The sequence below is a fragment of the Copidosoma floridanum genome, unplaced genomic scaffold, assembly GCF_036245765.1.
Source record: "Copidosoma floridanum isolate Cflo_tuat_1 unplaced genomic scaffold, Cflo_Japanese_pri ptg000013l, whole genome shotgun sequence".
Lineage (NCBI taxonomy): Eukaryota > Metazoa > Arthropoda > Insecta > Hymenoptera > Encyrtidae > Copidosoma > Copidosoma floridanum.
In genome coordinates this window covers 32,340,594-32,585,750 of record NW_028321890.1, presented here as the reverse complement: position 1 = coordinate 32,585,750, position 245,157 = coordinate 32,340,594, and the positions used below count along the sequence as shown (strand labels likewise).

The 245,157-nt window shown below is 40.2% G+C and overlaps 11 protein-coding genes and 1 long non-coding RNA gene across 21 annotated transcripts; 6 read left to right on the top strand and 6 right to left on the bottom strand.

The window, feature by feature from the left end:
* The first annotated feature begins 9,872 nt into the window (after positions 1-9,872).
* LOC106637628 (zinc finger protein-like 1 homolog) lies at positions 9,873-12,552 on the top strand. 2 transcript variants are annotated; one of them, XM_014350493.2, is made up of 3 exons: positions 9,873-10,544; positions 10,740-11,045; positions 11,113-12,552. In XM_014350493.2, the coding sequence occupies exons 1-3, from the start codon at positions 10,443-10,445 to the stop codon at positions 11,662-11,664; spliced, it is 960 nt and encodes a 319-aa protein (XP_014205979.1). In that variant the 5' UTR covers positions 9,873-10,442; the 3' UTR covers positions 11,665-12,552. The 2 variants fall into 2 exon arrangements, with proteins under 2 accessions (XP_014205979.1, XP_014205981.1); XM_014350495.2 differs by having other exon boundaries at positions 10,467-10,544; positions 10,838-11,045.
* A 263-nt stretch (positions 12,553-12,815) lies between these two features.
* On the top strand, positions 12,816-18,128 carry sro (SDR family oxidoreductase shroud). 2 transcript variants are annotated; one of them, XR_016292969.1, is made up of 8 exons: positions 12,816-13,168; positions 13,663-13,965; positions 14,561-14,869; positions 14,940-15,171; positions 15,413-15,819; positions 16,303-16,611; positions 16,742-16,912; positions 17,144-18,128. XR_016292969.1 is itself a non-coding variant. In XM_014350491.2 (5 exons), the coding sequence occupies exons 1-5, from the start codon at positions 13,033-13,035 to the stop codon at positions 15,528-15,530; spliced, it is 1,098 nt and encodes a 365-aa protein (XP_014205977.2). In that variant the 5' UTR covers positions 12,816-13,032; the 3' UTR covers positions 15,531-16,229. The 2 variants fall into 2 exon arrangements, 1 of the variants encoding a protein (XP_014205977.2); XM_014350491.2 differs by lacking the exons at positions 16,303-16,611; positions 16,742-16,912; positions 17,144-18,128 and having other exon boundaries at positions 15,413-16,229.
* Positions 18,129-20,328: 2,200 nt separating this feature from the next.
* On the top strand, positions 20,329-110,016 carry Atpalpha (sodium/potassium-transporting ATPase subunit alpha). Of its 6 annotated transcripts, none has more exons than XM_014350409.3 (12): positions 20,329-20,947; positions 86,079-86,159; positions 88,702-88,830; positions 88,917-89,369; positions 89,793-90,623; positions 90,707-91,148; positions 91,220-91,456; positions 91,560-91,861; positions 92,359-92,453; positions 102,663-102,837; positions 102,959-103,191; positions 103,276-110,016. In XM_014350409.3, the coding sequence occupies exons 1-12, from the start codon at positions 20,912-20,914 to the stop codon at positions 103,394-103,396; spliced, it is 3,135 nt and encodes a 1,044-aa protein (XP_014205895.2). In that variant the 5' UTR covers positions 20,329-20,911; the 3' UTR covers positions 103,397-110,016. The 6 variants fall into 6 exon arrangements, with proteins under 6 accessions (XP_014205895.2, XP_014205894.2, XP_014205893.2 ...); XM_014350408.3 differs by lacking the exon at positions 92,359-92,453 and adding an exon at positions 98,978-99,072 and having other exon boundaries at positions 20,330-20,947; XM_014350407.3 differs by lacking the exon at positions 92,359-92,453 and adding an exon at positions 93,730-93,824 and having other exon boundaries at positions 20,330-20,947.
* A 2,303-nt stretch (positions 110,017-112,319) lies between these two features.
* LOC106637582 (ribosomal RNA processing protein 36 homolog) lies at positions 112,320-113,505 on the bottom strand. Its single transcript, XM_014350404.2, has 3 exons — positions 113,333-113,505; positions 112,630-113,146; positions 112,320-112,555 (listed from the first exon to the last, which is right to left on the bottom strand). Exons 1-3 carry the CDS (start codon positions 113,372-113,374, stop codon positions 112,416-112,418), a joined length of 699 nt encoding a protein of 232 aa, XP_014205890.2. The 5' UTR covers positions 113,375-113,505; the 3' UTR covers positions 112,320-112,415.
* Positions 113,506-113,595: 90 nt separating this feature from the next.
* On the top strand, positions 113,596-174,526 carry Rpb8 (DNA-directed RNA polymerases I, II, and III subunit Rpb8). The gene is made up of 4 exons (XM_014350405.3): positions 113,596-113,705; positions 136,189-136,272; positions 142,990-143,170; positions 174,303-174,526. The coding sequence occupies exons 1-4, from the start codon at positions 113,633-113,635 to the stop codon at positions 174,418-174,420; spliced, it is 456 nt and encodes a 151-aa protein (XP_014205891.1). The 5' UTR covers positions 113,596-113,632; the 3' UTR covers positions 174,421-174,526.
* Positions 174,527-176,858: 2,332 nt separating this feature from the next.
* Wdr92 (dynein axonemal assembly factor 10) lies at positions 176,859-179,840 on the bottom strand. Its single transcript, XM_014350342.2, has 5 exons — positions 179,322-179,840; positions 178,802-178,960; positions 178,375-178,716; positions 178,199-178,299; positions 176,859-178,128 (listed from the first exon to the last, which is right to left on the bottom strand). The coding sequence occupies exons 1-5, from the start codon at positions 179,610-179,612 to the stop codon at positions 177,921-177,923; spliced, it is 1,101 nt and encodes a 366-aa protein (XP_014205828.2). The 5' UTR covers positions 179,613-179,840; the 3' UTR covers positions 176,859-177,920.
* Positions 179,841-179,952: 112 nt separating this feature from the next.
* On the bottom strand, positions 179,953-184,251 carry Cap-G (Chromosome associated protein G). The gene is made up of 8 exons (XM_014350314.2): positions 183,491-184,251; positions 183,197-183,421; positions 182,539-183,113; positions 181,886-182,426; positions 181,472-181,798; positions 181,043-181,408; positions 180,457-180,957; positions 179,953-180,370 (listed from the first exon to the last, which is right to left on the bottom strand). Exons 1-8 carry the CDS (start codon positions 183,596-183,598, stop codon positions 180,164-180,166), a joined length of 2,850 nt encoding a protein of 949 aa, XP_014205800.2. The 5' UTR covers positions 183,599-184,251; the 3' UTR covers positions 179,953-180,163.
* On the top strand, positions 184,053-190,243 carry LOC106637514 (Kinesin-like protein at 61F). 3 transcript variants are annotated; one of them, XM_089591753.1, is made up of 17 exons: positions 184,053-184,629; positions 185,053-185,200; positions 185,368-185,517; positions 185,600-185,760; positions 185,836-185,985; positions 186,063-186,299; positions 186,375-186,750; positions 186,816-187,066; positions 187,229-187,487; positions 187,564-187,908; positions 188,002-188,250; positions 188,324-188,503; positions 188,581-188,803; positions 188,886-189,007; positions 189,080-189,191; positions 189,267-189,331; positions 189,405-190,243. In XM_089591753.1, exons 1-17 carry the CDS (start codon positions 184,568-184,570, stop codon positions 189,516-189,518), a joined length of 3,204 nt encoding a protein of 1,067 aa, XP_089447879.1. In that variant the 5' UTR covers positions 184,053-184,567; the 3' UTR covers positions 189,519-190,243. The 3 variants fall into 3 exon arrangements, with proteins under 3 accessions (XP_089447879.1, XP_014205799.2, XP_014205798.2); XM_014350313.2 differs by having other exon boundaries at positions 189,080-189,175; positions 189,405-189,487; XM_014350312.2 differs by having other exon boundaries at positions 189,080-189,331.
* Positions 190,244-191,149: 906 nt separating this feature from the next.
* Positions 191,150-194,709, bottom strand: mas (trypsin-like serine protease domain-containing protein masquerade). Its single transcript, XM_089590825.1, has 11 exons — positions 194,563-194,709; positions 194,345-194,460; positions 193,920-193,953; positions 193,295-193,815; positions 193,037-193,213; positions 192,840-192,969; positions 192,558-192,746; positions 192,151-192,448; positions 191,786-192,063; positions 191,455-191,609; positions 191,150-191,360 (listed from the first exon to the last, which is right to left on the bottom strand). Exons 1-11 carry the CDS (start codon positions 194,681-194,683, stop codon positions 191,193-191,195), a joined length of 2,187 nt encoding a protein of 728 aa, XP_089446951.1. The 5' UTR covers positions 194,684-194,709; the 3' UTR covers positions 191,150-191,192.
* Positions 194,710-202,545: 7,836 nt separating this feature from the next.
* Positions 202,546-209,769, bottom strand: LOC106637578 (uncharacterized). The gene is made up of 19 exons (XM_089590824.1): positions 209,634-209,769; positions 209,334-209,525; positions 208,395-208,683; positions 208,231-208,311; positions 207,969-208,165; positions 207,512-207,869; positions 207,089-207,169; positions 206,826-206,971; positions 206,508-206,716; positions 206,070-206,411; positions 205,136-205,259; positions 204,395-204,619; positions 204,115-204,355; positions 203,967-204,047; positions 203,693-203,889; positions 203,399-203,623; positions 203,203-203,312; positions 203,001-203,119; positions 202,546-202,932 (listed from the first exon to the last, which is right to left on the bottom strand). Exons 1-19 carry the CDS (start codon positions 209,708-209,710, stop codon positions 202,546-202,548), a joined length of 3,681 nt encoding a protein of 1,226 aa, XP_089446950.1. The 5' UTR covers positions 209,711-209,769.
* Positions 209,770-210,978: 1,209 nt separating this feature from the next.
* On the top strand, positions 210,979-214,953 carry LOC106637494 (ATP-dependent RNA helicase DDX54). The gene is made up of 12 exons (XM_089590994.1): positions 210,979-211,030; positions 211,109-211,448; positions 211,528-211,904; positions 211,978-212,293; positions 212,375-212,585; positions 212,664-212,890; positions 212,964-213,155; positions 213,234-213,366; positions 213,419-213,617; positions 213,692-213,830; positions 213,907-214,075; positions 214,669-214,953. The coding sequence occupies exons 2-12, from the start codon at positions 211,239-211,241 to the stop codon at positions 214,863-214,865; spliced, it is 2,370 nt and encodes a 789-aa protein (XP_089447120.1). The 5' UTR covers positions 210,979-211,030; positions 211,109-211,238; the 3' UTR covers positions 214,866-214,953.
* A 22,054-nt stretch (positions 214,954-237,007) lies between these two features.
* On the bottom strand, positions 237,008-238,688 carry LOC149375023 (uncharacterized). The gene is made up of 3 exons (XR_016292959.1): positions 238,467-238,688; positions 237,353-238,106; positions 237,008-237,269 (listed from the first exon to the last, which is right to left on the bottom strand). It is a non-coding gene; the product is annotated as an uncharacterized LOC149375023 (long non-coding RNA).
* Between the last annotated feature and the right edge of the window lie 6,469 nt (positions 238,689-245,157).

The window sequence follows — 245,157 nt, the reverse complement described above, 5'->3', positions numbered from 1 at the left end:
AACAAACAAGAAACAGCAAAGAGTAGCTTAGCTGTTCAATATTTTAATTCAGAAATAAAATATTTTTAGGGCAAACAAGTGGTGTGCAATAAGTGGCTTAGCTACTTATTAGTTTAATAGAAAAAATTAATTTTTTAGCAAGAAAGTGATGGAAATAAAAAGCTTAGCTATTCATTAGTGTAATAAATAAATTTATTCTTTGGTGAGCAGGCAGTGGTCATAAGGCAATTATCTATTTATTAGTTCATTTAATAAATATGTACCTTCTTTGGCAAGCAAGCAATGGCAGTAAGTAGCTAAGCTATTCATCAGTTCAGTTAGTAAATAAATTACTTATTTTTGGAGCGAGTGACGCTAATAAAAAGCCCAGCTTTTGATAAGTTTATTAAATAAATAATCTTTATTTTTGGCAAGAAAGTGATGGCAATGAGTAACTAAGCTGTATATGAATTTATTTTATAAATAAACCATTCCTTTGGCAAGCAAGCAGTGGCAATAAATGTTCAGTTATTTATTAGTTTATATATAAACTAAGATGATTCTTTGGCAGGCAAGCGATGGCAAGAAAAAGCTTAGCAATTTATAAGTTTATTTAATAGTTGGAATATTTATTTGATCAGCAAGAGACGGCAAAAAGATACTCAGTTTTTTAATACATCATTTAATAAACGAAATATTTTTTGGTTATCAGCTGACAGAAATAAGTATTTCAGCTCTTTATTAGTTTGTTCGATGAATAAGATATTTTCTTGGCGAGAAATTGACAGCAAGGACCAGTTTCGCTTTTTTTCAGTTCATTCAATACTTAAATAATTTCTTCTGCGAGTAAGTGGTGGCAACGCGTTGCTGAGCTATTTATTATTTTATTTGATAAATAAATAATTTTTTTGGCAAGCAAAAGCGGTGGCAATAAGTAAATTAGCTATTTATTAGTTTAATAAGTAAATATGATTCTCTGGTGAGCAAGTGGCATCAAAATGTAGCTTATCTATTAACCAGTTCAGTAAATAAATAAATAAATTATTTATTTAGGGCGCAAGAGGTGCCAATAATATGCTCAGCTGATTATTTGTTTAATAAACTAATTAACTCTTTAGTGAGCAAATGACAGCAAGGAGTAGCTCAGCTATTTAATTATTTGTTTATTAAGTAAATTTTTCTTTTGGCGACCGAGCGATGGCAATGAATAACCTAGCTATTTATAAGTTTATTTGAGAAATGAATCATTTCTTTAGTTCCTTACTAATCAGTTTATTTAATAAAGAAGTTGTTTTTATGATGACTAAGTGACAGCAAACATTACCTCACTTTTTTATTTGTTCATTAATTAAATAAGTTATTTGTTTTTGAGCATGCGTTGGCATTAAGTCAATCACCCACCTTTCATTCTATTTAAAAAAATTAATTGTTTTTCCTTGGCTCAGTGGTCATCGTGCTCGTTATGGATTTAATGCTATTCTAGGGGTCTTATTGGGTTCAATTCCCTAAGAGTACAGATTTTTTAAATAGCTTTTTTTACTGGAAAAAGATTCTATAAATTTCGGTCTGTTTCAGAAAAGGTTTTTCCGTTAAGTTAGATGTCAAAATAATTTTCTTGTTGAGTTTTCTCCTTGTTGAACAGGTCTTCGAGCCTGGGTGAATGCGAAACAGTATGAGTGATACAGGTAGAGATTAGCCTGGATCCGATGCTTAGACTGTCACGGTACTTAACCTGGTAAAACATAAAAGAAAGAAAAATTAATTATATCTTTGGCAAGCAAGTATCAGCAAGCATTATCTAATCCATTCTCAGTATTGTAAAAAACAAAGTGTCAGTAGGCAATCAAACATTGCTGCTAAGCAACATTACAGTTTTGATATATCATTTATAGATAAAATAGTAACTTAGGCTAGCAGTAAAAGCATCATAAGCGTAGTGTTATTGGCTGACTCGTGATTCTCTGGTCGAATACGCACCAGGTGAAACCGGATTTTTCCTAACGAATGAATTGCTGAGCTATTGATTGCCATTGCTAGCTCGCCAAAGTAATAGTTTATCCATCACATAAACTAATAAATTGCAGAATTTCTTACAGCCGTTGTTTGCTTGCCAAAGAAATAATATATTCATCAAGTAAATTGATAAATAGTAAAGCTACTCATCGCCGTCGCTTACTCGCCGAAGAAAGAATTAATTCATTTAAAAAACTAATAAATAGCTGAACTACTCCTTGCTGTCGCCTGCTCACTAAAAAGTTAATTAGATTATGAAACTAATAAATAGCTAAGCTTCTTATTGCCATCACTTGCTTGCTAAAGAAATTATATATTTATTAAACAAATTATTAAATAGCTGAGCTACTCTTCGCTTTCGCTTGCTCAGCAAAAAAATAATTTATTCATTAAACTTACAAATAGCTGGGCTTGTTATTGGCATTTCTTGCTCCCCAACTGAATAATTTATTTCTTAACTGAACTGATAAATAGCTGAGCTATGAACTGCCATCGCTTGCTCGCCAAAGAAGTTATAAATTTATTAAATAAACTAATTAACAGCTAATTTACTTATTGCCACTACTTGCGCATCAAGGAATAAATTTATTAACTCAATAATCCATCAAAAAGCTAAGCTACTTGTTGTTGTCGCTTGCTTGTCAAAGAAAAAAATTATCCATCAAATAAACTAATAAATCGCCAAATTTATTTTTGGTACTGCTTGCTTGTCAATGAAATAATATACTTATTAAGTAAATTAATAAATGGTAGAGCTACTTATCGCCGTCACTTGCTCGCCGAAGGAATCATTTATTCATTAAATGAATTAATAAATGACTGGTCTAGTTATCACCACCGCTTGCTTACATAAGAATTATTCTACTTACTGTTAAAATCTCCGAAACAGCAAGGCTTTTTAGACTGGCACTTTATTTCCCAGTAATTAGTTTAATTATTATTCAGAATGTTCTTGTAATTTTAGATTAATATATTCATGTTAATCTTGAGCAAATCTTACCCAGTGTTTACATAATGTTCATTTAACAGTTACCTGATTTTTTGTTAAGCTATTGTTGGGTCCAACTTTTGCATATTCATTATCAGGTGCAATCTTAACAGAGAAAGATTTACTGTAAAAAATGTGACGAAAAAAAAATCGTTTACTAAATTAAAATCATTAAATAGAAAAAAAAAAAAAAAAAATTTTTAATAACTGATTTATGGTGAATAAACGAATATACAATTTAATAACTCGACTTACCCTCTTATTTGTCTCTATGTTTACCTCTCTATTTTTTATTTACTCTTTAAATAGTCTTGTCTTTGTCTTAACATCATTTCTATAGGTTTAGATCTAGCAATTTTCTTTTGATATATAAAGTTGTGTATAATTAATGTTTCATTTATTGATGAGCTCAAAGAAAAATTTAATCCCAATAGAGAATATCGTGAAAAAGGATAATGGAAGAAAAGAGTAAGGACAGATCCAGGTGTAATAAAATGTTTGTTATTTCTAAAAAAAAGTAGCTTTAATTTGTAAAAATGTTGAAATGTAACTAATACTTAAATTTGTAAAAGTAGCAGCTCTTTAAACAATTTTAGCGCAATAACTGTATTGATTGCTTGAACTTTAAATATACTGGCATGTATAGCAAGCTACAAAATATTACTTTGGAAGCTTGTGGAGCTACATAAATTACGAGAACACTAGTTAAAAGCGTTTTAATTACAATTATTGGAATTGAGCAGTTTGATCATCAATTTCAGCTGTATAGTCTGACTTAATTGGTATATTATTTGGTTCGGGTACTAATTTATTTTTGTTTCCAACTCTCATTGTTAGTGAAATAAAAAGTATAACTTCAAGTATGATATTATTCGCATAGTTAGCTACCATTAAACCAGAGACTGGGGACTCTACAGCATTACTTTCATAATATACTTCTGTTTGCATCATCTGTGAGACTTGTGGGAATGGGTTCATGCCATGAAATGAATCAACATTTTATTCAACGTTTCAGCAGATCAATGGTCAGCTCCACCTTACAGAGAGTATGCTATTGCCTGGCCATATGAAGTAGTACTCACAACCAATCAAGCTCATCTAGGACACTAAGACACATTTAAGTTTCCATGATTTGTTTGAGCCAATTAGCCAACAGTATCACCACCCTAAAATAAGATTTGTAATAAAAAATAAGCATCACACAATAAAAAACAGAGTTGCGAAAAAAATTTAACTGCTACGTACTGGAATATTGAAATTAGGATTCCAAGAGAGAATTCTATTGTCTTTTGCATAACTGAGAAGATCAGAATTATAAGGATTCCAGGCAATTGATATTACTTTTCTTCGATGGTTTTGGAATGTTTTTACGGTGTGGTCGCAAATCTCAAATCCCACAGTTCAATAATTGGAGTTTAATCCTCTTCTGAAGCAAGAGACAGCTGTGTGACTATATATCAAGATGTCAGTGTACTGATTTTCATCTCACTTACATTTCAATAAAGATGAAGAATTGTTATGTTAAAATTTCTGATGATAATGCTTATAAAGGCTCTTGAATTGGCATCGGTGAGTATTACCATGGCTTAATTCTTCTTTGAATGACACAACGCTGTGAAAATGTTGAAGCAAGAATGTGTTGCACTGTAAACAACAAAATGCTCTAATGTCAATTATGAATGTTTAAAAAAATGTTGCCAAGTAACGTATCTCGTGTATTCCATGATTTATCCAGTACATCCTCAGGTGGTAAATTTTTTTGGGACTAGGAGACATAGGCTCATTTGTCCAATTAATATACAAAGTATTCATGTGAATATCTGTCGCACCAGTAGCTAGAAAATGAGACTGAAATGGATTAAAGTCCAGTGCTCTCAAAGGACCTTTGTGTTTGTCGGGACTGCTAATCAAACAGTTGCTGTCGTTCTCAAACATCTTGTCAGCAAAGTGAATCATTATTTTTCCACAATCATAGCAACTCACAATAATGCCAGCTGGATTCGTTCCGCCAGCTCCCCAAATTATTTTGTTAAATCTTGATGGCGAAAACAAACAAGACAGATGCGCAAATGATCCTTATTGGTTTCATATTCTGAACACGACTTATAATCTCCATCGCGCGATGTTGAGAATGTCCTCTGATGTTTTGTCTTGTCTTTTGGCAACGTTAGCTGATTACTCGTGCTGGGAATCTCGGATGCTAAACTTTTAGTTATATTGAGCTTGGTAAACGTGGCAGTGACAGCTTCTTCTGAACTGGCGTGTCCTCCTTCTTCCAGAACGATGGCTGGTATCGGTGATGCACAATGCTTAGATTCACTCGCTACCTTAGGTTTTTTCACTTGGAGAAGCCAATACACATGCCTCAAGTGGCTGGATAGTATGCTGGCTGAACCTCTGCAAACTAGGTATATAACTAGGAGTGTCACTTTTGTCAGGCAAATACAGTCTTCAAGACTTACAGTCCGTAGCAGCACTCTCCAGTTGACTTCTCTGCCTTCTTATGACAGTCAACACGTCAGGCAGCTCAGGTCTGCCATCGCTCAAACTTCTCTCATGTCGAACTTGCTACCACAATAACCACTGCTGATGCTGGACAGTGTTTGGTTTGAATTAGGAATTTTTAAAGATGAGATCTGGAAGGGATAAATTATTAGGAACTGTTGCTGGCTGTACTGCAGTGATAAGTATGTGATAAACAGATCCCTTATCTACATTTGTTTCATCGCAAGCTCGAATACTGTAAATGAAAGAAGATAATCAATTTCCAACAATTGCTTCAACTTTAATTGTTTTAACAATATCGACGTTCTTACCTTGTGTAATGAACACCTTCTGGCAGTGAACCAGCATCCATCCTAATGCCTAGGGCACTTTTGACATGTGCATCAAATCAACGTGGGTTGGAAAATTAACCCAAACCAGAGTAAATGCATTATTCAAAATGATTTTCAAGGAGGCATCTGCAACGTAAAGCAACAATTCGTATTATAATTTAACAAAGCTTTTCTAAACATTTGGATGTAATATTGCAAGTGTCTTTAAATCACTAAGCTAAATTACTTTAAAATAGAAACATACTCAAAATACGCACCTGCTACGTCAATAGCAATCTCTGCAATCTATTTGAATGCACTCGTCTGCTGAAACGGTAGGGACTTTTCCGCGACCTCGGGCTTGGGCATGTCTGATCAAACTAGGCCTTACTCTACTGAAAAAACTAGGCACGCATGATGAGTCTGATTGATTACTTCTAGTTGGCCCCGGGGGTGGCGCTGGCAAGCGCTCGGGGCCAAAATCTAAGGACTGAAGACCAACACTGCCCTGGCAGCGGGTGTATTCCGCAAATGCTGCCAGCAGTTAAGTTACGTAGGTCGTGGTAACGCCGCATGGTCGGGTAGCGCTAGCGTCAACCTGTACCTACTAACTGTCGGTGGGTTCCGCATGTCAACAAACTTTGATATTTTTTACTGTTTTCGCTCCCATGCCATGATGCCATCTGATATTTCGGAGTTTGTTGACATGCGGAACCCACCGACAGTTAGTACAGGTTGACGCTAGCGCTACCCGACCATGCGGCGTTACCACGACCTACGTAACTTAACTGCTGGCAGCATTTGCGGAATACACCCATAGTCCGCAGGCTAAGTATACGTCCTTAACCGCCTTTTTCACTAACGTTTAGAATAATGATTGAGACAATCAATGATTGTATCATGAGTTTTTGTATAAAGTTCAATTTATACAAATAAGTTGGTAAATATAGGCACATATGATTAATATTTAAACATTTTAAGCTGTATAAATATATAACATAGATTCCAAATATGCATTATTACCGCTGGAATATGCTAACAAAACCAAATATCCGTCTTTCTCACCCAGCAAAATAATAGGTATCTGTATAATCCTGTATCAATTTATTGCACACATGCGAAATGTTCAATGACAGTAAACAATGACATAATTTCAAACTTTACTTTTAACTCTTCATTTCACACGTAATTTTACAATGCAATTGATAAATTATTATTCATACAAAAGTATTAATATTCTTATAGGAGGTCGATTTTCAGGCAAAAGATTATTTGTAAACTTGCCGTAAACAGCACAGCCAGTGTCAACTTTTTATTTTCTATCTACACAACTAGTTGCGGCTGGTTTTAGCGTTTCAGATTTCTAAACTAAAAAGTGGCCCTAAAATTCTGAAGGAAAGCTTTAGATATTTTAGGCCCTAGAGCCATGTTGTCAATTATAAACCAGCCGCAACTTATTTGACAGATACAAAATGAAAATTCAACATTTTCTGTGCTGTTTGCGGCAAGTTTACAATTTATCTATTACTCGAAAGTATAAATATATAGGAGGTCAATATTCGTATAAAACATACACTGCAAACTTGCCGCAAGTAGCACAAACATCGTAAATTATTTATTTTGTATCTATTTCGAGAGTTGCGGCTGGTTTATAAGTGACTAAATGGCTCTAGGGCTAAGCTGCCTAAAGCTCTCCTTCAGAATTTCAGAAGCAATTTTTGGCCAAAAAAATCACGACCGCTAGATGGCGCTGATCCAAATGATTATTACTATACTTATACTAGAGCCATTTAATCATTTATAAACCAGCCGCAACTAATTTGATAAATACAAAATAAAAAGATAACATTGTTTGTGCTGTTTGCGGCAAGTTTGCACTATTTATCTATTACCCGAAAGTGTAAATATAAGGGAGGTCGATATTGGTGTAAAACATACACTGCAAACTTGCCGCAAGTAGCACAAACATCGTTAATTATTTATTTTGTATCTATTTCGAGAGTTGCGGCTGGTTTATAAGTGACTAAATGGCTCTAGGGCTAAGCTGCCTAAAGCTCTCCTTCAGAATTTCAGAAGCAATTTTTGGCCAAAAAAATCACGACCGCTAGATGGCGCTGATCCTAATGATTATAACTACTTATAGTAGAGCCATTTAATCAATTATAAACCAGCCGCAACTAATTTGATAAATACAAAATAATAAGATAACATTGTTTGTGCTGTTTGCGGCAAGTTTACAATGCATTTTTTACACGAATATTGACTTCCTATGTATTTATACTTTCGGGTAAAAGATAAATTGTAAACTTGCCGCAAACAGCACAAACAATGTTATCTTTTTATTTTGTATTTATCAAATTAGTTGCGGCTGGTTTATAAATGATTAAATGGCTCTAGTATGAGTATAGTAATAATCATTTGGATCAGCGCCATCTAGCGGTAGTGATTTTTTTGGCTAAAAATTGCTTCTGAAATTCTGAAAGAGAGCTTTAGGCAGCTTAGCCCTAGAGCCATTTAATTACTTATAAACCAGCCGCAACTAATTTCATAAATATAAAATAAAAAGTTAACGTTGTTTGCACTGTTTGCGTCAAGTTTACAATTCATCTATTACCCAAAAGTATAAATATATATGAGGTTGATATTCGCATACAACATACACTGCAAACTTGCCGCAAACAGCACAAACAATGTTATCTTTTTATTTTGTATTTATCAAATTAGTTGCGGCTGGTTTATAAATGATTAAATGGCTCTAGTATAAGTATAGTAATAATCATTTGGATCAGCGCCATCTAGCGGTCGTGATTTTTTTGGCCAAAAATTGCTTCTGAAATTCTGAAGGAGAGCTTTAGGCAGCTTAGCCCTAGAGCCATTTAGTCACTTATAAACCAGCCGCAACTCTCGAAATAGATACAAAATAAATAATTTACGATGTTTGTGCTACTTGCGGCAAGTTTGCAGTGTATGTTTTATACGAATATTGACCTCCTATATATTTATACTTTCGAGTAATAGATAAATTGTAAACTTGCCGCAAACAGCACAGAAAATGTTGAATTTTCATTTTGTATCTGTCAAATAAGTTGCGGCTGGTTTATAATTGACAACATGGCTCTAGGGCCTAAAATATCTAAAGCTTTCCTTCAGAATTTTAGGGCCACTTTTTAGTTTAGAAATCTGAAACGCTAAAACCAGCCGCAACTAGTTGTGTAGATAGAAAATAAAAAGTTGACACTGGCTGTGCTGTTTACGGCAAGTTTACAAATAATCTTTTGCCTGAAAATCGACCTCCTATAAGAATATTAATACTTTTGTATGAATAATAATTTATCAATTGCATTGTAAAATTACGTGTGAAATGAAGAGTTAAAAGTAAAGTTTGAAATTATGTCATTGTTTACTGTCATTGAACATTTCGCATGTGTGCAATAAATTGATACAGGATTATACAGATACCTATTATTTTGCTGGGTGAGAAAGACGGATATTTGGTTTTGTTAGCATATTCCAGCGGTAATAATGCATATTTGGAATCTATGTTATATATTTATACAGCTTAAAATGTTTAAATATTAATCATATGTGCCTATATTTACCAACTTATTTGTATAAATTGAACTTTATACAAAAACTCATGATACAATCATTGATTGTCTCAATCATTATTCTAAACGTTAGTGAAAAAGGCGGTTAAGGACGTATACTTAGCCTGCGGACTATGGGTGTATTCCGCAAATGCTGCCAGCAGTTAAGTTACGTAGGTCGTGGTAACGCCGCATGGTCGGGTAGCGCTAGCGTCAACCTGTACTAACTGTCGGTGGGTTCCGCATGTCAACAAACTCCGAAATATCAGATGGCATCATGGCATGGGAGCGAAAACAGTAAAAAATATCAAAGTTTGTTGACATGCGGAACCCACCGACAGTTAGTAGGTACAGGTTGACGCTAGCGCTACCCGACCATGCGGCGTTACCACGACCTACGTAACTTAACTGCTGGCAGCATTTGCGGAATACACCCAGCATTTGCGGAATACAGCCAGGATTGGTTAGGTTAATGTGAGGGACTATGTACCTAACCTTACGTATTTCGGAGCAGTCGGAGTCCGGAGTCCTCGAACTCCTCGGAGCCCTTTTTTAAAAATTTGTTCCGAATTCACACATTATTTTGTTCAAGTGTTTTAATTAAACGTTATTTAGGGGCCACGATAATTTATTATACTGAAAAACAAAAGCTTCACCGCTCAAAATTTTGAAAATTAAAAAAGTCATCTGTAAGGTGCAAGCTTATTGGAGCTTTCCACCGGAGCCCATCAGCCCATCCCTGTAGTATAGTAAAATGAGACGCAGCAGCGGCGACAACGACGTGGCCTCACGTCTCGAGTATACCGCAGCTGCTCCGCTGTCGTGATTCTCGCAAAAATCTCGTCAAGTCGGTTCTTAAAGTGGTAGACGGGCAAAAGTTAGAAATATTATTATCTAGTTTAAAACAATAAGGCCATGTGAAAAAATCTGATTGTTCGTTTTCATCTACTTTGATCACAAAATAACAAAGTCTGTTGTTTTGTCTGATTGTAGTTGGGTGTGTGTGTGTTTGGGTACTGAAGGCATATTGCCGGACGATAACAAAATTAATTATAAATCATGGGGCTGTGCAAGTGTCCGAAACGTAAAGTCACCAATCAATTCTGCTTCGAGCATTGCGTCAATGTATGCGAGAATTGCATGGTTACAAATCATCCTAAAGTAAGTGTTTGCTTATTTATTTACTCATTTATTTTTAGAACGTGTGATCTTTCGTATTTTTTTCGTTGCTCGTTTTCCCCTCTGTGCTTTGGTGTATTTTGATTTTCAATAATTATACTCAGTATTACTATGCAGTGCCTTAGTTTTTGAGCTGTGAACACTTGTCATAGCGACTAATCATCTGTTTTTTTTTAGTGCGTTATCCAGTCCTACTTGCAATGGCTGCAAGACAGCGATTGCAACCCAATCTGTACATTTTGCAACGAGAGCCTGAGCAATAGGGAGTGTTGTAGATTAACCTGTTATCATGTTTACCATTGGGCCTGCCTTGATGACCACTGCAGAAGCCTGCCAGAGTCCCAGAGTTCATCCAATTATGTTTGCCCAGCCTGTACTACTCGCATAATTCCACAACCAAATCTGGTGTCTCCAGTGGCTGACGTACTCAGAGAGAAGCTGGCTGGCGTCAATTGGGCAAGATCTGCTCAAGGGCTCCCTTTGGTACATATTTAAATTGAGTCATCTTCTAAAAAAGGAATTCTTTTGATAAACATATTTTTATTTTTAGTTGAGCGACGAAAAGGAAGAGAAGCCAGAGCCGGCACGTAATGTGGTGGAATCAGAAAATGGCCAGTCTTCTTTTTATCAGAATCATGCTACATCTTCCGTAGCCACATCCAGAACGAGTAGTATGGTAACATCATCCAACTCTCTGTCGAACAATGTACATTCGACCAGTCAAAAGCTAGGGCCGCCATATTCAGTAGTAAATATGGAATCTGACTCTGGCATGTCGAGTCCAACAGTAAGACGAGTTTTTGAGTCCTATGACAATGCAAAGGACGATTTGATCGATCACGACGATTTCAAGTATCAACGAAAATCGGCAGTAGAGTGGTTTTTGAGATGGTGGAAACTAATAACAAGACAGCAAGCACAGAGAAGAAACAGTCAGGGCTCTTTTCCCAAGCGATATGTAATTTTAGTGGTCGTCATCATTGCTGCCTACGTTTTGATAACGCTTGTGGCCTCTTGGCTCGGCAGAATGGCCACGGACGGCGACCCCTCGTTCGATCCTAAGAACAATCCATTGGTCAACGTCAACGAGAACAGCAACTAAAGAAGATAGATTTGTAAATACACCAAGGTGCTGTATGATGGATCGCTATTTTGTATCGCTAAAGAATCCACAAGTCTTGACTTTACACGTAACGCTGTGAGTGATAAATTAATCATCAAACCGATACTTTGACTTGAGTCTGCGTGAGTCATTACTATTCTTTTAAAGAGTTTTATGTGGCTTTAAAGAACTGCGGACAAGCGACGTAATATATATGTATATTAAATGAGAGCAGATCAATTTTGCTGTTTAAACTGATATTTATACATAGTCAAATATTTGTTAAATCGTATCAATTTATAGTTTGTATAAAAATATATATGTAAATTGTATATCTTGCAAGTAACTTTAGTAAGCACTTTTTCTTATATACTTAGTTTTAAAAATATATTATATCGTTGCAAATTTTCATTTATTATCATTAAGTAAAAAAAATTATTATTAATGAAAAATAAACGTGAAAAACTAAAATGTGTTATGAAGATAGTTTTATGTATACTTTTAGAGATACAATGTAAATAGTTCTACAAAAGTTTAAACCTAAAGCGGATCTTAGCAGCAAAAAATCGGGAAACAAATTATTCATTGGCCAGTGTGATTCAATTTATTATAAATTTCCATTTTGTAATACTTGAATACTTGCAAGGAAATTCAGTCAAATCAAAAAAGTCTTTTAAATTAAACAAGCGCACAAAATACGTATACTTTTTTCATTAGAAGTGAAAAAAAAAAAAAAAATTGATCAAGCTCCTAAGAATAACGTGTTTTACATAGTTTGTTAAATAACGATTCTTCCGTCTCGCTGTATCGAATTTAAATACCATCAGAGGGAAGAATAAAAAAAAAAAGTAAATCTTGATTGAGTTCTTCATTAACATGCCTTTACATGAAAATAAAATACATACTACGATTTCGTTGGTGTAAAAATTAAACCGAGCCTGAAAAAAAAAAAAAAAAAAAAAAAGAGATCCACGTAACTGCTGATACACGACTCGCTGCATCTAAAAAAGGAATGAAAAGAATTTGGAGTTTCAGATGGGTTTCGAGGAATCGCGGTGGGGGAAGTAACTAACTGTATAATATCCTCCATGCAACGGGCTGTCCCGCAACTCCGGGTCTTTCGGCTTTCTTCATTTCTCGCTCTACTCGGCCAGTTACAACACTCGTCTCTCGCATTATCGAGTCACGTCATTACTCTTTTCTTTCCATTTTTTTTTTTTTTTTTTTTTGCCATGGATACTTGCAAGTAGTTCGTCGTCACCGCAAGAAACGTTTTTTACCCCCTTAATGGAGTGGACAAGTGATTTTGAAAAATGTTGAGCGGCCAGTGGTAGCTGCATAGGTATATACACAAAGATCGGCGACACAATGTTAACGATCGCCCGTCCCAACGTCGAACGGCTGCTGAATCGACATCGAGCGTCTATCGTTGCCTCGTCCCGCATCGAAGCGAGGAACAACAGCAGCAATGGACCAGCAAACTCCATCGCGAGGATTTATTCATGTGAGTCGACATCGCCCTTCTCTATATCATTTCGAACTGTTGGAATTTTGTGTTGATATCGCCGACACATCTGTACGTTCGTGTGCAGTTTGGGTACAAAAGTTGTTTCCTTGTCAGTACAACAGTATACACTAATATATTTAAAATGTTACGCGTGTGTTTGATTAAAAACAAAACAAAAAAAAAATAGAATTAATCGTCATTCATAAGCAATGTAACACACAATTAAAAAAGTACTCATTACACGTGCGTGTATTATTAACTATATGCACGCAGTGAAAGCATCAACAAAAGATCATCAGATGTCAGAGAGAGAGGAGATGACGCGCAGTAGGTGTATATACTTACTTATTGCGTGGGATGTAATTATATATAAATAGTTGTACATGCGGTACGGGGTTTTACACATGACACGTGTATACCTTATACACACTTGCACTTTAAACACATGTAAAAAAAAAAATAAAATAATTGTTGTCTTCGCTCGATCATAGCTGTCAGAAGTGTCGGTCGCGGTGTGGCTCGACTCTGGCAGGGGTTGAGCCGCGTGAGGCTGGACCGGCGCCAACTGACCGTTATAACCGGTTGCGATTCGGGCCTCGGTTACGGGATGGCCGTGCGCTCGGCAGAGCTGGGATCGTCGGTGGTGGCTGGGGTGCTCGACGCAGCGGGTCCAGGGGCCCAAGCGCTGGCGGGTCTGGACGGCGTCCAGGTCCTACCGCTCGATGTCACCGAGGAGCGCAGCCGGCGGGAGTTTGCGCGAGCGGTCGAGGACACCCTCAGAGACGAAGGGCTGAGTATGTGAAACCTTTTAAGCATCGAACGGCAAGAAAGAGCTGTTTAAAAAAAAAAAAATGATTTTTTTTTTTTTTACAATTATGTGCTTTTACGTTTTAAAAGTGACATCCAATCTGAATCCGCAGAATCACGATGATGGTTGAAACCTATACAATTGGAACTGCTTACCGATCGGCTGTACATTTTTTTTCGATTCTTCATTATAAGGTCGAGTTGGTCCTTGTTTCATGGCAAGTTCCAATGAAAAAGAAATTGTCTGATTTTCAACTTGTACCGTGTCAAAGTGCTGTATTTACTTGAATTTGAAAACCATTCATTAATCGTCGATTCAATTCACGCGTGTAGTAGATAAAAAAAAAAAAAAACATCGTATGTGCCAAAAATTTGACAACCACGTGTTTAAATTACCCATCGCCAACTGGAGAAACAACAGTTTTTTGAAAAACACTTTCTAATTTGTAGAGATTTCCTCTGTGCGCTTGTACCCAACGATTCATCGTAACGCTGATGTATACATTCGAGAGTTGAAATTGTTTTTTTTTTTTTTTTTTTTTTTTTTACGATGAAAAAGGACAATTTCGTTCCCTCCCATAGAATTGCATGCTTTGGTGAACAACGCCGGAGTGATGGTGTTCGGCCTATTCGACTGGCAGGAGCCCGAGCACATAGAACACCAGCTGAAGGTCAACCTCGTGGGCCCGCAGCTCCTGACGCGAGCCTTGTTGCCGCTGATACGCCGCAATAGCGGTGCTCGCGTGATCAACGTGTCGAGCCACTGCGCCAAATCGGCTCTACCCGGACTCGCGGTATACGCCTCGACCAAAGCGGCCATCGAAACTTGGACCTGCTCGCTTAGGATCGAGTTCAAGAACTTTTCGGCTCGGGCCATCAGTTTCGTCCCTGGTAATTTACATGTGATATTTTTGTTGTTTTTTTAACGAGCAGTGATGTGGTTATTGGTGCCGATCGACAGGTTCCTTTTACACGGAGAGCCGCATAATGGCTCGGCAGATGGAGTACTTTGAGCAGATGCGCGCAGCCATGAGCGACGAGACCAAGGCCTTCTACGGGGACTACTTCGACGCGTACAGCAAGTCCCTCGAGCCGCTCGCCGTTCAAACGAGACACGATCTTTTACGAAACGAGGAGATACTTGGGGCCTTCGAGGGCGCGCTCATCGACAGAAGACCCTCGGCGAAATACAAGTGTGTTACTTTAACTTTTATCGACAAATATCACGATATTGGATTGTCGGTGGCGAGCCATGGCTGATATTTTTACTTTGGTCCGCGTGACTTATACCTTACACTAACTTTTCGTGATGGTAATTTTTCCTATACGTCACGTCATTTCGTTGGTCCGACAAAAGAAAGGAGTCAACTAAATATATAGTATTGAAAAATTTGTGCAAAACAATTTCAAATGTCCACTACTTGGTGTTCACAGGTGCGAGCCGTGGCGTTACAAGATTTATCACGCGTTTTTCGAGTACGCGCCAGCTCCCGTTAGAGATCGTTTGGTCGAACGATTCATACAGATGCCGAAATTCAAGCGACGCTCGTAGCAAGACACACTCTTTTAAAGGCTTATACATGGATGGGGATAGTTTACGTTTCCTATCAAATAGTAATTCAAAACCTTTTGTTTTCATCTTTCGATCATAATTTACTGTGCGTGAACCATACAATAATGTACATTGGGTTTATAAAAGGCGAGCTAATTAGTCCATGCTGTTCCCAAGAATTGACGATAATGTTATCATCGATAGTTTAGTGCCATTTGAATGAACTTTGGTGAAAACCAATAACTTTACAGACTTTCGTTTACTATTCCGTGGAAACGTAGCGTTTGAGGTATAAGTTTAACATTTTACCCAAAGCAAGTTTCCTCAAATTTAAGGCAATATTAGTCATGCATCTAAAGATATACCGTTTGAATGTAAAATGCACCGATTTTCAAGATTAACTAAAATTGCCCGTGCAAAATCCGATTTGCCTACAAGGTGGTTGTAAACATTTTAAATTTTGCCTTAAACTTGAGAAAATTCAGGTTTCGTTGAGATTTCGGGTTTTGCCGGTAACATAATCACACCGACCTCTTGAAGTAAATAAACACTTGGCACTACCTTGCTCACCTAATATACAATTTCACTTTGCTGTAAGAATCAAACATGTATCTCTTACATCGGCTTATTACGCAAGTTTGTTGAAATAAATATTTTTCCCATTATATTTCGTTAAATTAAATTATTAAAATTACATTAAATTTCGAAGAAAATACATGCGCATAGCACCTACACCCTACGTAATAACGCTTAATGTTGTTTTGTTTTTAAGAGGATGACATTGTTAGTGAAATTTCATAATTAATAAAACCATTACCCTGTACGTGATTCACAAGTGAAACTTTGACCTCACCCGACATACATGGGTTTGGGATGGATATCGAGGATAATTAGGCTGACGTAATCGAACGCGATTAAGAAACCTGATAAAGGAAAAGCTTAACTTAATTACAAGGGACTTAAATGACACGATGGTTACAATACTTCAGTCGCTGTAACTTCAACGGTTCTGTCAGTCGTGTATTGTGAATACAAATAGAAAACTATACCACAGCAACAAAAATGAAGCTCATCATTAATGGTAAATAATTTTTTTTTACTCCATCTCTTATTCCATTTAACCTATGCACAAATAAACATTTTTAACTCACATTGCATACTAGAAGCCAAGGCTATCACATTATTATTATTATTATTTTTGTGCCGTGCAGTTTTCGTCGTCATTGCGTGTCTCGTGCACATGGCTTTAAGTGAATCGACCCCTTTCAAGAAGTGTAGTATAGGCAAGCCACCCCAAGACTTTGTAATTCAAGGTTGCACAGAGGAACCATGTATTCTCGTGAGAAACCGAATGGCATCGGCCAACATAAGTTTCATCGTTGGTGAGTGCAATGAAAAATTCGTTTGTTGTTAAAAAATAGTAGTGATTGAATAGAAACAATCCATGAAGCTATTTATGCTTTGAGTTGATTTAAAAAATTTTCGACCTAGTCTTTTTTGTATTGTTTGTTGAATTATTAGATAAATAATTTATTTATTTTACGATTAAAAAAAATTTTTTTTTCTTTTAGAAAAGAACAAAAACAACAATTTTTTTTACTGTATGATTGCAGACAAGTATACAACCGTTTTGACGCCGCAAGTTGAGGTCTCGATGCCCGAAGTTCGTGGGCATATTTGGAAGATTTCACAACCCGAAAATAACGGGTGTGTGATGTTGTCACGAAATGAAACATGTCCTTTGAAAGTCGGTACGAAATCTACCTTGACTTACCATGCGTTTGTAAAGTTGCCTCACCGAAAAGCGAAAAAATTGGTTAATTTGCGTTTTTCTTTGCTGGATCAAGACAATGAGGTCCTCACGTGCTGTCAAATTGCAGTTAAAATCACTCGCTAAGTAAAATGTATACTTACCACTGAGATTTAATTTTTAATACGTAAATAGAAAAAAATAAAAAATTAAACTACACAACATAAATTCATAAAATACACATGTATATGTTTGCAACAGCACATCGTTTAATCTAAATTTTGACATTATTTCTTAACAATTAGTTTGTAAATTTTGCATGTATATTTATTATATAAAATACATATGTTTAAAAATATTACTTGAATAACTCCTATTGTTTTTGGAAGCTCTTGTTTTTTATTTATTAATAGAATTACAATTCGATATAATCCATATAAATCTTAAAGACTAATTGAAATATGTAAATAATAATAATACTTGCGAGACGCTGAATTTGGATGATATTGCTTTCATTTACATTTTAAGCGCAACAAGAAAAATGTGTACTATTGTTAGAGGATTTTTTTTACACATAATTGATGTCTACGAATTGCTCAATGCACAAATGCAGTTGGGAAGACTATTTATTGAATTGCCAGCTATATACCGTTGCCAGAATAAAAGCTCTTCTTTCCATTTCGTTGGTCATTTTTGCAAAGACGTGGTCAGATTTTTATACAATCGTGTGAAGTTCTTTTGTATGATTCCTGAAAAATAAATTATAATTATTGTTATTGTTATATTCCATATGACTTATACATTTGATGTCATTGTGACTGCAAAATGGATTTCTACAATGTAGAGATTTCTTAAACTATTAGAATACTACTAGCTGATTACTATAATTATTACTGTCAAAATTATAATTGAATAAAGTTTGCACATAGAAAATACAGTATTTTTTTATTTCTTTTTTTTTTAATAATTCGAAGTATTTTATATTAAACAAAATAAATCATTTTTCAAAACGGAGCCACGATTTTGTACCCCCTTTAATTTACAGGAATAGTGTTAGCGAAGAAAAGGGGAGTTTTTGTTGTTCCCTTTGGATACATCAGACGAAAACAGAATCGGAAAAGCTAAGTTTGACTTGTCCCGAGGCTGCCGGCCTATCCTTTTTTGCGCTACAAGCAAAAAGTTACTTGTACACTAAATAAGTTTTACATCGATTTTTCACGAAAAGTTAAAGGAAAATGGAATTCCTAATGCAAATCACGTGTATAAATTCACACTGTGCATGTTAATGTAACCAAAGTCTTGTAAAAACCCTGAAGGCTTGGAATGGATTCACACAATATATCATACATATTTTGTCACAACAGTAATATTACTTTCAAAAAATCAACAACTTTTCAAATAACTTTTAATTACTATACGAGTACTAGTAAGAATGTGAATGTAGTTTCACCATTTAATTTCAGCTCGTGATAGATAATTTGTTAATCAAGTCGAGTAGTGGATTTATAGCTAAGACAGCTCATGCATTATTTGTGTGAATGTACATCGCAACAGATCGGAAAAAGAAAAAGCTACCTTGAAAATGTAGTTTTACTTAAATTTGCTTTCGATAAAAAAAAAATCTTATAAAAATTTTCATTTTATTGTTTAGCAGTTTTCAACCGTCGAAACAGATTTTCTGAAATATCGTATTCCTTCCTCGAGCTGTTGATGTACATTAGACGGATGTAAAAAAGAGCGACGAGCACGACAGATCAGAAGTGAGGAAGCTAATGAGAAATAAGAGGTCACAGAAGTGAGAACTACTCGCCATTGTCAATTTATTGCTAATTAAAGTAGACCCTCGTCTCTTCTAGAACGACCCATTTGTTTTATTTATTCATTTCGCCAGCGTTTATATACATCAGATTGCAATATTTACAACTTTTTACACATCAACACGCAATACGTAGATGTTCGTTGTTTTTTTTTTTTTTTTTTTTTTTTTTTTTTTTTTTTTTTTTTTTTTTTATCGCAACTCAGTTATCGTGTAAAGTACTTACTCGAAAGACGCAGATAATCAACGGAAGCTTCTATATCATACTTACAGTAGTGTGCTGTTACAGCACAGGACACACAAGATAAGCGTGACATAAGAGATCGAGATAAGTGCACGAAGTAAGTATCATTGCCCCGTGAGAAAGTGATAATGCACTTTTATTAATAAAATCATACCAGTTAATGCAATTAGACGAACTTTCGAAATTTTGTTTCGTAAATCGTTAATTTTTTTTTTTTTTTTCAAAGTTTAACAAGATTGCCTTTTAATGTGAAAAAGAAAAAAAACCGTAATCGGCACACTTAGATTTAGAAGAAATTAAAAAAAAAGGAATTTTATCTCCTTTTTACGTAAGTATATACATCTATTTTTTTCCCAACGGTTGCGTTAGCACACGTTAAAACGTGAAAACCTCGTAAAAAGAAACGTACAGCTGCAACAAAGTCGGGGGGCGGATAAAACATGGTATAAGGGTGAAGGGTTGGGAGGGTTACGCGGTGAAAGACCCGTCGTACGTAAAAACTCAAACACGCGAGAAAAAGGCCACCGTTGTGTACACATTGTTTCAAGTATATGTATTGGAACTGTTTTGAAATAAACTACTCGGTCGGTTAATGGGCTGGTTCTCCCATTACAATATATGTATATCAACCCGTTATAATCTTTATTAATTACCGATCTCTCGTTCTCAATTATAATAATACCTATACGATAAACTTGATACAGAGTGACTGCAGGATATGTGCGAGTTTGTGCGATCGTGATGATCGGTATAACCGGTGAGTGGGTGATCGCGACATACTCTCACACACTCTAAGCGTGTGAAAAAGAGTAAGTACCAACATGTGTTCGCGTGCTGACTCACCAATGTGAAATGAGAGAGCGAGAGAGAGAAAGCTCACGCGCGGGTACAATATATATATAGTATAGAGGTATAAGGCAGAGTTTCATAGGTATAATAAAGAGAGCTGCGTCTGCAGTATTCCATAGACGTGCATACACTGCACACAGTGCCAACACTGCCAACAGAGAGTAGCTTTTAGAGCTTGCGGACCGTCAACTACTCTATTTTTGTGTATACATACGCGTACGTAATTGTATATACTTAGGATACGTAATTATAAAATATATGTTGATGTACATGTACGATAATAAAAGTGCGTCCGTGCGTCAGCGTCGCGAAAGACAGATATACGATAATACACATGAATGAAAGGAGTCGGTGCATATGTACATACAATGCGCGTATGTTTTTTGTTTACACTTCGCAAGCCAAGTTGTATACCGCACGTTAGTGCCGAGGAGGGTTTTTGAAGGGTGTGTTTGAAAAAGAGATCGTATAGGTGCGTCAAAGTTTGAGGTTATAGATATCGAGAGTGTTGGATCGGCATTAACATCGCGGCATTGGGCAAAGAAGAAAGAGGAAAAAGAGGTTGAGGCGGGAGAAGAGGAGAGTTGGGCTGGGTCCACGGCAGTGCTGGCTATACATATATACGGGGACGGACGGCGAGTGACCAAAAGGCAAACTGTATAGCTACCGACCGGTAATAAAGGACCGCTACAGGTGTTTGGACGTCCATCCTTGTTGTCAAGATGGCGTCTAGGGGAAAAAGCAACGACGTGGCCGACGTGAGTACAATTTACGGGGTTCACAATTGTACTGTTTTCACAACAACACACACTTGCCCCGCATACCTACTTGATGGCTACACACATACGCGAATTTCCATTCGATTCTTAAATCACACAGTGAGTTTTTGATAGTTACTTTTTTTTTTTTTTTTTTTTTTTTACCACCTATAGGTACGGGCGTGGCTCTGGTTTTAAAAACGGACCACACGCTCCGAAGTTTGTATTATTATGACTCCGAGCCTAGTCTAGTGAAAATATAAAGCTCAATTAAGCTACTCTCTCTCTCTGCTACATTTCATTCACTAGCGGTTAGTGTATACTACTTATCATCACGAGCCACACTCGCACCTTTCGGCTGTTTTTCTTATCAGCAAGTGGAGCAGTACAAGATGAGGTCACTCGATATGATAACAAATGTCAAAACTTATGTTGTCAAATACTTCGACTAGTATACTTTTATTAGTATAATGAAACTTTTAAAACTTTTATAAATTTATACGATACGTTAATACAAAGATAAAAAAATTTGTACAGTATGCAATCTCATTTTTCAGCCATTACTTAATTAAACAGAAATTTTATGCTTACATCCCATACGATTTTCCCCCAAAAAACGTAATTAATCAATAGGGCATTTTTAGTTTTCTTAAAGTATAATATGCTACTTGTTTGCAAAATGTATCGTAAAGAACAGTAAAATCTATTATACACACCAAGATATTTTAATGAAAATTATATTTATTTTATAATGCCCTACCAATTTTTTAAGGCTATTACTTATGAAGCAGCAAATAAATAGTAGAACAAATTATTACGTGTTGTTTGTTAATGAAATTAAGTCAAGAGTATCAGTGGTAACGTTTAAATTTCATAACATTAACTCTTAATTTCATGCACTGTTTATTATTATTATTATTATTATTATTATTATTATTGTTATTTAAATGAGATTCGCAAGTTTTTTTTAAAACAAAACGAAGAATTCAGGCTATTTGCAACCGTTCATTATATTTTCATTATAACATTATAATATTTTTCTTAGAATATATCGATAAAAACACTAATAATTTGTGATAGAAAATACTCTGAAACTGTCACGATAACAAATAGCAGTACTTTACGAGTTATCGTTTTAAAACCGCGCGTTTTTCGGGTTCACCAGGGCCGTAGTCAGCTCGTCGCTTGCAGACAACCACACCCTGGATCTGGATGCCATTCAGTTCAACGCCTTGCAATCATACAACCACGTATAACACGCCAGACTTTCTGTGAAAGATACACGCGTGTGCTCAGAAAACTGACATTAAAATGATAAGAACCGAAATGAAATTTTTCGCGCCTCTTTCTATCCATGTAATCGTGTTATTTATCTTTTCATAATAATTACTACAAAATTAATTGTTTAGTCTTGTGTTTGCAATGCTATGATCGTATCGAACTTTATAATTTTTTTTTTTTTTTTTTTTTTTTAACGACAATTTAATGAATTGCATTAAGTAGTAAACTTTAGAATTCCATGTAGATCAGTTCAATTTTCAAAATTGATCAGCATAGTAGCAACTGTACTTATTGCCGTTTTTTATTAATGTGACTAACCGAGGAAAGTCAAGATTGCAAAACTGAATCATTACTTAGCATCAAACTTAAATTTACGTAAGCCTTGATGTGTCACGATAAATGTCAGATTTGTTAGATTATACACCACAAATGAATTGTTATCCTAAATAATTTAAAAAAATTTTATGAGTGTTTGTTGCAAAACTTCTTATTACATCAATCGATTAATTTTTAGTTTTTTTTGTAATTGAAATGATTGATCTATGCTTTGAATTGAAAACGATTTTATTTATAAAATAGAGATATTCATACTTTTTTTTATGATTTTTTAATTTTAGCTTAGTTAAAAATGCAAGGCCAATTATTCAACTATAAGTCAACGATAACAACGGATTACAGTTATACAGTTTTAAAACCATCATGTAGAGATGTAGACTAATCTTTTTAAAAATCGTAGTTTTAGATGCTATAATTCATCAGTAGTACAAATCTGCATAAATTAAATTTCATTCAGAGTTCATAAAATCATCATGAGTAGCAAATCGATTTTTATTTTGATATAGATCTAGTTGCAGAGAACATAACAGATAATAATTCTTTGTCAGTTATGTTATAGTTAATTAGTACCTTGAACGTTGCGTAGCGTCTGAAATAATCGAATCCAAATTACAAACTATATATCTAAGTTTTTTTCGTAAAGCGTAAAAATTTCATGGTAGGGGTATAGTATATTTTTCGAACATACAAGCAAAAAGTTTGTAGCGAGTTGTATAATTTTTGCCAACCTTTCTACATCGACCCGATGAAGCTGTACTCCTTTTTTTTGTGGCAAAATGCCCAATTTTCTGAAAGGGGACGCTGATGCAAGGGAAAAAAAGAAAAGTCGATCAATTGACAATTTAGGGGTGGATGACAGCTTTTTTGGTAATTTCCAAATATTGATTTCAATCGATTGATTTTATTAATCTGTCAAAAAATAAATGTACGTTACATCCCTTGATTATTTATAAATTGATACCTGGTATGACCCGTATAAACTGAGAATCGCTGTAAAAAATTTTTTTTTTTTTCATCGAAATATCCTCGTAAAATTAATTAAAAATAACTTTGCATTCTACAACCCGAAGACAACTCTCTTGGGATAATTACTCCAAGCCGTAAATACGTCCGGGCTCGCGCTTTATACAACGGGGTTAGTACTGTGTTATGTGCACACAACAAGGAACGAGTCGTTAATCAACGCTAATAAGCACTAATGATTTAGAAGAATCATGCGATTATGTGGGCCATTATAATATTTTTCTGCCCGAAGATAATTTTTTTCTTCCTTACTTTATAGTATTCACAACGATCCGTTATCTCCATTCCTGTCACCCTTTCTTATATGATACTAATCGTCGTTAATATCATTGAATTTTTATTTTTTATAATTTCGTTTCGATGCGTCAAATTTAAATACTCATTTGTATGATGCCACTCATTGTAATGTTGTGTTAAATGAATAAATGAAAAAGGATTTAATACCGTTTGCATAAAATATATGATTAAATTACATAGCTTTCCATTGCAGCGGTATTTAATAAGGGCGCTGAATTTAAACATGTAAATATATGTATTAAAGTACGTAAGAGCAGAAGCACATATTTTACAGAACTTGGTTAGCACAGCACGTTACAGTATTTGCATTTAAATTAAAACTTTTAATTGAAAGGGGAAACGACGGTTTTTAATCTCGTAAGAGACCGAGATTAATTAAATAAATGCAAGTTGTTGAAACTTTGTTGTTTTGAAACTCTTCAAGATCATGAGTGTTTTGAATTATCGATCGGTAGTCAGTCGAGTTGCGATTAAAAGTTAGTGATTTATAAAGTTAACATAAAAATATTTATACCCAACTTCGTCGGAGATGATAAAAAATTATTAAAAAATCCGTACTCAATATTTTATTGGAAAAGGGTTTATAAAAAAAACAAATTAATTGTATTATTATCATAAGGTACGTGCGTGGCTCTTATCATACGCTACAGTGGTACTAAGGTACTTGGAGCCTCGGTGTTCCATCACCAGATAACGCCAGCAGTATTTCTCGGCTTTTTGTCTTTTTGCTTTGTATAAATGGCTATGTAACCTAAAGTTAATGCCAATAAATACATTTAAAGTTTAAAGTTTTGCCTTTTTGAAGTCACCTACACCTATATACACCGAACTGTATTCCTGCTGCTACTTGCTAAATGTCAAATTCGTACGCAACACTTGACATCCACACTTTGTCAAACAAACAAGCTATCGTCACCGGGATTTAAATATTTTCTCGTCCATCGTTTTAATTTACAAAAATCATGGAATTTCTTTTCACTCAGAGTCCAGCATTTTTGCCGTATTGGTAAACTTTTCTTCTCCAAGAAAAAATTTGTACTTGGAATCATCATTACTTGGATGCTGACTATTTGAGATGAAATAAATATTTTGGGGGTAAAAATATGTTTTACACTCCAAAATAAAACGATCCGTGCGTATAGTTACATAAATTCGTGAGCTTCAGTTCCAAAACAAACTGACCTATACCGTGGAAATCCGAGAGTAGTCCCGAAAATCAAGCTTACAGAATTTACGGAAAAGCAAACACGGGCTCGAGATGACCGACTCCATCATCCCTCCCTGGATCCATTGCATGTACACCTCGTACACACACACACACACACACACAGTTGGGAGAAAGCGCTACCAACATCATCGGCAAACACTCTCTCGCGTACGTATACGTAGCGAGAGACACGAGCCCGAGTGTAAAACGAATAAACACCTCTCGGGTACGTATTAAGTGGTGCCCGCACTCTTTAGAAAAATCACGCAGCCATCACACTTGGCATCAAAATCAGCAACGAGGAGATGATGATGGTGATATAGAACAGCATAGGTAGCACTATAGTTCTCTTGTAATACAGCGACGATGATGACGATGCGCGCCGTCTCACCTTCGACGTTAATTCGCGCGACATGCGCTTCGCGCTCATTATCGCTGAATTAGCCATTATGTCGTTATTTTAACGAGTCAATGTGTGTCAGGGGACAGAGCGCGATGAGCACCTCGACTCCGTCGTCAATACACGTATCTTTTGTACGGATGTATCAAGTGTATAATGTAGATTTGCAGGATTTTTTTTTTTTTTTTTACATTTACTTGTTGTGCATGTATAACATTGTCGCTGCCCCCCACATCGGCCGCCTCCCGCGTTTGTGCGCTGCGTTGCGTGGGAGGAGGAGCACGAGAGATGAAGCAATTCGGCCTCGGCTTTGGCACAAAGCCCTGCTACTTCCGCTTCTCCAAAGCGGACGTGTCTGTGTGTGCGTGTGTAGCGCGGTTGAGATGAGAGATGTATTGTCTTTCTCCATACACTGTATGACTGTATACCTTCGCTCTTCGGCTTCCCTTGTCGTACACATCACATTTTCATGCGCCATCACGATTTGGTCTATTTTTTCGTTCGGGCTCTTGCGCTTGTGTGGGCACTGGGCACCTCTGTGTACGTACTTAAGGCCGAGGGTCAGGTTGTCCGAGATTTCTGGGTCAACTTCTGTTTTTGCTTCTCTCCCCCAATGTATAGGTGTACATACTCCGGGGTCCCAGTTTACTCTTTAATTTTTGTTATTTCCCATAAAACACCTCGAGCTGTATTTGCTTATGGAACGTTTATTTTCTCGTACTTACATGTAAAATGAAACAATAGCTTAGAAAATTGTCGGTCGACTTTTTTCCGCGTTCAATTTGCAGTTCGTCCAAATACCGGTTTTATTCCGATCGAAAGAATCTATCTTTCCAGAGAGTAGGTGTACGTATCGCCGTTCGAGCAGGAGACACTTTTTCAGGCGCCTCGCGTGAATATGCAACGAAACCTGCAGACGTTTTTCCCTTGATCGCTGCCACCCACTCGCAATACCTGTACTCATGAATACGGCATTCTCGATGGATCATCAACGTCTCCATTACCGTACAGCGTACAAACAGTGTTTCTCGTAGACGAGCCATTTGATGATGATAAAACGTCCCTCGTTCCACGAGAGAAACCATAAAATTTGCGTATTATCAGCAATATAGCAAATCGGTCGACGTTCCTCTCACCGTGTATACGGCTGAGAGAAAACCAACAAACAACAATCGACACCCCGCAGTCGTGTATACATCATCTAAATCGCTGGTGTGTACATATATATGTATATAAGAGAGGGCCAAAGTTGTAAAACAGAAACTATGGCGCCATGCACCCTATCAAACTAGCATCAAACCACTCAAATCAGCCCTCCTCCCTGTATAGGCGAAATCTGCGGGAACACTCTCGTTTGCACGAATAAAGAGAGAGAGAGAGAGAGAGAGAATGCGGTGTTGTACATATCTGTAATATATATGGGCTGCTCCCCTTCGTCCGGTCCCTCCGCGGGGACACACACGCCCGACGCCGTCGATGTCCTTCGGCCTTCGTTACGTCATTTCAAGCCTCGTCGACGGAAGGAGGGGCGCGCGCGTTTTCATATACACCCCCTCCCAAGACTCCGGGGGGGTAGAGGTACGCGCGCGTGTGTGTGTTATACCTACAGCTATAGGGCGAGCGGTGCATTGATCGGCAGCAGCACTCGGGGTGAGGCAGTCGAGCGAGCCGGAGAGGGCGGAATCTTTCTGCTCCTGGCATCTCCGTGGAGTGGCTGGTATACAGTAACACTCCTTTGCCCGTTTATTTTTTATTTTTTTGCTCCTTATTTTATTTTTTTTTTTATTTCTTTTGTAAAATTTCATCGTAGGTACGAACAAAAAGGGAATCCGAGAGGAGACGAGGGCAGAGGTCCATAACACGGTTGTTGTGAAATACCTCGAACAGGTACCTCTACACACACCCGCCGCGGAGCATAGTTTACAATGTCGCCGCGGCTGATGCCTCTCTTGAGAAATTAGGGTGGCGCGTTGGTGGATTACTCGCGTGTTTACCCATCACTTGGATTGTTGTCTTTCCATCTCTTGTACACTCTACGTGTGTATAATATAGTTATGGATTAGTTAAGGGGAGGGTGGCTAACGCTGTAACGGGGAGGGTATCGATACGTGTGGAATTGAAATTATACGTAAATATACACCAAACAAACATATACATGTAGATAATGCGTATAATGTGGGATGCTGTATATGTTATCCAATGAAGATGGTGCACTAGGCAACAATTAGTGATACTTTTAGCGATGAATGGGGGTGTTTGCAGCAGCTGATGGGTACAATCGATTCATCATTTAGCTTCGGCGTTATGAGAAAGTACATTATTCAACGGGAAAATTTGTTTATTTGATTATGAAAATAGTTCAGTGCTGGAATAGTTTCGCCATGCACCTATTTAACAACCAAGTTATCATTTCATACTATACGGCATGAATTACCAATGTTGAGTAGAGTGGGAAAGGGTACGTAAAACTTACGATGAAAATATTCTCGTCTCCGCGTGATACGCGTATCCAAGTACCTCTTACGTCTCCGTATTAACATAAAATCTTTCATCGCGCAGGAAAAATCCGTTATTGTTTTCTTAAACGACATTTTTCCAGTCAGTAGGCCGAAAGGCCGAAAGAAAAAAAAAAAGAAAAGAAAAAAAAAAACCAACCCCTCACGATCACGCAGAACACGAAAACGCTGTAATAAAACCATTTTCATACGATCCACGTTCCGATATTCCAATATAGGAGGAAGCAATCATCGAAGGGGAAAACGAAAAATATCTTCCCAGAGATCGCAGTTATAATGAAAGAGGACCAAGACGTGCCTTGTGTTCTCTACCTTCCGACGCGCTATACTTTCCATCACCTCATCGCCATTATAACTTTGATCGTATAGGTGTGAGGGAAACAAAAAAAATACCTTTCTGGTGCTATACGCGAGGATAAATGGGGGTTGGAACGAGGAGTATGTGTAGTCGAAGGGAGTTCGATGTACACATAGGTCGAGTTAATGGGACGGTAGATTGTCACGAATTTTGCAACCCACGCGTGGTATGCGAAATGGTAATTTAATCAAAATGGTAGGTATGCAGTATAGAGCAGGGAGTTTGCGTGCCTCGGGAATATTTTCTTCCACGAGCGCCGAAATTTTATCTTTTTTTTGCTTGCGGTGAAAGTTACGCAACAAGGGTGGGAACTCGATTGCGAGGAGGAGGTTTTTTTTCGAGTACTTTTGACGCTTTTGGGTTGGTTCATCTACTCTTACATTTTTGAACAATAAGATGAGCCAATCTTGCGTGGATGTACGTTATATGTTTCGTTACTTTAACCATCGATCAATTTTTCTTGGCTCCATAGAGTAATTAAGTTGCAGGAGCCTATCGATTTGTAAAAAACAAAAAAAAAATTTCAATTTGAAATTCCTCAACATTTGCAGCATCCTCCGACGCGCACTTTTCCGCTTCAAGGCTCGTAATCCCCATGTCGATGCTCGACCTCGACGAATCCTCCGAGAAATCTGCGCGTTTAAAATTTTCCTGAGCTCCTTTTCCTTTTGTAATTATAGTTCAGCCGTGAGAACACCTTTTTTTTTTTTTTTTTTTTTTTTTTTTTTGTAAACGTAATTGGTAATAACCTTTCGTTGAAAAATAAAAAAGGGTTTCAATCCAACGAGCTGGGCCAATGTACGTGTAGCATGATGGTAAAAAAAAAAAAAAAAATCCCCTACCCTGCAGGGCACACGCCAGAAAAACGAGATTGAACGTGGGCGCTGAAATTACATTTCAATTTTATCGATCATCCGAAGGGGCGCGGGTCTCGCGCTTAAAGTCGATAGTCGCGCTGCCGAAGCGAGCGACGCGCACCTGTATGTACAAATACCAACTTAAAAACGAGTTTTAGGAAAAAAAAAAAAAAAAATCCATCCCTCCTGCACAATATTCTTTGGTCAAACCAAACACACAAAAAAAAATGTCTCCCCGGTTTCGAGTACTCTCATCGTTAGTTGGGAATACCCTGCGACTCGGTTATCATACCGCGTTGCTCGAAATAAAATGCCCGGCCATCCGGAATAATCAGGAGAGTCGGGGAAAAATAAGTCCAAGTTTCCGTCCACTTTTCCATTCTCCTCCTCTTCTTCTTCATTTCTGGTCCTATCTCGAGTTATATTATGTGTACCCAATAAGATAAAGAGCTCTAGGCCAAGTTTGAGATGTATATTTTAATGGGCTTAATTTAATTGGGCCCAGCTACGTTTCGCTAGAGATGCACACACATCTCGACTCGATTCCTCCTGTCCAGGACGAAAGAAATGTATAACAAAGGGTTCATAGAAGTGAATAATTTGCTCAGTCACCGACTACTCCAATTAATTACTTACTAGAGGGATGAGCTTGCAAAAGACGCACATATTATGATGTAAAAAATCTGCTCAACTAAGCACCAATTCGCTCTTAAGTGTAATGTTGCAGTGAAAAATGTCCAAGTTTATCAATAATAAGCTCATTTGGTATAGGTAACACCCAAAGAAATAGGACGCTAAAATTTGCTTCACCGCTCACTGACTTTCAGCTAAACTGTACGATGTGCGCCGTATTAGAGTATAATACCCATGCAGGCGGCGTTTCTAGGGGGGGGGGGTGGGGGTGTTCGAGATCCCACGCGCACGTCGATGCAGAAGGAGGGAAGGAAGCGAGACACCAAAAAACCGCCCTGAACCGGCGCCTTTATCGCTGCGGTAACCGTATTATAATTGCAGGCCGAGATTATGATTGAGGAGAATTACATTACATACATATATTTTATAAGGCGTCACTGGTGGTGTTCTCTGTTGGCGTATAATATGTGTGTCGAAACGTCTTGATGTATACCATCCGCAACTGGTTCGAGATGGCACGAAAATTTCCTTTCATGATCCCTCTGGTGCGGTTTGAAGCTGCAAAAGCTCGACTCTCTTTCTTCTCCGACCTTCTTTTGCCAGCGACAACTTTGTTTGGGCTCTACTTTGCAAGTTACATTGTTATAAATTCGAATCGGCTTTTTTCATCATCTTGTACTATAATGTATATACGAGTGTGGAAGTGGTATGTTGTCGGGAAAAATCGATCATCCGAGGTTTGCAGCAAAAAATATATTTTCACCCTTAACTGCGTCACACTTTGACGTCGTTGCCACTTTTCTCATAGGTTTATCTGCTTTTGCGCCAAACAACGTCTGGTGAATAATTATAATTACATTGAACGAAATTACCCGAGAGTGAGTATACAATAACACCTCGGAGGGGAAAGAGATAACGCGAGACAGAGAGAGACAGAGAAAAAAAAAAATTGATAATAAAAGGACGAGCTGTAGCGTATCTATATGTGTGCATCTTTCGAGTAAAAATCCACGTAGACGCGGTTCGCGTGCACGAGTTGCAGAGGCGCGCACGAAGCCGAGGTATCGATTAGAGGGAGAAACTATAACCGTAGCGTGCACTCGTCCCTCTTTCCCTCCCACGTGACAACACTTCTCTCTCTCTCTCTCTCTCTTCTTATCGCTCGGGTTAACTATCCTCGATTCGTCGTTGCGGGTTTTAATGTGTATAACCTCCCTTCTTCACCCCCTGCGTGGAGGTACGTACACGTCATCCCTGTGTCCCTTTCAGTTCACCGGCTCGTGTGTTTGTCATCCCGTGTTTACGTGGATGGCTGCAACTACATCACTTACCTCCTCACGATCGATCGATGGATCGGTCGATCATTTATACGGACTCGTCGATTTTTCGGGAAACTTTTACTCGCCCTCTTCCTGGTATGGACATATATATACTTGACGACTTTTTCGAACTACTTCAAAGAAAAAGAAACGGCATAGGACGACACGTTACGACAATCGAAGCATCGAGCTAATGTGTACACATGCGTGTGGGCGTTGTTACGAAACAAAGAGCGTCAAATCAATGCGCAATCGTTGAGATTATCGCGCGATCGGTCTTGTTTCGTGCACGGTGTACTCGTTAAATTAAACGACCCGATACTCCGGTGTTATGGCGTCTAATTGCACCTTTGCCTCTCAATTGCGGACTCCTACCTTATAATATAAGCACAGCCTGATACGACGTACATCGTATAAACACGATCGTTTCGTACAACAATGATCAAGTTTTTTTTACAAATGTGCTTTAATTAACGAAGCAAAACTTTGCTAGAGATTTTTTATTCGACGATGGTTTTTTCTAGCGTCTTAAGGGTCGAACAAGCTCTGGAAGTCCCGGGGTATCATACGCAAGACCCTCTTTTACTTCGCATCTCTGGACAATCACAGAGATATGATTGTGTCCTCGATAACCCTTTCAAATAAACAAATCCACAATTGTGTTCGTTTGATCCATAACGAAGGAAGATGGAGCTTATTGAAAAAAAAAGAACAGAGACAATTTTCCCTCCAGCATCAGTGTTTGTATGAGTGTACGTATCTGGATCGTCTTAGGATGTCGCATCTTAAGTTGCAATGGAGTACTGTACACGTTGGGTTTGATTTCATCTCGTCAGAGTGCCCGAATTACTCAAATGGAAAAATCAAGACGATTCTGTCATTATTTGTACAGAGGTTTCAATCTCTGTGCAAAGCTGCTTTTGCCAAACCGATGGTGTTTGGGAAAAAGAAAAGAGAAAAAAATAACAAGTGCAGAAAATTTGTTGTTACTACTCTTGTTGTAGAGCTCAAAGTCTAATGAAAATGAAAGAAAAATACAGCTAGGTACTTCTGACGATTTTTACGAAACGGAGGGAAATTTTTTCCATCAGCTCTTCTCTTTTCTGACATTCGTGAGGAGTTTCCCTCGAAATTTGTGGCTCGAGATTTTAGCCAATTTATAACTCTTCCTCTTTGTGCTTCAACATTGTAATACTCCCAGTGCTAATCGAACGATAAAAACAAGAGGACCGCACTTTTTTTTTTCCCTCTGCAGAGCGATGAAAGAACCAAAGGGAGTGTCTCTCCTCAATCCCCAAGTGTCTCTATATACACCAAGTTTTTCCGTCTCGAGCGGCATCCTCTACTTCATCCTTAATCCCCTTCAGCCTGGCTCGTTGCTTTTTTTTTTTTAATCCCCTCAATTGCCTTTTTGTACCGATTATCGTACGAGTAGCTATAGTAGACGCAGCACCTTTCTCCCTCACACTCTTTCCGCTAATTCCTTTTTATTGTTGTGATTTAATCCCCGTATCTGAACAGATGCAGCCCATCGCTGGTGATTGGAAGTCCATACCTGTTTCCTATTTAACGAAAAAATATAAAGAGGCTGATATCCAACGGTATCGGTATCGAATCAGCCGATGGCGTTCGAAAAAAAAGAAGAAAGGGCAGCAGATTTTCAGCTGTTGTTCGAATGTGCGAGCGTCACCTTGCCAACGCGAAAAAACAATTTTTCTCGCACCATCTTCTTGACCAGTTTGCAATTTTTTTTCGCTAGTTGCCGTAACCTTCATTTCACACATTTTTTCTACTCACTCCTTGACCTACCATCAAGAAGCGCGCAGCACCAACGTCTCCTTTCTTCGGCTTTTGAGGTTTCCATCGATGTGGGCGCTTTCCTGCTGCTGTTCTTCCTGTCTTTGCTAGTTTTTTTCGCAGCCATACTTCTCCGTGAGCAAGTTCTTCAAGGCAAAAAGGGTAATAAGATACGACGGACACTGCAAATAGGGTGAGACGAGAATATTTAAAAAAATACGAGTTCACGAGTTCAAAGTTTATAGTACATCAGTTCTCACGAGTATTTGTTCTTACGCATTTCGTAAGGGCCTTTGGCTCAACCGAACATCCAGTTTGGATACTCCTGGGTTACACGTTTTTTTTTTTCCTGATCAAACAGGACCACGAGTTTTTATTCCAAAATATACAAGTTTTACATGCTCTTTCAGTAATAATTCTTTCTTCGTATCCTTATTTTTATGCTTTCCTTTTCAAACCCACTCGTAAGTAAACAATTGTTAGATTTTTTTTTTTTCATTTTCCTGTGGTGATTTGGCACATATTTTTCATTATAAATACATTGTAAAGCTAAGTTGTTTGATTTATAATTTGTTTAAATATATTATTTTGTAAAAAAGAGATATTTGAGTTGTGATTCAATGTTTAAAAATTAATGAAAGGAAACATATAAAAAAACTAACACAAGGAATTATCCAGGTTTTTATTGTCTCCTCCTCTTACCCATGCCTCGTTAATTTGTACGATGATTATTGGCAAATACTGGTATTTGTTCGTTATGCGGTAAGTTTTTTTTGGGCCTTCGATTTATTTATTTTTTTTTACTTTCGAAAAACGCCTGAACAAAAAGAAGCAAAAGGAGAAGGAGAAGAGGTGACTATTAAAAGTTGGAGCTAGCCGGGCGAGCAAACTCAAAAATTCAGCTGATGGTGCGCCCGCGAGGGAGAGGCCGAAATCCAGGGAGGACCCTCGACTTTCGAACTTGGAAATTCAAGTCCGCGGCCGAAGCGAGGGAGTTTTCACACGTACACACGCGCTGAATTCTCAAGAGCCGAGGGCACTAGCTGTATGAGTATACACACACACATACACTAAAGCCAAGAGGCTATAGATATAGATGTAAAGGAGCTCTCGGTGGATGAAATACGGAGCTGTTTGTTTAGTCGGAACTTTATACAGGTATACATTTATACGTATGATTTGTGGGCGAGCCACATATAGATTGTGTATAATTTAATACAAAATAACTTTGTTTGCGCGTAGCTATGTTTGTGTATCCCTATATACCTTGCGGAAGTTCACGTACTAGCGAGACTCACTCACTTCACCTCTTATAATATTGCAGTATATATAATGTGCCGAACATGTCAGATTGGCAAATCGTGTTTATTATATACTTACACTTCTTGTTTGCTTCAGTCGCGATACACCCACACGAAATGCTCATTAATTATTACTAAAAAAAAAAAAAAAAAAAAAAAAAAGAAGATATCTTCATCATGGCACATAAATGGAGAGCGTATTGATTAATACATCACGCTTTGTTTGCTGATTAATCGATAAAATCAACGTAATACCTACTCATATTTGGTGCTTAGATACATCACGAATATCAGACCACAGCTCTGAATTGTACTGACCGTCAAAAGCTACGTCGCTGAGTTGTACAATACATATGTAACGAACTTTCGTATAGCCTATCCTCGAGATGGCAAATCCTTCTATAGCGCGACTGCTATAGGCATTTCGAAACTCTCATCAAAAATTCATTTAAAATTGCTTTATTATAAAAAAAAGGAATCATTAAACAACCGCGTAGTTTCATCGAAAAACTGTGCACAATCTACGAGTATGAAAAACATAAGATATTCGCTGAGGGTCTCTCTCTCTCTCTCTCTCTAAAGTCCCACCGGCCGCAAGTTGATTTATAGTTTTAATTTCTGAGCAAGAACGAAACGCAGCTGTATACCTATACATACGCAGTAAGACGAGCGAGTAAGTAAGAAAGTTCGCGCCGAAAATCGATCAGGGGCTAATAATAAGTATTCAAATCAAGAACCAAATCAGAGATGACTCAATGGGGATGACGCCTATACCTATCTACATCGGTTCGACACTACCTATACAGATGTAAGGTGTTGTTATTGTCCTTAAGTGTTATCTGATTGGCTTTTACAACAACAAAAAACATTAAGGTATTAATTTTATGTCACGTAGGTACAAAGCGTACAGTCGATGACCGTATGGAGATCAAAAATTTAATCAGAAGCAAGACAAGAATTCGGTGCGAAACTGATTGAGTAAAAATAAAATAAGGGCCATAGCATACATTTTGCACGCATCGAAAGATTCGTATTAATACATCCGATCGATCGGCAATCTCGAAATTAATCGAGTGCACATTGGGAATTCCGCGAATACGTCGCAGTAAAATCAATTAGACAAAGCGACCGAGTGGTGAGTAATTCAACGATTTCATTATTTTCATTTTCATCCCCAAATTGTGGTATTCCATTCCAAAAAGGACCTTTTTGGATGATGAAATGCAATTAAACTAATTCAAATGCTCATTAATTAATCACATCCAGCACATGATACTACTATTAGAGACAATAAGTGCGCACATTTTTTTCTCATTCGTACTTATTCACTCATCCACGGGAAACATGTTTATCAGTGCGAACATTGTCCGCTCAAATCAGTATCTCTTCTAAAAAAGACAAAAAAGACTTGGAGCTAAAAAAAACGATTTTGTATTACGGTAAAAGTGGTAGAGCCAATTTTTATACTAAAATTGATGGATACATTGTTAAATAGAGTCATTTTTTACACGTGTAAACATAACAGGAGAGAAGTAAGGTTTGCAACGTACATCAGGAAAAATCCAATATATCCGAAATCGAATCGAAACGTCGCATTTTCCGCCAAAGTTGCGCTCGGAAAAATTAACGGTACCCTTTTTTCTTCCATTAACTTTTGATTAAAAAACACTTCACATTTTACATCCAACTTGATGAAAAAAAAAAAAAAAAGTTAATCGTAAGTTTCGCCAACTTCAACAAATAACCGCGGAGAAGGAGCGAATCTTATCGTCCCCGCCATCGATCAGCCAACAGACCAAGAGAAGTTTCGGTTCGATTTTGAGTTAACTGTAGAAACGGGCCAGCGGCGGTAGCTCGTCCTCCTCGCGAAAAGTTGATCGATCCGATAGAGGAGGACGAAAAACGCCCGGGCACAACCACACTACACCATTACTTCGACGATGACTACACAACTACCACTAGTCGTTCATCCGTGAAATTCGCCCGCGATGGGCGTAGTCGCTGGTTCTCGAGTCGTAAATTTGAAAACTGTTTTGGATGGGAAAGAGGAAAAAAAAAGTGGAGCGGCAAAACAGGAGAGACGTCGTCGCGACAACGATAAAGCCGATGTTATGCAAGAGGACACGTAATAGTCGCACGAGGATGCGCTCTGCCTGCCGTTGTTTCCCCATTTTTATCTTCCCCGCGGGAGGAGAGCGGCTACTGCTTACAATCTTCTTGAAAGCTTCTATTAGCCTTTTGTTGCGCTGTGTATAAATGGCCCTTAGGATCTCCATGCACTTGATACTCTTATAAAAGGACATACCTATTGTATGGACTGGTTTGTGTGCCGCAGGAAGTCTTGGTTTTCGCGATGATCATTGATACACGGCTAATGTTTTATTGAAAAAAAGTCGTGAGTTTTGTTGGCTGAATCAAAGTTGGCGCCTGTAAAGTTGATTATCCTCTTGGACATTTTGAATCGCTGAACTTTGAGGATTACTCATTTACGTCAACTTGAATGTAATCTCGATGGGATTACGTATAATCCTGCAAAACCCAAGTGTACTTTTTCGCGAGAATTATTTGGTTAAATCCTTCTTTAGCAAGGCGCTAATGTTATACATTGTCTTGGAAATGCCAGGAAGGTTTATGCAACGTCAGGCTCACTTTTTTACGTGAACATCGTTCAAAAGTAGGGGGGCGTCCATAAATTTTCCCTCATTTTCAATGATCCCCGCGATATTTCAAGTTTTTAAATTTACTCGGTCAAAGGGCACCTTGTCCACATTACGTATTCCAAAGCCTCCCCCTTGCCCCTACGAGCCATGAATCACCATCCTGCTTCCGCCGTCACCTCCATACTTTTTTTGCGAGGAATAAAAACCTTAAAACGACCCACGGGTGGCCTAAATTTTTATTTCCCGTAGCAGCTGATTCGACGAGAGATGTGAAGCGGTGGCTTTGTTATTCCGGTCAGAGGAGAGTCGAACGACTTGGAGTCGCGTGGTGTACCAGTTAGCGTGCACCTACAGGCACAACTTCCTATACTCTTGCATGGACTCCGCATTTTCTTTTTTTCCCGGGTTTGCAGTCTCCGAGCGAGCGAGTTTGCACGTGTCGAACTTCATCCCCGAGGCGGTGTTTCTCGGTTTTTATTGTATAATATGTTCTGCCTCACATCGGTCGTCGAGTTAAAGTGGATGAGTTTATTGTATACTTTTTCACCCCTTGGGATGTGTGTTTTTGAAAATTTTGTAAAACCTTACAGTTACTACAAAATAACTCGAAAAAATATGTCGTTACAAAAAATTATTCAATACGTAAAAATAAAGGGGCTTAAAACTCGTCCAGATTTTTTTTTCATTCTACCAACGTTGTAGGTTGTACTAGAAGTAAATGTCGAAAACCGCCAGGTTTCAGGTAAAGTGATGGAAGGCGAGGGTGCGACTGGTACATGTGTACATAGATATATGTCGTATGAATCTACCCTCGTACATGTTCGTGTAAATCACCCCAATTTCAACGCCTTCTCGAGCACCTATGTCTCTACCATGTAGATATACTCACTGGCTCTTGTCGTATGTATTTGAGCGATTTTACATAAAATCTTTGCGTTATACTTATACAATTAAAGAACCAAAAATTGTTAATATTTATTATATTTCTGGTGAGACTTTGATGAAAAAATATTTCTTCGTTCATTGGTTACTGAGTGGTCTCCGACTTCTACTTTCGACACATTTGAAACAATAGAAGTTGATATTTGAATTTAGTGCCACTGACCTCAATAATTGTCTCTTTACTATCCGACAAAAAAAAAAAAAAAAAAAAATATCACATTGATTATTCAGAGTGACCACGATTTTTCTTATTCATTGCACGATGTTTCTAACAAAAATAGGACCAGCTTGGAAAGCCTCTGAATAACTAAACAAAAAATATTTGATTGGATCGTATTGGTGATAATTTTTGTGGAACCGCTCGTACACGCTCGTCCGGGCTTTTTCTGTATATTAGGCGACTTTGTGACGCCTAGCCAAGCGTTATTTCTCCCTCTCTCTTCGGAAGCTATGGGGTACATAAATAAAATTCACTTTTCCCCGCTCCCTTTTTTTGCCACTCCCCTTTTCTATGTTATGTCTCGAAGTACACCCTACAAACGTTATTTCGTTTTTGTGCCGTTGTAAATATTTTTCCTTCTTCTTTCGACCCTCCCATATAACGCGTCGTTATTTTGCAGATGTACTTATATAACGTTATTGCAGTTTTTTTATCAAGATATTAGTGCCAAATGATGTTTAATTGGGCAGTTAATTTTCTGATGAAAAAATAAAAACTGTAGGTGTCAAAATGTGGCCTATAAAATTTGTTCATTAACCTTTGATGAATTAAATATTTGTAACTAAATATTATGGAAACACAAAAACAAAACCAACCCCTTAATGTTGAGTATATTTTTTAATAACCCGACATGTCGAAATATTAATAAATACTCATTGACTGTTGAATTTTTCGTTAATATATTAATAAGTACTTAATTACACATACTTTGGCATCTCGCGTCCCAATGACCCTTGCGAAATGCTCCAATTTCACCATACCGAGACGCGAATGCAATATTGCTCCACTGTACAACGAGTATGTAATACTTAGACGTATATATATGTATAAACGTACAAGCTTCAATTACGAAATTTATCGACCGCATCCAAGGCCCCCATCACATTTTAATCTAAATGAGGCAGCCGGCCGCTCCATTAGTCCGAGCCACTGCTTTATTTAGGTATTTATTTTCGTCCGCCCTCGGAGCTGTGCTCGCACATAATATATACATCCTCGGGGGAGCGATGGAAATGAAAACGAGAAGAAGAATAAGATGAAAAAAAGAAAGAAAAGTGTTTCGGGAAAAACAAAAAATAATAATAATAATACAAGAAGGATCAGCGAAATCTCGAGAGGCGTGTGTCCGCGGTGGTGTGTACAGCGATCAAACACGCCTTCGAAATTCTCTCTTCCACCCCCCTTTATGCACACGCCCTCCTCCTCCCTATAGCGATAAGGGCAAAAATGGTGTGAAAGTGAAAAAAAAAAAAAAAAAAATGATGTAGGTATATACACACACGGTAGCTTCTCCCAAATAAAATAATCAATTTACGAAACGTATCTTATTTCCTTCCTCCCCGTCTGTTTATTGTTCGGGGGTTGGTCTACCTGTGATAAAAAAAAACGGGGGATGAGCTATAAACACGCTCGGCTAATCCGAGCAACGAAAATCCACCTACAGCCATCCCCTTCTTTGTCCCACGAGGGCTCACACGAGATACGTAGGTATATACGATTGTACCTACGTACATATATACCTATACATACATATACACACACGAGTGCATAGAAAGAACGGAGTGGAGGAGAGGACCCAGCCCTGCAACTCGGGAGAGCATGCACCGAGAAAGGAAAAACGCGAGCAACCATCGGCAGGAGCATCGTCGTCGTGGTCTCGTGCGCGCGCACAAGGGAGAATATCCGGATAGAACTGGAAACAGCGAGATATATCTCGGCTGGTGTGCCGCTTGTATATATACACACACACCGTCGCTATAGATCATATACGTATAGATCTGCCACCCCCCCCACCCCAACCCCCGTCCCCGTGTACGGGAAGGGGGCGCGCGCGCACTCTTGCTCGCATACCCCCGGCAGCAGCTGCTCGCCACCCTGTTCCTGTGCTGCAAGGGTGGGGGGTATAAAGCCCCGCAGTGCGGCGCGGTCGATACAACCCCCACGAGCTACTCTCTCTCTCTCTCTCCGCGGCTTATACTCCGTCCTCCTCCTCTGTACCCCCTTCGTCGTCAACCGGCCCGCGAGCCCTCTCGCTCCCTCTCTCCCGCCGATGGTCTGCTGTTCGCTCGCTTGCATCGAGAAAACGGAATATTGCTGGGAGGAATGGTAACGATGAATAAAAAAAAGGGGGGTTGGTGAGGGGAGAACAAAAAAAAAAATAAAAGAGAAGGGAGTTATTAGTATAAAGGGGAGGTGGGGTGCAGGGCAGTCGAAGGATTCCGTCGCCGAGTTACCGCCGGTGGTGTTGGTGATGGAAAAATAAAAAAAATAAATAAAAATAGGTAAACGAGCAGCCGCGTTAATTTTTCATAGATGCTGCGCTAAATAGTTCATCCATACGTACAAGGAAGGTGTACAGAGGCGATTGCTCCTGTTTCGGGGAACAAGGGAAGCTCGTTTTAGCTGCTTAGCTCCCCCTCCCTTTTCTTTCGTGCCAACTGATAAGAGCCCGATTGTGCGAATCTGTAACAATTTTTTTTTTTTTTTTCATACATACTTGTGCGTTACATGTATATACCATATTTTTATACATAGCCTGAGAGCTTTCTCTCGGAATAAAATTATTTTTCGCGTCTTACCCTTCTCCTTCTCCTCCGCACAGGACATAGCTAGCAATTTTCGTTTCCGCTTATACAGTCTTACGTCGGTACACCACTAGTTCTCGAAAGCCACCGGAACTTCATCTCACCCTGTCTGTTATTCTCATCGTTTTATCTATTTGTTCATTGTCAATTATAGCTATATATAGCATCAGTCCGTGTTTGAAGGGATCCCGATGAAATCACGCGTCCATGGACGGGTTGGGTGTCCACTCGGGGTATTATTAACAAGGACGCAACGCGCTTAAATTTGAATGTATGGGCGAGGGGTACGGGAAAAACGAGATTATTATTATACAGCACGTCTCTTCTTCGGGACGCCGAACCGCTACAACGATCCGCCCTCCCCCCGTTCCACCCACTCTCTCCTTCCCTCTTTCGCCTCTGTTTTACCTAGGTATACATATATAAATATGTATGTATGTAGATGGACACATATATACCAGCATCACTTCCTCCTCTCTTTCTCGTTGCTCGTTCATTTTTTTTTTTTCTTTACTTTTCCTCGTTGAATTCGTAAAAAATTCATCGAAAAAATCGTTCTTGTATCCATCGTACCATATACATGAGGCCTACTTCAGTCATGTATATAAGTATACAAGTAGGAGAGTCGAGGTGCGAGAACAATCTACGCAATCCTCGTCTTGGCTCTATATCTGCTCTACATTTATATACACTGCACGGGGTGAAATTCAATTTCGTGATAATACAGTACGGTTCTCCACTGTACCACATCTCTCGAGAGCTAAACTGTTTTTCACACCTCGTGCAGGTGTCGGTGGAGCCCTACCTCGCCCCCATATCCGCATTAGGGGCCCAAGAGAACGCAATTCCTTGCTCCGTTCTGAGCTGTATACCCATCGTTATGAAATTTAGGCGCCAAGCTTCTTCAACAATAACCCTCCGCTCGCCTGTGATTAAGAATTTTCCCCGACGAGGCGTACACTTGTTTGTACATATAGCTCGGTATAGTTGGAAGCGCGACATCGGGTTGTTGGTTGAGACGCGAGTATTGGGTTACCGAGGAGGGGCTCGTGTAACTTATATATATATATATTATCCCCCTCCTTCCGAGCGAGTTTATGCGAAACCATAGACTTGAAGCTGACGATGATTTAAGTTGATTAGCGAGCGCTTTTTTATACCCGTCTCGGAGCTCCAACGTGACGAATTTATCCGCTACATCTCGATCGGCTGCGTGAATCGAGTTATGTATATATAGATTGAGAAATGGTGAATATAAAGGGCAATTTGCGAACTCTTTCTTTCTTTCTTTCTTTCGTACCTTTATCGCTCTCGTTGCTTCTCTGAAAGGGTAAACAAGGTAATTCCGCCGAGTATAGGGCCAATTGTAAGAGTTTCCGTAATTGAAGCACACGTTTATATATACGTATATGTGTATGTACACAGGTTACAGGAAATTGCTGCGCGCAGCTTCGTTATCAGTACGAGTGTATATTTATACATGCAAAGGGTACACATGAAGGTGTGTACACATAGGTATGGTACCGTGGTAATTGCGAGGGGTTGGAAAAAAATAAAAATCCTTCTACCTTGGGTCAATTTACAAAAATAGGGTACAGTATAATATAACTGTGTGAAAATAGGCAAGGGCGTTGTCGACTCGGTGGAGCTTCGCGAGCATCTTGGATGTATCATCGATTCGAAATTGTTTAGACGACTATTGTAAACTAATGGCCACTTGATTCTCCTTATATCGGCGAATTATTAGAAAATGAGAGAAACACGATGTATTTTTTTAAAACTTTTAATCGTCCATATCGATTTTTATCTTTCCATTTCAAAATTGCATTTCTTTTTATCGTTTGAAACGTTGAGAAAGGAAGAGCTGTACACACGCACGCTTCGTTCAACTTTTTTATTTAAACAATTCTTTTTTCCAATTTTTGTTTTTTGTTTGTTTTATAATAGACTGACGACTTGTATGTACCCGTCAAAGTCATTATCAGAGAGAGAGAGAGAGGACTTGCGTAATATTAATGTCATTATTCAACAATAAAAGTTTAAAAAAAAGACATTTATTTCAAGAACTGGTAGCGCTTTCTTTCCTGCGAATTATAAAGACAGGACTCTCTTTCCTCGAGCCATTGATATTATAGCACACCCTCTAGACCGCCTGGCGAGGGAGAGTCTGGTCTCCCTCCCGAGATAAAAAGTGGATCCCCAAAGCCTTTGAGAAGTCGGTGTGTATATACGGCGGTAGTAGGTGGGTGGTGTTACGTAGCAAAGAGCGAGCCGGAAAATGGATGCTGCCGAGCGAAAGCTTCAAAAGCCAGACTTACTGCCGTGCCCCGTCCGCGCTTGTCCATCCCCGCACACGCGCGTATGAGTGTATACACCCGTACTTTACACGAACGAGGAGCAAACAGTGTCGATGTGATGGGCGAAAGAGAGATTTTCTTTTTTTTTTCGTTTTCATTTAGCTGGTCTCTGCTGTCCTGGATTGAAATGAACGCCCTTTCAAAGAGAGAGAAATAAAGGGTGGGGTATACGAGGTGAGCGCAGGGGCTTGTTTTTGCGCCCATTACGCGCTTGCAATTGCTCCTCCGTTATAAGTATAAAAATGTGCGTGTTTGCCTCGCTTAAGCGCTGAGCATACAATATATTCATACGGAAGCTGGACGCTTCGTTGTCAAGAAGTCACTTAAGTGTGTTCTGTTTATTGTTCCTTCGAATGACGCTCGGGTACATTACATCGTGAGAGCTTTTAATGATTTCTTCCCTCCCCCCACCACAACATTACCTCCTTTGATTTTGCCAAAGTTTGCTTGTTGTTGCGTTTGTCGCATGCATCCAATTAAAAAAAAAAAAAAAAAAAAAAATCATATTTTCCACGCACGCGAGTGCATAAATGGGTACCCTAAAACAATCGCGCCTCGTTGATTCGACGATCGACGATAACTCACCCTAAAGATGACTCACTCGACTTGAAATTAAAATCCTCGAGGATGAGCGCATAAACACCGTACGTGCACACCTATACCCCGCAGGTCAGGAGCAATGCATCAAAGTCGGCGCCCAAGAGGTGCACGGGCAAAAAGACCGCGTCCGTGGGGCGTCTTATCGTCCCCCTCGTCTTTCGCATTATGCAAAAGCTCAGGGGCTCGCACAATCGCGTGCAGCTCGGGCCTCCTTCCTCACCCGCGATAAATAATCCAGCGCCGCCACGGTGTACCAGCCGGAGTTGACGCGACGTCCGCCCGTGTATGTACTTATCAAGCGGTGAGCTTTTGCGGACTGAGATCAGCTGTACGCTTCTGGGCGACCCTTGAGATTTACAAAATGTATTTTTATTCAATGATGACTTGTCGATGGCTGAAAATAGTTCAAAGTAAAAAGTACCTGTACACATCTTACAGGGCATTCACTACAAGTATCGATTTCATTGTGCTTTTAACGATTTCGTCGTACATTGTACTCATCGATCATATCCCCTGATATCTTAAAAAGCTCGAGGCTGAAGCGGTATCGAGAAAATTTTACCAGATAACGTCACTCTCTCTTTGCATGTTTGATGTATACAAATGACCCGTTCAATGTGTTTTATTTCAATAACCGGACGACGCCTCGTTTCATCGCGATCGCGATGAAGGTGAATATTTTACGGGAGGTTGAAAATTGTTTTCCAACTCGGTCGTTGTTTCCTCCTTTCCCCGTTGAATTGCAGCATCCATGACCCGATTGATTGCTCTTTCGTCCCTCTCCATAATCGCTAATGGATCGTTTAAAATATTTCCAATCACAAAGTCATATCTCGATACGGATTTTGCGCATTCGAACAGGATCAATTTGCAAGATTAGACAACTAAGCTGTGTACATGAAATGTATTTTTTTTTTTTTTTTTTTTTTTTTTTTTTTTTTTTTTTCCAAATCCTCAACCAACAGCTGTAATCTATTTCGGGCCACTGCGCGCGGAGCAGTGAATATTCATGCAACGTCAGGGATGAACTTCAACGGCACGTATACGTGCGTTGTAAGCGGTATGGATATTTCACCATCACTTTTCGTTGCTGTTGTTTTGTTTTGCCACATCCACATGTATGGTTTCTGTAAGACATTTCTAATTAACAAAATATTACGTTGTGTTTTAAATGAGCAATCATAAGTACACATGCTTGGGCATAAATATTGAAGCTCGAGTGCGCTTCAACGAGCAAAAAGCAGTTGTTGAATTAATTTTACTTTGTCGAAAAACTATGAGCCATCTTTTTGAAAAATTGAACCCGCGATTACAACGGGCACATTGCAAGCTCGTACGCGGCACGATACACGCACTAATAACGCACATACGTTTCTGTGTACGCCAGGTGATTTGAATGTACCGGTTTTGTAAGCCGCTACTCGCATCTGTTTTCCTCTGCCTGCACGCGATTTTCAGAGATTTGCATTTGACCAAAGGAGGCTGAACCTGTGCTTATAGATCACACGTATAAATTACATTCCTATGGTATACATGGGATATTCGAGCCGAGCTTGCGTATACGAACGAAGCGATACGACCGTACAATAATGTATATGCTTATGCAGTCAATTGTTGGCCAATTATTTGAAAAAAAAAAACTTGCTTTTGTCTTTTTACAGTGAATTGATCAAACCAACTTTGGATACGGAAATAATGAAAAGCGCGTCTATATACGCATGCACGAGCGCAACATCGGTTTCCAAATCGGCAATCCCATCAAAGCAATGTAAAGCATTGTAAATGTACCTACAGTGCACGTAATATTTCCTCCGTGCGAGAGACGAACAAAGACGAGCGGACATCAGTTCCGATTCAATCTATCGCGAGCAATGTACCCCCCTCCTCCGTCACCTGTACCACCCGTACCCTGCACCGACGAAGCGCATTTTGCGCGCTATATTGAAATTCAAAGAGTCATTTCGCGCTCCGCTGCGCTCCCAGTGTCTCCCTCTACCTATTCCGTTCTTCTTCCTGCACGTGCAGATATTATACACATACACACACGCACACACAGTCGCTAAAAGAGACAGTGGTTATTGTCTTGGAATACCAGAGTCGTGTAGGTATAACTTTGTAAGGAAAGGACGCTTTATTGTATTATTCGTTACATAGTTACACATGAAGGTGAGAACACGGGTGAGATGAGTTGGTAGTACCTTGTATTTGTGGTCTAACGCTTACTAGATTAGTAAAAAAAAAAAAAAACTTTATTGTGTGACCGTCTTGCAGTTAGTCTCCATCATATGTCCGTGCAAGCTCCAAGCTCAATACAGGTCGCGGTTTTAAGTTTTCTCGAAATACGCGTCGTTTAATTAGGCCACGCGCGAATATGCCTGTGTGTGATACATTATACGGAGCATCAAAGTCGATCATGAAACGCACGTATGGATCAAAACAAGCTCGAATTTCTATGTGTATTAATACATAATAATGCCGATAGTGTCGGTAGGTGCACACGTGCACAATACATTGACACGTTTTATTGCACCGCGACTCGTGTTGTATATGTATATATATATATATACTCTTTGACATCAGTATCAGCTGGATGCCTTACGTAAGGCTATTGTATGTATATACATAGCCACATATGTATCGGCGCACCAGAACTTAGCTGCCATTAGCGCTTTCGTGTTACACATTTTATTGTTATGCAAGTCGTCGCGAAGCGAATGCGGAACTTTGCGTGTTGGGTTATATATATATTTATATACGCTTTGTTGGATACTGAGTTTTACGTGGCGCGGATAAACTTAAAGCTCCGGCGATTTCTCGGTTCGATAATTTCTATCGGTTCCACGTGGCGTGAAATTTTGCAAGCGTGCGAATAAAATACAAGATAGATGGGAAGAAAGAAGAAAAAAAAAAAAAAAAAAAGTTGGTATTTTATTTCGCTCGGCATTAAATTCGCAAAGTTTTTTCTCTCTCTCCCTCGGCACGTTCTCGGGGGATTAATAGTCGCTCCAAATTTATCATCGGTCTGGTCCAGAGCCCTGCCAACTATACCATTGCATATATACCTACGCGCACATGTACTCGATTCGATAGCGATGCAAGCGAAATCTCTTGCCAGAAATAATACGCTATTCATCCGTGGCACTATTGATTTCCGAGTGAATTTTTTTACAAAACTTTTCGCTAGTAGAAAAAAAAAAAAAAAAAACTTCCACAAATTGGCCCGATAGGCTTTACGTGTGCCTTTGTATTATAATCGTTGGGCCGTGCCCTCTATATTTCAACCGAATAATAGTTGTTTTATTGGTTAATAAATGTGCATGCTGTGATTGCTACGCGAGCCTCAAAATCACTTTGTGCCTCGCTAATAAGGAAACGTTGAGAGGTGCCCATCATTATTATTATTATTATTATTATTATTATTATTTTTTTTTTTTTTTTATGTATTAGCAAAGCTTTCAAAGATCTTGGTGTAGCTAGTATGAGCGCACCTACACGTGCATGATCGAGTTTTGGGTACAGTTGAAGCTCGGTAACGCTAGAATTTCAAGATCACAAAACGTATATGGTATTGTAACCATTGGGGAGTCGAGGAGATGAAGAAAGGGGAGCCGGACCGAGTGTGAATAGACATGGGTGGTAGTATATACATCACGCAAGCGGGACATTCTCGCGAGAGCCGAACAAAACTGAACCAAACCGAGAGACGGTGTACAGGGTACAGCTGTACTCTAGATTGGGTGTAATGCGTCTCTTCCTTCGCTCGGCGCGGATCGTGCGTTAGTCATGGTCACGCCGTGATCGTATACGTTGCACGTGTACATACGAAGATCCATCTGCGCTATATATGTGTGTATATATACAACGACTGCTTAGCTCCCATCCACCGCGATTTATGTACACACGAGTGTTATCACGCTCACTTTCGTGTAATTATTATCACCCGCGCAATTTTCATCAGTCGGCTCTGATAATTCGAGTTAAGAATCTCACCAGACTCGAACTGGATGTGGACAATGGAAAAGTATCGCGGGGATACGTGTACTTACGCGATGATAAGCGAAAGAGCCGTGGGATTACGGAGTAATGCGAAACAAAGATAAATATGCGGTACTTACGACAGGAGGTATCGCGAGTGAGCTCAAAGTATACCTGATATTTTGCTGTACTTGGGTGTATAATAGCGATATGTCATTGTATTTTACTGGGATGCATTTCATTGGTGGTACAATGTGAATTTAATCAATTCGTATCGAGTCAAACGATAAGCAAAAACGATTGGGCAAGTCAGACCTTTCAGAGTATCAGATCATATCGTTTGATCGAGCAAATTGTTATAATAAATTTAGCTATTCGCATATTTTTTTTTTTTTTTTTTTTTTTCATACAGAAAAGTACGCGAAGCACAAGTTTCGGCTCTTCCTTACAAAACTTATTTTTATCGTGGCAAAAAATTTACATTTCCAAAGTTCTTATTTGCTGTACCTACTAACCATATTTCATCCCCCTTATCGATTAATAACTGCATCGTCAGTTAATAATTATGAGCGAAAACGTTTATAATTTAGATTTTTTTGTTGGCCTACATGATGGAGATAATCTAATATTCTGTACTGTGTTCTTGAATAATGTAGGTACACGTGAGATACGAAGCGAGTCCTTGAAAACGCAATTTGGGAGCACAAAAATAGTTACAACAATGAGTCGAGTTCATAAAGTGTCCACTTATGTGATTGGAAAAACGAGGAAAATGTCGACGGGAAGAAAATATTTAACAAATTAAAAAAAAAAAAAAAAAAATTATCTTTTGCCCTTTTTCATCGGACACATTTACTTGCGAGCTTATCTCTTTGCACGTTGAAATAATCTTTCTAGAATCAGGCTTAGTTATATTATTGTAATCAATTTTCATCTGCCAGATCTTATTTTCAATTTTAATCTGGTTTTATTTTTCTGCGTCTGTCGTAATAATGTGCAAAAAGATTACCACACGATCATGACTACATACTGCAAAAATATATCATTGAAAACACTCATGATACTTTCAGCCATGTGTTGAAAAAAAAAAAAAATTAAAAGCAATACAAGCAGAGCTTGCGCAGCAGCAACCGCAAGTTTCACGAAGCGCAAAAATTAGTACGGTGATGCATGAAAAAAAAAAAATTTTTTTTTCCAGTGGATAGATGCCCTCAAACGAGAGCAGCACGAAGCGTCGTACAAATGAAAAGACGAATAGACATAAATGGACGAGCGTGACACACGTACACTAAAAATACATAGCTCGAAAATTTGCTCCGTGAACTCTGCAGTGAGTATTACGTAGAGGCACGCGGATCGTCCCCCTATCATACAGGGTGCATCTTTGGCTAGTACGCACGAACATCTCCAGCAGATGGGAAGGAATATAATACAACTCAAAGTAGGGTATCACCAGTTTGAAGCGACTTATGGACGCGGAAAGAAAAAAAAAAAAATAAAATAAAATTGATTCTCCTTGCAAGCACTGAGTTGGTTTTTTGCAGTTTGCGTAGGGGGTGGGGAGAGAAAAAACACCGTATCGGCACAAATAGACAAATGGTAACGTACACTGGTATACGGAGAGTAAATAATAATAATAATAATAATAAATAAAAAAAATAAAAAAAAATACAAGAGGCGGCAAACCGATCGCGCGTCTCAACGAGTATCCGATGACTGCGGCATGTATCGGGGGGACATGGGCCTTCGGCAGCGAGTCAGCTGTTGTCGCTGCTCCCGAGGAGGGTTTATCCGGATCTAACCGGTCTCGAGTCTCTTGAATGAACCGCGGCATCGGCCGAAGCCAGAAACAACCGGTAGCGCGAATGCACACGACGAGAGGGGTATTGTATCGAGCATACATATATACCCGATGATGAGCTATACAGTCGAATGGGAAGAGAGAGAGAGAGAGAGGTGGTGGACAAAAGTGTAGGGTACACTTGTACGCGCGTGATGCGAATCTACGTGTGATTCATCAGGCCCGAGAGCAAAGATGCCCGTGGACTGCTCTCCTGGGGTACACACCGTACTCGTAAGTACGGGCATTATTCTCTCGAGGAGGGCCGATTCAGCCCATAATAATGGTGATGATGATGATGATGGCAACGTAATCGGGTTACATTAGGTCATGTGGATAGTAAGCTTCTCCTACTTTTTTTTTTATCACCTCTTTTTAGCTCATCCGTTTGTCTTTGTGCGTGATTTTTTTTTTTTTTTTTTTTTTTTTTTTTTTTGTTCGTTTGTCTTCTGCACTACAATATGGACCATGTTCCAAATTTTAGATTGACCTATGGTGCGCATTATTAATTTTTTGTCATTTAAGAACGAAATTCACTATTTTTACAAGGGGTACTTTGTTAAGTATACTGTAATGCAAGCATAGTAATTAAGAATAAATTTTTTTACACAAGTAAAAAGTTGTCTACCGTTACTCTGCTGTTAAATTATATTTGTATCGTTATTTTTCGTGAGAAAAGAGGGAAAGAAACCAATTCGAGTAAGTAATGAGCGCGTAAATCCAAAAAAAAAAAAAAAAAAAAAAATTGATGAGTAGTTGAGAGGGTATTTTAAGATTTTTCGGCACAACTCTCTGTACCTATATATGCTTGCGTCAAAGAAATCCTCCCCGTCTTATTCGTGTTTAGAAGACCCCCACTCGGCCTCTCCCGCTCTTACCGTGCACTTCTAGCTTACGGTCAAGTGCATCATTATTTTTACTCCCGTCAGCCCGACCTATCCGAGGACGACACGTTGCTCATAGTACACGTATACGTGCATCTAGAAAGACGGACACGCACACACACTCTTATCTGTTGGGGTTTGTTTAACACTTTTATTTGCTCTTAAAAATAAATTTTTTTTTTTTTTACAACTTTACGCTTCTTTAAAAAAAAAAACATGCTCTCAGAAAAATGTCACTGGCAACGACTTACTTACCATCGGTCATTAGTCCACAGGTAGAAATTATCTTAAACAACTGCTACACTAGCACTATCAAATTTCAATATCGATACTATCCGAGTTTTACAACGATTGCATCGAATTACAACGTGACACTTTCGTTTTGACACACACAATTCTGGACAAATATAAAAGCTCTACTCCATTTTTTGCCAATCGTTGGGATGATACGCGAATCGTCAGATTCGTGAGAAAAATGATAAGTTATCGCGCGGTGAGACAGCGAAAGCTCGTAAAAAGCTCTCCTGGGCTAGCTCACCAAGCGTGAGAACCAGTACCATGACGACTAAGAAAGGAAACTCGCTACCGACCCAATTATATCCCCCCCGCCGGATTGCGCGCAACTCTGTCTTTTTGTTTTATAGAGTTTCATCTCATTGTACAGTTTATCGATGCAGGACTCGTCTTTAATCGTGAGTTTATAAAACTATGTCGACGTGCTCGAGTACATACACATATTCACATCCACACAATGGACAAAAAGCCCCCTCGGAAAATCTGAAACGTCACCTCGACTAATGGAATAACGTTGTCATTGCTTTATCGTCGCTCAGTATATACTTGTAGGTATTTTTAGTTTTTTTTTTTTTTTTTTTTTTTTTTTTTTTTTTTTTTTTCTTTCCCACCACCACACGTGTGTATCCAATGTGTTGCCTTTGAAAACAACAATATGACTCGGATGGTTAATAGCCGACTACTTCACCCATCAATTATATACCGTTTATTTAATTGTTGTAAGTTTGAGATTTACAGTGTTGGTTCTTCACACTTCCGGTTAGCCTCGATCGGTGCGCGCATGCGCTCCCCCTCCCCCACGTTTTCCTTCCAACTCCTGACAATTGCGCTGATAAGCCATACACGCGAGCTAACCAGCTTCCTTCGGCGCTTTCGTAAACGAAACTTGCGCGTCCCTCGTAGGCTCCGATGCTGGTTCTGGATCTGTATACTAATTATGTGCGCACGTACATGGGGCGGGTGGTGGGGGGGGGAGCTTATAAAGTGAACAAGTACAGTCGCCGTGAATGGTCGCTTTGATCGACACCGGATGTCCATGCCCTGGCTACATTGGCCATTCTATAGCTGCTATAGTACGGCCCAAGGTCACTGTTTGGCGCATCGGTGCGCGCAAGCTACATTGTGTCCGACCAAACGGTGGAAACAATCAACGAATCTGGTGTACCGTTTGGTGGGACACGTAAAATATTTTGCCAGATGTAAAATAAAACAGACACACACGCACACACTTACAAATTTCAGAGAATATAGCAAACTCGATGGGCGCGTTGTAGAGCAACGGTAAATGCGTGTGTACTTTGACGGATTTTGCCTCGAGGTAAATTTTTTAAGCTGGTAACGGAGTGGAGGAAAGTTTGCACGGGGACGAGAAAAAGGCACCGTCACGGCGCGTCGTCGTTCGGTATAAAAGGGAGGGTTCAGGGGTACGAGCGTTACACGCGCGTCTCTGATTTCGTTAAAAGCTCGAACAAAGTTGGGGAACAAAGAGAAGTTTCGGATTAAGAGTCGGCCTCTCTGTTATTACGTACATCCCTGTATTCGCCGCTCTCTCTTATCTCGGCTTGTTGTCTGGACTATAACGGCTGCTATGGCAAAAAGGTGGAGGGATTAAAGGCCATTCTTACTTGATTCAAACTTTTCTTTTTTACGTGAGAATCGTAAGGCCAAATCATCACAGGAGTTGGTTAACTTTGCTAAAGTGAACGACCAAGCGAGCCCTTTGATCCTCCCGTTTGTAATTGCCAACGAAAGTCATTTCCTTAAACAAATACACCGAGTGTCCCTGGACAATACTCATCCGAGGTCCACGTGAATTGAGTCGAATTGCTGACGATTAATCAATGGGGGGGAAGTAAGATGTACACCTACAAAGCTCATTTGCAAAATCACGCTTGCCCACGTTACGGGGCCTGCGTAATAATCCAAAACACGCGTCGAGCACTTTCGTCGGGATGAATGTCCAGGATCCCCCGTTCAGTAGCTGCGTGCCTGCATGGGGTTGCCTAATGGAATTTTTTTTAAGCGATGAGTACACGTAGCTGATTAGTTTGGATATGTTGCACGATCGAGGATGACTGTTGGAAAAGTTTACCCGATCCCAGCGCCATTTCGGAGGGGTCGAGTGAGGAATCGTCGGATCATCCATCACGTCATTTGCACGTTTGGGAAACATCTTAATTCATTCTCCATCTGAAATGTATAAATTCTGCGTTTTCATCATTACTTTCGATGAAACCTGTAAATAATGTAATCAAGTTAGGGTCAGACCAAAACAACAAGCGACATCTGGAAGCTATATTTTCATCATTCGGATGGCAAAAAAAATAGTGCGAATCGCAACTCCGCACTTCGAGATAATGGTCATTCTAATGAAAACCAAGTCTCCGTTTTCTTCCTTGGCGCTCGCGACCCCTCCAGTAAATTTTAATGACCCGGAAAAAGCAGAAAAGTCGACCGTGAGCTTCGCAGGTGCTCTGCACGAGGACGTACCTCTTACAATCGAGCAACTTTCTTAATTTCTCAACGAGGGAAAAACCAAGAAATCGAATGTTCACACTGTATTGACCGGAAACACTACTCGTGTCCGATGGTCGAAAAAGTGGGAATTAAGATGGTGATGACCTTCATCTCAGGACCCCTTTTGGGCAGATGTACCAGTTTCAACTAAACATTTACGAGTCATGTAGCACCGACGAAAGAAAGGATGTCTGACGCAGCTGAAACAACATCAGACAAGTTGATTGTAAGTTTGTTTTTCCGTGAAAACGAGATCAGACATACGTGAGCGCGAGTCGATAAAATATCGGGTCAACCGGTGGTGGGATTCATATAGATGGGCCCCAAGTTGATACCACCTACACATGTAATCTTCTATCGATTACACAAACCCGCACGGCTGATGTTTTTTGTACACACAGATTCCTAAAAAGCTCCCATCTCCGCGATATTGGCCCAAAAGCATCGCCACGCTCTACAAGCTCTCGTGCTACTCTCAATGCCTGCGTATATTCTCTATAGGGACGCATACAAATTCTTGATTAGCGTTGACGCGAATTTGACACGTGCTAGCTCATCCACACCAAAAGGCAAACGCGCTCTCTTATACCCACGCGCATTTACCGCGCACGCGAGTACATCCAACATCATATCCTCCATATACACCTATATACACACGTGGCAATAGATGATGCAGTATCTGTATAACGATATGGATAGATGAAGAGAGCGATCGAGGGAGGGAGGGAGTAGATTGGCACAAGGCCAGTCCTAGATTGCGTAACCCCTCGCTGCCTCTCCCTGCACACGCAGACGCGCCAACAGCATCAGCGGTACAGTAGCAAATTGCTCTCTCTCTCTGCCTATGAGCATCACCAAGCATCGCACAACTGCATGGGAGATTCACGTGCTATCTGTCTCCGTACCTACGTGTGCGTTTTACGCGCTACGGCATGTCGCTCGTGCCCGGAAGCACCCCGAGCCATCCTCTCCCCAGCCCGTGGGAATACGAAAGAAGCCGCGCGAGCGTGCGTGAAATATGCCCGAGCTTTCGCGCCTACTCTAAGCTCTCTCTCTCTCTCTCTTTCTTCTTCTGTCTCTTTTTTTTCCCCTTTTCTCTTTTGTTCTTCGTGGACGATTGCGCGGGAGATTTCTTCTCCTACCCCCTTGCTTCGAGCGGTTGCTAACCAGCCGGGTGCTCCCTCGAGCTTTGATTTTTTTGTCGATCGGTCGACCCAAAAGATTGGACTCGTGCTCAATGGTAATTAGGGCATTGTCATGGCTACCTGATGTCGTCGAGCAAAGATAAATGTTACCTGCTTTTTTTTAAAAATAATCGAGAAGGAGAAAAAAAAGCGTAGGTGATACTTGGCTTTGGTTTGTGAAAAAAAAAAAAATAAATAAGAAAAAATCGATTTCTACGTGCTCCATTTTCGCAAAACTTTGAAGATCGGGTCGCTTCGATTGACGGAAAACACACAGCATGTAACGCGCGTTGGCACACGCGATACAACGATGATGGCCATTACACGAGCGCGAGCACGTGTTGCCCGATAATTACACAGATGTTTTATCTGAAGCACAGTTTAGAGCTCGATTTCGATATTTGCTGATGTGTTAAAGAGTTCATAGGATCAGTGGAGTTTCAAACTATCACGTGTCATGTAAATTTTACAAAAGGCAAAAATTTCCCTGCATGTGTAATTGACCCACAAGCTAATTCCAGTATATCGCGATGAAACTTGCAAGCTCCGCCTTTCATACTCGTACGGTACACCTTTACATAAATATTTGCTCTTTTGACAGGTATCAGGTACACATATAGTATCTGTGCGATAGTTCGAATTGACGTATAACGAGGGAACTCGCCTTGATCAATGCTTCTCTTTCTGGAATAGCTATCAAAGCTCAAAGTCCTCGGTAAACCTGATTATTTTGAAGGGGAAAAAGTTTGGCTAATTGAGTGTTGGATGGACTCTGGGTAACATCTCAAATTCCTAGTTCTGTGTATAAAGGGGCCCGGAAATCTTGTTTTTATGCATACACATTTCATCCTCAAGTAATTTGAACGGTCCATGCATGTCTGTATACATGAAAGAGCTTTCATATACACGTATATCGCACCTATTACGAGCAAACAGCATATCATCCCCAAAGAAAATATTGTATGAGATTCCGGAAACTGTAGAGGATCACGTATATAAACATCAAACCTGTGCTATCTGTTTGGAAAATTATCCTCTTTTCGCAAGTTGAATTTCCAACGTGTTTATGGTGCTGAAAAAACTTTTTATACCAAGATGCGGAAGAATTTAATCGAGGCGCGCGTCTACAAATCCTCAGGACTTAGTATCCCAAAAATTTCCCTCTTTGGTATGTATTGCTTTTGCATTTCTAAACGCTCCAAGGCGTACAGCTCGTAAAATACCACCAGCCCATATAAGGATAGGTCCTGCGCATCTCAAACGGATTGGACTTTGTCAAATAAGATATGACCTAAGCGCGACCTTACCTCGTAACTCTCAATCAAATGGAGGAAAAAAAGGGCTGTTAATGGAAGGGTCAAAACCCTGGTAGCTCCCCCTCACGTGACTCGGGTCTGGAAGCAGAGGTGCGAGCAAGAGGGTACGTACACCAGTACATAAGATATCGAAACTGATTGTAAGCCGATGGATGGTGGGCGAGATTGGGGAAAAAAATTATATTACCGACGTGCCAATGGCTCTCGATCGTGAGCGATGTCCATCACTTTGGGCCGTAACTATTTTCCTCCTCCCCCCCCCTTCCCCATTTCATACAATATGTATATTTGTTTATCAGCTCAGCTCCGGGCGTTTTTCCGGGTCCTCGGTTTTTTTTTCCTTCTTTTTTTCTTACCCTCTCGATCTCGCACGTTTTCATCGCCCAAGCGAGCTCGCTCCTACGTGCGGCCGATCGATCTTTTGGCGTTTCCATTCAACTCTGCGCCGGGAAAATCTGCGGGTAACGTAGCACAGAGTCATTACCCTTTGACGTACGTATTGAAGGTGAGAGGCACGCATGAGCGAATTTAATGAAAAAAAAAAAAATATATATATATATATATATATATATATACACACAGGGAAACAACGTTTTTGTAGAAGCTCGCAGAGGTTGCGTTTGGTCTTCAATCGATTCTGGAACTCGTTAAATCAAACGGCGGAGTTGATGGAAAATAAAATTGCTACAGCTATGGTAAAACGGACTTTTGATTTTTCGATGTACGATCGTGTGCTACGGTGTATCGTTTTTGTGGTCAAAAATATAGTTTCCCCCTGATCGTCGATGCAGTAGGTACACAAAAAAATATTCCCAGTATGCAAAAAAAAACAACCCCTCCCCCTGTCCCTCGAAGTATATATACACAACCCCCTCGTAGTCGAACGAGCCCTCGTTTGCCCCGTAGAGGAGAGACTATGTACAACCAGTCGGCCGAGTTGCACCGTCGGCGAAAAAAAAAAAGCTAATTTTCACACGGCACATCCGGGGAAAACGCTCGTTCACCCGTGGGTGGAATCCGTGCACGAATAATCAAGTTTTTTTTCTTAAGTTTCTCCTCGTCCGTGGAGCCGCTGCTGCAGCCAACAGAAGCTCTACGCGGCGGAGAAACCCGCAGCTTGCAAGTTAGAGAAAGACAGCCGTGCTACGCTCGACGAGATCCGACATTGAGTAAAGAGTATAGAGACGGACGCGCGCGTATATTATAGACATATATGAGCCAGAGAGAGGAGGGAGATCGGGTGTGTTGGTGTGTATATATATATATATATATATATATATATATATGTATGTATATACAATGGTGGTATAGTGGCGCGTAGCCCAGTAGCACAGATCCCAGCCCAGTGGTGCTCAACGCAAGCTCCCCTCGAGCCTCCGGACCTACGGAACAAACGAAACGGGCCGGGAATCATGGTAAGTAGGGAGCATGTGTTGCACAGGATTCACGGCTCATCCTCTTGAAATTCGACAATATTTGGCTCTCACCTCGAAAGGGTTACTCTTCGCGAGCTCGATTACGAATCATTTTTAGCTGGAAAACAAAAAAAAAAAAAAAAAAAAAAAAAAAAAAAAAAAAAAAAGAAAAAAAACGATACATGGTACACCGGAAGCTTAGCAATGCATCCCTATAGATATACAGAGGTGATAGAATCGTCAACGAAGAGCCTCTCCGGTCTGGCAGAAAAAACGCTGCAGCCTCCGGAGCCAAGGAGGACAACGGGGATCGAAAGCTCTCCGCTGCTAGGGCGCATGTTATAACACGTAGAGATAGATACGCACGGCATGCATGCATATTCTCCTCCTCTTTATCCACCCTGGGCTGTCGTAGGCACTGGCGGCTCGCAGAGCTTGCGCTGACGTTCCCGCGGTGGCGGCGCAAGCTCGAGCGGACCGAGCCAGGGGGAGCGAGGGAGACACACATACACACGTTTGGTTGTACGGAAGAGGGGCACGCTTCGGGGAGATGGACAGAGCCGAGGCGTGCAGTGCGCGTGTGTACAGCCAAACAGAGTGAGGAGAGGGGAATAGATTAATCTCGCGACGGCGCAGTGGGGTTTGGATGTGTATACGCCGTCCACCCGTATACATAGGTATACGCATACACTGACGCTTTGTCGCTCGCGGGTACGTGCAACCGCGAGGGGGTGAAGTAGAAGAAAAAGAGGGGAGGGAGGGAGGAAGAAAGAGAGAGGAGTGGGGAGGACCGGTCGATGATGCCGGCGGTCCTTCACGACGCGCGCGACGCACACTAGTCAGTCTCTGGTCCACCCCGAAGCCGCGCCGTTACCTTCTCTCACATCGATAGAGCCGCCTCGCCGCAGCCATGAGTGACGACAAGGTTTGTGTTGCCGATTAACCAAAAAACCAAAAATAAAAACCAAACAAAAATAATAATAACAACAACAACAACAACAACAACAACAACAACAACTCATCGTTCGAACCAACGAAAAATCTCTACTTCACTGGCGACGGGTTTTTCGAGTTTTCCGTCCGTCTGTCTTCATTGCAGTCCTCTCGTCTCCGCATCGTCTTTCGTGTGTGCGAGCCAAAGTTTTGCCAGTTGTGCCGTGTGAAATCCTTCCAAACCCTCCCTCCCCCATAATCATCATCGGCTGTGCTTGTCGGAGATTTGACGATAGGAGGAGGGAAAAAAAAAAAAAAAAAAAAAAAAATCACGTAGTGGAAGGTGCCGTTTTCATCCCCTTGCTGTGCATCGACTTCTTCCCTCGATCCGAGCGCCCCCTCGTTCCCTCCGTCCATTGCAAGCAACCCCCTCGCGACTGCCTATATACCGTCATCCCGTCACCAAATGCATACACCTACATGTACCCAGCACCTGACACACACACTTGCCATGACAGTACACGGTAGTACTCGTACGTGCTTACAGTGTACTCAAAGAGATCCTGGCAGTCCTACCGCATATATACATACATACATGCATACATACATACATACCTTAGGAGTAGATTTACCTCGTCACGCACATACACACACATATTATATGCTCGCCACCGCCTTATACCACCCTCCCTTGGCTGTGTCATAGCTTACACGCGTACAAATACATGTATCCGAAGCCACCCTCTGTGGAGCGTGTGACTGTGAGCTTATTATTCATGTATACGTGGGAGGAAGGGAGAGAAAGGGAGATGCTCTACCGCTGATGGTGACGTCTGTCTGTCGTTGTCTTGGACTATTCTACTGACAAGAGAGAGAGAGAGAGAGAATGAATTAAAAAATATAGTGGATAGAGTGAAAAGAAAGAAAGAAGAAGACCAAGTGACGTTTGGTAGCTCCTTGGGGGAGCCAAGGAAGCCAAGAGGAGGAGGAGAAAGAGGACGTCGAGGTCGCCCGCGAGTGTAAGCTCGTGCGCGCGCACCGGAACCCTCTTTCTCGTGGCTGCTGCTCTCCTGGATGAGACGCGAATAGAAGGAAGGCGGTGGATGTATGCTCTTTGTCTTCTCTCTCTCTCTCTCTCGCTCTTTTAATGACCCGAGGACGTCGACGACGACATCATCGACGAGTCGTTGATTACTATACTCCAATACCCGGGGCCACTTTCTCTCCCTTGGTTCTTTTCATTCGCGCGTCCCTTCGTGCCTCGCAGTGCTATACCTACGCTGTGACATAACGCCCTCTGCTCCCTCGCGAGTGTTCCTTGTTAAATACGTGGTCCGCGTGACTCGAACAACTGTGAAGATCAAAGTTATCGTTTCGCAAGTGCCGTCGAGTGTGCCCGAGGAACATCACCGGAGCTTGTCGGTACAAAAAAAGGAAGGCGCGGCTGGAGTATGCTTGATCTCCGGTGATGTTCTTCCACGCGGCTGACGAGGTGTGAATGCGCAAGCTCTAGGATACGTCATTACATGGGTTTTTTTTTTTTTTTTTTTTTTTCTTCTTCTTTTGCTCACGTGTAAGAGTTTGGTTTGCCGATCTTTGTTGTCATCTCGTGTGTGTGTGTGTGTGTGTGTGTGTGTGTGTGTGCTGGTGTCGTAGTCGTTGAACAGTGAATTTCGGTGCCAAGTGGGCAAATGACGTGGATGACACTGACCACCGAGCGAGCGGTGGAGAAAGAGTGGCTTGCCAAGTGTTTGCCAGATAAAGTAATGACAGCTCGGAAGTAAAGGAAAGCAAAAAGAGTCGAATGTGAGTTTTTTTTTTTTTTTTTTTTTTTTTTCTAATGGTCGATCGGTCGGGATTCTTCAGCTCTTTCTCTGCCTCTCGCTTTTCGATTTCGCCTGATCGATACCAAGAGGGACACTATACAATACAGCTCGTGCATTCGTGTGTTTTTCATCTCTTTCGTATATCTTTTTTTTTTTTTTTTTTTTTTTCCGCGCACTCGTACAATCCCTTACGTAATTACGGACGCCGATGAAGAAGTCGGTAACTGGACACTCATCGAAGACTGGCCGATGCGCGACCATAGTGATACCCGGACTTTGTCGATCAAGTGTCGCATTAAACGAGTACAAAAAGTGCACCGATGAGCAACAAAAGTGTCGATGGCAAACGTCAAAATATGATAAATGAATGACGAAACTGTGGACTGCAAGTGTCTTTTGAAACTGTGTTACATCACCTATAAATAATCGCGGAGCTTCGATCCTCAAGGAGAACAAAAGATTCGGTGTATGGCTGCGTGCGTGCGTGTGTGTGCGAATCTGTGAGACGAGTGTAAATCTGTTGGATGAACGAATGAGAGTGATCGCGGAGAGGGGGAGAGGGAGATGGGGGGTGACTCCCCTCTCTTTCTTCCCCGGATGTAGGGCCCACTGTCCGGGTCCGTGCAGTAAAACCCTCGAGTGTTTCGCAGTGATCGCGGCTGTCTGCGGGCCAGTGCAAGACGACCGTCGCCATCGGTATAGTATTAGACGATAAGTAACGGGGCCAGCGTTGTTGTCGCGCGTCCACACCCTTACCTCCACGGCCGTTGCTGGTGGTGCACTGTTACGACACACCGACGACAACGACCCTGGCAATAAAGAGGACGGCGACGGATATTTACCATTGTTCTTTGTTTTCTCTCGCGCGCGACGTCGTTGTAAGGTAAAATAAAGGGCGCCCGCGCGCGCGTGTCAGTGACGATCAAAGGGAGATCGACTTGTGCGTAAGCCAGGCCCAGGGTCTCAGATTTTCCTGGACCAGCAGCACCAGCCCGCGCCAACATGGTAAAAACACCCATTTTTCTCTCTCTTTCTTCTTCTTCTTTTTTTGTTTTTGGCGAGTTAATTGCTACACTTTTCTTTTTTTTTTTTTTCTTTTCTTCTACAAGCTGTACGTAGTTGGTAGTGCTCGGCACCCGTATTATAGCCATACACGCCATTTCTTTTGGTTTTCAAACCGATGGCTTTTATAGATCAGCCAAGCTTGTAACTTACGCATAGTGTGCTATATAGTTGACTCGAAATTTATCGATCGACCAACACTGATGATCATCCATTGGCGTGGCAAAAAGAAAGGGTAGTCGATGATAGACAGGGGCACGGGAGAATCGGGGGGTGGCAACTTACCCGCCGTTACGAAGGCGCTTACGTAACCCGTTCCGGGGCAGCAGAAGCAGCGGCAGCGCATAGGTATATACGTATAAGTCACGAGAGTTCCGGCGTTCGCGGGATCGTCCAATGTCGAGGCCCAAATGATCTGCCGACCAAAGGATCGCCGCGCACCCCCCCTTATCGTCCTTCCGACTCAAGGTCGCGTGTGCAGCTCCTTCGCGGGGAGGAGACGAGCGCCGATCGATCAGTAGTGCAGCTCACATATTATGACCATTGCGCGTATACGTACACGCCGGGCGTGAATTTTCCCGAGTTCCGGTATTGCGTAACGCTCCAGCGGCGTAATGCAGCGGAGCTTGCAACGGAGAGAGCGCGCGCCCGCGCACTGGTGCATTCTGCCCTCGTTCGTTCGACATTTTGCTCTTGCCAGACAAACTTTTAGCACGGGGGCCGTGGGGAGGAGGGCCCTCGACTTGAATTTACGCTCATCGGGTGGCTAAGGGACACTGGCAGACAATTGATAATTTGCATGAGGTATAGAACAGGATAGATCCCCGGACGAGGGCCCATTTGCTGATTGCAATGAAGCAGCTCTTTGTCGTCTGCTTCGCGCATGCGCCGCTCAAACGATACTCTATAGCTCGCGCTCGGCTACAGAGTGCAAATGTCTGCTCCCATCTCGTACACGTATAACATGAACAACCCCATGGACGTGCAATGTCTTTCCGTAGCCCTTGATTGTCGATCTCTCCTCGTGGGTTTTCCACCCCTAGTGTCCTTTCCCGATTTTTCTTACGAGTCCCAAGCTCCTTGGACAGGGAGGTTAGGTTATCATTGATTTTACTCGACAGAGTTCTGGTAGAGAAGGGGGGTGGGTGAAAGAGCCGAGCCGGAATTCGCGCTGCTTTTTCGTCGAAAGCATCGATTGCGCCGGAAAATTGTACACGGGCTCCTTTTCCATTCTCTCTCTTTCCGGCTCCGAGTAGCTCAAGTGCCGTACCTAGTGTATGCATACTTACCCGTTATAGATCAGAACGAGGGAGACGGGAGCGCTTCTGCGCAAACGAATAGTCGATGATGCTGTTGGTTCATCGGGGGGCTTAGCCGATGGTCGTGGAAAACCTAGTTGCAGGGACAACTCGTAGATTTTTATTGGCTCGTTGAAACTTTTAATCGGCCCTTCGCTTATTGACACCTGTATGGTTGGATGGCATGCACCTTTGTAGGTTTTTCGAGGTGATATTTCACTCTGTACGCTTATATTCGGAAGAGGTACCGCGAGAAGAAAGAGTTGAACCTTTTAAGCTGAGTAGTTTTATTTTATTTTATTTTATTTTATTTATTTATTTTTTTTTTTTTTTGAGACGGGAATTATCGAGAAATGGACTCGTCTATAGGCGCTTGTGCGTACATCCCGATGAGCGTTACTACCAGGAAATGATACTTGGAAAATTACGTAACATAATTAGCTTGTTTATAGTGGTTCGAAAGTAGATATTTTTATTTTATTTTTAGAAAGCATTAATGATTTTCTAACCAAAAATGGTATTTTTTCTCTTTTGTGGATGAATCGAATGCAACTGAGTTATTTAAATTACCGCTTGATTCTAATAATGACATCACTAACAATGATTGAAAAACTTTATTATTCCAGTGCGCCAAATTGTTAGATGTTTTACTTATCATAGTGTCATTACGATCACTTTTTATCCTATATGGTTGTACCGTCTGACCAAAAAAGGTTATTACTACTGAAAACTCGGTTCGGCCAATTATTTTCCATAAACACCTGTAAACGAAGCTGCACCCATTCGTGGCGAATGTCAATTATCATTGAGTCTCTAATTCACTCGAAAACCTAATCGCCAGAGTGACACGGACGCACTTGCTCAACAATTTTCGCGTCGGCAAATCACATGAAATTGGGGACACAAATTCCAATGAGATATTATCATTATAGCGACAGCAAAAAAAAAAAAAAAAAAAAAAAAAAAAAAAAATAATGATCAAACGAATAAAGCCTCAACCCTGAGACCCAACAAACAGTCAATCAGGTCTTTAGCCCATTGTTGAAAATTTACATCTGCAAATCGCACGAACTAAATCCGATGCGCACGTGTTCTGCAGAGCAGCAGTTAAATTTAAATAAATCCATCCGCTCCTCCCGCTGTCTTGTCACATCAGATATAGCCGCGAGTCGGATTAATCGGTTCATTCAAGCTCGAAGCTATATTCAACTCGATCGACCCTTTCTCGCCGATTCGATGGCCTGTACCGATTTGCAAACCCATGCATTTCACGATGAAGGGATTTTTTTTGCGCATCACCGTTGTCATCGTCTGCCGCAGGTAACCTTCCTCGCGCGACCAAGTAGGTGCATATACGAGCCGTGACGCGGAGCAAAGAGCACGACAGACAAAACGCTCCATCCGCTGGACGAAAGCCGCGCGCGGTACACGTGCACCCGAGAGCCAAAGTTACCGGCCATAGGTGCGAGAGAAAGAGAATCAAGGACGGCGCGTCGATTGAAAAGGTCGATCCTTTTAAAGAGACACGCGCTGCTGGGAAAAGGGGGAGGGAGGGAGTCCATGCGTGCACTGTGCGAGCGTTTTTCATTCATTGCAATTTCTTCTCTTGTCGCCGAGCGCCGTTTCCGCATCGCGTTATCACCAAAGTATCTGTGCCCGAGGAAACACTCGAGGCTGAGCACTGATAGTTGCGTAACCCTCCCAAAAAGCCCTTTCCTCCGTCCCTCCCACGGTTGGATTGCCCTTTTTCTCCCTCTCTGTCCCCCTGCCTTTTTTTTTACCGATCTTATTGAACCTTTTCTTTTTCATGGTCCGGGTCCACCACATAGGATTTTTTCTAAAAAATAATCTGTGCAACACATCGTGATTTACAAGAAATAATAACAAATACATACCTTTTACGACCCGTGCACATTAATGGGCCATTCACTAGTGAGCGTTCCATTAGTGTTACTTTGTAAAAACCTGCCGTTCAACGCGTACAAAATAGTAATTAAAAATAACCGATTCACAACGATGCTACGATAGTCCGGTAAAATCGAAGCGTCGTAAAAAAAAAAAAAAAAAAAAAAAAAAACGTAATGCGCGTGTCCCTTTATCTGCACAGTACGCATATACTTATACTCACCTCGTATCTATCTATACATAAACGTGGGTCGACGTCGTCAACCATGACGAGGAGGAGGAGGAGGAGGAGAGGCACCATAAAAGAGCGTAACGAAGCAGGTTAATTATAATAGGACGCGCTCGTTACGAAATCTGCTCGGTTTATACATACATATATTCACGTGGACACGTAAAAAAAGAGGCTCGGAGACAAGGGCATGCAAAAATGCGTAACTCTTCAAAAGAAAGCTCCTATATATGATTTAGGTGTATTCGCATACAATGTCAAAGTCACACGCGTGGGGTGTATGTGTGTGTGCGTGTGTGACAATATATAAATGCGGGCAAAGCGATCGCAAGGGAAATATATGTATATATGTATATAGTAGGTGACACGAGACGGCCTTCCTCTCGTTGCTAGCTCGTGCGGAGTATTGCATTCAAGTGCGACCTATGGAACTACATACCTATATACTCGCTCGTCCATCCGATCTGAGCCATCCAGTTGTGCTTGCTCAATCCTGTACACACGCGTACACTTCAATATATTTGTATCGAAGAGAGTCGTGGAGGGTGAATTTGGTGAAGGTAACTTTAACCCTGTCGTGTAAGGTACCCGTTTATCGTTACCAAAGTCTCTCGCAAGATTACTCTTCGGTATCTGTAAAAATCGTGTTTTTCCTCCCAAAGATCTATTTCAGATATGGTTTTTCCACACCATATACCTACGTGTTTTATTCGTTAAAGTGTGTACACCTGTTGATGTTACTTTTTCATCGTCCCTGCAGCTGATAAAAATAAACGCTAATTAGAGTCTCGCTCCTCGACACGTCGACGCTACCAAAAAAAAAAAGAGTGTAGCACTCTGCACAGTGGAAAATTTTTTCCCACATCCAAACTTCCTGCAAGGGTGTACTTACGATCAACGTAAATGGAAAATTGAAAAGGGGCCATCACCTTCTCGAGACGAAAGAGACCGTCCAGCTTCCGTCGAAACGTAGCCTGTACCCTATGGCATTCCTCGCAATTCCAGCCTCGAAGAGTGAGAGAGAGAGAGAGCCCGCGTCGCGTGATATATGCGTGCTTTACGCGCATCACAGCGGCAGTCGTCGCGCTATTACGGCCAATCTAGCAATTCCCGATGTGAATCATCCTCGCCGCCGCGATCCCGGGCAGAGCTCGTAAACTCGCACCGGCGTAATAATCTCCGAGCGCGCGCCTCGCGCATCAAGAATTTCCGAGTCTCTCCTCTCTCTCTCTCCTTTTTTTTTTGTTTTTTGTTTTTTCGGATTAGGGCTGCGGACCTTTGCTTGTTCGTCTAATGGTTTTGGACGGGCACTCGATCGACCCAGATACCCTCCTCCTCCTCCACCACGTACACGCGCATGGGCTATTACATCCGAGAGTGCGCCCATTACCACGAGGGGTCGGCGCCAAATTTTTCCTCCCACCATCCATACACGAGTATACTTACGTGACCGACGAAGAATCGTGTAGAGCTTCGCGATGCATCGCCCGTATTGGGATAGGTGATAATATCGAACGAAAGAGCTTATTAAAACTACATATGTATATATTATATTCTCGTGCACGTGCTGTGTATATTAATAGCCAGTATACGTTATTGTACGTTGATTTGGATTCGTTGCGTAACCCGTAGCTCGTGTGGACGTCTCTAGACTTGTCTATAGATTCAGGAACAACAAAAAACAATCCTCTTTTTTTTTGTTTTCCAATTTTGTCGTTCAGGTGCAACCTATCCATGCATACATGCAGAGAGGGAGAGTTGACTCGTTGAGAATCCTAACCCGCTTACTCGTCGCCTACGGCTATATTTCTTTTTTTTTTTTTTTTTTCCTCTCCATCTCCCTTTCTCGCTGTCTTTCTTCTCACACACGCGCGTTGGGGGAAAAAAGGGGGATAGAAAAAAAAAAAAAAAAAAAAAAAGAAAAGACTAAGCCACGAAGGAGAACGCGAAAGAGCTTACTCTCTTTCCTTTCAACCGCGAGGGAGTAAAAAATAAAAACCAAAGAGCTTGAGCGCGTATACATACCTACCTACCCGCTGTGTGTGTCACATATATACGCCGAGGAAAGAAGAAGAAGGAGGCCAGAGAGAGAGAGGGAGAGAAGTGAGTTTTCTCCGAGGGGTTGGTAACAGAGGAAAGACAAGCGAGGGAGACTAGAGAGATGGCAAGCTGGAGCGCGTGGGGGGAGGGGGTGGTACGGGAGCGAGTGCTACTACTAGTGGTAGTAACGGCACACACACAGCGTATAGGGGTGTAGGCGCTCGAGTTGGCCATATAGGAGACGGCAGACTAGATGGCGCCCGAGGGCCGGCTCGATTCGACGTATTCTGGGACGCTTATCGATCCTCACCCTATTTATAATTCATCCAACGTTTCGATTCCTTCGACATTAAACACAACGCCGAGCTCCGCGCTACTATCGATGCTCTGCTCTTACACTCCTCGCACATATATAAAAAATTGACGTAACAAAGGCTTATGATATTATTAAGTGTTTGTCTGGCGATTCTTTCCATTGTTCGTGTAACATAGTTTGTACTTTGATCGCGGGAAAGGGGGTGAAACGGCGATACCATCGAAAGGAAAAAAAAAGGGGGGGTTTACAGTACACATAAGGTACACCCTTCGATGTTCACGTGGCCGGTGGCTACGTTGACTTGTACCGTTTGATTGCACGGACGTACGACACGAAAAGGCTCTTTTCCACCACAAACGCGTCCCTCGAGAACTGTATATTGCCTCGGAGTAGGTGTCCGTGTGCGCACGATACAGTCGCGTACGGCTGATCGATCTCTCTTCGGCTCGATTGATTTGTTTGCCGCAGACGAGCTCGCGCTTGTGTTACATGCATCCCGCATCATCTTACGTAATAATAGGAGGGAGGGAAGTAAGAACCGCAACTTCCGCTTGACGGAGAATTTTTCAACTTTGTTGTTCGTGATGGCTTTCCTCTCGTGCACACGCAGAACGGCCCACCGTTTTATTTGACCACAGTGTTCAAAACTCAATAGTTGCATGAGGGTGCAATTGGAAAAGTTACCTCGGTTGTATATATAATATGTACTTCTTACTTCCAAACTGGGAGAGTAACTTGGTCAGGAGCGAAACGGCGCGTGTACCTATTTTTGATTTTCAGGGCGCACGAGTGTAACGTAATACTTTCGAGTGTACCATTGCAAACGAGCTCAGACGAGCCGATCGATCGCCCCAAAGTGAAGTTACGCCTAGTCACGCGATCGGTAGGTATACAGCTGAGGAGAAGTACTCCCTTGTATATATACGTATGTGTGCATAGCAAGACTGCACTTTTTTGTTAAGATTTCGATTTTTCCCTCCCCAAACGCTGACTACACCCTCGCGATTGAGTTTTGTCTTCCACCCCGGTTCGAACAATTGAGCGTTTTCAACGCTCGCACACGATACCGCACATACTTGCCCTCAACTCGGAATCGATATAGTTAACGCTGACTCAAAGTTTACTTTACGTCGCCGCGTTTATCGACCGGACCGGGCTTTTGTAGCTGTCCCAATTCTCGAGGGAGAAACGAAAAAAAAAAAAAAAAAAGTCTCGACGAAAACCACCCCCCGTATGGTGCATCTTCGGCACAAATTATCCGGTGGACGGACCAGCCGTTTGCTTCTTCTAGCTGGACGAGGGTGGGCGCGGGGAGGAAAAGCAAATCCGTTCGATTTAATTGCCACCTGCGCCTTCAAAGACTTCCGCTTAGCGGCACCTGCGGGTCTTCGGTTGCGCCAACTCGGCGCGCTCCTCTTTTTTTTTTTCCACGTTTCCTCCTCTACTCGACTGTCGATGATACGTACGCTCCCTCTCCCTCCCCCCAAGCGGTCATCGGCCCCGCTTGTCCATATACCGGCGTCGCGACGTTACCTATCTCTCCCCCACCCCCTGTTTATGGGCTCGAAGGGTCGGATTTGTTTGTTTCCACGACGCTCCGAATGACCGCTCGCAGAGGGGCCGGGGGGTTTGGTTTTATCGACCGATTGTGGTTGACTGCGCCGTGGATTACAATTACCAGAGGGGTTATGGGGGGATGAATAATATTTTATTATTTTTACCTCCTATGAAAGTCGATTCATTTGCTCCGGTATAAAAGTGATTCCATACTTCGTGCGAAGCATCATACACATGTGTATGGGCGCAAACTCGCGTTCGAGGCGAGGGAGGGAAACTAGTTCATTGCACCTGCTCTCTATAGTGTTTTCCGCGTAAAGGTGATGGGGGGCTTCTTCAAGTTGGATTATAGGGCGCACACGGGTGTACGTGCCCTCGCACGCAAAATACGACAAAACTCCCCTTCGAAAGCTCGACGCTTGCATTCCAGACTACATAATAATAATCAATTTACCTGAACGTGCAGAACATGTTGGGGGTTGGTTTTTTTATTATTATTATTATTATCATTTTTTTTGTTCTCTTAGTCTCGTAAAATATTAGTCGACATCGAACATACCAATGAATCCTTAATAGTCGATCTCGAACAAATCCAAAATAGTGAGTACTACGTGGCGTCGTCAAACAAGCTAATTCCACGGTGAATAGTATACCACCCCTTTGCAAGAGCCGGTGCTTGTTCAATATCCAGAGTTCCTCTACGCGTTAGATATTATATCCATCGTTCATCCAAACAGCAAACGAGTTCATTAATTTATACGTTACCAGCATCCAAGTGTACATAACACCCTTCTTAGGACCGCCTCCCCTTACTTAAAAAAAAAAAAAAAAAATTCACGCTCTCTTTATTTCTATACAAACAGCCGAGGAAACGGTTGTTTTGCCTTCGCGGTACTTATGTACATAACGAGGCACCCACAGCCCATACGTACGTGATAATGTAATACGCCGCACAGCGAAACCAAAGTAAACCAGTGCGATCCGGTAAATTGGCATGATGAGGCACACATAAACACGCACAAGTAGCGCGTTGGTCGGCCTTTGTGTGTGCTACTCCTCTGCTGGCCCTTTTGTGACTGTGCCCCGGCCTTCATTATGCAATCATCACCGTCATCACCGCCAGAGTCCCCGAGACGCCACAAAAGAGATCAAACTCTTATATGTATATATATATAAAAGAGTACGGGAAAGAGGAAGGCTACAGAGGCTGGAAGTGGCGACGGTGGGGGTTGCGGACACGTTACCACATAAATTAATACCATATATACGGGTTTCTCCCATCATTGTCCACACGTCGTGTAAAAAACACACACCTAAGTAACATCTCTCTCGCATACGCGAGTAAATAAACGTCCTGTTTGGCCGACAATTACGTATGTAATATGTACAATGGGTCATACAATACTTGTATCATGAATGGTGGTTCTCCCCAGCTCTCTTTGACTTCCCAAAATTCGCCGAGTATATCGTCGGTGAACAATTGCCACTCGTGTAATTTGAGGTCATATACGTGAAGGTTTTCCTAAAAATCATTTCCCACAGATTGTACTGCAACGGGAAAATTCGATGCAACTCTCGAATGGAACTTTTACACGTAAAATATAGTAAATGTCCGTGACCGATGATCACTTTGTACTTGTTCCGAATGGAGGTGAACATTGCTTTTCCTACCGTGAACACAGTAAAGTTGAAAAAAAAAACCAGATGTGTATCTCTCCTTTCTCTTTCCATCTGTTAAATAATTTACCCGGACATTTAGCGCGTAACAGCCGGGCGGAGGCATTAATCTCTATTAAGGTTATCTCTGGGAGCTCGATTTATCGCCGGTACGAAACTCGTACAGCCATCACAGCAGAGGAAGGAAGGAAGGGGAGGGGGAAAGAAACGACGAGATACTCGAGTATCGAGACGTACGAAAGATGGACCGAGTCAATTTGGACGAAATTGCTCCGTATGGGTATACTTGTGCAACCTTGTTTGTCCCACCCTTGACAAGAGACCAAAAATTAATCCATACCTGCAAACGACCCACCGATCTGTTACCAATGGAAGGGCGCACCTCGGTGTAATTGTACAATCGCCGACTTGCTCGAGGGGATCCACCAAAGACTTTTTCTTTTCCCTCTATTTAATTTTTTGCCATCGATCACTATCCTCTCGTCGCCCCGTATCGACATTCCGGAGCCCATTGCCAATACACTGACATCACGCTTGCCGATTATACCCGGCCGAGGTAGCCCAGGTATATATGACAGTCGTGCGCGCTGATGATGTATATACATACCAGCTCTGATCTGCTCCTGAACAGCTCGGATTATTCAAATTGACGCTAGTCGCGCGCTCTAAGAATCTGCATGCTATTGCGTTTGACCTCGATTAAAGTACCGGCGATACCCTTTGCACGTATACCACTACGCTCTGACGGGTTGTTCTCTTTTCCCTCTCTCTCTTTCTACCGCCCAAGTTTGCAGATGTTTGTCTTTTTTTTTTTTTTTTTTTTTTTTTTTCAGTTGGTTCGACACACAATTACCACCTATGTACTTGAATGTAATTTTATAAGCTTTGATGAAAATTTTAACCAGAGAACATACACACAACGACACACGTGGGACCAACAGACTCCATACCGCGACATTACGAAAAACAGAATTCGTCATGCGTCAGCCGTAGGGTACATGTCTATACGTATATACACGCGCGGGAGTATAGTAGGAGGTCGACTGTTTCCTTTTGATTTAACCGCATTGTCCGACTGCACGTACATATATACACGTGCCTATATACCTACACGTATGCTCTGCCGAAGCGCTGATTTCGTCCTTTGTTCATTTGTTTTCGAGATTTCCGAGAATTTCTCTCTCCCTATCTGATTTTCTAGGGGGTGAAACGTGTATTTAGGTGCTTTTGTATGCAGGTGGCGGAAAAGATAATCTTTATTCGGTAACTCTTGAAATGTTTTCCCGGAAAAACGGATTAAAATATATAACGGTCTAAAAAAGAAAAGTTGTGCAAAAGATGAATCGAAGTTGAGAAATCACATGAAAAAACTGTACGATATTAGTCACAATTTTTTTATTCACAATATTTCGTGCATAACGCGGATACGGCGACATCTGTTTCGCCCGATAAATCCATCACCCGCGCACTGATTCAACAACTCTGCCGTGCAAATCGTTGAAAGAAAAGGGGGCGACGCGCGATTTATCGTCCACTTTTTCTTCCTGCCCCTTTCCGCACCCTATACCATCCTTTCGCGACGTTTTGTCTCTTAAAGTTACACCGACTCTTCTACCAGGAACTTTTGGGTATACGTGGGGAAAAAGTTAACCGCGCTTTAGGAGATAAATCACCGAACCCACTGTTAATTGAATGATTGCGCTTGTATGGATGAGAAAAAAAAAAAACATGAACTCGTATCCATTTGGTTGTACGATAACATATACAAAATAAGTATAGACGATGTACCCACCCACACCCGATAGATTACGCAGGACTACTTAGGTGCGACGGCAAATAACAATTTTACCGAAGGAAAAAAAAAAAAAAAAAAAAAAAGAAAGTAAGGAGAAAGGAACGAAAGAACCTGTAATAAACCTCGCGTGTACACAATAGTCAGGGCAGGGCTTTTCACTTCGGATCACTGTACTCTGTATGGTATATTTATTGCAGAATCAGCAGTTATAGATCTATATATGTACTTCAGCGTCGTTTCGAGCAAAAGTTTTTCTCCTTACCGATGTCGAGGCGCTTTTCTTGTTCTTCTTTCCTCCTCCTGCTTCATCGCGTATAAATATACACCTATACCCCATAAAAGCTCCCCCGCATTCTTTCGCCAACGTTTTTTCGTTGCCAGCTTGGCGCCGGTGCTTTTATTATCAGATATTTCATTCGTAATGACGTCCCACCCCCGTATAGCGCCATCGCCGTAAAACTCTACTCTCCATACTTTCGCATATGTACCAACATCCCGTTATTACACCGCGCGGCTGTTGATTGACCGCAGTTACGACGGGGCATAGGTGCTTGCGCGATCTTTGGATTTTGTCGGCTGAACCCTGTCATGCCGCATGTATTTAAATATGAAATATTGTCCAAAAATTATCAAAGTTAGTGGGAGTGGAAGAAAAAGCCCGTATGTATACAGTAACCACGCTACAGCGTCTCCCCCAATACGGAGGAGTGGCGAAAACAAGAGGCGGACATTCTCGTCTTGCAGGGAAAGGGCCAAAAGTGCTTGTGCGCCAGATACGGTATATGTATACTCGTTGGTCGGGCTAGCTGGCGCCTATCGTCGCGACCCGGGGAGGTAAATTGTCGGTTTCGGCGAGAAGGACACCGGAGGGGGGATGCACGGGTCGCTTGGCTCATATATGTGGTGATGCGGCATAAATCTACGATGCTTTCTCAGGACGAGCGGTTTTGTATATGTTTTTTGGAAAATCTTGCATTGTTTGCGGAAAATATCGCGTAGCGTGCAGGGACAACAAAGTCGATAACCAAAAGCGTGTGCCCTGGAAACCGAAATTCCCCGTTAGCGTCGCGTGCCAAAAATATACCTCGTTCTCGCGAGCACTGGGACTATGAAAAAAAAAGGACTGCACAAAGGAGAGATGATGAGGAGGATCCCCCTTTTTCGGCACGCGATCGGGCAACCGTTACACCTATACCTGCTCGGGACTTTGAAAAACGGAGCGCACACGAGAGTGAACTCGCTTATACAGGTTTTTTTTTCTTTTCTTTTTTTATATTACATGACACGCGCACACCTTGTGTACATTGAGAGTTAGTATAGTACACGTGTCCTTCTTTCTTTTTTTCCCGTAGCTCAGTGACGATCATTCGAGCCGTTGTTGGGGCGCGTGCGTCATCGGCTGTTCTATGCATGTCCTTACTTTTTTTTTCCTCCATTTATCTTCCCTCCCTCTACACGTTTCTTTTTTCTCTTTCCCACCGCCGCTAGGAAAGTTATTTGTTTTAACGAGCTCTGCGTCAGCGTCAAAAACATAAGTACACCCGAGTGCTCGTTCTCTCTCTCTTTTGATCATTCACCCGAGCGCAATGGAATCATCGATGTTCATTCGTTTGTCCTGTTATTGGTAAAAATTTTAAGTTTGTAAGCCAGACGCTGGAGCTTAGCAATATATATATATATATATATATATGTATTTATCAACCGTGCGTGTACTGTACTTGCTACTGTATAGAGCTAGTATATACTCGCATCATTTTTCTTCCTTTATCCAATTGTAAGATGGGAAAGGTCCACGCGTAAACAGATCCACCCTCGAGCAAACAACACGTGCCCAATCGGTCCTGCTCCTTCTATACCTATGTATATGTATATACAATATAGGTACGACCGAGCAAAGCCTCGTGCGGTCCGTATTATATACCAGAAACCATCTTTTCCTACATCCCGTTTGAAGGAGAGGAGATGAGAGAGAAAGAAGGCACCCTCTTGACCTAATTTCGGGCAAAACGGCCTGACGCGCCTGACGTCAGGCGTCACCCCCGAGCGAACGTGCCTCTTCCTGTACGTGTAACTTTTCTTCCCCTCGAGCTCGAGTTAAGTCCTGCCGCCAATAACTCCCCCTTCTGCGCTACGTCTACCATTTGTACGAGGGTGGCGAGATCAACGTATACGCATCCCGACATTTTTGTTGTTGTTGCCACGGAAAGGCCCTCTAAGGATATTCGTATACATATATATACACATATATATATATATATATATATATTCTTTTCCGTGAAAAGTTACAGAATGTTAATTATACAAGTGTGGCAGTTGATGGTTGGTTCGCATTAACTTTTCGTGGCTGGTTCTTTTGCACTGTGCCCAAAGAAATTATTGTAACCAAGGACGGACATATTATAAACTTGAACCATAATTATTCCCGTGTAGGTGTATGTACCGTTTTTGGGTAAGTGCTCGTCCTATCGAGTGAAAAGGGACAAATGTAACCCCTTTTTTTCTATGCACGTACACTTCACCCGTGACAAAGCTGTATACAAATCTAGACACGATAATCGCTACAATCCAAGCACGAAAATAGCCGCGCGTTGAAAGTTAACGACCCGCGAGTCGCGTAATGACAGCTACAACTATAGACTCGATCGCTTTGCATATTTTACGGTATTAATTAAAGTTCAGGCGAGCGTGTATCGTCGAGACTTTGACAAGGTTTATTGCCTATACTTTTAAAAACACCTTTTTTTTAAAATCGTGCGCCAATGTTGCCCCAACTTTATTTGCCACTTCAGTGAGCCGCGATAAATTCGTTTAGCCCGCGCGTAAATTTCAACGCGTAGCCCGCCCACAGCTTTTTTTTTTTCTCCTACGTTCGAGTACAACGAAAATCACCCCAAAGTTGTGGAAAGAGTGGTTGGCTGAGCAGAGAAAAAGTAGCGCGTGCACGTTACCACGAGGCAGCTTACACACACAGCCGATAGCTTTTCTTCCGAGTTCTTTTCCACGCAATGGCATGGAGAGATTTTATGGTAGCTATACATCCCTTACGTTGCTGCTGTTGCAAATTAGGTCGTGTAATTTTCAAAGTATCGAGTTTCATCTCGAAATTGGTAAAAACCTCCTCCTCCCCCGAACCATCACCCCCGAAATTTCCCTCGTCAGCTGTGCATGTATACACGACGTCAAGAGGCACTCGAAGCTTTTAAATAGATCAAAGGCAAGTGTATCGCCATGCATGCGCTCAATCATCGTAATTATCTCCCTCGACGACGGCGCTCCTTCGCACGGCGAATCGCAGCCTATCGCGTTGTAAATCACCTCTCGCGTGGCCCGCTATTTTAATATCGATTTTCCCTCTTTCAATTCACCAATGCCAAAAGTTATTGCAATGGCGCCCACTCGAATTGTCATGAGAAAACCAAAGTTAGTAGCTCAAAAATAACGCCCATCGTTTCTTTTCCCCGTGGAGAAGCTCCCGTCTGACTAAAGCGCGACCTCCTCCCCTCGGCTCGGCATGGAGACTTACAGAGCTGTTTTAACTCGACTCGCTCTTGATACTCCCGGTTAGTGGGCACGAGGTTGTGGAAACGAAATAGGGGATAAAGGGAAAAAGTTTCAGGGGGGTAACTGTTGTTGTTGCGCATAGTTGGAGTATTGGTTTTCGGCAACGCGTTTTTTCAATCTATCGGTACGAAATGAAGTTCAGGCATAGGTAGTGCTGTTTAATTTCTTTTTTTTTTTTTATCTCGTTCAAAGTCTCCCTCGTACACAGGAGAGGAGGAAAATAAGTCTTTGGATAATCATATCTGCATATACGCGGACGAGTATTTTTCTTTTCTCCCCCACCCGCCGAAATTACCTTCCACCCCCGCTCCCCCGTTTCATCGGTACTGATTTCCTTTTTTTTTTTTTTTTTTTTTGCTCTCTTCCACGGAGTCATATGAGATAGTTCTTTCTTTATTTCTTCCTATCTCGTTGTACACGCCGACGACGAGACCCCTCCGTACTGACATTTTCAATTTAGTGCCACGTGCTCGCCTCCCACATTTTGTCGGAGAGTGTGCGAGCTCACCTGTATACGCGGCTATACGTTGCCCACGAGCATACTACAGCGCCTAATGTGCACACTGCAGATGACAGTGCAGTTTTTTTTCATGATCCTCGAAGCTCCATCGTATATTATCTACTCCCTTTTGTCCCTATTGTCGATCAATCACGTATGCGCATCTCAGTTTGGCACACGTTACGTTGGGCGTGAAAGTACCTATACCTCGTCAATTTTCGTACTTCGAAACCTCTACGCGTACAAACGATGATCATTTGAAAATATAATCTGCAGCTCCAGCAGCGTCAACTCTCTTCAACGTATATATTTAGTCACCGTCGTCGCAATATCCTCTTTTAAGGGTACATGTAGTTGGTAATTTCCAAAGCCACCTCGGCAGCATATTGTATATTTATAGGGGTATATGATTTTCGTGTTTGAGCGGGTTCGTAGGTGTACCGGTACGTATACCTAATATCAGGGCCAAATGGAATAGGGAAATGGAAAATCGCAAATATATATGTGTACATATATATAATATAGAGAGAGAGGGAGTCGAGCAAGTAACGGGCAGTATGATTCCCCAAGGGGTATCTCGGTCTAGACTGCTTCTCCGCGCAGCAGTGGCCGATGATGGCTTTGTGTATATTTATACCCTACAGTGGTAGTAGAACAAACCGAGAAACAGACAGACAGACAGAGACGTCGCTCGACGCCGGTCAGGGGGAGTTGGGAGCTATTGTCTCGAGTTTGGCGTTGTTGCACCGCCGCGTAAGGACACTCTGCTTGACCATTGAATATATTCACCTTTTTTTGTCTTTTTTTCTTTTTTTTTCCACTATCGCCGAGCGCTTTCCTACCCAGAATCATATACGTATACAGGAGACAACCATCCGTGTTCGGATGTGTATGCGTATGTAACATGTATATACACATAAATGTAAGAGGAGGGCAGAGTAAAACGCAGCACGCTGTCAGTCCCTTTTCCTTCTCCCGGAGTTTTGTACACGCTCGGTGTATATATATATGTGTATGGTGCACAAGGTGGCGTCGACGGGTCTCGGGTAGGTACTACTGCTTCTGCACGTAACATTCAAGGTATATATGTAGATAAAAGCAGCACCACTCGCTGGTATACAGTACCTACTCGCTATTACTCGCGAAAAAAGGGAGAGTACGTATATGTATATATACATATGTATGCACATACAGGGCTGGCCTGGTTGCGTATTGATCTGCCGACCGAGGGCTGCTCGGCTGTCTTGCTCGCACGCGTGTGTGGGTGTACATACACGTGCAACAGAGGGAGAGAGAGAGAGGGAGGCTTCACTCGCGTTTCGTTCTCGCAAGCATATATATACCATAGTGGATGCCGGCTAACGGAACGGGGACTATATACACCCGCGTGTAGTAGAGGAGACGACTCCCCCCTCGCGAGCGCACGCGCATCAACAGCGGTCGTCGCGACGCGAGCACTTTTTTTTTCCTCCCCCCCCCCCCAACGTGCGGTGTATGTGTGTGGGCGCGAGGGATGGATGCACGAGGAGGATATGAGGATGTCCGTGTGTACTGTAGGTATACATACGAGAAAGAGCGAGATTAACGCCGCTATGGGAGCGCTGGTGTACGGTGAGCTGTCGTCGCGCTTGGCTGGTCCCATCCTCCCCAAGAGAGCCCAAGGAAATGCCGAGCTTTTCAATTGTATTTTATCCCGTCCCCCACCACTTTTCCTTTTTTTTTGTTTTCTCGATCCTCTTATACGATTGTAGGAGGGGTACGGTTCGTGGACTGTGATTTTTTATAAACTCAAAAGTACACTTGCAATTGATTACGCTATGGAGTTACGTGTAAGAGTATATGTAGCGATCATTCAACCACAAGTAGGTACACACGAGTTTTGCAGGGAGCGCGGAGCCCTTTTCCTGGAATCGCGTTCACAAAAACCACAGAGCGATTTGAATAGCTATTTTTTCATTAATTGGCCACGCAACGCGATCTGAAAATACGGTTCCAATGGGGGTTTAACCGATCGTATAGTAAAGCCCGTTCTCGTTTTTGTTTTACTTCAACTTGGAAAATAAATCCACCAAACTCGCCGATCGATAAAATCGAGCCCCACGCCCTGTATGTACACCATTAAAACTCGAGGGTGAAAAAACCCATCAGGCTGATGTGCTTGTTGTCCCACATGTGTACATCCGTTGGTCAACAGAGTTGGTTGAAAATATACCCCGCGTTTTAATAATAAATGAATCACTGTGCGCACGAGTCGAGATAAAAATATATACTTTTTATTTTTTCTCCGACAGTTGTTTCTTTTATTTTCCTGGACGGGAAATCGCTCCCTCGTGCCATGAATCATGCAAGCACAGGCAATACACCACTGTGACTATATAGCGAGGGAAGAGGAAAAAATGCAAAGAAAGCATACTCAGCTTACTCGTTCGGGTATAATTACGCGAGACAAAAATATACATATAAAAATACAGTTTGCGTTTCGTCACGACTGTACATCGGTGTTGCGATGGCGCGCTTAAACCCCTTGGAGGCCAACTTTTTTAATTTTTCGTCCGTTTGTTTGAATTAGCGCTGGTGTGGATGAATCAGTGATGAAAGTGTAACGTTGCCATGTTGCGTAAAGACTGTATCGATTCGGCTGCTTTATATTTACTCTTATTTTTGTTTGGCCAACGTGAAAAGCCCTCAATCCCGCAGGGGGGGGGGGCGTGAATATTTCAGCGATCCGAATTCGAAGTCGATAAATATACCCTTGATGGGATCAATGATTCATCGAGCACCGCAGTTTTCGTCAATCCAGTAGTAATCCATCCGTACGTACGTTTTTTTCGTTAAACGCGTGGCAAAGAGGAAATTAAACAAAACGTTGCTGAATTTGCACACAAAATATTTGGATTCTTCGTGTTAATCTCGAGGGATTTTATATGGCGTTCCAAACAGAAGCGTGTATTTCCCAGCCGCACCTCCATTTCAAAAGTTTTGTCCTCCGTCTCTGGCAGCTGCAGCTGCAACAGCACCTTGTGCACACGATATCAAATTTTCAAGGCCCACGTCGGCCTTTTCGACTGGCAGGTGGCTTGAAATTTTCAGAGCCCCCGACACCAAAGTACAACCACTTTCTCGTTGACTCGAGGCCAGAACTCCTACCGGCTATTTCTTTCGCTTGGCTCATTGAATTAAAAAAAGGAGAGAAAAAAAAAAGTTTTTTCCCTCCATTGTCCGTATCTCTCGATGGCTCGCCCGCCGTTTCCAACAATACGATACCGAGCCTATCCTCTAATTTCGAAAGGACGGGCCAAGAGCTGCCACATTGTCCGGGACACTCTAATAAAAATATATAGTTATATGTACTTGTCTTTGTGACGTTGGTCAAACTAATTTTTCGCTCCTAACTTTGTCCACGTTCGCAAAAGCCATTATCATCTGGGCACGGGACGAGAGCAAAAATCAAGGGTTTATAGGTGTATGTATATATACATACACGCCGAGCTGTAATGGAAAAGGACGCGTTTATTTTCCGCACGACCGGGCATCGGTGGTATACTTTCGCAACTCGATTAAATTCACTTGTTCGCTGTTATCGGCAGTTTTTCTCAGCAGCGCGGCAGTACCTCGGCGTCGGCGATCGATAGTCTCTTCTTTCCCCCGCGAGGAGACAATGGCCGGGATTACAGCTCGGCGGCTGCTCTCTCGCGCGAACTAATTAGAACGTCGTCGTCTTCGTCTTCGTGCTTTTCTTCCTCGGAGTTGCCGGAGATCAAAGGATTTTTACTTTTCCTTTCTTTTTTTCAAAAGTTCGCGTTTTTTGAAATGTCGCTTTTTTCCTCTCTCTCTCTTTCTCTCTCTCAGCCTACTCTTTCGAGCTGCGCTGATTTATCCCAGTACTCGAATCACAAAGTTGCCGGAAGGAGGCTTTGGCTTGTGTGAAGTTCTTCGAAAGTCACGCTTTATTTTTTTACTTTTTGAAGATGTGACTTGAACACCATACCTGAAAAACACTGCATATGCATTTGATATCAAGAGCACCGTTAATTAAAAAGTCTCTAGATGCGCGTGAGTGGAACGTCATTGAAATAAAAAAAGATCCCAGAAATGGCGCTTTTAATCATTCCGCCGCGTCGAGTGGAGCTGTACAGGAGAGCGATTCAATTTCGACTCGCGAGTCGATTTTAAAAGCCAGGGATGAATCGAGCGAGCGGCTACAGCACTCGCGAGATTAAAAAGTTTCGTTTTTTTTTTTTTTTCGCTAATTTTTGGCGTTTCTCCTGAAAGCCACGTACTTCACCCTCGTGTCTCACCATACGCCGCAAGCATTAAAATTGTAGGATTAGCGCGCATTCCCATGGAGCGCCAGCTTGCCGAGGAAGCCCCGCTGAAGTTTCTCGCGTGCCTCGACGGTTTATGGCGTACTCGTGATGCTCGTTTGTCACTGGGCTTCGTTGATGGAGGCGTTGGCTGCTGTTTTCTCCCCACTGCTGGGACACAAAATGAGCTTGCGACCGGTGTGCCAATGGTAATTTTTTTCTTTCCTCGAGTGATCTCTCTCTCTCTATCGAGAGCGCGATAAATAAAGTATCGTTACCATCCTTCCCGTGATTCGCGCGAGTGGAGATCGTTAATTTAACCACCACCACCTATGAGATCGGCTATTGCCAACTTCGCTGTTGATGCAGAGTCCAGTCAGGCACTGTTAATGAGCTCGTTACTTGGGAGCGGTCGTTGGTGCTTTAGAATCTCTATGTAAAACTATATATATTTCGAGGGAAAATGTGTTGAAACGCAAGACGTCGATAGTCAGCTTCATAACTTGTACGGGTCTCCGGCTGAACCTGTCTGATGGAAGAGTCGTTAGGGTATGCGATCCATCGGTTGCCATACCGTGATGAAAATACTTGAGTCTTATTTTTCCCAATAACGTTGTCATAGGGTTGATCGAAGGATTTTCCAAGACGAATCATTCCCGAGTGAGAGAAAAGAAAAATATTGTGCTTGAAAGCACGAAAATGAGGTCGCGTAAACAAACCGGGGGGCCGATCGTCGCGTTATTTGCTCGTCTCGAATAATATAACGATTCCCGCGTTTTTATAGAACACCCCCGCGCGCGCTTCCGACTACCCCCCCAGTTCTCCATGTTCTCCAATACAGCCGGATAGCACGCGACCCGAATAATACGTGTACAGCACACAACCGCGGGGCTCGTCGATCAATAAGCGAATCCCCAGCGCAAATAACACAAGGCGCTTGAACATTATGTAATGTTGCACCCAACTTATTCCGCTCATTTACGTGGGTGCGAAAGTACTCGTAGGGTTGTTACATTCCAGTGCTGATAAAATATTATATATATATCCACCATCTCTGTCTCGTCCATAGATACCTTCTTTTTTTATTTTTCTTTAGTATTTGACTGTATACACATAGGTATGGAAACGAAAGAGCCGACACGGTTGAGCGTTACGTCGGTACGGTCAACTGTGTGAGCAGTGGAAGGTAGTTACGACGACGATGATAATGGCGTTGATCAGTAAGCGGCTTCTTTGACAAATGGCAAGGAGGTCGATTTTTCGTGTTCCCGAGAGTGTGCTCCATTGTGTTTCTATTGTTATTATTGTCATTGTAAGTCATCATCAAATAATGTCAATCGAAAAAATTCAATAAAGGGTATACGAGTACTTTTTCAAATATAGCACGAGCGTGGATGACAAAATATTTACTCAACTTCACTGACAGCCATTATGAAACGTATCCATCAGTTGCGGCTTACTATTGGGTGATGTACACAGAGTAGTTATATAAACAAAAAGTATGATTATATATTATATTGAACTAAAAAAAAAAAAAAAAAAAAAAAAAAAAAAAAAAAAAAAAAAAAAAAAAGTAGAAACAGACAAGTGAGGTAAGACAAGCCTTATCCACTGACAAGTATGATCCAATGGCTAAAAGTTTCATTTCTTCTTAATTTAAAAAGTAATTTTCGTGACAAACAGTAACGCAAGCACGAGGGAGAAAAAGGTTAATATTTATTTTTCCGGTTGGGCCCACCGATCTTCTGAATCGAAAAGTCGTGACCCACGAATCCACGAACAAAGCTGTGCCGTCGAATCAATTTTAATTAATTTATTTTCATTGATGCAAAATATTATTATTATTTACGGATCGAGTAATGATAGGTGCAATGGACGCACTTGAACAAACAAACAAATGACGTCTGCTCGTTTCTGTGTATACTTAAATTATCCTCCGCGCCATAAAACTCCAGATCTCCGTGAGACCCGTAGTTTTCTATACGCGTTACGGGGCTACGGATGCATGGTAATCAACATTGGCGCCTGTCTGGTGTGCTTCGCCCGCCACGTATACACCCTATACGTAGAGCACAATGGGACCATTCCGCGTCGTCGCGACGGTGGAAAATACGAGAGTAAAAAGAGAACCGAAGGCTGATGCGCGCGCGGGGTTTATCGATCGGTGCGACTCGATGGGCCCGCACACGAGTAAAAACCGAGTTTATGGGATCCACGAGGTTTTTCCATGATGTACCATCGCCAAGGTGAAAAAAAACATCCTTTTTCTTTCTGAAACCAACTTGACCATACACGCACGGTGTGCACAAAAAAAAAGGGTAGTAGTCTTTTACTGAAGAAAAACGTCCCTGTAATACAGTTTACTGTATAACGTAACGAGCCAACTTGGTCGGCTTAACGCGTGTCTCTCCTGAGAATCCGCCTTGCGTCGTAAAAGCAAGAGTTCGCCTCGAGGTGGTGCAGCCTATATGTATACACAGAAAAGACAAGGGAGAGAGAGAGAGAGCAGTATAAACGTTGCGTGTGTACCTATAAACCCCCTTGGTGGGGCCGCAAACTTTACTAAAGTCGGTCACTCGAGCACATCCCCGCGGCTGCAGTAGCCGAATATGTACAACTACCCCTTCGAGCTGTATACATATATATATATACTGTACATATGACGCGTATGGACAAGTTATCCTGCAGGCCTATAAAACGAAGTTTAACGCCAAGTTTACTTTTGGTCGGGCTCTCTCATTCCCACTGTGACACCCTTCCCCTTGCACGTTGCCTTGTTTGCTCCGACCATCCCTTCTTGTACGTTGAGTCATCGTGTGGCAACCGTGGTATTTAGGGAAAAAAAAAAAAAATCCATTTTAACGAGACACGATGCTCCGTCGATGTGTAATAAGTTGGATGTACGTATCGGGTGCTTGTTACTTTGCCCGACAATTGGATCGAACGCGGTACTATTTGTCAATGTCAAATTTTTCTTGTTTCCACGTACATCCATGAAAATCAGACCGTTACATCACGTTGACGTTTGATGTCGAGGAGCGCATCGGTAAAACAACCGGATTCTATTTTCAACGCGAAAGCGAGCGCATCGATTTTTCATCCAAGCCCTCGTTCCCTTTGTCTCTCGGAGGAAACGAACGAAAACTCCGAGCCGATGGTAACGGCTCCAGCATAGGGATGGATCGAAGGAGATGAGATACGGGCATACAACAGTACAACAGGGAGGAGAGGCAGCTGTACATATCGTATACGTGCTTTAGGACGACAAGGGAAAAAAGTTCCAGCCAGCAGTGGAGATGGCACTGGTTTTTTTAGCTCAAGACTCTCAAGAGATGGCACTTTGCGTAAATTCGTTATTTAAACTCGGTCGCGCGTGCTTACGCAATCGGACGGATTTTCTCGGAAGTATATTTGACTGTGCTCGGTAGCTGCCGAGGGGGATGAAAGCCGGAGGGGCATAACAGAGCTCCGACGTTCTTTGACCTTTTCTCCATACTCCGAGTGTGTTCCATTTGACTCGAAGGCTACCTGACGTGGTCGCCTTTTTTTATTATTATTCCTCTGCTTTTGATCTCGAGTTATGTACCGTGCCATTTTGGGTGCGGCTCTATACGCGCTCTACCTAGTTCGTGTGCCATTTTTTTTTTAATTTCTTGTTTTCTTATATGATTGTCTCAGTCCCGGCTATCTCGTTTCCTTATATATACTCTCGTGATGCCTACAGTTCACCGCGCTTGCTTTCAACTTTACGGAATTTTTTAGGGACACTTTACTGCCGAGATAACAATCTGACAACGGGTTTGTTTTTTGTGGGTGACAAATGTTTCGACTAGTGATTTTAATGAGTTGTTACAGCCATTGATTTTATTATTTGTCCGAAACTGCATTCTGACCCCATCACTTCTAAAAACAAATCCTTCTTCAAGTTAAGAACCTCGTACATTTATTTTCATGCCAAGATAATGATAAAAAAAAACAACTGTTTGCCAATCAGTTTTAAACACTTTAACTAGGGGATGATCAACAATAATCCGAACTGATCTCTAATATCACTCACGCAAAACGTCCCTTGTACGTACAGCTTCATGGACACTGTACAGGCTGGGAAAGCTAAAAGTGCTCGTTGCGCAAGTTATACGTGATGGGTACACGCATACTCGAGCAAAGTGCACGTGTACTCTCGTTGAAAAATGCACTCGCGCGTGGAAGGGTTGTTCAACAAAAGAGCGGCTCTCCTGTGCGTGTAACATGTATTACGTATCATATGGGCGCGTATACACGTATACCTCTATACGTCATCGGTATGCCTCCAAGTATACCCATGTGTGATCCCGCAGTCTGGCTCCTTTTAATTGGATCTCGTCTCTTTCTGCTCTAAACGGGTGATTTGATATTGTCGTACGCGGCAGGCCTATGATCTGTACCTATGCATGATGATGGTTGTAGCGTGTACGTGTCATGGTATAGGTGTAGGTGGGTGTACATGTGTGCGTATATATATATATATAGTTCATGGCGATGAATCGGGGCCCCGACGGAAGTTCGCACGTACGTAACGCGAAACGAGACACAATCAGACTCAATGTCGCGCTCTCCGGTATGTTGTACTCGGACTTGGGTACGAGTACTCGTTCGATTTTTTTGTGTCATATACTTTTTTGATGAAAATACAATCAATTTTTTCTTTTCCAACGCGACTACTTGCAACAATGTACTCGATGAAATTTTTCCAGCAAAAACAATTGACTAAAATTCAAAAATTAAAAAAAAATTAAAAAAAAACAATTTGGGGATAAAATAGTTACTAAATGTTTATTATTAAATATTTTACTTCAAGTATTTCACACCAAGCTTTACGATTCAAAATTTTTTTAGTGGAGAAAAGTGCATTTTTTTAAAGATTAAATTTGTTTTTCTTTTGGGTATGTACTATCCACATACACGCGTACGTTAGCCCGTTTTTTTCGAGGTGCACAATTTTTATGGTGTTTGACTCACTGATGTAAGCTGATACCATCAAACGCACAATACTACTGTGCAATCACTACATCGCTTTTACAAAAATTCTGGGTCTATTAGTTGTATTGCTGTTGGTTGCGTGCCGTTTTAGACTCGTGAGCACACGAGTAAATTAATCAACTTTTTGACGGCTTTTATTACGTCAGGTATATATGTATGTATTTATAATACAATTAAAGCAATATAAGTAGATGTCTACATCATTTTAGAAAGCACACACGTGCCAAAATTCAATAAGGGGGTAAAAAGAGACGAACTTTTTTCTCACGATATGGGTGTAGTTTTGGCGAACGAGACATGTGAATTATCAATATTGGCAGTGCTCCCGCAGGGACTTTTTACCTTCGATATGTATCCTGTTCGAAATTCGATATTTCAAAGGAGGGAAAATCTTCTTATTAAATTCGCGGCAATATCTTCAAGTTCAGGAACCAAGAGAACCTGTGATTTTATTGCATTTTCAGAAACGACAGAGAAGAGAAAGACATTTTTTCAAGAGAACAATTTTTTTTTGTCTCATTTGTGAGAATTTGTAATTCAGAAACTACAAGCGTTGATGAATATATATGCGTGTATATATACCAACAAAGTGAATTGTCACTCTACACCCACTTGTAACTTCAAAACCTTCATTTAACGAAAAAAACAAAACACTGACAACTGGGTGAATTTTTTTTTTTTTATCTAAATCTTATTTATTTATTTACGCATACTTCCTTTCTGTATAAGCCTTGGACTCATTTAACGATAAAAAAAAAAAACTATGAAACAAAACCACAATGACACTCAATGCGATGTAACTTCACACAACCCAATCAATCCCTACAACACAAATACATTATTCATTAAGTTTAATTTATTTTTAATTATGTTTAATTCTGTTGTTTTTTATGACTACAATTATCATTATTATTATTATTATTATGTTAATACAATCACAATTTTTATGTTAATTTTTTTTTATCATCATGTCTCTCGTTTCACACGTTTTTACAGTATGGCCGATCAGATTCGTATCGAGTTGCGACATTGCCCAACATTCGCGACGACAACAAAACGGCAGATGGAATGTACAAGGTATACACATGCACAAACGAAATTCAGAACAGGTGACGTGCACGAGGAGAGCCACGAGGAAAGGAGGATCGCCTCCACTGGTTCCCTCGATCCTCGATCATCTTCTGTTTTCTCTTTGATTCTCTTATTGCTCTGTTTTTCATATGTCTTACCTACTACTTCTTACGCTGTAAACATACAAACTTCTTTGGTACGCTTTGCGTAATGGATAACATAATTGTAGGTTTTCTTCTACACTTGTAACATCTTTTCTCTCTCTGAATCGCATGAGGGTGCAATGTAACCTCCTTTACTTGAACCGACCTTTTGGTCAACTCGGAAAAATAATCTTCCTGTCGTGAATAGTTTTTTTTTTTTTTTCTTTTCGAACTAAAAACTCTTTTCATAGATTTGTAAATGCTTGGAGAACTGTTGAGAATATGATACGTTTTCGGACGCGAATTGCCGGGACAGTTGTCATTTCACAAAGGGAATAAAATTCTTTTACCGCCAGGAAGGTCATTTTTCCGTGCTAACAAAAATCTCTCTATTATTCCGTTCGAGCTATTCTCTCCTTAATTAAATTTCATCCCCATGCCTCCCCTTTTATTCCTAATAATTCAACCGGCCTCTCGTTTATTTGCTTTTGACGGCTAACAATGCCTCGAAAATTACCTCGTCATGAAATGTATAAAATTTTCCTTCGCAAGCGCGTCATATCTCCTTAAAAAAAATATCCTCAATCCTCGAGAATTTTGACATTCACAACCCATCAATCTCACCCCATGCCAATCTGTCCGTCTTTAATCTGACAGCCCCTCTCTTGGTTCCTTTCACCTTTGCCGCCTGTACATTTGCGAAAAACAACCCGCGTTTCGCGTCCCGCCACCCCTTCCCTCCCTTTTTTTTTATTTGACTGAGAGAAAAAAGCAGCTCGGGTGTGTGTTTTTCAGCTCGCGGCCATTTGTGTGCCCCTACTTTGTGCGAGAGTCGTCTGGATGGGGATTACGCGAGTATGCATAAAAGCGGTGTATCGCAATGACCGAGCGGTGTACGAGAATTTCACCCTTTTTTTTTTATTTTCATTTTTCTTCACTGTCTGTTTGAGTTTGTAGAATTTAAAATAAATTTAACAAACCAACGTACTGTCAAGAGTGACTCTTCAACTGCTTGGTCATTAAAATAAACGGCTTCGGTAACAGATACTAACGTACCACGTGAGGTTTTCGAGGGATTTTCTAATTTAACAAAAAAGTTACTAAACAATAACAAACACTTACCACGCAAAAGAAAAGTTTTCAAAGCAAGCTTGGGGTGTATCCTCTAAAATCTGGTATCTCTTCTCTTCTACGTTTTCTCCTCCATCTCTCCTGCGGTTGTGCTTCAGTCTGGTTATCTTCCTCCTTTCGTCGTCTCAGCAAAAAAAGAGTTCAACGTTGGATCAACGAGCGAGGGCTTCTCCACTTATGTATCCACTCTTTTTTTCGCTCATGCTTTTTTTATTTTTATTTTTTGTTTTTTATTTTTTTTTTCGCAAGCGCTACATTTTATAAGCGCTTTTTGTATACAACTTCTCATGTATGTAGGTATCTTTGGATTTGTAATCACTCATACATGTATCATAATACACACAAACACGAGCTTCATAAAAATGCGCTTATACACACTTTTTTCACGCGCATATCAAGTATATGATGTACTGTATTATTTTCTCGTTTGGTTTATAAAAATGGTGCTGGCTGCGAGGTAGTTTTGCGTTTGATTTTACATGCTAAACTTTAGATTCTTGTAACATACATTTTTTTTTTTTATAACCATTATATTTGCATAGACCGTAAGACTATTATTACATTAATATTTTCGAAAATTTGAAAAAGAAACGCGAAAAAAATCGATCGAACAGAACGGACGAGTATATATCTTTCTCCGAGCGCCACGAGTCGAGGACTGACGCCGGGGTTATTATTGCAAACGAACGAACGAAAGCCATTCGTATACGACTCGTTCTAATTAAAGGGTTAACGGGGCTAATTTATCAACCGGCCGTTCGCGTCGCACACTACAAATATAGTCTCGCTACAGACGGAGCAGCATACGCTTGTTGGTACACGGAATACGGACTATTGCTCGCGACCGATTGTACGAAGAAGCTTCTCGTTTTCTTTTCTTTTTCCATTGCTCAATTAATGCAATCCACGGGTACATGTCTTCGCGTCTCCTCGTTTCTTTTCGTTTATCGACGGGGAAAAAAGTGTCTGTACTATCGTTGGGATGACTACGCCACTTGCCGGTTTTTTTTTTTTTTTTTTTTCCAAGTGGCTGTAGCTTTTCGTAAAAAAATAATCGTAACAATTAAACGCTTACGGGTCGCTCCATGACAAGAACATAATATGTAATGTGCAACGGTGTAAGCTCTCGAAAGCTCCCCGCGGTCGCGAACTTTTTTGTCTAGGTATATAATTATACCTAACAAGTATCGGTATGAAAAAAAAAAAAAAAAAAAAAAAAAAAAACACAACAGTAATAGTAATAATGTAATATTTTGTGATGTTGAAAATTGCAGTCGCGGCGGAAGGGCCCCGTAAAGAAAAGAGGGGGAAATCTTGATGACCTCAAGCAGGAGCTGGTCATCGATTTTCACAAGATCTCCCCGGAGGAGCTGTACCAGAGATTTCAAACACACCCCGAGAACGTACGTATATATATATATGTATATCATTAAATGAGCACATTGATGTTGATGGTAATCATGTAAACACCGTGATTATTGCAAAACAGGGCCTTAGCCATGCGAAGGCGAAGGAGAACCTGGAGCGCGACGGCCCGAACGCCCTGACGCCGCCAAAGACGACGCCCGAGTGGGTAAAGTTCTGTAAGAACTTGTTCGGAGGTTTCGCCCTGCTGCTGTGGATCGGGGCGATCCTTTGTTTCATCGCTTACTCGATCCAGGCGACGACGAGCGATGAGCCGAACGACGACAACTTGTACCTCGGCCTCGTGTTGGCCGCCGTCGTCATCGTCACCGGCATCTTCTCGTACTACCAGGAGAGCAAGTCCAGCAAGATCATGGAGTCGTTCAAGAACATGGTGCCCCAGTTCGCCACCGTGATCCGCGAGGGTGAGAAGGTCACCGTCAAGGCCGAGGAGCTCGTCCTCGGCGACGTCGTCGAGGTCAAGTTCGGCGACCGGATCCCCGCCGATCTCCGGATCATCGAGTCCCGGGGCTTCAAGGTGCTCCTCCTCTCTTTTGCTCACCCCTTTACGCCAATCCATACAGTAACTTTGCGAGAAAAATTAAGTCCCTTTACCATCTACCCGGGAACATACTTTTACTTCATATCCGTTTCAAGTACACTTGTACATGACATATTGAAGATCGTTTACAGTACTGTAATTTTTTATAAGTTGTACCTACTATTACTTTTTCTGGCGCTTCCCTTAAAAATACACCATGTTTTCTCCCTACTGATTTCCAAAAGGTTTAAATTGGTAAATGAAAAATAATCGCGTTGAAAAAGGATACGAGAAAAGCATTTTAATATTTTCTCTCTTGAATCAAAAAATATTACGTTTCACGCTCGTACTTATATGGGAAAAAAAAAAGAAAAAAATTGTAAAACATGATGTGAATGGTGAAAAAAAAAAAAAAAACAGGTGGACAACAGCTCCCTGACGGGCGAGTCCGAGCCCCAGTCGAGGTCACCCGAGTTCACGAACGAGAATCCCCTCGAGTCGAAGAATCTGGCGTTCTTCTCGACGAACGCCGTCGAGGGCACGGCCAAGGGCGTGGTCATCTGCTGCGGCGACCAAACGGCCATGGGTAGGATCGCCGGACTGGCCTCGGGCCTCGACACCGGCGAGACCCCCATCGCCAAAGAGATCCACCACTTTATCCACCTGATCACTGGCGTGGCCGTCTTCCTCGGCGTCACCTTCTTCATCATCGCCTTCATCCTCGGCTACCACTGGCTCGACGCCGTCATCTTCCTCATCGGCATCATTGTCGCCAACGTGCCCGAGGGCCTGCTCGCCACCGTCACCGTCTGCCTCACCCTCACGGCCAAACGCATGGCCTCGAAGAATTGCCTGGTCAAGAACCTCGAGGCTGTCGAGACCCTCGGCTCGACCTCGACCATCTGCTCGGACAAAACGGGCACCCTCACCCAGAACCGGATGACCGTCGCGCACATGTGGTTCGACAACCAGATCATCGAGGCCGACACCACGGAGGACCAGTCGGGTGTCCAGTACGACCGCACCTCGCCGGGCTTCAAGGCCCTCGCCAAGATCGCGACCCTCTGCAACCGCGCCGAGTTCAAGGCTGGCCAGGATGGCTTGCCGATCCTCAAGCGCGAGGTTGCCGGCGACGCCTCCGAGGCTGCTCTCCTCAAGTGCATGGAGCTCGCCCTGGGCGACGTCATGGGTATTCGCAAGCGCAACAAGAAGGTCTGCGAGGTTCCCTTCAACTCGACCAACAAGTACCAGGTATGCATTCGCCTCTAATTGTGTTCAACCAGAATACATATAACAGCTGTTCTGGTAATGATATCGTTGTCGTGCGTTTACAGGTCTCGATCCATGAATCCGATGACCCGAACGACCCGCGCCACCAGCTGGTGATGAAGGGAGCACCCGAGCGCATCCTCGACCGTTGCTCGACCATATTCATCGGTGGCAAGGAAAAGGTCCTGGACGAGGAGATGAAGGAGGCATTCAACAATGCTTACCTCGAGCTCGGTGGCCTTGGTGAGCGCGTGCTCGGCTTCTGCGACTACCTTCTGCCAACCGACAAGTTCCCGACCGGCTTCAAGTTCAACTCTGACGACCCGAACTTCCCTTGCGACAATTTGCGCTTCGTCGGCCTCATGTCGATGATCGATCCGCCCCGCGCGGCTGTGCCCGACGCCGTGGCCAAGTGCCGCTCGGCTGGTATCAAGGTCATCATGGTAACCGGTGACCATCCGATCACTGCCAAAGCCATTGCCAAATCCGTCGGCATCATCTCCGAAGGTAGATTGGTCTTTATTTTTCTCGGTTGTGATCAATCAATTAATCGATGGATCGCTCGACACATCACGCAGGTAACGAAACCATCGAGGACATTGCCCAGAGGCTGAACATTCCCGTGTCCGACGTCAATCCTCGGGAGGCCAAGGCCGCCGTCATTCACGGCACCGAGCTCCGAGAACTTGACTCCGACCAGCTGGACGATATTCTCAGGTACCACACCGAAATTGTGTTCGCGCGTACCTCGCCCCAGCAGAAACTCATCATCGTCGAGGGTTGCCAGAGGCAGGGTGCCATTGTCGCCGTAACTGGTAAGACGTGTTTTGATATATTGATACGTGATTGAGACCTATAATTGAGTTAATTTGGTTATACATTTCCTCTGGTATTGACCATAAATGAATACTTATCCAGGCGACGGTGTCAACGATTCGCCGGCCCTGAAGAAGGCAGACATTGGCGTCGCCATGGGTATCGCCGGCTCGGACGTATCCAAGCAGGCGGCCGACATGATTCTCCTGGACGACAACTTCGCCTCCATCGTGACGGGCGTCGAGGAGGGCCGCCTGATCTTCGACAACCTGAAAAAGTCCATCGCCTACACCCTCACCTCCAACATACCTGAGATCTCGCCTTTCTTGGCCTTCATCCTCTGCGACATTCCCCTACCCCTCGGCACCGTCACCATTCTCTGCATCGACTTGGGAACTGACATGGTAAGTCGACCCTCGATTTCCATTCCGTACTATCTCTCTATACGTATCACACATAAGTACTATTTACTGTTACTCTCTTATTATTCTATTGCTCTGTCTATATACATAGCATCGATGAGATTGATCAATAACCGTGTACCCAATGTTAGCAGGAGAAAAGTTGATCACGGAACGAAAAAGAATTATTATCCTTCGACGTTGATTTTGACCTTTGGAAGACTAAAACATATGATTATTTGATAGGACGAGGATTTTATACATTTAATGTGTTATGCACAATCATTAACACCCAGTCTCTCTCTCACCCTGCTATACCCAAATCGTACCTTGTACTTTGTCGTTGTTGTAATTGATGTATTTTTGTAAATGTGTCGCAACGCCATGGAACGAGATGAAAAAAACAAAAAAAAAAAAACAAAAAAAGAATATATTTCACTTGTACTCCAAGAGCCACGCTGTATATACATGTTAAAGCAAGCTGTGATTGTGACCACCAGGTGCCGGCCATTTCGCTGGCGTACGAGCAAGCCGAGTCGGACATTATGAAGAGGAGACCACGAAACCCCGAAACTGACAAACTTGTTAACGAAAGGTTTCTTTTTGTCTCATCTAGCTATTATTGGCTTCTTTTTTCCTTTTGTCTTATCGAGCATACACAAGTATACGCATCTACGATCCAGTAGACAGTCGCCAGCACCTCCCGTTCTCCAACTTGGAACACCCTTTTTTTCGTCTCTCACGCCCTTTTTTTATACTATTATACTTATTATCCACACATTAAATATTATTATTATTATTATTACATCTCGTATTGCTACAGATTATTATATTTATGTACTGATAATGCGCTTTTTTCCATCAAGTCTGCCGCAAATATATTAACTATTTATTATACTACATGTAAGCTATATCCTATTACGTAAGCTCCGCAGTATCAGCGTATTCGCTATAGCTTAATACAGATGATTGGACAGTAGCTGAGCAACAAGGTTGATATCGACGAAAATTTGTTCCTATTTTTCGTACACTAAGCTTTTTCCAAGTTGTTTTTTTTTTCTTAGTAACTTTTTTAAGCTCGCCAATGAGACTTCACTGCGTGGGGCCGTATACGACAAATTCATCAGAAAAGACTGATTTATGTATATATATATATTTTTTTTTAAACTATAAGGTTAATATTTGTGTGCTTAGGGCGTGTCTATGTGATTCATATATTGTTGCTTGAATGTTTAAGAAATTGATAAATACGTCACAAGAATTACATTTTCGTCCCGTAGCTTGAGAGAGTGTTTAAAAAATGTGATTGTCTTCACACCTTTACCAGGTTTTTTTTTTTTTTTTTTGTTAGCTATCAAACCCGTGTAGCGGGACAGTTTATCGAATCATACAATATTCCTATCCAGGAGAAGGTCTAAAGAATTATAAAAATAATTAATTCAAACGATCAAGTGTAAAAATTAATCATACTCATCGATTTCATGTTCTGTTTTCTCAATCACTTTCTTACTTTATTCTAATTCTTTGTTTTTATTGTTCACGATATAATTTTTTCAAATCGTTTAAGTTTCACGTTAAAAAAAAAAATAATAATAATAATAATAATAATAAAAAAGATTGACTGTGCGAATAATATGCTGATATTTCTACGAAGAAAACCAAACTAACGAAAACGACTTGACGTTGTTAAGCAAATAGTTTTCGATATAATTGCCATGAATCATCATATTTTCGCAGTCACTCACATAATTAATTTTGGAAGGATGAAAAACGTGACTTTAAACAATGAAATAATAATTCTCCTGATTTTTTTTTCTCCCAAATGATCATCTTGCCGTTATAAATTGAGCTTCTTGATAATGTGACATTAGGTGCCGGCCATCTCGCTAGCCTACGAGGAAGCAGAGAGCGATATTATGAAGCGTCAACCACGAAACCCCCAAACTGACAAGCTAGTTAACGAAAGGTAACACGATGCCACAATCACCAAACGCGAATCGTTTTTATGATACATATATATTTATATAAAATTCAAAAGGAAAAAAAAAAACGCGTCGAGGAAGTGTACACCTCGAGATCGAGGAAACATGATACAGCGTACACCAAGCAGAGTGGATCATTTTTTTTTTTTTTTTTACATGTGATAATTATAACCAAACCATAATTTATTGAAATGAAAATTTAACAAACATTGTTTTTTTGATTAATGTGTTGATTGACCACCCTAGTTGGCGTTACGCACAATTATGTTGAGTGTACTATTTTGCATCGCTAAAAATTTGCCTTCCTGCAGTTGATGATTTACATTGGATAATCCTGTATTTGTTTTTTGTGTATCTGTGTATCCCATACCGTAGTCACTCCTAAAATACTTCCTAATTTGTGTCGTATCTTTTATTGGTTTGTACTTGTATATTTGTACATAATGATTTGTTGAGTCGTTGGTTGGCTGAGTGTACTGTACCATGGCGATGCAAAATAGAACATCCTCGACAGCGTTTGATTTTAACACCTATTTAATAAGTAACTCTCCTATGATGATAACTTTCACCTAATACTTGTTAAGCCTAAATATTCTATCGATAAACAAGGGGTCACACATTAAACGTACTTATGTCTCTCTTATTTTTCCCGTCGCTATCTTGCTCTGCACAAATATTAATCATTGTATTTGTCAATCGAACAATTACATTCGCGAGCTTGGTATATTATTTCTATTGATGGTCCATGGGGTTATTGGTGCTGTTCTTACGGTAGACTGCGTAACTTGATAAGTTGTTTATGTTTTTTTCACAAAATAATATTAACAAATTTGTTTTAAAACAACTTATAAAGTGAAAATAATAACACCCAAGAGAGTAATCCATATGGTGTAGGGCAAGTTTCATTCTTGGTTTAAAAATCATGTCATTATCATCATCTTATCTTTACCATTATTTTTTAATACCATCGTTCAACTTCATCAAAATAAAAAAATACATTTAGTTGCTGTTTACGTTCAAGTTTATCATTATTAAGTTTTGTTTGTGAAATACGGGTGATAGCATGGTTTTTTTTTTTTATTACTGAAGGTTATCTTAAGATTTTTTTGCCCTTTTTTTTCTTCTTATCGCTACTCGGTACATTTTTCCCTTCATCTATATTAAATGCGGAAAAACCTTTACATCATTTATCATTGCGGCCAAAAGGTAAGTCGATGGACTCATATGTTATGTTTATTTTTATATCGTTAGCCAAGCTTTACATCTCTCTTTTGTCTATTATTTATAAAAATACGTGCCTAACTCTTCTGTTTTTATATTATTTTTCTTGTCTCTTTTCTGCAGTGCAGTTATCTATTTTCCGTACACCTTATTCTCCGATCATGCTAAAGTCATAGTATTGCCTCAAGACCATGTTTTTTCTTTCACTGTTAATTTTTTCAATATTCCGCTCAAATTATCACTTATCATTGGAAAACACTAAAAGAAAAAAATGATTAAAATATCGAGTTTGCTTTTTCAACCTTAAAAATTTCTCTCTTTTTAACGTTTACTTTCCATCCTAGTCATACAAATTTATTTATCTTTGATTGTCTCCTTGTATTTCTTCTTCTACCATCGCATCAATTATTTCTTCAACTACTTATGTGCGAATCTATACCTGTACATGCTGATTTTTCTTTCACACCCTTTTTCTCTTTTATTTATATTATTACCATAATAGATTGCATTGATAAAAGAAGCTCGTGCAGCCGCAATACTTATTTGTACACTATTCTTGCATTTTACGAATTCTATTCTTGCACTTGACTTATATAATATGCATTTAATCACCTATTACGATCAGTTTGCGAACATAATATTATATTCCAATAATAAATTTACAATAAAAAAATATTTAAATTCAATTTTGGTAATAAGCCTTATCTCGATTTCCTTTACCACTCACTTCGATAAATACGTATATTTTCTCTCTTTCATATCATGGTTATTATGATTACTCACGTTACATGTCTATAAAAGCATTTTGTTTATTTCTCACATTTTTTATATTCTTCACTACTTATAATCCAAGCCTCACCTCTTCACGCTACCTGCAAAACAATGGAAAAATTTTTTAAAAAATAATTATAAAACTCATCATCGTATGTCTGTGTCTCGCTCACCATATAGTCACAATTTATTATTATTATAAATTTATAGATAAATATAATTACCGCGTTTTAAAGGTATGTTACGTTCATATGTATTGATATTTGTTGTCTATAGGTTGAGTTGTATGAATCTTTGTTAACTCGTTATTTACTTTACAAAAGCAGTATCTTTTTTTTATTTTTGTCAAAAGGTATAGATACTGTTAATTAACAATTTTTCAGGACAAATTAAGTACCGAAATCGAGCGACAAAAAGATAAATACCGACACTGAAGAAAAGAAAATCAAAAATAGGACGTAAATAAACGAGGTCGTTATGCACACAAATTTATGTATTCATCCTTAAGTGATAAATTATTGAATTATGCAATATGAGCGGAACGTTCAGCTGTACAAACATGTTGGTGCTCCATAAAAATACTAATAAAGGGCTTTTTTTCCATTTATGCCAATTATACTTTGATGTGCGGACTTTGTTCCCATGTCCATTTTTTGTTTCTTTCTCTTTTCTTCTTAATCTTTTGTCTCTCGATGTAATTTAGTGAGTTTGCGTGTGTGGTTTTGCATAGTGGAAATTTTTTATTCGTAATCATTAAAATAACTATTATTGTGATCACTCATAATTATTATGTACTATTGATCTGTCTTGATTTAAAGTCGCTGAGTACATCATAGTTGATTATTCTAATTACTTTTAATACTATTTTTATCGTGTCTAGCTAGAAAATTTTTTTATGTACCTATATAGAATAGTTGATATCTATATTTAATGTTATCCTAGTTAATTTATATACTTATAGTAGCTAATTTATATTTAGTATATTTCTATTTATATACATCAATTTTTTCTATTTACTTCATTTCTTGTACTGATTACTTACAACTGGTACATCCCTTCGAGGTACATACATCTGACAAACAGTGAATGTTTGTCCTACTGGTAAAAGCTAGGAACAACAGATAAGAAAATATGAACAATAAAGTAATACACAATTATTGTTGTAGTCCTTTGTCTGCAACACAAATACAAAAAAATGTATGTAATATCCAATACCAAACAATTGACTTACTCTATCAGCGTCTTATTACTTAAATTATCCTCAACATCTTGAGTTCGTTTGGTTTAATGAACCTTTAAATCCTCATTACTCTCACGAATGATTTAAAATCATTTCCTAGTAATCTCAGTGCATATGAAGAGAAAACTTAAAGGTGTATTAAATTAGACGAATTATAAATTAAATGAAGAAGAATTAGTTTTTGCCTTCAGACAAACTGCTATCACAACAACAAAAATTCACAAATAATTTGCAATGTCCATAAAAAGATGATGTTACATTAATAATGATGTCATAAAAAAAAAATTTTAATTATTCCCATATTGTGCTTATTTTCATAAAAAAATTTTTTTTCTGTAACTCAAGCTTATTTTAAATAACATAAGCAACCGTTTTCGCGAGTTTTCACAATTTTTCTGCTAACTCAACTATTAAATATTTCCTTATTCGCAAATTTGACATAATCTTTTTCTTGACATAGTAGATTTTTGTTATCATGCTAGCAGGTTAACTGAGACTCAGGTTATTAGTCAGCTGATTCTCCTACAGTTATTGGATTCCAAGAGATAGAAAAAAATTTCGAAACAAAATAAATTTTTTTTTCTTCACGGATCATCTGAGAAACAAATAAAATAATAAAGAGTGAGAGATTTATGTTACACTATGCGTAATGTTACATTAGTTGCATCGATTTTTGCAACTTTATTTTTAATAGTGGTTATAAAATGTTACTTATTTTTATAAATACATTCATTTTTTACAATCCATTATTTAAACAACACAATCATTTCATTTAAATTCAAGAAATTTTTCAAAAAATTATGTATTAAAATTTCTTTTGGAATAAAAGAGTATTTCAATTAACAGTATATTTTATAATAAAAAATCTCTCACTTTTTTTGCAAAAATGATTGATGCTTTTTTCAAACCCTTTCTTCTTCTGCACTTGACACCAAGTTCTTTGCACGTTTTTATTGTTTCTTTTTCTATTTATCTCCTCTATTTTCCAGATAAAAAAAGTGAAATCTAATGTAGAATGCTGAAAATAATATTCTCTTTTTGTAGCACAACGCTCTGATTTTCATTCTAAATGGTCTAAACTCTAAATAATTTATTTCTTTGCCATTGTTAGATGATTATTAATTTGTTATAAAACTAAATTTAATAACTATTTTCAATCAATTTTTATACCTTAACCACGTATAAAATTAACAGTAATGGAAAAGCATTTAAATGCAACTTTTCACTGTTAAGGATCGAGATTTTGAAAAATTTATCATGCAATATTTTCTCTAAAGATTAATTATAGAAGCACTTTGTTGTTTTTTTTAAATTATCTGTCATTTTCAAAATTATTTTACTACACAAGATTCTAACGTAAAAACAATCTCCAAAGATAAAAATTTCACGAGCATTAAACTCTAGATTCCTTTTTTTAAATTCTGGGATTTTGGACCACAGAGCAGTCAAGAAATCGCTTTTTTTTCTTGCAAAATTCTTATTAATCCTTATCTTTCATCTTACTTTAGTTTTTCTTTTATAGCAAATTTAGAGCCAGACCATCTTTTTTAACTACTCAATTACAACTTGCCACTATTTATTATATATACCCTTTGTATACTACATATTTATAACATTGAATATCTTACAAGATTTTTCTTCGCGATTCTTCTTCTATTAGTGTCTCATCTCAACGTCAACGACTGACAAAGTAACAGCAAGGATTTGTCATTTTTTTTAATCTACTTAATTATAAGTAACAACAGGAATCTTAGGATAAAATTATAGAATTAGTTACACAATTATGGCGACGTAGATGACGTAATAAAAAAAATAAGAAAATTAAAAAAAAAAAAAAATAAAAAAAAATTAGGGATGATGGTTTACGCGAAAAATTCTAATTTTTTTAACCACGGGATAACGCAGGTGCCGGCCATTTCGCTGGCCTATGAAGCACCGGAATCGGACATAATGAAACGCCAGCCCCGCGATCCTTACAGAGACAATCTTGTGAACAGAAGGTGGGTGTTCCCCAACAACAAAAATAACACAAAAGAAAAAAATAGTATTAATACCTATTAAAAACCGTCATGTAATAGTTTATCACCTTGCACTTTAAAAGTCAATTAAAAAACCTAACCTACACCGCAACCGACACCTACAGCTATACCTCTCATGCGCATCTAGTAAATAACATTGCACTATCCTAAGTCACTATAGGTGAACGACAAGAATTTATTTTTATATTTTTTTTACGTTGCACTGCACTTTGTTTCAAAAAATTGAAAACGTTGTTCTTAAAATGTTTAGAAACTATTTTTACAATTAGTTCTAGTTTCATGTTATTATTTTCAATTCCACGTTAGTTCTTGTCAAGCATACTGTTAGAATTAGTTTAATCATTAAAAAAACTATGTAGTGTTGTTGAGAAAATAATCAAATTTTTGACTAGTCCATATTTATTACAATCAAGTGACCGGATGAAATTACTTTTCGTCGTAATGTAATTGTTAATTTGCATGTTAGCAAAGAGAAAAAAAAAATTATACAGCCCTACACCAAACAGAGATTTACGTAATTTGTTGCTTATATGGCAAATGTTTATTTCAGATAGTTATCACATCGCGCAATAATATCACATTATACTTCACTCTACTTATACCATCATGAGTCTGAATATAAATAATCCTACAAAATTTTTCAAAAATACACTTTTTTTACTATAGTTTTCTTGAATACGACGAGGCCACAAAAAAAAGTTTTCAATTGCAAAAAATATTTTCAAATTCTTAAAAAGGTTTTCCTATTTCTATTCGAGACAATTCATACAGTAAAATCGCTCGTCACGACAATGATGCAATCACAGAAAGCCAATGTAAAAAAAAAAGTGTTGCACCAGTGCAAAGCACACATTCATGCTCCCCATTAGCCTACTTACTTGTCTCTCACCCACTCTCATCAGCTTGACTGTGACACAGATATACATACAGTCTTGTCCACTTGCACTCCCTCACCTCTAGTTCACGTCCGTCTCGCACCGTCCAGCGTCTCTAGGACTAATTAATGTAGCACCGTAACAGTATTTAATTATATATACATATAGATGTAGCATATATTTTACAATTCGAAAATTTATACATGTATCATCAGTGTGTTAATATTACGTACAAATTGCTCATGTGTACGAGAGTAGCGTCGCCTACTAGAGGAAATTAACGAAGTGAATGCTGAATGCTTTAGTTTTACTTTAGACACCTATAGAAACAATTAAATGTTTAATCACCAACTGTATACTTTACATTGTCATCGTTGTATTACTCATGTGCAACGGGCGCATCTATAATATTATTTAGTCAACATCGCGTGTGTATGTTTTGTATGTATACACACGTTTGCGATATCGCCTCATCAGAGAGTTGTATGGATACTGAATTTCGGGTTGAAAATACAACTCTCTCATGCGTCACCTGTATTTTTTATTTTTATTTTATTTTTTTGTACTTTCCTCACACAACCATCTTTTTTTAACTTTCTAAGTGTTAATACTGTTTATTTTTCTGGCAACTATGTGTTCGCGACACACGATGACGATGATGCACGATTGAATAAGAAAAAAAAAAAAAAAAAAAAAAAAAATGTTTTATATTGTACATTGTTATATAATCAAAGACAATTAGAGATCCCTGAAATGGCGACGAACGAAAATTTACGCTTGAAAAAAAGTATGAGCCAATCGAGTATATAGAGTGACAAAATGACCACAGGAGACACCGACGACCTCAAGATTTCAACGGGGATCATCAAAATGCAATAAACAAAAACAAAAAAATGCGTAAAATTTATGTGCTTTCCAACAAACGACCTACTTTTATGTACATACACGTGTTATGTCGGGATGAAAGTCGTACATTGAATTTGTCACGAAATCATCTCCCAACGAAATTTCATTCCGACAAACAACGAACAAAAAACTCTTAGCTTTCGCTTATTAAGTATATACTCGCATGAAAAAAAAAAACGCCTTTGGCTTTCGCTTACATTGACGTAAATCGCCTTAAATTATCTCTTGCTTCCCACATATACATATACTTACAGCTGTACAGAATCGCATGCGTGCCCCAAGCATCTTCCTAGCTTTTCGCCAAGCGAGCTCGAAAACGTACAAGATTTTTATCGCGATGCCTGGGAACGGAAGAAAGTAAGAAAGACAACACAAGAACAGCATTACGTAAGGAAAATATCCTGCTTACGTATAAGTACAGTATATGCCTTTCGTATATACGTGCCTCGCGACCAAAAGCGCATGTATATACGATGTACGTACCAGTACACCCGCAATACTGCATACGGGAACACGTGTATGCACTTGCGCGTGTATGGTTACGTACGCGATAAAGGAGAGGAGGGAGCAAACTGTATTGTAAAAGTAAGAGGACGACGAGGAGTTTCGGGAGGAGGGAGGGGGGTTGCTTGCACAGTCGCCGGGGCGGATTCGTTTGGCGCTCGGGAAGGCACGGTCAAGGTCGAGCACGAGGACGGAAAATCGATGGGTACACTGGGGCTGCCGGAAAACCAGAAGGTCGAGCCGACCGACCGGTTGTTTTAATTTTGCGATGCCTTTTTTCGGGACCATTAGCTTGCTTTCGCGTTTACGTCGATCCGTGAGAAATTTTTTTTTTTTTTTTTTCCTACAACTGGTACTGTTGCGTCTGTAATTTATTCGAGAAACTCTAAAAGAACGATCGCGATTATAAAACGTTATTTTGCACGCTTTTTACGCTTCGCATCGTTAAATCGAAAAGGGGCAAATGGAAAATCGAGTCTCTCTTTCCATCTTTCTTTGCGTATTCTTTCACCGGCAAATCTTTTTTGTCCGTTCCTCTCTCTCTCTCTCTCTCTTTGCTATTGTACTTTGAAAACTATACTTTCTTATCTAAATTTAAAAAAAAATCTACCAAGTGTCAATACCGATGTTGTCCGATTACTTTCGCAAAGCGATTTCTCACGTATTGTTGATCAATTTGACCAAAGTATGACCTTCATTTTCATCGGCAATCGTGAGAAAGCGTAAAACTGCACGGAAATGCACGAGCATGTTTTTTTTTTTTTTTTTTTTTTTTTTTTCATCAAAGTTTGGATATTTGTGTAATTAGATGTTAAACGCTGCAAGAGTGTGCTATCGCCAACTTGTTTGGTAAGTAATGTGTACACCTGTTATGGAACGACTCGCAATCGGGGGAAAAAAAGAACCCTTTGGCCTATCTTTGTACAATTACTTGTTTCATTTTTTCCTTCTCTCACAAACCACTCACAAACATGTACCGATAACATTTTAATATACAAGCTGTAAGCGTCTTTAATCAACTTAGGCATCGACAAGTAGCACTACTTATTGCTTTCTCGACATCCCAAAGTATACTCCTAACATGACCGTTCGAGCTCTGTACTACATAAAATCATCTTTATTTTAAAAAATTAAAAACAGTCAAGTTAGCTTATGCTTCGCGATTCGATTGACGCGCATAAAAAAAAAAAAAAAAAAAAAAAAAGAAAAAAGTTCCCATCAATCGAAACATGCTCGTCTAATGCAGTACTCGTATCCACTCCGCAGGCTCATCTCGATGGCTTACGGCCAGATCGGTATGATCCAAGCGGCTGCCGGTTTCTTCGTCTACTTTGTCATCATGGCTGAGAACGGCTTCCTGCCGAGACACCTGTTTGGCATCCGAAAACAATGGGACTCCAAGGCTATCAATGACTTGACGGACAGCTACGGCCAGGAATGGGTAAGTCCTTTATCCAACAGGCGACCCCGTGGCCGTATTCTTCTAAACTATTGACATGTCGTAACGAAGGGGAAAAAAAAAAAACAAAAAAAATAAATTTAACGGTCCATCCTTTTTTCAGACCTACAGGGATCGCAAGACCCTAGAGTTCACCTGCCACACGGCCTTCTTCGTGTCGATCGTCATCGTACAGTGGGCCGACTTGATCGTCTGCAAGACCCGACGTAACTCCATCATTCACCAGGGCATGAGAAACTGGGCCCTCAACTTTGGCCTTGTCTTCGAGACCGCGCTCGCCGCCTTCCTCAGCTACACGCCCGGCATGGACAAGGGCCTCAGAATGTACCCACTCAAGTGAGTATATTGGCATACACTACTGCCACAGAATGCAATCGTGACACGAGTGCACGCGCTCAACGCGGCTTGTTTTGGTTGCAGGTTCGTCTGGTGGTTGCCGGCCATTCCCTTCATGCTCGCCATCTTCATCTACGACGAGACGAGACGGTTCTACCTGCGCCGGAATCCTGGCGGCTGGCTCGAGCAGGAGACCTACTATTAAAGCGCGCGACGCCGCCTACCGAATAACAGAAGCGCGTGCGCTAATAACAAACAACAACCCACGAGAAGAACGATTTTGATGTATGTTACGAAAGGAATAGCAGGGATAGAACAGATATGTATCGGATGAGAGATAGTTATAAACGAACGATAGAGAGAGAGAGCCGACAGACGCATACCTACGCAGAAACAAGCAGGACAAAATAAAAAAAGGAAAAGGAAAATCACACATTTTCAGGGCAAAATCACGTATACGTACATATAAATGTGTCATGTTATGTGTATGTATACATTATATAAATATATATATATTATGTCGTCACTGTTATCGCTAATAAATCCACCAAAAATCGCTATCACCGTCACCACGTACCATCATCAACGCACCACCGTGAGCAAACAGATATGTCAGTATATTATATATACATCGTCCACATAACTACTGGAAGATTTATTGTAATATCGATAATAATGATAATATTAATACTATTCGTAATATAAATAATAACATTAAAACAAAAAACAAAATAACAATTAATAATAAATATAAAAAAAGGTAATAGGAAATCACACATTTTACACGGAGCGTGCTTACCAGGATTAATTATTATATGAAAACAAACAAAATAAACAAAAATACAAAAAAAAAACAATAAATCGACCCTTTAGGAGAGCCTCAGTTCGACGTGGGTCGATGTCAGTCATATACTGAAAAAAAAAAAAAAGAACGTCTAAAGATACTAGCTTGGCTCGCTTGGCTTTAGGTTCTATGTCTTCATCGATAAATTCAGCAAATCACACAAGGAAATAAAAAATCACTCGCGATGTGGATAAAGAAAACAAAGTCGACAACGACGACGAGCCGATCGCCGGAGTTCACGCTTCAGGTCCGCTTCGACGATCAGCGCCGCCGGTCGAGATCGTTATATAAAATCACACTCGAACCCACACACGTACACACCACATGCAGCGCTGAGTTATGAGTAAACAGAATATAAAAAAAAAAAAAAAAAAATCACAAAAAAAAAGTTTAGAAAAAAGAAAAAAAACACATGAAATAATCATTAAATTAATCATTAATGTGTGGGGTATGCGATGCTCGTCGTTTCGATGCTCTTCATACGGAGCTCCAAATAATACTCACCCTGTACCTCTTGAGGATTTCTCCAGTTCAACGAGAAGAAGAAGAAGCAGAAGAAGATGATGAAGGGGTACGAGAGCCGATCTGTACATCAGCAGAAGCCATCGAAGAGAATCTCCCGTGAAGACAAAGCTGCTTTGACAAAGCAAAAAAAAAAAAATATAAAGGAGCTGTTGGAACGATGAAGCCAACCGCAAATTAGCATAACTGAGCGCGAGATTGCGAGTGAGTTGATGATCGAGCGAATTGAATAGATGATCCAAAAATAAATAAATAAAAATTAAAAAAAAAAAAAAAAACGAGTACGAATGTGACGAGTAACACGGTTCGCGTGGCAGATAATGAGCGAGCGAAGCGAAATTATTTACGTAGAATGGCCTAAACAAAAATAGAGACAAAAGCGTCGATACAGCGTGTGGCAGCGTAGAAGAAAAAAATATTATATACATACGCAATTTTACGCAGATTAACGAAGTAAGCAAACGTAGGCCGAACAATGTAAGCTGAAAATTAATTAAGAGGATAAAAATAATTAAAAAAAGAAACTTGAACACTGGATATCGATGGGAGTAGCGAAACTAGATGAAAATTACACAAGCTAAATTTAATATTAACAATACGAGAAGAGAAGTTATTATATAAGAGCAGAAATACTATGATGATGATGATGATTATTATTATTATTAATTATTATTATTTGAAGTAAATGAGTATTCTAATGAAAATTAATTTTAATAGTAGTGGTATTCGAACATCGGACTCGATCTCACAAGAAGCCGAGGCAAGTGTGCGAGCATCATCCACTGAAACACACATCAAAGTAATAATAAAACTCTTGCTTGACACACGTATACATGTATAATTTCTATTCCTCTCGGATTCACCGGTAATAGCGCGTGTAGCCTAAGGGACAATAGCTGCCGAGCATATAAATAAATACAGAACACATGAAGCATACGCCTCTAGAAGATGAACAAGAAAATAAGTCGCAAGAAGAAGTTTTGAAATCATAAGGGATTTGCGGAACATCTGAGGAAAAAAAATCAGAATAAGTACAGAGTAGCCTGCCTAAATAATAATTTAGCGAAATTGATGATTATTGAATAACTACGAAAATTGATTTCAAATTCAAGATAATCAGTTGAAAATAATTGAAAAAGAAAAGAAAATTATATCACTGGTTTCTGCTATACGTGTAGAGCGAGCAGCATGTCCTAGGACTCGGAAATATATCAAGTAGATGAAGTAAAAAGAGCGTCATTTTCAATATTATAGAATTAAGAAATTCAAATCATGAAAAATACAGATGTAATAACATAGATAGGCGTCATTCGCACCAACTTTAGTAGACGTATTTTCATCCACGATAAAAAAATATATATATAAAAAAAAAAATAACAACAACAACAACATTTACAGCCAATCAACAGATGCATGGCGTGTAATCGAGGCCCACGCGCTCTAACAGACGTCAAATAACATCAACAATATCATACAGGCAAACTTACCATTTGAAATGGAGGAAGACGAAAAAATAAATTTATTAAACGAAGAAAGGCATTTTAAAATATTACGGTATGCTAGATTGGCACGCTCTAGTTGACAAAGGTTAAAAAGTTGCGAAACAAGAAAAAAAAGTAAGTAAATAAAATAGAAGAGAAAAATCGTAATTGCAGTATTCATTATTAATTAATTAATTAAGTAAGAAAGCGACGAGTAAAAGGAAAAAAATAACAATAAAGAAGAAAAAAAAAAAAAAAAAGAAAAAAAAAAAAGAATTCAAGTATAATGTTATTCGGTTTGAGTCTCATGCAAGTAGCTGTGCATATACTCAATAAATAGTTAAGTCTTTGTTGGAGTTCTAATCCCAGGATGCTTAAACGAGGAAGGCAACGGAAATGGGTATTTATCTATTGCGTGGATGGATTACATCAAGAGGAGGTTGGATCTGAGGCAGCGGATTTATGGACACGAAGATAACCCAAGCTGAATGCACGGAACGTCGTTGGATAGTATATAAATATTTAGCGCTTAAAAATTAAACATCACTACCATCTAAGGAAGATTTTAATTAAATTAAATAATAAATGAAAAAAAAAAATTTAAGAAAAAAGAGACAAAAAAAACGTTATTTGATTAATGTGCGAAAGATTACCCAAGAATGAACACTGTGTGTTACGGGGAGAATGTGTCCGCAGAGTATATACGACAAAAAAAAAAATAATAAATAAAATGAATAGCCAAAATTGAAAAAAAAGTGGTATTGAAAACTGATTCAATAAATAATTCATGTTAAATGATTGTAAACTTGACACAAAAACAAAACACCCACCATAACATCCGAGATATACTGGTATACTGATTATGAGAAATAGATCCAGAAAAACAACAAATTTCCATCTACCTCGAAATTGCAAATTACAGCGTGCGATGATTGACGAAAAAAGTAGATTAGATCAAAGAAAACAAACAAATATTCTGAAATTACGCGATAACAAAGAACTATGGAGCACAGAACGCAAAAATAAAATTTAAAACCTATCCAAAGTTTAACGCTGTTTTAGGGTGAAGTGAGAAATCGCGATTAAAAAAAGTAAAGTAAGATAAATAAGTATATATGAAAAAAAAAAGTAAAATTTAATTCCACACGCATTATTTCCAAGTAGATGAAAAAAGCAGTAATAAATCTTAACCAACTCAATTGATTATCTTAGTTTTCCTTACGATTTCTAGTTTTTAACGCCATACCAGCTCTTGTTATATAGTAACGAATGATAATAATAAAAATAATAATAATACTAATAATAAATAAATTAGACGAAAAAAATAAGTCCAAAAAAAAAAAATTACATCACACCCATCAACCCCGGAACGCCGAACGCCCTGTTCTCGCGACTCCGCGGCATCAATTCGAACCCCCCCACCCTCCGCATCTCAATCAATCAACCAACCAAGCAAAAGTGACGCTCTTATTACCAAAATCTTGAAAATCGAACCAACAAAGTGCAGCCACCCTATAACCGGCACTACCTTTTTTTTTTTTTAAACAAGCCTACCAATCCCGGAGACCCGACCAAGTGTTCGCATCGTGAGACGAGTAGCCGAGAGTGTGCGCCCGACAACGCACACGTTATTCCATCGCTGTACATTAAACGGTACAAAACGGTCCCCGCGACGCGTGCCATTTTTCGAAAATCGACACACTTAGCTGAAACTTGAACGATTGTCCACAAAGAATGAGAATGAAAAAACATACTGCGCCGTAGCGTCGAAGTCAAGGATTTGCTTGAAGATGGATTTTGTAAGAAAAAAAAAAAAAAAAAAAAAAAAAAAAAAATTGGCCGCCGCTGCGCTTATACCCGTTCCTGAGAGAAAAAAAAAAAAACTGTACATAAAAGAGAAAGACTGAGGGATTGATAAAACTTTTTCGCAACAGTTTGGCGTTTGTACCTTGTTGCGCGCGGAGACTCAAACAGAGTAGAAATTGAAAAAAAAAAAAAAAAAAACCAAAACCCGCTGCAAAGCAAACATTGTTCCGTCAACTTTGCCGAATTATCATCCGATGCATCTTTCGCCACGAAAAACCAGCACTTACACCACAACGTATAAATATACTCTCGTATTTTCGCAACGACGGCGCGTACCGATCTATTCTTCTGTATCCCGCCTTTTTGCCGCAGCGGCGTAGTCTTGGCCATGTTTTTTCGGTCCGCATTCGAGGCCCCGCGTACCATCCCCCGTGCACCATGTACGCACATGCCTGGCAGGTATATATAATAACATTCGCATGTGCGTGCATTGCTCGCGTGTATACCGTACAACCCCCCCCCCCCCGACAGTAAAGTGCTCTCGTGGGACTCGCTTCGAGCGCGTATTTAGCCGTTATCGACGTTCGCGAGAAGCGACACCTCCGGCGAGTAGTCGTACGGTGGCACGCCCAACTCACCGATCTCGGCGCCGGCTCGACCGGCTTCTTTCCTTCCCGTGCGATCCTCGTGTTGATTGAAAAATATACATATACATACATTAATAATCTATTTATTACCAATAATAACTCGCTTTAAAGTAGATGAGGAATAATATACCAAGACGAGTGCGAGCTACGGAAAAGGCAACGAAGCGCGTGTGTGCAATCAAATATAAAAAAGAAAAAAAAAAACCAAGTCACCGACGCCCGTGAGATCCAACCGCCGTACGCGTGTATCGGTGTTAGTCGAGTGTCGTTGAAAAAAAAAGGGCACGCGTCATTTTCGGGAGACCGTGAGGTGTACGCGTGTAAAGCACCAAAACTACCAAAAGGATGGAAGGCTCTGTGCGCTTTTTTCCGAAAATTCTTGTGTTCCTCTTTGACTTAAGCTCCGTGTACCTGTGTATACGAGGTGATACCAGCCTGTGACGGAACCGTATAGCAACCAAAGCCAAAAAGAACGGGTTGTTTTAGCTTCGAGAAGCTACACACGTTATTACCCAAAGCATCATAATGACGAATTGCTCGGCATCGAGATTATATATTTTTTTTTGTTCTTTTGTACAATAAGAACGTTTACACACGTTAAATCGAACGAACAAATTAATTAAGTAATCGACGAATGGGTAAAAAAATTAACGAGGAGCGAATAGATATCCAAGTGATTCGGAACGTGGAAATGAGTCGAGAAAAAAAAGTGAAAGAGAGATCCCGCGGTTGTCGACGCACAGGGTGTTCCGTGGGCCCGGGGCTGCTCCCCCCACTCGTAGAATGAGCCCAGCAACAAATAAAATTAAAAAATTAATAAAAAAAAATTGCTTTGCCACCGTGCGCTGCATCTCACTTAGGCTAATAATTTGACAAATGAACAAAAAATAAATAAATAAACGATATAATGAATAATGATAATTATTATTATTATTACAATTACGATAATACTAGTAATAACGATAATATAATACATGTTACAGTAAGATATTATTAGATGTAATTATTATACATGGTTTAGTCTAGATCGTGTTGTTGAAGAAAAACAAAACAAAACAAAAAAACAAAGTACGGAATAAGGTTTAAAAGAAGAAATAAAAAAAAAAATAAATAAATAAGATGAATGATAAAACAAATAAGCGGTGAGAGCAAAAAACGGAGTGTGAGGAGAAAGAAGAAAAATATAAAAAATATTTAAAAAAATCAAGACGAGTTAATGAAGAGGGTACGATGTAACGATTACGAGCTGGTTATAACTATTTTGCGGTCCAAGATCGTGAAAGAAAAAAAAAAAAAAAAAAAAAAAAGAAAAAAAAAATCAGAGGTACGGTATTTGATGAATCGAACGCTTGTATCAATTGATAATTCTGGACAAAATATAGCGGACTGTACGGGATGCGCATGAATCTACAATATACACATATGAAATTCTGCATTACATATGCTTTTGTCTCTTCTTTCAGTCACATTTCTTATTTATTTTATGTTTAGATGTTTGTATTAAAAATTATATTATTCTATTACACACGAGTCTTTCATTGTTAAAAAAATTTCCTGTGTATACTCTTATACTCTGTATATTATATTCATTTCTCCTCTTATATCACTATGTGCCTCTTTTATCATTTATTACTTTTCGATTATAAAACACCGGTTATACATCAACAACGTCTGCATATATTTTTATTATAATTAATATAGACGTGTGTGCGCACGTTGTACGCGGTGTGGCGATGATAAAGATATGTGAGAGAAGGTCGCGTTGTTGTCGCGTGAAATCCGCTATTCATAGAAAATCGATCGATGATTGAATAAAACGAAGACCGTGACGACTCCGTAAATTCAACGACATGGGGAAATAGAGAAAGGTGATATTGAAAAAAAAAAAAAAGCGAAACCCTTGATCCAAAACCTAAATCAACAAATCGATGGACGATATTGTAATGTGCTGCTTTTTTTACCATCGCAAGGCTTTGTGTATCATGTATATTAATGATGTAACATATATTCGTACAAAAAATACAACGATATCAACATGCGTATATCGAGAATATTGCCTGCACCCATTAATGTACTCTACGTACGTGTGTGCTTACCTGGCAAGCGGCAAAGTAAAATTATAAATTGTTCCAAATAACGTGTTTGAACGGTGTCCAAGCGATATTCGACGTATTGATTGGTGTATTACGTATATTATATCATATAACAAGATAATATTACATTGTAACGTATAGAGGAACAATAAGAACGTAACGGCTGATCAAGTATTAAAAAATATATAACGTTAGTTTGTCGTAGCGAGAAATATATGCATATATATAAATGCCCCCTTCGCGTGAGTATATACAAGGTTGCGGCCCAAGGGTTTCGTTGATTTCTGATTGAAGAAAAAAAATAAATAAATGAAAAAATAAGATGCGGTGAGGCCCGTCACAGTCCGCCAGTTTCACTTACGATCGCGTGAGTGCGTTATGTCGTGGGACGTGCGTATACCGCGTTTAAAAAGGGACAGTCGATACGCAAGTGTAGTGGCTTATAAAATTTAATACTGTTTTATTAATATATATTGTACATATTTTAAATAAATTAAAGGATACGGCGAGGACGAGGGGAAAAACAAAAACAAGAGTCGGTTTGGCGGTCGGAAGTTTCATGAAAAAAAGGGAGAAGGTGCGCGTGGTACAGGGGGTGCACGTTGTACTGTATAAGGTACAGGGCTGAAGTTCAAAGTCACGACAAGATCACGGTGGTATTTGTTTAACAATAAATCACGTGAAACACCTACATATTGGACATAAAGATTCGAGAGAACGAGCGAGTCTCAAGCTCTCTGTGTACACTTATATTTACATACTAAAATGGCCCCACGGTATACACGGGATTCAGTACGCGCGCACTTGGTATGAGGTTTATTCCTTTTTCAGGTCGAGGGAGGGATACAACATTCGAGAGTGAACGACGTGTTTTTGGTGTGATCGAAGGCTTTCGTTGAAAGTTAAATGATTTATTATCGGGGCTGAGGGGGGCGATGGAAAATTCGAAAGGGATCTCGATTGAAGCTTGGTGGGTGAGTTAACTTTTAGTGAAAAGCTTCGATTGGTGATTGGACAGATAAAACGCGGGTTGAAAGAGGAATCGGAAAGAGATGAATCGGTATGATGGAATAAGGAAAACGACGAGGGGCATACGTTTGGTGGGACGTTAGATGCAAGAGAGGTACTAAGTATTAGTAGCGCGCACGCGATGCATAATGAAATATAGTGTGTTAATTGCGAATGAGAGCGAGTGAGAATCAGAATATTAAGGAGAGTTGAACAATTTTTAACTTATAACTTACACTGCTCTATATATACCCCAACTCTTGTAACTCCCGATTCAATCGTTTCTTTCGTATGATTACTATGACGATAAGTTCTGTTTTCACACGCGAATAAAAATTAAGATAAAAAACAAAAAACAAAAATGAAACCAAACAAACAAAATAACGAGAGACATTGTCCAACCCAAGTGTCATTACTTTTGATGTTAAATAAAAAATACGTAATTAATAGAGGGTTTCTATTCTTCGGAGAGCCTTGTCATCTATTCATTTTCTTACTTTTTTGCATTTACATTTCTTTGATTATGTATATGTATAATATGATTTGCATCACACATCGAAGATTTACTGCTGATGATGTTGAAGGAACCGCATTAGGCTGTAGGTAAGTATTTTAGAATTAATTGCACAAACATTTCTTTGGAAATTTGAATACTTCGAATTATGATGTCCAAACTTCCTCATAACACTTGAAACGAAATACATTTTATTTTAACGATAAACTTTATTTATGTACAGATTTACCTTTATACGAAAAATATTTCATCATGATTACGCGAAATATTGTTAATAAGACAAAACAAAAATAGTCTTTACATCATACTTTATTCTGACACGGAATTTTCGAGTCTCTGGCGATCTTTCTTTGAATTCTTTTTCTTCAATCTCTTGATATGTTTTTTCAATCTACCAGAATTTTTAAGTTCTTCGAATTGCGACACCAAACTCTCAATACGTTTTTCAGCTGTTGACATAAAGAAACAGTTTTGTGAGAATACATACTAACATTAAATTATTCTGTAATGGTATTATACTCACATTTTCTTTTAAATACTGGTTTTTCTCCCTGCTTAATAGACGTTTTAATTTCTTCTTTCTCTTCTCGTTCCTTAGCTTCTCTTTCAATTTTTTTCTCCACCTCCCTAATTTGATTTTCTAATCTTTGAACAAGATATTTAATCTTTTTAATTTGCTTTGGATCTTCCTCGGTCTCCAACTGCTTTTTCAATTGCTCCAAATCATTCTTACGATACTCGTGGAGAAATTGGTAAGAGTTTTTAAAGGCTTTTTCATTGAATTCTCCGCAAAGACTGTCAAATCTAGGATCTCTCGAACGGGTCTTTTTAACAGGCACGATTTCTCGAAAACGTGTAACTGGCTTCTTTGCCGATTCCTCGCGTGGTCTGTTTTTGTTTTTTCTTTTGAATGCCGTTGCCAATCGTTTAGCTTTTTTAGGCCCAAACAAAGTGGCATTGTAAATTTTTGTCCCAATTTTTTCTTTCAACTTCTGCAACTCCTCAAAACTCATGTTTGACAACTCCTCTCTGATCTCTGACTGCAAAATAAAACTTTTTGTTACAACTAAAAGAACACTAACTAACTTTACAATTAATTTCAAATGATGGTAAACAATCCAGGAGTGTATGTCTTATGTTTAACAAAACATAACCTAAAATTTTTATTTATCTTCCTTACGACGACAAATCCTATACAAATACATGATAAATAAACAAAATCGTACCCGATCCTTGTCCTGACAGAGTAAATCTTCCACGTCACTCATTTTTAATACTTGACAAAACTACACCAAACAATAACCATACAAATGTCAACAAACACCCGCCACCTGTAGCGGATATAGCGGACGACGAATATTGCACACATGCGGGGACTTATGGGGGATGGCTGACATGCTCACCGTTAGCTGGCGCCCTCTCACCAGCTTAATTTGTCATTACATCCCCGATTTCCCATGGGTATAGGTAAGTTGTCTGCTTCTTTCTCCCATCGCATCAGCGGCGGCACCAGCAGCTGAGTCACAATGGCGGGCGTGCTGTTCGAGGATATTTTCAACGTCAAAGATATCGATCCCGATGGAAAAAAGTTCGACAGAGGTGAGTCCATTGTCTTTATTTAACCGTCCACTACACGGGTTATTGTTATCCAAGCTTGGCTCGGCTTAGTTATCACTAAAATTGCTGATGTCCGAGGACCAGCCGACGTAGTGGCAACTTGCCGGGAAGCACATGGCTTGGCCTAAGTTTACGCGGGTTAAATAAGTACACTACACCTGCCTTTTCCAAAGTTAATGATATTTTAATATGAAATAGTAGTTATAATTATTGTTGAGGAACAAACAAGATTGGTTAATTTAAAAAAAGTTTTGTGTTGTGCATGGAAAATGTTCGACTTGTCCAGAACGCGCATTCAATCAACGTCGAACATCGTTTTTGGCGCGAAATTCAAAGTTTCTCTTTTCATGAAAGTTTGAAAAAACTGTTTATTCCATCAGTTATTTCGATACTTTGACACAACATCTACTACTGTTACTTAATTAATGTGGTAAGTGTTGAGTGGTAAATATTTTAATTTTTATTTATAGTCGACAGTAATTACTGATATACTAGATGAATAGTTTTCAGTCGACAACACAAAACTTTCTGTCGAGGCATTCCTTGTTCAATCTCTAATGTCTTGTTTTGTGCAAGCAAAGTGTCCCAAGTTTAACTTAAGTAAATACGTATTTTCTTTGCATAAATCATACTTGTATATTGCTGCCTCTAGTCTTAAACTCGAGAGATCATTTTAATTTTTAACCAATGCGTAATGTTACATCACAATATCTAGCATTAAAGATTAGTTATCATTTTTACTCCCTAACCTTGTAGCTTATATATATATATATGTGTGTGTGTAATATCTTGTTTGTGACATAGAGAACTTAAAAATATTGAACTTGTTCTATAATCAGCCTTTATGTCCTCCCGGAAAATTATTCTTTTAGAAACGAAACTTGACATGTGCATGCTTTCAAATGATCATCTGTAGTATAGCAGCGACTATGAATATACAAATTACTTGATGATATATAGGTATGTACAGCAAATCTCGGAATCTTATAGTGGTTCAAACAACTGTACACACATGTGTACAAAGTGTCCATCATCTCCTCAATGGAATCGTTTTTTCAGTTGGGGCCCTTTAATTCTCTTGTTTGAGGCCCAAACTTTCATGTCATGGATTTAAAATACTAAAAAATCATTGTTGAATTTTTGGTACAACATTTAATTGTTTTTACCACTTGAACTTGGAAACTGTGCCCAATTACTCTATCTTGATATAATGCAGGGATGATATAACTCAGGGATGCAAATTTTTCATTTTAGACTTTCAAATAAGTAATTTCACCTGTTGAAATTGAAGAAAAATTCAATTTATGATGGATATATTTTTATATTTAATACACTCCCATCCAAGACTACTTATTGCAGTTTCTCTTACCCGGTAGTCATGTATTAACACCCTGTAGGTATGTCCTAGTTCAGAGTTGACAAAACTTGTGGGATATGAACAGGCAAGAGAGAAACGAAGCATCGTTTGGTTGATACATGCAAATAAAATTAAATGAGTTAGAAAAAAAAGAGGTTCTACTAGCTTCTCGAATTTATGTGTTTACGGTGACACACACATTACAATTTTAAGCCCACCTCTCGTCTCCAAAATTTCGATTTACAACACTGCTTGCTTCTCGAAAAAAAAAAAAAAAAAAAAACTGCCGTTCTGGCTCTCTCTTTGCTCCAAAAAACCTCAAAACCGCACATCGCCTGCAAATAGCCGTCATCGGTACGTTCATGCACCGCCGATCCTCAAAAGCCAGCTGTCCCGTCGAAGATGGCCAATAAAAAATAAGCAAGTACCATCGGAGGGATATACGCGTGTATTACTACCACGAGTATCAGTGTAAAACGCGCTTCGAGTGTATCCACGTGCAGATGGGGGTCCCAGTGAAAACAAAAAAATGAGGAGCATCTATATACCTTGCCCTCCTTTTTCGTTTTTTTCTTTTTCCCACCAGAAAAAAATGTAAATGAAAAAAAAAAAAAAAAAAACGAGACGATGATCATGCATAAACGCAGCATGGGCTACTCGCGAGCTGCACCGGAATCACGTGACGTGGTGACTTTTATCCTCATCACCATCCAAGACACACGCGTAAAGGGTGGGTGGTAACTGAAGCACCAAGGAAGCAGGAGGTGGTGTGCCAGTTGAAATGTAATATGTACATGGACTCCTACAGTGCAAGCACGACCATTTGCGAATCGTTTTCGCGCGCTAAGAGGACGGATGGGAAGGTCGAAAGATCAAAAAAAAAAAAAAAAAAGAACGCGCGCTCCAATCCTCGAGGAGGAGGGGTGGCGGAAACAGGGTGGTTGGTATAGGTATACAAAGTATGGTCGTGGCGGTGGTACGAAAAGAAAAAAGAAACTGGGGGGGGGGACTGTTGCTGGAAACTAGGGGCTGCGAGTTGCATGTATATAAGGCACACACGCTCGCGAGAGGGTGTTTTAGTTCGACGAGGGGAGTGTACGTATGGGTAGCAACACAAAAAGGGGGTGCTGGCAGTGCGCGCGAAAGAGGGAGAGCGGCTCTGGGTTGGAGCTGACGCGGTCAAGGTCGGGCCTAGCTTCAAGGTCGCAAGAGCCGAGAGAGAAAGATGTCACGTCCCGTGCACGTAGCGCAGCAACAGCGGAAAGGGGGGAAGGAGACCACAGCGCCGCGCCCATCACTTATACGTGTGATATACTTGTATGTACTTATATAGCTTCGCTCTTTTTCTCTTTCTCTTGACGCGTGCGTGTGCGCGTCCGTGTAAAAAGTGCACCCGGTGCAGCAGCAGCAGCAGCAGCTCTCGATGGAAGGGAGCCATCCTTCTCCTCTCGTCTTTTTCTTTTCGTTTTCTTGTCCCTTTTTTTTTTGCAAGTCTGCGACAACCGATGCCGAGCTTTTCTTCCCCGTCTCCAATAAAACCTTTTATTTTTCCCTCCCCGTCAAATTGAGCAATCAGAAATCATTTCAAAAATTGGAGCTGCTTCATTGTTTTCCGTCTCCCGTGTCGCTGCTGAATAAGGTGCTTTTCCGTGCTTTCCCGCGAGGGAGAGTGGAAACGACTCCGATGGTTGCATCTGTTGTTCCTTGTATACCTATACCTACTAATATACATATAGGAGGCTCTGAGGGGGGGGGGAGAGAAAAAAGAGTGGTGCAGAAGGGAGAAGTTTCGAGCAACTTGTCAGAAGACGCGTGATTGATGATGGTCCGTCGCGGTATTCGAAGATCCATCAGCGTGTCGCGCTCGAGCTCTTTTGGCTTTGGTTTGTCAGATTGTGCCCCTTCGTATGCATTTTGAGTCTCCACTATTTTAATTTTAAAAGGGGGTGCAAAAACAGTTATTGGGGATGATGATTGCTTCGACACCAAATTAAATGTATACCCAATCGTTATTCTGGTACAAGACGAGGCTTATATACCATCGATACTCAAGACGATGTTTGCTTACTAGCTATAAGATATCTATACTCGTTGTAGAGCCAACGTTTGTTTGAACGACCCACGTACACCTTACTCGCGCGTCGATAAATTTCGAAATTTGCGTTTGATCTATAAATATACTCGTTGGATACGTCGATCTTTTCCATCCTTCATGCGTGCACCCAATCATTGACGGATCGCCCGTTTATGTACACTCGTTCCAATGTGATTGAAAATATTCGGGCATCGTCAATAAATACCTCGTGAAACTTCATCCTCATCCACGTCATTTTTATTAAATAATTTTTTTTTTTTTTTTTTTTTTTTTTTCTCATAAAATTTTCGATGCAGTTGCAGCTTGTACAGGGTAATGAAAAATTGCGGGCACTGCGTCGAATGACGCGCTGCCCAAAAGTTTCAGCCGAAAGAACGAGAGAGAGAGAGAGAGGAATCGTACATACGTGTATGAATACATTACACGCACAGCAGGTGCAACGCGAGAAGACGAGAGTATAGGTACATCGGGTCTCCCGAATTCCCGGGAATCGCGAGCCAACGGTGCAGACCATCAGCAGGTGACGAGGGCGAAAGTGGTAGGACGGGAGCGAGTAGGTATATACGATTGTTGCTGGGGCCGCGTCGGACCTTGGACCCGTATCGTCTACGTGTGTCATGCACTACCTTCTACGCGGCACGTGGAGCGAAAAGCTATTTGAAAGCTCCGTTGCCACATCCCGTAGCGTCGTGTGGTTTCTGGGGCGATTCCATTATTGCAGTTTATGAAGAAAAAAAAAACTTTTTGTCGTGACATTCCTTTCTTTGGGACGAATATTTTTACCGTCTCGAATAAATCGTGCGAGGACAAATAGGATTTACATTCCAATTGAAAAATATTCTTTGTCATTCATCACAGAACCCTACTACAATTGTTTTTCTTTTTTTAATTCAGACTAAAACTACTAAACTTAGCTAAAAAAAAAAAATCAGCATTTTAGAATTATCTTGAATTAAAAAATTTCATTGACGTATAATAATTACGTGCAATAAAAAAAATGATTTTCGGAGGGTACGTTGTCTTTACGATGGTTAAAGGCGTCAATAGTAATTCTGATAAAAAAACGAGAAATCATGCACGTGCATCGTTGCACCAAGATACTTACCATTTCGTCATTTGATGTTGTAATATTGGAAACATTTTTTATAAATTCTTACAATCGGCGCATAGGTGTCTAGGATTATAAACTATTGAAGATTGAGTTTACTGTAACAATAAAGCTGCAAAATTGAAAACGAAAGTAACCAAAGCAATTTCGTGCCAGCAAAAATTACCTACAAAACAGACATTTACTTTTTTTTTCCACTCTTCCGTGCACTGAAATCCAAGTGAGTACACCTTCACTTTGGCAACGAAACGGCTTTTCTGTGAATTAATAATCTGCCCTATACGGCCCCTTTTACTGCCTCTGCCCTACGATACTCCGCGTTCGCGTAATTTTCCAATCTGAAAAAGCTCCAACAGCTTAATGGGCGCATTTCTTCTTCTCGAGTTTATCCTTCATGCTTACTTTAACAAACTGCTGTATCATAATTTTTTTTTTTTTTTTTTTTTTTTTTGTGGAAACAAAAGCCACGCCATTATCCCCACGCATTGCTATATGTCTACATAGCCAGTTCTCCTTCGTATCAGGTATCTAATGGAAAAAGAGGAGAAAGCGTCGATGATGATGATGATGAATTGAGCTCTCGCGGCGCACATCCGATGCACGGGCATCGGGAGGAGAAGTAGAGAAGGGGAGGCTCGGCGAATGGGATGTTCGGATGCGCCACCGCCTATCTCTCGCTTTCCTCCCCTATCGCGCTTCTCCTTGCGTACCTACACACACACAGCACAGCAATTGTTTCGCGCTCTTTCTCCCCCGATTCGCGCGCTATCGTCGGTGAAGGTCACTGCGGCTGTTCTCGAAACTTTTCAAAGCGCCCCCCAACGCTCTTCTCCCTTTCTCTCTCTCTTTGATCCCATCCTCTATTTATTGTTGAATTCAATTTGCAAATTTATCTCGCTTTCGCTTTGCCCTCCCAACCAATACCGAAACTGTATACATTGAACACTCGAGTGTTTTTTTTTTTCTCGATTAATTCTTGCCTCCTACAAAAATCGCGAAAATACGATATCGATTATGGTTTGTTTTTTTCGTTAGCACCGTGTATAGGCGCACACGGCTTAGAAAGCTTGATTAGAATTTTAAAACGTCAAAACGGACGAAAGTAAAAGAAGAGCTTCCAATTAAAAAATTCTCACGAAGATCCAAAGATTAAGCGCTTCGTTTCTTGTTTTCATTCACCCTCTCCAGCGTATCGCTTTTGCACGCTACGTTAAATAACTTGAAAAGGAGTCGTATAATTGTTAGTGCACCCCATCATCGTGATGCTCGTAAATAAGCGGACTGTGCTTCAAAACGCAACTTCACTCAAAATTTGCGACCCTCTCTTTTTTGTTGCAAGTATGGCCCGACCTGTGCGTGTCTACGAGTCGGTCTAAGATAAATTGCCATTAGAAAGGAAAAAAAAAAAAAAAAAATAGGCAGTAGCTCATTTGTTCTACTCTCGCATTCGGTATTTGTGCATTAGTAGGCCCTTTCCGCGGCAAGCCATATGGGACACCTTGGAACAAAGAAAAACGGCTCTCGCTCACACGGACGCGGCGAACAAGGATAGAGAGGGGGTGGGTTGTAGGTAGGGGGTACATGCGCCGGCCGCACGTGCTGTGTTATCCTCCTCTTCTATACTTACTGCTCCGAAATCGCGTCGCGAGTAAATACACGCAGGCTAAACCGAGCCCCTGTATGTTATACACTTACACGTGGGCGTCCGTTTTCTCCGGTTTTCTCTATGTGGAACAAAACAACAAACTACCGTGCACATGCCAAACCAAAATACTTGATGGACCTACTGAAATTCTAAAAGAAGTATTTTTTTATGAGTAAAAACGAGATTTTAAGTCAGGTATATATGTATACATTCATACAAAATGAAAGTCCCAACAAAGAACGAAGGCATGTTGTATGTTTGTGTGATTTTTCGGAGATTCGGATGTATACACATGTGCAGAGAAAGAAGAAGATACAGCGGGGGAGTCTTTGGGAAGTGATGTTTGGCAACGGCGCATCCCATTTGCGAGGGACCATCCGTGGTACACAATAACACGTGGTAGGTACAATGCAACAGTGGCGATAATGATAGATGATGATGGTGATTGTGGTGCGTCCTCCGCACGAAACTCAGTTAGAGGTGTAACTAGACTATGTACAGCATGGAATACTTTGGTGCAGGTATAGTCCTGTTGAAAAAAAGGGAGTAGGCAAGAGGTTCCTTTTTCGCACCATACTCTTTAAATTTGAAAAAGTTGTAAATACACACCATAGTGAAACAGGCGATTTCACTAGTACAATTATTTTCATTCGGATCAAAATATAATTTATTGGGTGACTGATAAATATTTAGAATTAAAATGTGTATCGACTGGGCGGGAATGCATGACCGTAATTGTTCACTATTTCACCAGTTAAAATCTCGTTCACTTGCGCAAATAGTGAAACTTTCACACCATTAAGAGAGATACACGCGATCGAAGAAGAGCGAGCGCGTCTTCAGCCCGTGGGACTCGTCTCTCTTTTTTCTTTCCTTCTTTCTTACTCCTCGTTCTCTATGCTGCTTCTGCTTTTTCTTGCCCCTTTCTCCGGGCGCTCCTCCACTGCTGACGCCGCGTGTGTCCTTGTCGCCATATACTCGCGGGGTGATCGCGCGCGCGCGCGCATTTCTTCAGCTTTACTCCGTGCGGCTCTCCTTGCTCCTTTTGCCCGGCGCGACCTACTTTTAGCTTATATACTGCCGCTTCGCGCGTGTGGACCACAGCTATCCCTCTCTCTTTATCCTCTCGCTTTCGTTTCTCCTTTCTTTCTTGGACGATTCCCTTCTTCTCCTCGTATACCAACGGAACAAAGATTGGTGCGTGTTGGCCTGCGCTTTGTACCCGTATCGTATATATATGTGCCTATAAAAGCACGTTAGTCCCCTCTCGGGCACGAGGAGCAAAGTTGTTCTTTATCTTTTTCTCTATCCAGCCGAGAGAGGGTAAAAGTGCCCTTTTCGCGTCTGCATTCCCAGGTGGAGGATATTATGCAACGTCTGGGACGTAATTTATTTCCGAGTGTTTTTTCTTCCTTTCTCCTCCACCACAAGTATTTTATCTTCGTTGGACTTGAAAATTTTGCTCTTAAGTCAAGCTAGTCGGGACAAATGAAAAAGCTCTTTGGTAAATTTTAGTCCAAAAGACGAGCTTTTCGAGATACTCGGTACATTCGTCAAACATGAATTAACTTGTTTAATTAGGACAAAGTATAAGTACGCTGGAAAAGTTTTACTGGTTTTGAATTAAAAATACCTCATAAGCGAAACAAAAGAGACGTTGATTATGAAATCGTTCAAAAACCAAGGCAACGTACTTCTTTGCGTGCTTTCTTTTTTTCAAACATTGATCACACGAGGAAAAACTTTGCTCCTAAAAAACATGTGCGCCGAAGCCCTTTTGCTTGAAGATAAAAGCAAGCAGAGCACAACACTTATACCAGCACTTTAAGAGGAGAAAGAGAAGGAGCTGTGAGTAGTGAGTATATATATTATAAGCCGTACGTCAACAGGCGAGCGTCAGAGCTCGCTGTTGCTCTGCGAATCGAGTTTCTAAATTTAAAATCAAAAACTCTTCAGTGAAATGACGTCGTGTACAAAAATAAAAAAAAATACTTAGGAAAAAAGCAAGCAAAAGGACGCGACGCTCGAGAAATAACTTGAAAGAGAAGGAGAAAATAAAAGAAGACGCTCTGAAAGAGCACTCGTGTGTGTGTGTGAGTATGAGAGAACGAAGAGGGAGAAAAAAGGATGTGTATATATATCTTGTTCCCTCTCGCGCTCTTTTCTTTCTTTCTGTACTAAAAAATAAGTCTCTAGGGAACTCGGTGTACGCGCCCGCGGTAGATTTTCTCGCAACCTATTACCTCCCAGTTTTTTTCCCATTTACGAATAGGTGATGGTTTTTGAAGGAGCCAGAGCACGATCCGGTCTGTTTTTGATTACGCCAGTTTTTCCTGATTTACTCACGGACGTAATGTATTTTCATCGCCTCTCTGCAGCTGGTGGGGGTCTTGGTTTTTAACGAGTTCTCGTTCGCCATAGATGCACTCTACCACAAAAACACGACTTGGATTTTTAAATAGCTTTGTGACTTTGTTCATAATAATTTGCAGCTTATGTCGAACGTGGAAATTTTGGGTTAATGATTATAAAATTCGTGAAAGGGTGCAAGGTGCGAGTGAGAACAAACCGTATTGATTTCAGCTGCGACAACATTATAACAAAGGTATAATAGAGAACGTTAAGTTTAAAGTTCAAACGCGAGGGAAAGTAATACAAGAATAAATTATACAAAATCGACCATGAAACGCGTGCCTGTGCATATGTAACCCCATTGATATAAAATACATGCAACTGCAAAGGTAGAGAAATTTTTTTAAGCCCCTCAACCTCATTACTATGTTAATATGAAATGTTTTATACATTACCTGCCTGTGATATAATGCAAGGTGTCCATAATAGTAGAAGAGAGTGACGATAGGTCTTTTGAATTAGTTACTAGAGACTTTTTTTTTAATCGAACAAAGTTTTTAATACTTACTCACATGTCGAAATATCCGTAAATTCGTCGTTGTCTGAGGAAAAAAATATGACAATACGAGTGCATAGCTCAATAAACATACAACAAGTTTGATGAAAATTTCGATTGTACTCTTTTCTTTGTATCTCAGCTTAAATTAAAGTTGGATCATTTGTTCGAAAAGTAATTCAAAAATACACTTAAAATGAGCTTTAACTAAAAAGTATCATAGTATGATTGAAAGTAGCCAAGCATTTGAGAGTACCTGAAAGATGTGCCATACGCACAAAACCCCTTGACCTTACATTTTGATGCATATGTATGACACTATAAGCTTTCTTTAACTAAAGCTAAGTTTTTTTTTATTAGTTAGTAACTATACAGGCGCCTATCTATAATTAAAAAACTTTTATACCTACCAACCACCACAAGAGATATTGGTATTTGTTCTCTCTTTTTTCCTGAAGTTTAAAATTAAAATGAAAAAAAAAAAAAAAAAAAGTTTTTTAAAACCATCCGAACTATTGCATTATGCTCACAATTGATAAAGTAGAAAAAACAATGAACCATCTTTGTAATCACTACTCTTTGACTCTTTGCACTCGTGACTTTTTTTTTTTTTTTTTTTTTTTTTTTTTCTTCTAGCCGAGTTTCTCGCATAGCTTACACAAGCTCCTCCCCCTTCATCCGTTTCTTTTGAGCAGCTAGACTCGATAATTAGCATTCCTGCATTCCTGAACGTCCCTGAAAGGACATGGGGTCCTCTAAAGGGGGAAATGCACGTAAGATTTCGGGATTAGCACCCTATACCCACACAACTATACCCTGTAATATAGATCAGTGAATCACTATTGTTTTGATATTTACGTAAACAAGCGAAAAATACACCTGCAGAGAATATAAATATAGTAATGGTAAGTTTCCAGAGTTTTCGTGATGGACAGTATAGATTTTCATCAACACGTTTCTTTTGTACACTCAGTATCGAATTAACTGGGAGATCGTAAAAAAAAAAAAAGGTGTATCATAGATTTCGTTTCATTTCGAAACTCGTTTTCTCAACTCTGCGATGGTAAATATTCCCGATGAACTAACGAATAACACAATGATCAAAGTTCTTACGTAATTCTGATTTACATCATCAATAATGGCACGCTACAACCGTAAATGAATTTTCCTAAAATCCTCCAACGTCCAAGCAACAAGAGCAATGATAATGCATTTAACAAATTTCTCCTCTTTGTTGTTATGTCCACTGAGAAGTGGTAAAACAATCCCCCCTCGCACGTGTAATATTAACCATGAACGCGCTTTGCTACATTTTCGGTGGCAACGTATTCTACTTCCCACCTCTAAATCGCAAACCATCCCCCCCCCCTGAATAGTAGAGAACGTGGTCTTGCTACAATAATATTTAGCACCGCTTGGACGCGCTCCCGCGACACATCAGTGGCCCAACAGAAAACTCGAAAGCTGCACATGCCCGCGGAACGTATACGCACACCAGAGAAGGATAGAAACCAATACCTATACTCGGGTAGGCTGCACGTATGTGTATTGTTATATATATCAGCGCATGCAAAAGAATAAAGAAAGCGAGAGAGAAAGAGACGAGCTCTTATAAAAATGTGTGTGTGCGTGTGGTGGGCACACAAGCATATATATATATCTTCGTATTTATCGACGAATCGAGGGAAAAAAGGAGGGAGAGAAGACACGTGCAAGCGTATATGTGTGCCTCGAATGTAACGTGGAGGAAAAAAAGAGATGATAGGGATGGGGCTGAGCGTATATATCGCACCGGGCCCACATGACGTATATATACATCCACATACAAGAGAGATAGAGAGAGGAAAAAAAAAAAAGATCGGCTTCGTTGGTAGCATATACGAGAGCGTAAACGCAGCTCGAGAGAGAAGCCGCTCGACCGCGCCGGCAGTTTGGAGTTTGTGTTGCTAGGCGCTCGCGGGCCACTGTCAGTGCCAAGGAGCCGCGCTCGCGCACCCGACCTTACACCTTAAATATACATGTATATATTAATCGCCGTGCATCAGGTACAATTGATATACATATTCTCGTTGATCGAGAAACCGTGACGGGGTACATCCCAGGGGGTTGTAAGGTACCCCTTTATTTTAACGTGGGTACAAATAGACAGGCACCAGCAGCTCCGGGAGTGCGGTGTACAGACAAGGGCGCAACCGGCCTCGTGTCCCAAGGTCAGCTGCGCGCACGTATCGCTCACGACTGGATATACATACACACGCGAGGCTGCTCTCGCGCGTCCCACGGCGCACACACCCATGATGGAACGAACGAGGGATAATAACGAAAGGGGATGATGTCGCACACCCATACGAGAAAAGGGAGAAGGAAGAAAACAAAAAAAAAAAAAAAATCAGCGAGCGAGTGTGTGTGTGCGCGCGCGGTGGCCGGCTGCTGTTGGAGAGAGCTGGGGAGCCGGCTTTTTCGCGGCTGCGCGGCACCGGCGGCGAGCCAGCCGATTGGCGGGCTGTTGTACTGCTCAGCTCGGCCTCGCGGCTCTTATACCAACGTAGCCTCCTCCTGCGAGCTAGTACTGTATAAGTACACGCGCGCTCGGCTGGACTGATGGACGACTACCTACGAGGAGCAAGCCGGTGTACGACACCATACCCGGGACGATCTTGGAGGTTCCACCCGGCGTGTCGGGCCAACGAATAAAGGGAGGTAATCCTCGTACACACCTATGGATCGGAGGTAATGATCTCTCGCAGCACTGGCTCTTCTTTCGTATCACGTGCATTGTATAGTTCCACAATTTTTTATGTATACATATACATATACATATATATATATATATATCAATATACTTTCATTGTGCTCTTTCTCCGCTCATCGAGTCGCGTGCTCCCTTTGTTCGTTCACCGTGCGGGTGTATGTGTGTGTGTGTATCTCGCGATTATATTCTATTATATAGAAATCATCGGCTAACGTGCACGCGCCGCCCGCAAAATATCTCGGCGACCTTGCGTGATCTCCAGCATCTTTGTCCGCGTCGGGGATCGATCGATGCCGCCCAGAGAAATAAAGTTGGAGGCCACGGGGGCTACTCTTTTTTTTTTTTTTTTTTTTTTTTTTTTTTTTTTTTTTTTTTCATCAATCGTCACTTTTGTATCACATTGCAGTGCTAATAAAAAAAAAAAGGGAGTGGGAGAGAGAGAGCCAACGGAGGAGATAACGCTCGTTGGCTAAAATTGCGTGACCGTCGTCGTTATCGTCGCCGAGTGGGCGCGCATTTTATCGACCTTTCCCTCGTTCCGATTAATAAAGATGACGAGACCGGCTAATTGGACGCGACGCCGATCAGAAATAGAACTCGTCGATTCGCCCGGTCCAGGACACGCCGTTTGCGAGACAATACCGGGCAACGACTCACGCCGTAATTTTTTTTTATTGTGATCCCGATCAGGGCTGTAATCGTTACGTACTCGTATACACGGAGTGGTCTTTCGTAGCGCACCGTGCAAAAATACACGTTGATCCTATCCTTTGGATTATCGTGAGTTACACACACGGGCAATCGGAACTCGGTTTCGAGAGCGGAGGAAAAAAAAAAATCTGATTTACAGCGTCGTTGGTGCTCGGGAGGGGGAGGGAAAGAGGGCGAAACTTCCCTCTGTTCCCTCTCTCTCTTTCTCGCGGATAGACCAAAAGAGGAGGAAAAAAGAAAGAACAAGTCAAAAATGGCCGCGAGGCAGCCGGGCTCGCAATCGTCCCCTCAAGGTTTCATTTCCGTGTGAGAGAGAGAAAGAAAGAACGGACGAGAGAACGATTGAACGCTCGCGCGCGCGTTTGTGTGTGTGTGTGTACGTTTCCTTTCTTCGTTATACAGATGTTACGTACGCGCGCGTGTGTGTGTGTGTGTGCATACTATGGATAAAACGTATCGGGCGTGTGCCTGTATACATGTGCCCCAAATGCCTTCGATTGCCTAGTTTATATTACACACGTGTGTAAGACCCCATATACCTCATAACTTACAAAAAAAAAACGTGATATATATACGTTAGTTAACTATTAACGTACGCCTTTGTGAGACGTTTTAACTTTATTCGTACGTTTATAATTAAAGTGCGAGTGCGTATACGTTAACAATAAACGTGTGACGTTTTCTATGTACATTCGGATGGTTGCGCTCTAGGAAAAAAAAAAAAAAAAAAAAAAAAAAAGCATAAAATTGAAAGAAGAAGAAAAAAATCCATTTGCAAACGGGCTTTTCATACGTTTATTTTTCGGGTCGGTTATAACCTTGGCGAGCGCTGGTCGCGTTGTGTATACATCTATCGGCAAAAGATAATTTTAAAAAATTGCGTGACCGCCTCGCGCCCGAGTACACCGAACTCCTTGTCCATGCACAATGGAATTAGCCCAGCGACGCGATTTTTTCCTCGTTACACCTGATGCATGTTCGTTTGCCATAACACAGTGGCGTTTCCTCACAGTGCCAGTATGTGTAATTTTTTTCCCCAGATTTTTGTTAGCTCGTTTCGAGTGTTCTTTCATTGAGATTCCCTCGCTTTTTTTTTTTTTACTGCCGGACCGGCAACCTGTACGCACACATTACAGTCCGCGGCTCGCTTTGGCAACGCTGCGCCGCACAGCGAGCAGCACAGAACAAGTACGCACACTGTACATCGGCCTGATATTTCTCTCGACTCCCTCCTCGCTGTGGCAATTACGCGTTTCTCGAATATGTAATTTCATACAATAGATTGATATACATACGCTCTTGAGCTCCAAGTGCGCGTGTGTTGGCGCTGGACAAATACTTGATTCGCGATTTATTTGCCACAGCCCAAACGGCATTATTATATTATACTAATTGTAAATTCATTTTTATAATTGATCCGTCGATGCTTCCCTCGTGTTATAGCTGAAATTGCCGAGCATCGTTATCCTATACGTATAAATCTTTGTCGACTTTCATTCCCGTGCAATAAAGATGTGTACCCGCCTCGCGTTACGAAATCGTTCGTTGCACAACCACTTGCTTGCTCCCGCAGAGGCTTCGTAGATTTATTGATTTTTCCCGCGACAATTGGTCCTCGCCTTCGAAGGGGAAACCGAAAGACACGAGGAGGAATAATAATAATCATAATAATAACCCGTTCGGAGTACAAGAGTGTATACCAATTGCTTCGAAAAGTCACGGCCGGGCACAAGAGACGACAACTTTTCTAACGAATCGACGGAGGCCGTAGTTCTTTTTTTTTTTTTTTTTTTTTTTTTTAATTTTTTGTCCAAGGTACGGGGTACGCGTTGACACACTCGCAGCGCGTGCAGTATCATAGGTATACGTGCTCGGGCTCAAGCCTTACGCGTATTTTCCGCGTTATTCGATTAAGCTTTTCGAACTTTTCTCGGGATTCCCTTTTGCGTCCCAACCGGTACTAATGCCATTAGCCCGTATACAAAGACGTGTATTTTAGCCAACCGGCTGAGCTTGACTCCCGATCCAATCACCATTACGCGCGGGGATATTGCCTTTATGTTATAAATAAATTTTAAAGAAATCGAGCCTCGAGGAGAAACAATGATCTCTGCGAGTGATCCTCGCGTACCCACATGTGGGCTATTGCGGATGCTCCAAAAACTTTCCTCTCGTGCCCCCATTAGAATCCCTCGAGAACAATGTCCCTCTATATCTTCAGCTCCGGGCTCTAAAGCTCATGATGCCCCGCGCAAAAGCTCGCCCCTATAGGCCTACAATAGCGTTCATACCTACACGCAGACTACGGTATGTACTTTGTATGTGCGAAAAGTTCACGTAGCCATACAGTACACACATGTATGCTCCAGTTATCTCACGAGAGGGAGAGAGAGAGAGTTGCGTCGATTAAATTGACTTACAAACCGGTCGACCTTGAGAGCAGCTGATGACTCCTTGGGCGCGTGCGCGTCCACCGTACTCGCGTTACGCAATGGCCGATCTCTCCGACTCGTGCAACACTCCGCCCGAGCTTGTGACGCGTATGGGGTAATGTCGTTCGTTTGATCTCGAATCGGGGGGTACCCTGGCCACAGAGAAAGAGAGATGGATTATAGTTTAAAATTCAGCATGTTTCCCCACATCCTCTCTCTCTACTTATACACGTACCGTAGGTTATTTTCCATCGGTTCCGCGTATATACGCTTGTGCTTGCAACTCCCGCAGCCGGATCGAGGGCTTCACTTTGGTCCGTTTCTTTATTTGCACAAGCGAGCGCGAAAATAGGTCGGCACGTGCCCGGTGCGTGGAATCCATCGGCGGAGAGGCGAAGGTAAAGAAAGCGCGTGGGAGAGAGAATAATTTGCTTCGTGGCGCACAAGAGCACAGGGCGAAAAGCAGATATTGCGGCAACGAAAAAAAAAAATGCTTTGTTTCGTCGACCTTGTTTTTTTTTCTTTACCAAATACTGGTAGATGTCCAAGTGGTGGGCTCTTGAGTTTTTAGCGCGCTAGCGATTGAAACAAATTTTTCTACATTTTTCCTTTTTTATTTTTATTTATAGCCCCCATTACCATTGTCCGAGTACACTTTCTGCGAATGGTATGGAAATTCTCAAACTGTCTTCAGACGCGTCGAATGTATGTTTTTTTTTTCCCCAACTCGTCCTTGCACGTCAAACGTCGAAAGTGCAGCTCCAACGTTGACATGTGCTTCTTATCCGTATAATGATTGGCAGGCGCTTTTCCATTAATCTTTCGCTCTGCGGCCTCGAAACGTACAAGTACCACGTTTTGCCTTGAAGGAACGGCCAGCAATTCGATCCATTTAACTCTCATTGCTATGCTTTCATTTTATAACAACAAAAGAAAATTTTTTTTTTTTTTTTTTCATACTTTTTCCTTTTTGCGCACTCGTCGTTTATAGTCGCACGTATGTATTCGCTGAAATGTGGCACGATAAGAAGCATATAATTGTTTGCCTTGCTCTCTCAACGTTGGGCTAAACAAACATTCTGCCGACTAAGTACAAAGCAATCCAACCATCTTTGCAAACATCGATGAACGCTTACTTTCTACGTGCTCTCAGATTTCCAGTGTATGTATTTATGTATGTATATATATATATATATATATATAATTTTTTTTTTTTGTTTAAAGAAGAGATAGGTGTATTTTTCATAATTTAAAAAAAAAAGAAAAAAAAAATTCCCTTCCACGGGAGAAATCGATAAAATCGCAAAAATAAACTACACGCAATAGCGTTACATCCAAGTGGTATTCTCTCGGCGTTTAATTTCGCCTTGCGCACACACATGCAAAGCCTTTGCATCAACGTTGGTGATCCGCTTCGAGGTTTAGCACCGCGTATTCGCCGGTGAAGCTCAAAAAAGACTCTGTGTGTATACATCAGGAGGAAAGCTCAGGGATGGAAATCGATAAAGCCGCACGCGCGTTCCTATACACATGCTATACTTACGAAGTTGTATAAAGTTAACGCTTCGTCGGGGTTTCGGGGGATCGGTGGTATCAAAGTGCCAAAAGTTTTTCCATTTTCTTTTTTTTCTTTAATACAAATAAAACAACTATTGACTATTGATTGGACATTTCTTGCGAAATCACTTGTTACTCGGCACCAAAGGTGAAGGTGGCCTTTCGCTGTTCACTCCTTTCTTTTACCGCGTACACCCATCATCACCACTGACAAAAAGATACAAATACACAATCAATCAGCGAGACGGATAAAATTGTTTCGTACGACAGTCTTCCTCATATATCACCATCTTGATTTTCTCTACTGTATTGTCTCGTGAGTAAAAAAAAAAAAAAAAAAAAAAAAAAAAAACATAACGTCACGAGAGCCCTGTAAGAGAACCGATGGCGATGCATCGTACCATAAACACCGTGATAGGAAAAGTAATGCAAAAGTAAAGTCACGCTACACGCGTATATTTATATTCCCAGACTCGGCAAGCGCTTTAAGCAACGAAAAAAAGCAAAGAGGACGCGTCACGTCAGCGAGGAGGAGGACCATCGGAGCTTTTCCCGTGCCCCCATCCCCTCCCTTCCCTCCTTCTCCCCCTCTACTCCTTCCCATTTCTCCGAAGGTCAAGGTTTTATATTTCCCCCGGGGGTGCACGGGGCATACATATATATATATATTCTCAGAGCTTGTGGAAATAGGTGGTAAGCGCGCCGGCGCCCATCTCTCTCAGGGGGCGGAGGGAGAAAAATACACGCGCACGCTCCCCCTTTTGAGAGAAAGAGAGAGAATGGGTCGATAGCGAGCGTCACGGCGCAACTTGGTTAAAGCAACGCGCATCCTTGCACGCTTGTCCCATTTCCCGGACTGTGTTGCCGCTGATGCTGCCACACACACACACGCTCATACACGTAATAAGTCAGTTGGGGCTGTGTGTGCGTGCACGCGTCCTCTGTAGAGCTGGGGGTGGAAGAGGACGAACAACGAGGTCTGTGGGGAGAGGACTGGGGGGGTGAAGGGGCACGATGGTGGAAGAGTCGTAATGCTGCTATATGGAGCTTACAGGGGATTCATGGTGGTGAAAAGGGAGGCTCGGCGATGATCTATAAATGGAGTTTCCTCCGTGCCCACGGGGTGTGTATATACGTCGTGGGAGGGTGATAACTATGTTACGGGGAATCGTGGGTTCGATGTTGCTGCTCGAGTAACGATGATTTTGCCATTAGCCTGGGAAATGTGCTATACTAGGGGATAAAGAACAAAGTCATTTTGTAGAAAGGTGTGGGGTAGGTAGCAGCGGGAAGATAGGGAAAGGGTCGATAAAATGTGGGAGTGTTGGACAGGTGTTTGTCATTTCATTTGCCCTTGACTCGCGAGCTTGTCGTCCATTATGGGAACAAACACGATCATCTCATTGGGGAAATAAGTGAGGGGAGCTTTGCCACAGAAGTAAATTAAAGTAAAACAAGAAAGATAGTCAATTGAATCGAGAGCGAAAATTAAAATGTGACCGTCTTTTGGATTACCAGGTGGCTTTCGTACTTCGGCATCGTTATATTTTTCTCGCGGTGAAGGATTTCGGAATAAAGTCGGTCACGCTCGAGGGACGCGAATAATGTGTAACGAACGAGGCGATGGTCAAGGTGGTTTTTTTTTTTTTTTTTTTTTTTTTTTCACTTGCTGTGGAGGCCCTGCGCCACTGCCAAGATCAAGGGGAGGTCGAAGGAGAACAAAAACTTCGGTCGGTGCATGTCTGGCGACAGGAAAGTTTTTCAAAATTGAGTTAGAGTACACTCGTTAAAATTTCAGTGCTTTTATAGTTGAATTCCAGTGTGTTGAATCACTTTTATTTTCTCTCTTCAATTGCTATCCTGAATGAGGTTTTTTCCTTTATCGTAAAAGCATCAATTGTAAAAAAATGTATTTGTTACATACCTCGAAAGAATCGAACAGAGATGAAAAGAATATTTCAAGGGGCACCTATACGTACACGAAAATTTTGGTCTTCCAAACAAGTAAATCTGTATAGGCAACTGACTCATCTCGTTTACGTCAAATTGGCCCCTCGGCATAGCGTTGAACTATACGGTGTCTACAAGCGCAAATAGAGAAACGTCAATAATGACGCTCCCGGTCGGGTAGGCGCTTTAATCGATACACGTAATTCCCCGTTGCTCCTCTCTCCAGCCGTCCCTACGTGAATTCAATTTCGCCTTAACAAGAAGCTAATCGAGCCTGTGCTGTGTCTGTCTATCATCGCGTGGAGGGCATCAGACGCAATGAAGAAAAAAAATTTATTTTTCTCCCTCTTTAGTATTTTGTTTGAGAGATAGATGTGTTTGAAAAAATAAAACAAAATACACCCGAGAAACTGACACGGGGAGGCATCCGGCATCTCGACCATATCTTTCAAGGAGCAAACGTGTATAAAATTATTATTCAAAGACGCCTTTGAAAATAGGCCCGAGTACAGGTATTTTTATTTACTTTTGTCGTCCACAGGGGAGGTACTCTGGCTCGCTCGTGTCGGGAGAACCAGGTCAATTCGGAGTTATTTGAAAATTGGAAATTCCCTCGCTTATGGGTGCCAAGTTGACGCTTAGGTATTTATGCTGATGCTCGTTAATAACGTCGACATGCGCGACTTGAATTTTTTTAAATAAAGAAAAAACATACGCTGATGGATAATTTTGTTTTTCTTCGATCTGTCATCTTCGATAACAGTTTTTTTTTAACGTTATTTCTAGTACGTAACGATCGTTAATGAAATTATAAGTTGATTAGTATAGGACACTTGTAACTTTTTATGGCTTGTGGCTGTAATTCCGTTTTAATTTTAAATGCTTTGCGTGACGCGCGATAAAACTGCCTTTTTTTTTATACATCGTCAATAATTAATTGTTTTCCGTAACTGATGTAAATTACGATTGATTGTTTTGTTACAAAGGTCGCGACTCACTTACGATTTCTTATTAAATAAAGCATATCTCTTTTTACTAAGTTTTTCCTAGTTTGTTGGAAAAAAAATAATACAGTAAAAAGTACGAGTATACATACGAGTGTGTGGCTCAACTGAAGCCATTCGTTTGCAAGCTAAAAGAGTTTGAGGAAGAAAACTCTGTGTACCGTAAATGCAGAGGTAAAAGTTTACAATTTTTTTTCATCTACGTAAAATGAGTGGAACAAAATTTGTATTTCCTTCAAGTTTCATGGGATGGAGTTTCTCGTAAAATCAGAAAATGTTTTTCAGACTCAAAGTGGTTCGGTCTCTTTGTGTCATATTGTATGTACATATTTAGTTTTACAGCGCTTTTACGGTGCTGTAACGTGAGAGTAAAGACAGGAATAAAATGGTTTGGATGTGAAGCACTTGTCGACTCTTCGAGGAAATTCCTCGCAAATTGCTGTCGTTAAAATTGCTGCGTGCAGGAGAAACTTGACGATTGCAAATTTACTTTTGTACAAAAAATACGACTAAACCGGTAATTGATCTTATACCCACGTAAAGATAACTTGTTTGCATGAGGCGCTTGACTGTGCCCTTATACCTGCGTGCCAGTGAGCACATGCAGTGATAAAAAAAAAAAAAAAAAAAAAAAAAAAAAAAAAAAAAAAAAAAAAAAAAAAAATCCAATTTCCGTACGCCCATCTTTCCCAAAAACCGGAAATTACCGTAGCTCTCGCTACATACACTCCGCTTGCTCGTGTCACGAGGTATACTATTTTTCGTTTTAAAACTCCGTTCGTCTCAACTCACTGATCTATATGAATAGTATTTTGCTTCACTGGTACTGCCAGGAAAAATAGCAAACATTAATTTTTACAAAACACGTTGTTCAAAGTACAAAAGTTATTCCTCTATGTGCTTAATTTCCAAAGACATTTGAAATACCGCAATTAATTTGAAAATTTTTTTTTTTTTTTTTTTTATGTACCGCTAATTTCGTAACATATTTGTTGGCTAAAACATTTTTTACCCTTCAAGTATAATTATTAATTAAGCCACCTATTGCGTACATATAAGTATAGATCACATCGCAAGCTCAACTAAGTATACCTGCACGACCGAAAGGATAAAACACCCGAGCTCATATCAATTAATCCCCCACGAGCATCAGAGGGAAGTTGGCTCTCCGCGCACGTGCACCACCGCGACCTTGAGCTTGACGACAAGGTTGACCAGCAAAATCCGATCCCTTCCCCCCCCTCCTCTCAAGTAGATGTATACATATAGGTATCCATACACCACCACCACCAATGCACGTGATCCAGCTTATACGCTAGCGAATTACATTTTCCGCGTCGCTCCATCTCGCTCGTTTGCGCACGTACATGTATAAAGGCACGTGTATACGCGTGCAACATCAGCGAGTGTTTCAATCATGAAAAAAAAAAACGTAATTCTAGATTCGATATCTCTCCACGGGTGACGTGTTATTCGGTAATTCGATATTACCTCTCGCGCCAAGTCACCTCCTCCATGCTCGAGTGAACAATGCAGTATACATCAGAGAGCGATGAAGAAGAAAAACGAGGGAGCGTCGATCAAGTAGTTGCTGTTTTTCTTTTTAGCTTATCCGATGCACTTTTTGCTTACGTTTTCTTGTCGAGATAAGTTCTCGGTGCGCTTTTCTTGAAACGTTACATCAATCGCCGTACTTAACAATTACTCATCGTTTGAAGATGTGCAGGCCGCGTGGTGTTTTTTATTACATGCCGATTCTTTCATCAATGACGTGGCAATTACATTTTTCAGTCACGACCAAACCACGCGAGATACATTTACGCCAAATATTAGCATATATACTGCCTCGTATTTTTACATACATTTTAGGCATGAAAATCAGTCAGATAACGAGAGCCAAACATTTGCGATTGCGTACTCCCGACTCACCCGTGTAATTGATTAATCGTTATCGAATGTTGCGCGCGTAGCAATTTACATCTCGCATTTGATACAACATACGAGTACCTATAAATATACTAAGTGTGTATCTTAAATCTGTGTGCGTGGGAGTGACGTCAGCTCCAGCCAAGGCCTATATATTTGCGTGTTGGCTTTCACGTGAATTTTTGTATATAGGTATACGTAGGCGATGCGCGACCGCGCCTATACACAATCGTATATTATATATAACGCGTGTACTCCGTAAACGGAGTGCACGGGTTTCTCAATTTTATTTGGTCCATGTAGATGGATAAAGCTGTTACTTTGATGAATAATGTAACTAACAATACAGGCCATAGTTGTCACAACTATGCTTACCTATACTAACGATTTGAGTATATAATATTACCAATTGGCAGATTATTCATAACTTGTGTATCGTATCTATCGTACGAGTGTTGTAATATCCCCGCTGTGTGGGTGCACACAATGCTGTAGAAACAAACTTTTGTACTTGTGAAAAAAAAAGAAAAGAAAAACCATTCTCCATCGTTAATGAGTTACGTGGCGGGTATTTGTCGAAGAACAGGTGTACCGATATTGTGTGTTTGGTCAAATTTGTGAGACACTATATATGTATTACTTATATTTTCGTGCTCCAACTGTTGGAGTAGCTTAGCGATGAGTCACAACGATCTTGTTGGCGCGAGTTCTCACACTATGGTATACACGCGCAAATGTAATCGGTTGTCGTATATATACGTGTGCTCGGCTCACGTTTTGCAGAAAGGAAACTATTTAAATTCCAAGCTTTACGTGTAATTTGGTAACTTTTTTTCATAAATATATACTTAGGACCGTTTGAGTATAAACGCGAATGTCTCGACAAGTGTGCAGCTTGACGCTTGCATGTAAGCGCGTATATGTTTTTGTTATTAAAGTGGATAAGTTAGGAATTAAATAGAAAAAAAAAAAAGGGAATCTATACTAAACGGAGTTTTTGTTCTTTATTTTGTGTTTCAGTGATCCGGCTGCACTGCGAGTCCGAGTCCTTCAAAATGGACCTTATCTTGGACATCAACAGCTGGCTGTATCCGATGGAATTGGGTGAGTTGCGTGTGTTTCGTTATCTCCCGATGATGTAGACACTCTATGTCTTTTGGTGCACGTGACACTTTTATTATGCAAGCACCCATCTCGAACTGACTAGCACATCTACTTTTTTTTTTTTTTTTTTTTTTAAGAAAAAAATACGAGCTTGATGACGTCGTCACCGGCTACGTATTATTGTGCAATTGTGCACATCACAGTGTGCGATTATGAAAAAATATGTGCTCAGATAGAATGTAATTCGAGTAACCGGTTCGACGTAAAGTTCGATTTTTCTTCTTCGTATACCATGACAGCTAACACCCACGCAGCTCACGTCAAACGAGTCCCTCTCTCGCGCGCAAAATACCAGATATTAGCGGAGAGTAAGTATTATCCATGAGGTGTAGCCTAGGTCTTGCAAATTTTCACACTTGCGAGACTGCGCACACGTAACCATCGTAACCATCGTAAAGTGGCTCACATGGACCGTTACCGAAAAGCAATTATAGTAATACAGATCTCCAGCGTGTTTTTTTCGTAGGCGTCCCTCGTTAATTTTATCATCTAAAAAACATTTGCCGCGCTCGGCCGGTGGTGTGTAAATATTGTCATTCCCGGCGGGGTAATAAAAAGAAACGCGCGCTTGTTGTTTTCTCCCTCCATATGCTGATTAGGTTTCCCCCCCCCCTCTCGCAGCCTTGAGATATTCGAGCACGCGCAAGAGTCTTTTTGTCAATGGAGACCACGAAAGACTATAATACATCCCAGGTGCTAGGTGGTTTTTTTTTTATCACTTGCTTATTGTTTTTAGTGCAGATAAGAGTCGTGACTCGTGAATTTACCGACACGTGCGTGTTTAGGAGCTCATCGATACGACTCGACAATAACCCTTGTAAGTTTTTTCGTTTACGATGTGTTGGTGGTTTTTTTTTTTTTTTTTTTTCAATTACATTTTCATCGTAAGACGCTCGTAAAACGTATCGAAGTTAGGGCACTCGAGTCGGCCCCGGAATTTCCTAAACTCGTCCGCATCTCAAGTGTACCTAAGTACTTTCTAGCTTTGGTAATTGAATACACGAGCTCGAAATTCATTATTCAAACGGCAACTACGTGAGTTTTTCCATGTATAGGCTCGAGACGAGCTGTCGGTGGGTATTGAGTGATGATGATTTTTGAAAAATTGAGCACGCGTCTGTCGTAAAAACGATCGTGACAATAATACTCGGAGGACGACGAAATAACCGAGGGGCTCGAAGCAAGCTTGTTTTGACTTTCTCTCCGTGAGGATGAGTCAGCGGTGTAATACACGGTATAGGTTTGTTTTTCCCTTCGAAGGGAGTAAATCACAACACGGTGATATCTATACTTGCTGCCCGACCGAATGCTTCCGGCAACACTGCTTTGGTGAATTTGTGCTATTTCACGCGACGTGATTTTTTTTTTTTTTTTTTTTATTGTGTTTTTTTGCTGTGTTTCGAGAAAAAAAGCTCAGGGAAAAATTGGAGACTCGTGACGGACGTAAAAGAGCTTTTTGATTTTACTATCGATTGTCTGGAATTCATTTCCCAGAAAAATTATGTTGTCGGCAGTAAAGCCAGTTGGCGTAGGGCGATAAAGCAGAGCAAGTGTACTCTTCGTGACGAGAATCTAGCAAAAAAAAAAAAAAAAGTAGGTACATGCTCTTCTGTCCCTTATATATATAAACTTTTTTTCAGTCTGATATGTATACATACATTCGGTGAAAATAAAAAAAATAGTTCAGCGTCTATTTTTTATTGTAATTTTTCCGTTGTATCCGTTCAACGTCTGCGTGTATAAATTATCGACGTGAAAAAAAAAAAAAAAAAAAAAAAAAACACAACTCTCCAGCAAATCCATTATTCAAAGAGCAAGAGCTTACAAAAGTATAGCCTAATATATAGTCATTCGAGAATGAAAGAGAAAAAAAAAAAAAATGTAAAGAAAATTTAATTTCAATAAACGACCTGCTATGGAAAACTAAAAAAAAAAAAAACTTGGTCAGAGAGTATAGTCGGCAATATCGTATCAGCTACTATCGCTCGGTAGGAATTGAGCTAGATATATAGAAAGGAAAAGCCCCCAAGGTCAGTCCGTCGTGCTCATCGATCCCATTCCAGCGAGCTTTTTATGTGTATATATATATACATATATACACACGCTGAGGGTATGTTTATATAGGTATACATCGACATTGCGCTCCGCAAGCTCGCTCTCTAAACGTGTGCATGGTATCTATCGAGGCTGCGTTTGTTTGTTCTAGGTGGATAACAACTTATATTATAATTACTATACTTTTTTTTTATCGTTACTCGTGACGATTGCTCATGTATTATACGAGTAGGTGCATTTGTTACATACGGTAAAAAGCACACGCGTAGTTTTACATTTTGTTAGTGTAGAAATTGATGTCTTTTCTCAAAGGCTTCTTAATCACGAGGAATCAATTATAAATAAAACTTTGGAAATTTGATAATCGACGCTCGCGTTCGCTTAGCTGATTTCGAAACACACGCAGTCGTGCGTTACATCAAGAGTCGAAGGAATGAAAAAAAAAAAAAAAAAAAAAAACTTTGCGTGCTTGCAGTCGATTCTGGTACGTTGTACAACGTAAAATAATAACACGTATAGGTAATGAGCGAAAAAAAATCGCCGAGCACTACTTTGCAAATCGACTTTGTAAGGTTAAACAAACGTAATATACGAGCGAGTGAGTGTGTGCATACGTATGGAGGGAGATACAGAGAGTTGTGCGCGCGTGCGAGAGGGGTACAAGGAGAAGCTTCCTCCTCCTGTACAACGTATAGTATAGATAGGTATAATAATAATAACAATGGAATCCATACCGTCCATCTCTCTCCAGCTTATGGAGCACCGGCAGCTGTATTGACGCGCGAGCCCGGTAAACCATCAAGATATATGTATATAATAAAGCGAGATAGAGCAACCATTCAAAAGAGCTGGAGGGGAGAGGGAGAGCCAGAGGGTGGGGGGATATGTACGATCCAGAAAGTGGGGAGGTGGTGTGTATACCTACGAGAGGTATTACATGTACAAGTAGTAGAGGAGAGGAGATACACTTGTGTGTACATATTACCTATATACTTAAAGAGGAGGAAGAGAGGGAGCGAGAGTTTGCGCGAGATGACGCAATAGGGGGCTGGCCCCACCATCTCTACCAGGCAGCTGCCGGTGAGCAGCGGGTGCCCATCATCGGCCGCGCTTACCATGTATACATGTATATGTCCTGCGTTACCTCCTCCGCGCCCCGGCCTTCGTCGTGGACAGCCACCAAGTTCAATGCCAAGGTCACACAAGCCGCTGCTTCTGCTGCCGCTCGCTCTTTCCGCGCTAGCTGCTCGCGGGACTACTCGCTCGTCCGGTCGCCCAACCGGCTGGCTCTTCTCTCTCCCTGTGTGCACGCGTATTAATCACACGTTTTTTTTTTTTTTCTCATCCCCCTTCTTCACTCTCTCTCTCTCTCTCTCTCTGTTCCTCCTTAATTATTGATATATGCGCGTGACTTTCACCATGAGTCACCCCATATGTTCCCCCAACCCTACCCCCACAGTCGGTGTGCACCGTGCACGTAATTACATTATACCTTACCGTCGCAAAGAAAGTGTTGTCCATCCGCCAACACTCACTGGTCCTTCTCCTTCTTCTTCTTCTCCGGTGACTCGGGCATTCCCTTGGGTCGTATAGTCTCTCCATATACTCCTTCCTTGGTTGTCCCCCTCCTCCGTGCCACTCGTGTAGAGAAAGAGCCACGGCTTGGAAAAATATTTTCTCGCTGCACCGTTGCGCAGTTTTCACGCTTCTTTTCCGGCCCACGTATATACGCGTACGTGCGCGCGTCCACGCTGGCAATAGACAGTCTACGGGGCAAATAATGTACACGCCGTGCGAGGACAATTACATCCCCGTGGAATGACAACGAACACTAAAGTGTGACCATCATATAAGTACATATACAAAAATTTTGTTCGGTTGTAAGTCGCTGATGTTGTTTATCCGTATAACGTGTCGGAGTGAAAGAAAAAACTACCCGGTGCTGCGCGCGGCCATGTCGATTGCCATTGGAATTAACGTGTAAGTATAGCATTTTTATCGATATACGTATTTATTTACGTGTAAGTATAGTACTTTTAACGCGGTGTGTGGTTGAGTATGTAACTGCGTCGTGCAATATGCGTTGTGTGTGGCATTGTTCTACGGGAAATACGTAAGCTTGAATATTTTTACGGATTTTACGAGGCAAACGCATTGTATGTTGTTGGACGTTTAAACTCGAGAAATTTTTTTTTTTTTTTTTTTACTCTCGAAGCATGCGGAATTTTTTTTTTTTTTTTTGAAAATCGTAAAATATGTTGTTCAGGGAGTGCAGTGTATTCGAAACGAAAATTATAAAAAATCAAATATAAACAAACTTTTGAGAATATCATACGTCAACCCTTGGTAAAATCAACCCTTTGATAGTACTTGGGCGTATTATTTCCTTCATTCTCGTTTATTTCACAGTTTCGTTTTTGTTTTCCTCTCTTGCCCGACTTTATACAGTTTTGGATCTACGTAATATCTACGTAATGTACTTATATCGTTGAATACGTGGCAAGACTGGCATTCCAATCCAATCACGTTGTTATTTTCCGCTATTCGTATGCATATACACACACACATTATATAATACAATTAATAACTCCGTCCGCGTGTGCCTCCATTATTCCACTCGTCATCGCACGAATGCGCATTTTTGCGACTATAGCCCGTAAGCTATTTTAAATTATCACAACATACGTTGGACAACCAATGGATAAACTATACGTTTTTCCAAACAAATTTTACCATTATTCAAGCGATTACAACGCATTTGCTTACATAAACACGCGTTAAAAAGTGTCGTGAATCATCTTTATTGAAATGAACCCCTATTATTAGCGAAGCAGCAGAAGCTCGTTGGTTTTGGAATTTCCTTAAATTTTTTTTTTCCCCAACTTGAAACATCGGACTCAAAAGCTCCAACAGATACGCACCAACTATACTTTTTTACCGGTAAATGACAAATTAAAAACAAATTACGCGTTTACGCGAACGCTTTTCTTGTTTTATCGCTACTTTTCAGCCGATTAATTAAAAAAAAAAACATTCACAATTAATCGGTTAAAAGAAAGTGTGGGCGATAAAAACTAGCAACGCATCAACTCGTGATGTAACCCGCGATATATGTAGGAGGGAAAAGGGAAACAAAACGAAAAACTACGGGTTTCGCGTTTGTGACTACAAAAGTACACCTGTTGTATATAACATACATCGATGGAGCGTGTCCAAAGTGGACGTAGGAAAAGGTACCCCCGTAAATATTGAGTCCTCACCCTTTGTATCAGTTGCTACGTGACATTTATGTTTTTCCCCGCATTTATCTCTTGAAAATAGAGCGAAGCGTTACGTTTGGCTAGTTCCAATATTTCATGTGCACACACCCGTGCAGGTAGACCGTCCGAAGCCCATTAAAATACCCAGTGTTCGGATAATTTATTTGAAGATTTGCTCGACCGCGCGGTTCGATAAACGCGCGCGTGCGCGACATCGGCGGTCGCAGCAGCAGCGAGATAACATAACAGCGCGGTGTGTGGTGTACATTATATATACGTACCTAGTACAGATAAGTAAAGGAGTCGTAAATTTCCACTGTGTGTGTGGGTGTGTGTACACTCACACACATGTACATGCGAAGAGAAAAAGAAACAAGGTAGTGTGTGATTATTCAGTAAGTGCTTGTACCTGCGTGTGAGTGTGTGTGTGTAGGTGTATAGCGCGCGTGTGTCATCTTTGAGAACGCGAGCACAAGTTCACGTAACCCAAGGTCGTGCCGAACTTGAAACTGGAAAAATAGCTCTACTCTCGGGTGCCATGGAATCGGTTTGCGTATATTCTCGCTGCTGAGGCAAATTTTGCGAACGACAGACGCATCCGAGACTGTCGATTGTAATGTAAGTATTTATGCGTCGCGTCAATGTCTTATCGCATACGGAGATCAGGACCGTTTTTTTTTTTTTTTTTTTTTTTTTTTTTTTTTTTTTTTTTTTTTTTTTTTTCCAACGTCTCGTAAAAAAAAGTCGAGTGGAGGAACTAAAAAAAGCTACACACTTTTTCCTGTATCTTCCGTAACTATATGCGATTGATAATCGCTGTATACACAGTTACTGATCGATAAGTTAAGACAAAAATTACTACGTTTATCAAAGAAAAAACGTAGGTATAATCTCTCTCTCTCTCTCTCTCTCTCTCTCTCTACCAAGAATTTTATCCACCACTATCGACACTTTTCTCCATGTATATATTGTGCAAACTCACCTATAGTCGAAAAAAAATTGTAAATGAGTGAACAAAAAGAAAAATGGCAACTCAGTATCGTACTTTTTCACTAAACCAAATTTTCCCCTCGACCCTCCGAGCGAGAGATAACAAACGCGTGTAGCGATGCCACGCACAGGCCCGTATAATATGATGTAACCTATTTGCGTTCCGTTGAAATCTAAAGCGCGTGCCGATGAGAAAAAAACAAAACGAAGTAAAATATAAGTACATGGTATAGAGACTCCGTCGTCCGATCACGTAATCGTTGTATAGCGAGACGAAAATACTGTGTACATACACGTACAAGAGAAGCGAAAATTTGTATTGTATTTTTGTTTTTTTTTTTCCTCTTTGCAGGTGACAAATTCCGATTGGTGTTGGCCACGACGCTGCGCGAGGACGGATACCCCGACGGAGGTGACTGGAATGCCACGGAAGTCGAGGGCGGCTCCAGGGCGAATTCCTTCGAGTACGTCATGTCCGGCAAGGTGTACAGGATCGAGGGAGACGAGGCCAACAACGAGCCGAGCAGTCGACTGTGAGTAGTACTTTTTTCCCCCTTTCTCTATTCGTCCTTTTTTTTTTCTTCTCCTCTTGATGGGTTATTTGTCGATGTCGTTAGCTGTTTTTACGAGGTTTGTTTACACACGAAAATTTTGTTGTCTATTAAAAACAGGTAGCGACAATGTCAATGTTACGAGCCTTTGGTCGATCATTCATTCGCATCAGGTCATCATTGAAAATTCAGTTTATTTGTAGGAAAAAAAATAAAAAATAAAAAATAAAAAAAAATCAATTACGAGACACATTTTTTCCGCTTATAGCACCGGTAGGATTGTAAATCCTTAATAGATCGATGCGTCGAAATATTTGTGCATCATAGTTTCAAAGTTTAGTCCAAATATATCCAATATATCGCGCATTCCTATTTTTCACATTTGCCAGATTCATCAAGTTTTCAAGTCCACGCGATTACCTCGAATCTCACTTTCATTATTTCACCAGTGCATTAATTCTCTCAAGTAAACGAAAGTAATCATCATCAGGTGTAGCAGTTCAAAAACAAAAGATAAATAGCAAAAAAACACCGCACAATAGCCGAATTCCTGCGGATAGCTGCGAACCGGATTCACGGAGGGTTGAGCAGCGACGGTTTTTTTTTTTTTTTTTTTTTTTTCGGCTCTTTGATAGGTGTTATTCCAGCTCCCCTTCCACCAGCCAACCACTTCCAACGCTCGCCTCATTCGTGTCGTTTGTTTCCATCGCTCGAGTACTCTAAGCTCCACCGTTGGTACTTTGCACGAACAACGCGCTGAATTTTAATGTCAAATTTTGCCCACTTGAACAAAAGGCAATAAAAAAGAAAAATTAATAACAATAATCATCTGTTACGGCACTCGTGGTTCGACACGGTTCCAATCAAGCTCAATTAGCACTCGTCCCCCCCCTATCTTAGTATACAACGAGCACAATCTAACGCGCGATTCCGCCTCTGTAGGTATAGCCCTCGCGAACAAAGGAAAAAATACACACCTTATGCCGTGCACACGCGCGTTGTCGCGTGACGTCAGCGCTCATTTTTATCGTCCCCGCGCTCCGCTGGCTCGTGTGACAATAGCCCGAGTATATATGTGTGTACGCATGTACATGGATATTTCACGCTAAGCGTCTCTCTTACTTACCCATTTCTACTTTGTTCCCCAAGTACAAAGGTGTGATCCTTTCGAAACCCATCGGTGTCTTTTCGAGAGATCCGACATACCCCCGAGTCGACTCTCGGCCATTTGCATCGCGTGCTTGGGCCTCTTTGAACGTGCTCGGGGTACTTACTATCGCGAGTCCCTCTTCACTTTACCTTCGCCGCGGGAGGATTTCTTTCGAATTTCGCTTTCCCCCATCGCAAGGGCGCAACGTTACATTCGTGCCCCTGACTCTTCCGATCGTTTGTCGTCTGTGTTTGGATATCCAGTCGATTGCCCCTTTGGCCTTTTACTCGCGGGTATAACTGTACATCAATCGAGCGACACCACAAACGCTGGAGGCAAACAAAAATTAAAAGCTTTTAATGACCCACAATTTGCATGTTTTTTTGCCATCGCGTCTCTATTTTCGGGAGGGATACACTTTGACTGGCCTTTTCATCCACGTGTAATAAAGTTCGCGGGATCTACTCACCGATGAAAAAAAAAAAAGAGTATATAACCAGGGAGGGAAAAAGCTCGCGTGCAATAAATAGCGCCACCGGAGGCTCTTTCTCAAATTTTACACCGGCAATAAATCCCCGGGCTATACCGGAGAATCTCGTCCGATGCGCGGGGAAATTCCCGCGGGAATGTGACTCCTCCGTCGAGAGAAATACGACCTTGGGTCCCCAAGGGGGGCAAGGGAAAAAAAGATCGTGACGAATCGTTCGCGCGCCGGTTTTAGCTTCGATGGCTATACACAACGGTAATGAAATTTACTCGCGGCCGTCAATTGCAAAATCGAGCTTTTGCCGTGCAAGCACAACCATCGCGGTTTACGTTTGAATGCAAGAGGGAAATTAACGTAGGGCATCGTCGTTGAAGATAATCTTCCGTTTTACATGAGCTCACCTCGAAAGAAAGCAATTGAGGGGCGGGTGAAAAGTAAAAAATTGACGTTTGAAACGACGTCCTCGTTTATGCACACGCCCAAGTACACACAAATGGACGCGGTGAATACGTGAATTTGCGTCTCTCGTGAGCCCACCCTCGTCGGGCTGTTTACCCTTGACAAGAGCAGGGATGCGAAACTGCCCGTCACAAGTGCCACGAGCGCGCGTGAGACACGTAGGGGAGAAGAGCCCTGATGTCGGGGGATCCGCGAGAGAAAGGACAAGACAGTGGTAGCGGAGGATCATCCTGGATTTCGCGTGTATAATTTATGTTATGTATACCTATAGGTGTGCACTGTTTGTCATGCATGTATAAATACAGGGGCGATGTATTATTACGTTACGTTCGTGGGAAAGAAGGGATCGTGCGCGCATTGTCATGTTAATGGCTGACCACATCGTGTTTCGTGGACGAGGTGTACCCAAGGGACTATTTGAACGTTGCGCTCCGCGGAAAACACGTTTTTTATGCGGATCCACAAATAAATCTACTTTCACCACAGTGGCTCACTCCAATTTACTCTTTCGGTTAAATATACTTTTTTTTTTTAATTATGTATTCAAAGGTAGAGTTGAAAATTAAAAGTTATCCTTGACATTTATCTACTTTGAACTTTGTGCGGGAACAAAAAATTCTGATGTCAAGAACTACGTGAATCTGTCTTTAAATAAATGATACAGAAAAAATCATAAAGTATATTTAGTTCACCAGTATAGGAAACCACTACGGCTAAAGTAGACCCATCGCGTCTCGTTAAAAGACGATACGTCTATAATGATCTTTATACACGAGTACCTATTGCGTGAATTCTCGTTGGTAGAAAAAAAAATACTTTGCGCTCCTAATCGGATTAAAACTCAATTGATATATATTCAAATAAAAAAGAAATCAATGAATTGATGAGGGATATATTTGGGCAAAAAGTTGCGGCCCGAAAGCTAATGTAGAGAGAGAACGTTTCAAAAGCCACATGAAAGCTCGTCCAGCACATACACACGGTGAGCCAGTGGGGTATACGGATACATATATATATTATATAGATAACGGAGAGTGACACACGCGCGCGTTAGCTCGACCTTGAAGGCCTGGCCTTCCGTCCTTTGAGCTTCATCGATCGGTGTTCCACGCGCGCGCGCGCACTCCCTGGCCCCTATAGCTCGCGGCTTTGTTACCCGTGCTCTCTTTCTCCCTCTCGCGTGCGTGTGTATATATATCGTAAGTATAACTACAGCACCGGAAATTCGAAGGCGAGCACCTTCCCCCCCCCTTCTTGAACCCAACACCCCTTCCTTTCTTTAGTTTTGCCAGACTTTGTCTTTTTTTTTTTTTTTTTTTTTTTTTTTTTTTTTTTTTTTCTCGTAGCTAGAGTATTTCAGTAGGTATGTATAGGCTCCCGTCAAGTTTCGCTCTTTTTGCATTACAACTTTTAGCTAGAGAAGTTTTGGCGAACACAAGATACTTTTATATAGTGGCAGGGCTTCTGTAAATTAGACGATTGTGGTGGTAGACTTTTTGCGTGCATTGGGGGGGTCAGAATTTTGGTTTAGTCGAAACTTTTTTTTGTTTTCTTATTATTAATATCATGACTTTCAAACGGTATACCTATACATTAAAAAAAAAAAAAAAGGGTCTTTATCAAGTACGTGGTACATAAGTGCCAACGGTAGTATATTTTAACGAGCGACATGCAAAAAAAACGTTTATTATTCAAATGAAAGCAAAGTTGATACTATTTGGTTCATACAAATATATAAATATATGTATGTAAAAAGTGTGCAGATTTTTTTAAAAACTATTTCTGCACGCAAACAGTATAATATGTAGGTGTAAGAATTGCTGTGGTGATTGTAACTTTGTGTATAAATATGACCTAATTTATGTGTAACGTACAAGACGTATCAGTATAAATATAATAATGTGTTGTGTATGTAGGTGTTGTTGTTGAAGCAAAACAGTTACACATAGCCAGTAAGAGCAACAACAAAAGCAACTTTGTATAAAATGAAAGTAAGCAACAAAAAAGCAAAAAAAATTTTGGAAGATGTTTTTTTTTCTTTTTTTTTCAAGGTGCGCTCGAGCAGCAGTCGAGAACGAGCGGTCGAGAATACGCGAGAAAGAAAGAAAGAGAGCGAGAAAGCACAAAGTCGCGGCTCACACGAGCGACAGAGCCCCTCCTTGTCTAAAGGAGGTACCTTGCTATAGGGTAAAGCGAGCGATTGGGTTTTTCGCCGACGATGGTGACGACGTCGAGGCGACTCCTGCTGCTTCGTCGTCTTCTTCCTCCTCCTCCTTCTCTTCTTCTTCTTCTTCTCCGCAGGCGATGCTAGAAAGAGAAAACGAGGTTGGAATTGACGGGCGTGCGGTTCGTGCTTGGAGAACAGGGAGCCACTCTGCGTTCACTCGGTAGGTAAAGAAGCGGGTGAACACAGCTGGTGGTATCTCAGTTTTCTGAGGACGCCAGCAACGACGCCGGCTGTGCGGATCTGGCACTTTTTCCGATCACCCATGTACATTGCGTTGCTCTGTTGCGGTCGTGAAGCTGAAACTAGCAACTTTGGGTACCCTTGGAACTAGTACCTTACCAATTCACCAAAATGTAAGAGTCAACCCAAAGTTGAAAATTTGGTATTTTATGGTATACCATCGCTGCTACGTTCAGCTTCATGTTTCGGTCGAGAGGCATGTATTTTCTCGCCTACAGGTGTATCGATATCACCAGACAAGTGGATTAATTAATCATCAATTTGGGTTGTCGTTAGTTCTTCGATATTAATTTTTATCTTAAATAGCCAATGAACGATACTGTGTACGTGTGCTGTGTGGTAATTGATACTTTCTCTGTTTTTGTATTTATTTTTATATTATTTTTAACGGTAACTGTAAGTTGTTTGTACACGTATGAGTTTTTCGTAATTGTAATTCATCGAAATAGAAATTATAACAATGTAAAAAAAACAAACAAAATGTATTCAACGATGACTTGCCTATAAGAAAAAAATTGTATGTATCTGCGTTCGCATCCGATCACACGATGTAAAATATGTCGAGTTGGAACTACGAAATAAATCCTATATGATACTGGTATATTTTGTTGAAAAGTAGTTGTAAATATCTTCCAAAAATAACACCTCAATCTTCGACGAGAAGAGATGAAAAAAAAAACGACCGCTCCCTCTGTCCGCCCGAGCGTCTGACGAGACTCGACTGTTACTACTGATTAAACCGACGGCACGGTCTTTCTTTGTCCGTGGCACTTTGAGAGCAAAATACGTCAAACAACGCTCAAGCAAAAAGTAAAAGGGAACCAAAGCTCCTCTCCTCCACACCTTCCTCCACCACCCACGCCAGAGGCGCAAATTAGAGTCAGTCACGCGCGGCCGCGTAATGACATCATCCGCTCCTTTCATCCGACGCAGAACACTGTGCTCGCGAGTGCGCTATTTTTCTCGTTCGGCCGATCGTTATCCGACTCGGCGCGCCCCTTACCAATCACACCCACTCCGTCGCGCGGCCTCGCTCCCCGTTCTCGTCTTCGGTACGCAGCACGCGATCTTATCTTTGTTTTTTCCTCCCACTTCTCCCGACGCCGTATAGACGTTAACCGTACAGGGTGCGTTTGTTCGGATCCACATCGTCTTATCTCCTCTTTTTTTTCCACGCGTTCAATTCTCGCGTGTACCTTTATCGGTTTGTAACAATAAAATATCTTCACTCGTGTTTCTATGTATGCCAAACCAGTTGTTGAAAAAAAAATAAGTAACGATACCCCCATCACTGATCCCACGTCTATAACTCTTCCGAGGTGTCGAGGGATGAAAAAAAAAAAAATCCTCCCTCCCTGAAGCGTCTCATTAGATTTCGCGTCCCGGCTGGGTCCGACCTACTTACCTCCAAACAATTTAATCGGCCGTGTACAGGCAACATCGCGCCATCCGCGAATCAATTAACCGCCTTCGGAAATGACTATTAGCCCTCGGCTCGGTGCCACCCCAAACCCCCTTTTTTCTTTTTCTCCTCCTCGTTCCGTAAATGCCTCCTCTGCTCCTGATGAGAGGAAAAGAAAACGGAAAAAAAAGAAGCTCAAGCTGATGAGGTCATCGAGTGGGTGGTTGGCTGGGCTGGGAGTTTATCGCGCAAAGGGGGGGGGGCACGTGACAGCTGGGACATGAATTATTGATCGCGCTCGTCCAGACGCGCGTGGGGGATACCTGCGCCGGAACCGGAGGGAGTTGGGAAGGGCAGCCCAAGAGGGAAAGTGCCCGCCGCGTGTACGTGATCTATAACATATATATATACTCTGTGTGTGCGCATGTGTACATCAAGTTTTTGTACAATTTTGTGTATCAAGTAGTTTTCATTTGAATGATAAAACACTTTTTGCATATCCGTGCTAATTTTGCTTTGAACAGCTCACCTGATGGCATCCTGCGGCTGGACTTTTTTTCTATTGTTTTTTCGCGCGCGAAATTGTTGCCTCCTCGAAGGGGGTCGATTCCGAGATTTGTATTGTTTTTACGATGTGCTAATTTAATCGTTGCCGAGTCTACGAAATCATGGATATTAAGTTTGACTTGTATTTTTTCATCAGTACTTTGTTACATTTTAAGAGAACGTTGTCTTTTTTTCTTTTTACTTTTTATACCAGCTTTGTGAGTTTAATGAATAATAATGTTTGAAAAGGAAAAAAAAAAAAAAAAAAAAAAATGAACAATCATACATAATTCCACCTTTAAAATCCAACCGATGAATCATTCCAAAATAAAAAAAAAAGAATTTACCCAATTCGTCCAGCTTCACCACCCTATGGTAAGAAATCTAGAACCACCCACCCCCTCTGCGCGCTAGTGATCACACGCACCTCATCATCCAGCTCATCGTAGTCCCAAGCGCTCCTATCGGCTGCTGGTAAGAGAGAATTCTCTCGCACTCGTATCAGCTAGTCGGCCAAAAGCTCGCAGAGGTATTAGCAAAGTGGTTGGTAGGTATACCTGCAAACTTCTGCGAGCTCGACAGCTGCTGGGGCACCAGCTGTCAAAGTCAGCTGACGAGCGCGGGGTTTTCGATCCGTCAGCTGACTTTGGCTTTTACACGGCAAGTATCTCTCGAGGGCATTTTTTTTATGTTATTTTGTTCATTAGTTTATTTATTTGATCAATTTATACATAGTAGAGGTAAGTACACGTGGTCATGCGAAAATCTGTATAATCTTAATGAGTCAAAGATCAAAAACTTTCATCCATATAACAAATCGTTTTTATTTGTGATATTTTTACTTGTTTTTCTATCTTTAAAAAAACGATAAGTAAATAAATTCATCAATGACGCAACGTTTACGACGTGAAATGGCAGCTCTATAGCGCTCGTCAACACACATTGAGCTAAATATATTCCAGTCAATACTCTTTTTTTTTCCCTACTCGCGTCTGTCGGAAAAAATATCGAAACATCGGTCGAACTTTCGATGACAAAAATATCTGAGTAAAATCTAAGATGTCTACTCTCGACCAGAGTCGTATGGGAGCTTTAGGACTTTAGAAAATCAAGTTTTTTCACTGCCAAAAAAAAAAGTCGATTAAGTTATCGTGGACTAGTTAAGAAGACTTTAATTTATCCTCTATAGTCGATTTTGGTACTCTTTGCTTTATTTATTTATTTATTTTTTTTTATTATTATCTAAAGCACGAAAGAAAGTTTGCGAGAGTAAGCCAGTTTTTGTACGATATATCTACCTACCTATGAATCCTCGTAAACACCACTCTTATATCTACTTGTAAAAGGCAAAGTTGAAACCCTTGGGGGATTTTATGACTTCTGGAGCTCTCTTTAGAGGAAATTTCCATCGAGGTTCACGCGTTAGTTCTAATACATAATAGGTAAAAACACTGGGTTCACCAAAAAAACTCAATCATAATGTCATGCCCACCTGTATGAAAAAAAAAAAAAACAAAAACTATGGTCTACAAGCGCACAAGATTACGTAAAAGCTACTTGGAGAGAGGGAGAGAAAAGGGTATATAAACCTAGTGGTGCGCATTTTGGGTAGCCGGCCGGGCGAAAATAAACACGAAGATTACGCTAGTGCAGCCGTGTGCTCTTGTATGTAGGGACGAGTGCTACTTTTTCCCGTATTTCGAAGGTGTGTGCGTGTGTGTATATTTACCATGTCCCGAGTAGCTTTTCTCGCCACCCGGAGGCCCGCTTTCTATAAATAGACGCGGCTGCGACCTGCCTCCGATGGTGACGTGCATTGTGTGTGTGTACACATAGGTACAGAATTAAATTTGATTTTCGAATTTCGAGAGCAATATATGTATATTTATGTATCGTTACTTTTACCTATTAGATGATCCATCGGTTACCTCGGACGTAACTAATATATATATAGGTCCAACAGTCGTGGGAAACAACAACAACATTTATTGTTTTGTAACTCACGGGGCAGTTGAGAATTATAGGTAATAACAACGGAAAATATGTATATCGATCGATGGCCATCGCGTTGTTTCCTCTTGGCGGCGATTCGTTTGAACGCGGATAATCGTCGGACTCCCCGAAAGGGCCATTACGAGAGAAAATCAATCGCTGGCGACAAGAGGAATAACTCGACCGCATTCCCGGCCTCTCCGCCGTCGCTATATTTATATTACACCTACACCCCGCTTTTTGTATGTGTATATATATATTGACGAGGCATAACCTTGTAGACCTGTACAGCCTCGTTGTTCCATGTGATGTATATTTGTAACGCGTGGGAGGGGAAAGAAAATTCGTGCGCTATCCGGTGCTCCAACGTGACATAACGCCCGGCTCATTACGCAACGAAACGAAACCGAGGAGAACAACACGCGTACAATATACAATGTATTATAATGTAGAGCTTATAAATATTAGAACCGATCGAGAGATGCAGATTTTTACACTCGGATTTACGGCGACTTGTCTCCTTAATCATTCCCCCCCCCCTCTACCAGATCTCCACTGAGAATACACGGGTCGTGCAACCTAGGCGTGGTTCTCCCGCGTCATTCGATTATCGCTGACCTCACGGCGAGTCATTAGAATTAGAAGCACACGCACACCGAACTGTAGAGAGAGGGAACAGAGGATCTCCTGTTGAAACGCACAACTGGTTGATTGAAAACGCGTAGTACTTCGCGGTAAGTTAATTGGAACGAAAAAAAAAAAAAAAAAAAAAAAAAAAAATAGTTGACACGCCTACGACGGCGCGTCGTAAAATTTTTATCCTCGCTCGACCCTCACAATGGTGAGAAAAAACAAAGAGAGAGACTTTTGTTGTTGTTTTTTTTTTTTTTTTTCCACACGTGCACAGTTTCCGGTGATTTGTCTTTGGTGACAAGAAGACGCTCGCATTGTATTACCCGCTGATGGGGAGGAATCTCGCAATTTGCCCGACCCCGAGAGTTATGCGCTTCCGTTTGTGCAACCTACGAGCAAGCGACGACTGTACAGCTCGGTAAGATGTCGGAGATTCGCGTTTGCCGTTTTGTTTCACGTGCACTGTTTCGTCGAGTACACAGTGGGCAAAGAGCTGTTCGTTTTGGAAACTCCTCGCAGTACTTACGGCTAACTTTTCATCCCATCTTTCGTTGCAGATGACGCACAAATCGTCGCTTGTGAAAACTCGAGAAATTCATTGGAGTAACTGATCAAACGGTAACAATGAAAGGCACAAAAGTCTTCTCGTCGCTCGTTCAATTAACCGCGCCAATCCTGCAAATCTAATTCAATAGAGGCCATATACATATGTGTGTGTGTGTATGGGCACGGAAGATGATTGTGGGGAATTTCCTTGGCTATTACAACTAATGAACACGCTTATAGTAACGATGGCGAGACCCGATTGATCACGTGCGATGGTTCAAAGGGCCAACCTACTTTCACCGGCGCGTTGACACACGTGATGAAGGAGACAGCGATGATTTTTCTGTAGTGGCACGTATATTAAATTGGCGTGATTTAATGTTCCAGAAGAAAAAAAAAAACAGAGATAAAACCTTTCGAGTAACGAAATGAACTTTAATTTTTGCACAGCAGGGCACGTCTGTCTGTTTTATGTCTTACCGTAATCGACTTACTCTACTTGACCAGAATTTCAGTCCTCGGTGTTCCGTTCCCCGTACAGTTGTAACGAGAATTGTCCTGTCCTGGTTCGATATTCATAATAAACAGTTAGGTCGCATTATTTTTCTCAATTATTAATATGAATGAGCCATTGGTTAAATAATTTACATATAAACATTTTTCAAATTAATGTCTTTGCTCGAGTAAAGAGAACCCACTTACTTCGTACAGAAAAAAAAAAAAAAATAAATAAATAAATAAACTAAAACTAATGAAAGTCGTGACACAGCATTGAAACGAAACTTCGATAAGGGAGGAAGATAAACATCATCAGCCCGGAGCTGTTGTAGGTATAGCGCGTCCTTGACTGTCAAGGCGACACTATAGTGGAATCGATCGCACGAAAGCCCACTCGCCTCAACCTCCCCCTCCCCCCGTTCTCCGACAGTTATAGTTGTCGCTGCCATACACCACTGCAAGAGATTAGGTATACATATGCTCGCATTTATAATAAATGTATATACATATATATCGTGCGATGTGCAAGCAAGCGCTAAAAGCTCCTCTCCGGCAGAGTGTCTTTTCTCTATCTCGCGGTACTCACCGACAGATGTACACATTTATGGTCGGCTCGGGTGTGCAGTAACGAGTAACAGTAGACTCGCATTTATAATATGCGAAGGTGACGCGCTAAAAACGCTCCCAAGTGTCTAGGTATACTGCACGCGCGTATAATAACATCCGAGATTAATGGGCTCGCTTGGAAAGGTCATATGTACGATACCTTTGCCCTTCGCGGGGCCTACAGTAAAAGCCGAACACGTGTTGCTTCTGGTGGGGTGGGTAATATGTGTATATCTGTTGCCCACTTATGTACGTGTAGATCATGGCGTTGGGTTATACCGCGCGCGAGATCATCTACGGCTCGCGTGTACTGCAAATTAACGCGTTGACCAGGAATTTTCCATTTATTAGTTTACGTGGCAGAGTGTTTTTCATTAGCCCCGTTCTCTATTAATTGGGCCTTCTTTTTTCGTTGTTGTTCGACTACACGTGTGTTGCACTTGCTTGATTTATTTTACAAGTTCTATAAAGTAGTCACGGACAATGTGTGGAGAAAAAAGGAAGAAAAAATATATATATATGTATTGTACCGAGTTAATAATATCCGCTCGAGTACTGCAGTGGTACGCGGAGCAAAAAAGCTTTTGGCTCGTCGTCGCGCGTGAAAGGTCGATCGGACAATTTGTTCAAGGTCAATCGGCGAAATTGTACGGTAGTCCCACACGGAGAAAAGGAAAGCGGCGATAATATATAGATCTGATCAACTTGAACAAATTAAAAGAGCCAATTTGGCCCGAACGTTCGATCGCTGTTTGATTTTCAAATCTCCTCTCGGGTCGCGCTCCTTGCGCCCATTGCAGTGCATCAGCGTGATCCTGAAAAACTAGAGCCGCGCTCCCGAGGACGAACTGGGAGGGAAAATCCAGCCTCCCCCTTTTGCCCGATTTTCACTTGTGTCTTTTAATATCGATTCCACCGGCCAACCGTGAACTGGGTCATGGGAATTTTCCGCGCAGCTCTCCCGGAGGGGGTTGGTATGGTTAATGGGCCGCAGCTGTTGCCTCCCCCCCCCACGTGTCGCTCGCGACCTGTCAACCCGAGCACGCAGATACTCGCATGCACGCCCCATATGCGCTGGATTTTTCTCTCATCGCCAATTATACATGCCTCGAAGTGGATGTGACGCTGATGGCCGGCCGAAGGAAGCTTTGTTCAACATTTTTTAATGAAAGGAGATAGACTTGGAGGTATTTTGCAGGTTTACAGGTTTCAGGAAGGTGACAATAATGCGGTAGAGTCGAGTTTTATATATTTCGTATTTGCTTTCTTACATGGGCTGTTCTATCTCAAAAGAAGCCCGGCAATCTCGAACAGAGCGAACATCCTTCTGTTTGATCGTAATCCAAAAAAAAACCCTCCAAGTCTCGAGCGAAGGAAAAAAAAACGAAAAAAATAAAGGAGGAAGGAGCGCGGGTGGATATAGGGTATAGTTATCGTAGTAAACGTCAAGCGGTCGCGCGTGTCTGTCCCAGGAATGACCTACTTTTCTCCCCACCGTTTAGCCTGCAAAATCCAACTTACCTACCTGGCCATTGCGCGTGCAATGTATACTAGGAAGGGGGGGGGGTGGTATATTGGCGTGCTCACGGATTGCGTAGGAAGGCATAAGGACGAGGCCGGGGGGGGAGGGTGGAAAATATGACGTTGGATGCAAGAGCCGGTGCGGGGTCGGAGGTGCCGAGAGCTCACCTGATCCCAGGCGCGTTGCCATGAGCACAGATAAATCCCCCTGCCTCCAGGGGGTGGTGGGATGTATATATATACAGGGCAGTGGTAGCTGTGCATGGTATCAGCTCTTTCTCCATCTCGTGCGTAGCAAACAGACATTGGTACGTACGACCTTTGTCGGATAGAAATTGGGCCAGCATCAGCAGAGCCCTTGCCTCTTCTTATTTCCTCCTCCCCCTCCTACGCCCCCTATGTCCGTGGTCCATTACTTTGGCATCTGCGCGCACACTTACCTTGCGCTGTGTATACTCGATTATAGCACTAGCTGGCATTGCTGCTGAGTAAATTACGCAGGGCTGCAGTATAACTGCATTCAGCGGAAAGGGGGTTGGTTGGAGGAGGGAGAATTAGGGGGGGGGCGGAAGAGAAAAGAGAGATCCAAATGATTATTTCAGCCGCGTCGGGAGAGGCACGTGCATGGGGTGAAGGACGAGCTTGGCCAGCAGCGGGAGTACCTACTTCCTCGCTAACAACCTTCGGGGCTCCGGGGTTAATCCGCTAGCTGGGAAACTTCCTCGTGTTTTTACCCGTATACGTGTGTAGGTATAAATGGCTTGCACATGCGTGCATCGGTGCACTCAAGGAACTTTTTTCATACGGAAGATCTTTTTTTTTTGGTTTTTCTCGCTCGTGGTACACAGAATCGTGGATCCTCGTTCGTTGTGACGTTGTAATCGATGTAGGTGCACCCTCGTTCATTTTTATGTATTTTAATGGAAAAAAAGAGTCGCGTTGCCCGCTCATGACTGACGCTCGAAAATGATATTTCCATTATAAAATGTGAATAATAATGTTTGCGTGACGATGGCATTTCACAGGTCGCGCGTCAAAAAACGGTATTCCCATCAAATTGCAAACGTCCTATGTAGCCCCGAAACTAGGCCACGAGAGATCCATTGCAACTGTCCTGCACCAGTCCGTGACGTGGTGTGGCCCCTTTACGATCCTCGATTAGTCCTCGCCTCGAGGAACGTATAGAAGTATAGTGCCTCTCTATCTGCTCAATATATACCGACATCCTTGGCGGGCCGATTGAGTTTTGAGTACTTGTAGGTACCAAGATTTCCCCGTTGCAAATTAATCACGCAGAGCTCTCGACATTTCGCAACCCAATGAACGATTCCGTAATCGATGAAAAATCAATGCTGCCGACACTTATCCGTCATCAGTCCAGCGGTGAATAAATTAAACAATGGCGCATGTACCTTATGAATACACACACAACGGAACAGAAAAGACATCAGAGAACCGGGGGGTGGGGGAGGATGCGGCATCAACGCGTCCGCGAACTCGACCTACATTCGTCGCCAGCACGTGGATGGTCCTGGCTCGCCCCCGCCCACTCCCTAGCCCCCATAAACACCAAAGTAGGTATACACGGTTGCGACCTACATATCAGGCCTACGTCACGCGCTGCTCTCCGAGATTTTTCCCAATGTTTAAACAAAGCAACTCGAACGCTTTCAATTTATTCGCTTTTTTGTCTCGTTTTCCCTTTTTTTGTGGGGGGAGGGGGATGAATAAGATTTTTTAGCCAACAGAGTGTTGGAAAAAAAAACATATGTAGGTGTACGCGCAACCAAAAATAGCGGGCCACATTGATTTTCACGCTCGATTCGATTCGAGGAAAGTACAATACAAGACCGACGGGGTGAAAGGAAAAAAAAAAAAAAAAAAAAAAAAAACAGCAGCGCGAAGGTCGCCGCGTTATTTTCGTTATCAATTACCACGGCGACCGAGTATGTAATATCCGTATGAAATGAAAAAAAAAACGGCACCCCCTTTTTTTCACCCCCTCGCCGCTTTCTTTTCCATTTTTCTGCATTAGAGCGATACATGCGCGTATGCTTGTCCCGAACTTCCTCTTCCCTCCTCCCCCCATTCACCCTTGATACTCCTCTACCTTGAAAAAGGGAAAAGAGCCCCCACCCCCTCCTCGCTCGCGCGCAGTGTGTATAGCCGGTCGGCCGGCGCTTGCGTGGGGGAGAAGAGAAGCGTCGTAGTGGTGCAAGGGAGGCGAAAAGGGGGCCAAGGTAGGGGTGGCCCGAAGTACTGACGTCACCCCCTGTAACCCCACTGGGGCATAGGAGGGGGGGGTCGGCGAGTATTCCCGCTGCATTTCTGGCTTCCACGGCAGGGGGTGGCGTAGTCCAGCGCGCGCGCGTGCATCGCGCGACACCCAAGCACCCGTTCGCGGCTCGGTGCTCGAGGTAGTCGCAGTCGAGTGCTTCCTCCAGCAGGAGGAGAGCCTTTGGGCTTGTCGGAGAAACAGCTGCTAGCTAGTTGCTGCTCGTTTTGCGGGTTCGAAGTTGAGTGCGGCGGTGTCTCGGTTCGACCTGGGACTTGCATCTTTCTACTGCAACTGCCGTCCGATGCTTACCAACAACGAGTTGTGGGACAGCTGCGCTTCTGAAGGACACGGGTAACTTGAATCACGTTGCATTCCGTGGATTTTTTTTTTTTTTTTTTTTCAATAATTGGGTGCGGTAACATTATCCGTAGTCTTTCAATTTGTGCGCTTGCATTGTACGCGACAAAAATAAAAATAATCTCGTTGACATTGAAACGGCCCGAAAATGTTTTCCGAGAGCACTATTTTTACGCGTAACAACTTTCACCCTCGCCGTTTGGAGAAGCGTTATATCACACTCGCGAGTAATTGCCAGAAGCACGATAAATTAAAAATCAATAGCAGTGCCAGAGGAGGAGACGATAGGGAGGGGTGGGGGTGAGGACGTAGCTATATCTGATCCGTTGCAGTCATCGGCGGGCGGCCTTGGCCTTTGTCCCGCGTGCTCCGAAAGCCACTACTTACATTTTTCTCACGAATAAGCCAATTTTGTCATTACCATCGTTCTTATCAAAAGCTCTTTTGTCTCGCTGATATATACATACATCGTGACCACGAGACAAGCTAGCAAAAGCTGTAATCAATCGAGTTTTTTTGTTTTTTTTATCTGATTTTCACGAATTTAGGCACTCGTGTGGAAGTACAGTAGAAGTAGCTGTTGATCGGTATGACAGAGGAACTGGATATTACGCAACAGCGATACACAGGAAGATTATTGCGCAAGTTGTCCCGAGTATGCAGTTAAAAGCTTGGCGTGTTGTACATTACGTATACTTGCGAGTTTTTTTCCGTTTTCGAGGAAAAATTAGTTGGCGCGTTCTTACACGTAACCCGTAAAGTATTGCTTGCAAAAATGATTTTCCTCTTTGTATAGACACTTACGGTAATTGTATCGAATAAAGCATACAATTTTTTGTGTGAAATTTTTTTTTTTTTTTATTTAAGTGATAAGTCGAAAAACGATGGATTCTACAAGAGTCATTCGTCATTTGATTCTTATAAAAAATAAAAATAAAAATTTTTGTACATTTAACTTATTTCGCGGTGAATAAATAATATCGCAGTAGTGTGAAAAACCAGGTAAGGTTTGTTAAACGAGATAAATAGTCTCGGAGATAAAAGATCCAGGTGATTTACTTAATTCCATCTAAATCAGTCAATTTCTTTTTTTCAACTCAAAGTATCATTTTAAAGCTCAGATGATGTTACTTTACGTTACTTACTACATGTGAAAAAAGACAATTTTACCAAAAGAATTTTAATTTAATATAAGCATCCACCTGCCACATATCAAAATGAGAAACTGCGAAACTTATGAACACAGAGCCTGTACCATTAGTGTACGTGTTGTATAAGATTACACAGCACCTTGGGCGGAAATCGAGATAACGCGTATACAACACAGAAGTGGGTGCATAGCATATAAGTATGGCGCTGCAAAACGAGCGCGGAGCAGATAACGACGTGAAAAAATGGAGAGAAAAAGAGCAAGCACAGAAAAAGGGGAGGAGGAGGAGGAGGAAACCAAGCGCATTTACGATAGAGGTCAATATAGTCATTGGAGCCGTGACATTGAACAACGTCTCGTTCTCCCCACCCCCGCTCTTAACACATATATAGGTATAACGTGCACACACGTATACATACTACACATGCACGAAAAGTGCAATTGCTGCAAGATGCACGAGTGCGTCCAGGGAGGGAAGCAAAAGATAGAGAGAGACCGAGTGAATTGGGCCAATCCAACGCGACCCAGTGGCCACGTGTTGCTTCCTCGTGCGCGTGACAGCTGCTTTTTCTCTCCTCCTGCGTCCCCTTCCACCCTCTTAGTCACCGATGCCAGCTCTTTTCCTTATTTTTTCCGGACGCCCGTCAGACGAGCTTGCTTTTTTCGTATGTATAGGCGTGTGTGTGCGCGAGAAGGAAAAATCAGCCAAAAGACAGCAGCCACGCAAGTAGAAACTGACGGGTATGGTCGGACATCGGGTACGAGATGATGGGCCATGCGGAAGAGTAAAAGATCCAAGTGCGAGCAGGTTAGTCTTACGGTATAGAGTATGACGTGGCTGATGTAACAAGATTGTGAGTGAAATCGAAACAATAATCAATTAAGTCAGTATATAAATGTACACTTGTATAGACGAGCTAATTATTTATTGATTTTATTTTTTTTTTTCCCCCATCAACTATGATTAATCGAGCGCCCGCGTGAATTAAGTCTATTTATAACTCCCCGACCGTCTGACGATTAATTGTCTCGATTAGTAAAATAGTTCGCAGAGTTTGTTCATTAGCTGCACGGGGGGGGGGGCGAAATGGTTTTTCCTCCGATTGCTTTTCGTTATTCGTGCTCCGATCGACGCACACGCGCACGTGCATTGTTCGCCAAAGTATCAACTCGAATAGCGAGTAAAGTTTTACGAAACGGAATTAAATGGGGTAGGGGTGAATAAGCGCGTCCGCGTCTTTGAAGCTCGATCGTAAGTACATACGTTGGACGGACGGTACGTGCCCGCGAAGCTGCAGAAGAGCTCTGCGGAGAGTTGAAGCGGAGCCTGGGTCATATATACCCCTCACCAGGCGGCCGATCCAAGATTACACCCTAGCGCGCAGTGGAGGAGGGGAGAGGGAACAAATGGTCCCGGGACAGGGATGTACCTGATGGGTGCAGCATTTGCCTTTACCTATATACACGTGCCATCTTCTATTTTTCTCGCTCCTTCCTTTGGAGAGTTTGGGATGGGGGTAGCTCAGCTTCGCACGGCAAGCTGCTGTATTCTTTTCCCCCCACTCTCGACGTGATCCGCTTGTAATGATGTACTTTGGAAATTTGTACAGAGCTCTGCGCCCCGAGATAAAAGACTGGTTCTATATAGAGTGTTGAATGTTGACTGAGCTATGAAAAATAGCCGATCAAAGGCCACGAGTTGTTTATTTTTCTGTATAGGGTTACGGTTCGAGCTCCCTCGATTCATTTTTTCCCAAGTCACGTTCGTTTAATCTGAAAATCATGTACGTATTTTATCATGAACTGCAAGCTTGCGTCAACATATATCTCGCAATAAATATGATTTTTTTTTTTTTTATTTTAAATCTTTATGCTCTAATCTCGATTCATCCTTAAATTGTTCTACGATCTGTATGGCAGGTGTATCGAAACCATGTTTTTTTTTTTAATTTGAAAAAAAAAAAAAAAAAAAGGGCTGATTCCCCCACGAGAGACACTCATTTATTTTCATAATCACTATACCACTGGTGGCTTCAGCTTGAACACATCCACACGTTCAACCGGAAATCCCCGAAGCAAACCATCACCCGATTTTCCACACCCCGATGCGAACGAGAAAATATATTCTCGGATATATACTTGCCTATACGCGGGTATATGCACACATATCAGCGCTCCGACCTGATCCAATTTGAGCGCGCGCTCGTCTTTAAACGTCGAACGCTACACCACGCATTTGGAGCAGCGCGTATTGGCTGAAAATTATCTTCACGTCGCGGCACTGCGATAACAGCCGTGCCTTTTCAATTCCGAGTTCCACGGCCTCGAGGTTCCCTTTTGTTTTCTCGCACAAAGTTTGAGTTAAGCAGAGGGAAAGAGAGACTTATGGCTATCGATACGTTATTGCTCCACGTTCGCCCTCTTGACTCTCGATCGGTCATAAAAATCATTCGCATGTCGCGTGCGCGAGTGCATTTTTCAAATTGCGCGGAAATTGAATGAAATTAAATTCGATCCAGCGGGACTATCTCAAGTTAATTTATTAAAATATTCCACGGAGGACGCTATTCGTCGAGGGTCACTTATATTCGTGCAGCAGTCTAAAAATAGACTTTATCCATCACGTTGGCTCGGAGGGCCCTTTCGTCTGCATTTTCATTGAGCTGTTGCGAAAAATTTCTATTGTGTCATCCCATGCGTACACCGTGACTACTGAAACAGGAAATATTATCCTTTATGTTCAAGTATTGATAAATTAAAAATCCTTTGCGTGTACCGTAAAGTTCGATCGTGAAAAGGTGAGAGCAAAGTGCCCATACGTACACACATGCTCTCACATACACAGTAATATATAGGTATGGTCGATCAGCGCTTAAAAATAAACCATCGAAGGGACACAGAAGGGAGTCGTAGTAGTATAGTGGGGGGGGGGAGGGGGGTAAAAATTGCATATCGGGAGCGCGTCCCAGATTATATATACGTATTACAGAGGAGCGCGGCGCGATTCGGGCTCGACTGCTCTAGAAATTCAGTGCCATTAAGCGCTAGAACAGCCAAACAAGGACGCGAGCGAGCTTGCGCAACGAGTTTAGACGCGTAAGTGCCTCGGTGCACCGATTGGGATTTATTTTCGAAAGCGGCGCGCAGGGGCCGAAAAGCTCAGCTGCACAGCCCGAGCCTTGGGGAGTTTGGGGTTTCTCCTTTTTCCTCTTCTCTATTTTGGTATCGCTCAGTTTGATTTTTTTTTTTTTTTTCTTTTTTATTTTCATGCGAAGTTTAGTCTGCAGTTGAGGGTCGTTTGTGCAGTTTCCTTTGCCCTTTCAGAGTTGCGAGACCCATTACACAAAACCACACTCATACGCACGAGGCGAAAGACCGCAAAAAGTCCATCAGTAGTAACATCCAAAATTGTTCAGACACCGGTGGCGAGGAACCTGCACTCAACAAAATTGTATACCATCCGATGAGGGGGAAAAAAAAAAAACACTGTCGCGTCAGTGTAGTCAAAACATCCCCGTTATACCTATAAAATTATCAGCCCAACTAATCTCGTATGAGGATTTAGTTGGGAATTTGGACCTCAGCCGTGATCGATGGCCGGTCCCCTCCGAGCAAAGTTTTCTGGCCTCTATATACAACCGTAAGGCCATATCCCGGCGGACTTGGCATCAGCAGGACGCTCCCCCGGGCCAATACCTAACGCGCGCCCTCGAGAGCCTTGTCCCGTGTGGTGCCACGTATAATTATATATTATATATACATAGACAGTCTCGGTTGTGCAACGTTAACGATGTTTAAGCACACACACGTCTGGTTGACGGCCAATCTTTTTTTTTCTCTCTCTCTCTCTTTCTCGCACACTAGTACATAATATATGATGTATGGGTGTATATAGGTATACAGCACACCGCACTAGCCTAGCCTTTGCAGGGAGGAGAGGCAGTCTGGCCGCTCGTCGTCGCGCTGCGGCTGCAGTTGCGCGACGGAGCTCGCGACGCGCCATTCCTCGCTCTTATATACGCATCGGCTATCTGTCTCTCTTTTCCTTGTTCCCATTTGCCCGAGTACTATCTCTCTCTCTCTCTCTCTCGATGAATAAATAAATAAAATTACAAATAAAAAAAAAATAAAAAAAACCAATCAGGTACAGCGTAAGGGCGTCGCGGCGCGTCCAATTGTAATCAACTTTCGGGGTTGACGTATGAATCGCGCTCGTGCTCGGGGGTGGGGGGTGTTTGTCGCGTATCGCTCGAACACGTGAGCTCGTACATGTACGTGTACATACAATACACACACGTAGTGCATATACTCGTACGAATCACAACATTGTAGTATACATGCACGCGTAAGTAGATACATCAGCAGTAGCCTCGGCATTGTTGTCGGTGCCGAGATGCGCGCGAGTGTGATACACACCTATATATACAGGGGACTGCTCGATGAAAATAGACACTCATATTTGCGCGTTAACTATCCTCAGCTTTGGCCACACGGTCTATACCTTCTCCCCGTCTATTTTTCTCGTTCACCTGCTTGACATATACATATCCTATATACCCGTCGATCGTGTTGTTCGGGAGGTGAACTACTGGCCCATATATTATTGGTACATACAATATACGTGTATATATTATCGCGCGCCGCGAGATCTAGTTGATTTATTAATAGTTGTACTATGAACACGTACACGTGTATATATACATATACACGCTTTTCTCGGTATTCGAGTTACGTAAAAAACACAATGTCAATCGCCGTGTGCGTGCAGTTGAAAAATATTACTCGTGTATTACATATGTATATATATATCCACGCTTGAAACGTTTCATTCGTTTTTACGGACATTTATGGATAAAAATTGTATTTTCAGCTTAGAAATGTAAACGGCATTTCGATGGTTAAATTAATAACACCAGCGGCTGTATTCGCATCGGAGCTCGTGCCTGAAATTTTAATTATAATTCCGCAGTGCTGGTGGTTTTTCGGTGTACTACATCGTAATGTATATTTGTAACGTAATGCATACGTGCCAACATTCCTCTCTTGGTCGGATCGCGTGGCCTGTATATAGCTGCCAAAAAGCTGCACTTGCAGCAGCACGCGTGCCACTATATAATATATACCTTACAGCCGCATCAGTTCGGAAAAAAAAAAAAAAAAAAAAAAAATCGATTTATTAATTACGCTGTATAGGTCGTACGTGTCCTTGCGTTACGTGCACACAATACACATCAGCTATACCTACGAAAAAAGCTCCCACACGTATGTATACATATACACATACGAAGACAGTCGGTCGGCCAAAGGACGCGCGTCGAGTGGAAAGGGAAGGTTAAACAGCGAGGGCTGGTATCTATTACCGTGGGGGGGGGGGGGATGGCAATAATTTCGAAAGTTGCGCACATAGGCGTGGATGGCAGGGTGCCCGCGGCAGGTTGACACATCGCGTCGAGCTCGCGTGTACACGTTGTGCGCCTATCCGCGACGGTTAGCCTAGAAGCCGGGCAAAAAAGGCCCCCCCAAAAAACGGGTCGGACTTTGGTAGTATAAGAGGAGCCGCCGTCCCAGGTAAACAGGAGTGTCGCGTCCGCAAGCCTCTAGACTACGCGTCGCCGTACTCCGTATACACGCCATGTGTACAATAACCATTTGTTGGGGGGGAGCTTGCAGCCCGCGTTCTTTTTCATCTTTTTTTAAATTTGACCCGTGTGCACGCGAACGCGCTTTCTCTCTCTCTCTGTGTGTATGTGCGCGCCTACACTTGTACACGTACGCGTGCCTATGTATATAAGCTTCTTTGTACGAGAAAAAAACAAAAGAATAGACGAGAAATGGAGAAGACGGGGGGGCGACACGGGCGAGGAAAAGAGGTGGTGGAGGCGGAGGAGTGTGCCCGTGTGCATTGTGTAACGCGAGCATAGAGCATCAGCAGTATATGTAGTTAATAGCATCGGTTGGTAGTGTCCTCGCGCCCGAGCACCGTAGTCGTCGCCGCCGCCTCTGCTCCGCCGCCGTCGTAACGGAGCGGTGGCCGGTGGACTGGTTAGAGCTTATGGAAGACCGGCTGGTCTAGGAGCTCTAGCCAACAGAGTAGTCGCATCGGCACGCTCAAGCTGCTCGGTTCTCGCGTCCACCCTTGTACCCTCGCACACGCGTTTATTTGTTTGTTTATTTGCCATCCATGGTACGTACCTGTCTCTGTGTGTTATCGACACGAGTCGGAATAACTCGAGTTGGTACAAAGCGCGCAAGCGCACGCGATCCCTCTCGACTCGTCGTATGTATACGCCTAATCCGCGGCCCGAGCGCGCGCGCGTGTGAGATAATTGTAAAGCGCTCGCACGCTTCGTACGTGTGTTTGTGTAAAATGTATCCAACCGCTTGCACAGACATATATTACATCCATTCATATTTTTTCGCGAATCTATTACACGGCTGTTCAATATAATATGTTATATTTATATACGGTAAAAATTTAGTTTCACCGCTCGTACGTGTATTTTAGTGCGTGGACCCGTGTGTACGAAATATATTTAATACGTACCAAGAGCCCCGTGCAGGCAGTGTACAGCGCGCCGTGGGTTTTATATTTAGCCGCGAGGAGATTTGGGTTAGTTGGGCGGCACTTCGGGCCGGGATATATACCACACAGTTCGAGCCAGCGTATACCGAGCTTTCGCGCTATTTGTACATTACGCAATATAACGTGGAAAAATTCTTGCCTATGCTCTCTCGTACATCGTATATACATATTGCATAAATACGGATCACTCCAAAGTATCGCACGTAAACATATATACACAGAGAGAGAGAGAGACGCGCGAGTTCGATTAGATTTTTTGGCTCCGCGTGTTGTATTTTGGTAATATCGATCGATGCGTTTTTACGTCACTCGCGCTCGTCGGCTCAATTACGTCACTCGGTTCTTCAAGAAGAAAAAAAAAGAAAAAAAGAAAAGAAAATCAAAGTGCCTCGTTAACATTCGCTCCATCTCGGTGTTTTATGAGTACGCGTGTACGGTCTCGGTGTTATCGGGTCCCGGCTGTAAACTCCCGTTGGCCGTAAAAAAAAAAAAACTCGTGTTGCAAGTAACGCGCGGAACGAAAAGAATATCGGTATTTCGTTCAAGTTGAGCACCGCGGCTCCTCGGCGCAATTTCCGGGGCCCAAAGTGTTCGGGGCCGTGACCGATAATTGCCGAGTCTTTTGGAGAAAAGTGCAGTGGCTGGGAACGAGAAAAAGAAAGAGAGAGAAAGAAAAATTAAAAGGAAATACGGGAAAAGGAAGGATAATATATCGAGGGCAGAAGGCAGGCTGGGGCTCGTGCCAGATGCGCGTTTACACGGAAGCCCTGAATACTGTAAATGCACTATCTGGTACGACATCTCTCCTGCCGCCTCTCCGAGCTTCCGTCTGTCCGTCTCCCGCTGTCTTTTTGGGCCCTATAGAAGCTCCCTCTTCCCGTGGTGTATACCTTCTGCGCGGATCGTCAACGCCACGGCTACCTTCATCCATCGTACCTACTTGTTGCTGGATTTCTTCCTCTTCTGCGGCTACATGTTTATCAAATGTACACGCGTAGGGCTGGATAGGAGCTTTCCCCCCACCCCCTTTACCCTCTTGAGGTACACCTGCGGTATATACATATAGAGTGCAAAGTGCGGCAATGCAGCTATTTCGTCCTTTCTCCGAGCGGCAATCGATTTGTGCTGTATATTTATACATGTTAATAGTGATGTGATCAGACGTAACAGTGTTTACAATGTATATTATATGAATTTCAATTTATGTTGTACGTGTATGAGCGTGTAATCCATACCTATATATACGTGATTGTTTGTTTTTGATGTATATGTATACCTATATACGTTTATCGCCTCAGGATCAGGAATGTAGATGGAATACCCATATATTTACACACGAGTAATTAGAATAGGTACGAGTTGATCGTTCGCGAGGACTTTCGTCATAAATTTTGAGCCTCGGCTCTCTCTCGAATATAACATGTTACTTATAGTGACACGTTGCCGCGGTCGCTATTTTTTCTTTTTTTTTTCTAACCCACTTTAAGGTTGTAGGGGTATATATTTGGAAATGGTTACACGCGAGTGACGGGCTGTGAAAAATTTGACACCGCGAGGGAAGGGGACAGCCGTAGGTAGGTTGGTCCACTCTAAGGAGATCGCGGCGCTAATTTTAGATTTCAAATTGAACGAGCTGCGGCGCCCCAGCACTTGGGTTCTCTGTGTATATTACACGCTGGCACACTCTCGCAGCCAGCAAAAAACAACCGTTTGATCAATTTGATCTTTTTTTTATTTTTATTTCATTTTTTTTCTTTTTTTTTCCAATCACTTCAGTTTCCATCAATTTCACATTCATCGAAGGACGATTTGTCCCATCCGCGGTTTTGTTTTTATACATAAAAGGAGCGGTGCCATATCATTTGGGATCGTACCAATTTTACATCTGGGAGAGATGTAGGTGTGTATTTTTAGACCCACCACGTCGCGTTTGTCGCGGTGCGCCCTCGGGCGTTAAATTACAGCTGCACCAAACTATTTTCTTGCTCTTTGGTACTGTTATGCAATCTCCCGTAAAAAGTATAAGGACCCATTGAGAATTTGTTTACTTATTGTGTTGAAAAAAAAAATAATAATAATAATAAAAATTACAATTGTCCACATTTGCGTTGGGAACAAAAATCGAAAGGCGGTCGAAAAGCTGGAATTCCTGTACAGCACGAGCTTCAAATTGTATATTCAGATATTTGGCGATGCGTGTACCCCGGCGCGTAAGAAATAATAAGTAAAGTCGAGAAGAAGGAGGTGAGGTGGGGGGAATTCTTTTAGCGTTAGTCATTAATATCCACAGGCGCGTTAGATATGCCCGGACGTAAACACGAGCCGGGGAGAGAGAGGCAACCTACCGTCGATACGTAATCTCGACCTAATTTTCACCAACTCCTCCTGTTTCTTCTTTTCCTCCTTGAAACGACCTCGAAACCGACAAAAGTATCTTAAAATATGAAACAAGGCAGATAATTTCCCCGACTACTCGATGTACGCGTGCATCAGATGCATGTCCGCGGTTATCTGGCGTCACATGTGTAAGTTTACACTAGACTCTGCGTGGAAACAAACAAGCTGTCGTGAAGGATGTAAGATAAGATACGACTCTTTTTCTTTGGACAAAATCTAACAACTTTTGAGGGGTGGGGGGGGGGTGGTCACGAAAACAATACTCGGTTGGATAGGGTATCTTTAATCGGATCGAGTTCGCGTGGACTGTACATTGTAAAAATCCATGTATGAATGATAAAAATAAAAAAAATGGAAAAACACAACGTGACTGACAAACACGTGACGCGCGTTGTTACATTGTCCATGTAGGAATCATTGAGCGCGACGAGGACGGATGTATGCCTACGTGTGTGTATAGCTCCATTCTTGAAAAGGAGTGCCAGCGCTTGCGTGTACAGGGAATTGTACTGTAATTGTGTCTATTATTGCTTGTCCCTAAGATTGGAGCGTTTGACAAATTTTTATTTTTTTCTTTTTCAATTAAAATATGGAAAAAGAAAAATTAAGGGAAATCACCTGTCGCCGCCAACATACTTTTTTCCGGAAGCACAAATTAAAATCTTTTTTCGATTATTTGTACAAATGTATACCCATACGTATCGACGTGTGAATTTTCAACGAATCGTAACTTTCCAGTTTTTCCCCGCCGGTCATTGTAATAACAATCAATAAATACAACAACAAGACCCCCAAGCTGTGTTTGTGGAAAAGACTAATTCAGAATGACTCGACGATGGCACGTTGCTGGAATGACGATTGACACGTAACGTTTATTCCGGGCGCGCGTCTCTCTGATCTATAGTGCAGCTGTGGACGAGTCGGACCGAACGAACAAGTCCCTTTTTCCATTGCGGAGTCGCGTCACGCCAAGCGCGAGCCTCGTGTTCCACATTCTGAATTAATCTTCATCAGGGAGTCGGTTCTCTGTGTGTAGCTCTGCTGCAACGCCCAAGCGTCGTTTACCGCACGACACTTTATTTAATCCACAAATTTTCCACGCAGTTGTCGCGTCCGATTAATATTCCGTTTTTTATTGTATATTGATATACTATATTAAATACATGATACAATTTTTCAAACTATTGGTTATTTAAGATGATGCTTTTTTTCACTAGGCTAGCGATAGATATATTTTAGTTGTAAGTACTCTGATATGTATATTTTTTTCAAAATTTATATATATGACAGAATCTTTGGTAAGTCTATGTAACATAAAATACAGATGTCACTGTAATTGTATAAGTGCGACGATTGTAATGTCCATAACAATTGTATACGAATTTGTAGCGAAATTTGTTTCTACATGCATAAGCAACTGTTGTCGTAATAAAAAATATGTACAGCACCCAACTATTTCATGTACCATGTAGCCATTTTACTTCGAAATCGCTTTTTCATTCATTTTTTCCATACCTTGTCTGTGAAATTTACCTTTTTACATATGTACATATATAATATACGATTGAATAATAAATTCAGGTTTTGTTTGTCATCATTGTAATTTTCAATGCATTTCTGTTTCATTTCTTCACTTGTATTATTTTTTACACGCAACATTAATCACTCGGACAATCACCAGATCCAATTGTGCCCAATGTAATTTTTTTTTTTTTTTTCTAATGGTTTAAACACACACTCTTTCGAAAAAAAAAAAAAAAAAAATAAGTGTTGCCACAGGATAATTCACAAACCACGTTCTCGCGATCAGCCACATTACGTAAAGTAAAGTATCTCTGTGAGTTTTATTGAGAAAAAAAATGGAATGAAAAAAAGTAATCCGATCAATAATAGCGTAAAACAGCCCGCATTTCTCTCTCCCCTTTTTTTTGGCTTGCAAGCTCCTGACGCGCAGCAAAAAAAAAAAAGGTCCAAGGCCACGATCCTTCCGAGCTTCATCAACCAAATATCTCGCAAGTACCCGTGGCCAAACGCACCGTGACGAATGTAGGTCAAGTTCTTCGGTATACACTCGTCCTTGCCCAGACCATCCTCAACCCATTGTCTGCAATATAGTCACGCGTGCGCAGAAGCTTATACTCATAAATCATTGTGCAATTTTTCTATCGCTTGCCAAAACGCGTGTGTAGATGCGCGCGTGTCAAATCAAGGTCGCGACTCGATGCACAGTCCGACCAATCGCGAGGAGGGACGCGATTCATTTATGCACTTTGTTGTGCAACTTTTGGCCTTCCGTTTCGCACGTTTGAATTGCAAACATTTTTCTTTTTTTCTTTTTCGGAAGCTCCCTCGCTCGGATGTTTTTTTTTTTTTTTTTTCCCCTCAACTTTTCCGGTGATACAAATACCCCTTTTGCGAGAGCTGATTCCGGGCCGAGGAAATATCAACCGTGTGTGCACGTTCCCACGCGCACTCGTTGCCAGCTGAACTGAACCAGCGCATCGCTCAACAACACCCGTACCCTCGACTTATGCGGTTGTTTTAATGTATTGCAACGCGCCGTGCTCTGCCTACATATTATATACTATATACCTATACGTAGCTATACCTAAGTATTAATTCACTCGCACGTAAATGGAACGACGACGATGCAATTGTACACGCTTTCGATTGAATTCGCCTCCTTTTTTTTTGCTCCGCTGTTCATTTCCATATTTTTTTTTTTTCACGGGATGCCGTCCGCGAACTCGTGAGATATTTAGCACGTCACGAGTAATTATTCAACGCTCCGGCAAATGGGGTATCGATCGCTGCGCGCGTTACGTTATAAACAATTTAAGCTTCACTTTTGAATGGAAGTTCAAAGTCGCGAGTTCTATGTTTACTGTTCTATATACTTGTATCGGTATATTATAGACAAAAGTGATAACGAAAGAGTCAAGTTAAAAGTACCCATTGGTATACAACGCGAACGCAGCTGTAGTAACGCGCTGTGTTTCGGGTATAGCAAAAAAGCTCAAAAAAGCTCCTTTACACTTTACTCATTTACGAGCTTTCGGGAAATGCTCTCACAGTGGTGTTGCACATACATTGCCTACCGAGTTTCAATTGTTCCAAAAAATCCCTACAAGTACCTAATTACGAAAAAAAAAAAAAAACAATCGCCAAAACAGTTCAAATGAGAGGGGTGCGGCCGCTCTGCGGATACTCGTTTACACGCACACAGTATAGTGCTACTCGAACAATCCGACAAAAGATCATGATGGCAAACACCTCTACAGACATATATACGTGCATACATATTACAATGTATTTGAAAACATGAATTTCAATGAAAATAAAGCAAGTGTAATAACGAGGACGTGCCTCTTGAAATCTCGAGCATGTTAATTGCCCTTCCCTATAAAAAACAACGATGGAAAAAAAAAAAAAAACCTGCATCACTCCTCGTAATATCATCTCATCGCCTTGCACGTATCTATATGCAATCGCCAATTCACCATCCAGCACCAATGAGAGCGAGCAAGGTCGCATACTCCTCTGCAGAAATATATATACGTGTGGGTTACGTATACCGTGCAACGATGCACGCCGGAGCCACACCGGAAACGATCGCTCTGGCCGAAACGCGTCTCTGCGTTTTTTTTTTTTTCATTTATTTCCGTTACCTCCAACCTGTATGGTATAGGTGTAACTGCATCGTCTTGTAGAATTCGTTTTCTTTCTTTAAATGCTTGCCGCGGAGGTAGAGAAAAACGTATATATATATATACACCGTCGCGCTTTCCTTTGCGTAAGATAATGGGACCGAAGGTATTGTACTTACTTGCTTGTTTTTCGCTTCCTCTCTTTTTCCGCTTCCGAAACCGTTCCTCCCCCTTTTTGTACATATATATATATATATTATGTATACACACAAGTATCTACTGGTATTGTTTCGAGCGCGGTGTACCTATATATGTTTATACTTGTCTCCGTAACTACCACATAAAGATATACGTAGGTACCAAGTGACGGTTACACCTACGCTTGTAAAAGTTTTAAAATTATTTCGTCAAATGAAGCCGTACATGAAAACGTGGTATAAAAGAAGAAGAAATCAATGGACGTGTGGTATTGGGTAACGACAGCGCCTCGGTCAGGAGAGCCCGATTGATAAATCGCGTGCGTGTGCAGCCGCTTGATTTCGCCAATAACGCTATGATATTTGCCTCTCCGCGAATGCACGGATACAAATATACCTATACACAACCGTGCCAGCGTTGGGCAAGCAAATAAATAGCTTTTTACCAGTAGGTATATACACATAGTATACCTATAAATACGCACAGTATCGATGTAAACTTATCGTTAACAGACGTGAGATTAGACCGGATGTGAGATTCGTACAATAACCCTGACGAATACGTAGGTTCATGTATATACAGATGCAAAAGTACGCGAGGGTGTACACTTATAATGGGGAGATGTTGCTCGTTTGCCAAAAAAAAAGACCACGAGCTTGCAAGCACGTATCAATAGGTAAACATAATTATATCGGCGACCATCCGAAAATAGGGGAATAGGTATGTATGTGTAGGAAAAAGAAGTCCGCCAATAGCTTCTCGGCAGCTCTGCATTGAGAAAGTAATGGTTATACACAATCAACGCCGGACATCCCTGAACTTGACGCGAACGCCCACTTGTCGCGCGCGCACGCGAGCTTGCGATCCGCGAGGCCGAGCGGCGAAAGCTCGAGCTCTCAGTCGGTTCGCGACGGGCGCTTTTATTCGACGACCTTCTCCGTTTCTTTTTTTTCTTTTTTTTTTTTTCCTTTTCATCCGAGTGGATCGTCTTTCACGAGGTAAACGATACAGCGGTGCGTCGTTGGTATACCCCAGGTAGGTGACACTTGGTCTGCTCGCCCATACACGTAAGTTGTTGACGGAAGTAGCTCCAGGGTTGTTTTAGTGGCAAGGCCGGTCGGACCTTTTGGGTGTAAAACAAGTTGGGCTTTGATTTTCCATACTTACTGTAGGCACAAAACGACTCTGTCACTCGTGAAAACGATAAGTACATATATTTTTCATCCGAGTAGGTTTTTTTTTTTTTTTTTTTTTTCTCTCAAACAAAGGGAAAAAAAAAATACTACCGGTACTCGAGTGACTCGGCAACATCGCTCACTTTGCATATCGTAACAAAAAAAAAAAAGCGATACGTACGCAAAGCGTTTCAATTGCCATCACGCTCCAACATTCATCTCGCATGTCATCTTTACAGAATAACGTACCTACATCTCTATTTCTAAATAATTCATCCACAAATTTGTACATTTATAAATGAAATATAAAAAGCTCCAATGCATTGCAGCCAGAGTTGAAAATAATGCAAAAGTGTATATACAAAATACACACGTGTAAATGCATAAAGTGGTCAGGAGGCGCTCTTCCTTCGCCTCTTCTCGGCATCGAAGATCGAAGACGACGGAGGAGAACCGAATAAGCCAAGAAAATACACGTACGCTTCCGCTGTTGCAGTCTGCAGATGATGACGGGAGAAACTCTGCGCCACGTGGACACGAGAAAGGGGGGTAGGGGGGAGGCGACCGGCGTGTTGGCAGTGTGGTTAGCTGGTTGTGTGGCTTGTCGAAAAACACGACCGCTATCGGCACTGCGATTATGACGGTCGCCAGTCGACGCACCTCCGCCCCACCCATCCCCGCCGATGCGACACTACAACGGCCGATCGGCCTTTCTACGGATACCGATTTTTCTACGGTTAAAGGTTCCCCGTGCAACTTTTACTGTACAACTGATATACACATAATATTTCAATGTGCTTGTACATGCGTACTCTGCGACAATGATAACAATTAATAAATAGTTTATAGGAAGGAAGAATAGCCTTGCCATGAATTTTACTCCCCAGTCGTATTTGTGTTATCGATCCTTGCTTATCCGATCCTTAATTAGGAAACAAATATAATATTTGCAAAATTTCATCATAATGGAGAAATTTGTTTATTGTATACGTGTAATAAATGTGTTCTCCTTTTGCTTGCAGATCGGCGTACGTGTCGTTCGGCGGCCTACTGATGCGGCTACAGGGCGACGCCAACAATCTGCACGGCTTCGAGATCGACCAGCACATGTACTTGCTCATGAAGAAACTCGCTTTTTAATCTAAAAAAAAAAAAAAAAAAAAAAGCATTTTTGTACGATTCTTTTTTTATAAATTATTATTAAAAAAAAAAAAGTCTGAAATAACATTACCTACTGATAATTTAATTGTTTGTTTCTTTATTTGTATTAACCTGTGTGAACCCAAAAATGTTGAATCGTGGAATGAACGTTTAACGCACGCAGAGCCTCAAAGGATCCCATTTTATGTAGGACATTCTACAACAGCGTCGTTATCCTCTCGGCTACAACAGCTCTGAACAAAACAAAGCTCTCGGAGCACATCATCATGATGTACACGCCTTCGCAAAAAGCGTTTTCTCGTTGGCCTTTCGTCATTATCGTCAGCTAAGAAGCGCGGAGGAGCAGAGCATCAGTGTAGGGGGGAAAAGAAAGAAAAAAAAAAACCACCTTTACATTCGTACAACTTGATGGCCGATCGCTTATATACACACACAGGTAATAACGCAATAACACAAGCGCGTAAAGTGACGATTTACATAATGCACTGATTGCCGTGTGCTCGGTGTTTTATTCGTGTACATAAATGTATAGTGGCGGAGGAGGCACGTTTGAACAAACAACTGGAACAACAGCAAGTAAGTAAGTAAGTAAGGAGGTATGGGACTGAGGTATCGTCAGAAGTATTTAAACAATTTTTTTTTTAATGCCACGGGAACAAAAACATAAAGAATGGACGTGTAATTCTATGGGTAAACGGTGCAGTGTTCTCGGACAGAAGGTAACCAAGAGGTATGGATGTCATCTTTGATGCATAAATAAGCTGTCGTCCTTACGTCAATTAAATCACAACGAAACCCATTACAGCCGATGAGCTCTTCTCCCCTTTGTTTCTATACATAATATATCATATACGCTATCTTGGGTCGATTGACAAAGGAGCTTTGGCTTTCTACGTGGTCGTGCTCGGGATGACATTATAAGAATCAGCGATGATGACTTAATAATATGCTTTTGTAGCTGTCAATTGCATAAATACAATGCATCATTTTGAGGCTGTTGTGCACGCATGTTGTATATGTTACACGTGCTTGCCTATTTTGGAAATGAAGGAAAAGCGAGAGAACAAAGAAAAAAAAGAAGATTCCAATTATTAATCTTACCTGGCGACTTTTTGAAAGGAAAAGTTTGGGAGGTAAAAAGCTTTGACATTCAATCTGTCGCTGTTTCTTTGATACCTCGGTTCTCTTTCTCTCAAGCAAAGTCGTCCCGTTGAAATATTACGTACCCACTTGATTTTCTTCCATCTGCAAAATCAATCGGTAAGTAAAGAGTCAGTAAAATCACCAATAAGCAATGCGAGAGCCTTCATTGTATATACATATATTTTCATGTCCGGAAAAGCAGCTTGATTATTATAGCTCAGTGCCTCGGGATGAATTCGTCCTTTAGCTCCCCCACCCCAGTCTCCCTGCAGCGAAATTCCGCTCCTAAAATACGTCCACGTCCTCGCCACGTGTCTGGCTTTGACCTTCGCGTCGCGCCAGCGCGTAATCCTCCGAAAGCTCCCCTCTATACAAACTCGATACCTAAAATACACACGAGTGCATCCTCCGGCTCCCGAGAGCTATCCAAATTACCTTATGTGAACAATCGCCAAACGATACGTACATAGGGATGGGTTTTTACGCAAAAATCGGCAGCGATGAATGATCGGTAAGTAAATCCCCAGGTATGGATGATACAATACAATGTATATATAAGCTTGGCGCATAACTCGCCGCGTCAAGTAGCAAAACGCGAGTTAGGTAAGTACACGCAAGCGGAGCAGGGGGTCCGATTTAACATACGCGCCCAACGCGAGTTAATTTACGTAATTAAACTCGCGACACTCGCGACCTTGTGCGGCTGAATGCGATTCGAGGCTATATAGCTGGTCGATGCGCGTCAGATGCGACGATGGCTCGGCTGTACATAGAAAATTTTTGCATACATATGTATAACGCAAGCTGGTGTTATTGTGTGCGCGTGGGCGAGCGCGAGAGGGAAAGAGAACTGCAGCCAATATGGCTTCTGCTCGTTGCGTAACGATGATACTTGCACCTATACCTACTGCAGTTTTATTTTGCTTTGCTCTTGTGTATACTCTATAAATCTTTTATATGAAAAATCAAGGGCGATGTGGTTTATGTGGCTGGTGGCGGGTTTCGGTGCCCATTGCAGAGAGCTTGCGCGCATCTTCCTCCTTATGGGTGATGGTTGTCACGGTTTTTTTTTAATTTTTCTTTTTGTTCGTTTTTCATTGATACTACCGGGAGAGAGAGAGAGAGATCTTTGGCATTGGATCCACCGGTGGCCGAATAATATTCGCTAAAGAAACTCATTAAATTTTTATTTTTCATTTTTTAGATGTAGGTGGAGTAAAGTAACCGGCCGTAACATCATTATTTCCAACTGTGACAGTGTAAGGGCTCGTCGGTAAAATTACGTATGGCACCGTATTCATTTGAAATATAAATGTCCGTTTCAAAGCGACGGCTGCCTACATAAAACACGCAGATTAATTACACTCTGTCGGTCGTATGTCGCGCTTCTCAACTGTCCGACTCGCACACTACCAACAGTTGCACAATGTTGGTGTAACAAGCGTTGGAGGAAGTGTACGCTTGGAAAATCAATGTAGGATGTTTCTATATGATATATCGTCCTCCAAAGGATATGAAGAGGGGATGCTTCGTGGACACAGAAATACAAGCTGGCAAGGACATTGCATTTGTTGGAAGATTTGTCGCCAAGTTGGAAGATCCGTCGGTTTCGTTTTGAGATTTGATACATGATTTTCTTACAAAACTCTGTTTTATTCCTCTCTGTTGTCATTTTTTACAATATCTTTATTGTTGTGCGGAAAAATTTAATTGGCTTAAGAAATAGAACAAATTTCCTTTGGTAATTTTATCTTTCCAGCAACGTAAAAAATGTATAATCTACTTTTTCGTTCATTATAACTTCATTATGCTAGAGATCTGAAACGTCGTTTACATTGTTAATAGTAAAAATTTATTCACTCAATAGAGATATCGCTATTATTCGCAATGCGCACGATATCAATTCACGCTTGATCCTCACTCGTCATAAAATTACTCATTCAGTAAAAGTAAAAGCTTAACTGGCGCGTGGGTATTCAACCAACGCAGAGGTGATATTTACGCTGTCGCTAGTCGTAGCGAGAACACTAGATTCAAAGCAGTCTTGATACTTTATTTTTTTCAGCATCATCTCGCTTTTACGTTATGCACACGTTGCATCGAGCGATAAGCGACAGCATATGAAAAAGCACCGTAAGGCCGCAAAATTAAACCTCTGCTTAAATGGATCACGCAGCCTCGGCCTCTAATTTAAGAGCTACGTTACGCCAGAAGTCACCATTAGCCTCCTGTTAACGTCCTTGAAATACCAACAACCAAGTTTCTCGGTTTATAAAACCCGTGTACGTGTGAGTATCATCTCAAGTGTCACTGGATCTTTGTTGAAGACAAGAGTCTCAATAAAGATTGAGCTTGGTGGTGAGGATAACTCGAACGCACTGGTCGAACGAGGTGCAAACCGCTAAGCCGATCTTGTCCGGACTCCAGTCCAGCGAGCTGATCGGCTGGCTCGAAATAGTGTTGTGCTGAAGTAGCTTTAGCTTACCAGCTACGCCCTCGTCTATACCATCCGAGTTCGTGATTCGCCGCTTTTCAGGATAGTTGCTGCAAAGGCAAACGAATGGAGTTTATTGATCAAACAGAAACGCGTGTGACGGTAATTGTGGGTACTCACTATTTCCACAGGCAAAGGGAGCCGTTGCCACCACCCGTCATGAAAATCTCTCTGTTCTGCGGAAGGTGGCGAACCAGCCAGACCGTCGATGCCGAGTGGGCCTGAAAGAACATTCATTCATTCATTCATTCATCATGAGCAAAAGCAAACACCAATAAAATAAAAAAATCAATTACCTTTTCTACCAAATAGGCAAAACCTTTTTTCGAATGCTGCGTCCGCAGATCGAACAAAAAGATCTTAGACTCAAGAGTCGTGGCGACGAGCTTGTTCATCGGTATGTCCCTGCGATCGAACTCGAGGCAGCATACGCCCCTCTTGAGATTGGTCTCCCACCTGAGGGCCATCGCTCGTAGATCGAACATCTTGACGTCGCCGTTGTCGAAACCGGCGACAACTGCGCGATCCTCGTTGTTGTGCGAATTGCCGAACGCTACAGCCCAGCAGTCCCTGCGGCTTTCACCCTCTGCAGGCTCCATCACCGCTACCGGACGGTCTTTCTGTCTCAGGTCCCATACCTGAGAATGCGTTCATTCGAAAACTATCGTTAAGATCTTTTGACCCAATTTGGTATTTAACGTAAAGGAGGGCAACGTAGGGAACCTTGACGCTGCCGTCGCGAGAGCCCGTGAGGATCTCCGGGGCACCGCAGCCGATGGATTCGCCACCCACGCCGTCTATTGCATTGATGATCTCGTTGTGGGCGTCGGCACTGTACACCGGCACCGAGGCATCCTCCAAGTCAAAGGTGTTCAACTTTCCCTGGTGAATCAATTGATTGGACGTTAGAGATTGAAAAAAACAACAACAAACGGTGCGGCTTGTGCAAAGTAGGGTTTGATCATGACATCATTTCATTTCACATGTATAAAGATAAAAAAAGTGTAAGTGCGCTACTTATACAGCAGTTTGAAAAAATAGCGGGTGTGATAATAAGCACACCCCTAGTACTACCAGCTGCTGGCGCGCGCTGCTTGTTTGATCGATGACACGTGCCGACGTGAGCGTCGTCTGTTATACCAATTTTATCACCATCACAACCCTCCATAAAAAAAGAGAAAAATAATAGATTCTTCATGCTCTTCCCCCATTAAAAAAAACCGCCTTAATTATATGTACTAACCTTAAAATCACCAGTGGCGAGAAAACGATTCCTCAAACTCGACGCCTTGAAAGTTCCGCATTTGAAGGAGTTCGGCCGTTCGATGTTCTTAATGAGGGTCACTCCTCCACTTGCCACCTCGTAAATCTGTATGAGGCCAGTACCCCGAGGACGCGAGCCTAGAACCACGAATTTAGCGCTGCAGGGTATCCACTTGGTGTCAAAGACCGAGTAGTCCAGCGACTTCTCGATATGGCTGATTATTATCGGCTTGGCCAAGCGCTGTTCTGCCGTGCCGCTGTTCTCCGTCATGTTTTTCTGTTTTCTGATGAAAATTCCGTACACCTATCTTGTTGCTGTAACTATAACTTTCTTAACTAAGTAGACGCCAATGTAAAACTTTTTTTTTGTAGTTCCACCGACAATGAGAGAAAAAAACGTGAATAATCGGTTTTAACAGCTTCGTTACGTTTGTTTTTTTACGGTGTGCTGTAGATGATAAGACGCGCACGGCTTTGCATGTGATCGTATCATCGTATCAGCTTCAGCTATGGCTAGTAAACGTAAACAGAGTAAACAAACGGCAGCGCCGTCTGCTGACTTCCGCAGAAACAGCAAAAACAAGCGAAGGTTGCAGGAACTTGAGAACGAATTAGATTTAAAAAACTAAATTTATTTATCATGGATCTTTTTACACGTCGCGTTTCATTATAAAATATAAATACTGATGGACAAAACACTTGTAAATAATTAAATAATTACATTACACTAGGAAATAGTGCTGTACATCAAATTGATTATAGTCGTCGTTAAGTTTTACGTCATTTAGAAATTAAAAAAAAAAATTTGTAACTCATAGTTTTCTAATCTCCCTCTTCCATCTCTTCATCTTCGTTCCCTTCCTGTTCTATCTCGTCATTTCTATCGGTGTCATCTTCGTTTTCTTTGTCCTCGAGATGGTTGTCTGGATTAGCTGTATTGTCACCCTGTAAAGTTTCGGATGGAGCTGTAACTTTTGCTCTGAATATATGAATGTAGTTGAGTAATCGTTTCTCTCCAGATGCATTCAACTGAAAAAATTTTTAAATCAGTAAAAACAGTGAATTGGTATTTACACATAAATTGATGTATCAACAGTTTTGATAAAATTAATCACCAGATTTTCAACGTCATCCAATGCTTTTAAGATATCGTTTTTTAAATTTTGACCATCTAATTGCACATCTAAACACTTTAGAGATTTTATAAGCACATCCAACTCGATTTCAGTTTCAGGATTCAGAATTTCACTTAATATTGTAAATGTGAGCTGATTGTGGGTACTGTAGTTATTGTGAATATGGCAACACGTGAGCTTTATAATGATTTCACTAACTCGAAGGGCATCGATTTCTTGTAGTGGACTCATTTCTGGGGCATTAGCCAACATCTTCAGTGTTGGAAGGTATGCTTCTTCCAATATAGCCTGACTTTCTGGTATTCTACTGATGTAAAGATTAAAGAAACCGCATATGCATTGACTTAAGAATGGATTGTCTTTGGTGCTAGGATTGTGCCATAAAATCAATAATTGAGAAATCAGTTGATGACTAACTATTTTTTTGTGTAAGATAAGTTTGCACAGGCCTTCTGCAGCAACAGATTGAAGATTCTGTACCTGCAATCCAAATAAAAGTAATAATATTTATACTTAAGAATAAACAACAAAAATTTATGATACATGAATTGACAGAACACTTTACCTGATTGTCTAATAAGGCAATTAAGGCTTTTATGACGTTATGACTACCATCTGCATGCATATTCTTGTCATTAACATTAGTGTCTTCGTCATTGTGAGAATACAACCGGACGGATTTACTTTTTTTGCTAGTGTCTTGTGGGTTATTTGTACCCTCTTGCGTGATTTCAAAATGATCAAAACCGTACTTTAATAATAAGTCAAAAATCACTTCGGTAGCAGCTATCCATACATTTTCATCAGCCGACTCGGTAATGTAAAGAAAATACATCATAAGATATTTTTTGGCAAGATCTTTATCTACATGGCAGCATAGACCAACACACTCCAAAGCCAAGCTGAGGACTTTGATATGAGTATTTTGAAGCTGAAACAAATTTTACCATTAGCATTCAAGTGCGATCTATGAAATTTAATAAAAAGTACATACATTAATGTATGGTAGAGTAATGCTTTCCATCAACGTTCTCAATGTTGGTGATAGTACTACTATCGTCTTGGATTGCATCATAAAGTACATTATTTGTAAACACCGGATTATCGTCTCTGGATCATTTTTCTCTTCGCTAACAGCTTGTGACTCTGTGGGTAAACAGTCTCTGGGTTCAGGTTCTTCAGACATATCTAACGCTATAAGTTGTTCCTTTAAGACATCCATTTTTTGTTTAATTTGTTCTGCCAGTTGATAATCTTTTTTCTGAATAGCAGAATACTCTTCATCTTCGTATTCCAATAATTTGACGCGTAACTTGGCTTTCTAAATCATAAAAAAAAAAAAATTGTTTTAACCGTAAATTTAGAAATAATGTGGTTTAGTATCAAAGTAATAGATAAATATTCTTACTTTAAATTTGCGCTCACGCCTTTCGTCTTCCGTATATACTGGAATCAATGGAACTTCTACATTATTTTTAGTTGGCATTCTTATTTCATTGATTACCTCTACAAGAAGAGCAACTCTTTCATTTACATCTGGTACCACGCTTTCAAAATATTCTACTACGCATTTAGTAATCGTTTCTGAACAATCGTACGATTGCAATGTTTCTAAAATCAATTCTTTTAAATTTCTTCTACCCATTTCATCAGCCAAGTCGTGCAATTTAACCATTTCAAATAATTGAAGCAAAATGAATTGCTGCGATATTTGCTCGTAATCTTTCCTTGATCTGTTATCAATAAGATTCATAAAACTTTTAATATAGGCACAAAATGGTGACAGCTCTGGCATAATTCGTTCGAATTCATCTGAGAAATTTTCACTTTTAAAATATTCAGCTAAACAACGCCAATATAAGATTGCTTCACTGCTAATTTGTTCAACTGGAATAAATTTTGTGGCATCTATAGGCAATTGTTCAATTAATGTTCCAATTTCTACATTTCTGTAACAAAAAGTCTTTTTGATAAAGCAATATTTTTTTATTTTAATAGGTAATAGCTAAAAGTTAAAAAAAAAATTAGTTACAAAGACTGACAAAAGATTGTAAGGCTTACTTGAATAAACACTGTAAAGCTAATGTTGCGGTTTCAGCAGATTGTTCAGCATCGATGGCTTTAATGAAACTGATGAAATTTTGGTCGTAGTATCGTAGCCAAGAAGGTATCAATACTTGTCTGACGCACTTCTTGATCAGCTCAGATCTATCTTGCAAGCCATTATTGATCAACTGCTCTCTCTGGGATATAGTCAGTGATTTGACAGTAATTTTACTAATAAATAAGTAAGCCATCTTGCGCACAGAGTCATCAATATCTCTGGTCCTCTTGATAGCTGCATGCAAGGTCATTTTGTTTTTGGCCATTTTAGCCAAAATTACTCTTCTCACTTCGGCACTGGGATCTTTGGCCAAGTGAAATAAATAAACGTTGATGACAGGACAAGACTTGTTATTTGGCTCCTGCAACCTGTGCAGAGCTATAGCAGCTTGAGCTCTGACTTTGGGAGATTTATCCAATATTCTCTCCATCATACACTGTAGAATCTTGTTACACAATTCGTCATCTATGGTCGCATTGTCCCCCATTGTGTCCAATACCATGTTGAGGAAATAACATATGCGAAACCTTACCTGATAAAAGCATGCAATTTTTTATGAGCAATATAAAATATACAAGAATATTGAAAGCATAAATGGCCTTGATTGTGACTTACTGCAACATCTTTGGCATTGTGGCTGTCTAGGAGAAACTCAAATATTTTTTCGAGGAAGGGACACATTTCCTCATACTCTTCTTCACTTTCACTTTGTGGTTGAAGACTAATGGCAAATTTAGCGGCGAACCAAAGAGTGTTTTCAACGCTCGGTTGTTTTTCCATGTAAGTCATTGGTACTCTGAGGTTAGAAAGGAATTCCTCCGAGAACTGATCCAAGGTCACCTGTAAGCAATAAACAAAATAAGCGAGGGTACAGATTTTTCTTGCAAAATAGAAAAAACACCGCAATACCTTGTCATAGATTTTCCTTAATTTTTTAATGTAGTTTTGATGACAGGTCTTGTCTCTCTGCACTGCCGTGAAGATCTCGCTAATCCTTGTATCCATTCTTACCGGCATTTTTACTACTCTAGTTTAATCTCAGCCTACTGGTGTCAAGAAACTAAAGATTGTAATTGTTAATCCACTGTAAGTCGGCAGCTGACAGAACACAAGCGAACGTTATTTTTTTTTTCTACCCGCGCGCCCGGGGTCCGGGGTTGTAGGTTGTAGCACGTTTCGCAGTGCTACCAACCTAAAAATGTGACAACTATACACAATCGGAATCATCTGACGACGAAGGAAGCTTCGATTCGTACGTCTAAACCCAACTTCGATAACCTCTGACGTAGCAAGGAAGTCAGCGATAAGTACATCAAAAAGCATTGTTTTAGTTCAGATGCTTGTTTTTTTATTCACAAATCCGGGATCGTTAGGTAGCAGTTGCAGTTCATTTTAAATTTTTGAAGAAAACCAGTGCTACCAGTCTAAGGGTCAAAAAAAGGTGCGCAAACAAAAACGTTTGTCGTGTGACAGCGATCGGCGATCATCCTCAATATCCTCATCTAATTGAAAATTCACGAAACAGCAGTTGTCGATTAGAAACAGCTAGCCAAGCATTTTGACGAACCAATAATCGAATTCGCGTCAGTCGATCGGCGAAACAAAGAGCATAAAAAATCCCGTAAAAAACAAAAAATGGTCACGGCCCCAAGAGCTGAGTCCTGAGAGCACAGTCGCACACTGCGACAAGAGTTACTCTGGCGGCAGGAGCGCAAAGCAGCGGACAATTCAAATATTCGGTAACGTGTGTTTTATAACCGTATACATGCGTCAACCCGCCAACGGTCCCCAGGCATGCAGTAGAGGAACAACAATAGCCACAGACAGCGTGTGCAAAAAGGGACGCCAGGGCCCGTCTGACCGTCTCGTGTGTGTATACAAGTAACGCGCGTCGCTGGCCGACACTCCCTTTCCCGGGTGTACCTGCTTCTTCGAAGTTAAGGGTTAACGATAATAATCAGGGACCAGAGATCGACAGCTTCCAGGATGAACGACACGCGCAACAAGAAGGACAAGAACCAGCACATTCAGGTCTTCGTGCGCGTTAGGTAAGGATTTTCCTACACCCCATGATCTGCCAGCTGGTGAAGAATGTTTATTTACTTGGGTGTATCATTACCTAAATGAGAGCTGTGTTTTGGATGCAGGCATGGATGAGTGTATGCCATCGTTTTAATTGTCAATTCAGTGCTCGGTGAATTTTTGCGTTTATTTATTGTTGTTTATTGCTCTAAATCTGATGGTATACGTTAAAGGCTGGCACGTTTGAACGATTTGCTAATTAATGATGAATGCTGCCATGTGTATTTTAAATAATTAATATTAGTTTTATTCGCTGTATCTATTAATATTATTTAAAGTTATTTGTAGTGTTGACTCATGTTTCTGATTGATCTTGTATTTTTTTTGCTGATTGAATTGTATTTATCTACTGACTACTAGTACTCGAGAATTTATTTTTTCTTTTAAAGACCGATCAACAATGCAGAAAAAATAAGTAAATCACCAGTAGTTGTTGAGGTATCTTCAAACAAAGAAATCGTTGTCAAGGAAAGGCCACAAGATAAACTTACCAAAAAGTTCACTTTTGATAAAGTATTTGGTCCAGTATCAAAACAGGTATTTTGCTTTGAACAAATTTCAATTTTATCAGCTATTACTTTTTTTCAAAACGAATACATTCCCCGCTGAATTGTATGCTAATTAGCATGATCTCTTTGAAAAAGTCAATTGAAAATACTCCTTCATTCGTCAGTAAATATATCACAAATCGATATTTGTTTTAGATTGATGTTTACAATGCAGTTGTTAATCCTCTTTTGGAAGAAGTTTTGGCTGGATACAACTGTACCGTGTTTGCTTATGGACAAACAGGTACAGGAAAGACTTTTACTATGGAAGGAAACTGCAATGATCCTGCACTACATTGGCAAGCTGTAAGTGTCTTTCTATGTAATATTTTTTACCAACTTAAGTGGCTTTTCAAATTCTTCACATTTTTTGCTATTTTATTCCCAGGACTCTGCAGCAGGTATCATACCTCGAGCTTTAAGTCACTTATTTGATGATTTGAGAACATTGGGTGCTCAAGAATATTCTGTTCGCGTTAGTTTTTTAGAACTGTATAATGAAGAGTTGTTTGATTTACTTTCTCCTAACGATGATGCATCTAAAATTAGGTACTAAAACTTATTAAAAAAAAAAAAAATTTAATTGATATAAATTTGAAACTTGTAACCATGGTCTATTCTTAGAATTTACGAAGATGCAACGAGGAAGGGTGCAATTATTATCCATGGTTTGGAAGAAGTGACAGTTCACAATAAAAGTGAAGTCTACAAAATTCTTGATAAAGGCTCAGAGAGACGTCAAACTGCTGCAACATTAATGAATGCTCATTCAAGGTAAAATATTCTTCTTTATTGTTAAAATTAATGTATTTTCAAGTAACGATTTCTAACTGAATTATTAAAATTTTTAGTCGATCTCACACAGTGTTCTCGATAACAGTACACATAAAGGAAAATACTGTTGATGGCGAGGAGCTTCTCAAGACGGGTAAACTGAACTTGGTTGATTTGGCTGGGAGTGAGAATGTAGGAAGATCAGGAGCCGTTGACAGGCGGGCTAGAGAGGCAGGGAATATTAATCAATCATTGCTAACTCTTGGGAGAGTTATAACTGCTTTAGTTGAAAGAGCACCGCATATACCATATCGGTATGATTTTATTTGATTACTGTACCAAATATATTCCAGTAAAACAATTTTTAGATAATATTTTGAAAATTTTAGTGAGTCAAAGTTGACAAGACTACTCCAAGAGTCACTTGGTGGACGAACCAAGACTTCCATTATAGCAACTATTTCACCTGCCTGCATTAACATAGAAGAAACTCTTTCTACCCTGGACTATGCCCACCGTGCAAAGAACATTACAAATCGACCAGAAATCAATCAAAAGCTGTCTAAAAAGGCTTTGCTCAAAGAATACACAGAAGAAATCGAAAGGTTGCGGCGCGATTTATTGGCGACACGTGAGCGCAATGGTGTCTACCTAGCTCATGAAAATTTCACAGAAATGCAAACTCAAATTGAAATTCAAGGCAAAGAAATTGAAGAAAAAATTAATCACATTAAAGCCTTGGAAGAAACAATGACGAATAAAGAAGTAAGCTTACTGCTTTAATGTTGTTTTATCTAGTCATACTAATATTTTATGCGTTTTTATTTCAGAAATTATTTAGTGATCTCCAAGTGCAATTCGAACAAACGAATAATGCCTTACATCAAACAAAAAATAGTCTTATCAATACGAAAAATGAACTGGAAAAGACAGCTTACGATAGAGATGTGCAGAAACATTTGGTTGAAAAACATGTCGACACGGAAAAAGTTCTTTTAAATCAGGCTAAAACTCTATTAACTGTAGCAGAAATAGCAACAAATGATACCCAACAGTTACACGACAAGATTAGTCGTAAGCAGTGAGTATACATTTATTGAATTTATAACTCTAAAATATTTTAGAAAATTATTGTCAGCTGGCACAATAATACTTTTGAGTTAATTAGGTCTCTATTGAATAGTTATTAGATGTTGGAAATATTATTATAGATATTTAATGCATGAAAAATGATATATTTTAGAAAAGTGGAAACAGAAAATGAAACTGTAAGTGAGCAATTCAGAAATGAAATGTTGAAACGTTTTCAAAATGTGGAGGAAAATTTGGGATGCTATAAAGATCATGTGCTTGATTACTGTTCTTCATTACAAGAACAAGTTAGTTCAGTTATTGACTATCAAAAAGAACGAACTGAAGTCACACTCAAACATATATCTGTGGATCTAGTGAAACAAGAAATTGAAATCTCTAAAAAGCTGGAAGAAACTGCGTCCACTTCTGTAAGTTTAAACTTTACAACTTATCTGTTTTAAACTTCACAGTTCATTTCATTACGAATTCAATTTTGTTGTATAGTACGATGAATACCATTCATGGATTCTCACACAAATAGAAAAAACTTCAGATATGACTCAACGTGAGCGTGAAGCTCTTCAGGACATTTCAAAGAAAATTAGTCCTAAAATTCGGGAACTAGTTGAGACAAAAATATGTGAAAATTTGAAAACTTTGCACAACGAAACATCCTCAAAACTATTAAATCTTGTGAATAATGTAAAAATATCCATAGATAATTTTTGCAATGCTTTACTCAAAGATAGAGATAACTTGACCAACGAAGTTGCTGAAATGAAAAAATCTATCGAAGTTGCTGTTCAAAAACAAAATCACATTTCTCAAAACGAAGAAGTACTTTCCAAGGTAGCATGAGTTTTCAATTGAAATTACATTCTGATTGATACGTAAAACATAGTATGTTTCTATAGAAGTATACAAAAAACATTTTATTCGCAGATGTTTGGTGATTTGAAAAATCAATTTGAAAATACGTTAAAGCAATATGAAAATTTTGCAGCGGAAAACAAACAGTGCCACTCAGTTATTTCAGATAAATTAAATGATATCAGTACAAGGGCTGATAATATCAATGAAAATAATTCAACCAGTTATAAACGTAATGTTAAGCAGGAAAGGCATATTGAAAAACAAATTGAACAGCAGATTTCGGTTGTTAAGAGTGAAGTTGAAACGACCCTCGAAAAGGTATGTCAATCGATTTTTTCGGTTAAATTTTTTTGCTTTATTTGACAGTGTACAAGTGGATTTTTTCTTTTAGAACTGGAATATTGCAGAACACGCATTAGCTCAGAGTGCCGTCGTAATTGATAATTTGGAAGAAAATCTAAAATCATCACAATACACCTTGGAAACATTTGACAATTCAGTTAAAGCTGACGCTATGGAACTTCAAACTAAAGCTGAAAAGGAAAAAGAAACAATATTATCAACAGCTCAGGTTAATATAAAAAAAATTCAACGGTAGACTTTGATGATTACACGCCAAAATGTTAATATGTTTAATTGTACCTATAGGAGTATCACAAGGTCATCACGGATGCTAGTACAACACATTCTAACTTTATGAACGATCAGCATACCACTATTCGTGATCGATGTGGTCGAATAAGCAGTAGCCTTGAGGAACAAGCAAATGGTGCTTCGGAGTGGCATAAGAAAATTAATTTGCAGCTGCATTCGACGCATGATAAAATTGAAAAGTTTGTGAGCGAAGAACTGCGCAAAGACATTCCAACAGGTACTGAAGACTAATTTTTTATGTATATTACCTTACACCATTCGATAACTGTTGTTGAATAATGTTTTTTACTTATCTATAGGTTCTACTCCTTTAAGACGAGATTATAGTTACCCTCGGCATTTGGTGGCAACATCACCACACGAACGCATCATACAAAGATTCCGACAATTCCGAAAAAATATTGAATCATCAGAGGATGAGGTTTGTATTCAATATCTAAATTTATATTCTGAAAAGTTGGGACGTACTCTCAAAGATGATTAACTCTTGTAGGGTGAAAATACCATGGTAGAAATGACGTCGTCTTCGGATGCGAACAGCAGCGACAGCAACAGCCTATCGTCTCCAACGCCCATTAAAAACGATCATGTAACTTCTACACCATGTAGTACATCAAAATTACGAAAACCAAGTAAAATAAATTATTGTAATAGTATGATAAAATCTGCTTCAACTTCAGATCTTTCTATCGTCACAAAAGTTCAACTTGATTCAACAACTATGTCGGAGATAGAAATGCCAAAGGTAACGGTGTCCATACTTAATCTGTGAAAAAAAAATCTGATACTATGTGTGACAAAAATATTGTTCATTTCAGGAAAACAATGATAAGGAAAATGGAGAAGAATTTTTAAAACCAGAAAGATTCAGGCCAAAACGGTTATCCAAAACAAAAACCGCAAATAGAAAGATTCTTGGATCTTGTAATTAAGGTTGTTTTAAGAGTTATCAGGTATGAATGAAAGTGCGAATTGTAATATTATCCAGTTTATCGCTATAAAACTATATACTGAAAAAGTAGCTCTTTGTAAGCCTATGACAATTTGATTCTTCTGTATCATTTAAAATTTGTATTATTTAGTAGATGGCAAAATTTTTACAATTGAAAGAAACTGTTTTTACTTTTGATTGAGGCCTGTCATTGATCACAAAATGATATCATTGATTCTTCGTAATTATCAGGTCAATGTCCTTGAACTAAATTGTCATTTTAAAAATGTGCAACTTGAATTTGTTGACAATCGAGAGGATATAATTTTTCTTCTTGAGTTTGTTTAGAATTTATATTATCTTTTGAATAGAAATACTTGTTAGATTTCATTTAATTATCTTCTTTTTTTTAAGTGTATATATACATGTATGCATGGTAGATTTCTCTAACATAAGAATGAAGTTAATACCAATCATTTTTTAGACAAAAGTGAATTAAAAAAATTTTTCTACGTTATTTAATGCAAGACATTTTCGACGTTTTTCCAGTCTTTACATTATACATCATAAATGCAGAAACAGAATGTATGAAAGAAAATCACATTTCATACTGTTGACTCTCATTTTTTCTAGCAGCGTTAAATAACGTATTGATTTTTCATCGTGTAGCATCAAGCCTAGCATATAATGTTTTTATATTTTATAAAAATAAAGAGAAATAAATTAAACGAGTAATGAATCTGTTAATTTATTTTTCTTACACTTACTCAATTCTTACAATGTAAATATAACATATGAATAAGATGTAACATGAAATTATTCATTTTGTACAATTACAGCGTGACATACTAACGCGAGATATTCTATAAAAACTTAACATCTAACGTAAAAAAAAAAAAAAAAAAAAAAAACCACAAAAATTATTTATATACCTACAGTAATAAACTTTCTTTTTCACAATGTGACAAAAATAGTCATTTCGATGTTTGCCTAAGTCTTTGTACGTTACGAATGTAAAAAAGGTTATAGTCACGAAAAACGCGTAATATACAAAGCAGGACTACTTAAGTACATTTAAGAGGCAATTGCTTCTCACGCGGATTCAACGGTGCTAATATCCCATGTGAAGATCGGGGCTCGAACAAAGGCAATTTAACTTGCGAAACCTTCGCTCGTGTATATACCGATCGAGCCAACCGCATCGATAATTTTTCACGAATTTCGATGAACTTGAATGCAATGGATGACAAGAAGCATCACCGTTTCTCAATGCTCGCGCCGCCAACAAATTCGTCCATTCGATCGCGACGGAAACAAAAGTACATTGAAAAGCGGGGGTCGAACTTGATTTACACAGCGTCCGATTAAATAATCGGACTTTATATTAAAAAAGTTCCACGGTCACCTTGACGCACCTTGACAATACTCTCGACGATTTTTTTTTCCTTCCAGCAGCAACGGAGCGTTTAAACTTGATCGATTATAATTCTCCAGACGTTCAAAAAAGAAAACAACAAAACGTTTATACCAAATTGATCCAAAATCCCCATCCACGTGTTATATCACAGCAAACTCCCTTTTGCAAATTAAAAACCTTTATAACAATCGTCAAGGCGCATCAACGTTCACGTAACTAGATAGCCTTCGGCGGGACACACGTGGGGTATCCGCATCGCTACAGGTTGTTGACCGAGATGATTTGATTTATCCAGCCGATGAAGGCCGAGACCTTGACGTAGACCCCGGGCACGTCCACCCGTCCGCAGCCGAAGCCCCACGAGACCAAGCCGGCCAGCTCGTAGAAACCGTCGTCTTGACACACCAACGGACCACCTCCATCGCCCTGTTGGGAAACAATTTTTTTTTTTTTTTTTTTTTTTTTTTTACAATTCCCAAGATTCAGCGCACAAAGTGATACTATACTCATCCAAGTTTACCTGGCAGGCGTCGTTGCCCTGCTCGCCACCGGCGCAGAAGCTACTCGCTGGCAGAATGAAGATCTTTTCCGTCACGGCATTGACTTTCCTGATGCATTCCGCGTCGCTCACGATCGGGATCTCCGCCTCACGTACTCTCAACGGAATTGGGCCAGCTGTTTATAAAACACACACACACACGCATGCACATGACATCCTTTTGCATATGAAAAATATACACGTCGCTCCACTTATGTCAAATTGCCATCATCATCAAGTATGTACATACTCTACGTGACTATATTGTATTACTGCAGGCAAGACCGTACAATGATGAGGATAACGAACGAACCTTCGCCCATGTAGCCGTAACCGGTGACGGTGCACCTCTTGCCGGCCGTGTGACTGACCCCCCGAGCTGGTAGGCACACCAGGCAAACGCCGTCCTTGAGCTCGGCCTGGCCGTGCAGCTTCAGGAGCGCTATGTCGTTGTCCAGGGTCTGGCTGTTGTGGTTGTGGTGTATGTAGGTCGTGGCGACGCGCAACGTTTGCGCCCCCGGGCTGCCGTACTTGCGGGTCAGGTCGACGTCGCCGACCCTCACGTAGATCGCGTCGCCCGATCTCACGATACTGAAAATCATGGCGATGCATAAAAGTACATCCACGGGACGGTGCGCGTTCTCGATCAACATATTATATGTATAACTTTGAACTAACTTTGTGATGCAGTGAGCTGCAGTGAGTGCCCACTGGGTACCGATGAGGGCACCACCGCACAGGTACTGGTTGAGCGAGTTTATGAGGGCGACCTGCCAGCACCACTCGTTGGCGTCGGCGTCCTCGCCACCGACGACCCTGGCACCGCGCTCGGGAGATTGCAGCTGTAGACTGCGCGCCTGGATCGGCGCCCTCAACGTGCCCTTCACCCCGCACACGTATTTGCTGTACACCGGGCTCCTGGCCGTCGTTGTCGTCATCGTTGTCGTCGTCAACGAGGTCGTCGACAATGGCTCGACTATTTATTTATTTATTCATTTTTTTTTTTTTTTTTTTTTTTTTTTTTTTTACATTTCAAGTACTTGTTGTGCGCTGTATAGGTATATGAAATATAGTATATCGCTTACAGAGAACAGTCGACGGCGGCGGTTGTTGTGCCAAGGACGGAGGCGTGACTGTGTCGTTTCTATTGTTCAGTTGGGCCACGGTCGCGTTGTCCGCCTGGATTCCCAGGTACTCGCGGATGACCGATTTGGCGGCACAGCACAGATGACCAAGATTCTTGCACTTGAAGATGCTCGTCACCTCGGCGTTGTCTGTACGTATTTTTTAAAATTATTTTTGTCATTTACATCGTCAATCTAATGTGTGATTTTTCTCTTTGAAATTGTTTGACATTGGTGGCTTACTGAAACAGGTGAAGGATAGGTACGACACTATGCAGGATCCCCGGCACTCGGGACGTGGATCGGGGGGTAGAGCGACGGTCGTCGTCGGCGACGGTCTTGGCGTGGTCGATTTTGGCCTTGGTCTTCTCGTCTGAGCAAAATTTTTCATCGATATATTAAATTAAAAAAAATTAAAAAAAATTAAAGTCAAAAATTACCGATGGGCTCTTGGTGGTATCACAGCAGAATTGTCCCGAGGAACAGGTGGATGTTCGGTAAATAATGGCGTTCGGTCTCTCGCAGAAAGCCAACATGATGTTCATCAGACAGAAGCCTGGACAGGACGGCAGCTTTGTCGTCGCCTTAGTCGTGGGTTTCGGCGTCGTCGTCGTTGGCTCCTGCAATGGGATGTGTAATATATTATACACTGGCTATTGGGACACGAATCGTAGCCAATTTTGGAAAATAACGTCCACCTCCTTCGGGGGATCCCTGATGCAGCAGTAACCCGAGTCCCCACAGTCGGCGTCAGTGTCGACATTGTCGCAGATGAGGGCCAACAGTGTATTGACGCACTCGCCCTTGCATTCTTTGGGCGGCTGGGTGACGGGCTTGGGTTTGCTGGTCGTGGCGAGGGTAGTGGTCAAGGTGCTCGTCTGCACCGAGGGCGAAGCAGGTCTCGCGGAGGGCAACGTGTTGGTCGACAACAAGAAGGTCGTCGGAGCTGGTGAACTCGTGATCAACGATACTGTGAAGTTAGAGGAAAGAGGGTAGGAGGTGTAGGACGTTGGGGAGACGGTGTAATTATAATTATCGATGTGCGTCAGGTTGGATTTGGTGCGGTCGATGACGAGGAGCTCAGGAGGTGGTGAGTTGCCAAACGTGTCGCGCGACACGCAACACTTGAAGCCGCTCTTGCAGAGTGACTCGATGTTCCAGACCGCGTCGCAGTAGTTGGCGATTCTCTCGGACATGCAGATGCCGGGGCACTTCCTAGCTGTGGGTCGGAGCAAAAAAGAAATGGAATCGGTAAAAAAAAAAAAAAAAAAAAAAAATGAGAAAATCTGATAATTGTGGCTATTTTGTAAATTAAACACTCACTGATCAACTTGTCCGATGCATTCTTTTTGTCATCCTGAAAAACAAAGGGGAAAAGAATGATTTCCGTGAAAATCAGAGTAGAAAAAGAAGCTTGCATCGTACGTACAAATTATAAACGGTGCGCCACTCGATGATAATCAAATCGCTTGTAATATATAGTATTCACTTGTCGACTCTCGAGTAAAAATATTACCTCGGAGCACTTGCACGCGCGTGTGCTTGTTGTGTACTATTAACGGTGGAAAACTATGTGATCTAGGCCACGACGAATGTCACTACGTTTGACAATGAAGCCGACCCCCCCCCCCCGAGCAGAAAATATAATCAAGTGCAATTCAACTCGGCCCAGTTGTGTAAAAACATTATACGTAGCAAAGGAAATCGTCAACAAGTTACGCTAAATGTGTGAAAAAGTGTGTGTGTACCGTGAACGTGGGACTCGTCAGCATGATCGGCGTGACCGTGCTCGCAGTGCCAGGCTGGGTGGTCGTGGTGACGGGCCTCTGAGTGATGGTGGTGGTGCTGCTCGTCGTGCCGATTGGGCCCCCGATAGCTGCCGCGGTATCGTTCCTCGTTTCCAAGCCGGCCGGTCGCTGGTCGGGTTTGGCTCCCGGGTTCGCCTGATGGTGCCCGTCGTGCTCGTAATCGGCGACCTCGTTCGAGCTCGGGCTGTTGTTGCTGCTCGTGCCGTTGAGGGGCGAGTCGAGGCAGCAGCGCATACTCGACTGCGGACACGGCACGTCCTCCAGGACATCGTAGCACATGATCGTGGCGAGCGCGTGCACGCACACGCCCGGGCAGTTTTCGCTGTCGGCCGAACTTGTTAGCGAGTCCAGGAGCCCTGGTGGACCGAGGGAGGAGAAGGAATTAATTTCCATTGTTCCTCTTTTTATTGTTCGAAAGGTCTTCATTTTAATGCGCAGGAAGATACGACAATACGTGATTCAATATTGCTCGTATCTTGCTCAAATACATCTAGCTGATTGTTAATTGTCATTTCATTTATTTTGGGTACTTTTGGAGGAAAAAAAAAAAAACCGGTATTCTTATAAGTGTAGCTTCGATTGAAGGAAAAAAAAAAAAAAGTAATCGGAAAATTATGGAAAACATCCGAGAGAAGAGTGAGAACAACAGTTATGTTATTACCATTGCCTCGTAACTTTTTAATCTCACGACGAGAGAGCATCAAACACATTACCGATCAAAAAAAAAATCTCCTTTTTGGCTATTTAATGAGCTTAGAGTGCCGCATCTGTTACTTTTGTAAATATAATAACGAAAGCGTCTTTTTCACGTGCAGCAACGATATACCTTGTACTTTATATCGTAGATTTATGCAATATGTAAGTACAAGTGTCAACGCATGACAAAATTTTAACGCGACAAGAAACGAAAAACTGGATGGAAGGAACGTGCAGCACAAGAGAGATAATGTAAAAAGAGGTGGGGTGGATTCCTGCGTGCGTAATCTACCGTGCTACAGGTGTATGTGTGGGCATATATATATATCCATAGGTAGATGTATACTCATAAATAGTGGACGGGATGACTGAACTTGATCATGACACTGAGTCCTTGCGTTTAACGATGAGGTTGAATAACCGGTGAAGGCAGCGAGCAACGCGATTCTTTGTAATACGTGTTTACGCGTGGGTATATCCACGCCGATCTGTGTAAGTATACACTTGATCGGTATGTTATATGTACAGCGTATACCTTTGTTTTCGTAATTGAATCAACTGTTGGAGAAAATTTTAATAAAAACAAAAAAAAATTGTCTCAAACCTTCAAAGTGATTGTAATTCATTTAAATCCTTTCAAATCTTGAAATCAAAAAAAAATTTTTTTATTAATTTAGTCGAAGCGTGTGTCATCATGGACTCGTAATGTTTTAAATTGATCCACATTGATCCAAGACGATACTCACGCCAACAGTGAAAGTGTTACTGGAGATTAAACTAACAAAACAAAAACAAAAAAAAGCAGATGGAGTATTGAACTCTGAATCCGTAACGCAATACAGAGTGGCAACAATGCGTGCATGCTCGTCTAAAAAAAAGTCACCACTCAAATTGTCCCTCCGGCGTGACTTTAATAATTCTTTTTTTTTTTTTCTCCGATTTTTATAGTTACATCACGCATTACGGTCCCGTATACTATCCATACGTACGGGCGCGCGTACAAACATATATATACGAGAGTATAATAAGCCCGTAAAATCTACATACACGTATACGCAAGCGGCACTCTTCTCTCGCTCACGCGCATATATATGTTTGCTTACATCACGTGGGTCGTTCATCTCTGCACGATTATACGAGCAAATTTGAGTCGCCGACGTCGGCGCAGTGACAGATACCCGTTAGAGATTATAGCGATGGAATAATAATAATAAAAAAAAAAAAAAAATTATCGTAAACAGAGTAACGTTTTATTGGTATTCGAGATTCGTCTTGGTGAATTCTAATTTTTACCGTTAGATCTTGAGTAGGTATGTAATAGCGGCTGTAGGATGATCGAATAATATTATTCGTCAGAGATCTTGCACAATCGGTGATACACTGCAGTGTACCGATACAAACGTAGCGAGGAAAAAAAAAAAAAGATTCAAATAACAAGCAGTTCATTCATTTGACGATCACCTAACTGTATTGTGCATGTATATATCTACTTTGAGAAAAAAAAGCAAAAATATTGTCGCAAAACAGGTTGTTGCGATTGTTGTTATCGGCGTGGCGCACCTGCGGGTACAATATGTGGGTGTACATCCAATGAAAGTTACGAAGCGAGAAATCAAAGACGCGTACGAGTATGAAAATGTATATAGATGCCCCGAAGGACGTGACGTGCTTGAAAAAAAAAAAAAAAAAAAAAAAAAATGAGGAAGGTATAGAGGTCGGGGACGCGCGCGATTCGAGCGAGAGGAAAATAAAGCCGCACGCGGAATTCGCGCGCGTAATGTTGTGTGTATACGTGTACCACGCGTTGGCCGCCGGTTTCACTTTGGCGCGTCCGCGAGGTTTACGCTGTACGTACAAGCGCGCATATAACGGCCCCAAACAAATATAACGGTGTTTAATGAGCCGGGAAACGTTGTGCGTGCATGAGCTCGAGAGAGAAAGAGGCACGAACGAACGAGAGGAACTTGTTCGAGGATCGCTCGTGGTGTATCTTATAGGATAGCACGTGTCGATCGAAAAAACCATACCGTCCGATCTGAGATGTGAATTTTTATTTTCACGGATTTTCGACTCCATGTATTATATGCATCGCTTTCGATGAAATATTTCATTTTTCGTTTTTCGTGCGTGATATTTTTTGCAAATCGCTTTACGATTGGAAGCATATTTAATGGTGTTAAAATCGGTTGTCAATCCTCCATTTGGCGGCAGCATTGTTTCGTGTCTCACAATTGATTCATTTAAAACAACCACTATTATACATAAAAAAAAATGAAGCTTTAAAACCTAAAAACGAGCTTCAATACGCGTAAGCTCTACAAGTAGTAAATGGTTTGTTTCTCTTAATGCAGGTACGTATCGCATACTGCAAGTGTGCAAACTCTGTCGCTAATAAAAAGAAAAGCTATGCGGGCGCAAAAAAGTGAAATTTTTAAACAAACGCCAGCAACTTTCTTAGATAATGGTATCTAAGTCGACGCGAAAAGTTACCATTTTACATTTTCACTTTTCACGTATGTTATTAAAAGCTTTAGTGATTTTTTTGCAGGATTTAAAAAATATACAGTTCTCACGTTGTAAACCAACCAATATTCAAGAGAAGCGCGGGATAACTTATTTTATTATCATTATTATTTTTTTCTTACTGAACTAGCTTAAATTTGTCAAGAAAAAAATAACAAGTGTACGTGCGCGCGTATTGTGAATCCACGGGAGTAAAGAGCACCGATGATTTTTCACTTTAATTTGTCTCTCTCTCTCTCTTTTGTCCACCGAGATGCGGTATGAATTTTAAAGATATTCATAACGATTCCTTTTGAAAAGTGAAGGATCGTCATGATCAACAACAATACGAGTTTACGCGGAAAGAAACCGGTGCACAGCACAACTCGGCAAGTATCCTTATGTAAGAATTTCCCGATTTTTGGGTACGTTCGCTTTGTCGCCCACTGCAAGCTCTCAGTTAAATTATCTTTCTCACAAAACCGGTTCAATAGTACGATATCTATACCATAAATATTAGTATAGCTGAGTATGTTATATACCGTTGCGCATAATATATACACCGCATAATTATGTACGTCACACCTACCATACCTATAAATATACAAAGTCTTAAACCGGCCAGCGGCCTTCTTTCGCACCGGCACCGCGGTATAACTTACTTTTATATCTACATGTACGTGTATACGCACATATATACACAAACGAGCTCGCGTACATATATGTATAATACGATGCGAGGAGCGCGAGCCTCGCGGCCTCGCCTCCCTTCCTCCTTCTTGTGCTGTATACTAGGCTGCCGCGTCGAGGAACAAGAAGTGGGCCAGTCGCATCCTTGCGAGGTATAACTGTGTCGGGCGTGTATACACGCGTCGATGTAAGCGATCGCACCCGCGAATTTCTATTTCTCGGATAAGCAAGATATACGTACACCTCCATCCCCTCCTTATGTATATACACTCCCTACGTGCTCATCTTCTTTCCCCCCCCCCCGCTTGATTTTCTCTCCTTTTTCCAACCACGTCCCTTTTCTTCCTCGCGCGCGCATAAAGCCGCATTTTTCCGTAATCGCGACCGAAATTTTTGCCGACGCTCGGGCTTTCTTCTTTTCTTTCCTCGTCCACCTACGGATCCTCTATTTTATACTCCCGTGCTTTTCGAGAAAAGACCGCACGTCGCGTTATATCGGCATGTAATCAAGCGCGCTCTAACATATTTTATTAGCACGATTTTTATTTTTGCTCATAAGCGAAGATCGCTTTGTAACGTGTAAAAAAAAAAGGGAAAAAAGGAATAGTGCTGGTAGGGCAGAGAACACGTGAAGGTGCAATATAGCGGCATGAAAACACGTCCCGTAGGACGCGAGAAATGCACTCTACGGTTACAGGTTCAACGAAAGTGCAGATGCTACACGGCACGAACATCTCGTTGTGTGCCCAATGACATCGTAATAGTTGAGAGCAACGACCGATCGCTGAACCGATTTTCTTTTCTTTTTTCAATCGATACGCGTACCTCGAAAAAAAAAGTACTCGAAGAAGTAACCGATCTCGGGCGCAAAATGCACGAGTTCCGACACAAACGAAAGCAACAAGCCGCATATCCCAAGTAGTCTTTGGAATCCAAACCATCAGTCACGTACGCGCTTCCCGGTATTTCTAAATAAGCCAAAGGTATTCGCGCTCGGCGCTGACCTCCTTCGACGCTAGCATCGGGCTTCCGCCTCTTTTTTTTTTTTGTTTTTTTGTTTTCTTTCCCTTCATCCGATCGCGAGCGAACGAACCGGGAATCGGCAGCAGTAGCAGCTCACTCTCAACTCGAAAGAAACGAAAAAGGGAACAAGAGCCGCATTCCGGATGGCTTGTGTGCATACATACAATACATGTTTTTCCGCGAACGTACCTGATAGAAAGCTGCCGGCTAGCGAGTCGTCGTCCTGACCGCGAACCGGTGCATCGGGCACGAGTAGCACGAGCAGCAGCACCAGCAGCGCCTCCCATCCTCGCCGCTGTAGCCGCGGCATCGTATGCACGAGGACTTGCTCGCTCTCCGACCGATCAATGTCCTTGTCGCGTTATACTTTTGACAGCGATTCGTCCTCTCGGTCGGCTCTTCTTGGCTTCTTCTTCTTTCTTCTTCTCCGGAGCTGGTCAGCCCGACGGTGTGTATCTCATGTGCTTGTATCGATTATTCGATGGAAAATCGGCAAAAAGGCGATAACAACAACAATTGGAGCACGTGGGACGCGTTGTCGAGCGACCAAAGTTGTAGAAGCGGTCGCGGCGCGCGCGCGTACAAGTGTGCACGACGACGCGGTGAAAATATAGGAAACGAGGAGACGTCAGCTCTGGTGATGCGTAAGAATGATGTGAAAAAGGGGAGAGAACAGCGGCAGCCTCATCGGGTATCTGCCGAGCTTTGTGGTATGCAGGCGAGTTATGCGCGTATGCGAGTACGCGGGTAGCGGCCGAGAGACTGCCTTGACTGGTGCCGTGAGTAGGTACAAGGTATAATGCTCTCGCTTGGCTCGGCCCGACTGCTTGTGGGTCAGGGTGTGCGGCGCGCCTCATCGGAGGGGGCCCCCGAGATAGGAGAGAGGGACGTTCCTGCTGCTTTTCTCTTTACCTCGCTTTTATGGACAATATTGTCCCCTACCTCTCGGGCGTCATTATCTCTTCCTCGATCGTCTTTCCCTCTTCGAAGGAATATGACGAGGACGACGAGGAAAGAGTAGTGCTTTTTGCCGGGGATTGCCATTTTCCCCGCCCATTCATCCGCGTCTTTCCATTCCTTTCTCCGTTCGTCGTCTCCTCCTCTCTTGCTCGCGATGTGATTGCCTCGTATCTTCATCGTTTTCCCGCCGATCTTGTCTCTCTCTTCGCGAGAGCTTTCGTGGCTCTTTGCCGATTCTCTTCTTTTGGCTCGATCGACGAAGAAAGCCGACTTCGTTGTACTTGCCCATACATCGGAGAAAATGTGTTTGGGCGAAAACGATATATGATTATACATTTGCAGCGAGAGCCGATGTACCAATTACCCTTACGGTATATTGTACACTGGCACGTGCGAGGAGATGCTGGATGCGAGGTGCCATTTTTGGAAAAAAATTTTTTCCTTCTGTTCTCCTTAATTTTATAATCGAGCCAAGCTTGTAATTCATTTTTTTGACGTTCGTTGAGCTTCGGTTATCAATTAACTTCAGAAAAAAAAGTAAGTATGCATCTTGTAAACTCTTACAAACCGCGTATTTGTTACAAATTTCCTGAAAATTATATGTACGCGTCGTGTGACATTTTGTTTATTTATTTTTCTATAAGCTACGAGTCGGCGTTTTGTACACTTATAAATATAACGATCGAATAAAAGCTCGAAATGGACATTTAAAAGTTACCTGACTCGTCGATCTTATTGATTCATCGCTGGGTGGGAATTCAGCGGGCCACACCGCCTCTTTCTTTAAACCTTGAAAGGTGAATGACTCGGGATCTATTACACGAAATTCGTTTTGATCGGGAATCGAAATACTTTACGATCTCCAACTGTACTCGAGCGTTAAAATTTCGTTTATGTTTTTAAACCGGACAAACTTATGCAATAAACGAGTGATTGAAAATCGGCGAGCATCGGTAGGTATTACATACGTGACACATCGATGCGGGTGATTTACTCCTGCCGATTATAGCGCGCCGATCGAATGACCGCAGAAGAAAAATAACGAAAGTGCCAGCACAACTTAGCGGCAAGAAAATAATGCAGATGACAATCAAGCAAGTACGTAATGATATATAGAGAGAGAGAGAGAGACAGGATAGGGAAGCGGCCACGGGTCCAAAAGCAAACGACGAGATTAAATTTAATTGCCTTCTTCGTCCCTTTTTTTTCCCCCGTCGTCAACGTGTGCGGCCACATGTCAGGTATAAGCGTATTTCTTCCTTTGATACTTTAATATACGCAAGAGTATACTATATTCGTGTGCGTCGGATTAGCGGTACTTTGCTGCCAGCACCATACGCTCGAGCTCGCAAGTAATATATACCACACACGTAAGTATATATAGGTATATATGTTACACTCGTGTTCGTAATATTGTGTGCAAGTGGGTATACACCTTTGATCTTTGATCTTCAATGAGATTTTCACAATCACTGCGTTATGCTAAAAATGTTTAATTGAAAAAAAAAAAAAAAAAAAAAAAAAAATTATAAATATAAAATGCTGGAATCAATGGCATAATCGTTAATATCGTTTCGTTGTGAAAATTTAAGGAATTAATTTTAAGTTCACTCTCGTTATTTACTTTTAATGAATATAAATTTTAAAGCCAATTTTCATTTTCAAAGTTAATTACTGACAGAATACGACGTAAATCAGTTTTGCTACATGGTTTGTACTAGATTTTCTGTACAATTTTATTCGTGAACACTAGCAAGTGTTACGTCTTGAACATTTGGCAGTATTATAAAGAATAAACATACCTTTATGCCGAGAGCATGGCCTGAATCACTTGTTGACATGTTTTTTATGCTTAAGATATGAATCATTCACTTTGGGTGGTTGGATTCAAGTATAATTAAAAATACCAAGTTTCTTGTATTTACAAAGCTTACCAAACTTTTTATTATTTTGTACTATTTAATCGTAGCGTAACCAACCTAACTGATTTTCAACGGGTACACATGATATATCAATTATAAATGTTGCATTTTTCACAACATGTGACGAATAAACGCGTTGTGCGAGAAACTACATAATATAGATAAATTGTAGAATCAAATAGTTTTCCCCTAGCTGCCATAAATGTTATAGTTATAATGAATTCGACAACATAAAAAAAATATTATTTATTTGATTTCAAATCATAAACATTCAATTGAAAAAAAAGTTTGTGTTATGAATAAAAAAATTATTAAGATAAATAACACTTAATTCTTACATACTTACAACTACTGTGTTATAAGACCCATATCAACGGGATCTAATAACTTATACCGTAGTATGGATTCGATAAACCACATCAATGGCAAAGATTTAAGGCATCGCATATTGTAAATAAGTCGATTTGAGTTCGAATGTACATCATCATTGTCCGGAATGTAAATAATATAATGAGTACATTTATGCAAAGAATGACTTGGGTCGTGTGCTGTATGAAAGGGCGTTAGTAAGCCTTGAATATCTTCTGGTCTGGGCTCCCTTGTCATTATTGTGCCTCCACCAGCGGCAACTAAGGTCGACAGATTTTCTTTCGTAAACGAGACCCCATCATATTTGATGGAGTCGGTGCTCTTCATGGCAAAGAAAAAGAAACAATTGTTGAACAACTTAGGATTCTGTAAGGTAAATTTTTTTATTTAGTCAAGCTTCTAATTTATAACTTGTGAGATCTTTTAATAATCACCTGCTTCTCCATATTATCCCTTGCGCGCAAAGGACCATTATCTAATTGTTGGGGATTTATTTCAAAAATGCTCAGTTGACTTGAATAAACATTTTCATTATCCAAGAGGATTGGTAAACCTGTGGATACAAAATATTAGAAAAAATTAATTTGCATCATTGCTCTTTAATTTTATCTTGGTAAATAAACAATGAAAACTAACAAGCACTGTTTAAAAATTTTTTTCCATGTAAAATAGTCAGTAGCACATCAAATGTCAGTGTTATGTTGTCATCATCCTCTGCATCAATGATTACGTGACTAACAGATAGACTGTAACATTTAAATATAAGAAGGATAAAAATAACGTTAACATAAAAAACACAGCAAGTTAATTAAATATTTAATGTACTAATTACCTAAAATTATTGACGACTTTTATTCTTTTTTCATTACTTAATTTAATTAGCTGTTTACGACTTGATAGTTTTAAATTAGAGCCATACAAAACAATTTTTCCATTGCCCACTGGATCTAACGTTTTATCAATAATTTTTGTTACATCATTAGATGATTCTTCCTTGTTATTAGAATCCTTCAAAGTTTTGAAAAACTGGACCATCTCTTTTGATTTACTATAGTCTCTGTAAAACGATTAAATACGATAACATTTATTTACTATAATGTCATTTAAACAAACTAGTTTAACTAACTTTGGTTTTTTTCCTTCTTTATCACATAAATCTCTGCTTGCTTTATGATTTATGAGTAGGGACACTAAATCCAAGTCGTTAACAATTACAGCCTCATGTAATGCAGTCCTATTATCAAAACCAATCATGTTAGGAGAAGCACCAGCTTTCAAAAGTGTTTCGCAAACATTATAAAAGTTATAACTCGCGGCTTCTTGCTATAAAAACACAATTATAAGAATGTACATAAAATTTTAAAGAAGGTAAACTGTATTTTTATGTTAAAGAAGAGTACCAGAGGAGTCCAGCCTGCATTATCTTTGGTGTTTGGATTTGCTCCTTTTTCTAACAGTAATTTTACTTTTTCTTCGTGGTTCTAAAGTTAAAAAAAAGAGATATTATTTAAAATTAAAACCCTTAGTTTTCATCAAAGTAATACTCACATTACGACAGGCAATGTGCAAGGGTGTTTCCCCTTGATTGTTTTTCTTGTTAATATTCTTTGGAATATTGAAAGTACTTCTACTTGCATTAGATTCGCAAATAGAAGTATTCATTGTCTCATTAATATCTTTACCTCTGGAAGTTTGTTTTTTTGGTCCCTTTTTTTTACTAATGTTTTTATCACTGGTTGACGTAGCTGATATGCTTTCTGAAGCTTCATAATCATTATGGTCCTCAAAGCTAGACAAAGTCATTAATTGTAGCAAAAGTGATTGCCACAAATTATTAAAATTGCAATTAGACAAATAAACATACCTCAGACCAACAGCCTCAGCAATAACATTTAAACTGTTTAACAGATCATTAATTTCACGATCAGCATATATTTCTGTTACTTCGCTAGGAATGTGGCAAGCCACGCAGTTGGTTTCTTTGCCAATACATTTGGCACATGCATAGTGCCCACAATTTAAAAACTGCTGTGGATTTCTTAATCTCTGATTGCTTGGAAAATTAAAACACATATAAATTGTTATTATGTTTACACACTCTAGAACAGTATGTAAACAAGAAAGTTTTCTATTTTGATGGTTGAGATGATTAGTGTATGTATTTTTGATGAGTGGAAAGAAAAAAAAATTCAATCATCAAGATGAAGAGTTTTAATTATGTACTGTCAGTACCTGTGCAACTTAAAGATGAAGAAAAAAAAAAACAAAAAAGTTTGAGAAACAATTTAGAGAGAAAGCATTTCAGTCTGCTTTTTTCACTTTTCTTCTATCACAAACAAAGGCTTAAACTATTCGGAAAATATTTTATTTTCTTTTCAAGTTTTTTAAAGATCTTAATGTTAGTTTTACTTGGGAAAATATGTAATTTTCCATAAACATAATATGTATCACCCGTAAAAACAAGTGTTCAAAACTTTTTTTCCGAGTTTCATAATTAAGGTACGGCAGTATACTACATTAATTACTTGTGAAATTTGGATGTGTTTATTAATTCAACAATGAAAATTACCATTTTCCGCAGGCGAGTGTTGCCATGAAATTGTTTAACGCCTCGTGCGTTTTCACCCACATCGTTTCTGTCCCCACCATACTTAATATACTCTCAACTACTCTGTATTTATTAACTGCCAGTACTCAGGTACCCTAAATTAGTTTATTTTTTCAATGAATTAAGTAAGTTATTTACAGTTAGTCGGTGTCGGAGACTCTTTCGGCGCCTCGGCAGTTTAGATTTGTTTACAATTTGACACACCGCGTGTACATCTATAGATAAAATGTACCAAGGACCAATGAGGTGTTCGCGTGCGGTAGTGTCCTCTACCGGTTGCCGCCCAACAAAAGTTCAAAATTATTAACGCGGTAAATTTGAATGTAAAAATGCGGTCGGTAATTCTTTTGTCGTTACTCTGTACAGGATTTATTATTTATTTATTTATACTAGCCAATAATACATTTTTGCCGAAAGAAGGTAGTTCCAAAAAAAAGATATTATTTTAAAAAGATAAAAATATATACTTCGTTTTTATTTCTCTTTTTCTAGTAAGTCTACATGATTTGAATAATTATTTATAAAATTCATAAAATTTAATTAGCAGTGTTAACTTGGAGCCATACATTTGTCAAACGCGACACTCAAACGCATACTTACTTGTGAGGGATAAACAATTAATTAATCCCATTCAACTTGTGTATGGGCTTAAATGCCATGCCTTGACCGTGTATCACTCTTCATATATGCACGCTCTCTTATAACAAAATAGATTATATAAACTTTATCCATAAAATAACACGTATAAAATTACAAAAATAAAATTAATTTTCAATATCAATAATTTCTTCACTATCCAAACTTATTGTATTATTTTCGGTGTTTCGTAATGAATTAGTAACATTTTTTTTATCATAGAGAGCTCTAGACTTTTGAGAGCTTATAACAATAATACTTTCTTGAGAATCATCAGAACAAAACACACTACTGCTAGTATTCAAATTTTTTTTTGGGTCAATGTTGTTTACTTTTTCAAACACGATATCCAGTTCTTGAGAAGAATTTTCTTCTTCTTCGATACTAGGGTTAAGATACAATTTATCTTCTTTCTCGTTTGTAGGAATAAAACTGCTTTGCGTAGTTTCCTTGATGATACTTAGGGTTTCACCACTGTATTCTTCAATGATGTTTTCATGTCTTTTTGAGTTAGTACTTTCATCTTTTTCTGTACTACACATAGATAAAGGACTGCTCCGTGTAATCCTCTTAAAAGTACTCGGAGTTTTATTACTGCTTTCTGCAAAAATGCTTTCGTTTTTTTTTGAGTTATTAATTTCATCATCTTTATTACTGATACATAAAAGACTATTCCGCGTAGTTCTCTTTAAAGTACTTGGAGATTCATTAGTGTTTGTAGCAATAATGCTTTTATCTTCTGTTAAACTATTGTTATTATTTAAAGGCGAAACAATGATTTGTGAGGTACTTTCAGAAATACTGGGGAACTCATTACTGATTTCAAAAAGGTTTCTATTTTCTGGTGAATTTTCATCTTTATCAACGTGTAATAAAGCTTTTGTCTCTTCGGATTGACAGTAGGATCTACAGATTATTTAAAATAAATGTAAATATAACATCAAACTCATTTTACACTAGAAGTTAAAATTTTTCTGTTTCAACAGAATTAAAACAAAAGTAAACATAAACTTACACTGGCAGGTTTCCAGCATCATCAAATACATTTTTTTTTGCACCATAACTTAAAAGTAATTGTATGAAATTTGAGTTATTGTTTCTGGCTGCTTCATGCAAAGCTGTTCGGCCTTCATGACCTTTTTTATTAACATCAGCATTGAACTTTAAAAGAATTTCGGACAGCTCATAAAAATTGTAATCAACACATTCTTGCTGAAAAAAAAATTACATGTATTTTTTAATGTTAAACCAACAATAACATTTGATTTCTCTAATTACCAACGGAGTCCAGTGTGCATGGCAAGGAATGTTTGGATCTGCTCCTGCATTTAAAAAAGCTCTAACTGTGTCTACGTGATTCTAAAATAAATAAAAAGTATTACAAATTTTGTAGTTATATTACTACAGTAATGTTAACTAAAATACCTTTCGACATTCTTGAAGTAAAATTGTTTCACCCTTTGGAGATCTTTTATTAATTTTATATGGATTTGATAGAATACTTTTAAACTTTTCTGGATTTCTTTTTTTTTCGGTATTTGGTGAAAAATCTTTTTTAGCATGATTCAAAATATTGCTATTTTGAGAGTTTTCAGTAGGGTTGCTATCATTGTATTTATGACAAGTATCGTTGCCGCTACATTTGACTGTCGTTTTTGTTTGTTTGTCAAAACGTCTTGGATAAACACAATTTTCATAAACTCTTGTATCAGCATCTTTTTCGTCAGTATATTTAGCTAGAATCTGATGAGATGTATCTTCTAGTAAAGGTTCGAAACTTATATTCATGCTGTTTATTTTTTCAAACATTAAATCCAATTCTCCAAAAACATTATCTTCTTCTTTTATGTCAAGTTCAAGATACATATCTTCTTCCTTGTTTGTGGGTAACAAATTAAGATTACTTTCTGTAGTTCTCTCAGAGGTACTAGGGCCTTTATCAAAATCTTCTGTGAGAATTCTTTTTTCTGTCAAGTTATCATTTGTGCAATTATTTTGTACTTCCATTTGCGTGTCTATGCATAGTAAAACTTTTGCCTCTTCCAATTGGCAGTAAAATCTAAAAAAAAATATTAACAAGTTTTATGAATTAACAAAAAAATTTTTGTGAGCTTTCATATTTTTGTATTGAGACAATCGAAAGTAAATATGAACTTACATGGGCAGGTTTCCAGTATTATCAAATATATCTTTTTTTGCACCATAATTTAATAGTAACTGTATGATGCCCAAGTTATTATTTTTAGCTGCTTCGTGCAAAGCTGTTCGGCCTTCGTGACCTTTTTTATTAACATCAGCATTGAACTTTAAAAGAACTTCAGCTATTTCGTGAAAATTGTAAGCAACACTTTCTTGCTAAAAAAAAATTTCAATTAAATATCAACTCATGCATTTAATTTTATAAATATATTTTTTTTTACCAATGGTGTCCAGCCTGCAAAACAAGGAATGTTTGGATCTGCTCCTACATCTAAAAAAGCTTTTACATTATCTACGTGATTCTGAAATAAATCATTAGTAATTAATACAAATATCATGAATTATATTACCTTTATTTATGTATTTTTTTTTATAATTTAAGTACCTTTAGACATTCTTGAAGTAAAATTGTTTCACCCTTAGGAGATCTTTTATTGATTTTTTTAGGATTGCAGAGAATAGCTCTAAATTTATCTAATTTTGGTTTTTTTATGGCCTGATTGCTACTTGCATTTATATCTTTTTTACGTTTTGCAATCTTTTTGCATGATTTTTTTGTAAGCTTACTATGTATTGTCAATATGTTATTGTCGAGTTTCGGATTACTGATGGCTATGTTGCCATTGTGAGATAACGGGGCTTGTTCTAATTTCATTCCTATATCTTCGTTGTTCCTACAAAAATTTGAAAAATAAATCTTTATGAAAAAAATCCGATACACAAATGTAATTAGTTATTTTTATTAAATTACAAATAATTTTGTTACATATGTATTCAAAATAACCAAGGAACGAATTTTTACAAACACGAAGGTTTAAAAATTCCACGATGAGGGCGTTATATTTCAAAATCGTATGGAAGTAATGGAGTATCTATACGTGTCATTAGAATAAGATAAGAAAGAAATTTATAAATACGCCAGATACTTATTCCCGACCCCCTCCGACGAGTTGAGTGACACAGAAGTCATAAATTGAAGTACCGCGCGGAGGGGGTCGGGAATATCTGGCCGTCAAGTGTACTTCTAAGTATATGACTCATTTATGCACATAGGTTCCTGCTTTCTTATTCCCTATAATAAAAATTAAAAGAGAAAATCGTGGCAAATCTTTTGGCACAAGAGTAAGTGCGATATAAGATGCGCCATACGAAAAGGGGAAAAACCCATCAATGTGCCGCGCCCACAGGATTTAGTTATGGTATAGGTACCTATATGTACGACTTTTAAAAGCGATACAAGTTGATACATACAGTAGATATTTCAAGAATAAAAATATTATGCTCGGATATCTAATAGGTAATAAACTTAGCAAAGAAGACTCACTTGAGGCCAACAATGTTGGCTATAGTACAGCAAGCCTGTACGATTTTGTGTATCGTCTCATCTTTCTGAAGGTTTTGATTTTTAGAATTTAACAAACAATCGACGCATGTATTATTGCTGTTGTTTGTGCATGAGATGCAAGAGACGTGACCGCAATCTAAAAACTGCCGAGGCTCATGGAGACTCTTTTTGCTAAATTAAAAAAAAAAAAATAAAAATAAATCATCGCGCTAACAAATTTCGTAAGTAAGTATACGGATCTTGTGGTATAACAATAGTAATGACTTTTAATACGAGTACCATTTGGAGCAACTAAGGAGATTCAAAAGTTCGCGTAGCGAATTGCACGTCTTAGCCCACTTGTTTACGTTAATCATCTTTGTTGGTGCGAGGAGGAAACTGATCAGATTTTCTGTTCTCGTCGTTTGGTGCGGTTTCAACTTTTTTTTTTTTTCACGCTTTATAACATGTTATTTGCCATATCCACTCAGGGTGCCTGTACATGGGCGTCTTAATGTCTTAAGACTGTAAGCCAAACCTATGGCGGGTGATTCAATTCAAACTGACGTTAACTGAATATTGATATAATTTGTTTTAAACAAGATAATAGGCATCCTGTTCATAACAAAACTATGTTACGTGATTGCATTATGATATTGGAAAGATATTTAGCCACCAAAACTAAAAAAAATTTTGTTAACGCTGAGTCGTTCAAAAGAGAGGTTATGTTGACAAAATTATTGTATTAACATGAATTGTAGAAACTTTTCAATTGATGCCTTAAAAACGTTCTAACGTTATAATGTAATCAGGTTACATAGTTTTATGATGAATAAAGTGTCTATTTCCTTGTTTAAAACAAATTATATCGGTATTCAGTTAACATCAGTTTGAATGAATCACCCGCCATAGGTGTGGCTTGCAGTCTTAAGACATTAAGACGCCCATGTACAGGCACCCTCAGTGGATAATATATTACTTGTTGAAATCGATTTCGCGCGAGTTTTGTTTTTTACCACAATCTATACACTATGGTAAAATTACCCTCACACCGGCGATGAAGCCGATGATCGATGATTTCAGCAAATCAATTCCTCACTTCTTTCTCTCACCGACACCGACTCACTCGACTGCTCCTTTTTTATCGGCAACAAAAACAAATCATAGGTTATAGACCTATATCTATAATTTCTGCCTGGTCTCGATTGTCTCGAATCGAATATCGAACAAACGATTGCATTGTTTGAACAATCCCGGTAAACGCCAGCGATTTCTGGTAAACGCGAGTGCACATGTGTGAGGTAGATAAGTTGTCAATTGTCAATTCAATTCAATTTATTTATTGGCGTCGTATTAAAATACATATGCCATTGTCAATTGTCAGTTGTCATCGTGTGTATAGTGTATCAGCGCCATCTAGCGTTTTAACTGTCTTGAATAAAACCCTAGATTCTAGGGTTTTCCGCAAGAAGTAAATCACTAGGTGTATTTAGTACTTGAGTTTGAGTGTAAAAATAATACTGTATATATACAGTATATGTACATACACGTACACACACAAGGGTGAGGTGAGGTTATGTTGTGGTTTTCATACATCCTCTCATCCTCTGCTGTGACGGCGCACCCGCGCACGTGAACACTGTGAACAGACTGAACAGACTCAACACTGTTGAGTCAACAGACGCCGAGACGCCACAGTATATAAATATTTATTTATGTATCAGACAAGTAAAAATAAAAATTGTGCTTTCATACACACACATGTTCTCTTATAGGCACGCAATCTGCGAACTTCACTGTGGACATACTTCATTTGAAAAAGTAGCGTTTTTCTTTAAAATTCCTAACCTTATATCCACGTAATTACGTGGATTGGGTGCGAATAGACACAGCGAAATTTTAATCATGTCAAAAATAAAGGCAAAGAATTTGCCAGTATCTAATAGTGTTGGTAAAAATAATAAAAGTGATGGAGGAGTCACAAAAAAAAAGAAAAAGTATTCGGGTGCATTGGTGAAGAAGTCTGGAGGATTTCAATCAATGGGGTTGAGTTATCCTGTTTTACAAGGTATTTTGAAACGTGGTTACAAAGTGCCTACGCCTATCCAAAGAAAGGTACTTATAAATTATTTCACGCACAAATTCAGATTAATAATTGAACTGTATAACACTAACGTCATTTTTTTTTGGACAGACGATACCATTGGCAATGATTGGCAAAGACGTGGTTGCCATGGCTCGTACTGGCAGCGGTAAAACCGCTTGTTTTTTGATACCACTATTTGAAAAACTGCAAGCCAGACAGGCCAAGGCAGGAGCAAGAGCTTTGATTCTATCACCTACGAGAGAACTGGCTCTTCAAACGTTAAAATTCATCAAAGATCTGGGAAAATTCACGGGATTAAAATCGGCTGTCATTTTGGGTGGTGACAGTATGGAAACTCAATTTTCTGCCATTCACGGCAATCCTGATATCATTGTTGCTACTCCTGGCAGATTTCTTCATATTCTTGTCGAAATGAATATGAATTTGAACAGCATTGAGTTTGTTATTTTTGATGAAGCTGATCGGTATGTTAATTATGTGTGCCATCATTGCATAAAAATTTTTTATTTAGTCAATCATAACCGAGCGTGATTGCAGGTTGTTCGAAATGGGTTTTGGAGAGCAAATCAATGAGATAACAAATCGACTGCCAAATAGAAAGCAGGTGCTTTTATTTTCAGCTACTTTACCAAAAATCTTGGTAGAATTTGCAAAAGTGGGACTTAACAATCCAGTACTTGTGCGTCTTGACGTCGAAAGCAAGATTCCTGACGAGCTGAAACTTTGTTTTGTAACTTGTAGACCTGAAGAAAAGCTGGCTGTCATGATGTGTTTGCTGAAACAAGTTGTAAAACCGGAATCTCAAACAGTAATATTTGTGGCCACTATGCATCACGTTGAGTACATAAGTCAAGTAAGATATTTTCTATTTTAGCTGCTTACAACATTTAATTGATAAAATTTTCATTCATGGTATTATTTATGCAATATCCAGATTCTGACTTTGGCTGGAATAGCAAACTCATTTTTGTATTCTAATTTGGATGCGACTGCAAGAAAAATAAATGCAGCTAAATTCCAGCAAGGAAAAGTTAAAGTACTTGTTGTAACAGACGTTGCTGCTAGAGGTATTGATATACCTCATTTAGATAATGTTATTAATTTCAACTTTCCGGCCAAAAGCAAATTATTTGTACATAGAGTTGGTGAGTTAGTTCTATGTTGTTTGAGATATTTGGAATAATTTCTTTAGTTTGCTAAATTATAATCTTTTTCAAACTCAGGCAGATGTGCTCGGGCTGGACGAAGTGGAACTGCCTATAATATAGTTAGCCCTGATGAATATTCTCATCTTTTGGACCTACATTTGTTCCTTGGGCGTTCATTTAACATTGTCCCTCCAACTGAAGCAAAAAACGTTCCAGAAGAAGCTATAGGAAAAATGCCACAATCAATGATCGAGGATGAACAGTCCAATCTTATATCATGGCATGAAAGTAATACTGATGTTGTAAGTATTTGAATAATTTATACCATCAGGTTCATGCGGTAGAAAAATTCTTACTATGCTTATCAAATTACAGTACAACATGCAAAGTGTATGTGACAATGCATATCAAAAATATATAAAGTCAAGACCAGCAGCTTCCGTAGAAAGTATCAAAAGAGTAAAGGAATTGGACATTTCATTTGCTGGTGTGCTACCAGAATTCAGAGGGCTTTGTAATGATGCTACTGATTTGCTGACAAAGATGAAAGGTTATCGACCTCGAGGGGTAAGAACCAAAATTCAATTTTTTTTATTTGGATGACGTTTTATTCTTGCTGATTTTATTAAGCCTACGTTATTTCAGACAGTATTTGAAGTCGTTGCTAAACCTTCATCAGTGGATTATAAAGTCATGAAAGAGAAGCGAGCTTTCCACAAAGATAATATTTGCAACCATCACAGAAAATTAGAGGAAAGGCAAAGTTGGATTACAGAAGGTAAGATTCAAAAAAAATGTTTTAGCAGCGAATAAAAAATGTTATAAATTAGTTTCAGAAAGCCAAGATACTTCTAAACTGCCATCGAGTAGTAATGACGAAATAAATTCAGCATTTAGTGAAGTCATCCTTCCAAAGAAAAGGAAAATTGATAACTTGTATCGTGATGAGAAGAAAAAGAAACGGAAAAACCTTAAGGATGAAGAATTTTATATACCTTACACCGCTCCAGATCAACATACCGAAGAGGGGTAATTATAACTTTTCATTCATTAATTTTGACAAAGCTTACACCGAAAAATGTATCTTACCTTTAACTTAACAGTCTGGCTGTCAACAACTTTGCATCTGAAGCAGAAAAGGCTCACTTTGATCTTTGTGCCGATAACAATGAATCGCAACGGCTTCAAAAACAAATTAAAAAGTGGGATCGTAAGAAGAAGAAAATGATCACCATCGACAACGTAAGTAATACATCTATGAACAACGAAATGAATTTAAAATTATTAGCTCACTATTGAATAACTTTTTTTATTACAGAATTCTAGAGTTGGAAAAATCCGCACAGAGTCGGGTGTTTGGATTCCAGCTACTTATAAAACAAAACGATACGAGCAATGGAAAGATAAAAATAAAGTTGTAGCTCAAATGGAAGCTGTCGAGGAAGACGAAGACGCTGATAATGAAACACGTCGTCAACTAGAGAGGTGTAAGTATTACAATTCGTAGACAAACATTCAGTCGTGTAAATTTTACCTAGTTAACTGAAAATTATTTGTTACTGCCAAAATGCTCTTATCATAAAATTAACTCTTTCTTTAAGAATTTGCTGTGAATTTAATAAACAATAGCTTCAATCACGTAAATAAACAGACCGGGAAAAAAAAGGCAAGCTTGATTGCTTTGGTAGACAGGGAGTTAAATCGTTGGTTCGGCTAATAAGACATGGTTTATTTTTAAGCCTGAGAGCATGTTCCACCAACTTCGAATTGGATTGAGCAAAGCGTGTGCTCACTATCTACTCTCGTTATTCGCAGGAAGAGAGTAATTGATCTATCAGTAGGTGCACGGATCGTCGTCCGAATATGCCTCTGTGCTCGCGCTCATATCACTACGTTTATGTACTTGTCAAAACGTACAGCAATCAAAATCAATCAGCACATAATATTCATACCCACGGTTACATGAATCTTAATCAAATCAGTGGGCATGGCTTTGGATTCTTGAAATTCACCAATATATGTTTGAATTAACGAGAATGGCATTCGTTAAAAAAAAAAAAAAAATTCATTTTATTTTCAGTGGATACATCGAGAATGACCCACTGGGCCAGACACAATCAGAAGCTAAAAGAAAAGCTAATGGTCAAGAGCGAGCTGAAGAGGCCGGAGCAGATACTGAAGGCGCGCGAGATACTGGAGAAGAAGAGGGAGAGGAGTGGGCGCAAGAAAGCAGGTGGCCGCAAAGGTGGTGGGAAAGGTCGCAACAGGCGCAGATAAGTCCACGCAAATTTTCACATCTGATCGTACTCAAACGGATGTATACCATTGAAGGCTGTAAGATAAAAATAATTATTGTTAAACCATACGGCTTGTTACTTCTTTACATTAAAAATAACGCAACGTATATTAAGTTCTTACGAGTTTTCTATCTACTTTTCGAGTAAACAAATATTAATGCGTCATCCACTACACCAGCGACGAAAAAAAGTGTGTGAAAAAAGCGGCAAGACACTTCTCCCACACGCTTCAAAGTACGTATATACAAGCATAAGCTGCACAAAGGGTTGACGCGTAAATTGACGCACATCCTGTCGGGATGAGGTCCGAGAGAGCCAGTCCCTCCCTACATACTCCTCCTCTTTTTTCTTTTTTTTTTTTTTCCCTTTTCAGCCGACGGTGTATGCACTTTCTCACAGCGTCGCTCATCTCCCAAGGCTATGCCACGCATATACCTACCTCGAGGAATGTTAGCTGCCGCTCTACACCACAAAACTCGACTCTGTAGTTGACACATTGCGCAACAGTGGGTGTGTATAGTATAGCGACAGGTATTCGTATTACGTCCATCGGTGCGATACCTACCTGCTGTTCGCGTAATTTTTTAGTAGTTGAGGTGAATAACAAAGGATACAGATGGAAAGAGATATTTGTTGATTACACACGTACGATGAATTACGCAGTCGGAAGTAGAAAAATTTTATTGAATTTGGTTGCCAATTGAATGTTAATAATAATTTTTGTTGACAAATTGAAAAAAATTCATTTTGGCTCATAAAAAGTTTTTTCGTTTGTCGAAAAGGAAAAAAAAACAACCGTATTCCATACGGACATTGCTATAATATGCGAATCTTCGATGCTGATGATCATGAAAAAAAACGCCACCTCCGATTACTCACTTCCCAAACAATGCCGTTCATTATACATTGCATCCAACTTGCGTCTTGCATTGACATAACGTCTATTATGTGTAGGTGAATACAGTTAGTACAAAGTAACGCCTTGTCCAGAAAAGATCGGCAAGCTTAACTACACCTACCAAGAGTCAAATCCTCCCGTCTGCAGCGCAATGGTAGATATGGGTATAAGAAATAAAATAAAATAAACAAGACGTCGCGCGCATGCAGCTATACACATTCCACAGCTTATTTTGCCTGCATGCATTCCTCAATTAGCCGGTCTGTGTTTGCATGCACACACGCCCATATTCTACTCCTCCCGCATTTTATGATGCACAAATGCGAGCGCACGCTCGTTTGCCTTTAAACAAATGCTCGAATAGAAGAAAAAAAGAAAGCTCCCTTTCGACGCGACGAAAGAAAAGATTTGGGGCACGTGTTTTTTCTCATCCCTTACACGTACCTATGCATACATATAGGGGCCGTACAATATCAATGGATTGTGGAGGCGCGTCAAAAGTATACAAATAGCCCGGGCAAAGTACAAAGCCCGCGTTGATCGATTTGTGTGTGTGCTTGTATGTACATATGTTAGCCAACTAATACACTTAAGTATACATTCAGCTGTGCGTGTTACGCTCGCCGAGGTCGTGACGGGGGCTCTCTCGTGATGCACTTTCCGAAGCCAGATAATGCACCGGCGGAATAAAAGAAGCCTCGCTTTCTCTCCTTTTTCCGCAATATGCGCTTCGATCGATCGAGTGGCCTTTTTTTTCCCTTTTTTTTTTTTCATCGGCGTAGGTGTGGTCGCGTGAGGAATCGGCTCGGATTAGAGAGAGCGAAGGCGCGTCACTGGGGAAGCTTTTATTATTTAAGATCGGTTGCCGACGCTTGTATCGTACACATCGGATTAATGCGCAGTTACTTCGAATCGCTTGTTTTATTAGTTTCGCGCTTCGCAGATCGTAATTTTCAGTAAAATCATTTAACGCGGTAGTTTTGTGGATTATTCGCAGATTTTCTCGGGAAACTTATACGCGAGCGTAATTTACGATTCACCGATCGATTCGGGGGACAGAACAATTTTCGTACTGACGTACACCGACGATCGTAAAGTCTGATATGATCAAGCGCCGTCTCTGCTTTCCCAGAAAATTTCAATGTTGCAGCTCATTAAATATTATACTTTGTGACACGCAGAATTCCATCTTAAATTTAATTGTTTACCACCGTGGCTGTAAAACATTTTTAAAATTCATCCAACACCAAATGGTGAATTATTATTATTTTTTTTTTCATCCACCCACGCATCTTTTACACTTTTAATTCAACCACGAATCAGTTTTATCTCGTAAGTATTCGTGAGAATTAAAGCATAACAACAACAGAATGCCTCAATGAAACAGCATAATTTTATTACAGTCATGTTTGCGTAGGAACGATAAAATCGAAAAAAAAAAAAAAAAAAAAAAAATGAAAATACACGCTCAAAGCATTTGAAGAATCGCTTTAGCAAAAAAAAAGAAGAAAAAAGAGCACCGAAAGAAGATCAACCACCAAGCCAGCCATGACTTTCACGTACATAGACGAAGCTCGTATTATACCCCATACCTACACGTTTCCGCGGCGCGTACGTGTGTACCCTGCAAAGCAGAGTCAAGCGCGCTAAAAATTCGCTTTCTGATTTCGTGCCCCGATTCACGCATCACGTGTTATATTGTGCAGTTTTACTCCGCAATTGCAGCACACGTACGCGCGTACACTTGCGGCGCCTACCTATCTAGTTTCTGCGTGACGCGTCAAAATAAAAATTCTCGCGACGCGACTGGGGCTCGACTGAGGTATGGAAAAGCGAAAGCGCGCGAGACTGTTTTCTCGCGTTTTTGAATTCGCGCGAGAAATTGACAGTATCATCAACCTTTCTTGTTCTTGCTCCAGTGCTCCATCAGTATACAAATGAAATATATGTAAAGGCAATGCTCAAGCACAGACACACATAATTATATATTGCACAGCAAAAAATCTCGGTAGTGCAGCGGATGCTCTGTTTATTCTGCGCACAAGCTTGAGCCGCAAGGGGCTGCTGTTTAGCCGAAAAAAAAGTGACATTTTCATGTGAGTGTCAATAAAAATTTATCCAATAATATATACATTTTGCAGTTTTGATTGTTTAATCATTATATTGGAAAAATCATTTTCATTTATATCAATCAATGAAGCTTAAATGTTGTAACATTATACTCAACTGTAGTGACAAATATTCAGTTAGATATGATAAGGGAAGAACGTAAAGATTATATTCAGTAAGTGAACGTGAACATTCTTGTCCATTTCATTCAAAAGGTTGGCAAGAATTTCCCATTGCCTGCCATGGTCTTCTTTTCCGTTTGATTCGACAAAGTCATTTCTTTCAAGGTTTGAGTGGCTTTCGATGTAAGCAAGGCAGATCTCCTTTCTGAACGGGCGTTATATTTTTTCTAGCCTTCTCAACTTTCCTACATTTTTAATAATTTAGAACATTTTACGTTTATATTTTCAGTAGTACTGAAATATTATGTTGTTACACGGCAAATTTCATCAACTTTTTAAAATTTAATCTTTAATAATTAGATGTAAACATAAAAATTACACTTGCAGACAAGAATTTTTACACTTATTGGACTTCTTTAATACTTAGCCCATGACTTGAACTGCTCAAATTTTTAAACAATTTATTTGATTAAATCAAAAGCTTTTTCACACAAACAAGGATGATGCTTGAGTTTCTGACAAAACGACAAAAGATAACCACCAAAAATTTGCTGACAAACTAAGTTGGATACGTAAATGTTTAAAATATAACGGTAGCAACATGCGAAGTTTGTTTATTTGTTGTGACAATAAGTATTTGGCGACACATTACTTATTGTAAATACCGGTATGTCGGTATTAACCCAATATTTGAGGATATTGGTTATTGCCAAAAAGGTTGTTGGTGAGCGATCGAGAAGAAATTTTGGGAAAAATTCGAGCTCGAATCTTAAGCTGTACGGAGGAGCGCCAGACGAAATCGATCGTCTATTTATATCCGGTTCGAGGCCTTGCTCGGCTCGTTGGAAGCATTGGCGTGAAATTATTAACGACGCGAGATTCCCATTCACTTGGTCGCCGTATAATGTCAGTACATGGGAAAGACATAAATAGGTACCCGATTCGAGCGGTGTCACTTGGATTTTGGTATATCACTACTTTTTTCAGGCTCCACGCAATATAAGCTAATCAGTAGGATATTGGAGTGTTAAGAAAAAATATTTGATCGTTTTAAGTGGCCAAAGTCCCACAGTTGGAAAAATAAATTTTTTTCATTTAAATGATCCCAGAATACCGTCTCTTTCGCGATATCCGCATTATTTACTGAGATATAGCGATTTTAGGTTTTTGATTATTTCTTGTTCAAAAAGATCAAGCTTACAGTTTAGCCATAAAAGATTTAAACTCATTGCGACAAATCAACAGCAGAGATTAGCAATAATATCATATATATTCATTAACATTTTTTTTTTTAATTCCGTCATTTTCTCTTTTCATACGTATAAAGTAGGTAATACGTGGAGATTCGAGCGTGGGTTTACTAGCGTAAAAACATTGTACCTGTACATGTGTATCGCTTGTACAGAACGCCGGTTTCACGTTGATGAGAGATTATGCGTAAAAATCAAGTATAGTTGTAACTATAGTCACTATTCATACATAGCTGTACTTACCTAATTGATATGCATTTTCAGTAAGTAATTTTTTTAAGACTTTCGCTGCGTAAGTGTACCGCGAGTACATAGATACCAATAGACTGTTTGCGTGCTCATATATGTATGTCGACAAAAAGTTCAATTATCTCAAGTCAATAGTATGGTTTAAGTAAAAAATTTTATGAGGTAATCTCACTTTTGTCTTTGACGTCCAATTTTTGTTCTTTTTTTATTACTCCAATGGAAAATATTCCAGCTACATCGGTATATCTATAAGTACGTATACTTCGCAAATGGAGTCATAAATTATCCGTTCTAATGGTTAGTTTAATCAGCAATGGCCAACAAAGACACTTTCCAGAGGAGCTTACTTAACCGTGAATATTTTAAGAATCACAGTGTACCGTTAGAATTCTTTGATTCCGGCATCGGCATTTCATCTTATACGCTACATATGAATGCCTATATATGCATAGGTACATGCTTGTACCGAAACTTACGATTTGCCTTTTATTCGTAATTGAATAATAGTGTTTTCTTTCGGCGAACAATAAAAACCCGGTTTATTATTACCCTCACCTAATCCCCAAAGTAAAATTTCACTGATGCTTAATCTTATGTGTGTCTTTATTAGTCACTTTGATACAAAGATGCCGTGTGCGTAGCCTAAATGAATTACAAAATACAGGCCACGTTACTGTTGATACAATAAATATACCCTTGATTTTGCTGGTATGGAAATTTACAGCAACTTTTGATGTATTTTCATAAACTTGACTGTAATTTTATTTACAAGTACCAAACGAACGCCCTTTTATACATGCCTATACTTCTTATGCACACACGTGTAATTCTACCAAGTAACATCTGGTTTTATTATTGTGCTCACATATGGCGATGCAGTTAATCGTACATAGTCTGTCATTGTTGGTTAATTTAAAGAATTGTAATTGCAACTCATAACTTTTCATACATCAACACTCGGTGCCACATTGTACGCAATCAGTGCGAATAAAAGTATACACTTGTAATTTAATCGACACATAACAACATAATACACTGCAAAAAATTTTTTCGTGAAAGCAAACATTTTAAAAACAGCATTTAGAAAAAAAATAAGTTCAGTTTGGTAATATCTTGTTATCAACGACAATGATGACAACGGCATAATATAATCCCGCATAACACGTACATGATCCTTAATATAAGCAGGTACAAGCTTATATACGCAGGCTCCGTACTACTTACCGATGTATATAATACACAAATAAGCCAATTGAAATTCGAGTATTTCTAGTGGGTGTACGGATATATAGGTACATTACGTATAAGCTGGCGTAAGGTGCCCCTATACCTATCTATACGTCACATCTATTTGCAAAACATATACAACAGAACGGTGCAACCAGTGTTATTCGCAGCAGAGTGGCAGAGTAATAAAAGGAGTGAAAGGATCCGTGACGTAAGGTATCGGTAACTTACGCCGAGGCTCGAATGCGGCTATATATGCGGTCGACCATTCGTTGTGATGATGAAGACCAGCAGCGCTCCAGCAGATTTTTTTCAAGATCTGGACGTGTCGTGAGCAGATTGTTGTGCCGTGATACATACGGACTCGGTGACAAATATTCATTGCAATTAATTGAGAGCTCGTGGTACTCTGCACTTTGTATATATGAAAGTTAGTGCAATAAGTTATTCATGAAAAATTTAATAATTGGCTGATACACTCAAAGAAAAATGGAAGTGTCAGACTTAAAATTTGTGGTACTCTTATCTGACGATAACTATTGAACTCTTTCACAACCACATTTCACTGTACCTCGTTCAATATTAGAAACTTAGTAGTTCAATGATAGGTGGGCATTCGATTCGATTTAGTTGTACGAACGACTGCATCGAACACAAACTTACAACGTGGGAAAATCATGTCAATTTGAAACTTATGGTACAACACCTAAAGAGATAAGTATCAAGGTACCCTTAACCATGGGGAAGATGAATAGTCCCAGAATAAATATAATCTAAAAAAAAAAAAATTAAAATTATTACGGGTTAAATTAAATATGGGTTAAAAAAAAACATAAAGTAGATTGTAGACGAACCTGTCGTAGTTGACGAAATGAAGCTCTAGTGCCGTGTGTCCGATGTGCGTGGACTACGGCTTCTGGAAGTTCTGGATCTCCGAGATTTAGATTTCTTCGAAGACCTCGCGCAATTACTCCTGCTCCTGCTGCGGGATCGGCTTCTCGAGCTAGGACGCGAATATCTGCCTCTTTGCTTTGACCTCGATCGACCCCCTAGTACAGACCTATAACGAAGGTTGTGGGTTTATAATCGACGATCTATGTAATTTAGCCAGTTTTAACCGAATTATTTTGTCCTCATTCTCAGGTTATTAGAGTTTAAAATTTCAAATTTCTCTAGTTTAATAAAATTATTGTGAATGTCATTAATTTAATGAAGATACTTAAAAGAAACGTTACCTGCATTATTAGGCTGAAACAATTTTTTTTGTGGGCTTGAAAATTTTATTATAAAATCACATTGCTAATACACCAACCCCCCATCCGATAATTTTAAGGTTTCAAAAAATTTGAAGTCATAATCGATATCTGGGTAGTTAGTGCCTGAAGGGTGTAGGGAGGTGAAGCCTCACTAGTATATATATATATATATATATATATATATATATATATATATATATATATATATGCAGACAAAATACGTCTTGGTTATATTAGTAAGGAAAGGAAAGAGATGCATATTCCGACGAAACAAAAGCATAGATGTGTTTTAGGAAATTTGAGGAAAAAAATAATTATATTAAAATACTAACTTTGCGATTGCTACGTAGATTTGACGTCCCCATAAACTCGCCCCGTTTAGCATTCTGACGGCGTCCTCGGCATCACGCGCATCTATGAACTCAACAAATGCAAAACCTGGGGGCCTTCTTGCTACCCAGACATATTTTATAGGTCCATAGGGTAAAAAAACTTTTTCTATTTCTTCTTTGGCTCCAGGGCTCTTGCCCAGGCCGCCAATGTAGACTTTGGTGTTTCCGGATATCTGATGAAAAAAAAAAAATAAGAAAGAAAGAAATGAGAAAAGTGCCACGTTATCCGACACGTAATGATGGCGGAAGAAGAAAGGTGTTTGCACATTTTTGACAAAAAAAAAAAAAAATAAAAAAAAAAATAAAAATTAGAAACGTACAACACCATAAGAATTGTAATAATAACGGGAGAGGAAAACCGTTTGCGCATTTTTGACAAAAAAAATAAAATAAAATAAACAAAAAAAAAATGTTGAACGTGCCACATCATCAGACACACAATGATGGCGGGAGAGGAAATGCGTTGGCCCGCTCTGCCTCGGGCACGTGGAGACAGATTCAGGCAGTGGGTCCACCAGCTATTGTCCGGAAAATAGGTGATAAACCGAGGAAATAATAATTGTTGCGTATATTTTATACCATATAGTCCCGAGTCATTTTGATGCGAATTACAGCGTGCCCGTGGGAAAAAAACTTTAGCTCTACAAACCGCGTGTTGAAGCAACAAAAACGAATCCAGCTTCAAACAACAAAAAAGAAAAAAACACGCTCTTACCTTGCTCATCTTCTGGGTGTATTATCCAAAAACTGTTTGACCTTAAGCCTCCTTATTCACGCAGTCACTGGTAGTTGCTCGATACTGAATAAATTGACGTGAACAACTACAGATCTATAAATCTTCTTGTATACACTGTTAATTCTTAATTAGTTTGAATTTAGAGGAATAAACTTAAATGTCATCTACGTTTCCTTCTAAAATATATCAAATTTGACGACGAAAGGTCTACTCCAAAGCACGTAGCTAACACTGACTCCGTGGTGTTCCAAAAGAGAGTAATGAATACGTGTCGGAGAAATCAATTTTTAAATCTACACTCTTCGAATAACGTTCACCAATCACTGTAACGTTGGGTAGATATGACAAGAAAAAAAAAAAACTATTCCTTATTAACCGTGTAACTGTTGATTATATCGATACTAATCGCTTTTTTACAAACGTCGTTACGGCGTCCGTGAGAGAAAAAATTTAAAACTTGTGTAAGTATGGATGCATTTTGCGCCCAAAGTTTAAAAGCGAACCGAGAAAAATCATTAACAAATCTTTCCGGCGCTGGGACGTATGCTGGGCATTTTTCGTGTTTCAAGCTAAGCGGGAACGTTTGAAATCGTATTGCCCTTTAACGTAAGATTCTTATTCAGATTGAAAAATTGCAATGCATTGTTTTTTTTTATACTTTAGTAAAACTACAAGACCACACCATTAAAGTAGAAAGAAACAAAAGAAATTTTTTTTCAAATTTACTTGTAATTTTGATTTGTTTATCATGTAAATACTGTGATCCAATCAGTTGTTTTTTTCGTTCAGTTCCCGAAAATAAAAAAAAAAACAAAGATTAAAATCAGTTTGAAAGTACCGGAAATATGAGTTCCTCGTAGGGGTACAACTTAAGCTTTACTGAAATTTTGTAATTTCACCACTTTTTATCATCAACGTTATAGTAAATATTGACTTGTTTTAACATGACTCGACCATTAAAATTAATTCACAGTGAGATAAACAACGACGAGTATCAGACGGTACATGATTTGGATAGATTTCGGTGGAATATTGGTGCTACTCGTCGGAGTGTGCTGCCTACTTTGCCTAAAAGTGTTTTGCTATTCCACAATGCTCTCGAAGATCTACAACTGTTGACGTACACTGGTGAGCAATTTGTGTTATTAAACGACAAAAGGATGAACATTGTGTTGTTTTCGACGACAGCAAATTTGCAATTTTTAGCAAGACAGCCTGTATTTTTGTTGATGGCACTTTTTATAGTACTCCGCAATTTTTTAAGCAATTATTCATCGTGCATGGTCATCAAAATAATGGTTTTGTCCTATTAGCTTTTTTTTTACTTCCTGACAAAAGTACTTCTTCGTACAAACAAGTTTTTAATACATCAAACGACGAATGTAAGAAACTGAAGTTGTCGTTCAAACTGAATACTAAAAAAACCTTTTTTACCTGTGTGATTGTACACAAAAATAATATTTTTTAAACACGCCAGTTTTAGAACTCCCAGTCCGAAACGTGGGTAAAGTGTGATGGAAAAATATAGATATATATTAATTAGTAATAGAAACGTACTCAGCCGCAATTCAACAGTAGATAAGAAAAGGCCCAGCCGCAATTCGACATACATTAGAAAACGAAGCTTGTCGCTAAGCCACAACTCGACAACTTTTGTGTTTTCGGCCCCAATTAGACATTTGCGCACCAATTACTTGAATTTAATTTTTACCATAATGCATCGAGGCAAAATGTTTTTGTTGAAAAAAAGGAGCCTCCAGTTCTACTGGAGGACACTGTTTTCTGCATTAACGTTGTTACTCATTCGGAGCTGTTTGTGGGAATGTACTCGTATTGTTGTAATCTTAAGCATTAAGTAGGACTCACTTACTATGATTCATATTGAATACAAACATGCAGCTGACATTTATACAAAAGTGTATATACATATACACAGGTATAGTAATAGGTATAGAGCAAACGTGACGTTGCTCCCTTTTTTACACTCGACTCTATAATATATGTATATATACGTATACTCGTCCACCTGACGCGTCTCTCTCTCTCGTTCTATCTCTTTTTATGCAATACAATGTACAATAGCGTTGAGGTCGAGGGTCTTTTTTTTTGCTCTGCTCTCTTGTGGTACACTAGGTCGGCTGATTAAGACACGGCCGTGAACCAGATTTTGCGAACGCGGTACACTCATTGTACGTATACATTCCGTCGCGGCTGAAGACCTTATTTTTCTATACCTCTTCCTCCAAATTTGTTGCATCGAAAAACCAGGCACGAATGGTTTGAGATTTTTTCCTGATCGTACAGGAATTACAGCATCATTAAATTCATCCTAATAAGACTATTCCATCGTAAAAATTATTATTAGAAGAGATCCGTCCAACGCTATAGTCGCTAGCTTTTCATCTTTTATAGTCGTGATGGTTCTTGATTTCTCTTACGACGTTTTAAAGTCCCAAGGGAATCATGGACTTTTTTATTGAAAAAAAAAAAAAATAGAGACGAGGTACATATTTACAGGGTTTATTCCCCAAAGTCCCGTGAATCGCTTAACGACTCTGACCAGAAGTCGTTAACCGTGTCTTATATGCGAGGTCATATGGCACAAGAAGGCGTGCAATAAGATACATTTGAGCTTTGTTCTTCCGCGAAACGAACGTCTCAAAATAACGAGGTGCCGAAATCTCATCGCCATACTTGTGCGTATACATTCACATGCTTACAGGTCGCGTGGTTTTGAAAAATTTCTGAAATTCCTTTTCCCCCAAAGTGACATCACGCCGCGCGAAATACAAGATTTTAATGACGCAAAACGGTTTTGTGCCAAAGAAAATGAAAAAACAGAAATCGTCGAGAGAAAAAAAAACCCCCTCGACATTATATGAAACACAATGACTCGACGATTAGCAAGCAAGACCGACCATTACACATATTTTATAGATGTGCTTCACGCGCAACGCTCGAAAATGAAACTAAAAAAATGGATGTCCCTCGGTGTGCTAGCCGTTTCTTCAAAACCTTCCTCGCCGCCGTCGTCGAAAAACCCACACCCACGAGCGAAGCTTTGTTACATTTCACCGTACCCCCTCGAGGCAAGGTGCACAATATACACGTACCATTATTATCACGCGTACACAAATGTACATCTACCTTTAGATCTGTACACGTGTACTTGGTATGCAGCAATCTAAATGCAAAGGCCTCCATGGCTTGCACCACACGCTTCCTTTGACTACATGTATATACTGTACTTACTCACTGCACTAACTACTTAAGTATCGCTGTACTTGCTACTATACACGCAAAGTACTTCCTCCGGGCACCACCTGTTCGTTCATCTTGATTATATTCATCAGCTCCTCCTCCTTTACCTACACTTCCTTTATTCTCTCTCTCTCTCTTGACTAATCTTCTTCTCTCATCCCTGTACAACTATATTTCAACTACTGCTTGAACTAAATAATTTAGATTGAACCAAACTTTAAGGTATCGTATCCGCAGTGCTCCCAAATGTGACTGGCAAACTTGCGGGAAATTCAAATTGGCTACATGGAGCAAGACGCGAAACCCCAGATAACTCGAAAAAATTTCATACACAGTAACTTAATAAATTAATCCCAAGTTATTTAAACCCAATAATCCAACGGGCCAATAAGCAGCCTCATGAGTTTAAATAAATAAGAAAATTTAATAATTAACAACGCAAGCGCCAATCCCCACACAACTCGGGGCAATGTCTAGTCGCTTTGATTATTTATGATAAATATAATAAAGCAAGCGTCAATTATCATACAATTGGGTGCGCTTTATCATTGTAAATATTATGATGCAGGAATCTTAACAAAACTTAAGGATCCATCATTGCAATATCTCATTAGTATTGTTATTATTATTGCAAAAATAGTTAGGCGATATTTTATTTTGAAGTCTGATGCTTGGTTTTATGTTGACTTGTTTTTTTTCTTCGCCATTGTATACGACAAAGAGCTAATGAGTTCATTCATTATTTTAGATAACCATTTATAATAAAAAAAAACGAAGGATGAGCTGTAATTTGACGCTCATACATGTAGCCTGGAATGCTTGAGTTTCATGGCCTTCAAAAATAATATTAATCGTTGAATAATCCTTTTACACTACAAAAAAAAAAAAAAAAAAAAAAAAAAAAAAAAAAATCAGCTTAGGTATGAAGAAACAAGTGTAAACGGCTGCTCATTGCTAAACATACCTATTCGCAAAACTAGTTTCCCTTGAAAGGAAAAAAAATAAAAATACTGCACATTAGCTGCTATTTGCGTGCCATGCAATTAGCCTTTTCTCCCCAGTGCAACCAAAACTCACGGCGATACAAAGTCCAAGGCTCTTTTTTTTCCATCACACGCGAGAGCTATTACATTGTTACATTACCCTTGAAAACTATGATATTTCTTAACGCATTGATATCGCTTTTTTTTTTTTTTTCATTTGAGGGGCCGTCGTTATATTTTCAATTGGGTACACACGTGAATTTTTATTGAAAAATTAATTGTTTAGCGTCCGAACAACTACCCGATTTGCCTATGAAAATTTATATCGTAAAAAATCAACCGAATGCTCGACTATTGTAACACGAACGAGTACTGGGACATCGACCTCATCTCTGGCCTAAAATATTTTTGTTTTCGCTGAATCGCTCTTGAGTAAAAGCGTACACCTATATCAGTATAGTATAAGTTCAAGCTAAAAATCTACCCGTGCAAGCACGTAAAGGCCACCATAATATATATACACTTTATGTACCACAAAAAATAAGAAAAGCCCTGTAATGGGTCTTTTTGCTGAGCTCCCACGCCCTTGGGACCGTATACACAGTACGTGCACTTACTGCCGGCGTACCGATGACCCCGCGCTGTGCACACGTGCTCACCAGACTGGAACAACGTTCCCGGCATCCTGGCGATCGTATATACTCTTTATACACGTGCACATGTGTGTAGGTATATGTAAGTACCAATGTACGTGTATTGCCTATTCTTTCCTTTGTTTTACGGATGTGCAGCCTCGTGCAGGGGACTGGGGACCATATACCTATTACCTGCACTTTTGCTGATACGTTGCTGCAGCTGCAGTCTTTTTTTTTTAAAAATGGACATTTTCAACATCTTATGGTGCTCCTGTTGTGCTTTGAGATTTTTATTACTATGTCGTTAAAGGAGTTAAGAGTGTTTGGTTGGATAAGAGTTAAAACTGGTACAGAAAGTACCTATACATTTTCATGTCTCTTTGTGTATATGTATAAAACGAATAACCAAGTGGTAACTTTATTATTTACTCTTAACATAATACAATTTATGAGTATTAAATGTCCAATTTTTCACCTAATGTACCCCTATGCGTACTTGGACATTCGTTTTCCCACCGAGTCACGAAACTCACGCAACCATATACTCCTGCAACGTGCTGCTTTCGGATGTTGGATTAAGTTGCCAATATGATGCTTTTCAGACGCAATCAACGGGATAAGCCGCGTCTCTTTAAAATCTCTCTTGGCGAGAGCTACAGATATACAACTCGTATTCTGTGGGTGTATAAGTGGATTTTCATCAGTCTAGGTCTTTCCTTCCCTTCAAAGATGAATAAGCTTTCTTCTTTTCGGTGGAATATATATATATACACCTGGATTCATTCATTTTATCGATCGGTTTTGTGTAATATTAATTTTCGTATACAATAAATGTCATATTGTGCAGCCAAACGTGTATATGCAAGAGGAAGCAAACAAACTTGGAATAAGCCGGATCAGGTGGCTCGTATTTCAATGCAACAATAATAATACCCAATGAACGGATCACGAGTCTCGACAGAGCGTCCGCATGTGCGGTTTAGAAGGATTTTTTTCCCTATCGCGTTCGATTTACAAGTGACAAATTGAACAGTCGTCAATAATAATCTCTTCGGTGCACTCGTTGATTGTTTCGATGAGAATTACTATTATCACTATCTCGAAGTGTATTCACGCGAGCGAGAAAATTCCCGAGACATAAATCTCACTGGAATGTCATTTTTTAATGTCAATAACATTAAAAAAAAAAAAAAAAAAAAAACATCTACGGGCGTTAGTTTGTTGTATAGGTATACTTAATGGCAAAAGATTTTTTAGGAATCTGCAAACAAAATAATTGATAAAATGATAGGTATTCGATTTTTATGACAGGGAACGCCAAGATGAGGAGTTGAAAAGTTAGTCACCAACCTATAAATACTTGAGTTGCATATGATACACAACGTGGGATAAAAGCCTCGTATTTCTTGTTATAAAACTATTCTCGCCCTTTTAAAAGTACATCGTTATACGCACAAAAGATGCTCTTGACTCACCACGCAAGAGCGTGCGCTCGAGTAACATTGAAAAACCCAAAACAAACTCTATCATCACCAGACGGCGAGGGAAAACCCGATAGAATACAGAGGCGTCGTTCCCTTTGGTATTTTACAACCTCTCCTCACACAGTACAGAAAACGTCTTATTCACGGTATTGCGGTGTGGAGGGGCGTGAAAATATTTTATTGCCCGCAATTTTCAACGCAACTATACGCCAGTATATATATACACACACACACACACCTTGTGGCATCCACGTGACGCTATGATCATCACGCGCCGAGATGCTGGCAGTATCGTATATAGTATGTGTGTGCGCGACAGCCGAGATTTCCAGACGATAGCGTCATCTTCCCTCTCGCCCCGCGCTCGCCCACTATGTTGACACGCAGATTACAATATATATTTTTACATCACAGTGTCGTGGGATTGTTGAGCTTTACGTATATATATATAACAAAATGTTTTTTTTTTTTCCCATCAGTAACGCGTAAATGGAAAGTTATTTGGGAGAAAAACTTGGAAAGCGCGTGTAGATGATTTTAATGAAGGCTACGGGTACGATAGCAAGTAATTATATCCACCATCGATCGATGGATCAAAAGGAAAAAATACTCCTCTCTCTCTCTCTAGCTGGCTAATTTACCGATAAAACGGGTTCTCGATCGACGCTCCATGGAAAAATCCGCGTGCTTCTTATCGATGTTAATGAATACATGTAACTACATGCATACAGTCAATTAAAGTACCAGCAGCATATAGCCGTTGATGATACGAGCTTTCCAATTGAAACGCGAGAAATCGATGAGTCCCTCGTTCCACACTGCACCGCGATAATCAAATGTTTTTGCAGACAATGTACATGAAGACGTAGCATGTTATTATAGTACGTGTAGAGCATATGGTTTCCTCGAAACACGTATATTATCATCTCAACGAATGAGTCACTCTTTGGCTGAGTAAAACAATAAAACATGTATATAAGAAAAAAAAAAAAGAAAAAAAAAGAAAAGCAAACTCCCCGTTTGTTTTCCTCCACGTATACATATTATGATACACTCTCGTTCACAATATCGGCATGCTATACATACACAAAACTTATAGGCTCGCGATCGATTTTCGCCAACGATTTATGCATACAAGCTGTTTATTCATTTGGATGTTTTTTACGCCTTCGGGGCACGTGAAGCGTATACTCATACATGAGTATATATACGTATGGAAGAGGAGCTACTCGCGCATGCCAATGACACGAGGATCGAGGGGCAGAAGGAGGAGGTGCCGAGGAGATGATGATAAGGATTAGTTCCCCGTGACACGCGAGAACTCGACTCTGCCCGCGTGTGGGTATCATATACACTTGAGCAGTAAAATTAAAAAAAAAAAAAAAAAGAAGAAGAAAAACTCGAGTTAAAGAGGAAGGCAGGGATAAGTGGAGGCTTTATGATGTGACGGTATAGGATACAGCTAAGTATAATATATATACCCGTGATGATGATATTCGAGAGCTCGGGAGCGCATTTTACATTCAGCTTGGGGAGATGATCGCGATGGTGACGATTTACTTAATTGGGGATAGCTATAGGAGAACTGCAGCTGCCAAAGAAAAAGCACTGTCAATTTGTGCATCGGCGCACGAGCAAGTAAACACTTTTAGATGTACTTTTAGGACTTTCGGTGTGCTTATAATATGAACTCGGAAACGTCGATCTCGAGGTTAACGAAAGAAAGTGAAGCGGACGCGTATGATGTGACGTCCCGAAATAGATGCTGGCTAACGCATGTATATGATATATCGAAGGGAGAAAGAGCTTTCGTTGGGAAAAGGGGCTTTGGCGCTTACTTTGCATTGTATTTTTTTTCAAGGCATAATTGCGCCTTTGCGTCTTGAACAGAAAAGTGAAAAGTCGGGGAAAAATATATTTTTCAATTGAAAGTTACGTGGTGTACAAACGAGAGCACTTGATTTCTTTCGCTCGCAGATGATGAGCGTAAAAGCTTTGTATTACTCACGCGCTGGAATTAGAATAATCCAGCGTTAGCGTACACACTCACACACGAAGTTGAATGTGGAAAAAGGAAGGATACGCGTCACACGTGAGGAGCTTGGTGGATTGGGAATGATTTGTCGAGGTGGCGGGCAAAGTATATTTTTACGTACGGGGTAGAGTGGATTTGTGGGGAAAAAAGCTCGTCCGGTGCATATGATGAATCCACTGCTTCCGGCGAGGCAGTCAAAACAAACGGAGCTGTTGATTCTGCTTGAAATATATACTTTTAGCATCAAAGTCCACTTACCATGGGTTGATTGAATCCTATAAAAAAAAAAAATCGTTACTAACGAGATGAATGAATGGGTCTTTCGAAAAAAAAGAAAGAAAAAAAAATCAAGAGGTTATTGATGATGTTTTGGCATGGCCTACTTCGTGCAAGAGAAAAATTCACATGATAAGGCTTATGAAGAATTCTGAATAGAGTAGTATAGTGAAAAAATATAATTTTATTGATAAATACTCGAAGAATAAAGGAACAATGAAATGGAACTGGTACTTCTTCGCATACACTATTGTCCAATTAATCATGTCATTTTTCGTACATTTCCAGTTATGGGTACTTTTATCCGAGTGTACAAACAAACCAATTTCTAACGGTTCTTTGATTCATAAGTATGCAATTTTTATGACTTTGGAGTCACACCAGCTTAATTTTCATGATTGGTCTTCAACGTTTTCACAGTATGCATTGTGACCCCTAGAGAAAGAGAAGAGAAAAAATCATCGTAAATTCTTGGTGAAAGCAAAGATTTCAACTGGCGAAATTAAGATATTCAAATGTATATATATACTTAAATTACAGTTATAGTAAAAAGTACCAGCAAATCAATCGGAGCAATGGAATAAATTTTTTCCCTAATTACATGTATGACCCGTTTGTAAACAGAGATCGTATTAATTAACAATTGTTTGACGATTAAAGAATAAAAATAGAAAGAATCGCGTATACAACTGCAAAATTTGAAAAGAGAAAGCAGAAAGAAAAAAACACAAATACGCCTCGCGGTCGAACGAACGAGAGCTAAAAATAAAAACTCTCCATGAATTGTACTCTTGTTAACTTGAGCGGCGGATTAAATAGAGAAATCCAGAAATTAACGATATTCTGAAACACTCATCGTTCGGCTGGAACGAAAGCGAACAGCTGGTAATGTGCCAGAATTGATGTCGCATCCAAACACGAGCGTAAGTAACGTATACTAGGCGTTTGTGCTTTCGTATTTCTTCATATTTTCGCGAGTCACCTACAGGCAACGGTGCAAGAGATTACACGGGTAAAGACGGACCGGTATAATTATATCGTAAGAGTGTTGCGCCGCCCGGCGTCCGTCTCTCGTTTCGAAGCCATCATCAGGTGGGTGGATATGTACAGCGGCGCCGTCGTTATTTCGACATACGGCCCAACAATGGAACTATAGGCTCAGTAGTAGCCGCGTAACAAACGTGCAAAACGTATGCGCCCACATATTGTATACCTATGGAGAGTGGAGTAGATGTCGATTTCCGTAGATTTTTTAAATTGTTTTTTTTTTTTTTTTCGAGAGCTGCTTGCGTGTAATGTATATTAATTAATTAATTAATATGGTGGAGTTGGAAATAGTTGCATGTTTACAGAAAAATGATTAAATTTAATCATCATAAAATCAGCCAACCGATGCCGATTTAAAGTCAAAAGTAAAATTGTCACAGCTCGTAATTATTGGGGGCTTTAAAAAAATTTTTTTTTCCTATACCATTGCGTAACGAGTACTGTGCGCTCAAAACAAACAACGTACAAGGTACATTATTTTCAATATTATCGTCGGAGTTGGCTGGTCGTTAAAAGAATTTGTTGTTTTTTTTTTATATTTTTAGACTCCGTAACATAATATTGTATATGTAATTGTAACACACGTACGTGCATACGTCCGCGAGTTATCTTCGACGGACACTTGATGGGATTGCGGAAACAGAGGAGGAAAAAAATCTTGAAGCATCGAACAATTTTTTTTTATTCACTTGCTGCTTGCTGTTATATACCTACACGTAATTATGTACCGTACATTTCATCAAGCATCGTACATTGAAGCACCGATTCGATAACGGTCCGTTACTACTGTATGATTACAGTGGGACAAATAACCCGGCCTTATAATGGTATTACCTTTTTTATTTTTTCTTTCCAAAAATACGGTATAAGTATAGATAAGTGACCCAGGTAAGAACAATGGTCGAGGAAGCAGTTAATAGCCCAGTCACGTGTGTATAGGTACACGTACGTAGATATTATCACCCTTTTTTTCTTTCTTTTGTGCGAGAGACATCAGTTTTACCGAGAGAAACTGATAAAATTGAAACAGCCAAATCTAATATTAGACGCGTACGCGCGCGACAACAAAAAATCACAAGAGAATGAAAGAGAGAACGAACCAGACAACACTCGAAAGTAACTTTAAAGATAAACCATTGCTCATCGTCGGGGCATGAGGTAACTTTTGACAAAAGTATTAGCGTGTGAAATATATACTATATATACAAATATGTGACGCGTGTACTGTTTGCGTGTACATGCGCAAACTACGATGTCCGCGATTTAAATGTATACATCCTTATTTATACTTACAAGATACATAAAGATCGTCGGAGCAAAAAAGCGTTGCCAACTGCAGTCGTGACATCGACTCGTACGCATTTTCCGTATAGGTATATAAAACCTATTATGTATGTAAAAGCTCTCGGCCTGGCGTCATCGACGTTTTACCCTTTTACGCGTCATCAGCCGCCTCCCGACATCGTGACTCACTCGTGAGCTTCCCTCTATGTACTTGTTATACATGTATAGACGGGGATATTTTGTTATTACACACACACCCGCGCACGTATGTACATGTATATTTGTAGGTATTGCGGGGGTGACAAGGAGAAAGAAGGGCTTGTCTGCCGTTCCGCGACTTTTATATTCACCTTTACTTCGCCGATGACCGGCCGAATTTCAACGTTTTATCGATCGGCGCTTCCTTTCGTATCAGGAATCCGCTTGTACATTGACCCCTGATTTTTAGGTCATAGGGTCTGTCCGGTAATGTTTCGAGTTCTCCCAAATTAGAAAATGGCTTACACATTTTTGCTCATCAGCTCGGGATGAAAATCACGGAGCAAACGTATATATCTTGGGGCTGGACGATGATCAAGTAACAAAATGCACGTATGAGCTGGTATACAAGAAAACGAAAGTTTCGCTTGTCGCGCACGCGACTCACGGGCTTATGCAACCTATAGCGTCGAGATTGCAATTTCGTTTGAAATCTAATTTACTTGTATGAAAAAACATTTGTTTCGTTTTGAATGATCAAAAGATGAAAGGGTGTACCAATATACATATATTTGTCATAAAATAGTGATCCAACGATTTACGACGCATCGATGCATCGTAAAAATACGCAGACGCGTAATCAATGGCGAAGAAAAGAGAAAAATCGGCAGCGAACGCGTTGCCTTGAGAAAATCGGTAACGTCGAGGAGAGACCATACGGGCATACGTAAATTTGTCATCGTAATCGGGAAACTCTGACAAACAATCGCATCTCCAAGAAAATCTCGACTACATCGATCACATATGCACGCGTATAAATATGGATTTCTTTGATTGAACGCTCAAGAATAGCTTCTCGAGTCGCGACCGATGTAAGTGATCCTCGTAAATCATCGCTTGGAAACAAAACTCCCTCCCCTTCATTCCCTTCATTCCGCTACCATTGTACTGACTCAGAGCTCGCGATCATTAATGCTATATACAAAGTCTTTTGCTCTCGAAGTAATCAGACTCCGTCGCCACGTACGACGCATGAGACAAAACCACACGTACAATGCACATTTTTTCACGAGAAATCGAAACTCCGAACAAATATATTGATATCTACGGCGCATGTGTCTGGTACCGGTCGAGTGAAAAATCCACTGTGTTCTGCGGTCTGTGCGTGTATAGCTCACACACACTCCTGTATCGGGAAAACGCGACGCCATTTGATATCCAATACGTCGATGTATAGGCGATCGGCGACTCCCAACGCGGATGCGTGCAATCAGACGCTGCGCATCGAAAGACGAGAGAAATACGAGACGCGCCGAATGGAAGCATAATGTCGCGTTGCCCGATGTGTATAACAAGGGAAAATAGAGACAAATACGAGATAGGAATGCCTCGGATCGGGGCATTGTGTCTTTGACGAGGGATCACTCCGACGGGACGATGTACATATAGGTACACCACGCGATCTCTCGCTATTTACGGACCCGAGAGTCTTGTAAAGTGATCATCATGTAATATGTTGTTGTATCGTGTATATTGTATGAAATTAATGGCACAAAATCTTTATACGACATTGCAGGGTATTGTTGTGCAACGCGCATCAGTGCGTGCTCGTCGCGTGTTTCCGTAATCGCTTGAAAATCTTTTTTCCAATAACCGATTGCCGGCGAAGCGTGTGCAACGGTGTTACAACCAACTATTTATAATGTCGTTAACTGCATTGTTACGAAATCGCGATAAGATTACAACAAAAATATAATCGCGTTAAAGAGTACACTTGTGTGCGAGTATAACAAAAGGTATAGATGGGACAAAAAAACAGAACGTGTCACGAGTAGATCGGTATACTTGATTTAGATCAAAAAAAAAAAGAATAAAGGGAGAGGAGAACGAGAATACCTATACACGAGTTGGAGGAAAACAAACGCGAACCCCGACTCCGGAAGCCGGCTATATAAATTTTACCACCGCCCGAATTAGCTCTTTGGTTCGTGCTTTGCTTCTACTTGGTACAATAGGCGCGTGATGTATATATGTATACTTCGAGGCTTTTTAGTCTCGATTTCCGGGATCGCTCGTTTCTCAGGGCCCTTCGAGCTTGCCGTCAAGCAGACGTGCCCAATAAAATATTCAAAAGCAGCGGAGCTCGTAACTTAGATGAGTGTGGCAAGGCATTTGTTAATGAAAATTAGTCGCTTACGAGTGCAACTTTTTCATTTGCACTGACCGTTTCATCCAGTATAATATGAGTACACTCGATTTATCCGTATTAACCGAAAATGTGAAAACAATGAAATGATCTGGGCTTCTTTCGTGGAAGTAGGAAATCGTTTGTATTCATATAAGTTCAACAACGCGAGGAGAGAAAATACAAATAAGCAGGTATGGAAAAAATCGAAAGTACTCACTGATGATAGCATGAAAACATGGACAATGAAGGTATTAAATAATGCAGTTATTTTTATTGTTCATCAAAATAAGTGAGGTTGCGCTTATATGGTATCTTATAAACTCGTTGGTCTTATTTTTTTTTGTTACGAGTTAAAATCAGGGGGTTAATATACAGATTCGACAATTTATAGGTATTTGAAGGTTTCGAGTAAACTCACACTGTTGTTGGCAATACATAATAACAGACAGTTGTTAAAAAAAAAATATACCAGCCAGAGTAACAAACATAATTTTATTGGGATAAATATTTACTTACAATGTCGGAAGACCATGCCACTGAATATACTTACAGTACATTTAGTATAAAAGTGCAGTTATTCACATCACACTCTATTATAAATTCATTTGATTAAAAAAAACTAATTCAAATACTACAATTAAATTGTTTTTAGCCATTTTGAACCAGAAGAAACTCATAGATTGTAGCTCACGAAGAAGCATGGAAAGACCCTTAACCGCGGGGATGATGAATTTGACCTCACAATAAAAATAATCTGTAAACAAAATTATAATTAGTAAAAAAATAGTTTATTATTACGTACTGGTTAAAAAAACATAAAGTAGATTGTAGACTAACCTGTCGTAGTTGACGAAATGAAGCTCTAGTGTTGTGTGTCCGATGTGCGTGGACTACGGCTTCTGGAAGGCTCATTTCTCTTCTTTTTTTTCAGATGTCTAAAAATTCCATAAACTCCAAAGTCTACGTTAGTGGCCTGGGCAAGAGCCCTGCAGCCAAAGAAGACATAGAAAAAGCTTTTTTATCCTATGGACCTATAAAATATGTCTGGGTAGCAAGAAGGCCCCCAGATTTTGCGTTCGTTGAGTTAGAGGATTGGTGAGATGCCGAAGACGCAGTGAGAGTCCTTAAAGAGGCGACTTCGTGCGGATAAGGGATACACGTTGAGATCTCGAGCAGCAAAAGGTCCAGAAATGGAGAATAGCCTATTCCCCACCACTGGATCTTCTGCCACCGGAGATCTCAATGCGTATCCCTCGTCTACATAGTGTCGCCCCGTAGGACTCTCACTGCGTCTTAGACGTCTCACCAATACTCGAACTCAACGAACGCAAAACCTGGGGGCTTTTTTGCCACCCAGACACATTTTATAGGTCCACAGAATGAAAAAGCTTTTTTTTATGTTTTCTTTGGTTGCAGGACTCTTGCCCAGACCTCAAACGGAGGCTTTGGAGTTTAAAAGATCTCCAGACATCTTATAAAAGGAAATGAACGTGCCACATCATCAGACACACAATGATGGCGGGAGAGGAAATGCGTTGGTCCGCTCTGCCTCGGGCACGTTGGAGACAGATTCAGGCAGCGGATCCACCAGCTATTGTCCGGAAAATAGGCGATAAACCAAGTAAATAACGATTGTTGCGTATATTTTATAGTCCCGAGGCGTTTTGATGCGAGTTAGGGCGTAATGGGGCGCAATAGAGCGCACAGGATAAAATTGTCCCCCCAAGCAAATGTGTTAAGTCTATACTGCTGCTGTATGGACCTGCTGTGCTGTAGGATAACTTAACACATTAGCTTGTGGGGACAATTCTATCATGTGCGCTCTATTGCGCTCTTACAACGTGTCCGCAGGAAAAAAAAAAAACAAACTACAACTCTACGGACCACGTGTCGAAGCAACAAAAACGAATCGAGCTGCGAAAAAAAAAGAAGAAAAAAAAGACGTTCTTACCTTGCTCATCTCCTGGGTGTGTTGTCCGAAATTACACGACGAAGGCGCCGCGCCGTCGATGGACGACGAGTTTAATTAGCTTCTTTCGTTCGGCACGCTCAACGTGGAAATGGCTCCCTGCCTAACCCACCTGAATTTTTGTTACCAAGCGATCCGATTCTTTTCCACTTTTCTTTGTCTTATTTGAGTTGATGACGTCGAGCAAGACTTGACATGCGCAGTGCTCTCACTTCAGTCTGAAAACTTCCATATCACTGATATCAGGCATATATATTCCGCCATTCGAGAGTACTGCCCTCTTGCGGTTGAGCTTGCACATCAATCGTGTGATCGTGTCGTCGTAGGCCACGTGTAAAGCTGCGTTTGGATGGAGTCAGCCAGACTGGCATTGAAGCTCATAAGAGTCAGTAGAAAAGTTCATCACGTGATCACACCTAACCTCTCATCACGTGATCACATCTAACCTCTCTCTCACTCTGATGAACTTCAGTGCCAGGGCGTATTCGGAAATGATGTTTTGGTTAGCTCTTAGGTTGGTACGTATCTACCCCCTCCTTTACTTAACTAAACCGAGCGTGTGTTCACGCACTGTAAACACCGTTTAGTGAACACACGCTCGGTTAGTTAAGTAAAGGAGAGGGTAGATACCAACCTAAGAGCTAACCAAAACATCATTTCCGAATACAACCCTAGTCTGGCAGGCTCCCAGACCCTATTTAAAGGCACCCAAAGCCGTGTAAGGTATGAAAGTCTTAAGCATGAGGATTCTTCAACAAACCGCTCATCGGACAATATAGTTTTTATGTAAGAATAAAATATTGTTTACGACGTCAAACAGTTCAATTTCCTGTTATATACTTTTGTCACGATGACTAGACAGCACATGCCTAATAATGATAAGTACTTACTTTCGTGTCTAGACTTTTGATGAATTCTACATTTGATATTGTTTCTACGTGTTTTATGTACCCTTTCTTTTCAAATATACATGTTTGACGTAGTTGTCGACAATGTTTTATTCGAATGAAAATTACATCATTGACAATGAAACCCGAGATAGCGAATAGCGAAGGTTGTCATTCATAATATATCCATGTGAGAGGTAGTTGGAAAAACTTCTCTCAAGGAGTTAGAGATACTGTTTTCAAGTACGTACGAACGTATACATGAATGTATGAAAGAGAGCGATTTATCTACGCGTTGTACAGTCCTATATCATGATTATTATTGTTAATTTTTCAACTAACTATACCGATTTGATTGACAGATCATTTTTTTTTTTATACTGAACGTATTGAAGAGACAATTTTTTCGGCGAGCTAGACAATGAAATCTAAGAGATGTGCTCGAGAGTGGAAAATTTTCTTGTCCACTGTATACGTACAGAGAAACTGCGTCGTCGGAGAACAGATAAAGATAAAAAAAAAAAAAAAAAAAAAAATACGTCCACACGAGTAAAGTATGCGGGCAATTGGCTCGTTTATTACTATTGCGGCGTCGTTGCAGCTTTTAGAATAAGGCGCGCGATAGCGGCATTTTATTGGACTCAACGAGTGACAACTCGTGAGATTGACGAATTTTTATCCTCCTGCAGCTGTATCATTCACGTGCTACTTTGTAATTCCAGTCTTACATGTATGGTGTGCGCTATTACAAAAGATCAAATTTTTTGCTGACAGTTGGAGGGCTCGAATCACGTGGAGTTAGATGACTAAAGTACAATAATAGATATATATCACATAACGTTTTGAAGGATCATGTACAAGATTCTGTACGCGACATACGTTACGCATAATGTATAACAGCTATACGTAATAAAAATCGGAGCTTTAAGTGTACTCTTTTTTTACTGGCATTGCAGGAAGTATTAAAATTTTTTCATCGAAGCTCGATCACAGTCGGAAAAGCACTCTCGAGTGATGAGCAGGAGAATTGCACTTTTTTAATTGGCCAAGGAGTCCTTGAATCTCTTATCATGATTTATAATTATCTTTTTTTTTTTTTCTTCTCCTTCTCGTTGTAAATGAAAAAAAAAATTAACAGAGTACTAGAGCTAATGATTAATAAACGTGTGCATAATATCTACCTATGTGTGGGCAAACTTGGCACAGTGTTTGTTCCACTTTGACGAATGTATTATGTAAGTCATGTTGGCGCTATATGAACATTTACCCTATATGGGAGAGTATATTTACTTTATACACTTACAAGAAAATTATGAATGTAATTACTTCGCAGTTATATAATATATTGCTCAGCAGTTATTGATGAGCGATAAATGTCACGGGGATTATTTTTTAGCGACTTTTAGCTCAATATTCAAATATAGTAGAACAACTCGCACCAAGATCTCGTGAGATCAGGTGATTGCTGGTAAATGACCACCTTCGAAATTTTATTTCAAGAGGTTGATGTCTTTGTGTTTCCAATAGCTCGTGGGGTGATTTCGCTCTTGTTTGTCGAGTTAACCAAAAAATGGCAATCTATAAACTATCATCGTTCGATGTAGTATTTTCTCGCACTTGTATAACTCAAACGTCACAATTCACTCAGGGGTTTGGCGAAATAAAAATGCAATATACGCTCGTAAAAAGTTTAGCCCACAGATGATCTAATTTCAATATAAAGAATCAATTATCTTTAATTTTTAATATTATGTGCAAAATACATCTATATGTATGGATACAACGGCCTTGGGTCCACGCGTGCATATTTACACGTTGGTATACAGTTGTCGCGTTTTTAGCATTCCGTGACTCTTGTTTATTATTACTGTACTGCGGAACAAAAAGAAAGAAAAAAAACAAAAAAAAATGGTAAAACGCACGCACACGAAGACCCTTTTGCGGTCTCCTGTTTTTCCCCCAAAGGAGCGTAAACAAAGCCGCAAGACGTATAGTTACGGGCGCTGCTTTTACCTCCTCCTCCTCCGTATACATTATGCACGCGATACACTTTCTCACGAAGAAATCCTTTTTTTTTTTTTTTTTTTTTTGCCTCCCAAGGTGACGTGATTATAACGATGCACCATCAAAGTATGTATTATTATTTTTTGCTCGAAACCCGGGAGTTGGAAAAAACACGTGTATATTTCGGGCATTGATTCTCACTACCAAATTGACATTGTGAATGAATGAGGCCGACCATCCAATGGGAAACCACATGTAAAGATAATAATCCACGTCCAGCTATGTAAGCGTATGCAATGCCTGTACACATGGACCGGAAAGTACATATGAAAAACGAAGGAAGGAGTCGAGGAATGCTCGCACACGCAACTCGACAATATAACAGCGCCCATTGATGCGAGTGCCATTAAAGGCACATGTATACATATATACACATCTCGGCGCGATCGGCATTCCACGGAGGTCACGTCCGACCGGCCGGCTCTCGCGGCATACCCCGTTAACCCCAACTCCTCTCTCTCTCTCTCTCTCTCTTGATAACTTGTATCTATACATGTGGTGTATACGTACAGCACAAAAATGTTCTCTATATGAAATGCACGTACGTGCACGTATTTTGTAAAAGTGGCGCAGCGATCATCGCGCTAAACTCTATTACTCTCTCTGCATGTCAGCGCGAACACGATTACCGGGAGCACAAGTGGGGTATTATTCTTACGTGCGGCAACAAGCCTCTGCGGGCACAGCAAGTGCATGAATTATTAAAAAAAAAAAAAAAAAAAAAAAAAAACAAGGGGAGACGCATGTCGTGCATTCGCGGGAAAAAAAAATATTCGCTTCTTTTGTAAGTTACGTGACGCAAGGAGAGTCTCGGGTTATATATATATATAATGTTTTATATTTATAACAATAGATACGAGAAAAATAAACTAATATTTGTTACTCTGAAAAAAGTAGAGTTTATTTAATAATTATTATACAATATTTACAATATTTACAGCGTAATTTTACCTGAAAAAAGTAGAGGAACGAAAATATAAGTCTATTATCTCTATTGTATTTTATATTTTACACTGAAGACTGTAATTTTATATTTCACTTGCTTCTTGATCCTTATTTGTTCGCACTACCTTTCTCTCTGAGTTTATATCTGTTACTACTCCTTTTCCTCTCTCTTCTCTATTGTTTCACTTCTTACCTTCAATATCCTTACCCCCTCTATTAATCACCTATCAAAGGACACGCTTTATTTGTATTTAAAGAGAGTATACTTTCTTTACATCTCCCCCCCTCCGTATTAGCCGAAAATTGAAACATCTCATTGCATTTTATTTTATTTACATTTCTTTCTCACTAAAATCGTCGTCATTTAGTTCCATATTCATTGGAACCAATTTTGTTATGTGAAATAAATCTGGTTTTCTATTTTTTTCTGTTTTTATTTGATATATAGACTCTGAAATTTTATTTATTATTTCATAAGGTCCAATTCGTAATCTATCCATTTTTCTCCTATTTAGTCTGTTTCCATTTTCTATATATACTAGATCTCCAATTTTAAATATATGATTTTTTCTGTTTTTATCAAATATTTTCTTGTTATAATTGTGCGATTTAATGGTATTTTCTATTGCTGTTTGTCTATTCTTTAGCCAGATGTCTTTGTTATTTATTGTTATTAATTCTTGAGGTGTTATGCTTACATCAGTCCCATCTAGTAAATATTGCGGTGTGAATCCTGTTACAGAATGTTCTGTCTCATTATACTTTTTTATACATTCATGAGCTATTGATGTCCAAGCTTTTTTATTTTGGTTTTCGTTTAATTTGCACCTAATTTTATTAACTATTGTTTGATTGAGTCTTTCATTTAATCCGTTAGAAAATGGCGCATTAACAGCTGTAAAAACTATTTTGATATTATTGTGTTCCAAAAAATCTTTGAAATCTTTTGAGTTTATTCCTGGGTACTGATCTGACAAAATCATTTCTATTTGTTCAGTATCTATTATTTTTCTTACTAGTTTAATAAAGTCACTTGCCGTTTGTGTCTTAGATGTTATTATATAAGCATACCTGGTAAAGTGATCTACTAGGAGGTGTAAATATTTTTTTGTTGATCTATTTCCTCCAAATCCACCAATGGTATCTATTGAGACAATTTCAAAAGGTTTTTTTGCTGGGCCTAAATGTGACATTTGGCCGTATTTAAGTTGACCTCTTGATTTATTTTCTATACATATTTTACATTCTCTACATGTTTTGATTATATTTTTTGTTAAATTCTTCGCTGTGTAGTTTGTGCTTATTCTAGTCATCATTTGTTTTATTCCAATATGAAACCATTCTTTGTGTATTTTTTTAATCAATTTTTTACTAAACTCTTCTGATAGTATTATTTTTTCTTTTTTTCTACTCTTTTTATAAAAAATTTCATTTCTTTTTATTAACATTTTATTTGATTTTTGTATTTCTTTGTTTTTTTCTTGATCTATTTTGATTTCATCTATTTCTATTAAATTTATTATTCTTAAAAATTCTTCGTTATTTATTTCTGGTTCTAATACCGGATTTCGGCTAAGACAGTCTGCTTCTATATTTTCTTTTCCTGGGATATATTTTATTGTAAAATCATATTGCGATAAATAGTAAGTTAAATCACCTAGTTCTTCGTCTGTTCTTACTTTAATATTTAGATTTTCTAATGGTTTATGGTCTGAATATACTATAAATTTTTTTCCAATAAGCCACTGCTGCCAATATTTTATTGCTTCTTTTATAGCCAAACATTCCAAATATATTGCTTTTTTTTTTCTTTTGTGTTTCTGTTAGTTTTTTTGAAAAATATGCTATCGGTTTATCTTTTCCATCAAATTGTGTTTGTTTAAACACTGCTGCTATTCCTTCTATTGATGCATCTGTGTACAGTTTTATTTCTAAGTTTGGGTCAAATATCTCTAAAATTGGTTTTGAGCACAGTAACTTTTTTGTTTGTTGAAATGATTTTTCACATTCCTCTGTCCATATAAATTTTTCATTTTTCCTAAGTAATTTGTGGAGTGGGTCTAATAATATCGCACTTTTCGGAATATATTCATGATAAAAGTTTATTTTGCCTAAAAATTGTCTAATATTTTTTTGGGTTCTTGGTTGTGGAAAGTTTTCTATTGCTATTAAATTATCTTTTATTGGACGAACGGTATTATTTTCTATTATGTGTCCGAGATACTTTGCAGAATTTGAACCAAATGTACATTTTTTAAATTTTAATCGAAATCCTTCTTTTAATATTGCGTTTAAAACTTGTTTGATGTGTTCTATATGTTTTTCAAAAGTTGGTGAAAATATAAGTATATCATCTATGTAATTTTCTGCAAAATTTTTCAAATTATTTTTTTTTTAAAATGTTGCTTAGTATTCTTTGGAATATTGCTGGTGCTGTTTTTAAGCCAAACGGAAGGCAAGTCCATTGGTAGTGTCCATCTTGTGTAATAAAACCAGTTTTATTTCTATCTTCAATTCTAAGAGGTATTGACCAAAAAGCCGAATTTATATCTAGGGTGGTGAAAAATTTACAGTTTCTTGTTTTTGTTATTAAATCTTCGATTAGTGGGAAAGGTTGTGCTTGCGGTACAATTAATTTATTTAGGTCTCTAAAGTCTATGCATAGTCTTGATTTCTTATTTTCTTCTTTTTTAAATGCTAGAGTAACAGGTGCTGCAAAAGGGCTGTACGATTCTTCTATTAATTTTTTTTCAAGTAATTTTGCTACTTGTTGTTCT

Coding starts and splice junctions, on each gene's coding strand:
- Rpb8 (XM_014350405.3), top strand. CDS start 113,633: ATGGCGGGCGTGCTGTTCGAGGATATTTTCAACGTCAAAGATATCGAT. Junction 113,706..136,188: donor TGGAAAAAAGTTCGACAGAG/GTGAGTCCATTG, acceptor TTTGTGTTTCAG/TGATCCGGCTGCACTGCGAG. Junction 136,273..142,989: donor GCTGTATCCGATGGAATTGG/GTGAGTTGCGTG, acceptor TCCTCTTTGCAG/GTGACAAATTCCGATTGGTG.
- LOC106637628 (XM_014350493.2), top strand. CDS start 10,443: ATGGGGCTGTGCAAGTGTCCGAAACGTAAAGTCACCAATCAATTCTGC. Junction 10,545..10,739: donor TGGTTACAAATCATCCTAAA/GTAAGTGTTTGC, acceptor GTTTTTTTTTAG/TGCGTTATCCAGTCCTACTT. Junction 11,046..11,112: donor CTGCTCAAGGGCTCCCTTTG/GTACATATTTAA, acceptor TTTTATTTTTAG/TTGAGCGACGAAAAGGAAGA.
- LOC106637578 (XM_089590824.1), bottom strand. CDS start 209,710: ATGATTAACGTAAACAAGTGGGCTAAGACGTGCAATTCGCTACGCGAA. Junction 208,312..208,394: donor TACTTCAAGAATGTCTAAAG/GTACTTAAATTA, acceptor GATTTATTTCAG/AATCACGTAGATAATGTAAA. Junction 207,170..207,511: donor AAAAAGATGCTGATACAAGA/GTTTATGAAAAT, acceptor TATTTATTTTAG/AATCACGTAGACACAGTTAG.
- Atpalpha (XM_014350409.3), top strand. CDS start 20,912: ATGGCGTCTAGGGGAAAAAGCAACGACGTGGCCGAC. Junction 20,948..86,078: donor AAAGCAACGACGTGGCCGAC/GTGAGTACAATT, acceptor ACGTTTTTACAG/TATGGCCGATCAGATTCGTA. Junction 92,454..102,662: donor GACAAACTTGTTAACGAAAG/GTTTCTTTTTGT, acceptor TCCACTCCGCAG/GCTCATCTCGATGGCTTACG.
- Wdr92 (XM_014350342.2), bottom strand. CDS start 179,612: ATGACGGAGAACAGCGGCACGGCAGAACAGCGCTTGGCCAAGCCGATA. Junction 178,961..179,321: donor TCGCCACTGGTGATTTTAAG/GTTAGTACATAT, acceptor TTGATTCACCAG/GGAAAGTTGAACACCTTTGA. Junction 178,129..178,198: donor TCCCTTTGCCTGTGGAAATA/GTGAGTACCCAC, acceptor TTGCCTTTGCAG/CAACTATCCTGAAAAGCGGC.
- LOC106637582 (XM_014350404.2), bottom strand. CDS start 113,374: ATGAGTGACGTGGAAGATTTACTCTGTCAGGACAAGGATCGG. Junction 113,147..113,332: donor TCTGTCAGGACAAGGATCGG/GTACGATTTTGT, acceptor TTTATTTTGCAG/TCAGAGATCAGAGAGGAGTT. Junction 112,556..112,629: donor ACCAGTATTTAAAAGAAAAT/GTGAGTATAATA, acceptor TTATGTCAACAG/CTGAAAAACGTATTGAGAGT.
- LOC106637514 (XM_014350312.2), top strand. CDS start 184,568: ATGAACGACACGCGCAACAAGAAGGACAAGAACCAGCACATTCAGGTC. Junction 187,909..188,001: donor ACGAAGAAGTACTTTCCAAG/GTAGCATGAGTT, acceptor TTTTATTCGCAG/ATGTTTGGTGATTTGAAAAA. Junction 188,804..188,885: donor GCGCAAAGACATTCCAACAG/GTACTGAAGACT, acceptor ACTTATCTATAG/GTTCTACTCCTTTAAGACGA.
- mas (XM_089590825.1), bottom strand. CDS start 194,683: ATGTGCTACGATGTCCTGGAGGACGTGCCGTGTCCGCAGTCGAGTATG. Junction 194,461..194,562: donor CTCGAACGAGGTCGCCGATT/ACGAGCACGACG, acceptor CTATCGGGGGCC/CAATCGGCACGACGAGCAGC. Junction 192,064..192,150: donor GCAGCTCACTGCATCACAAA/GTTAGTTCAAAG, acceptor CATGATTTTCAG/TATCGTGAGATCGGGCGACG.
- sro (XM_014350491.2), top strand. CDS start 13,033: ATGTTAACGATCGCCCGTCCCAACGTCGAACGGCTGCTGAATCGACAT. Junction 14,870..14,939: donor GGCCATCAGTTTCGTCCCTG/GTAATTTACATG, acceptor GCCGATCGACAG/GTTCCTTTTACACGGAGAGC. Junction 15,172..15,412: donor AGACCCTCGGCGAAATACAA/GTGTGTTACTTT, acceptor TGGTGTTCACAG/GTGCGAGCCGTGGCGTTACA.
- Cap-G (XM_014350314.2), bottom strand. CDS start 183,598: ATGCCGGTAAGAATGGATACAAGGATTAGCGAGATCTTCACGGCAGTG. Junction 183,422..183,490: donor TAAGGAAAATCTATGACAAG/GTATTGCGGTGT, acceptor TATTGCTTACAG/GTGACCTTGGATCAGTTCTC. Junction 183,114..183,196: donor ACAATGCCAAAGATGTTGCA/GTAAGTCACAAT, acceptor TGCTTTTATCAG/GTAAGGTTTCGCATATGTTA.
- LOC106637494 (XM_089590994.1), top strand. CDS start 211,239: ATGTCAAAAATAAAGGCAAAGAATTTGCCAGTATCTAATAGTGTTGGT. Junction 212,294..212,374: donor ACGTTGAGTACATAAGTCAA/GTAAGATATTTT, acceptor TGCAATATCCAG/ATTCTGACTTTGGCTGGAAT. Junction 212,891..212,963: donor ATGAAAGTAATACTGATGTT/GTAAGTATTTGA, acceptor ATCAAATTACAG/TACAACATGCAAAGTGTATG.